This window comes from Chaetodon trifascialis, chromosome 4, assembly GCF_039877785.1.
Source record: "Chaetodon trifascialis isolate fChaTrf1 chromosome 4, fChaTrf1.hap1, whole genome shotgun sequence".
NCBI lineage: Eukaryota > Metazoa > Chordata > Actinopteri > Chaetodontiformes > Chaetodontidae > Chaetodon > Chaetodon trifascialis.
In genome coordinates this window covers 24,472,850-24,760,757 of record NC_092059.1, presented here as the reverse complement: position 1 = coordinate 24,760,757, position 287,908 = coordinate 24,472,850, and the positions used below count along the sequence as shown (strand labels likewise).

General features: G+C 42.6%; 5 protein-coding genes across 5 annotated transcripts; 3 read left to right on the top strand and 2 right to left on the bottom strand.

The window, feature by feature from the left end:
* The first annotated feature begins 64,662 nt into the window (after positions 1 to 64,662).
* Positions 64,663 to 66,346, top strand: foxq1b (forkhead box Q1b). The gene has a single exon (XM_070961204.1). The coding sequence runs from the start codon at positions 64,843 to 64,845 to the stop codon at positions 65,743 to 65,745; it is 903 nt and encodes a 300-aa protein (XP_070817305.1). The 5' UTR covers positions 64,663 to 64,842; the 3' UTR covers positions 65,746 to 66,346.
* Positions 66,347 to 70,984: 4,638 nt separating this feature from the next.
* Positions 70,985 to 75,189, top strand: foxf2b (forkhead box F2b). Its single transcript, XM_070960962.1, has 2 exons — positions 70,985 to 72,256; positions 74,118 to 75,189. The coding sequence occupies exons 1-2, from the start codon at positions 71,281 to 71,283 to the stop codon at positions 74,288 to 74,290; spliced, it is 1,149 nt and encodes a 382-aa protein (XP_070817063.1). The 5' UTR covers positions 70,985 to 71,280; the 3' UTR covers positions 74,291 to 75,189.
* Positions 75,190 to 85,880: 10,691 nt separating this feature from the next.
* On the top strand, positions 85,881 to 87,947 carry foxc1b (forkhead box C1b). Its single transcript, XM_070961088.1, has one exon. It carries the CDS (start codon positions 86,168 to 86,170, stop codon positions 87,581 to 87,583), a length of 1,416 nt encoding a protein of 471 aa, XP_070817189.1. The 5' UTR covers positions 85,881 to 86,167; the 3' UTR covers positions 87,584 to 87,947.
* Positions 87,948 to 93,880: 5,933 nt separating this feature from the next.
* Positions 93,881 to 251,808, bottom strand: gmds (GDP-mannose 4,6-dehydratase). Its single transcript, XM_070960866.1, has 11 exons — positions 251,577 to 251,808; positions 237,226 to 237,270; positions 235,426 to 235,513; positions 234,977 to 235,086; positions 197,852 to 198,044; positions 196,517 to 196,621; positions 186,655 to 186,782; positions 130,765 to 130,883; positions 129,339 to 129,435; positions 95,686 to 95,754; positions 93,881 to 94,430 (listed from the first exon to the last, which is right to left on the bottom strand). Exons 1-11 carry the CDS (start codon positions 251,673 to 251,675, stop codon positions 94,368 to 94,370), a joined length of 1,116 nt encoding a protein of 371 aa, XP_070816967.1. The 5' UTR covers positions 251,676 to 251,808; the 3' UTR covers positions 93,881 to 94,367.
* A 7,091-nt stretch (positions 251,809 to 258,899) lies between these two features.
* Positions 258,900 to 266,990, bottom strand: mylk4b (myosin light chain kinase family, member 4b). The gene is made up of 12 exons (XM_070961382.1): positions 266,463 to 266,990; positions 265,016 to 265,097; positions 263,925 to 264,336; positions 263,542 to 263,771; positions 262,646 to 262,751; positions 261,785 to 261,878; positions 261,001 to 261,110; positions 260,715 to 260,856; positions 260,286 to 260,356; positions 260,060 to 260,188; positions 259,595 to 259,826; positions 258,900 to 258,944 (listed from the first exon to the last, which is right to left on the bottom strand). The coding sequence occupies exons 1-12, from the start codon at positions 266,988 to 266,990 to the stop codon at positions 258,900 to 258,902; spliced, it is 2,181 nt and encodes a 726-aa protein (XP_070817483.1).
* Positions 266,991 to 287,908: the final 20,918 nt, after the last annotated feature.

Sequence of the window (287,908 nt, the reverse complement as noted above, 5' to 3'; positions counted from 1 at the left end):
AGTGTTGATTCCTCAGTTTGGCATGACACTGGCATTGCTTTTATTGATACCTTACACTGACAAATATCAGCGCTTTTCCGCAAATGTTTTTTTTTTTTTTTTTTTTGCTTAGAAGCAATCAACCGTAAAATGATCTAAATTGATGTAAATAAGGAACTCTTTCATGAAACAAAAGCAAAACAAGATTGCAAACCAAACACACGCTGCCAGCCGGCTTTAAATATTTAGGTATATTTAAAGTACTGAGCCATGACGGCCAGCCCTAACAATAATGACAATAATAATAATAATAATAATAACTAAAACCATTTTATTTCAAGTGAGAAGCACACAGTAATTTCCTCTGAAAGGGAAAATGCAATTCAATAACAAGATATAGGTCATAGGACGAATAGCATCAAAGCCAAAGGAAAACAAATAATTCAAACAAATGAAAGCAACAGAGTGAGATCTTTAGGCACAAAGGTCAAATAATTTTACAAAACCAACAACAATCACACCTCTCTGACACATTCTCTGACAAAAATTAATACAGTTTGTTCCATGTGATATAATGAAAAAGATGAATAACAGTAGGCAGGTGTCTATGTTTTGGCGTCAGAATCCATGCACTTTTAAAAATGATGACTATAAAGAGCCGAATGTCTGCACAGGACGTCTGTGCATGCAGGGACAGAATCAAAGAAAGTCAGTACGCTGCAGGTGAGACGAACCAATACGCGCCTTTACATTGGGGGCACGAATATATACGGTTTGGAGTGTGTGTGTATGTGTACACAAAAACTGTCTGTGTATACATTACAGTGTGTGTGTGTGGGTGGGGAGTTGAAGCAGAGAGGCTGTTTGTAGTGAAAACAGTGAGAAAGAAGACACAGAGAGGAAGCTAAACACAGGCTGCGCTTTGAAGTACAGAGCAGGGTAATGCTATTGTGAACAGGTTAAATAACCAACACAAACACCAGTTATGTGTTAGCCTGGGACATATCTGAACATCTGTACATCTGATAGCATGTGATGCAGTGGATGGTGTATTATTGCATAAATAGTGCAGATTAGAGGTAGTATGTTGTACGTGAATGTGGAGGCTATAAATTGCACTATTAATGGGTTGTAGGCGGTGAGAGATTTCACGTGTTAAGTGGATGAGATAGTGTGGCATACAGGAAGGGAAATAGCATGTGTTGTTCAGTGGGGGGTGCTGGAGGGGATGTAAGGAGAACTATAGGACTGTGTATGTTGGAGAGGTGCAGAGTGCGCAGCGGTGCAAATTGAGGTCAGTTTCAGCCAAGTAGCCTTTTAGCTTTGATCCCTCAGCTGAGCTGGATGAAAGACATCCTGCTTCCCTCGCCAAGGAGGGAGGAAGGGGAGGCGAGCAGGGGGGAGGACCTCAGTTTTCTACCTGACACGTGGCTTGATGCAGCACAAACTGTTTCCTCTATTACATGGATTATCTCTTATTTTCATCTGTCTCGCCTCTCCTCTCCCAAACTCTGGTCGCGTTCTCACCCACGCCTTTCTGTAGAAATCACCCCCGCTTTTTTCCTGCTAATATAAATCCTGATGGGCTTTATCAATGCTTTGTCTCTCTATCTGTTCTTCCGCACTCCCTCTCTTCTGTTGTTTTCCTCTATAGTGCATTCAAAATCTGAACTTTGATCCTCCCACGACCTGTCAGAGAGCGGCCCCGAAGCCTGGAGCAATCCACAGCGTGCGTGCGTGCGTGCGTGCGTGCGTGCGTGTGTGTGTGTGTGTGTGTGGCCCTCTGCTGCAAAAGCATCCCAGTTCACGTTGACGACCGTGTGCATCATCAAAAAATAATGACTTCATGTAATTATGGTGTATGGTGTTTTATGTGTTCTAGTGAGGATGCTGCTGCTTCCAGTCAGCCATTGTAACCATGTTAGTGGGAAATCTGGTTGATTAATGGATCATTTTGCCTTATTAAAAATTGTCTCATATGTGTGAAGTTCTGAGCATTGTTTCTATTAGTTAAGATAACATAATACACGGCAGATCTGGGAACAGAGACACCACTACAACATAAAACAACAAAACAAAAGACAAACATCGAGGTTAGCAAAACTTATTTGGGAGAACAAAATGGAAATCAGTACACACACTGTTTGTTTTCAACATTAGCAGAGAAAACACACTTTTTTATTGATAAAAGACCCCCAAAAGGCACTTTTAATAAAGACCCCCTTCAATGAAAATCAAGCTATTAACCTTGTTACGATGTCCATCTGCTGTTTTTTGTATGCTTCAAGATATACCATGAGCAGAATAAGCAGTAAATTCCAGCCTCAGCATTACCACACTACAACTGCAGTGGCAACGACAGTCTCACGACGACAGATTAAGACAATCAGAGTTTCATACATAACAGACCTGAGGAGGGGTATCAGAGGTTTCGCTGTTTTCAAAATGATGGCAGAGATGTTCTGTTCAAAAGAAGATATGGTGCAGTAGGTTTTGTCCAGAGCACAGTTTTGAAAATTGCCGTGAGTACGAGCGTACGTGGTGAGTTTATCTTCTTGTCTTTTATCCGTTAACTGTGTTGATCCGTTGGCTGACTGTCTTTGTGCTTCTTGCTCTCTTGATGTCTTGATGTCTGTGGAAAGTCATGTTTGCAGTCAGTATTAGTCTACTCATCAAAACACACTGTGCTCATTTTTTTTAGTTTTAACAAAAAGTGCTGAAAGCAGTCCTTCCTCTTACACATTTGCAAAGCATTCTTTTCCATTCATGTTTGCCATCTTGCACTCCTCTCCTTCATTGTCTTTGTTGGCACATCGCTATGCTCGTTAGCTCATTACTGCCCACAACTGTTGGTCAGGAAGATGACGTGAAAGAAACCGCTGGATGTGAATTGCACCTCTTGCGTGCTTGCTTGCACAACACAACCCACACATAAAAACATTGTTCCCAGCTACTAGTGGTCAAAAACTCCACAGGGTACCTTTTTACTTGTTGAATAAAGAGTTACCATGATGAATATGAAAACAATAGATGTGAAAATTAGAACCAGGTTGAAATAAACTGTCCATATCTCATGTTATCTTTTCACTTGTCGTCATTTCTCATTTTGCTTTCTGTCTTTGCTCTCACCTTTCTGCTCTGAGCTGAAACACTTCGAAGTGTTTCTTTACACTGGAAAGAGCAGACACACATGGAACATAAAAGACAGGATGGAACTATAAGTTCAAATACAAAAGCACTCAAGAACAAAGAGGATTAATAGAGGGCCACTTTCCTGTGTTTGACGCTGGACCAGCAGACTATAAATGTCCTGTATGCTCTTCATGCATTTATTCTTGTCAGATTAGAGTTTGTACATGTGGGAACAATGAAAACACTCATCTGCAGAGAGCATTCATTTATCACCAACAGAATAAAGATGTACAGTAACACTTCAGGACAGTATGGGAAGTGTGCGTGCTAGCGTGAAGGGCTATTAGAGAAGTGGGAGGATGCAAATGACGTCTGTGAAATAAAATGGCGCTCCAAACAAATCTAGAGAGATAATCTGCCTTGATGTGACATTATGGGAATAAGTGAGCTCCCATCCATTCAGCCCGAACCCTCTCACACTCTGTGTGTGTGTTTATGTGTGTGTGTGTGTGTGTGTGTGTGTGTGTGTGTGTGTGTGTGTGTGTGTGTGTGTGTGTGTGTGTGCATGTGCGCGCACATCTGCCCAACAGTAATAAGTGTGTCCGTAACAGAGCTTTTGAGAAGAGGCTGCCCTCCTTAAATGACCCTGTAAATACCTTTAAGAGATGTTAGACTACTTGCTTATACAACAATAAAAATGTGAAAAGTAATGATGACTCACATACAGTTTGGACACATGCACACAAGGAATGCCATTTTGAAATAGACTCCTTCACAATGCATGATTAACGCTAGCATAAACAATGCAATTATCACAAACGAAAGCAAATAAGACTTATAATTCTGAGCTGTTTACCAGCTTGATAATTTGGAGCTCAGCCTTGATTGACAGCCAGGTTGATGCCACACACCCAAACGCTATTATGTCCTGAGGAGAAGCACAACATCAACTGTCGAATGACCCTCTTTTCTTTCAGCGTCTTTCTTCTTCGAACGGGGATGGAATCACCGGCTAAATTGCATAATGAGACAAGTCCAAACAGCTGGGGATCTCTGTGGCTCTCTAAACTAATCTTCTCTGACAACTTCTGCACAGCCAGGAAAACACCTTATTCAATGGACTGATAAACAGGTTCTTCTATGATGGATTAATGCTCAGCTAAGTGTGAAGTTAAAAGCAAATAGGTTGTTATTCACAGGTATTTGTCATTTTGTGCATACAAGTCTGCAGTTATCTTTTGGTGTTTGTTGTAAGGAGAATTAAGGTCCTTTATTGATGTAAAAGAGGAAAAATATCAATGCAAATAATATTTCATTGCACTTTTAAGTCATTCAACCTTTATTCATGACTACATGAATGTTTTCCATAAACTGTGCTGCCAAATCAAAGTACTCATTATGCAGAATTGTTATTCTACAGTATCTGGGAACTGAAATGTTCAACAAACTACTGTCACATTTTATTAGAGGATCATGCTCTTTATATGTAAAGATTAAAATTTACAAAGTGACAGATGACTCTAAGTAGTTACTCTTGAGAAAGCTGTCCATGTTTTTAGCACTCTTTCATTTAGTCTCATATTAAACATATCTGGCTTTTTTCACAGGAAATATTTTGACATGTCTTGGTAAGAAGAGCACAGGTGAGGTGTAAATAACAAAACTAATGATGGCCGACTTCCATTTCCTGCAGGCAAAGAGGCCTTTTTCCAGCTTGCTGAATGCAATCATAGCTCCTGAACAAAAACTGTATGGAGGCATCATGTTTTCAGCTAACAAAGCCACTGAACGACTCATGAACAGCCATGAACAGTCAGGCACATACAGTTGGAGATTTAAAATGCTTTGCACTCTGAGCTGATTTCAGCTGTTTTCACAGTCCTTTACCAGTTCATGCTGTGATCTTATGTTCACATTGTTATGTATCTGGACATGTTTTGTTTTCAGGGAAATTTGGATTAGGAGCTGATATTTTCTTGAGTTACGATTGAGTTATTTCTAAAATGTTGAATACAGAAATTTATACTCCAGTAAAAGTAACTGTGCAGAAATGTACACATTATATGTACATGTGAGATAAAAGTAAAAAGTGAAATGTACTCTGAGTAAACGTTCTCTTAATCATGGTCTGTGTGGGAATATCTGGTGTTATACAATGCTACTGTTACATTAAAGAACACCTTTAGGCTACAGCTGCATTAAATGTCAATCCAGCAACACTAGTGGAACAAACCCTGACAGCATGTCCAAACCCAACAATTAATTCCAGAAATCCATTCGTATAGACGGATTCTTCAGCCTGTGTGTACACCTGATAATCAATGAGAAATGTCAAACAGCCTCAACAGAACTAAACAGAACAGTGTCACAACTCCCCTAACCCTAACCTAACCCCTAACCCAATGGACACTGTGGCAGGTGCAACAAGCAATGTTAGTGAAATACTATAACTGCCACTTTGACAGCAGAATAAAACAACACCACAGCAGACAACGCAGAGCTGCAGCAGCAAACAGTTTTCACACTTCATGCATACACACACAGTGTTACATTGCTAGGCAGCAGTGGTCACTGACATGTCTGTGGGTGTTGTACACACCTGTCTGGATGTCATTATGTGAGCCTTGTGAGCTCCTCGGCTTCTTCAGCTAACACACTTGTTGCGTCTCCGTTGTGGACTCTATGGCTGCTTTATCAAAAACATTGTCAGTTCAGACAAACTTTCCTTAAACTGGCCGTCATCCTTCTTCCTCCTCTCCTCTCAAATCCACTTTGAAAACTCTTCATATTGGCAACAACTGTCTGTCTCTGATTGTAGCTCATATTGCTTTGCCATTTGATTTGGCACAAATGCAGCATGCAAAGGTCAGAGGTTAGGGTGGAATAACAGATAAAATGTGAGATGTGGGTGAAAATAAATATTGGTATAAAGATATTTAATTTGATATACCCACATTTACATATAGACAGATTGATTTGTATCTGTTAACTACAAATGATGATTTCTTTGAAAGACAAGAAAGAAAAAATGTTTCATGAATTCAAATATGTGTGCATGCTGGCTCCCTGTCACAGTCATGCTTACTGGAGCAGTTGAATACAACAGAGCCAGCCTTAATGTTATGTTTATATCAGAAGACCAAATGCATATATATCCATATATATATCATTTTGATTCTGTAGCATGCTGCATTTCGTCTCATTCAGTTTTTTGCTGTTTGTCTCTGTTTTACTGTAAACTTGGTCACTATGTTTAGAAAAATGCTATAGAAATCTGTATTATTATGATGATAATTATCATAGCTGTTAAATGAGTCCAGTGGAGTAAGGTAAAACACAGATACTTGCAGATTGTAGAAGTACATTCCTTCTGTAAATGTTCAAATGACTTGCAGTCTCCTCTCCACTGATGACCACCAATATTAACAGCGCCGACCAGGACCCCTCAGGACTCATGTAAGTGTCCATAAGATAGGACAGGAAAGGTCGGAAACTCCAAAATGAATCTCCTACTCCATATTTAATTATCTGCAGCTCCCACACATCCTACCCCCAAGCCCCTGGTGTGCAGCAGGAAATGGAATGTGAGGCATTTGCATTGGTTAATACATTTCATAATCACAACAGTCAGAGTATCATTGTAGATTAACGATTTCCTCAATGCACATCCATCATGGGTCTATAGCCTGTTGACAATGCTCCTGCTCTTTACACACACACACACACACACACACACACACACACACACACACACACACACACACACACACACACACACACACCATTAACATATAGACACTAGCACAGAGAATTCCTTAGAATCATGTACAGTAGGTGTGAGTGTTTCGTTCGTGCACAAGCACGCACATGCGCGCACACAGTAACACGCAGAGCTGTGCTGTGATCTTTCAACACCCAAAGGTTGCCCATCGCGTGTGACTCCGCCGCAGAAGGCGAGTGCACAGGGAGGTTTCTTGGATGTTTAATATGTCATCCAACCTGTTTCAGCTCATAATGAGGTGACAGTTGGATTGTTATCAGGGAGCCAAACAAAGGCAGGATTGAGACAGGCTGACACCACAGTGGGCTGCTCATTGACCTGGGATCAGCCTGGCTTTACGGGCTCAAAATATATAATACAAACTGTCTGCAAAATATGAGTATGACAGAGTTTTATTTCAGTGAGCCAGAAAAAAACAAACAGCCATACAATACAGTAAATATCTGAATGCCTAGTATGACTATTTTCTCATATTCAAGGTTATCATATTATGATAACCTTGACTCCTGAACTTGTGTGGGTATTAAATAGTTCATAGTAGTGTCATGTGACAATGTGTCCTTAAGTTCTGTCAGGTCTTTTCCACTATTTGCTGCAGGCTAATTGTTTTCATATTTATCTAAAACGCCTGACACTAAAGCTTTGACATACTTTGAGCATTCCTATGACAAACAAACCACCTGCACAGGTTCACATGTAAACACCTGCGTGCTGCTGTGTCGAGTCCATGGTGAGTGGAGGTTGTTTGTTTTTATGTGAGTATGGAAGAAGTTTGTTCCAACCTGTTGGTCCGACTGTTTATGTTTTTAGAGTTTGTCTGAATGACAGCAACCAAACATTGTGATTTCTGCATCATTTCAATTTGATTTAACTTAAATTAACTTCTATGTAAATTCAATAAATAAATAATAATAAACAAATTTAATTTAAGTTGACAGATTTTATTGAGAATTTATTTTCACAGGGAATTTACCAGATGATGGTTGAAAGTATAGAGGCTATGCTTTAATATCCATTGTGTTGTTTGTTTACCAGTTGCCATTACTCATGGCTAATGACTTTTCCATTGTCTTCTGAAAATGAACTTGTGGTTGCATTGAGTTGTGGCCAATTGCCTTTAAGGGCTTGAGTATAATCTATGAAACAATGCAAGCACAGATACTCCCAACAACCCTCGCATGAGTCATGTCAAACATGAGTGGCAGTCTTGACACTGGAAACAGGGATGCTGTAGCATGGAATAACAGGATGAGCTCCCCCACATACAATCACTGCAACAGAATCATCCATACAATGATGAATTCATTTTTCTGGGCATCTCAAACACTCAAACACGATTTTGTATTGTCACAAATTGAGCCATTACGTCTAATAAACATGGAAAAGTTTGTAGAAGCTGGATCAGTGAATTATTTTTCTGCTGTTTATCTGTGCAGGGAGCCAGCAGGAAAGCAGCCAGCTCAGCCAGAGAGGGACACTGATGCTCGTGCATTATGGGCTAAAGAGGCCTGAAAAAGCTCTCTGGCATATACGGCCCATGAGTCACTTTCATTGGAATGACTGAGGCACAATCTTGGAAGCCTGGATCCAGTTCGCGAACCATATAAACGGTTTAGGTTTACTTTTGCTCACAACAACCATGCCTGACCAGCAAAAGCTCTGATTTTTCTCTACACTGACCTCATTAGGACGTTATAACCTCCACAGGCACATAAGAATGCACAGTGAGTACGTTCATTAAGTCATGTGTTTGCATCTACACCAGAAAAAATTGTGTTTGCCCACTTTCATACCATATAATGAGGCTCTGAGAATGGATTCGTATTGTTTAAAGTCTTTGTCTTACTTGGTGTCTGAAAAAGATCGATGACAGATTGAAATGTTGCAGAAATGAGTTGGTACAGTATAGAAGCATGAAGCAGTGAGCTGATTCTACTGTTTGCCTTTAGTAATTTCGTTGGGCATTAAATTGTAATGATAAATATTGAACTGACGTATAGATGACATTTAAAGCCAGTCCTCGAGGACTCCCACAGCATTTTAAATCAGTTAAAACACCAGTGTTCTGTGTTGACAGCAGCAGCAGCAGCAGCAGCAGCAGCAGTGTGGGACTACAGGCCGCAGTTAGTGTTTCACCGGAGAGGCTGTGTGGTCCTCCAGTCTCCTGCTATTAGTTTGTTTACAGAAGTTAAAGCTGTGAGCTGCTGAGTGCCCGGGGCCAGCATTCCAATACAGTGGCTCATACAAGCATGCACAGGCACACTCTGCAACGCTGTTGTCTCAATACAATGTATGCAAACCCGCAGCACCAAGCAGCACGCCCTAACTCCCATTAGAAGCTCTTCTTTTTCAGTTTCTCTTCTGAAAGAATCCATCCCTCTTCTTCAGGCACACAGTTCCTCTTTCGCTGTTTTTCTTGCTATTTATCCATATTTCAGAAGTCCTTTGTTCCTCACTTTGAATATAATCCACTCAATCATCAAACACGTAACGGCCCCTTAACAAGCATGGATGGCAAGTGCTGGTCTGGTCTATGTGATGGTCTGAAAGGCAGGTAATAGCTGTTGAAATGAGCCGTTACACATGTATTTGAATGTACAGGTGAGATGTCTCGCATTGATAAGATACGGCTGACATTAATAGTGGGCTTGTGTGCATCATATACAAATCATCCATTTACTGCGACGACCTGTCATGTAAAAGTTCACTTTGGAAGAGAAGAGTTAATGAAACTAGCAGTTGATTGATGTGATGACACATGGCTGTAATTAGTTACGGGCCTTACAGCTACTTAAACCTATTTCAGTCTTGTGGGAACACACAAATATGCAGACATAACTCCTAAATGAGATATACTCTTACTTGAAGAGTCTGTCTATCCATCTATAGCACGCACTCTTATGTACCTGCACGTCAGGTGAAAAGAAAGGAATGTCAGTAGCTTTTAAATGCACAACCGTCGGAACACAGCAAAAATGAAACTGTACTGCTGTTATTAGCCGGGGTCAAAGGTTATATGAATAATGTTGGTGTATTGAAAAGGCTGTATCAACTGCCTCTGGACTAAAATGGGTGTCTTTTCACAAGTTGATAAGAATGCCATTTTCAACTCTCGGTCTTTGTGTGACGAGCTCAGAAGGTAAACTTCTGAGCTACTTATCAGTACAGGTGTTACACATGTTGACTGGAAACCTCGATTTTGAATGGTTACACACCTGAGTTGGTAATGGACTCGCTTTATCTCATTTAAACAGTTTTGATTGTTGATAGGCAGGTATGCTCACACCCAGAAACAAGAACATTGATCCATAGCTTATCTGCCATTGTTCTCTTAAACTAAAGTCACATATAAACTATTTTCTGCATACTCTCACAAACATTGGTGAAAGCTTGAGTAATCTCAAACCAAATCCTTGCCAAACTACATGTACAGTTTCAGGTATTGTGCAGTTCAACTCTTTATGGAACTTGATACTTTGTCAGTACTTCATGGCAGCAAACAGGAAAGTGATCTTTGAAGTGAACTTCTCTTCTGAACCATTTCACCTACATCGCTCCACTCCTGAGAGCTGCTGGCCACATTGCATCAATATTTCACTCTCCATTCGGCAACCATAAAGCTGTCGTCTAATTTAGGTTAATGTGAATGCTTAGTCATTCACACAAAGCAGAAAATTTGACAGTATGCAGACACACCCTGTGCTAATGGCTCCAAATGCTGTTGGCCACAGGTATAGCCGAAATCTCCGCTACTTGGCAAAGATCCAGGCCCTTGAACAGAGAGTATAGCCTCAGTTTACAGTCAGAGCACTTCTTTAGTCTGCAGTCACGCAATCCAGAAAAATACGAATAATCTCCTTCAGTGGTCCACCCTGAGTTTCAGATGGCTTTCAGTTTGTCTTCGCTTTTGTAAAGTTACAAAAACAAAATACCAATAGAGTTAATTGGCAAAAATAAACATTCTGAAGATGCTATAATGATCCCATGTTGACAGATGATGAAATACAACTTTGGAAGAATAAATTACAGTTTGGCATTTTATTAGAGTATAATGTCATTATTGTAATCAGTCTGCAAAATTGTATCTTTAACATTATGTCAGAAAAGTACAGTCAAAGGTATTTTATGAAGGTATAATTATTAAGAATACATTTTATATATTTAGAAGTAAACTGAGTTGTGAAAGTTTGCTGAGGGGTGTGATATTAAGTTGTATTACACACTGTACTTAAGGCCTTTGCATATTGTTGATTCTAAAGCAGTCTGTTCAAGGTGTGCTTTTGTTATATTGTATAACTATCTAATATGTATAACTATCTAATACATATTTCTATATATGCTGTATGTCCACACTTTTAAAAACATTAGGTATGCAGTATGTTTCAGGTGTTTTTACTTTTGTTCTGAAAACAATCTGGTGGGTGGGAAAAGGTTTTGGTTATGTGTGTCTTAGTTAAGTTATTGTTCAAATGTTGCCTTCAAAAGCTTTACTTCATTGAATTTGTAGACACCACAGCATCTCAGGACTTTGTAGTAGTGGTGTATAGTATAGTATTACAATGCTTTTATGCATGGAAAATGTGAGTTTTTCAATTTTGACATGCAACTGTGTGGCACTAGTCATAAAGCTCTGATTTGAACATGTTTGCCCACATACAGTCCTGTTCTGGGTGAAAAGGGAATTTCTGAATTTATGAAAAGTTAACCACTCTGCCCACCCCATTTACATAACTGTCTATTGTGTTTGCACCAACAGCTGGATTGGTTTGCATACCCTGGTGCTTACTGACACTTACATTGTATACACATCGCCGTTTAGCTGGGGATAACCTACACAGTAACTGCTGTGCTTTTTTCATAAGGTCCACCACCTAACCCTAAGACCACATGACTGTTATAAGATATTTCTGCTGAAGCCATGTCTGGTTTACACCATGTTGCCACACACAGTCTGGAAGTGCAGTTAAGGACACAGAGCAACCTATACAATTCATGTAATGAGCATGAGCTTAACATTGGTCAGCTAATACTATCATGCATAACATTTGGGTGCATTAGTGCTGGAGAGCAAGAAATAAGTAATGCATTTCTAACCAATAATAATAATAAAAAAAAACTGAAGCTTTAGCAATGGTAAGTGATTTCAAAAATACATTTTTTGAACAACATTCAAGATTGAAGCTTTCATAAAAATACTTAATCGCTGCAACTAGGAACGAGGATCACACAAAAATTACTTGCAAATTGATGCAGAATCCAAACGTGAAAACTTAAAGCTGACACCAAAAAACAAAAAGAGCTGCAACTTTCACTGAGTGCAACCTTTAATGTCACCCCTTCATATGTAGGACACACAACTTTCCACTTAGCCACTGGAAGTGCCTTCAGATGTATTGAGACAGCGGCTGATGAATTCCATGTCTTGAGGATACCAGAGACTTCAGGAAGTTACTGCTCCTACATACAGCGTATAGTCTGGAACACAACCCGGTCATCTGACCACCTCAGCTTCCTCCAAATGCAGACTTTTATGCCTTGGGAGTGCTAAAGGGGTACCCAGTGTCTTAAAAAGCGACAGTAAGAGGTCCTGACCAAGAATTTGTTGGAATATTAACATATATTATTAATAACATATTTCGTGGATGGATTCAGTTACCCTCAGAGGATAAAGCCGGGCTGTTGTTTCCACCTGCCTCCAGTCCTCTTGCTTCGCTAAGGTAACAGGCTGCTGGCCGTAGTCACATATTTACCAGGCGGATAGGAAAGTGCTGTCAATCTTCTCATGTAACTCTTGGCAAGAGAGTGAGTAAGTGTATTTTCCAAAATGTCAAACCATTCTTTTAAAGTTGATAGAATGGTTATTGAGAGAATATGACCCAGTTAATACATCAAGTTTAGCTAACTGTCATGCTGTTTATTGGCACAAGCCAGATAATCAAACTTTGAAGCTGACGTTACTCAAGACTGTTTTAGTTGGTTTACATATTTGGTCACTGCTGGTGATGAGGTGTGACATTCAAGGACACTGGTAAAATTAACGCCTGGATTGTGTCTTCTGTGTGGTTTCTGGTTGCCATAGTCAAACCTTAGAGTGGCAAGTTAAAAAAAACTTCAAGCACAATCATGGTTGATGTTTTATCTACACTCCTGAACTCTTGACTTTGTAACTAGAAATGAACCAGAATTATGTCAGTGCAGTTTCTAATACCTGTGAATCAACCGGGAGACTTCTTGCCCATATATGGCTTGAAAGTGCCTCAGTGGTCAGCCACATTAGCATTGTCTAAGATTAGACAATTAGGAAAAAGATACATTTTATTTCCTGAATTCGGGCAACTTCATATAACCTTACCCATTACCTGTACCTGTCCAAGCTACACTTCACATAAAGTAAAGATAAAGCAAACAAAAACATTTCAAGACAACAGACCCCCCAAAACAGTTTAGCAAACAATAAATGCTGCTTGGCATGGTCATCCCCTGCAACATCAGAGAACTAGCTAAAAATTAGCAGCAAGTAGCAACTTTCAATTAGTTTGTTGTGTGACATCTCATTTTGGTTTCTTTGTGTACTAGCATGCTATGGAAACAGTCTCTATGACATCCCCAGAACCTATTAATGGTGAATCTGCATTGTGTTCTGGCAATGGCATAATGAAGGGGCAGGAGGCAGCGTTGTTGTATCAACTGCATGTGTGTAACAGACTTGACTTCCCTCATGTCAGTTTAAAAAAAAAAAACTGGTACTCTAAATTACTGTATTCTATAATATAATAGCCGGGTTAACACAAAAAAGATCAAATGCATAGGCCTCACAACATGAATCAAAAACACCAACCATGACTGTGACTAGCCAAGCACCTGAACTATATTACAGAAAAATATGAAAAATAACAAATTAAACAATTAGACAATAACAATGAGAATCAGTTAAGCAACTATTGAAACCCATATTCTATTACTTTAAGCAATAGATAAATAGAAAATCACAATATCAGTTTACATTAATGTTTCAAGTTCAGATGCACTAAAATCATGTTAACAGGGAACACTGTAGTGTTACCATAGCAACTACACCAGCGACACTCACCTTATATAACTAAACTGGTGTGAATGAACTATAAGGCTGTGAGGCCACAGCCTTCCATTTCACAGTTATAGATTCAGAAACTAACAAAAGCTCCAAAGAAACATTTAAACACATGGAACCATCTGCTGTGGTATCACCATGGCTGTGGTGATGATACAAATCCACAAACGTTTCATCTGTATGTGTGTGTGGAGCTCGGAGAAGCATGTTACACGCTTAATTTGAACCACCTTAAACTAACTTTAAAAGAGTTAACGTTAAAACAAAGATGTTTCGCATAACACACAGAAACTAATCCACACGCACCAAATACAGTAAAGATTCACACTACAAAATGGTGCAGTATCCCTTCTAATGAGAAAAAAAGGTGATACTGGAACCAGGGATGTGTACAGAGGGTGGCTACCCCTGAAAATTGATTGGCCAAGCAAAGTCCCACGCTATTGCCCTAAAGCGTGATAGGCTACCTGCCAGTGAGAGGCAGGACCTCAGTTTGACCTACACATTTGATGAGTATGATTGTGTGTTGTTTTCTTTTGTATGTAGCCTACTTTTGGAGGTACAATTTTTTTTTTGAAGACTTAAAGAATAAATTATAGCAGCTTTATTTCATATTTGTATGCTGCCATTCTGCTGTGATTGGTAGGGCTATTTATCTTTTAAACACAGTAATGTAAGAGATGGTAAGATACGGTAAAGAGATGACAAATTATTGCTATTTGAGGTGTGTGTGTGTGTGTGTGTGTGTGTGTGTGTGTGTGTGTGTGTGTGTGTGTGTGCATGTGTGTATGTGTGTGTGCATGCGTGCGTGTGCGCGCACATACTTTGGCCACCCCACTATAAAAAGTGTGGACACACCACTGACTGGAACTGCAGGATTACAGTTTTAGGGTTGGAGCGTAAAAATATCATTGTGGAGATAATTGTTGGTGTTTAAAGGCCATGGATCAATACGTTATGTGCAGTTACATCACAGTTTGTGATGTAAACATCCAAAATGCAACAGATCTTTGTGAGTGACACCTCCACCACATTGCAGCAGGTTTAACGATGTGTTTGCGCTACAGATATGAACAGCATAAACACGATATTGGCCGAGCACTCCGATGACACCTTACTGATTCCCCTGGGTGTCCACATGAGTTGGGTGACGCTCATTTATGTAATTCAGCATGTTAGTGATACGGCAGTATAGGTGACATTGACCCATCTCAAACGTGTCGCTTTTTTATATAATGGGGATAATTTATATAACCGTGTACACAATGTGACACGTAAGAGACACCTCAGAAGTCACTCAGAAGCTGGATTGTGTAACTATCATGTTCCCAAAGGCTGTCTTTGTTTGTAATGTCTCCAGAGAGTGTCTGTGTCTGTAGATTGTGTAACTGCCACATGTCCCGAGGCCTCCGCCTGTGAAATATCTATTTTTATCACTTTCTCCACAAACCCAACAGGCATCATGTAACAAAGAAAGGAAATGTTTTTTTTTTCTCGGGTGTTCATCCAGAACCGTGTTTGGATTCAATACATTTCAATAATATAATCGATCAATAGATATTTGAATCAGTTGATTAATTAAATTTGTGGTCATGGTGACAAAATATGTCCCAAAAAGTCAAATCATAACTGCTTTTTGAACATAAAAATACAAAAATGGGTGGAAGGGAAAAAACAAACATCTTGACCTCTGAGGTGAAATTTTCATGTTTGCGCTTTAGAGGATCTTTTAACTGGATCTTTACTCTGCAGTGAATCTTGTGGAACTCTTTCCAGAAGGCGGTTCCTGTACATGTGACAGGAACACATGGTAAAGACTGAGACTGTGTGAGTGTTTTTGGTCTCTGGCTGGGTAACCACAGGGCAGGTGAAGTAATGCATGTCAGTGAACCCACGCAGGATGGCGTGTCTGGCAGAGGAAGCTGCCATAGAGGTGTCGAAAACTTCTCTCTGCTCATTTTTACTCCACCTTCCCTCCGGCTTTTCTTCTTTTTGTTTATCTCCTGGTTCAATTTCAATCTCTCCATCAGAGAGAGAGAGAGAGAGAGAGAGAGAGAGAGAGAGAGAGAGAGAGAGAGAGAGAGAGCTCTTCACCGAATGTCTGTTCTACCAAAAGACTGTGAAGTATTGTACTCTTTACTCCACTACATTTATTTGAAAGCGTCACTGTCAGGTTTTACAGTCAGCACGAGATAAACCTTTATAACAATGCAAAACGTTAAAACGTTTATCCTTGTTTTGTTTCTTACTTTCCGTCAGCAGCTGATCTGCATGCAGAAAAAACAAGATACAAGTATTTTACGTCATGGCAAAACTGAACTCTACTTTTGCAACCAGTAATTAAGTAACTTGTACACAGTGGTTTACAGCAAATATTGGTTTTTAATCAAGTAAACACAGGCATATTATATCTACTGTAATAGAACTCTAATGTTTAAGTAGCACAATTCAAGCTCAAGCTTCAGAAATCACTAAAGAAATCATTCAAATTTGCTGTTCTTTTCTGACTTCTGTGATAGGGAACTGAATATCTTTGGGTTTTGACTATTTCTCACTGTCAAGTTGGGCTGCAGGAAATGCTGAAGGGCATTAAAAGAAAAATTATAACATTTTATAGACCAAACAAGTAATAAAGGTATCTAAGTGTGAACATTGACACAAACAGTGGTCTCCTGGGTGACCCATCTATCCATCCACCTCATGCTCCTGCAAATGTGGACTTCAAACTCTTTATGTGATGTCACCTGGCTTTCTTACCTTTGTTAACATTCCTAATTACTACAGCTGCAAGAGGTCACTGCTTAACAATAAACGTAAATATGGGCCATAATAACCTACTTGAAAGTTACTCTACATTTTTCCTATTTTTCTGGTGAGGATGAGCTCTTTAATCCAAAACAATGCATCATATTTAATGAGCTGATCATAAATTTTGTCCACCCTAATGTCGTTACTTATACTTGGAAAAAAGAACTTATTCCAAAGCAGACGGGTTCAAATATTAGAACACATTAACAGTGTTTAATTTCATGTTTTTCATTTTCCCTCCTATCCTGTCTCTCTGTTCTTTCTTGACCTCCATCTCCACTCTCTTTACACACTCTGGGCCTGAGGGTAAAGGGTGAACCTGCTGAACTACTGAAGTAAATAAAGGCTGGGACGACATGTTCTCTCATACTGTCTTTCCCCGTCTGTCAGTCTGAGGTTTTCACACTCCAGATGCCCTCAGACACACCTAATATCTCTACAATGTAAAACACCCCCATACAAGAACAGCTCTCATGGTTCACCTGCATGCCAGGGGAGCTGTGAACTTTTGGTCCTGGGTCGATCAGTCAAGAGGAGGGGAAATCAGGGCACCAAAACCAACATGTACCTCCACTTGACCTGCAAGTGTTTGAGTGACTGGCCAAACAAAGGCTGGAGGTAACACCCACAGCGTATATGAAGTGTATCTGCAGTCATTACTCAGGCCTATCTGCTGCTGCTAACACAAGAGGGCTGACCTTAGCTCTTGTAAGTGGGCCAATGTGCATGTGCTCATGCATTGTATCACTAAATCCAGTCACGAAAGGATTGTTTGCGCAGATAAACAGCCTTCTCATTTGATATCTCACTCTCAGCAGTCCAGAAAGCACCTGAACCCATGCAGCTAACTGTACGAGAGATACACAAACCTGCTGGTTTGGGAATGCATGACAAGCTATATGGCACCCAAAAACCTGCCTCTTATTGTGAGAGGTAATAAAGCCATGCATATGCAGAGCAGGGATGTGTAGCACCCTCATTGTGTTGTTACAGATGCATTCAAAGCAGTGAGTCGCTGAAGAACAGGCCTGCTGTAGATTAGACACCGTTACAGCGACCCTTGCGGCTAATCCTTGCACGCACGCCACCGGGAATGTTCCAGTCCCAAGACACAGGCTTGGATTAAGCTGGGAGTTATCGACATGTGCAGCACACACACAAAGAGAGCCCCATTAACATAGAAAACGACATGAGCTGCTCCCCTTTGTGAGGGGCAGATGAAGCCGAGCCCCCGCTTCTGCATAAACAGAAGTCACAGGCAAAGGAGCAGCAAGAGGGGAAACCAACAACAGAGATGACAAGAAGTGAAATTTGTTCTCAAACTCCAAACAGCGACACACTGCCGAGCCATATTAAAATGACAAAGGCTGGAAACTTGCTCTTTATTTTGTTGCCGTGATTCACCCTCATAAACTCGGAAAAACATCCTTTCATATTTACAATATGATTTTCCCAATTTCCCCGTGGGGATCATTAAAGTTTCATCCTTCTTAAAATGACTGAGTGCATTGTTGTGCTCTTACAACAAAAACTACTATTTACAGTTGTATACACTCTGAATATGCTAAATATTGGAAGCTCCTTGTTGATATTAAGTTGAGGCATCTTTTTAATATGATCTAAATCTCATGTTTCAAGCTTTAAAATCCTTGTCTGTTTCTATTTATAACTCCAATTTGCAAAAAGTTGGTACTCTGTGTAAAACATAAATAAAGCAGAATGTGATAATTTGTTAATCCATTTTGACATATACTCAATTGAAAACAGCACAAAGACAATATATGTAATATTTCACCTCATCACATTCATTGATTTTTGTAAATATGTGATTATTTTGAATTTAATGCAGCAAAACATTTCAAACAAGTTGGGACAGGAGCAACTAAAGACTGGGAAAGATGTGGAATGCACCAAAAACACCTGTTTGGAACATTCCACAGGTAAACAGCTTCATTGGTAACAGGTGAGAGTATCATGATTGAGTATGAAAGGAGCATCCTGGAAAAGCTCAGTCATTCACAAATAAGGATGGAGAGAGGTTCACCACTTTGTGAACACATGATTGAATAAAGGATAATACTACATGAGCTCAGGAACTTTTTGAGGAAACCTTTGTCAGTTCAGTTCATTTGCAAATGATTGCATTCTGTTTTATTAATGTTTTACACAGCGTGCAAACTTTTTTGGAATCAGGGTTGTCTGCCCTTCTCGGTGGTTGGCAACAATAAAATTGAAAAGGTTGGTTTACCCACATCACAAAATTATATTTTTTCATTCAACAGCAGCAGAAACAGTATCCCCTTTGTGACTCATTCACACAAGGAAGTGTCACGCAGAAGAAATGCTGTTGAACACACAGTCCTGCTCCTGGTTTCATACTGGTCCACTGATACTAAAAGAAGTGCAGCAATGTGCAAAGAAAGATGAAGACTTTAAGAGAGCGAACATGGATGCAGAATTTAAGCTATTCATTTGCTTTGCAAATGTTTTATGAGAAAGGAAATGCATTCATCACATTTACTAGACAGCAAGAATACCAAGTGCCATAGTGAGAAGCAATGATTATAAAATATTTGTTTACCAGAAAACGTCACAGGGCACATTTACAGTAAGAGCTAGAGATTTCTATGAAAGCTGTTAACAACATGTTCTGTGGATTGTTCAGTGACAAGGACACTGTTTCTGAGAAATTCATGGCATTTGTAAATGCTATGAACACCACAAACACAACAACATACCTGCCATTGTACTGGGCTGAAGGCAGAAATCTCAGGGACAGATCTTCAGAAAACTGAAATGGCTTCACTCATGGCTAGAGTCTACATGACGACACACTGCATGAAACACGTGAGAATGTTTTCCCATAATTTGAGTGACTGACCCTTTAATGGTTTTTGTCCAATTTACCTCATCAGTGTGCTATTTGAGGAGCAACACAACATAACGTTAACATTCTGCATGCCAAAATGTGTGTTTTGTTACCCTGAAACTTTTCCTCTGACCACTGACCTCACAGTAGTCCTGGCGAGTCAAACGGCAGTCTAGTCAAACGGCAGCTTGTCACAGGCAGCGCCAGGCTGACAGATGGAGTGTACATTATGAGTGTGTGCAACCACTCTAACCAATTAATCAACCGCCCATGTTTGTGTCGAGCTCCTGAGGCTCAGAAAAGTTCCAGAGTTGGGTGACTCATAAAGCTTGGCTGCAGCTGGATGCTTACACTGTGTTTTCTTCTGCTCAGGCATTCATATTCAATATCTAGCCAGGCATTGTGAAACCTGGGAGTATCCCAGCTTCATTAATCCAACTCTCAGACAACAGCGTGGAAAGACAAAATGTTTGAAACACATGTGTTAGTCAACTAACTGCCTAAAGTACCTGATTGACTCATTGTTTTGAGCAGAATCATAACAGCTTGACATGAGGTCAAAGAAAAGCTCGAGCAAACGCAGCGCAGCAGCCAGTCCCTCAACCCTAACCAATGTCAGAAAATACATTCAGAACGTTTCAAAAATTCACCAAAGGCATGATAAACAACATATTTTCCATGGTATGATTTAAAATTGCATGGATTATTTGCACACAACCAAATCTGAAAAAAATGCAGAAGCTTTGGCTTTCTAAACACAAACACAAATCTACTGGATTCCCACTGCTTGTCTTTTAGAGTACGAAATAGCCCCCATCTATTAATTCTTCATAACTTTTCAGATCTTTTAGCTACATGCAAATCATCATGGCAATAACTCTGACGTGTACTTTGGGCATGTTCAACCAAAAAGATTTTGAATTTCTGAGCCCCAGGACCTAAGCAAAGGAGCTTTACATGAATTAAAAACATTGTGAATATTAAGCAAAACAGAAAGGAATGAGCAGAGACCCTAATTCACATCATGTTTCCTACAAACAGTAAATGTTGTTTTGAACTTTCTTTTAAACTGAACAATCTCCCCCTTAACCATACTGACAAACTCTTTCTAACCTAAACCAGGCAGTGTTAGACTAGTTCCCTGAAAAAAGGAAACACAAGCTGGACAAAAATAGAATAAAAATCTTAGTCCTTTTACCAGCTTTGTCCAGAGCTTTCAACCACATCTCATGGTCAATATGGGGGCAGATTGTAATTCACATCTCATTTTTAAGAGGGTCAGATGTGATTTTTGAGGTTTTATGGCTATGGAGAAAATAGTAATTAGAGCTTGAGTTAAGTTTTTTTTTCCAAGCTCAGAAATGAACTTGCTCAATGCTGATGTGTTGTTTTTGAAATGTTCACGAGTCATGTTAAACCAGTCATCGAGAGTCAGTACAGCAAACTCCACCCTCACAGTTCCCGGGTCATCAGAACCATAACTGATGACCCGGGAAGTCAGACAATTTAGCTAACATGTCACAGGTTCCTGTGTAAGTTCATATAGTGAAAATGGGCCATGTCACTGTAATTCACTGTAAGGTACTGAAACCATGTAACAAAAACAGTAATCTTACCGGCATGTAATTAAGCAGCTGCTGAGGTGACACAAGGAACCACAAGGCTCTGGCTGCTTGAATCATCTTCCTAATGTTTGTCTAGCTGCTAATCTCCAGCAACCGAGGTTGTGAATGAATTCTGCAACCTCGTCCCTTCCCTTCCCCGTCCTTGCTCAAGTTGTTTTGTTTACATTTTTGTGACGTTGCATAATAACCCAATTTTCGATTTCAAGATAGGCCAATGTTGCAACTAGTGAGGATGTGTTTTGAGTTCTCACCTCTGCCTGATTCTAACGTTCTCACTGATGCATACATACATAAAAACAAGAGCTGCTGTCCTCTGCTCAACAGGAACATGCTATTCAGCCATAAATAAAGGACAAGAATTTGATCAAAGAATGACAAACACAACAGCACTTTCCTTCAGTGAATCACACAATGGTGAACTACACCTCGGATGACTCATATCTGACTACAGTTTGTTTTAGACCTCAACCACACCCTGATTAACCAAGCTTGTTTAAGTTGCTTTAGCTTAATCATTAGCTAACCTTTAAATGTTACAATACAGGTGAACATGTCTCATCCATTTTCACCTGCTACCATCACATAAACCAATTTGTGGGTTTGGAATGCATGTTTGTCCATCCATTGTGCGCCTGTGTTTAAAAGTCTGTGCTGACTGTTTGTTGTGTAAAATTAATGTGATCTTAGTTTGATGTTTTTCATTTTTATGAGCTTTGTATATTTCACCAGAGTTCTGATGCTATTTGATTGGTTTATTAGCATTTAGTCCATACTAATGACAGCTGTCACACAGTGAAAGTTCTCAATCAGCTGCCACCGAGCTCCTGTGTGCCTTAAAGATTTGGGTGTGGTTCAGGCAACAAGGTCGAATACAACACGAGAAACGCCTGCTCTCCATTTACAAAATCATGTAAGAAATTATGTAAGGTTTCAAGACACAAAAAACGACCTGGGTTTTTGTTTATTGTTGAACTTTTGGCTGCACAGACTCAGAACTGCAGTTGTTAAGTCATATAACATATTTTGATAAAGTTGTGAACTTTGACATGTGTGGCCACGAACTAATTCATTTACGGGCAGTCATTAAAAGCATTTATCATCCATAATCAATAGTGTAATGAGACGTATTGTGGTCACACAGTGTACACATGCTTGTTTTATTGGAAACATGGTTGTTATATAATTTTTTCCTTGACTTTGATCAGACACACTGTCTGTAAACAAACTAATCATGTAATTTACTGTGAAATTCAGAAAAATGCCAATATTTTGTTTTATTTTATAGTCCATTTTTGACCTTTACAATCAATTATATAAGGTAAAAAAAAAGACGCATTAGAGAACATTTCTGCTGTATTTTACAAACAGCATTATTACAGCATTACCAGTAAATCTCAATATAAATGAACACCAGCTTCAGTGTAGCTTAGTAGCTGTGTATGTGTGTGTCATGGCTTTACAGTGTCAATCCTCTGCCGCTTGGCTCCCAATTATGGATTGGTTGACAAGCGCAGGGTAGCTTTTGGCCTTGTGAAAGCCCTATCAGTGTTGACAGAGAAACAGATGACCTGCAGGCTCAGGCCAGCACAGTGGCAACACACCCGTTGAGGGGAAGAATTGCTCAATAGGCTGATAATACAACTCATACTATCTCCTGCTGATTGCTTTATGGCTGTGTATCCAGGGACAGTTTGTTTTAGAGGTTAGGTGATCAAATACGGCTGAATGTCACTGCAGCGGTCCTTGCTTATTTTATAATTTTTATAAGAGCATGAATTCTCATTGTGTATTGATCTTGTTATCTGCACATATAGAAATGATGGTTCAGGTTAATGAATGATAAAGATTGTTCGAGACTGTCTGTGCAGGTTTCAGTGTAAGCACCAGTACATCACACTGTAGTATCGCTTCACAAAAAACATCCTGCATTCATTCTATACTCCAAAAGGATGTTGCATTACAAGCAGTGCTATGGCAGTTTATGTAACAGGCCACATCCTCTTGTTAATTGTGTTGCCTTGTGAAGTGGGTCATATCTACCAGTTGTGTCACATCCCCTGTAAACACTGTCCCCAGAGAGCTTTGATGCCTTTACCTGGAGCTGAGTAAAGAAATCAAAGCAGATGTCAAATGTGAGAAGTGAGAGAACAGTGTGTACAGTGAATCTGGTTTGGAGTTGCCCCTGCTCTTCATAAATCCAGGATGCGTAAGGTCCTTCCCAAGTTTGTTGTAGCTGCTAGCTACTGTCATATGAGTGATTTACTAAATTGAGTTATACTATTAAATCTGTAGTGCTGTGCAATCAAAAGCAATCAACTATGGAAATAGCAAATCAATGTATCATCATGAGGTCTAACATAACTTCCAAATATAGCCAACCAGTTTAAAGGAGGAAAATTATGTGCTACACTGTAAATGAACTGTCAATCCTTTGAAAATACGACATCACGTTTTATTCATATACTTTGTTCTTTGGTTTAGTCTAACATTACTTGTTTTGCAATTTGGGGTATATTGTGCTTTTAGTGACGTTTAATTGAGTAGCTTCTTCTTTGCACTGTTATCAGCAGCATTTAGAGCATTTTGATCACATTGGATACATTGCCCGTGTTTCATATTACATCTTTGATTCTTCACTCTGAACAGGTCATGCTAACGTTAGTTTTGTCAGTCGGTTAATTCAGTTACAGGATGTAAATATTGAGTACCAACTAATTGCTACATAAGAACTAGTTTGCGTGGTGCAACCCATTTGAATACAGTGATGTATAAATCTACCCTCAGTAAACACTTCAGTTTGAACTCCTTTAAGTCTGACGGATGCAAAAGGAATATCCTGATCACAGAAGAGCTTCCTGCTTTCCAAAGGCAAACCTGACGAAAGGAGTGCATTGCAGAGCATTTTGTGTGTCTCCTCGTTTCCTCTGGGACCTACAGTAATGAGCCACACAATGTGGGACGATGTGCCAAATGGGTGGCCTGGGGCAAGGAACACCAAGAAACCATCAAGTTTGGTGGTTTGAGCGCGAGCAGGGGGAGCGATTGGTTTGGTTTACATTGAAATTAAGGCAGAGAAATGAGAAACTGCTGTTTACATTTTAGGTGGACTGTTCTCTGTATTTCCATCCACACCCAGGGAAAACCTATGTCAAGGAGTTATGAAAAATGCAGCTTGTAACTGAACATGTGAAATGTGAAACAGAGCTTCGCCTCACCGTAGTTTACAGTTCAAAATGCAGCCACTATAGATTTGCTCAAGGTTATTATGACATTCAGTCGCCGGTACATGTGAACTCTCTAGAACATTTTCTGCAAAGTAACACACACACACACACACATATATATATATATACACACACACACACACACACACACACACACACACACACACACACACACACACACACACACACATATATAAACAGTAAATAAGCATAAATGCAGTATTTGAGACTTACCGTTGTAACATGGGAACCATGATAATGGCAAAGCAACCTTTAATGAGAAAGAAAGTATTTGTTTACATTGTGAAAAGGGAATGTATCAAATGAATGGACACATTGAAGATTTTATTACTTCAGTAACTACACCACTGTTTTTTTTTTCGTCTTTGTTTATTTTTAAAATGTGCACCACATTACTTGATAAGATGAAGAAGTGACAAAAATTTCACAAATTATGTTCATTGTGATAAATCATACAAGACAAACAGATTTTAAAATAAAGAAAAAAATCTTATTGAAAGAAGTGGAGAGCATTAAAGTAACTTTTGTGTTGTAATTGTAAAAAATAATGTAAGAAAAGCAAAATCACTGGAATGGTACTTAAATGTAAATCTGCACACAATAAATGTACGTGCTTATCATTTTTCACTCGTTAGATCAAAGCAACATAACATTTTGGATTAAGTACTGCTACTGAACTGTTGGATTAAGAGGAAATTAGAGTAGTTTTCACCTGTCATCATGTCATGGGTTGACTGAGGCTGGAGGAACTTAAGCCTCTGCACAACTTGAGTCAGGAACAGGACTGTGAGAAGAAGTCCAAAATCTTGTTCTGATGAACAGCAATTTGTGAATATTGAAATTCGTTCTTTCAGTTTTCCATGATTTTGTAAATGAAAAATTAGACTGATGAGCAGGGATTTGTAGGTCCAAAGAGGATTACGATGATTAGGTTAAAACTTTCATTGCAATGTAAAAGTTTGTTTGTTTGTTTTGTTTTTGATGTCATTTAACTGTTGTTCAGACATTTCACTGACTATATCAACATGAAAACAGCACTCCATGTTGAAACAATGGTAATACTCTATGTAACAGGTGGCGCGGTGCAACAAGTGGTAACACTGTCGCCTCACAGCTGGAAGGTCCCGGTTCGAATCCCGCTGTGGGCGCTGGTGGCGTGTCCTCCACCATGCCTTCAGTGCCTGCTGCTCGAGGAAAAAGGGCCTTTCTGTGTGGAGTTTGCATGTTCTCCCCGTGCTCACCTGGGGTTTCCTCCATAAAAATATCCCCACTAAAAACGTGCAAGAAGATCACCACCTGACCAATGGTGACAAAGAGGAACTGGTCCCCGGGTGCCGGTCGGCTGGCAGCCCACCGCTCCTGGTCTGCCGTGGAGGAAGACTTACCAGGATGGGTTAAATGCAGAGAAAATAATTTCACAAAGCATGACGTGTGCAGTCTCCTCCCTGTAGCATGTGTGTGCAGTGATTAATAAAGTAAAATCTTAGTAACCATCCATCTATTCATTAGCTATGCTTGCTTATCCCGATGGGGTCACAGGAAGCTGAAGCTAATCCCAGCTTCCATTGGGAGACAGGCAGGGTACACCCTGGACAGGTCACTTAAGGGCAATTAGGGGCAATTAAGAGTCACCAGTTAACCTGCATCTCTTTGGACTGCGAGAAAGTTTCTTGCCTTGAAGTGACGTTGCTAACCACTGCACTGCTGTGCCACCCTGAATGTAACTTCAAAAACTTCCATTTTTCAACCAAATTTTGCATGATTTTGACCAAAACATCTACATGTCTTTTCACCCTCAAATCACCAAATCAGTGTTTCCTAGGAAGTGATGTGAAAACGTGAGCCAGTGTTTATTTTTGGTACCTGACTCAGATATAATGATCACCTCGAGCGTGCTTTAAGTCAAGAGTCAAGACCATTTATTCACACAGACTACAAGAAACACAGGCATAAATGTGTATTGTCCCAGCATACTCTTCATAGGTGTGACTTGGTGTCTGTGACAAAATTACCACAGGGTGTTGAGTGCTCTCAAAAGGCATTATTATGCAATGACATGGGAAGCCAATGGGGGTCCTGGAAACCCTGTCATCTAATCACCGACAATGGAACAAGGACAAAGGTAAGTGAGTGGGCTCATGTAATCTGCCGCTGTAGATGTTTTCTGTACATGTCAGTCTGGTGGTGAACCTGTTCCCTGAGGGCTTCACTGCTGGTCATGTGATCAGTTACAGTGAGAAAAGCTGCAAAAAGCAGGTCAGGAGAAATGTGAGGGGGGATGCAAGTGTTTCTCACTTTTTATTATTTTTTTTATCTTCAATGTCCATACAGCACCTTGTTTTAGACCAATTCCATTTCATTAACTACACCATTTTAAAGTTGTGTTTCAAAGTACCATCCAGGCAGCCACTGGCTCTCACTCATTTCTAAATTCAATTTTGGCAGTTGTAATTATTGAATACATTTGAGAGTCTATACATGCGGAGACATCTTATATATGCTCTTAGTTGCTCTTAGAAGTTTCAGATTAATTTGAGTTATTTCACAATGTTAATGGTGCTTCAACAATGTGTCTGTCTGAAAATACACTTTAATTGTGTGGAGAAATCAGTGGAAGCCAATGGCCGTCTTGTAGTAGGGCAAAAAAGTTGTCAACACTGCAACATGTTTAATTGTCAGCAGTTAAGTAGAGCATGCATGGTTTACAGTAAACAAGCCCAAACCTGCAAAAACACTGACAATACCTTTGAAATAATCACTTCCTCAAAGCACAGTCTGGTGAGATGGAGGCAAAGTAACTCAATCGAAATACAGTATTAAGTTCACAGTTTGCAAATGATATAGTCCAGTTTTACACTGTAGAAAACATCTAAATAAATGCATGAGTCAGTATTCATCAGTTAGTAGTATGAGAAAACACACAGGATGCACAGCATTATATCAGTGTGGAGACATCTATCAATCTGTCTGTCCTTTATAAACACAACATCTCGAGAACAACGTATTATTGAAAATTCATACATAAAGAATAAGGCTGACAATCTTCTATATTTTTATTGTTGTATCTTATTGTAAACAATCCCATGATAAGACCAAAATCCTCAACTGATTTGACTAACAAATATCTTCAATTAATAGCACTCTGCTGTTAAAAACACATGCATGAGTTACACTGTTCATTAACATGAACCTGACCCATAAGTTTATTTTGACTCACCAGAGTGCCAAATGTATATTAATCCACTGTTGAAAATAGTCCCCAACACATGCACTATTGGGTAATGTCAGTGACCAGCTGTCATTAATGAGAGTATATGTATGCAAGATTTTTGTCTGCATTAGGATCATTAAGACATGGACTGACATGTTATTGATGTTTGTTTCTGGGATAATGTCTTTGGGACAAAAGGAAGACAATAGAATAATGTAAGCTTTATCCTGTACATTACATTTTTCCTTCATAAGTACATGAGCTAACTATGTTTTAATCATTAATACAAACCCTGTGAGGACACTGTTAACTTAGCAATGTTTGCTAAAGGATAAACTATCTTGACTTGACTTAATAGGTGGTTCTATTGAATATACAGCATTACATGGTGGCTGAATAAGCAGCCATTTTATTTGTCAGAATGCCTCTGCTTACACCAGAAGTCAGTTTGAATGAGAAGTCATGGGGCTTTCCTTGGAAACTGTGTCACTCAAGCACGCAGCGCTGCAGGTGTGCATGTACATGCACCTCGGATGACGGTGTCAAACTCTATCAAGGTGTTGAGTGTACACCGATGGATGGCACGCAAGTTTATTTATATATATCATTTGTCTTCTTCTCTGTAATTTTTTTGTGTTGTACGAGGTTGCGTATGTGTGTATTTATGCGTGTGTGAAAACCCAGGTATGCTCTGCCACCTCTAATTAACTTGGTGGAGATGTGTATGACTCAGCAGCAGTTGACAGCATAATCACCCTGTGGCTCACCTGTTTATTTGCGCAAACTCACGCTCACGCACACACACGTTGGCTGCTTAACACGCTCACACACATGTATGCTCACACACACACACCAACACACACACACACAGTCGTAGGCTGGCGAACCCTTTGTGAACTCCTGGGAGAGTTCTCACTCTGCATCAGGGTGAAACTCTGAGTGTTCCGTGGCAAATAAAAGCAACTATAAAACACAGGCATGCCATAACCCATCGCCAAATGCCAGCTGAGGTGCATTCTTGCCACTATGAGCGTGTGTTTGTGTGTTTGTCTGTCTGTCTGATGTAACCTGGCAGCTCAGGTGCAAACAGAGGGCAACATGGCGTTTAGAGCTGGCAACCTGCAGCCACAGGGAAGCACGAAAATTAATGTTCAGGGAAGTTAAGCAGCAGCTATTTAAATGAAACAAAACATAAACAGACACAAACAAACACCCTAGTTTCACAAAGCAGGAAATTCCTTTTCATTTCCGTCGATGTAGCTTCTTCAATCGATCTGACTCTCAGTATATTAGGGCACATTAATGACTTTCCACAGCTGTGCCAGGTGAGATCAGGCCTTTTTTTTTCTTTTTATTAACAACCTGAGTTCTATTTCAGTCATACTGTCCATTGTTGCTTTAGTCATGATAACATGTTACTCACCTGAGCGACTTGTCACCACCAGAAACACCTCACGTGGTTAAGTACTTGTCAGACAAAATCTATTTTAAAGTGAAACTGAAGGAGAATCTATCCAAAGCAGAGGCCATCCTCATTCCACTTGCTGTCTAAGCTCTGAACCATGACCCGAGTCAGGAGAGGCACAAAAATGGCCCCATTTTCAGATGTAAAGTATATATGTTTCCATATCTCCATAGTAAAACTGGAAAGTAGATGTTTTCATAGGAAACAAATGCCAAAAATTTGAAAAGAATCTTTAAAACTGAGTTCAAAACAACTTTGATTCAATGGTGTAACACGTCTGTAACGGGACTTAACGCATGAGATTATCCTCTTGAGGCTGCAGTGTGCCCACTATCACATATATTTTTCTTGGTTAAAAACACAAAATAGCTAGCCAGTTCTGTTTGATTCTGAAGTGGAACCCAAAGGCTAAAATGTTGAGTTTTGAGTGTAGAAAAACAATAAAAATGAGGATACACATACAGTATGCTAATACGTACAGGTACACAAATATAAACAAAAACACGCATGTATCCACACAGTAGGTACAATCATAGATAATGTATGTACACAGGTGATTGTATAGAGTATTTACTTATAACAGTATATAATTGGACAATAACTCCCACTGCATCTAATGGCCTTTGTAAAACAGGTATGCATGCATGCACACTCAGATATTATGAACATGCCTACACTTTCACATATACAATGCACTTCTCCCTTATACATATATTGTATGTTATGTGGTACAAACAATGTTTAAATTGCTGTTAACTCTCCCTCCCACTTTTCTCTGTCTTCTGCTTTTATATATTTACATATTTACTTCAAATATGTGTGTGGGTATGTATATTGGTTTCTATAGACCATGCACATATATACATGGGAATATTATATTTAAATAAAATGATGGAAAAATAAATAATGTGCATAGTTTTTCTTTCTTTGCAGTATTTCTGATACAATTCTAATTATTAGTCAAACTAAACTGATGACTGATTAAAATATGACGGCTTTGCTTGAGATATAATATAAAGTGACAAGACACTGAACTCATTTTCCTTGAGCCAAAATGCAGGTAAAGTTCCTGAACATGTCCAACATTTTTAGGAAAGTTCAAAAGGTCTTTTAGTTCCTGTTGCACTGGCAGTCTGTTGTTTGACAGGCAGAAATAACACGCAGTATCACTGACATAACAACAGACAGGTGAAACGGACTAACATTTTCCAAATGCGGTTCATGACCTTCAGTGGCATGCTGCAACAATCACACTCGTCATACTTTACCCTGCATCCCTTAGCCTGACCTTTGAAAAATAACAACTTGTCATGTGCCAGGAAGCACCATCAGCTCTGCCAAGCTCTGGTGAAAGTTGTGAATTTAAAGAGATGCAGGTGGCAGCACAAAAGATCTTAAAAGAGTGTGGAGATGTGGAGGAGAGGCAAAGTTTGCCACTCTTGTTGTTAAAATCTTCCACTAATCCCATCAAAGGAAGAAGAAAAAGCTCTGGTGTAATCTGTTGATGAATAATCAAGCCTTGTTTACCAAAAAGTTGATTAGTGTATGAAGTACTGCCAGAACAAAAAAAAAAAGAAAAGAAAAAGAAGATTAATAAATACAGAGACAACTTCTAAAGAGAAAGGCAGGAACAAATTGTAGTAAACAAATTCACTTTTCAATTTGGTTGAACAGTGAGAACTTTCTTCGGGTTTAACTTAAACTAAACTTAGATTCAAACGCGTACAGTCACAGGTCCTAACTGCAAGTTATAGGATGAGAAAGGGGATATTCTCTGTTTTTGCTTTTGTAAACATACAATATGTTAACCTGTCTCTCAATACTTTAACTTCTGTATCATGTCTGTGTTTGTCAGCCAAAAGCCCACTAATTCCTGTTCAATAAATCTTTAAAAACAGCTCACAAATATTTGATTTCATTTTTAAAAAGTTTCAGTAATTTCTCAAAACAGCTGGTCACTATAGTTTTTAATAAATGTTACTCTGCCTGAAAGAAATAGTGTATTTGGTGCTCTTGTGGGCATTTGGGGCGGTAAGAGAGTGCACAGCATGTGGGACTGAGTCAAAGCAAACTGCACTGTACGTGCATTCAGGGTAAAGAAAAATCATGTCACCCAGTGCAACAGCGTGGCTCACTGATTTATTTTTAATAGTTTTTGGACTAGTTTTGTTGGATTTTTTTGAGAAAGAGAAAACTATAGAATGTTGCCGCCTTATCTTTTGAGTAACATATATACTGTGTGTGACCTGGATGTCTAAAGATGCTTCGTGACAATTCAAGCCCACATTTACCAAATGTAGTAAAACTACACCCAAAGTGCATTAAAACTAAATCTGCGCCATCTGTAGTTTTACTCACACAGCACATCCTGAGCTTGGTCACACATTCACACATTCGGTGGATTCCCTCACAGAGGTGAAGTGTTGTGTAGTTCAACTTTGGCTAACTCTGACATGCAAATCTGCATTTTTGACCAAATGAGAACTTTCTTGACCTTTGAAAGAACGGACACAACCAGAAAATCCAAAATGCAAGAAGCCATGGTGTCACTAAGTTGTGTTGCATGGCCTACAAGAAGTGGTGTGACTAGGTACCAATGGTCATATCAGAGCTGCTATTTCAGAAAGAGCTGCAAATATTGAGCTACAATAGATGCGAGTCAACAGCCTAACAGTGTCAACAGCAAAACAATCTTTGTGTTGAGTGTGCTATTTCAATTTTGCTTTTTAACCAGTGCTCTTGGTCTTTTCAGTGGAGCCATTTAAACTTGATAAAATCATCAATTTTCTGTGTAAAATAAAATGTTGTGTGATGAAGAATTGAAGAATTGTGATCATGTTTTGTGCTGGATCAATACTCGACATGTTGATCATGTGTAAGTATGAACAACTGATCAAGTCCATGACTCATATAAGTTCCACACAAAGTCACGCAGGTGATGTGTAACCTGCTTTGCACAGGTGTGCTGTACAAACATCACACTGGTTTAATCCTCCCACACGCTGTGACGGGGAGATGGAGGGAGAGATTTCTGAAGATAAATGAACGGACAATCTACAGCACAGGCGCTTATCAGATATAATCAGATGGCAGCAGTGTGTAATAGTCTCTAATGAATCGAACTAAATCAAATTAACCGCAGGGCTGGTACAGATCAGCCCTCGTAACAATGAAGCCTGTTTGTTTAAGTGTAATGTGGGAGGTAATAACTCCAGGGCTGCTCCCTTGGAAACAAAATAATTTAAACTGTGCGTTGTGTAATGCCTTGACTTTGCATCAGGCTCTATGATTCAAACTGAGGCATCACCTACGCCAAAATCATCATCAAACAGTTTTTATGACTAAAAAACGGAGCTGGGATGAGGAGAGAACCTGCTTATGCACACAGAAACTCTGCATCTTGTACAAATACACCTGGAACACGCCCAGTATACATGGCAACTGGGCCCAACAACCACTTAAAACACAACCACAGAAAAGAGGTGTTTGCAAGCTTCTGGGATTCACTACACCCCGGTCAAGTCTGTCGACAATACCTGAACAGCAAAACATGAGCCCACAGTGTTAGTCTGTTTGATGTTCTCTGGCTCCCCCCCCCCCCCCCCCTTTTTTTTTAATCTTTCCCTCAATAGAGGAGAGTCTGAAAGGCAGAGTAGATATGTTTAAGAACACGGTTTGCAGCGGTAAAAGCCACGGATAACAATAAGCGTTTTACACTGAGCAGGAATTCAAAGAACTTGAGCAGAGAAACACAGAGACAATACTTGGCTGTGAAAGAGTGACGATCACTCTAACATGCTAAATCTCTGCCTTTGTGCCCCGAAGCTTTGATGCCAAACTTCCAGCGAGCCTCTTGTTGGGTCTGTTTGCTCTTATTCAGATATATTAAGACCTTCCATTATGTGCCGACTTCAGAAACAGCCTGTGGTATTTGCTCAAAGATTAGTTTACTTAAAAGCCCCAAAAAAAGGTCCCAAAATCAGAGGAAAACCTTCCATTGACAGAGATGAGAGGTAATCTGTGCACTGTTGAGTCATTTCGAGGCTCTCACAGTGTGTGTATATGGATTGTGTGTGTGTGCACATGGCTGTTTTTGTGTGTTTCTCGGCATATTGCTATTAGATAAATATGTATTGAAAGTGTTGGGCTTAAAAGAACGAGCAACAGGAGTATAAACTTCTTCTTTCATACTCGGAGTTCAAAACACTGTTTACTGAGACACACAGAGGTTAGAGTCAAACAACCTCTAAGAAGCTGACGCAGACTTGTCAAGCTTTTGTGTATGTGTGTGTGTGTGTGTCTGCAGCATGTGTGTGTGTACTTTTAAGGGCATGTATCTGAGCTTGTTAAGGTGATTTGTGTGAATGTGCACAGTCAAGGTTCATTTGGGTCATTGCGGTTCCCCGAGGAAACTGCCTGTGCCGGCGGCCAGCCAGGCCAACGAACATCACCGATCTTTGACCTTTACCCTTTTGTCATATGGCTGACCTTAACAGATGATTGACTATAGCCTGGGAGGTATCTGAGGCACCCATGAGCTTCAACAATGTCAACAGATGACCTCAAAAGTATCAGAGTATTCATGCTGAGCTGGAGGATGGTGACGCGATAGGAATTACGTTCATGTCGGATGATTCAGCTTGATGATTTATGACCAGGGCCAATGAAGGAAGTAGTGTGATAAAAGTTATGAGTGTGAGGGTCAGGGTAATGAATGACATGTAATTTGTGAATTTAATGCCAGTAAGTGGGATTTGGGTCACGTCTCAGACCAATAATGTTGTCTCAAACCATGTACCCTTAATCAAGTGTTACGTTGCTTAACCTTAAAGTTTCACTGGTCAGTATTGACGATATCAGTGGTGAATTGAATGACAATGCACAAAGACTTACAGTATCACGGACATATTTATTATATGGTTCAGTCTTAACACTCTAACTGCATTTCCTACAGTTGGTTTTCAGCTAAGAAGCTCTGATAAACCCATTAAACATGACAAGGCTAGCAACAAATGGCTAGCAGGCAAAGCTTGTGACTAAGTGGTGAAGAAAATGGAACATCTCACAGCCAAGGGCCAGATATTTTTTTCAGAAGTTGCTGGAGACCACACCAGAGCAGGCAAAACATTTAATGCAGCTTTAAGGACATACATACAGGACATACACCATCCCATACCAACATTGAGGGAAACAATTTACACTGAGCTTAACAGCTGCTTACACACTATAATCAGACAATATCACAAGTGCTATTCTAGATTCTTCATTTAAGTTAGAATTCAAAACATCTTTTCAGACGCTTCCCCAACAATGTGCAGAACGTTATGGACCCAAGCTTTAAACATAACATAATCACACTGTACTTGACGTGCTAAGTTGTGGAAATAAGTCACTTTCAAATAACAATGCAATTGAACTTTCAAAAAGGTTTTCATAGAACATTCTTCAGAATTTTTCTGAATCATCTAATATCAACATAATGTTTTGGTAGTTTGTGACACACTCAAATATAAATATTCACAAACAAATGCTCAAATTAGACAAGGCATGAGTTACTTGTATGGTATGAGAATCATTATGAAACAAAGGCAGGTGAAGGGAGAGTGTTGTGCTATGATGTGTGTTATAAGTTAACACATTGTCACTTGACACAACTTGTCACATGGGGCTGCTTGGCCAGGGCTCCTTGGTGTCACTTTTTAAGGCACTGGGTACCCCTTTAGCATCATCTTTCAACGTGCTGGGCTCGGCAGTACAGTTAGCAATAATAAATACGTAACCGGTGAGCAACGTCTGGGTAGACTTTCAACCTGAGGCTCTTTGGAAACAATGTCAGGTAATCAGTGATGTCTCTGAAGGTTTCTGTCTCTCAGGACCTGACATGTTGTGGAAATATAGCAGGCAGGTCGGAGGGTTAAACTCTCCTAAATAAAAGACTGCAGCAGTAGATAATATGGGAAAATACAGAATCACAAACACACAGAGACGTGTGTACATGTATGAAGAAAGGTTTTGGTATAAAAAAGTTTTCTGTAAGTGTCAACAGATCTACCAAAATGATCACTTAAAAAATGCATTTGTTATGGAAGAAAACTCACTAAATCTCATCTTCTCAGGAACAAATATCTACAAAATGCAGCCCTACAATCACACAACCAAATATTCCCATGACAGGAGTAGTGCTAGGTTGAACAGTACGCTGTTCCTCTACTTCCTCTTTTATTTTGTGGCTGGCTGGTATGGGCAGGGCTTATCAACTAACACGATGGCCCAGGTGTGATCAGGCTTCTGGGTAGCAGCATCCAAAGGTGATTTTGACACTGAACAGCAATGAGAGTGAAGGACCTGACACTGGACCCCGTCTTTTAGTTTAGAGGGTGTATTCATAGTGCGGACTTGCCACGCTGTATTGACTAACACAGATGTCTGTGTGTCTCCAGCTAGTCTGTGTGACTTGTCTCCAGCTAGGCTTATAAGTTAAAGCCTATTATATGACCGCAGCAAGTACAACTGTATTTAGCTTAGTCAGTTGCTGCTGTCATGTTGTGGTGCATACTAGTTGTAATGTTTTGTGTTGCATGAGTAAAAGCCAGGTGGGCTAGCAAACGTTAGCAAAGATCATCGGGTGCATATTGCAGAGGTGTGTTTGCCCCATTGGGGCATTTTATTTGCTGGAGAAAGGGTTAAATTAGTTTGTTTTGTCTGCACAAAACGTTGACGTTTTGGTGTTGCTTGTGACTTGTGGATGATTTCAAGTTGTCAACTTGGCTTCTGTGGTAGCAGTTGAAATGGTTACTTTACAATTGAAGAAATTTGGTCTAACAGACTTCAGGTGTAGCAACTTCAAAAAGACCAGATGTTGAGGGATATGCAGCTTTCTGGACCGTGTCTAGAGCAGGCACTTCTAGCTGCATATAAGGTTGCTCCTGAAGCTTAGAAACAAAAGTTTGCATCTCTCCATCAGAAACAAGAGGGCACCTAGATGTTGAATTGCAGCAGGAGGCAGTGTTTTACAGGTGGCTGTGAGGTCTTTACATTTCAAGACCTGCATCACCTGATCTTACTAGAACAGTTTACAGCTAGGCAAATTACCTTGAGGTAAAAGATTTCTGAAAGGCTGCTATGGTGGCTGATTTTTATGAAAAACCCACAAGGATATGCCTTGGAGAAGTAATTTAAGGATGAAAGACAGGAAGACAGGCCAATGAGGGTAAAGACTCAGGGAGGTGAGATGAATGTATGTAGTTTTGTGTTGGCATCTTGTGGGCTTTGAGTGTTGAGGTCATCTCTTTTTGTTAGATCGTTTGTGGTTGTTGCTGATTGTTCAGTTGTGCTTTTGACTTGGTAACTGCTTCAGTTGTTTGGACTTTCGATTTTGAGCACCTGAACAAGGTAGCCACCAGGGTTTCTGAGTATTAGAGGTTATTCTGAGTAGAGCATGCGTCAGTACATTGCCGTTGGCTACATCGCTGTCACTGAAGACAAGCTAGGCTATAGTTAACGAGCTAGGTTATAGTTATAGCCATCTTGGGAGACAGGCAGGGGTAGGGGTGCCTCTCAACAGTTTGTTTCTCCAGTTTTTGCACTTTACACAGCAGCTTGGTCATCTTGTTGTGGTATATGACTACTTTATATTTGGTGACTTTGGCTTGTGTAGCTGTGATAAATACTTGTGTTACATGTGTGCAGTAACTTGTGGTTTGTGACTTTTGTGGTTTGGTAACTGCATTACACATTTGTTGGGTCACTTCTGGGTTGCTGCTTAGGTGTAACTTAGCAGCAGTTGTGTGTAGTGGTCGATGACAGTCTGACCACTGTGTATTGTGGTTGTTGCAGTCCATGTTTTGGTGTAGTCATTTGTGTGTTACTGCTGTTGTGTATTTAACTGTAGCAAAGTAGTAGTGTTGTGACCATTTTCGAGTTTGAAACATAGTCACTATCATAAAGAAACTGGGTGATTGTAGTTACACATGTTGTTGGCTCTCCAGAGCGTAGACAAAAGAATCTCCTCAAGCCCTTTATTGAGCAGTCCACTCCTGTTCAGCTGATTTTAGTGGCTCATGGTAATCAACCACATTACTATTAGCAGGTATGACTATTATTTCCAATTAATGGAAACATAAGCATTCAGGTATAGTGTGATCCTTCAACCTGATGATGTGGAACTTGGTGTACCTGGAAGGGAGAATGTTATTGTACATATGCTTTTCAGAGGGTGACAGCCTGAGGTAACATCAGTTCTGGGCTGATAGAGGATGGGGCTTATCTATTAACCCGCTGGCTCGGGTATGGTGAAGCTTTTAAGTACAGAGGTGATTTTGACACTGAATTATAACTGTGACAGCGAGGGACCCAACACTAGAGCAGCTTTTGTCTTTGGCCTTGAGAACAAAAAGCTGACTAACTCTAGGTTTGTTTGTTTGTTTGTTTGTTTGTTTGGACCAACCGCCATCAACAAAAACTTGAAGAACTGTTTACTGATACTTATCTTGTTTTTTATCTTGTATTTTATATCATTGTTTGTATGTTTTCTGTACAGCGACCTTGGGTGTCCTGAAAGGCGCTTTCAAATAAAATGTATTATTATTATTATTACCATCTGGGCTGGTGTCTCATGAGATTCAGGCCACTCAGTCCTCTACCACTGTAGTCAGAACATCGTACAACATTTCTGTGTGTCCTGATTTCTTCCTCCTGCTACTTTTGGCTGTTGGTGAATGACAACAAACTTTCTGCATCTATAGTAAACCTGCTCCAGGTTTTTTTAGAGGTTCTTGCTGTTGTTTATCTTCAGACATATATTGGCCCAGAGAACTCTCTGAAAGTATATGGGATCAGATATTCTACTGTTGATCTTCATCCACAACATGGAGAAGTGTGATCCAGGTAGGAATTACACAACCACATTCCTCAATTCTTTTACAGTGGATTGTAACTACACTAATTACATTAAACCTCTGGTATTTTATATGGAGTAATATGACAAAACAGTTGTACTTTATGAACTGTGGAGACCCAGATATTGAATTTTCACACATCAGGGACATTCATGGTTACACCCAGGACAATGGTGGTGCTTTCCAGGAGACCGAGGACATTTATTCACCACGCTGTCCCACCCAGTCTCTATCACTCACGTGACACTTGGCCACAAAACAAAAAGCCAGTCCGCCTATGGCCACATCATGACTTCAGATTCACTTCACCGTTACTTCACATGGAGAGAAGTCTACTGAAGGGAGGCTGTGATATACCAAAACACTAGAATACTAAAACCACGAAGAGCAGCCCAAGGACCAACCAACAAACAATCTTGAGGGGACAGGTGGTGGACTTTGTATGAGACATTGCATCATAAATGCGGGACAGAGAAACAGGCAGTAAGGATGGCAGAGCAGGAAGACTCCAGAGAGGGACTGTAGGCAATAGATAAGAGAGCGATTGGCTTTTTTATGGCAGCTACGTCAGTACAATGAGTAGCAGTATGTATTCTTTACTCTCTATGGCCACTCTGGGGCTCCATGTGCTATGCAGAGGTAAGTATCTAAGTGCACAAGCATGGTCAGTTGTGTATGAAATCTTATGTAATGATAAACAATAAGAGGCTCAAAACCAAATGAATACTATACTGATAATAGCTACATCAACAGAGCTGGTGAGGAGGAAGGCTGAATGCCAAACATCAATAGCTATCTCTGAAGAAACAGCTGTGGAAATGGTCAAGTTACGTGCTAGCATAGAAATTATACATTCAGAAGTTACTTTTACAGTACCATATCTTGTGTGTACAAGTTAAGTATCTTATGCAAACAAGATCTTTCATCATGCAGCATATTTAATGGATTTTTTTAAAAATATAATATTCAATTAAATTTACCACTTAATTTTGGACAAATCTGCAATTAACCAATGTTGTGACCTGTCCCTTTGGGTGTTAGTACTAAGTACCAACAACAGCAAGGGATCAGGCGCAAGGAAAATGAACAAGAGCAATGCTCTGGAATGAGGAAAAGAAAGGTCAAAAGAATCCTGGACATTGGAGTTAGATTTGAAAATAGTGTCATTGATCACAGTTTGGAAATGTTTTTGCTCAAATTTACCATAATTGGGCATTGAGAGAATAAAGAATTTGAAAGAATCTTCTGTTCCATATTGTTTTTGTATTATTTATTTTTATTTTTATCTCTTGTTCTGGATAGTCAAAATTTGCATGGCCATAACTGCTAAATAGCAAATAGGAATTAAGGAGTAAGGTGATACTTGATGCACAATTGGCTACTGATAATCTACTAAATTTGAATTAATTTCAGTCATAATTCATACCAAAATCCATCAAACAAATGTTACAATGTTATAATAATTTCTATGAATGGATGTGTCATATTATTACATTTTCTGTCCATTATTCTCCTTCTTTTTAGCTTTGTTTTTCTCTCCAACAACTCCTGAGGGAAATATGTGTCTCTCTCGCTGCTAAATGCTCCACTTTGCCTTTTAGTTAGTTAGTCACTACCTCTGCCTGTCTGCTGTTTGTTGCTGGGCAGGTTGCATTAAGTGGCATGTCTGTCCAGCTGGAAGATGCTAAAACACTCCATAGAGCTGAAGAGAGCAGCAAAGTGCTGCTGAGTTTGTCACAAACAACACATTACATGAGAAAGATGTCATTTTACCTATTGTTTTATGTGATAACATTAATTAGTGCAGCTTTAAGAAAAATAAAAACTGATAAGTTCTCTGGGGACCATGAGCACCTTTACCACATTTCCTGGCAATCATAGCAAAAGAAATCCACAATTGTATTTACAATCCACCACCTTAGACATAAAGTATACTTACATTATAAAAGTTAATATTAGTGCTGTCAGGCGATTAAAAAAATTAATCCAATTAATTACAGGATTTGTAATTAATTAATCTAATTAATCGCATTTTAATCTCATATCTGCTAAAGGTCCCCAAATAAAGAATTTGAATTCTAGGACATTACAATTCACTGACATTCACATTACAGCTGGTGAATTCTTTTCATCACTGTAGTTCTCGACGGTAGCTGGAAATTAGAGTCAGATGACGCTATCTGAAACGCCTCTTTTAGGCCCTCGTCTTCCACGATTGAAATCGGCCTGCAATCAGCAGCAACCCACTTTGCAATTGAGTTTGTCAGTTTTTCTGTCGTGGCTTTGCTCAGCAAGTGTGGGTTGGCGGAGTGAGCTCACGGTGCTACCGTGAGGCAGCTAGCGGCACTAGCAGCAACTACATGTTTAGCGTTTAAATGATAGTTCAGGCTGGAGCTGCTACGGTGATAGGAAAATTCTTTTTTACACAAGGTACAAATCACTGCGTTCTTGTTAATAGTCCCGTCTTTGTTCTTTTTATAAATAAACTTGCCGTTCAAAGGTCCAAGTAGGCTTGCCTCGCTCTCCAGTGTCGCATCCACGTCTCGTCACCCTGCTTTTGACCAGTGGCGCAGGTAAGATGCGACCTGCCACTGTAGCCTACAGGTCACTCAAAGGGCCAAATTTAAAATGCTTGCGCATTGACTTGCCACTCATGATTAATTGCGTTAATTTTTATAGCGCGTTAATTTGCAGCGTAATTAATTAATCTAATTAACGTACTTAACGTACTTAAACTGACAGCCCTAGTTAATTTGCAAATGTAGCATTGAACTTCGCTTTGGCAAAATCAAATTCCATCATACTTGGTACAACCAGGCCTACATCTGGATTGTTTCTATCAGTGATCATTGTATACAGAACTGTAAAACAGCAAACATATTGAAGCATGGTCAAATGAGACACAAAGAAAACTCAGATTTTCCACCAGTAACTAAAACTCACCAGTTATGCAAGTAAATAGAACTCAAATGTACATTGTCTAGAAACTTAAAGACCTCTAAGGCCTTGAAGAGCACGGAGGACAAATGACATTTCTGGGTTACAGGCCATTGAGCAGCTACTTTCCTTAACTCTGCCAGCAATCCTTTCAGGTTTAAAGGTCCCACTGGTGCTAATCTCATGTCATAATTACCATGGCAGGAACATCACTCTTCTAACTGCTCTCAGACTGGCTGCTGACCTCTGACCTGAAGATGACCTGTGATGACCCCTGACTTATGTGCTTTGTTTCTATGCAAAGCTCATGTCATTCTGCCAACTGTTCAAGATGAGCAGAAGAGGAAAAACAAAACCAAGAAGGGCAGGAAATACAAAGAAATGGAGCAATAAAAAGATGAAAAGTGCGAAGATGTGAAAAAACTGTATGTGTTTAGGCACTGGATGGAGGATTGAGAACGCTTGTTGCGGCTCTTTAAAGATTTTCAGAAAAAACACATCTGACCCCTTTAACCACAAGTACATTTGTATATCTGCATTGTAGCTGTTGACATGGGAAATGACAAACAGCTGTTATAGTACAGTAACTAGATAGCCAATAAAAATGTCAGGACACTTCATGTCTCAGTTGTTTTTCTTTTTTCTTTTCTTTCTTTCTTTCTTTCTTTTTTTTTTTTTTAGCATTTTTTCTACTTCTATTTATAGCTCACCAGATGGGGACTTTTATGTCTCTCATGGACCATAAAACATTCCAATAAAACATTCAAATACAGCGCTCTACAGGAACATCAAGGTCTTGAAGAAGGCAACATGTACTGAAAATCTTGATCTACAGAAATAAGAATAATATATAAGAATAAAAAGGTGCCATATCCTGTATTGAAGAGAATACAAGGGAATTTTGAAATAGCTCTATCTCGACTCATCTCTCTGTAAGCTCTGGTCAGGGTGCAGCGACATCATAGAAGTCCAGTTAGTTTGTTCAATATTTGGCGTTGACTTAACCTGAGGGTTTGAGCTGGAGGGAGATGACGGGTCAGAGAGTCAGATATTTGACATCACATGACTCATATATAACTCTACATGGATTCTGCGCCCATAAAAGGTGCTAAAAATGTGGTATAAGGGAGTACATACTTGTTTGAGAAGTAGGCTACATTTTTAACACGTGTACCTTAACAGGCACATGATGGGCACTCTTCAGACCAGATGTAAACCTTCTGATCCACAAAGGTAAGAAGAATCTGATAAAATACATTTGAAATTTGTACTAATTTCACCTGAACTAAAGGTACAGTTGTTAAAGTAGGTCAAGGGAACTGGATGAGGAAAATTACATATGTAACACTATACTGTATGTGGGGCCTCTGCTGCCTGATAAGCCAACAGATGACTCTGCTGATATTGTCGTGGTCACAGTACTGAAAGGCAGCTGCTTAACAAAGTTCACAGCCTGAACTTATCTTTGTCACCTATGGTATAGAAAAGTGGTCACTAAACAGTTTTAAACCTCTCCACAGTGATGTTTACCAAAAATAAGAAAGCCAGCTCACACAGGTCTAATGTTGGAAATGGCAGTATTGGTGTGTCCATAATGCAGCAGGGTGTTGCAGCACCCACCTTGGAAACCACTGGTGCAGAGTCCAAACCAATTAGGTCATAGTGCAGTTTAGAAATGCTGCCTTGAAGAGTACAAGGCAATTCCAAACTTCCTGTTTAAGAATTTGAACAGATCATTAAGGATCAAGTATTTCATTTTCTTCCACATCTTGACAGCCCTGGTCTACACCCAAAATGGGGAATTACCAGTACCAACAGTATACTGGCCTGTCAAGAAAAAAAATTGAAATTGATTGAAAACTTAAATTTTAAAATATTTTGTGGTGCAATATGTTCTGTCTGAAGGTACATTTGGTTACTGGGAGTATAAAGCTAAACTTGTGATGGTGATGGAGTTGTACTCTTTAACATACCTCAGGAGTTCAAACTCTGTATTGCCTCTTCCCCAGGCATAAGTTCACCAGATAAGCACAGGCTCTGAAACCTTCTGAATATGGGTGCATGTGCGCGGGCAGGAGTGTCCTTGTGTGCAAAGTGCAAATGAAAAGATAAGCGATGGAGTTGGAGGCCGAGCAGGGCTCCATCCTGTGATGTAACAGCTAATCACAGTAAATGAGTTGAGTTCTTCGCTCAGGCAGATCAGTGGCTCCCAGAGGAAAAGAGCCCGCGGTTCACTCTTAAGTGCTGTGTTGTTATTTCTGAAGTGAATGGAGTTTGTTATCACAGCTTTGCCCCCCTCTGTCCCTCTGCAGAGCCACAGAGCAAAACTCCTGCTGCTTTTCTCATGCTAGACACCACATGCCTGCACACACACACATACATCCACACTTATGTGAGGGGTGAGTGCATGCATGCGCACACATTTCTGTTGTATTATATGGCAGCATGTAGAAAAGAAAGTGAAGGTAAAAAAGATGCGCTTGAGGTTAAAGGAGCTCATGGCGTGCGACTTGCCTGCTACCGCCATGACTCTGCTTACATGTTACTTATCTTATCTGCTTATCACGTTGACAGACACACACACACGCACACGCACACACACACACACACACACACACACACACACACACACACACACACACACTTTTTGGTATGTACCAAAGTAACCAGTATTTTGGCAGGTGTTCTCTAGTTTCTTTAATCAGGTTAAGATAATCTTCCTTTTGAGCACACACACACACACACACACACACACACACACACACACACACACACACACACACAGAGAGAGAGAGAGAGAGAGAGAGAGACACACTAGGAGGCAAAAAGTAACCAAATACATTTACTCAAGTACTCTCCTAAGGTCCAACTTTCTTCTGCTTTTCTTTTGCCTACAAACACAGGTACAAGTAGTTCAACACTTGTTTTCCCCTGCCGTAATGTGGCAACTTTTAATATTTCATGTTCCATTCTGATAATGAAAAGGATGTCTGGAGTAGTCTGACACCCAGTGTTTCAATGTTACACCCAGTGTTTCAATGTTACACCCAGTGTTTCAATGTTAACACATTTCCATTAATGTAAGAGACTGAAAGAGACCATTCCTCATGCACGTTTTTACTTCTGATATGTGAAGAGACAGATGCTGGCTGAAGCATGTCCAACCCTCAGTGCTTGGCTGGTTGTGTAACTTGCTCTGCCCTAAAAGAAAACAATAACATCAACCAGCGGAGCAGGTGAGTGTTTGTGTCGTGCGTCACTCTGCAGCTCTGCTGCACTCCTCAGAGCTGCAGCGTCAGACATGGGCCGTCAGTCGACAGGACCAAGGAATGTCTGGCTCTGCATACCAGCCTGAGCCTGCATACGTCAGGAGGCTGAAGCAACTGCTGGTGTTAATAATGATGTGCGTGTCTTCTTGTGTGGGAACATGTCAATTGTTGTGGGGTATAAGGTCTCTTGTCTGGTTGGTTGCACGAAACACCAGATTAGACTATCAGACAGAAAATACTGTACAAGAGATGTGAAGGACAGAATACAGCAGTAACATTGCATCTCGGTTGGTCACAGCGCTAGTACTGACACCTCAGCTCAATGCTGATACAGGGTTTCCCTCAGGAAATTTGTTAGCCGTGGCAAAAGTGCTGCTTTTCCCAACTAGTAAAAACTCAGGTTTTATTTCCAGACGTGATGTTATTAGAGAAAAATAAATGTGTCACAAATCACACATTTGCCTCAAGGGGCAGAGACTAGCAATTCAGATAAAGAAAAACTTCCCCAGAAAACCTAACAGGGAATTTCTTCTAACTTTCTGTCCCAGAAGAGGGCAACTCCACAATAAAATGTAGGAAACCCTGTGATGAGTCATCATGTGATTTATTATCATTATTAACTCTTCGTTTAAGCTGCAGGTGTAAACAGATCTGACACACTGTAAAACGTCTGATGTGAACAGGGTTAAAGTTAAAAAATTTGAGCAGTGTGGTGTAAAAGCAGAGTGTAGTACCAAAGGTAGCAGTGATGTGAGGGTTGGCCTCATCGTCCTCTTTAGCAGAAAACAACAGCTGAAGCTGCCCCAAAACATGTGTAGACAAGCTGATAAGTTGAGTGGTGGATTTGTATCCGAAGTGAATAGAACATGTTAACATTACACTCAAAATTCATAAATGCATAAAATAATAATAATGCCACGCAAATTCCTCCCAATGACATCCATTCACATGCACATAAAGGACCAGTTGTGGGATTTATTACATCTAGAGGTGTAGTTGAAGATTGCAACCAACTGATTACCTTTTGCCGCATGGTCCCTTTCCATTCATGTAGGAAAACCTGCCAGTGGCCTCTAAAAACACTAGAGACCCTTTTTACAGCCAGTGTTTGGTTTGTCCATTCTGGGCTGGTGTAGAAATATGACAGTGCAACACAGCAAACTCTCTGGACGAACTGCAACCTCTGTACCTCGTCCTAAGGTAACGAAAACACAACAACTTTTTTTTTTCTCCAAACTAATGAAAACAAACTCATAAATATGATATTCCATCTCTGCCATGTTCTGCCAATAGATACCCCTAAGTGTACACAACAAAGCATGTTCTGGCCTTCAGATGCGTCACCAATAACTAAATAATTAAATAATAATCAAAGCCTTCAAGACTTCTTTTTTCATTCTAAATAGAAAAAAAATTGTGGGACACATTGAAACTCCAGCTGTTCACATCACACTTTTACTTTTACTTTGCAGAAAAATGTCAGCCTCTTGAAACAGGACAGGATAAACCAGATTCTTGCACAAATATTGAGAAACTTACACCCAATCTTTGAAAATCCTAGAAACAAGTTGAGTAGTCCTGGAAGCAAGTAAAATGATTTTACCCTCTTGGCAGCTTTTTTGTCACTACTTCACAGAAAACAGCATTTTAAGACCGAAAGTTGTCACTCAGCGGTTGTGTTCTACCTTCAGCTGTCGTAGTACAACAAATCAGATACATGTTGTTTTTGCCCCAGAAATATCTAAGATTCCACATGGAGGCAGAATATTCTGCTAGATCAATCTTCAACAGAGCTCTTGAGTGAAAAGCTCAAGCATATTTGCCCTTTAGGGGAAATTTAGTGCAAATACCTGCAGCATTAGCACATGCTGTGTGCTCTGATGCACAGACACAGGATACAATAATGTGGGGTATGCACCTGGCCTAGACCATGTGGATCAGCCAAGTGTGATCACACCTGGGAGACAGGCTCAGGTGAGTTTGGAGAGCCTGTCAATCACAGGCCTGGTCACCCTGCAGCAGTCAGCAGGCTCAAATTTACTGCCATGTTTGGGTTTAAACCTACGCTCCTGTTCTGACAGCTGTCCTACATAAACACTGAGCCACATATTCTACACAGTTGTATGAGTATATATTTGTGTGTGTGTGCGCGTGCGGTCCACAGATATACAAGCATGCACAAACACACGGACAGATTATCTTGGATGTTTATACAGAACAACTCGAGCACAGATCTGATAAGGCTTATCTGATCCGAGAGTACAGCTCATTAAATCAAGTGTAAGAAATTCTCACGCACCTGTGTGCTGCGGAAGAATGTGTGTGTTTTACTACAGCCGGAAAATGGCTGTAACATATTTATGCCTTGTTACAAGTCTGTTTTTTTGTTCTCTTCCTTCACCTTCGTTTTCATCCAACTCAGGATTCCATTGGTACACGTCAGGCCTTACCAGGTAGACAATGCAACACAGCGAGTGACAGGTTATATGGAAACATTAGCAGTTGTTTTATAGTGACAAAGCATAATAAGATTATGGTGGCATGCTTTGAGGTCTCAGTCCGTCCTGCTGCATCAGTGAATCAATCCTTTGTGTTTGTTTACTGGATTAGACAGTAGATATCAACATTTTTACATGTTCGAGTGCCTTTTATGAAATTTGTCTGAAGCAAACACCAAAAGAAATTGAAGCATGAAGATCAGGGGCTGGTTCAACGGAGCTAGACTTTGATTATTTGTTACATCCAAGAAGAATTCAGAGATTTACTGCTCAAAGCTCTCCAGAATTTAATTTTCATGTATTAATTTATATGGAAACACACATTGATCAACATTTCTGCAAATGTGCCAATGTGAACCAGCTGGCTAATTTCCAGCTGCAGTCCTTTGGCCAGATGTTTTAGAACCAGTGAGGTGATGCCTAAAAAGCAAATAACAAGAAGCCTTACAGACAGCAACAGAGCATTCTGAAGTCAGTGCCGAACTCAACAACATCTACTATTCAGTACATGTAGCCGTGCAAGGAAGCAACACAAAGCAGCAAAACATAACCAAATCGTACTGATTATAGCCATTTTTGACACATGCAGACATGCAACGCAGCAATAAGCAATAGGATATCAATAAAATCCAACAATCATACTGGAGATCTTGAGAAAAATGTTGAAAGATGCAGTTATAAGTTGGGAATGTCGCATAACAAACACATAAACTGTGCAGCACAGAGCTGTGAGACACAACTTCGGAAGATCATACCAGATTGTTATAAAGTATTAGCTAGTACTCCATCCATACCCAAGCCATGCTGTTGTTTGAAATCTTCTGCTAATCAAAGCACTCAGGAGTGGAGGATCGTAAATATCAGGTAGCTTCAACCATATTTCAGTAGATTTTCCCAACTAAGGATGTCATATTTGTCAAAAAGGTTGCAGTGACGGTGAGTACAGGGTTTTATTTCACTCTGGTCTGCTTGTACACAAAGAGAATGGACTTTGGTTTTTGTGCCTTTTGCTTGTGTGCAGCTTATCATACAGTATGCTAAGGTGGATGATCATTGCATTCTTATACATATATAGTTTTGTGGCTGGAGTTGTTATGCAGTTTCTCATGTACAAAAAAAAATGTCCAGTTTGTATTTGGTTATTTGCATTTTTGGAGGATAAGGTAGATTCCAGGAGAATATGGAGATATTTGGCATAAGACCCTTGGATGATCTCTCCAGACACACAGATGATGGGATCACAGATGAGTGTGTCTTTGTAAAGAATATGCAAACAGTCTTCTTGACATTAAGAAAGAGATGTGAAACATATCAATTCTACCAATATGTTTTTCCTATACTTACAAGGATGCGCAGATGGGATTAGAAATGAGATGTTAAGATTAGATCCACAACAGCATGTGCAGAATATTTAGTCGTTCTAGAAATGCATACCACATGAGCACCTATAAAGCAGTCACATTCTTGTCTCAGCGCTTAGTTCAAAAGGTAAAACATGAAAAGGTGAGCAATGTTTGTCATGCAAAACTTCATTTGAAGATCAAAAGAACAAAAATCTAGTTTTTCCTTTCTTTGAAGTGTTAAGACCTCTTACGGAGTTTGATGTACTCTTAAAAGGCGCACACATTTTCAGCGAGGCAGAACACAGCTCGTTAAAAGCTTAGTGACACTATCTGATTGATTGTTTTGTGGACTGTTGTCATTGCTGTGCAGCGTACTATAGTTGCTTGGCCCAGTCAAATCAGACACACAGCCCCGCCCCCCGTGACATCACACACCTCACTGAGCGTGCCAATGCTCACCCACATACGCTGGCACGTTATTGTTGCATGCGTGATAATCTGGTCACAGCAGAAACAGAGCTGTGATGAGGGGACTGATAGGCAGCAGCCAGACACTGGTGGAGCTGCTCCTCTGAGTGTGCAGGGGAGGTGAGAAGGAGAAATGTGATAAGACTGTCTCTGACTTTTGCTGAGAACACACGGCTCTGAGGAAATCATTTGAGCCACAGGCGCATTTAACAAAATACAAAGTTCAGTTTGCAACTTGGTATCACATTCAGCAATCTCCTATCAAAAGGAGACATACTGTAAATATAGACGGGAGTATGGAGGGTACAAACAACTTAGGTTCTGGTGGGTTGAATACCAGGAATTCTCTCCAAAATCTGCTCCCTTTTCTGAGGGAAAATAGCTGGAGGAACGTCAGATTCTCAGTATGAGTGTGCTTCTACATCTGATTGTTTCTATACCCCAAACCTCATAAACATCCATTACAACACAAAAGTCAAAGCTAAATGCTGAAGTCTGACCCTGACATCAGCAGGCTGAGACATAAACTCCAGAATCATCCAATAGGAAAGTAATTCCTACGATATCTCAGCTGGGAGTTCTTCATGTACACCTTAAAAAGCCAATTTTCTGTTGCCTCCAGTTTCCTCAATCATTGCCCAAAACGCATGATAACCAATCACACAAAATCGTGTTGGCATTGAGGTTTTTTTTTTCAGTTAGATGACTGCATGAATGTAAAATCCTATGTTGTCGCCTGACTTTGACCAATCAGCAGATGTTACAGTCTGTTTCCACTTTCTGCAGAGTTACTGTCAATTGATGTGAATCTCAAAGTTATTTTTTTCTGTACCTGACTTACCTGACTTTTATAGGACATTTGAGTAAACATTTATATTGGATAACTCTGTAAACCCAAGATTAAATTCAGTGACAAAAAACATTATTTATTCTACACACACACACACACACACACACACACACACACACACACACACACACACACACACACACACACACACACACACACACACACATTTTATTTTACATAGAGACTGACATGAATAAACAGCACCAAAAAAAGAAAAGCAAACAAGCAGATGTTACACCCTGTTACCACTGTCTGCTGAGTCACTGTTAACTGTCAAAGTTATTTTTGTCTGTCTCTGATGTGATATGTGGGGCTCGTTGTACAGGCACACCAACTGGATTTTTTTTTTTTTTTTTACCACACGTAAGAACATAATGATTACAACAACATCAAATTACAAGACATTAATTATACATAAAGTAGTTTTATTTTTAACACTGCATTAAATTTATGTTTTAGTATTTTATCAGTAAGTAGGACCAACTTCTCAGTTGACAACTTTGAGATGGCTGACTTCCAGATTGAAATATCCCAATAAGTATTGGATGGAAATTTGACAGACACATTCATGATCCCCAGAGGATGAATCCTACTGACTTTGGTGATCCTCTGACTTTTCCTCTAGTGGCACCATGAGGTTGACATTTGTGGATACTACTACTACAACTGGATGGATTGCTGTGGTTCAGCTAATTGAGGTCCCAAGAGGATAAACTGTCATGACTTTGGTGGTCTCCTGCATTCTTATCTAGCACCACCAGCAGGTTAAAGTTTTCAGTTATTTGCTTTAATAACTTCTAGTATGTGGACTGGCAAGAAAGTTTGAGCACACATTCATTGTTCACAGACGATGAATGTCAATAGCCGAGTTTCCATCGAGGTGTTTTTACGTGCATTTTGAAATATCACATTTGAAAAGCTTGATGGAAACGGCAACAATTGAAAAGGAAAAAAAAAGCTTTTACGCTTGCTTGAGGTGGTTTTTGCAGTTTTCAAAAAAGTGTTAATACGCTAAATGGCAGAAACACACCCAAATGAACAAATTCTTTCAGACCTCTTTCCATTTTTCTCTCAGGTGGCTAAGGTGACTTGTGTTGTTTCTGTTTTTCAACATACTTCTTCTTCTATTCAGCCATGTGTAATGTAGCTAATAATGTCAACTTCTGACAAAACTACGCTTTGTGTAGCCTAGCTTATTCATTCCAAACCAGTTTATGGAAACAAGCCTAATTCTCATTTTTTCTGTTTCTTCTTTTTTGCAATATTTCAAAATTTCACTTAAAATTCAAAGGGAAACATGGCTAATGATTTTTGATAATCCCCTGAATCTAGTCCCTCCATGAGGTTGATATTTTTAGTGTTTGGTGAATTACGTCGCTAAGTACTGGATGGATTGTCATGATATCTGATACAGATATTGAACGTCCTTGTGGTGATTGTCTGACTTCTCTTACAGTGCTGTGATCAGATCAAAATTTCTGTGTGTCCCATACTTTGATTTCTATTTATTTCTGATTTATACCTGCAAAACTAATGCCACTCCCATAATGCCCACTAATGTTACTATGTTAACAGGCTAAACTAAAATGGTGAACCTGATGATTATTACCTGCTCAACATCTGCATGTTAGCACTGTCGCTGTGAGCATGCTGGTGGTTGCATTTAGTTCAAAGGATCACACTGTGTAAGTACAACCTCACAGAGCTACTAGCATAGCAGTAGAGCTTCTTAGTATTGTTTCAATGTATACACTCTTGAGCTATCTTTGGTTGTCTAATGAACTGTCAACATGGCTTGAGGCACTCAGGAGAGAACTTCTGAGTGGTGGCAAATTATCTTCAGTGCCACACCTCACATGCAAACACAACAGTAGCACTATAAATAAACTCATCATTGTTATTGAGGGCCAGACCTTGACGCCATCAGCCAAAGTTTCCATAGATGTATAAAGCTGTTGGGTTTACTGCCTGATCAAAACGACTGTTTCTGACATCATAGTATGCATTCCTGTGCAAAATCTGATAGAGTGACAGCAACTGTGCTGTAAATCACCTGGCAAACACAGAGGCACACATACACCATAAATCTGCACAGGTGTTAGACAGGAGAATAGGACGAGGGAGTGAAGGAGGAGGGGGGCTTTAGGTTAAAACCATAATTATGGGCTTTGTGTTATTTTTAGAGCTGCAGTCAGAGAGCTAACGTGTACAACAAAAACAATAACAGAAACTTCTGCAGCACTTAAGCCACAGACAAACATGGCCTCCTTACCTTCTATCCAAACCCATATGAGTAATGTCAGGCCTGATTCATCAGCCTGACATTACAGGATAATCCTAAAAACCAAGCCCAAGACTAAATAAAAGCCAGGAAATCAAAATTAGCTTTGTGTGTGATCGTGGAGGGAACCCCCTGTATCTGGTGATCCCTGCGTTATTGATATCTGTCAAAACAACATTTCAGAGGAACCAGTTTTTAATAGCACCTACACACACACACACACACACACACACACACACACACACACACACACACACACACACACACACACACACACACACACACACACACACACACACACACACACACTCAGAGGCCTAACCTCAACTGCTCAACATACACGCGATGGCATACTCTCAACAATGACTCACAGCTATTACCTGACACTATTAAGCATTGTGAAACACTAACTGGGTTACCCTCAGAGTCACATTGTGTCAGTCACTGTTTCCTCATATTACATGCTAATCCTTTTTTCAGACAAACACAGGTGAGCAGCTAATAGCTCAAGTATGTTTGGACATGTTGAGCAAATGACCAGGCTGCATGGGGCAGGTGATGTGTCACGCTCACTGTACATAAATCATCTGTGAGCGCACAAAGCCCTTACAATAACTCAGGTCAATGTGATAAGAGACACGATAGCCCGATGACAGGACAGCAGAGCCCCAGGTCAATGTCATTCACGAAACAAGTTCGACCCGCGATAAGAGAGGCCGCGAAAACATGCTAGTTATGTAAAATGCTATCTAAACATTGCAATAAAGCAGAGAGGCGTCTGGTATTGTTGGCGTAATCCCTCACCTGTCTTCAAGATGAGGAATATGCTCGTCACGTGACGTGTGTGTAGGTGTGAGGAATGTATTTTTCCATCTTGTAAATCTTGAGCTGTTATGGTGTGGCCCTGCACTCAGAGGCCTGCATGTCAGGAGCAGCTCACAATATAAACTATTAAGTCTAAACAAGCACAGCAGCAGTGTCCAACAGTTAAAGTCAGGGAGAGGGGATTGAGCAGTGAGCTTTCAGGGATACTAGATTATACTGAGATTGACAAACCTGCCACCAAAAAATTTAGACCTATGATCTTTAGTTTGCCTTTCCTGAGTGCAATGACAATCATATGATTGGATTTGGGTGTCGGTGGCACTGGAGCTGTATGTGAGTTTTGGGTCATTTTTAACAGCATGCTGTTGTCTCCAAATCGCCGATTTTCATTTTTTAGTAGATGGATTAAAAAAAGCTACAAGTGAAGACAATGATGATGTGTTTGTTGAATCTTTAGCCAGAATTAAATGTGATACAGTATTTACTGGATTGTTACAATTAAGCAGGAGTCTACAGCACTAAAGATGAGAATCTTTGTCTTGGTTGAACAGTGTCAGAAAAATATGTAATTGCAATTTCACTGAGCAAAATTGCAAATGTGATTTAAAGAAGGTGATTATTTTCTCTTCATTAAACTCCAGGCCCGTACCTGTGGGCTACATAGTTTCAAACAAGATATGTTTATACTCTGCACAATCACAAATTTGTTGTGTTTCTACATCATTTGAATCAGATAAAGGTGCTTGTTGTTGATGTCCTTGCAGGGTTCGGACCACAGCCTACACATAACCGGACATGCAAGTGAATAAATACACAGAACCAGTATTGAAGTATATAGTATGTACAAAGATTTGAAAGTGTTTCTAATTTAGAACAGGCTCTCTGTAGCCAACACCACAGATATTGTTGAGACACTGAAAAGATAAAGTCAATGTGCTGCTATCAGCTGTAATAACAGTGGAGCAACAGTTTGCTGTGAAACAGCTCCCTTTTCACTGCGAGTCTGTGTCTTGAACAGAGTCAGAGCTGAACAACTCTCAGCTACATTTTGTCTGCTGCTGAAATCGTGTGCTGGGAAAAGTCATCAGTCAACTTTGTGCGACAAGAATCATTTGGTGCCACAGCTGTAAATACGAATCAGATCGTCATGGCAGCAGATGTTCGGACTTTTGCTAAGAGACGGAGCGAGCTCCTGAAATAAGAAGATCCAGGTTTGTGACTGCAGCAGCAGGCCTCTCAACCAGGGCTCGATTCCCTGTCTCACACATGGACCACCTGGGTGATCTGTTTATGGAAGCCATCCCAGCTTCTGGCCCAGAGCACATTTGAGCTATTCGTGCTTCTTTTGTTTAAAGAAAGACAATTTATAAAGTCTACTGCACAAGAGTATGTAGATTAGAAACAGAGTGACTTGTCCAATCAGTCCAATACTTTCAATCTGGATATAAGGCAGCTTGGCCCTATAACATAACCACCAAGACATTAAAGTCTTATTTCACTGTTTTGGATTAACATTATTCTTTTGGTGGATTACATGTAAGAGAAATCTCCTCAGTCCTAAATGAAAAATGTTTCCATGCTCCCAGAAGAACACCATGTAAACTTTGATTTACAAAAAAAGGAGGAGCAGGTATTACGTGTGTGTTTCGTGCGAGGCCAGAGTGTTTCCACAGGTTAATTTGTAGGGAGCAGCTCCCGCTGTTATCACGCACTGCAGAGCACTTTGTTTTGCTCCTGCTGTGAAAAGTGTTTTTGAGCTAACCCAAACACAGTCTATAGTAACAGTGATATTATCTACCTGAACACGCGGGGCCCACCTGCGGGGCTGTGACACAGCGAGGGAGATGTTTTACCTCGTCTGCACGAATGGGCCCGGAGCAGAGGAGGGAGGCGGGGGGCAAGTGGGAGGAAACACACGGAGAGGGGGGCAGGACGGAGAATTTTACAAGCTAACACGCATGATGCTGTTTGGGCAGGTTGAGCCTGCAGACTCGCTGACTTTTCATCAGCTAGTTTTTCTTCGCTTTAACGGCCACACTGTAATTAATCAGATGTCTGGGTTGGATAGGCACGCAAGGGCTGGGTTCAAGACCTTTTGTTTGGATAGATGCCTGGTCAGGTGTGTAGCTGTATAAATAGTTACCGCCTGTTTTCTCACAGCGTCTTTCAGAGAAAGTTCAATTAGAGTGGTGTGGCAGAGACACATCTCCTGACATGAACCAGCTTAACAGTGCAGCAATTATGGTTTTCTTCTTTTTTAGCATAATTGGAGATCACTGGATTCAAGTGTAGCAGAGGTGTACATGATTCACTGACACATGATTCTATTTATACCTCACCTAACCCCTCAATGAACTCAATGCTCTCGTCTTGGCACTGAAACTGTAACCATCAGTTTCTCCCAGCAAGACACTGGCTGTGGACAGCTGAAGGTCATTTGACTGAAAGGCTTTGAGGTACAATCACACTATTGCATTAGCTAATCCTTCCACTGCTATCATGGTGCTTACCCATGACCACCCACTCCAGTCAACAAGTAGATGCTGCAGTTTCTGTGTCTAAATGTTTTTCTCCCCTCCATCCACCTGGCTGTCCCAATGGCCAAACCTGTTTCTCTGGCATGCAAGGGGAGTTAACAAATCTTAGGGTATGTACATTCAAAGGTCGGATCTATTTCCAAATTAAAGAGGAGAGCTGGGGATTGTGCCAAAAATCACACCAAGAACGTCTGTGGCTGATGTATGGGTGACATCTGTCCTAACTGATGATAAGGTTTTAACTGCATGGACAAGCCCGGTGTTAGTCTATCTTTTTATTTTCCCCAACAACTGCCCTGAAGAATGCATAATAAGTAACAATTTAAGTGTTGTCTGTTAATCCACAAGCTGATAAAGCTGCTCCTCCCTACCATTGAACTTCATTGCCATCCAAATTTAAACATACTACATACTATGTACTTGTGACTTGAATTGGATAGGAGCCAGCAGTAGGCAGTCCGGGGTGCAGACGAGCGGTGTAGAGTGGGAGAACATTGGTAAGAACAGCAGGGCTATTGTCACATGTCAAAGATTGCTCCAAATAAATAGGTGGCAGCATATCAGAGTAACTACTAACTGCTGCTCATGATACTCTTTGCTGTAGCTATCTTTGCCTGTAGCCAGCAATTAGCTAGTTAGCTCAATTAGCTGTGCAGCTAGTGGCCCTCTCTAACTGAAACCCGCCCCAACCGAGAGCTTGGGGCACCGGCAGATTACCATACCGTAGACAACAGAACAGGGCTCAGTAACCTCCCAGTGAACACGGCCGAATCAGGACCTAAGCTGAAATAATTAAAAGTGATGGTAATAGCATAAACCTAGAGAGCTGGTTTCTATATTAGATTAGATTAGATTCAACTTGCTGGGAGTCGGAGTTCAGCAGGGTAACAGCTCTGGGGAAGAAGCTGTTCCTGTGCATGCTGGTGTGGGAACAGAGGCTCCTGAACCTCCTACCAGATGGGAGGGGGACAAACAGTCCATGGTTGGGGTGGGAGCTGTCTCTGCTGATGCTGCGTGCCCTCCTTAGACACGGCTTGCGCTGGAGGTCCTAGATGGCACCATTGGTGTATTGGGCGGTTTTCACCACCACCCGGGGGCAGACTTTCGAGAAAAAAATAAATAAAATTACATTTGTCTAAGCTTTATTAGCCTATTATATTTTCACTTCATTGATGTTTTAATGAGCCTATATTGGTGTGAACCTGGGAGCTGGGAGGTTTGGTGGTGGGCTCACAAGTAGCGAGGATGGAGATGGAGAATGATTTGATTCTGTAGAATGGATGAACAATGAACTACAGACTTCTTGGCTCATTGCTAGGGATTGGCATGCTAATCAACGATCACTCTAAATACAGACTGGACCTCTTCCACGACTGAGTAACGTTAGATAAGAAAATTTTCTGAGATCATTAATACTGTCTAGGAGGGATGTGGCGTCCTGTTGTGTAGCATGGAGGCTAAATGTGGTTACACACTTAAAGCCACATACTTGGCTTTTTCATGAAATTGTTGATGCTAATAAAAGATAATGTAACACCAATTATGTTGTTTAATATGTAATAAAATGTTGATGATGTTGGAGAATCTTACGATCCAAACTTTGAAGGAACATAAATACTGTCTCCACCTAACCTTTACTGCTGTTTGCCTTAATTATTCTATCAAATACATAATGTTGAGGAAATGCCGAAGACTGTCTAGACATGTTCTTCTGTCTAACATTTTATATTATCTGATAAGTCTTACACCAGATGGGTGCTGAGGTTTGCAGTGCAGCCAGACAGGTGCTGTTTGCTCCGGTGGATCAATGCAAGAGCGGAGGCAGACACATTATAACCCCACAGGCAGCTGGAGGAGATGAGGCCTTTTTATCCTAATCAAACTTCCGATCCTTAATGATATTCATTTGCGCATTATCACCAGATCAATATCTAATAGTACACACTACAAACAGTAACATCTGCCCAGGAGCCCAGGTTTCTAATTACCCTGGCAGTGAGCCATGTAAAGTCCACAGAGATTAGAAAAAACGTTCCTACAAATTAAGTACATTTTACTCTATATTTGATATTTGAGTTAGGAAAAGGGTTATTGACAGCTATCTAACTGGCTGATACTGTATCATGCGACATTGTCAACCTCCAAAATGGGGTTGTGAAACAGAGAAGTTTGAGAAAATTGGAGATGGACATTCACATGTGTAGTATATTTGCAGTTTAAGCAAACATTTCAGCCACACTCAGGGACAGAACCACTGATCCAGTGACAGCTGTGTTAAAATGACTGATGTGCCTGATTCATATATTTTATTTGCTTTAACTCAGTCTCTTTCTCTAGCTCATTTTCTGTGTATGTGTGTGTGCTTGAATAGCCACTAAACTACACATTGCTGCTGGACAGCTGCTAAGTGGCAACCCAACTGAGCGCTAATCAAACCCCCCCGACACTGGACCTTATATTTCCCATATTGCGACCCAATAGCCTCTTTCATTAAACCTTCCCTGCCACACAAATGTTAATTGTCCAAGCCTCTTTGAAATCATCAGTGTAATTTTTCAGACTTAGAAAAGTCCCTCCAGAAAAATATTCTTTGTGATGAGTAAACTGGACTTAATATGTAAATAAGATTTTTTAATTTTGTACTACTGAAATATGTTAGGATACATTAAGTATTCTCTTTAATCCATCATGACATATGCTTGAGTAAAGTATGGGCTTTTTTTGTATGAAAACAAAATATCTGCTTTTTCTGATAATTTCCCAAATTTAGAGTCAAGTCAGTTTGAAATTTTCATCTTCATGCTCCATTCAGAGTCATGCACTTTATCATGTGCTGAATGACAAGTAAAGAGTCATATATTAAAAGTCCAGGATATAGGCCTGTGACAGTTCTTTTAATTGTGGTGAGAAAAAGGGGATCATAATCCACAGACTAATGTTCTCAATCAGCGAGGTGTTTGTTGGGGTTGTCTGTGGTATGATTCCTTGGTAACTGCTAAAAATCAGCACTATGTTTGCAGTTGAAGCCCTCGAGCTAGATGTTCCACCTCTCAATCAAAGAAATAAGAGGGGCTGTTAAGGTTCAGACAAAAATAGCGATACGGAGCCCCGCGGTAGGTTGAGAGGCAGGCGAAGCATCTCGTGCAAACCACTATGCGTGAGTAGAGTGTTTGGATCCTATTTCAAGTTTAGACAGAAAAGGGCTGAACTGCTGCCAGGTAAACAGCGCAGTGCAGGTACTGATTTGGCCCTGTGTTTATGCTTACACAAAAACAGCCTACAGCGCTGCTGAATAGAGGTAGGTCCTATCAGCTGCAGCGATAAAGTGAGGTGTCTATGGCTAAGATCAATCATTGCTTCTTTCTCTTCTTTATCCAGCCCCCACCACCTAATCTCGCTCCACGCCTCCCCGCTCGGCATGCGAGGGGACTCTTGCGTGTGAAGAGTTGAAATGGACGATAGCGGCTGATAGGGCAGGTATCGAGCATGTGTGTCCCACATGGCACAGGTTCATTGACAGACATGCACTAACAGTAACATTTTACAGGCTGGATTAAGCTGTGCTTTAAGGTCTTCTTCTACCTGGATGGGGTTATGTTTGGAGTTCTGCAGGCCACCATCAGACGTCAGGTTTTGGAAAAGCTGTTAGAAGACACCAGAGGTGTTCAGGTGATGGTGCAGGCTTTGAGCAGCACAATGTCGTGCATGAAAGTGAGCATAAATATATGAAGATAGAGTATGCACACGAGACATCTGCTCACAAATGGCCAAATATACATGAAGAGTTTGAAAATTATTTAGAAGAACAGGTACTCCTCTTCCATTACGAATATGATTCATTCTTGCCTTAAGCTCATGTACCACTACCAGTGTAGCGAATGAGCGTACCAGAGGAGCTACTTTGGGTCAATCCAAGGGGAAATTTGTCTGACCACAGGGCACTTGGGATCAAATGGATCACTTGGGAACCAGAGGAGCTGCTTTGTCGAACAGAGGTGCATATGGATTGACTCGGGGGTCACTTGGACCAGTCAGTGCTGCATTTAAGCTAACCATGGGGCTTACTACAGGCACCCATGGGCTGACCACATAAGAAACTGCAGAGGTCCAGAGAGGTACACTGACTGATTGGAATGGCACTTGTGCCAAAAATCTAAAAGTGTAAAAATATTCAGTATGTATCAAGGTAATAAGACAGAGGGGGGACCCAGAATGACATCACTACCTTTGTATGCGATTCAGGTCCTAGCAGTGCCAGGCTGCCTTTCACCCGTGCTTCACCTGTACTTCACCTCTCTCCTTAATTACTTTAATTGCACCTTTGTTGGCTCCGTTTATTTATATGTATCTATTTTTTTTCTCTCTGTTGGTCTGGCAGGGTGTGAGCGCCTCAGGTAAGAATGCAGAAGAACCCAAAATAGCAACATGTGGCTGCCAACTGACTGGAGGATATGCTGCTTCATTTTATCAGATTTCATTTATTAATCGCTGACACAGAAGCAGCAGAGATTTACGCTCATCAAACCACACTTATGAAAACTCTGTGAGTCACTGCATGTACTGTATTTATGTGTGTGTGTGTGTGTGTGTGTGTGTGTGTGTGTTTGTGTGTGTGTGTGTGTGTGTGTGTGTGTGTGTGTGTGTGTGTGTGTGTGTGTGTGTGTGTTTATCAGGTACCCAGTCCTAATTTTTTTTCCCTACATGCAGGAGTTGCTTATGAGAACATTCAATGCGGAAAGTTCTTGTGGTATGTATCACAACAGCCTCATGGGAACTTTTTGTTTGTTACAGTTAAGTGTTCAGGTGTGCCTCTGATTTTATGGACTGGGCAACCCCCAACCGTTTATCTTCCTAAACACAAAGGTGTGATTCTACAGAGGCGCAACAAAGCAGGCAGCAAACGTTTAGAGGGCTGCATTGTTTGGTAATTACAGTAATCACCGCTCAAAGAATAAACTAGATGGAATGTATGTGTCTTACTCTTCTATTTCACAGAAGCACATGCACAATCTCACACTCTTTCACACCCACACCTGAGCAGACGCACAGCTGCAGACACACAGACACCCCCATACACAAACCCCTGTACCGGTGCCTACTGTGTTGAGTACAGGAATGAGTGGAATTGGTGTGGAATGTCTGCTTTTTAGGTTGGCTGTGAAGTAGACACATTGCCGTACCTACCTGTGTGTCCAAATGAAGCATATCGACTATCAGCGGCCTCTGTCAGAGACTAAATCTGCTGCAGGGAATCTTGGGAATCTCAGCCACGCAGCGGCTCTTGTTGCCGTTCCTCCCTGTCCTGCTCACCCACAGTCTGTACTTTGTTTATACAAAGACATGGGGGCTGGACACCCTTCACTCACAGAGAAGAAAGAAAACAAAGATGAGATACAGGTAAGAAGTCATCCAGAGACATGCAGACAAGGGTTAGCGTGTGAGCACAGACCGCCGCAGAGGTGGGGCTATTTTTGGAACTGCAAAGGATTTACCCAATGAATTTACATTGCTGGAATTCCACTCATGTCAGCACTTAAAAGACATTTCTCCTCCTGCTCAAAGGAGACACTTCAATCTCCTTAGGTGAGCTAAAACAACAAGGTGCCAATTTTAGGAGAGACGCATTAACAGGTTATATAAGTGTGATGTGTTTCTCGCTGTCTTGCTGCAGAGTGGAGTGTATGACCTTGATGACCTTACACTTAAAGCAATTTCTTTGCATTAAATATATCATTTAGAAGCGGTAGCAAAAAGGTGATCCTGACCTCCTCAAATGATGCAATGTTCTGAAATAAGCCTTAATCCAGATATCCGGAGGGAAAGAATAATGCAATACTTCATTGATCCCTGTGGGGAAATTGTTTTCCCACTTCTGATTTCAAATTGCCATGTGGAGCATACAAAGAGAAAACAGGTGTGCTGCTTTTCACACCAAATCACTTCAGCACAGGTGTGTGTAGCAATCTTGGCAGAGTACATGAAATCAAATACAACCTTACCACACTTCTACGAAGACAAAAAATACACACAGGCACACCTACCACCAGCCTTGCGAGGTACAATTCTCCGTGTGCCTCGTCAGAGTGCTGCACAGCGGCGGTGATAATGATAGCACACACGCTGCTGCTTTCCTCAGCTCTGGTTTTAGGCTCACAGTGGTCGGCCTCCTGAGTTTCAATAAAAACATTTTGGTTTCAACTCTGCAGCTGCTGCAGCAGCGTCCCAGTGAGAGAATGAAGCCGTTTCCAAAATCTAAATTTGATCAGAGGATGTCTGACGACCTTTGGATTCTCTGGTATCCTTTCTCCCATCACAACCGACCCTGAAATCCAAACCGACTTCAGACTTCAGATTTTTATGATGTCGCTGTGTTCCTTTAATTTTGAAAGGAAAACATGTTCAAGACTCACACTGGTTCACTTTCAGTTTACAGAGAAAGGACAGAATTGTACATTTAAAGAAGAAAAAATGTTGTATGTTTACAATGAGGAGCACAACAGCAGTGTGATGTATTTATTCTACCATAAGAAGTCTTCCAAAGGGAGGTGGTCCGAGTGATGAAGATTGACTTTGACTCTGGAGGCCAAGGATCACTTTCTCTCTCCAACCATGTTATCAAGATAATCTTTCCCTTTAGCTAAATTTGACTTGTCTGGACTTTAAAAAGCACATATCTGTCACTGAACAGTGACAACCGACTGATTTGTTTCAAACCAAGGAGCCATCCTCAGGCCTTTCATTAACATGACTGGAAAAACAGACGCAGGCTTCAAGAAAATGTACACATAATTAATCTACTTACCCCCCGAATTCTGTTGCTTTCACACACTGACTCACACACACACACACACACACACACACACACACACACACACACACACACACACACACACACACACACACACACACACACACACACACACACACACAAGCAGCTCTGTGTATGAGATCTTTAATCACGCCTGTCTTGTACATCCAAAGTTATAATTAGGTGATAAAATTTAAACATGGAGACACATAAACAGCCCAGGATGCCAAGCAGATTTCATACCTCAGTGCTGCCAGGAGCAGACTGGTAGGCAGCAGTTTATAGTGACCTTATCTTACATCCAATGGTGTCATTATGAAATTCCTATACATCGTTATTCCTGCTTTCATGTGGTTTTTGTTTAGCATAATCCCCAAGGTTTATTGCAGGATCACAATAAATCTTTTCATAAGCACTGTGTAGGTGCACACACAAGAATATGACAGCGTACAGGGTTGAACTTACATTAAGTTGTTCAGGCCCCAGCAAAGTCCGAGCAGCTGAGATAGGGGAGTGCCGGAGAAGACAGCTTAATGATTATTACTGGCCCGAGGCCAAGCTCATAACTCATGTTAACTCCCTGGCTTCGCTCTGCATCGTCATCTGGCTGAAAGGTGTTGACAGGGGAAGAGTTAGTGGGACAAACAGACATTTGGTTTACAGGTGTCAGCGACGTCAGTTTACTTAAAACCTGTGCGGGTGGATACGACCCCCAGCAAATACTAGCTTACTGACAATAGCTTGACTAAATGTCGCTACACATATGTGATGTGGTATGGCTCATATAGTAAGTGGTGATCAGGGTCAAAATGGTTACATCACCAAACCTGCGTTGCAATGACGCAACAACAGACTGGTGGTCCTGAATTCTCGTCTGTGTTGGATATTCATAACCTTTGTGTTGAGTGTTTGAATCTCTTTGAGTTGGCAAAGTGTAACTAAACTAGGTTGCCAGCAGGTGGCGCCCCACAGACGTGGGAAGTGTAACAAATTTGTTAAACTTTTTTCTCAAAGAAAACTGAAAATACTGTGAAAATACAGTAAAAAATTATGTAATCTTCTTATGGATTCCACACACTGTCATCACGCAAGGCCACGGCTGTTTGTCCTTTTTGATGATTCCACCAGGAGGCGCCAATATTGGAAACGGCCATATTTAAAATATTTCAAATTAGCAGAATTCACTATGGCAATTTTCTGTTGTTAAGGATTTTGATGGAAATTTATGAGCAACACGTTACTCATAAAAGTCACACAAATGTGAAGCATTTGAAAACTGAAACTGGTATTGGAGTAAGAGGACCAGAACATCTCTTGTTCCGGCCCTGGCTCTCATTAAACAGTGTGAAAATGAACTTATGTCAGTCCAGACATAATTTCATGATTTCATGCCTACGCTATGGTTTGACCCTGCTGATGCCACTGTTTCCTGGGCTATTTTATTTATTTATTTATTGTTTGTTTGTTTGTTTGTTTGTTTGTTTGTTTGTTTGTTTGTTTGTTTGTTTGTTTGTTTGTTTGTTTAACCAGAAAAAACAGCAACTAAATCCAACATATAATCCAACATAGAAAAAAATAAAAATAAAAATACAGACTTGTTGGGGGCATCAGGATTCCCCTTTACGTTCAGCAGTGAGACATTCATTAATGCTTTGAGAGACAGAGACTGTCTCCCTCACTGCTTTGCATCTCCGGCTCAAACGCACAGTCAATCGCCTGTTTTCCGCCCTGGCTTCAGTCGCTCCGGTGTTTCTTTGCATGCAGGTGCTCTGAACTTTAAGTGACCTCTCAGGCAATATTCATCTGTCTGTTTTGTTTTGTTTTCTTTTGTTTTTGTTCCGTCAACACTCCTGCTTAACCTGAGAGATCATGCACTCTGCGTCCCATGGAACTCATCCAAAACCGTCTCTTTTGATTTAATTTTGCGTCCGCGTTACTTCCCCGTTCCACCGGAGCGCCGGTGAAGGGACAGGTTGAAGTGAACCGCCTCGTCTGCTTTTCCATTTAATGTTTTCTCTTAGCAGTTTTTCTGACTAATTTACCTCAGCGAAGAACTTTTCAGGCTCTTTGGAGACTTCGCTGCTGTGTGTAAAAACGCGCTTTCTCCGAAAAACCTTAAATATAATTGGCTCGACCGTAAAGAAGGACAGGAGTTGTTTTTTACTGAAAGGCAATAAACAGAAGATATGTTAAATCAGGACCAAAAGTACTGATTACAACGGCGGGGAAAATGCTTTGAATGAACTAAATGTGACTTTTACAAGACGTTTTATGATAAAGCACTATAACTGAATCTGGAATCCAGACAGAAAGGAGAGTTTTGTTGATTCATCATGCGACAGAAGAAGTTTATTTCAAGAGTTTAAAGCGCACGTTTTGGTTCCTGAAAGGTGTTTCTGTTACAAAACCATGTAGACAAACCGCTGATATGCACATGTGATGCTGCTGTGTCTCTAACCTGTGTGATAACCGACTCCAGGACTTTCTAAAAAGATAGCCGGCTGTTTTTTTTGTTTTGTTTTTTCCCATGTAATTATTTTTCATACCAGGCTTTCTCGCCTCACTCGCTCACTTTTTTTCCCCTCACTGGCGTGGCACTGTAGCGTCCAATTGTAAACATACATATATTATATCACTCGATCGCTTCAATGGATTGGGGCTGGAAACCCCGCCTGTGGGCCGTCCCTTGCCGAGGCATTATATTATAGCAAGACAAGCGTGTCTCCGGAGACAGATCAGTGCTCTGCTGCTACAGACTGAGGCTCAGGGTGCCTCCAGCGTTTCAGACGAGTCTTTACAACACACAAACACTCTGAGACATTTCTGCTGTCAGGACTGGTGCACCTGCTCTGCTGCTCAGCTGAGACACGGCTGTTACGGAGGAGACACTTCAAGGAGAAGCTCTTCCTTCTATTTTGGGGAAAATGAAACTTGAAGTTTTCTCTGCGCACCACTTCGCGCAGAAGCCGCTGGAGTTGTGCATGGATGCAGAGGGGGGAGTCCCGTCTCCTCTATCCGGGGACGAGCTTGGGTCGGACGGGGACTGCGTGGCCAACAGCCCGGCACCTGTCACCCAGAGCGGCGACGGCAGCAAGGGAAAGCCCTACACCCGCAGACCCAAACCCCCTTACTCCTACATCGCCCTCATCGCCATGGCCATCCGGGAGTCCAGCAGCGGTCGCCTCACTTTGGCAGAGATCAACGACTACCTGATGAAGAAGTTCCCGTTTTTCCGCGGCAGCTACACCGGCTGGAGGAACTCGGTGCGCCACAACCTGTCACTCAACGACTGCTTCCTCAAAGTGCTGCGGGACCCGTCCAGGCCCTGGGGCAAGGACAACTACTGGATGCTCAACCCGCAAAGCGAGTACACCTTCGCTGACGGGGTGTTCCGGCGCAGGAGGAAGCGCATTGCCAAGAGATCCCCCAAAGAGCAGGAGAGCCCGGACATCCTCAGCGAGGACACCCGCCTCCCCGCCCCGGAGGAGAGGGTGGGGACCAAGTTCTCCAGCTCGTTCGCCATCGACAGCATCCTCAGCACACCCTTCAAACGGAAGGAGGACAGCCACGTTGATGCAGAAACCCACGCCCCCCGGCTCTACTGGCCCCCAGGGGCCCACATACTGCCTTACGCACTGAGCTATCCGGCACAGCACACATACCTGTCAGAGGGGGCGTACAGCGGCACAGAGCCCAGCAGGGATGCCCTCACATACTCATACCTCCAGCAGGCGGCACCGGGCATGGCCGCACCTGAGGCCGCTCTCCACGCGCTCAAGATGCCCGGCAAGGCGCGAGGTTTCCATATAGACTCTTTGCTCTCATAAAGCACTCGGACTGCTGCCAGACTTGTATGTTTTGACCCGTTTTGTGCACTTTTGTGGGCGCTCTTATCTTTCAGTGCTTTAGCTGTTTAACTGTTCGTCTGTCTCACCGTGACTACTGTAAGTCATTTTACAGAGAAAAACAAACAAACAAACATGGCGTGTTGTTCATATGATCTAACTGAGCGGTGACAAATAGTTGCTGTCATCGCCGGACATTCCAGTGTGTGTGTGTGTGTGTGTGTGTGTGTGTGTGTGTGTGTGTGTGTGTGTGTGTGTGTGTGTGTGTGTGTGTGTGTGTGCGCGCGCGCGCACGTGCGTGCACATGTTCAGAGAGAGTGTGTATTCATGTTTTCACGGTTCATTGGTCATTTCTACTGTATGACGGCAACTAAGTGCCACGTTGAAACATAAAACTATTCATCTATTTATATTTTCGTCTTTTTTATGACCTGCTGTATAAAATATTGTTGTATATAGAAAAATATTGACTGAGCTGCGATGAGCAATCATGTGGCCGAACTAGAAACGCATGGAAATGCCTGATGTTTTCCTGAGATCGATTCATGCATGCTTGGTATTTTTATGAATAAAAAAGTGAGACAATGGGGCTCTGATGTTCTGTGAGTTATTCAGTACGGGCATGAAAGGGTGTTTGTGAGATCACAAGCAGGCGTGAGCGGGCCCTACACCTGTTCAACAGGAGAGATGGGTCAGAGGAGATTTCACTGCGAGGGAAACCAAAGCTTCCATACTCCTACGTCACAGTCATTAAAACAAACATCAAAATAATACAGTTAAAGTCCAGCATAATGCCTCTCTTCAGGAGGACTGCTGATTTTTTATTTTTGTTAATTTATATATATATTCTAGTGTCTTATTTGAATAGCACAAAGAGAGTCAGTCTATCGATATAATACAATCAAGGCAACAACCACAGTAAACAAATAAAATAACACCAAAGAATAAAGAATAAAAACATTACTGTTATCATTATTATGTTCTTATTTATTTCTTTATGCACACACGTACCACAGTCCACAGGCACCAAAAATAATGTCGCAGTGGTCCAACATTTACAGACGAGAACTTATAATATTATGAATTATTATAAATAACAAAGAACTTTCTCTCAGCCTCTACAAATAGAATCTGCCATAAAACGTTCCCTTCCTAAAACTAGTTTTTCATAGTTATCTATGCAGAAAGACTAACTTAGAAAATTATTATTGTTGTTATTATACTTTATATGAACAGACTATTGATAGTGACACTTACTGCTCCTCGTTTTATCAAAATAACAATATAAAACAGGCCACACAATGTTTCCTAAAGCTATTAAAACGATTGGTGCGTACAGTTCTATAAGTCATGATCAGTGAACAGCAGTTTATGACAAAATAACAGGAAACTAGAGACAAAACAAGGGGAATGCTTCGGTGTGAGCTGTGTCCGCTGTTTCCATCATGTGTCACAGAAACAGTCAATTTGTTCCGTCACCAAAACACAATTATCAGTTTTGATTATTTATGTCGGCCAGATGTTGAGATACACACACACACACACACACACACACACACACACACACACACACACACACACACACACACACACACACACACACACACACACACACACACACACTGTCCTGCAGGCTGTTTACTGGTCGTGTCCGGAGGATCCTGCAGTTGCTCTCCGCGGTCCTGAAATAGACCCCAGACCCATCATCATTATCATGGTCCACTGACGAGGCATTCTTCCTGTTCAGTTACAGTGTCACGGGTCTTCTAAAATTATTGATTAAATTTGATGTCTTAACAATATATTGACTCCAACACGCGGCTTCCCTAAACGAAAATACTATTTCTGTTTTCTTAATGATCACCGATAATTCTGGAATCAAATCAACTCGATCCTGATTCGCCTCGTGTCTTGGTTTAGTGCGCACAGTTTTGTATAATATGAAATCTTTCACGCTGAGACAGAATGACACCACAAAAGAGAGCGAGAGAGTCATTTTCAAGAGAAATCTGTTCTCCATCAGAATGATGCCACAGCATTACAAAAAGGTTTCTTGTAGCTGTTTTGCAGTTCATTGAAACGCGAGTGTAAGCCTTTTGTCACTTTTATTATTCCAAATAACAGATCCCTTAGATGTATGAAACGTGGTTTTAATGTCAGAATTCAAGCAGTCGTTTTAAATCTGATGTCGTAGTTTTGCACATGAACTCTTCTGATGCAGCTGAATCAATCAAAACGAATCTGAACATTCCCCGATAAATATCCGGTGTTTTTATGACTGTAGTCATCTCAGCATTTGATCAGGTTTTGATGATTCCCTTACGATGGCTTTATACCGAGCAGGGCTGTTTTCTGCATCTCATATGTCCCCGCTGATCGTTACGCACATACATGTTACGGCTTTAAAGCAGGAGCAGACCGGCCTGAGGTCTGTTCTCATGCCGCACTGAGCAGTCTGACAGGTGACAGGTGAGACTCGCTCCTGTTTCCAGGGACAATGCTGCAACCTGCAGGTGAAACGCCGGAACAGCATACCTGTCTACGGGGCTGTCACGTGGCTCCAAGTCCTCCCAATGTCCCTTCATTGTTAATGTCGTTGTTGACGTGATGCGCGTCCCTCGTGTTTGTAAACAGCCTTTCTCTGCATCTCAACCGGGGTCTGTTTCGACCCAGTCCACATGCTGGCTGGGGAGGAACTCAGGCCTGTTCCAGGGCTGACTGCCTGCGAATAAGGCCCACAGTGTTATGAAACCAAACTTTACGGCAGGCACAATGTTAGGAAGTCCAAACAGTCTGTCACTCCGGCAAACTGAACCGCGCCTGACCTCCAGAGTCCCGGAGAGACAGCTCCAAAGCTCCCGGCACCACCACAGGAAACACGCTCGGAGGAAGAAAACCCGAGCAGCCTAAGAATATTAGATTACCGTTAAGAGGACCTGAACTTATTATTTGTTATTGTTTTATTGAATGAATTTTGTTTATTACAGGCCTATATCATATATAAAGACAGTCAAAAAATGACATTATAAGAGAGACAGATATTATACAGGCCAACATTGTGCTTTTATAGTATTTGGGGAAAACATGTTTCTAAATATTTATTGGTGGTTATTTATAGTGAGAAATACGGGATTTTTGTGATTTCGTTTGCGTAATATATTTCATTTCAATATACAGTAATTGTAGGCCGTGACCATTATATTTCAAAATGAGCTAAAAATGGGTTACCTGAGGTCAGGCAGCATACACACAACACTCTCAAATTTTATCTTCCTAATATTTTATGGGGGATAGACAATATGATTCTGCCTAAACATAAAAACAAACAGAAGGCCTTATTATGTCGGCAGTGGGCTTATATGGGCCTCCAGCCGTGACTGTATTCCAAAGACAAACTCTCTGTCAAAAATACCTCTCTCGTGGTGGCCGCTCACCACTTCATATTTACAGAAGGCTAAATTAGGTTCTCATATAATCTCGGTGCGTAAAAACAGCCGGAGCGCCGTCTTCAAAGAGCTCCCAGAACAAAGATTCCCTCTGCAAGCCAACGCATCCTGATCTCGGCGGGGGTCATAAGTTTTGATGTCGCAGGAAATTTCTGGGGCCGTTAAGATCCTCCACACTGCGCTGTGTGTCACGGTGGAAAATGATTTTATCCGCACATCCTTTGTTGTGCAAAGTGCAAAGGTTATTGTTGCTGGTAATTGTTTGGAAAATCCTCCAGGCTATATCTAAATTTAAAAAGGTTGTGTCAGTAAACACGTGCACAAACTCAGATTTGAGTACGTAAAATAAAGTATCGAGCTATGTTTTTTTTTTCTTTTTTTTCCACACTGGTGGTGTTTTATCTACTACCAACCACATTACAGGCCCGTCAGAAAATATACCTGAAAATTACCTATGCATGACTAGAAATCAATAAATATGAGAAAAAGACATCGTGACAAACATGCAGAACACCACCAAAAAGCCCTCAGTTTAGCGACAGCCACAAAACTTGACGCATTCCCCCTCCCTCAAAGTCCAGTGATCTCCGCTCCGACGCTGCGCGGATGTTGATATTACCTTTATGGGATATATAACTCCATCATGTTGGACAAATTTGTGTGTGATGTCTCCATAGGGGAGGAAACTGTCGACGCCCGCTCGCCTAATTTCGCTTTTCTGTCTCTAATGAACGTGGGGCCCATGGGACCGGCTCTGGCCCGGGGCGGTAAGCTGACACTAGCGCGCTGTGTGTGGTATCCAGGGCCGGGCTTGATGGAAAAAGCCTGCTTCCACTCATGTCAAAGTCATTTACTCAGAGCAACCCCCTGCTTACACACGCACGGTAAAGACCACCACCTCTCCATCTCTCACACTCCTCGCCCCAACCCGGCACAGCGACAGTTTGTTTTTGTTATCCTCTGGACCAGTTTGGGAGGAAATTATGAGCAAAATAATACAAATACTACAAGATGGTGCTTTTTTCATTGCTTCACGGCGACGCGTTTGGGTATTTGCTGTCGCAGATATCGTGTAGGCCAAAGTGAATGTTTTGGGCACCACGCTTTGAATTGCAAGCTACGCTTTTTGCACATATTGTGGTGGTTTATATCGTGTCAGGAAAATGTATGATCCGTGGCACATCGGGCTGAGATCACTACTTCATACATGCAGGACCAGAGGTGGGGGCAGAAAAGCTCGTTTTTTAACTTGTGCGTCTGGCGTGTGGCGCTGTTGATTGGGATGTCGGGGGGAGGTTTGATAGATGACTTAATTGCGTGTAGTCCGAACTTGGAGAGAAGAGGTGGGAGGGGAAGAAAGAAGACGAGGAGAGAATGAGGGGCTTTAACGCTGCTGAGAACGGTGGGTGGACTTGGGCCAGACTTGGCAAGAGGGTGGAGGGGGGCGGCTCTATTCGTCACTGATTTCAGGGAGATTTGCAGGCGCAGAGTGCGGATGAGGAGAAGGGGTGGGGTGGGGGAATTGGGGGGGTGAGGTGGGGGGGGGGGGGGGGGTACTCGCAGAGGGAAGAAAGATTCATGAAATGATAGGTGGTCGAGCTTTGTTTGGCTGGACTGTTGCGCGCAATAAGTCGAGGGGTTTTCGCGTTTCCTCCACTTGAGGAGCTATTAAGGCGGTCGATGGCCACCCGGCGCGCCAAACAGCACCACTTAGCGCCGCTGTGACACCCAGTGGAGCCTCTGTGTCGAGCTGCAGCTCTGGACTCTCAGTCTCCAGTGGATAACCAGCTCCCCCCACTCTCTCTTCCTCTTCCTCTCTCTATCAGTGCGTACCCGCCGTGCGTTCTGCATGCGTCAAGGGAGCACCGTGCGTAACGGGAGAGTCGTGCGTAACTGGAGACAGATTTCACTCCATTTTGCGCTAGGATACTGAGGACCACTGGCGGTGTAACGCTCACTTGCAAGGACACTGACCGCCGGATCCCGATATATTTCTCTTCGGAAACATCTCGCGGCTCGTCTTCTCTCCCTCCCTCTCTTCACTCTACGCCAGTCGTGCGTCAGAGCTGACATGACAACCGAGACCCCTCAGCAGCAGCTGGACCCTCCGCCTCCTCTGAGATCCAGCCCGGCGTCCGGCGTCCTGCACCCCGCCATGCTGAGCCCACAAGCCGCCACAGAAAGTTCGTCCACCGCCATCAAAGGGAAGAAGACGACCTCCGGTTTAAGGCGACCGGAAAAGCCTCCTTACTCCTACATCGCTCTCATCGTTATGGCAATTCAGAGCTCCCCGACCAAACGACTGACACTCAGTGAGATCTACCAGTTCCTCCAGGCTCGCTTCCCATTCTTCAGGGGCTCGTATCAGGGCTGGAAGAACTCGGTGCGGCATAATCTTTCACTGAACGAGTGCTTCATCAAGCTGCCCAAAGGGCTGGGCAGGCCGGGAAAAGGCCACTACTGGACCATCGATCCGGGCAGTGAGTTCATGTTCGAGGAAGGCTCGTTTCGTCGCAGACCCAGAGGCTTCAGAAGAAAATGTCAAGCTCTGAAGCCCATGTATCGGATGATGAACGGCATAGGCTTCGGGACCTCCATTCTCCCGCAGAGTTTTGACTTTCAAGCTCCATCCGCCACTCTGGCCTGTCACAGCAACAGTTACAATCTGGACATGATGAGCAATTCAATGGCCGGGGGGTACGACGGGCTGAGCGGTGGCCACCACGTACCTCACATGTCCCCGAGCCCCGGATCCACATACATGGCGAGTTGTCCTGTGCCGCCTAACGGGGAGTACGGACCGGACAGCAGCAGCAGCCCCGTACCGTCCTCTCCAGCCATGGCCAGCGCGCTGGACGGCCACTCCCCGTACGCCAGTACATCCGCACACTGGGCGTCCTCCGGCGGCTCCCCCTACATCAAACAGCAGCCTCTAGCCTCCAGCAGCCCCGCATCCTCTGGTTTACACTCCGGCATGTCGCCTTACTCCCTGGAGCAGAGCTACCTTCACCAGAACGGCAGGGACAGCCACACCAGCGACATATCAGGTACCACAAACTGGCTCGTACTGGTGATGATGAACCCAGTTTAATATATGTGGGGATCGTCATAAAAATAAAGGAATAAAAACACATGATGATAATCGTCACAGCACGTCCACCTCATCTACAGGACAGACTGCATTTAGTTTGTATGTGCAGCAGCGGCCTGTGACCACTTCTAAATGTGAAGGAGTAAAAACTCCGTTACGAAGGAATATAATTCATAAATATAACTAATACTTAAAATGAGGATTGTCGTGCTTATTTGACCGGCAAAATAATGGCAAAGGGGACTTCACATATTCGGGCAAGGCCAGTAATAAAAACATTTAATATTTATCATTTAATACGATTCATTTCCATCATATATTTTCTCCTCGTTATTTCCATCTAAGCGTTTATTAAGGTCAACATTTGTGGGTGTCAAAATAATTTAATAATTGTGTAACTTATTTTATTGAATAATAAAGTAGCTTTGAATGTTTATTGAATTGTAAAAACCCACTCAAGACCACGCACTGGCCTCAGAATGGCTCCGTAAAATTAGTTTTTAAACGATTTTAATAAAATAAATAAATTAGATTCAGAGTCTTAGAGGTGCTAATGTGTAATTCGTGCCTTTAATCCGCACTCTGCAGGCTCTGCTGGATTTCTTCACGGGATATTTAGCTTAATAAATAGATGAAGAAAAACAGCTATTTTGTGATCGCGCTCCTAATTCACCTCCCCAGTTCACGCTCATTTACTCTAACACAACACACTGAGGCTTTCCTAAAGTCTGGGGATTTCACCGAGGCGAGTAACCCATGCTGGAGCCCGAAAGGGTCCCAGAGGTTAACCAAACAAAGACTGTGCAGGTCGGACCACACCGGCGGAGGATTTCAACCACCGCGTATCCACCAGAGACGGAGAGCCTTGTTAAACTTTACGCAGCGTCTTGATTGAGGCAGCGCGGAGGATCAGTCGGTGACTTTCTGTCAGAGAGGCTCGTCTGTTGTCTGAAGCGGCCGCAGGGCAGCGAGCTGTGGCCCGGAGGATAAAGCCCGCTGTCTTCCCCTGAAAAACAGCCACATCTGGAGTCCTTATGACCTTGACGAGGCCACAGCCTTCCAATTTGCGTTTTTTGGAAATAGAGGCTCACTTACAGACTCGAAATGACGGCCACCGGCTCTAATTTAAATATTCTTGCAAGTTTAGGGCTCTCCAGGGAAACATGCCTCATATAGATTATTGTTATTGGTTATAGATCGAAATAAAAGCATTGACTGTGTGGCTAAAATAAATAAATAAAAAAGGCTAACGGAAAGCGGTGCTTTTTAAATTACAACTGAATGGGGAAATTATTGCTTTGTGGAAGTGTTCAAAACTATTTTTTTAAGAATTACGGTTTTTCTAGTTATTCTAAGAAATAACAAATTTATGGCACTGCAAGTCCGCCAACATACGAGGTGGTTAAGGGGAAAGTTGTGTTTATATAGATATATAAATAATCCTAATAATAGTTTCAGTAAATAAAACCAGGCCTTGTCCGTCCTCAGCCGTCAGTTTGGTTCATTTTAAAGCCACTGTGACAGGATCAGGACCACTTTTGTTGCACTTTTGAAACGCATTGCCTGATATTTTTATTCATAGTCCAAATTTTACACCAGAGCCAGCATGAATACAAATGTTGCGTTTTATGAAGCATCTCAGGCTATTTTAGTTTTTAGAAGATATTTGACATGTAAAACATGAATTTCTGGTTTCAACAAACGATTTTTTTGTGCAGAATTATTGAATGTAAAAGTGGGTTTCTGATGCTCAAAATAAGAAGAATCTGTTCATAAAGCATGCTGAATATTAATGTCTTTCCTCTCTGCTTCCTCAGTGGGGATCCCACGTTATCAGAGCCATTCCTCGGTGTGCGACAGGAAAGATTTTGTGTTAAACTTTAACGGCATCTCCTCCTTCCACCCCTCGGCTGGCGGATCCTACTATCACCATCACCACCACCATCATCCCCAGAGCGTCTGTCAGGACATCAAACCCTGCGTGATGTGAGCTCTGTGTCACTGTGGACTTCAAGCACGAGAGGCAACGACGGTCACAGTGAAACTGCAGGTCCGTCAGAGAACAAACAGTTGACATTTTGAATTTTCTCGTATTTTTTGAGTTTTTTTCTGGAGGATTCATAGCAGGATGCATCCTGGTATCCACTCTCACACGTTTGCCTCCTACATGCAGCCAAAGTAGCTTTTTGGGGGGATTTGAGAAAACTATGCAATGAAGGAAATGAATGAAGAAACCCCAGAGGCCTTTTAAAAACCACTTTGCCTATATGAACCCTGACAAGCGTTTTCTTCTTCAAAAGAAGTTTCAGAAACACGACTCTTCAAGTGTTTGCTCTTGTAACATGTGCAAACAAATTATATTCTATGTACCTATGTCCTATCCTAGTAGAGTAACTACACACATGACGCTTTAGGCTAACATGAACTGCAACAAACCTTGCACTTAATGTATAACCCTTTGCCAACTTTTTGTCTTGTAAAAGGTTTCAATAAAGCTGATATATATTTTAGGCTACTCTCCTTCAGACCTCCGTCTTTCCATGCACATCCATGTAGAAAATTTGGGCTTGTATAGCAGAAAGACATAACTACATTTAATATTGCTTTCTGGCCATTTACACATTTCCAGTGTGGTCAGCATTGATGAAATTAACTCAGTGCATTAAGTCAGTTTGAGATTCTTGTACTCATTTATTGGGCGGCTGCAGTTCACTTGCAGAGTAAGATTTAACATGAAAAACCTGTAATCAGTTTCTTATATTTTATGCTTGGTTGTAGATACATTGAATGCTCAACAGCAGAGTTGTTAAACGGTGCAAACAGCTGCAACGTTAAAGTTCTTCTTACAAGTTAACACATCACTAGTTCTAATAAAATAATACAATGAGTACTTTTGCTTTTTATACTCAGTTTATTTTGCTGTTACTTACACAATGGATTATAAGCAGGATGTTCATGACATGTTTTTATATTGTGGTATCGCTACTTTTGCATAAAAAGACTCTGATCACTCCTTGATGGTCAGGTTTTGAATTAGTATTATTGTCTGAAATGAATGACATTCAGTGACAAAGGCAAGTGTACATTAAGACAACCTAATATGCAACAAATAGTTGCCTCCAAAAATGGTTGCTTTAAATCTTATTTTTCAGTTAAAAAATCCTTTTACTGTTTAATTCCTAGTTTTTATTTTCATAGTGATTTAAATCTGAAATTTCTATTTCAGTGGTTTCTGTTTTGGTGTGCAGTTGTTATTATAATGGGGGTGTTTCATGGTGGAACAAACTACTCCGATCCTTTACTTACATAAATGGAGCAATACCACTATATGAAATAAAGCTCCATTTCTCTGAATTGTAACTCTCAGATTTTTAATCCCTCTTTGATAAAAATAGAAAAGTATTAGTAAATTCAAAGGATAAAAAGTAAAAGTACTCATTATGCAGCCGAGTGGCCCCAGTGATTACACATAATATGTTGTTGGATCATCATTACTTATTTATTATCACATAAACAGCATTTTAATGTTGTATGTTGTCACAGTGGAGTTCATATATATCCTGCTGGTTTCATCTAAAACAAGGAATCATCTTAACAGCTCGTCATTTGTTCTGTCAGTTAATTTCTCCAAAGTAAAACGTCCATTTCCCTCTGAAAGGCGCAGGAGAATTATAAAGTAGTATAGAAAATAGTCAAGTAAGTCCACATACTCTAAAGTTGTACATGAGTAATTTGAGTAAATAAAGTTAGTTACTTTCCACCACAGCTGAGAGGTAAGAGGCACTGGAACAGGATTACTTCAAAGGAGCAGTAACAGTAGACTGATGATATGAGGTGTGAGGCTCAAAACATATAGAAACCCTCTGAAAGTTAGATCACATTGACGAGGGATTTTGTAAGGAAAAAGAGAGAAAATCTGATTATTCTTAGTTTGAATATTTCCACATTTTGCATGTTTTACAGCCACCTCTATCACAGCTGAAAGTCTTTTGCATCCTGAGGCTGCTCCTCTCCATGTGGACATCCAGCGTTGCCAACATCTGAAGACGCCACATAAACAAATGAAACGACAGGGCCTGCGTCTATGGAAATGCAACATAGTGGTATTTTTAGAGTGCGGTAAACAGATCAGACTGAGCAGAGCTGCCCCGTCACACAAACAGAAAGCAGACTTGGGCGGCTGAACTGGTGCTGTTACTCTGTTTCTGTCTACATGTCTGTTGGTCATGAATCACATGCTGCAGCTCATGACTGTCACACAAATACAGATATGATTTGGCTGTGGCAGCTCCTGATAGGTCACTGACATAATCCCAGTTTGTTAAAATGTTCTGTGGAGTCACTACTTGTGTCCTATAAACTGGGATGTTTAGTAGCTCAGTGTTTGTCAAAGTGCACTTTGGGTTTCAAAGGTTTTTCTGGGCTCAGTACTTTGTAAATAGTTTTTCTCCTAAAAGTAACTGTGTAGGAAGATTGAACTAAATTCAACCAGTTTTAAAATGAAGGTGAAGATAGTACAAATGGCAACCACATGTGAAATAAGAAGTGTTTTGCACATTTGAACTTCCCAAAAAGACACATGCGAAACACCGGTTCACATGTGGATAAATTCTCCTGTGGTCCTACGCTATGATGCAGACAATAAGGAAGGATCTGGCAGCAATTTATGCAGGAAATCTTTTACATAATTTGACATATGATGATATAATCTGCTTGTAAGCAAGCTTCAGATCCAGAACACAGCGAGCGAAGGACTGAGTGAATCCTGTCTTCATCAAGTGGCCTGAACACTTTGGGGTACAACAAATATCATATGGGACTGACAGCAGGGAGAGTAAAGAACAGCATCAGTGATGAATGATATGAAAAAAAAAAAAAAATCTTTAACAGTCCTCTCTAATTTCCTGAATGCAACCCTCCATGATGGAAAGTCACACAAAGTGGTCTTGCTGCAGCTGCAGGATTTTCCATGACAAGGGTTTTGTGGCTGCTGCACTTTCAAATACGGTGGAGTACAGCGCCATCCAGTGACTAAGACCACCACACAAAGGTCATTTCTGCTGTTGGACAGTGAAGCATACACAAAGCAGAGTGAGAAGCATTGGCCCACTTTACATTTATATAACTAGGAGACACCAAAATAAATCACTTAAGGCAAATATTTCACCTGTGGCCTCTGTCTCACCGACCTGCTCCATCCTGATGAATTTGATGCATTCATGTACAGTGTACATGTATATGAGATGCATTATCATATTACTGATCCAGATGATGCCCTGATTTATATATTTGTACAATGAATACTTCAGCAATGTTACAAAAGACTTCGAGGTGAGTGTAAACTTAGTGTTGAGTCAGCAATTTACACCTATGGAATGCTTTTCCCACATAAACACAGTATTTAGAGCCATGGCTGGATTAACCCACTAGGGGGCCAAAGCATAGAAGTTACTTGTGGGGCCCGTTAACCACTTGTTTGTGGTAATTTGGATAAACAAAGTGATTAATGGTCCTTCAGAACAGGTAATATTAAGGACTTGCCATGAGGTCTCTGTCATCTGCACTGATACAGTGGTTAGAGTTTATCAGATATCCACAAAATACATGATGATGATGATGATGACGATGAGCACCCACAGAAACCACACGGTGGAAAATGATGGAGGAGCTCATGTCGGGGGTGATTTCCCTGAACTTCACACCTGAGCAAACATAAAATGGTAGAGAAAAATCAAAAAGTTCAAATTTCCAGTCAGAGCTAATTAATCATTTATATGAGAGCAGTTTGCTAAACTTGGTATTTGTTTACAGGTGCAGTTGCATCCACTCACTTTCTGAAGGAACCTTGAAGTCCTCCACTGAAACAAAAGTTCTTCTCCTCCAATGTTCGAGCTTCACTGTGCAGACTGACGTATGTGCAGAGTTTGACACGACAAGTCTGTTTTCACATTCACCTGCTGAAAGTGGAAAGTTTCTCTGCTCACTGAAAATTGAATTTGAAGAGGCGGGCCTACAAGAAGGATTTGTGACATCACAAATAGCTTGGAGGCCAATCGTGGTTCAATATTCAACTTGCATAAGAGTGATGTGGAAACCTGAAGTCTGCAGTGCACAAAGGCTGGAAGTAGACTCCAGTAAAGTAAGAGACGTCTCCTGTGAGGTGGTTACACTTTAAATTGACACATATTTGCATAAAGATAGTAGGAAGATCAGATATAAAATATTTTGTGTCAAACATATTTTGACATTAACTTACCTGCAAAAGGAAGTTTTGGCCTAAGGAGGTTGAATCGGTCTCAGGACCGTGAGCACAGGCAGGTTCAGGGGACTGCAGATGTGAGGTTCTAAGATACATGAGTCAGTGTGATGGATGGGTAGATTATCTTACTCGAAATGAAGATTCAGACATTTTCTTTTTTGTTTTATATAATGGCTACACCCAAGCCAAGAGCAGAGACATTAGATTTGTTGTTTCATATGTATCACATCAGCCTTTCTACATTAGATATCAAAGTGATGTTGCTCAGATAACCGGTTCATGTATATGAGCAGAACTTTCCATCAGGAGGAGGAGGGGATGATGGTGGCGTGACAGCTAGACTGCCATCCCAAAAAGGCTCAATCATTCACAAGCAAGGATGGAGCGAGGTTCACCACTTTGTGAACACATGACTGTATAAAGGATATGGGCTCAGGAACACTTTGTGAAACCGTTGTCAGTAAACACAGTTGGTTTTCAAAGGATTGCATTCTGTTTTTAATTATGTTTTACACAGCGTCCCAGCTTTTTTGGACTTGTGGTTGTAGGCTAAACATGTTGCAGACCTCCCTTCGCAGCCTGCTGGACACACACATGAAAGTGATGTCAATGCCCTCGTTCTGAGTCCGGGTTAGGTGCAAACAAATGTATGTCAAAAAAAAAAAAAAAAAGATGAAGAGACAACAAGTTGAGAAACAAACAAACAGGATGGTGTTTTGTAAATCGTATTGGACTCTAGATATGACGCAGACTGTTGTTATGTCAGTTCCTTCAGTAAATAATGTGTCTCATGATACTGCATGTGTGGAATAACTCACTATTCAACAGTCACAGGAGACATTTTTCTACATTGAGGACTTTTACTTTGAATAATTTAAGTACATTTTCCAGATTATACTTAGATACTTGCAGTGAAGTAGCATCATGCAGGACCTTTCCTTATAATGGTGTATTATTACAGTATTAGTACTTTTGCTTAAGTAAAGCATCTGAATATTCCTCCATCACTGATGATAAACAAAAACAGCTTTGCTACTCTTTGATACTGGCTGCTTTGAGCTGGATGCTGATGTTAGCATGCTAACACCAGAGCTAGCATGCTAACATAAAGTTAGCTTGTTTACATGAGATTTAGCATGGTTCAGTGCCACCACGAATGGTGCTGTGCTTTTGATAGAGCAGTTCACTCCTCTTTGTTCTCCCCCTCCATCGGGGGTGGGGCCAGGGGTTTAAAGATCCAACCTGCATCCTGGCAGCTACAGTATGTGCTCCTCTCCAGAGTCGTCAGAGCCACCTGGTTATTAAAAATCTCCCTCCCTCTGCTGCATCTCAAGGAGAACCTCCCTCTCAGAAGCTCTCTGTTGTAGGTTTACGGCTCTGACTCTCTGAAGCCTGAGCACTCTGCGAGTTTGCTCTATCTCATGCTGAAGCTTCTCCTTTTCCAGCTCACAGACACTGAGCTTTGAATCCTGTGATCCTGTGCTCTCACTGCAACTGTAGTTTTTTCCATCTTGAAAATAGACTCAGAAGAACCCGCAGGCTCTGCAGATCTGGAAACTGGGACTGGTGTTAAAAAAAAAGACTTTTCCAGGTTGTAATCTGCAAATGTTATTGAAAAGACTCATCCTACCTTCTTCCTTGAAAGTTTCCCAAGCTGGACACCTTCAAGCGTCCTGAAGCTACGGTTAGGAAACAGTGCCTCAGCAGACTGGGTCAAATGAAGTACAGACGAAGAAGGCAGTGAGAGTGAGTCTGCTATAGCAGCTGTATGTGGAATTAAAAGGCTGGTTGCTCTAGAGATCTTGTTAGTGAAAGCTCACTTAAACAGGCAGAAAAAATCTGGTAATGGTGGTATGAAAGGAGATAATGCTGCCTCCTTATCATTAGATATGCCTTTAAGCAAGGCATTAATCTCCAGTCGCTTCAGTGGAGCTGCTCAGTGACCAACAGATACAGGATGTAGTGAAACAAGGCTGCCCCCAGGTGTTACTGTCATAGTGTGAATGGTTGCTACAAAAGAGCATTTGCACTCAGTCAGTGCTTGAGAAGTCCATAGAAGCTGACAGCACAGCAGTCATGTCTCTTCTGAGCGATGAAGCTGCTTTAAAGACAAGGAAAGAAAGAAAGGAACAAGAAGGAAAAGTCAAGAGGGACCAAGTGCAAAGATGAAGGTGGTGACGGTGTCACATACTCCACTAGGGGGCCGAGTTTAGCAGCAAAGGTTTTGGACTCCTGTTTGGTGAGTTAGCTTTTACTAATTTGACTCATTTACTGTGGTGTGGCTTGCTGTTAACTCATACAACACATTCCTGTTAATCATCACACATGAGCTGCTGCTCTAAAGTATTCTCTATGTGAGAAACAGCAACATGAATAAAGCCACGGACAAACAGATGAATAAGGAGACGTCACATTATTTCACACCTGTAGGATCTTTGCATCCTCCCGCAAGACTTGCTGACAGAAAATTGCTTAAGCCTATTTTCTTTAGTTTGCCAATTTCACACTCAGGTCAAAAATCCTGGTGAAGCACAGTTCACTGCAGAAGGCCGCGGGTGGTTAAACTCTGTGACTGAGGAGGGAACTCAATTCCACAATGCCATAAGTTCCAAGGAGCCATTTTTTCAGGCAGTTTATTCAGCATAAACTGAGGCAAACAGATGTAAATATTCCCTTGGCTCAGTTTCCAGGCTATTCTTGATTTCATTTGAAATGGCGTGCAAATAAAGATAAATGAGAGTGCTTGCGTGTCATCATGTGAGAAAATTATACCGTTCATCAAGGCAACTAAATCAGAAACAGCTCAAGCTTCAGTCGCCTCCCATGGCCTTATTTGGATTTTCAGAGAAGCCCTGCTCTTTGCCTGTCTGGGCTTCAATGTCAACTTTTGGGGGTTAAAAAAAAGAGCAAAAACTGCCATACTGTGAGGCGTTGTACGGCCTTGAGAACAGCTTTACCCTCTTCTAACCAGTCACAGCCGCAGCACCAAACACAAGATTAATGTATTGCACATGGATGATTGGCAGCTATTTATTTGAAAACCATTTCCAATGTGCTTTTTGGGTGCCTGACTTTGAGGTCCTGGGTTGTTTTGGAAATCTGTCTGTGTTTAATTAGGCACTTAATATAAACACTGTCAATGACACAGTGAAGTTTCAGGAGTGAGACCTCTGAAGAAAAGAGCACAGACTGACGTAAGGTCAGCAGTAAAAAATACAGAACTAAAATACTCTACACTTAAAACTTTATTTTATTTATTTTTTATTTTTTATTTTAATTACACCGAGTATGTGTTATAGAGCTGTGAAACTTTTACTAAAATTTGCTCATAAAGTTAGGATTTCCTTCTTTCACTTCCCTGCTGGTGCTGCTGATGGTGTGTGTGCATCAATGTGGCAGCAGAGGGCGCTGTGGTAAAACTTAATGCCGGTGTGTGCGCGATCAAATGACATAAGTTTGTTAGACTGGTGACAACACACAGACGTGATGGTGCTGATGATCCCTAGTAATATAAACCTCAAATAAAGCTGATGCTACATTTCTTACCTACAATGACTGCGTATTAATTGTGTTTGTTAGCTGAATATTTATTTGAAGTCATATTTTGAGTAAAATTTTAAGTCAGTAAACCTGTCACAGCCAGTAGACTGCAGGGAATGCTGGGTTTCATGTCCGTTCAGCCACTGTCATCAGCAAATAATAACATTATATCCATAGCTGATAGCTTGTCCTCTAAATGAGAGTTTCTGTACATGTCATCTGTACATCAGTGTCTGAGCTGTAAAACTGAATCAGCAAGAAAAGACAAAATAGGCTTCATCTACATCTCTTTTGATACAAAAATCCACAAATGTATTCAAACAGAAAAAAATAAATGTGTCAAAATAAGAGCCTGCCTTTCTTGGAGAATATTCATTGGTTTATAAGCTGATGTTTGAGTTCAGATCCTACATTTGTTCTCTTTAGCTCACCTGATTCATGACTTCAGGTGGTGAAACTCACCAAATATTTTGCGCCCGGAACCCAAAAACATCTATAAGAAACATCTGAAGTTTGCAATGCTCTGTAGCATCATCACGAGTGACTCAAATTCTCTTTTCTGATAGAAAAAGAGAGTATTTTATTGTTTAACATTTATGATAAGCCTGTAATAATATATGAAATATCATGCCAATCACAAGCAGAGAACATTGCCACAGTAGAGCTAAAATGCATTTTTGAAAAGCAGATGTTCTGTATGCAGTGGAAATAGCAGCTGGAAACACATGAGCCTGGAAACAAATGTTTCTTTGCTTTCTTTGCCTGTGCAAAGCTCCAACCTGAAACCCCAGTGAAAGAAAGTAACTAAGTACATTTATCAAGGCGCTGTATTTAAGTACAATCTGAGGGCCTTGATTATTTCCATTTTCTGCTGCTTAATACTTCTACTCCATTTCAGAGGGAAAAATTGTACTTTTTACTCCACTACATCTATATGATAACTTTAGTTTCAAGTCACTGTGGAGATTAAGATTAATGAAGCAACATATAATCAATGAATGAATTGTATATTGTATAATTATTGGCTAAGATAAAACTTTATTGAGCCCCAGGGAGAAATCCACAAGCAATTAGTTAAAGTCTTTCAAATGAGCTGCAGCAAGTGACATATGCATCAAATTTTATGATCCAATAATAAAATATGCATTGTTCTGAACGCAGTGCTTTGGGTCCATAAACTATATTTTGATGCCATTAATGTACTTTCACTTAAGAAAATTTTTGAATGCAAGACTTTTACTTGTCACAGAAAAGATTACTAGCGTATTCGAGTACTTCCTTCAATAATGGTAAAAACTTACCGACTCCTGGCGACATCCATCCATCAGACACCTTTACATGCTGACCACTGGGGGGCAGGCGTGTGTCGTGCATGAGGTGAAGAATTCCCTCAATATTTTTCAGCAGCTTCCAGCTTTTTCTCAGCATAACTTTCTGTTTTAAATCCCTTCACCGTTAATCTATAGCAAACAATAAAAAATTGTCCCAAAATATTTACATATAGGGATGTGTGGGCTCGGTGTGAGTTTGATTTGGTCCGACATATTATCTCAGGATGTGGCTGGTTTTCATTGGAATCTCAGTGGTGACAGATGGAGGGAAACGTGCTGCAGATATGAGCGCGTTCATCCTGTTCACAACAACTGTGAGAACTCCTGGAACAAAAGCCTAATTAATAACTAATTCACAGAATATAGACTACAGCCGATTTAACGATGTACAAATGTTTCACCGAGCGGCAGCCCACAGCTGCACAGCTGGAGTCTCGTGCATCCACCTGTCGGTCACCGGTCAGTCATGGAGGACTCACAGGTGTCAGAGCGCTCTGCGTTTGCTTCCCCATGAGAGTCCTGACGACACATGCAAATCACAGGAAAAAAGAAGTGAGAAAGCAGATCCTCTCACATTATTTCATCAGACAATGGCAGTTTTTCACTTTCTCTTCTGTTGTTAGTGAATTCATGTTGTTGGAAATGTAGCCGTCAGGTCAATTTATCCCAGATAAAGAAAAGATGAAGAGAGAGCCTTAGGCCTCAGTTCTTATTAATTCCCTGGGCTCTTAGATGTGGTTTAATACCAATGGGCTCCATGTTTGTTTGCCCCTCTCTGGTTAAAAGCTTGTCGTGCACAGTCGAGCCTCGTGCACACAGCTTTAGAAAATTAGAGTCTAACGGTCTTCAGTTTCTGTCAATGAAGACATCTAGAAATATTTTCGTTTTGGACACATTTCTGGAATATTTAGCTGGATTTGTTAAACGTACTGCTTTTAGTTGAATCCATTAATTTAAATAAAAGATGCAGCTTTCGTGCAAAGTATATAAAAATCTGGTGTTGGAGTTGTAACGTTCAGGAAATTCTGCCTCTAATAAATTGATAAACTACTTGTTTCCAGTTAATGTGACACCGGGTGTAAAATTATATGACTGTTTCAAATAAAAGCACCCTGTCCCACGTGCAGGGCTGCTGCACACTCTGAAAATGAGTTGAATTTCTGAGACGTTTTTAGACGCAACAACGTGCATTTCTCAGCAAATAAATGAAATGTAAAACACGAGTAGAAATGCATTTATCTTAAACTACAGAACTGAGAGGTAAAAGACAAATCACGAATACAACAATTCAACAGAAAAAGAAAAGGAGACTTCAGGACAAACAAATGAATGTTTGCTGTTTCATCTTGATATATTTATACGAATTTTCTCAGTCTGATAATGAACTGATAATACACTTAATTACCGATTGTTAGTTTATATTCCCTGCATCCTAAAAAATGCATTAATTACACCTTCCCTTAATTACTGAATCTTTATAATGTTTTTAAAAGATTATTTCCATCAGGCTGAAAACACACATATGTCGCTTTGAGCTCCTGCAATCAACACAACGAAACATAAGTTTGTGGAGGGCAGGGGGCTTTGATGGCCCTGTTAACACCCGGCCGGTGTGAATGACATTTGGAGGTCTTCATCTTCAAAATCCCACCTCAGTCACAGCGGCCGCTCGCACCCAGGGCACCTTTTCTCACCCACCTCGACCAAATGATCTTCATTTAACCTCTAATGAGTTTCCCCACACCGCCCACCGGCGCTGTGTGTTAGCGGGAGGGAGGCATCCACACTCTTTCATGTCCGTGTGTGGATTGAGCGGCTCAGCCGCAGCTGATAGCTCCTCACAGACTGCAGCCTGGTCGCTATTCGCTCGCTTTGCATCCCTGATCGGCGATAACTTCGCTCTAATTGGAGGTCTGGGCATCCCAAAATGTTTTACTAACATGAATAAAAATATCAGCATAATTGTAGAGAAGGCCTGTCATTTCAGGCCTCCAGGGCTGATTAACACAGACAGAACAGAATATACCTGGGGTAAATTGAGGTACATTTTAGGCGCTCTAGTTTGGAGAATTTCCACTTTAACGCAGAGTTCTGAAGAGGAGGGTACGCCAACTTGGTCAAAAGCGTTAAGGCCCCTTATCCCACAATAAACTCACAGTCTTGTGTTCGAAATAGACTAATAACAAGTTATTTTATGACTCGCAATTTGATAAATTAATGAAAAATAATAAATGTCGCAATTTGGGTCATTGAGTGAATTTTTGAGCGTTTTGGGCACACCCTTAACAGCATTTTAATAACTCCATGACAGAGCTGAGGAGAGAGGGAAGGAGGGGGGGGGGGGGGGGGGGGGGGGGGAGTGGGGGGTGTAGTAACTTTTGTCGCCATGCAGCTTTTCCACAGGTTCATTTCGTCCTCCAATTGGATGATGGAGCACACATTCGGGGAGGAGCAGCCAGAGCAGCCAAAAGGAAGGAAAAAATGTGAAGGGTAAAAAAACGCTGCTTGCTGTGTAGACTCATGCTCCTCCAGCCTTACTTTTAGCCTTCTCAGTCTCCCAAATGTTCACTGCAGCAGTGTGCGCTCTCTCCGGTTCACCGTGGCGAGCTGCGGCTTAAAAAAGGACTTCCAGACGATACAGAGAGAGAAGAAAAGACGAGCAGAATCGGAGCACACGGCGAAGTTGTGAGAGTTTCTGGGGGGAAGCAGTTTGGGGAGGTTTTACGCATTGCGCAGGATGCAGGCGCGCTATTCCGTCTCCAGCCCCAACTCTTTGGGAGTTGTACCGTACATCAGTAGCGACCAGAGCTACTACCGGGCCGGCGGTGGATACACCGGGATGCCTGCGCCCATGAGTATGTACTCCCATGCGGCCCACGACCAGTACCCGGCCAGCATGGCCCGGGCGTACGGGCCGTACACCCCTCAGCACCAGCCGAAGGACATGGTCAAGCCCCCGTACAGCTACATCGCCCTCATCACCATGGCCATCCAGAACTCACCGGAGAAAAAGATCACCCTGAACGGGATTTATCAGTTTATCATGGAGAGATTCCCCTTCTACCGGGACAACAAGCAGGGCTGGCAGAACAGCATCAGGCACAATCTGTCGCTCAACGAGTGCTTTGTCAAAGTGCCCCGGGACGATAAGAAGCCAGGTAAGGGCAGCTACTGGACCCTGGACCCGGACTCATACAACATGTTTGAGAACGGCAGCTTCCTACGGCGCCGGAGGAGGTTCAAAAAGAAGGATGTGCAGAGGGACAAGGATGATCGGGACAGGCAGGGCAAAGACCCCTCTGCCCGCACCCCGGGCAGGGAGCAGGACCCACCGGTGCAGGGCTGTCAGCCGGTGCGGATCCAGGACATAAAGACGGAGAACGGGACGTCGACGCCGCCTCAGGCCGCGTCCCCGGCCCTGAGCGCCGTACCCAAGATCGAGAGTCCGGACAGCAGCAGCAGCATGTCAACAGGCAGCCCGCACAGCGTGCCCTCCACCCGGTCACTCAGCATGGATGGACCAGAGCACCACCACCACGGCCAGGCCACGGCGCAGGGCTTCAGCGTGGATAACATCATGACCACCCTGCGGGGGTCTCCGCAGGCCGAGCTGTCCCCGCCACTCATCCCCTCCTCTCGGACAGGTATCACCCCTTCACTGTCGCTCAACTATTCCCCCAACCAGACACCCGCGTACAACTCAACGACCTGCAACCAGAACGTCATCTCCACGAACTCCAACGCGACCTATCACTGCAACATGCAAGCCATGAGCCTGTACGCGGGGGACAGATCGTCCGGCGGCCACCTGGCGCCCTCCACCACGGTGGAGGAGGCTCTTCCAGATTATTGCATCACCACGACCACCGCGTCCCCGCTCGGACACAGCAACCTGAGCCAGGCGGCCCAGGACGGCCACCACGCGCACCAGGGACGGCTCGCGTCCTGGTACGGGGACCTGAGCCACCTGAGCCCGGGTTACCCTGCGCAGCAGCAGAACTTCCACTCTGTGCGGGAGATGTTTGAGTCCCAGCGGATCGGGCTGAACGGCTCCCCGGTCAATGGGAATAATAGCTGTCAGATGGCTTTCCCATCCGGCCAGTCCATCTACCGCACCTCAGGAGCTTTTGTTTATGACTGCAGCAAGTTCTGAAAGCCACAGCGTGTCTTTTCTAAATTAATAACTCTAATATATGTTTTCTATATTTTTTTGTACTTTTGGTCTTTTATTCACACTCCGAATGGACATAAGAGATTCAGAGACTTTCTTGTCGAGGCGTGTGTAACACCAAAAACACGTAAGTGTCTTCCCTCTCACTTTGAGAATTGTTTATAAAGATGGCTCAAATACAAGCTTTTATGACTCTAGACTGTAAATTATAGCCTAATATAGTAATTTATTTTTTAGGAAAAGGGAGTGGACGGATGTTGAGGACCAAACACTTTTTCCAGTTTTCTTATTGCTGCCTTTATTTGTCCCAGTTCTTGTATAGAAATAGAGGAGGGACTTTGTAGTCTATACTGACTTATTTTATTCATTTTGTCTATTTGTTAAAAACTATTTTGAAGGCATTACATTTTGTTTGTTTAATAAAGTGCCGTCTATTTGACTTTAACTGGAGTGATTTATTAGCAGTGGTAATGCTAATGCACGGGAGTATTTTTTTTTTTTTAATTCAGAGATTCAGAAGTAGCTCAAAATGTGTTTAGAGGGTAAAATATTTTACAATAATTCTAAGTTGTTAAATACGCTAAAAATAAAACTCTAGTTTAAAAAAACGCAAGGAGCGGGTTCTTAGTCTTAGTGGGTTACAGCTGCGTGCATTTGAGAATTTCAGTGAATCCGCATAATTTTGATTTTCTAACGTATGAAAGAGAAAATAATGAAATGCAGTAATTAAGGTTCAGAGGACCTTTTCAGTTCCAGAAGGAATATTTTATAAAAAAGGATGAGGAGGAAGGGTCTGCGCCCCCACTTTGCGCTGCAGAGGCCAAATGCAGCCGTGTACAGTGGAGGTTTCAATATCAAACTGTGAGAGGTCGAACAGATCCGTGTTCATTTTACTGTCAGTGTAAAAGCTTGGGGCCATCCTGCAGGTTGTATAGTTTCGACATTCAAGTGTAAATGCAGGCGGTAAATAGATCCACGTGTGGCAGCCGTTCAGCAGTGCGGTTTGAACCCACGAAAGGCCTTGTCAGCAAAACAAATCAGTCATTACAACCGAGCAGGCTTCCGTCTGACTGCCGTTTGTGAATGATAGCGGGGTTTGGATGCAGAAAAAGCTGCCGCTGCATTTATTCTGGATGTCTTCAGAGCGCGTTTTGCTGCGGGAGCAGAGCACGACGGTCCTGCTGCTGCAGGACGGTCTGAGCGATAAGATCTGTGGGAGCAGGACGGAGAGCGGCCTGCTTTGCATTGTGTTGTCCTGCAGGCTCAACAAATACAGCAGCACTGCTCTGTGTGCACTGATTGAAATATTGCCGCTGTCAGATATTTATTTATTTCAGTACTCCCCTGATGACGTGGGCATCAGGGGGTGATGGACCCCCGCCCCTCCCCAGATCCAGATGCTTGTGAAGATCAATATTTTAAAAAATGATTCGTATGTATGTAGATCCACGTGGCAGCGCGCATGTCCACATTAACCACACATCATTGCTAATATCATAGCAATATTAGATTGAATGTTTTATAATATTTTAGATGAATAAAAAGTTGTCATCATGAATCATTTAATAACCTGAACTCCTCAATAGTTTGGTCCACACATTAACATAATTGGAGATGTAGCGTCTTTATAAGGAATGACCATTAAAGCTATTCCAGCAACAACATCAAAATCAGCAATAATAAGACAGTAATAATAATAATAATAATAATAATAATAATAATAATAATAATAATAATAATAATAGGACATTAGAAGTCAGTGTTTTTTTTTTCAGGTTGGACAGTTTGAACGTTAACTAAGAATAACCTGATTTTGTTTATTTGTTTGTTTGTTTGTTTGTTTGTTTGAGCGCCTCAGTCCTCTAACCTCTGCTCTGACCCAGCAGCCTGCAGACGCTGAATGAATTTATGAGACATTTTCACTCTCTAGCACACAGTATAAGACCTCTGGAACCGGAGCAGTGTGTGTGTGTGTGTGTGTGTGTGTGTGTGTGTGTGTGTGTGTGTGTGTGTGTGTGTGTGTGTGTGTGTGTGTGTGTGTGTGTGTGTGTTCTTGCAAGCCGCGCAGGCGGTGAAAGCTTAAACATGACTGTCAATTTTAAGGCCTGTGTGGATGAGATTTTAATGAGTCAGTGAAACTAAAAATTCCAGCGCGCAAACGCTCCCCAGGGCCACCAGTCAGATGAGTCAAGCCCATAAAGCTAACGTAAACAATGCGCTATTGGCCCCAGAGCTGCACCTTCCACAAGGGGTGTTCAACTGGGAAAAAAAAAACCCAAACGAAAAAAAAAAAAAAAAAAAAAAAAAAATAATAATAATAAAAGACATTTTAACGCCCCAAATCACAGCAGAAAAATGCGCAATAATTCTAAAAATGTAGATTGTTGCTTCTGGACGAACGTCCTTGAGATTGATGCGGCACTCAAGGGTCAGGAAGGAAAATCCAGTCACGGCTGCGAATCATTTTTCATTATAAGGACAAGACAGGAGGAGGTGATGGAGGTCAGTGGAGGGGATGTCAACAATGCGCTTTAGGAAAGGACGGCGAGAGGCCTGCAGTACAGCCTGTCTCTGCCTTCCTAAAGCACCTTCAGAGGCACTGCAGGCCGGGGACGTCTTCATTGTTGTGGTAGTTTACAGGCCTGCAGCTAAAACTAAAGACTCCCTGAGGAGGAGAGGAGCGCTCCTCAGGCTGGAGACGCTGCCAACGCGCCAAACAAGCGTCCTCAGAAGGCCTACGGAATTATTTTGTTATTGTGCCACGATGTGTTTGAGGTATTAATGTTCAGATCAGTATTAATTAAGATCAGTATAAATTATGCATCGCCTGCAGGCACCGCAGACGCGCAGACGGCTTGTGCGGCACCAGGTGTCTGCAGATTTATTTGGCGAATTGACCGCAGTTTTCACACAATGATGAGCCTAACAAAGACGAGTGTCGACCTGAGAGCCCACATCTCATGTGGTACAGGTTTGGCAGATACCGAAGGATTTAGGGGAAATGTATCAGCTTGAAAAGCACCTGAAAACATCTGAGAGCCTCAGTGGAAGCACACAGGAGCCATTTTTAGAGTGAGGAGGAACTATTTTCTTGCGCTGACACTGATTTTGATTTTTTTTTTCTTCCCCCTAGAAGAAACCTCAGCAGAATTTACTTTTTTTTTAATGAATTTACGTATAACAGGCAGATTATACAGTTTGACTTGTTCTATTTTATTTAGCATATTTTCGCAGCTGGAGCCAAAAGGTAAATATTAAATTTCACGCGGTGATCAGTGACATATAATAGCTGCATGTTTTATGCACAAAATCGGGAAAATTCCTAATATTAAACATAATCTTGCTCGTGAGACCCTATGAAACGTTTTTAAACGAGTAAAATGTGTATTTTATTTCAAACCCCTGCATGAAGGACATTCAGACAGCGTGAACTGAATACTGGATGACAGACTGAAGGCGCTCAACTTTAAAAACAACATTTGTGGCAGCTGTGAAGAAACGTGTTGGCCAAAGTGGGAGTTTCTCTCACACACTCCTCACCTCGTCTCGCTGAGGTGTGTGTGTGTGTGTGTGTGTGTGTGTGTGTGTGTGTGTGTGTGTGTGTGTGTGTGTGTGTGTGTGTGTGTGTGTGTGTGTGTGGGGAGCTAAATCCACGGCTGAGATCTCCTCTCTCGGTCTTTGCTCCCGCAGGATCCGTCAAAGCTTTGCCTCCCTGACTTTTCTGCCTCTCGTGTCGCTCTTTGACTGTCCGCGTCCTGAGATCAGCCGCGAGGACCCGCTGAGCTCCGTCCGTGATCGCGTTCACTTATCAAAGCAGCCACAGCCCTCAGAGGAGGAGGGACGTCCGTCAAATTTCAGCGCAAGTGAGGTGAAGCTCAGTGTTCAGTGCGCCCGCTGATGAGTTTCACGGCGACGACAGCTGCTGTCTGGATGGACGTCTTCTTCTTTAGACAGCTTGAACGTAGGCTGTAGTCCTGCTTTTATTCCATCCACAAATCTTCAGCCTGAACCACTGTTCACTTTGACTTTCTCTCATCCGTTATTTAGTAACGCCTCTATGTTGTGTTTATTCGGCGGAGCTGTGGACAACATCAGAAATATGATGACTATATGTCTATGAGTTAGACTGCTGCCGTGTTTTTTTGTGTCCCAGTGATGAAAAAGGACAAATGAAAATTCAGTTATTTATAAAGAAGCAGCGCATTCAGTGATTGAAGGCAGTTCCATGAAGAGATGAAAACATTAAGATGTTGCTTTGGCCTGAATAACTTTTATTATTATTAAACGTTATTAATAGTACGCGATGATGCAGTACTACTCGCAATATGAACAGCTAATCTAGATGTCTTGGTTCTGTTTTTTTTTTTTTCTGACAGTGAAATGATGTTTTATAGAAGAAAAAATCTGTCCAAACGTGCTCACAGAGCAGTTTAAAAGCTGCTGCTTTGAACGAAAGGCGCAGCTTTAATGTAAGAGTTTTTTTCCCCCGCATTGTCCAGCAGATTGACAGAGAACTACTGTAATATTGGTATTTTACAAGGACTTGTGGACTCCCTGACCACCTCATGAGTCTAAATTGACCGTTTGAGCGGTTTAAACCCTCCAAGTGTTTGTTTAGCTGCATCGAAGTTTACATTCGTGGCCCAAATCCAGATCAGATTTACTGTCTGTAAGGGCCAACAGTAAGCCTGATCACAAGACTTGCCTAATTGTTGTTGAGGGTTGCGCGGTGCACCTGCGCGAGGCTTGAGGCTCAGTGTGTGTGTGTGTGTGTGTGTGTGTGTGTGTGTGTGTGTGTGTGTGTGTGTGTGTGTGTGTGTGTGTGTGTGTGTGTGTGTGTTGTGCTCTTTGAGTGATTTCAGGGGCCAAAACAACCTCGGAGCCACATGTGTTTCTAGTTTAGAGTCCGGCAGACGCGGCGCTGTCCACGATGATCAGAGAGGCTTTTCCGTGTCCTGTAGGTGTTGTCCCAAAAACACACAGAGGCCACCCCGCCCTCCTCACACCGCTCACTGAGACCTGCAGGCCTCCGTACGAGCTGAGAGTCAAACCGCTCGACCTCAGTGTGAAACATTTATCAAGTACTGCACGTGCTCACCGTTCTGATTTTCTGCTCCTCTATAGCCTACTTCACCTCCGTTTTTTAACTCCATTATTTATCTTCGTTATTTTACAGATTAACATTTTATATAAAGCTCCTAAATAAGATGGTCTGCTTGAGATAAAACTATCCAACAATATACTTACAATATGGTTAAAATGAGCTCCACCAGTCAAAATACTAATGAACATAAATGCATCACTAATAATAATGTTATGTTATATTATTAAATATATGAAACTATAGAATAATAATATAACCGTGACAGGAACAATTCTGTTGCATAACTTTCTTTTTCTTTTTATTTATTTATTTACTTATTTATTTATTTTTACGTCGGTTAAGAATCTTAATACTTTTTCCACCACTAACAAATCCCCCAAAATACTGACACAGCCCGCACAAATACAGTCAGCTCCGTGACGTTTCAAAGGTCGGAGAGACGTTATTAAACATAATGTTTAACTTTTATTTAAGTTGGACTTTATGTTTAAATTTCAATAATCCAAGAGGATGTAAGATCAGAAAAAGTCGTCAGACAGAAAAGCATTTTCATTACAGAGTAAATTCACTATTAAATTCAAGACAAGCAAAGGCAAATATCTGCTTGTCTAAGAGACGGAGGACATGTCAGAAGGTTTAATTAACTTCAATAAAGCGGGAGGAAGTGTTTTCACTGAGTCAGACACAGAACCTGACCGCTGTATCATCATCAGGACCACAGCAGGTCCGGATCCAGGCTCCACGCGCGCAGTGCCTTTGAAATGAACAGCCAGTCTGGACAGACAAGAGGCGTTTGAGAGCGGGACTCTGGGACTCCGTGCGCGGGGAAAAAACGCACTTCCTGCCGTACACAAGAGCGCAGTGTCCTCGCAAAAAACCCTGGAGAGCCAGAGGAGGGGAGAGGAGCGACAGGAGCTGAGCCAGCCGACCTCTGCACAACCTGCGCTCCCACACACACACACACACACACACACACACACACACACACACACACACACACACACACACACACACACACACACACACACACACACACACACACACACACACACACACACAAGGACTTACTGCCTTGATTTGCTCTCATGCCTGGATCTCAGCATTTCTGTATTAATATATTTGTGCCACCTCTTCATCACTGTAACCATCAGAAAACAAATCAACAAACAGGAGGACCTCATGTAAAAACATCAGTTTTTATTGTACCAAATGGTTCATTATGCATACTGGTCAAACCATTAATAAACCCATTGATTATAATTATCCAGACATAAACAAAATCTACTCATCCTTCTATTTATTTATCTATTCTGCCATTCTATCCTCTGAAGGAAAACTGTCATCTTTGACAAGGAAAATCAATTCAGTAACAATCACAAGAAACAAATATATTAACCCTAAAACTGCCTCTATATAAATTATGACATGATCAGTTTTGTAATATAAAAGGCACCTCTGCTGTGATAACAAAAAAATAATAATAATCAAAATGAAATGATGCTAGAAATAGACCCACGACACAAAGGCAACCTCGTCAACAGAGAAGAAAGGACACAATCACTTGATTTGGAAAAGACATACAGGTAAACAGAGGACACGTTGACACGTTGGTGTCAGGAGTGCTAAAAGGTTTCCGTCCTTTCTGGACTCGCTCATTTGGTCTCAGGCGTTTGGGTTTTTCTTCATTAGCTTGATGTCGGCATCCACCATCTCCTTCACCAGCTCCTGTAGAGGGACACCATGGTCACAAGTCAACATTTCATTCCATGAAGGAGGAGAAAGTCCTCCACAAAGGTCCACTATTCGTCTTTAATGAAAACGACAGGGAACCGAATCAATCTCTGAACACAAACACAGTTGAGCCAGTGATGCTTTGTCTCTATTTATTTACATTATGGTTTATGGTCGGCCTGCTATTAATGAAGACGCCAGCTCCCTCTCACACACAGAGAGGCTTTGTTTTGATAGTATGTATCAGCAAGGTGCTAGGGACAGGCAATAATACAATATTATCATTTATTGACTTTCAGCAGAAATCTGGCTCAAAAACGCTGATGATGAAGGCTGAATATTGAACCGCCATAGTTTTCATTCAAGGCAAAATTCAGCCATTTTGCATAAAATGATCACTTTGGTATCAGAAACATGACTGAGACACTGTATTAACAGTGAGCCCCAAAATGTCCATCAATACACAGCCTTGTGTGTGATCATATCATTTATAGTTTTATTAAATTCTGCTGTCCATGTTAATGCAAACAATGGTGAATAGATTGAATAAAAAAACTAAGATACTTTTTCGAGTCCTTGCTTTACAAGTGTGGAGACGTCTGTCTGAGGTTCTGCAGCTGAAAATCAGCTGATGTTTTTTACATGTGGCCTTCCACTCCTTTGCCACATCATGAGATATATTGGAAAATCTTCTTTTGTTACTATTATCTTTATGAAATTCCATGCCTTCCACCGTGAAGTTTGCTTAAAAAACGTTTCCAATAAAGGAAACTATTTCATATTCCTTCCCATCTCACACACAGTAGGCTGATATCAGGCTGACATAAGACATGATAACTCTGTAAGAGATAAACTCGGCCTGTACTCTTAGCTGTTGTTCATTTGCTGATTTTCTGTAGTTTCTTGTGTGGATGAAGTGGGCCTCTGAAGTCTGTGCGTCTTTGTATATCCCTAAATGTTAAGTTAAACTTAATAAAAATCTGCTTACAAAAAGTAGGCTACCGTCTACATTATACACACACACACACACACACACACACACACACACACACACACACACACACACACACACACACATATATATATATACACATGCATACATACATACATACACAGCTCAGCCACGTCAAAGGCCTCCAGAAACATTCTTCCATTTTTTGAAGCAACTCTTTCCACGTCTGTACTTGTGTGTAAAATAATGTCATTTATATCATATTAATTTCAGACAAACCAGGTGTGTGACACGCACCTCAAAAGTCACTTTTGGCTTCCAGCCCAACTCCTGATATGCTTTGGTGCTGTCGCCTTGTAGGTAGTCCTGTTAGACAGAGAGAGAGAGACAGAGAGAGAGAGAGAGAGAGAGAGAGAGAGAGAGAGGAAGAAAAATAAATAATCTGTCATGTGTGATCAGATGTGTCGTCCTCATATAAAGACTTACTGGATTCAACTCAGTGTCCAACTCAACGTTTTCAACAGGATGCAGGGGGATGGAGGGTGATGATTACTCTCTCTCACACGCGCATGCACGCACGCGCAAGCACGCACACGCGCACACACACACACAGTATCTCCTCTCTCGGGGAAAAGGGAGGTCACAGAGTCTCGCTGGCCATCAATCCCCCCTCTCCGTCCAGACAGCCCCAGTCGGTGCCAGAGGATGATGAATTGTGGGACTCTGGTGGTGTAACCCCCAGCTCAGGACCCCCCACTCATCCTCCCACCTCCCTGAACCCCTTACTCATTTCCCCCCCTGTTGTGTTTTGCACCAGGTTCAAGATCCAGTGAGACCCTGCTTGGGACCACCAAAGAGACAGAAAAAAAATGTCTCCCTGTACGTCCTGGTTGTAAAACTTCCTTTCTCTCTCTCTGGCTGCCTTTCTCTTCTGTTTCCACCTCAGCTCCATCTCTGAGGGGAATATAACTCAAACTTGATATGTCCTAACAACGTCCAATACATCTGACTAGTGTTATACTCAACACATCTTCAGAACTAAACGACTGTATAGGTCAATTACCAAAGACTCCCAAAACAACATATATCACACCTCCTCATGTGGTTAACATCGTGAAACGGTCACACTTTGGTTAGGCTTAGCCAGAGATTAGGGATTAAAATAAGTATGTTGCTGTTACGTGGACTTTCGGCTTCACATATTAACCTGCTTGATCTATATGGCTACTTTTCTGGTGAGGACGGCTCGTTTCAGTGATGCTTTCAAAAGGTAGGATCCGAACTACACATCACAGCTCAGTTTAGCCTATAGGTGCTGGATGAGGCCAGTAAAATACTTCCACTCTTTTTAGGTGACTGTTGAAACATGAAAGGGTTTGTTACAAAGTGGAAGCACATTATTGTCTAAAATACTGGATGGTGTGGTGTTAAATGTGTTTAACGGTGTTAAATTTCTGTTAATTGGAACTAAGATGCTTGGTGCAAACCATGAACAACAGCCCGAGAGCAAGACTACACAAACGGACATATTGTGTAAAAAGAGAGCAGTGCTTTCGTCTGACGTTGAAGCTCTTGAAAACGTCTTTTCTGGGTGATCTTATTACAGAGGAACGCTCACAGCAGCACTGGCATAGTTCAGCCTTCTGCAGAGCAGGGACCCACATCTCAGTGAGGCTCCACGGCGCTTAATCACACTCTTCTGATTACACACAAAAGCAAGAACACTGAACACACACATCGTGAACAAGTACAGGCTGATTCAGCTTGTGACACTGCTCAGTTGGAAAACGTGGTTCAATTCCAGGTGAGCAGTCTTTATTTTGAACTTCACATGGTGTACATGCAGCCTGGCAGATGAAAGCTACAGCCCATTTTCTCTTCCGTCCGCAACAGCAGGACAAACAGCTCTTTCTCATGTGAGCAGCTCTGTACATTACTCACATCCATTTTTGGCTCTGAAGCCATAACTGGAAACATTTTCAGACTAATTACCTACAGCAATGAGACATAATTTATCATGGGGCAGAATGTAATTATTATAGGGTGACTTACTCCACAATTATATTAAATAATCCACTTGCTTCATAATTATATTGATTAAGGTTTGTAATGGAGAACATTTTGTAGCTGGCATAAAAGAAACATCAACTGGCCTCGTCACGAACACTGAAGCTGCTCTGAAGTCAAATGTTACAGATGGTACATTTTTAGTAGAAACTAAACCTGCTTTAATGTTTGTGTTCCCCGCGCTTTCTGATTGGTTGCTAAATGCCAAGAGGGTGGGTCTTATCTGAAATTAGCCTGTTAGAGGCCGATGCCAAAAAAAGGGAAGGAAAACAAACATAAGAAAGTTGCAGTGCTGCATAAAAGTGACCCCCCCCCCCAAAAAAAACCCTGAAGTAGCCTCTTGTTTAGTTTCTGTCTGCATACATGCTGAATGTAAATCAAATGAACTGAAAAAAACTCCGCAGTGTGACACAGTGCCCTGACTCACGGGAGAAGACCCCGGCTCACTGAGGCTCAGGTAAGACCTTCACCTGAGCCGACAACCTTGATATATGCTGTGAGCTGCAACTGCTAGCTCTGCTGTCAGTAGCCTCAGTCAAGGTGCCATCCATCTTTCATTCACTTCAACTGAAGCCAGGACCACTGACAAATTGAAGAATGTGTTTGTAGTTGAGTTCCAATTGGCTCTGGCTGACTTGTTTGCCCAACTTTAACCAGGAATTTGCTTTGGCGACCAACACAAACAGTGTTGTCTTGATACAGCTTGTGTTTAGAGACTGAGAAGCCGTTTTTCTGGCTGGGTGCAGACTGCAGAACTGTTCTCATATATTGTCCTGAGTTTATTTACTACCCATGTTGCACGCATGATCACATCCTGAGGGCCAGTTTCATCTAACCAAAGGCAAATGTAACAGTACCTTAAAGGGGCAGATACAGTCCAAACAGACACAAATCTGCTTATTCTACATTGGGTGCCGACACACAGAGATGTGTTTACACATTGGTCAGCATGTACAGTTGAGTACGAGGACGGCCCTCATGGGCAGACGACTAAATTAGCATCACAAGGACTCTTGTGGCCACGCGGATGTTAAAGCATTAAACTGGCTTACTGGCCAAGGGTTTATTCATTTCTCAAGACATAAGACTCATTATTCTAATAGAACCCGTGACAAAACACACACAGAAATTGATCAAATGATCGTTGTTACTGATTATTAACGCAGCAGAGTTTCATCTCATGGAAGATAATTGCTTTTAAAGTTGCAGACCATTACATGATTTTGTGACTCCACCACTTGCAAAAATTCATCACTGAGACAACTAGACACAGAAAGTCAGGCCTAGCTTTTACTCTCAATACTTCTGAGTGTTAACCAAAAGGCCACGTATCGAAAGTTGGCATCAGATGATTAGTTTTACTCATGCAAAGTTCTTGTAATGTTGCTCGTGTTAAAGACATTAAACATCAAGGCACTGAGAAGTCTGACTGAAAATAAATGAAAATGGGATTTTGTCATGTCTATCATAATTAAAAAAGTGTCAAATTTTGTACTCTGTAAACTCTGGTATTGGTACCAATGCCAGAAATTTCAATTGGATTCAATTTTCATACCACGTGCTGACAGGAAGTAAGAAGTGCCTCTTATTAACGTCATCATCCTCACTTTCGTCATTGTCACGGCTAGGCTCTGAAATCTCCGTCTGAGCTTGGCGGGAGAACATCTGTTGAAATCAGACTCTTGTCTGCTAAGTCTGCCGTCTTAGCAGACAACCACACGGTTCAGCATCCAGGAAGTTAATCCAGCGCCTGGACTTTGTCAACCAGGATTTCTGCAGGTGACAGACGATCTCACCCTTGCAGATCTGTCTGCCGAGTGCAGCTCAGTGGAATAAAAGCTGCTTCCAAACTGCTAACAAGAATGTTCTGTGGCCAAGTGAACTCACCCCAAACAGAGCATGTAGCAAATAATTCAACATGAACTACTAACAGATGGGGGCACAATATAATCTTCATATGGATCCGATTTGGAACCAAATCCAACATTTTGGTACATCCTGTTTAAAGCAGAGCTCTGCCCACGTCTGAAAATAAGCAGCAGTGATAATAACAAAAACTGGAAAAAAGCTGAAAATTAGCCGTGACAGAATGTGTCCCTCACCCTGGGACCATTCAGCACGTTTCAGAGATTACATGACAATATGAACTACACCCGCTCACCATCGGAGACCATGCTGCCGGCCTGTGAGCAAGCATCACAGTGTCTGAGGGCTGATGTGCACCATGAGTGGGAATCAAGACGGGGAGAACGCATAGAAAAATGGATTTCATACGTGAACCAAAGCTGGAAAAATTGAGACCAGAGTTTCATTTGTTATGATGTCTCTGATGGATTTAAATCAGGCAGAATACAGAAACATCACAGCTGTAGCTGTTTACCATCATCATCACTGTCATCATGATGCCCATCACCATCATCACCTAGGCCATACAGTAGTGTGAGCATCTGCAGTTTACTCATAAGCTCAGTGTAGCTCAGTGTTACTCACCGCAGGAACACACCAGTCTTTGCTTCTGAAAATCCATGCTTTCTGTCACTTTAATGTGTCAAATGGCCCTCAGTGCTGCAGCATCCATTAGCCTCGGTGGGTGAGCTATGAAACCAGGGCTCTAGCGTATTCAAAATGCTTTGTCAAACAGTAAACTGCACCGTATCTGAACCAAAATTGTTGCAAAATACAAATAAACAGCTCACCATGAGCTGCATGGCAAAGCAACCTAAAGCTCTGACTTCTGTTCTTAGAGCAATGCTCTCAGGTAACTGGATTCTTTTCTATGGTTGTCATGTACAGAACTGAGTCCCTCTGACTTTTTTCCAATGAACACAAACTTTTTAAATCACTTGCTAATTGACTGGACTGATAAATCAACCAGGAGACCTTTATGGCCCTTCAAGAGGCAAGAGGTAATGCTCCAGAGGCTCGTAATCCAACTGAGACAAATGAAAGCTGTAGCCGTGCTTCCCCTCTTTCGCCTCTGCTCCACGAGCATCCGTAAAACTTACAGTGGGTACAGCGCATTCATATTTTAAGATGAACAAACTGTATCCCTCTCTGTAGTGGATAGTAAAATGAGACTATTCTGGCAGGAAATACAACAGCATTAATGTTTCGTTCAAATGCTGAAAATTACTCACACCCCACTTCTTTCCAGCAGATAATCCTTGTGTCTTTTAACCACGACCATGACCTCTCCTTCAACTTATCCAAGCCATTTGTTTTTTATAACCCAAGGACAAGACTAAACATCACAGCTAATTGAAACGGTTTTGCAGAGACTGGCAAAAAATGTCATCCTGGCAAGTTGGATAACATTTAACATTTTTCCCCTCTCTCATTCTTTCATTTAGTTTGGAGTAACTGATGATTATTTTGTTTGATCAGAAGCTAGTTAGCGAACACCTCGGCTCTCTATAGGACTTTTATTGCTCACCTATTGCCATAACCTTGGTGACACAATCTCAGACGTGAAGGGTGCCAACTCTCTTCAGCTCGGAGAAACTATCTCCAACTACACGGCCTGCCATTCCCCGTCTCTCCCTTCTTGCCTTTTTCCTGACACTCTCACTAAAGACGAAAAGCCATAAAAAAATAATCCTTAGAAATGTAAAAGTGAGAGACAAATAGAGTGTGATCATGGTCCATAAAGCACACAGGCAGTAAAAGGCACTCAGAGCAGGCATTTAACGCAAAGGAATTCTGGTATCACTGCAAGGCCTTTCAATAAATCACACGGCACACTGGGGCTGACCCCCAAACATAGGAGGGCACGCACACAAACATGTAGCAGCGTGCGAACACACACACACACACACACACACACACACACACACACACACACACACACACACACACACACGTGTATGTAAGGATAGGTAGAACGCTAAAGGTCCTGAAATTGTATTCATTTTCCTCCAACGGGAAACCCACCCACTTACGGGAGACAGATCAAACGTTCTCAAGAAAACAACTCTCTTCTGCCTCTCTGCCTCTGAGGGTTGCATGCTGGGAGACTATGATGTGGTTTTGGAAGTCCAGTAGCGTCTCTGGTATTTGTACAGTAGTGGACACGAGGCTGCGAATACAGAGACTTCAAAGCAAATCAGATAAAGCAGCCGAGAATGTTGTGAGAGTCTGAAGCTCACGGTCTCCGTGTCCCCGGCAGACCCAGATGTTCCGACCAGACCCAGATGTTCGGACCTTTGACCTTGCTGGGGTTTTGATGGAAGAACTCAACCCTGATCCTGGGCTTTTTATACCCAGGATGCTACTATGACAGCAATGGAAACGCGAAGAAGGGATGAAGAGGAGATCAGTTCTCCCTCCCATCTGCAGGAACATGGCGGCTGCTGTGTTCACTGGGCGACCAGGTGTGTGAGCTCGTGGAAGTGTGTGCAGGTAAAGACGCACTTTGGCACAAAAGACAGCGCTTCATCATTCCCGGTTGTTCAGTTCCAGAGTCACAAATCTGTCACTGGTCAATTTCGAATGCACCTCACCCCAGCAGAGCTTCGACTTACTACTTGCCAGACGCGGCTGGAGGGAGTGATGAAACAAGAGACTACGTGGTAACATGTAACCTTGTCCAATATGCTTTGACAGCAACAAGCTTTATGGAATTACCAAAAAAGCCAATTTGCATTGGTACAATCTGACATTAGAACAGTGTTTCTAAACCTGGGGGTCTGGAGCCCCTAAGAGGGCATAAAATATACCTTATTAATTCTTTACCAATCCTTTCTCAACTTTCTGTGCCTTTTTCTTTGAAAATTGAGAGTTTGACATCTTTAATTATCAAAATGAAACAATCTGAGACCTAACATCCTGCTTTGGGAACACAAGTGCATTTTACATTTCTTACCAATAAAACAAAATTCAAAACTGAACTGAAAGAGACAGAAAAAAGACAAAGACAGAGGTTACATGGAGTATATTTTGTGAGGAACTGACTGATTTACAGTGACACAGAGTTTATTAATGCTCATATTATTTTTAATAATCATATTGCTTTTGTATTTCTATATATTTTTTTATATATTATGTACATCACTCTAATTAAGCTCAATGAACTCAACTGAACTGAGGGAGATTCCTATTTTGTATGTGTGGTATGTTTTTACATTATTAAAACCTTGAAACCTTGAAAATTTCCCCTTCAGTATCTTCAATGTGGGAAACTGCATTGTCAATTTTGTCACATTCACTGTGTATCTGCTTGCTCCAGGTCTTCACTGACTCTATATGATGTTTGCACCGAGTAAAATACAGAAAGCCAAGTTTTCTGTGGCTGCACCGATCCATCAAAAGGAATCATTCTAGATTTTGCCTGATCTAAATTTGGCATCTTAAGAAAAACCTGGGATTTCACTCAAACTGAATGAAGCTCTGTGGGTTTGATTCCGCTTCGGGATTGATTGATTGGGATTGAACGGGCCAACTGAACTAAATCAAGCTAATAAAGCGTCACTGAAATATATTTAAATGAATTGGGAGAATCTGTGTCTTTAGGAATTCAAGACAGTTATTGGCCAGTCCCAGCCAGAAAGAGCGAGAGAGAGAGAGAGAGAGAGAGAGAGAGAGAGAGAGAGAGAGAGAGAGAGAGAGAGAGAGAGAGAGAGAGAGAGAGAAGGAGCTGTGTGAGTTATAGCTCAAGTTTCCTTCCCTGACTCCCCATGCAGCTTGGCCTGCACACAATGTGTTAAGTGACCTCTAAAGGGTGGCCCTGTCATCCTGATGAGTACGTACACTACACTTCACACACACACACACACGCACACACACACACACACACACACACACACACACACACACACACACACACACAGGGAGTGACACGTATGGCAGCCTCAAGTCTTAAAAGAGTAAACAGTATGATTTACAGATGGACCAATGCAGGAAACCACACACACACACACACACACACACACACACACACACACACACACACACACACACACACACACACACACACACACACACACACACACACACACACACACACACACACACACAAAGAACAACAGGAAACAATTAGCAGAGAAGCAGGACAGTGTGAATGTCCACAGGACAACAGTGAAAGCCTCTTCTGATGTTTCAAAACCAAAACATCACATCACACACTGTCACTTGGCTTCGTCTCCTCGCCGTGCTCGCCATCCCTCTCTCCTCTGGGCTCTGCTGTGTTGATTGCACTCGATCAGTGCTCATTAAAATTCCTGGGGGAGCCGTGTGATAAATATTTATGCGGCTGAGGACGCACTCCACACACACTCCAAAAACACTCGAGCGGCTGGATCTAACTGCCGATAGTGTTAAGTGCCCAAAGGCTCTGGCAGCGCTTTGGAGAGAGATCCGCAGCCCGCCGCCTGGTTGTATACGTGAGACGTTTACTGTCGAGATAACAGGGGGAGGGCTTCAATTTATGGTTGCTAATCATAGGTAAATTCGTGTTTCTCTGTGCGTGTGTGTGTGTGTGTGTGCCCACGTCCAAGGGTAATCTTTTAATGTGTGAAGTTTATGGAAATGAAGAGGAAAATATCGCACATTTGCACATCTGGATATAAATGCATTTGCAGACACACACACACACACACACACACACACACACACACACACACACACACGCAGTGTGTAACCACAGTGGAGCTGGACTCCTCACTACTGTTCCACTAAGCTGTTGCCGACCCCCCTCCTCCTGTATTCTATTATTCCTGCGGACGGGAAACAGATCATAATTCCTGGAGTCAGCAGAAAGCTGCAGACTGAGAGAGTGAGAGATGGAGGAGGAGGAGGGGGGAGGGGGTATAGAGAGAGAGAGGAGTGGAGGGAAAATGAGAGTGGGGTGGGGGGGGGGTGCTCAGGTGACTGTTCACTTCCACTGAGGTCAAACTGAAACTGTGCAGTTAAGTCATTTCCACTGAAAAGTGAAATGTGTGTTTAGTCTGTTTGCACATTTGTATAATGTAGTTTGGGTGAAGTCGCGCTTTGTGCATTACAGCCTGTGTGTGTGTGTGTGTGTGTGTGTGTGTGTGTGTGTGTGTGTGTGTGTTCGTGTGTGTGTGTGATGAGTGCTTCGCATTTCTATCAGCCTCTGGGTGTTTCATATTTCAGGAGACATCAAAGGCGAACATAATTTCCCTTCTTTAAACAATCTTTAAACAACATTCTTTACAATCAAACTACAAAGAAAGAGAGAGAGAGAGAGAGAGAAAGAGGGAGAGAGAGAGAGAGAGAGAGAGAGAGAAAGAGAGAGAGAGAGAGAGAGAGAGAAAATGAGTGAGATGGAGGGAGGGAGGGAGAGAGCGAGAGAGAGAGAGAGCGACAGCGAGGGAGAGGAAAATGTCATCCAGTCTTATCTTAATTGTTGTGTAATCTCTGCACAGCACTGAGGGGTCTGTCTGGGCTTTGACACCCGGCCTCTGTGTTTAGATTCTTCAACAGCTTCTTGTACTTGCAGTTGTTTTGGACCAAAAAATCTGGGTCCAATTTTTGTAGTTTGGGTCATCACTCCAGTGAATAAAACATCTCTATCAGCAGAAACTATGCTAACACTGCTGGATGCAGCTTTGGAACAGGGTGTTTAGGGCATTGCAAAACAGGCAAACCACTCATTTGAGAAGTGAAAATTAGGTTTAATGTCCCTTATTTTTGTTTTTACTCTCTTTAGTGTTTTGCAGACTGACACCAAAGTGCCCTTTATGGTTACTCAATGTATTGCTCAACTGTGTGCATGTTCATTCTTATCTATGATAAAACTTTGAGTCTCTGCTGACTCAGGTCTTCATGTGGGAGTAATGCACTTGATGGTATATTGTACTTGTGTTCTTGCTTAACTTCACTTCAGAGGCCTTTTTTTAAAGGCACAATAACTATATTTAATCAGGAGGCAGAATTTTGCGAACCCCGCCTCCCCCAGGGTCGGTCGCCAGGCCTAACTGACAATGACTGGTTTACATGACTGGAGCAAACTGGACTTGTTAAAAATCCTGTTTGAAAGCTCGGGCTGCAGTGCACCCTCTTACAGCTGTGGCTGATGGGTAAAATGCGCTGAATTGTTGAACTACACAAACTCCAAGAAACTACAGAAATACGCCAAGTCGACAGTTTTCCTCTAAAATCCAGTAAATCTGGATTTGTACACATTTTCAGCGCAGTCTGCAAACTTCTGCTCTGTATTATTTTTTAGTGTGAATGCAGGAGAAAAAATGTGGACAAACACGGTGTATCCAGCAGTGCACTGGTGCAGTGGTGTCTGGGTGGTAGGGACCCCCACAGGGATAGCAAAATCACAATATGATTTACAGGATTAACTGGAGAGCAGAAACAGATTTCTGCTACACAAAATCTTATTTTCTATGTATTTTTTAGACTTCTCTCTAAACTCAGCCCATTTCTCTGCTTTCTGGGCACAATCATTCCGGCTACTGTACGCAACCATGACTTTGGCCACCAGTTCTCTCTGTTATGGCAACACGGCGCTCGTCATGATCGTTTTGCTGGCCGGGCCGCTCAGCTGTGGAACTCCCTGCCAGAGCATCTCAGGCAGGCGAACTCAGTGTCCTGCTTTAAATCTCTTCTCAAGACTCACTTTTATCTTATGGCTTTTTCTTAACTGATGGGATTTGGTTTAAGTAATTAAATCATTCTATTTCTGTTTTATATCTTATGTTTTGGATCTTACTGACTTTCATTATTTGTTTTTCTTATTTACTTATTTATATAATGCCCTTAATAACATAATAATAATAAGAGTTATAGAAATTGATGTATTATTATAATTTCTGCAATCTAGGAATGTGGCAGCATCACAAATCACATGACAAAGTCCAGCAGAGCAAGAAACACAAACAGTCAGGCCACCAGATTTTAAGCAAGTCAGCAGTGTAGCTAGATTATTTAAACCACTTTAGATAAGAGGCCACAGCCAAAACGCCTAAAATCCCTCCTGCCCGACGGCCTCCATCACACGGTCTACCTTCAGTCACCCATCAGCCCCCATAACACACAAACATACATACCAAACTACGTACATACTACATACCAGCCCCCATTTTAGGATCTGTTTAGGTAAAGGTGACACAGATGTTCGATGTGAGGGAGAGAGATCCACAGGGCGTAATGGCTGCGCTCAAACACACAGGGTAGCACACACACACGCACACACACAGTGATATATGTGATCTAATTCAGGACTTGGCTGAGCGCTCGGTGGTGTCAGCATTAGACGAGGTGGTTCCACACAAAATCTGCTGTCTGCGACGCTCAGCTCCCCCTACACACTATTTATTAGTCTCTCGCTCTTTGTTTCTCCCTCTCACTCTCTCTCTTTTTCACCTCAGCTGCTCTCTGAACATGTTACTGTTCAACCTCCTCCTCCTCGCTGACTCTCACCAGCCATCGCTCATTCTCGGCAGCTCGTCCAGTTTACTCAGGGGAGAGAGAAAAGCTTTGTTTTAAACGCACACACCATTTGTAACAAGTAGTTTAGTGAAAAACAAAGCTATGAACAAATTCAGTATTTTTCATTTGAGTAGGTTTAGGCTCTGATGGCCACTTCAATTTTGGATTTGGTTCCAGGTTGGTAAAATATCTGAATTTGTTGAGCTCGGAATCTAATAAATGTCTTATTTTTTTATTGACTCTTTTTGTTGATGATTTTTTTTCCAGGTGTTCATGTAGGCCAGTGGTCACAAGACAAATCCAGCAGTTACAGGATGGAAAGGTTTTTTTCATATCTTGTTTAATACTAACATGAATGAATAATACAAAAGAAAACATCAGCTGTTGAATTTTAATTCTTGTTTGTTTGGTTCCACACATTTTTTTCTTCAAGGTGAAAGCAATGTTGCAGTGGGAGTTAGCTTAAATTCAAGGAGCGGTTTCAAATCTGGATTCAGATTCAAGAAAATGCTGTCAAATCCTGATCCTTTATCTGAGCGCTCTCAAAAGGGCTGGAACGTTCACTGCAAAAACAGCCGCCTTAACAAGCCACTGAGCACCAAATCCAGCCTTTAAGAGAAAGATTAGAAGTATGATGATTCATGTTGAAAAAAGGATGGCATTACCTCACCACAGATTAAGTTTCTGCTTCCTTTGAAAAAAAAAAAAAGACTCAAAATAGATAAAAACACTCTAAACAGTTCAACCAAATTAAGAGAAAACATATTTTCTCACTTTCCTCATGCAGTATCTAGTTTTGGATTTCTCTTGCAGAGTAGGTCTATCGGTTTCCAGGACTTCTTTTCCTCCACCCCAACACAAATGACAACTCATAGGACAGTTCTCTTGCTATTCTGGATAATCTACAGTCATATCTCTGAACTATTTTCCTGGGAGTATTTCTACAGTAAGAGTTCCAGTGAAAACTGTCAACTGATTTCTTTGACATGAAGTCAAAGCAGCAGAAATAGGCAGAGGTAAAAGGAGGGCGAGCAGGAGAAAGAGGGAGGCTTGAATGGGCATGCCCATCGGTTCCGGGTCAATGGATTTCAATCGCTGCTGCCTTCCCTCCTTCGCCCTGTCGTCTCTACCCTGCCACACCGGTGCGGAGGGAGACGGAGGGAGAGGAAAAGATCAGTGTTGGTGTTTGAGGGGTTGGATGACATATGGGGAGGAGGAGGGAACGGTCTTCTATAGGCTACATCTCCTGCAGAACGGCGTTTCCTCTCTGAGCAGCATTCCTCATCTTATCAGCCCCAATAATCTGCCGTTCCCATCGTGCCCAAACAGGGAGAGCCAGAACCTGAGAGAGTGCGAGTGTGTAGGAGAGAGAGAGCGAAAAGTCACTCCTTCACCCGCTCTCTCTCACACTAACTCTCTCTTTCGATGTCTGCTGGCTGGTGATAGAGTGATAAAGCCGGGAGAAAAACAGCGAGCTGTCTGTCGCTCAGAGGAAGCGGTCGCAGGCAGGGCATGCTCCCAAATCCACAGTCACAAAGACGGGAGAGGGGAAAGCAGGGTCGGGCAGGAGAGGAAGGTAGCTAAGCATGCTAGCTAATGCTCTTTCAAACTCACTTATCAGTTACTTTGCAGATAAGGACTTTTCATAGAAAACATGCTCTAAAAAAATATGGAGATTTGTAATAGTTTTAAGCAGCTAACAGGAGATAAAGCAGTGACAATAAGGTTCACTCTGGCCTGCAACAACATTCAAGTGCTTCTATGTGCACTGGGGGTATTGAACCAGTGGCTTTAAGTCTCATTTTATATGCGTTCCTGCGTTGTTGATGGTGTTAGTGAAAACACTGTAATGCACAATGTTTAACACAAAGTTTCTACTCTTCATCATGAGCCCGATGTGAATGGAAAGGTCGGCCTGCTACCACAAAGCTGCTGCTCGTGTTGGAGTCTTCCCTTGCTGACATACAGTACACATACATGTGATACTGACATCCTGTAATACTTTGAAAGGAGACAATTTGCACAACAGTACTGAAACTTTGGAGGTGAATTGTGAAATTACAGCTACATTGTTTGCTGTGTACATCACTCAGTTTACCAACTGATCCACCGGTTGAACCACTGTTATTGTTCAGACTCATGCTTTTATTGTGCAATAAGGGATTATTAGCGTCACTGCAGGAGCATTCAGAGCCATCCGATACACTACAGTACAGATAATCTGGAAAGTCTTGTTGTTGTTTACAACCTGCCCAACTGTCTGACAACTTAAGTTTGTTGTTCCATTAAATCTATTTTTAGTATCTGTAGTCGCTGCTCTTAGACATCTCAGCAGTTACTGTGATGTAAGCGAAAGAACCGATGACTGAGTAACACTTGATGTGTAATAAACTGTAGTTTATTTTCAATGCACTTCTACTTGGGACAGCATATTTTTACAGTGTGATACTGCTGCTTTCGCATAAGCAAAAATATATTCTTCCACCCCTCGAGTCGGGCAAAGCAGTGAGGAGGGAGGTGGGAGGTGGGAGGTGGGAGGTGGGAGGTGGGAGGGAGCCCAGTGTGACAGACGAGAGAGCTCCGAGAATGATTGAGTGAGAAAGAGAAATAAATTGAGCAAGAGTGAGAGAGAGAGTGGGAGAGAGAGGACAGAGAGAGGAAAAGTAATGCGATGGAGCAGCCTTAGGGTTACAGGAATGTGGGGGCTCCTGAGTTCAGGAGGATTCAAAAGTGTGCGTGTGTGAAAAAGAGACATATGAGTGCGTGAATACTAGGGTGACTGAGGAGAGCAGCCCCAGAATTAATTACCCAATCAAGATAACAAGCCGGCCAGACATTAGAGAGGTCACACTACAATTAACCTCTTAGTCTAAACTACACACACACACACACACACACACACACACACACACACACACACACAAAATGAAAAAGTCATAGAGGTGGGGTTTATTGCAGAAAAACAGTGAATAAACGTCACGGTTCGATATCGCCTTCCAAGACTGACTTTTGCAGGCCACACCCGATGTGCTTTTATTTTGAAGCATTTCCTGTATTCTGTTATTTTTTTGGGGGGGGTATAATGAGCCTACCTGTCCCGTTGCAGAAACCCTGGCAGAGCCGGGTTGTTTACAGTGGGATATTGAGTGAGTCGGGGGCTCGAGTGGAGTGGAGTCGGATGTGGTTCACACATTCCACCAGAGACTCAGATTACACTGCAGGAAACACCGGCCCTGCAAGACACACACTGCCTGACTCTCTGATTTATAAACAGAGCGCTCTATGGGGCACACACACTCTCGCACAGACACACATCAAAATCTCAGCGAGTCACTGCGAGCCAGTGCTACACCTCCATCCCTCACTCACTTTCCTCTCCTTCCTTCCTGCCTTTCCTGTCATTCTGAAACTCTCAGCTCTGCTCATGTTTTCTCCTGTCCCTCATGCCACCGAGGACAAAGAGACACAAGAGGCACGTCTGTGCAGACTGTGACAGTGTTCCAAGTATTATCACTTCATGTATTTATGAGATCGTTTCTCAGATTGACAAATAAAACTGCATCCTAAAGACTTACTGAAAAAATGAACTTCAATAAATAAATTCAGCACGAGCACATTGACATGTTATCATCAGTCATTGTTGCTGTATCCCCCACCATGAATGAACATGGAGCCTTTCAGTCACTAGTAACCACAACCAAACAAACAACCTATTTCAGACTTAGTTATGGAGACTCGCTCTATCAGAGTCACTGGAAGGAGCCAGATATTCAAACATGTAATATTTCCGACCACACTGGTTCACTGAATTGTTCGGCAGATTGTTTTATGACACAAATGACACAATGATGTTGGCACGCTTGCTGTTGTCAGCTGTCCTCGAAAGTGAAAAAGTTTCCTCTATCTTGGTTCGCATGTGTTACTCATCAATGAGCGGGACTATTTTCTGGCAGTGTTCAAACAACTTGACAGACTAACTTTGAATTTCAAGTATTTACTTCATGTAATTAGCCAAAAGTAGACATTTTCACTAGCTTATTTTTTCTATAATTGCTTTATCAATTGAATTTCCAAAATGAATGTATTGGAATTTACTGGATATCACTATTGCAATATATAACTGCATATTTTGCGTAAACAGATTCGATCCACATCAGCTGCCTGTAGGCTGATGTGTCTGGGGGATGAGCGGAGCAGGTTATAACATTTGTCCTGGGGCAGGAAGCAGCAGGCTTTATGGGAAATACAGTCTAAACAATGATGCTGCGTACAGAACCTGAGATAATCTTGAAAAAAGAAATATTTGAAAGACCAGGTTTTATTTCAAATTCTCGGTCCTATAATCGTCACATTACAGCCCAACAATCAAAACAGCATCATTTATAAAAATGTCATATAGCAGTGCTGGCGAGCACTGGTCCCAGTTCAGCCCGGGGACTGAGGTCTGAAAACCTGCCCAGATCCTCCCCTCCTCTCGCCTCTGACAGTCCGATGGCCATGTTCCCCTGAAGCTGCTCAGTGGAGAACTCTGGGTAATCAAGCCCAGCTGGGACTAGGGGGCAAAGACACAGGCTGACATAACTCACCCCTCTCTCCCTCACCCTGTCAACAAGGCTCTCTCCCTCTCTCCCTCTCCTCTTTCCACCTCATCTGGCAGGTTTCTCTCGTCAGGACGAGCGCCGAGCCAGGCTGGCTGATAGCGCAGGAATCCTAGCCCACAATCCTCGGTGCTCCCTCGCTATCTCTGGGGCAGACCACGGCCAATGAATTACTGTAAGATGCTGAAGATATACCTATCCATCACAACGCTGACATCACAGTACAAATAACGGCAAAGTATGTAAATATGGTCGACAGAGCAACAAGGAGACTCTCAAGACTGTCGTCTAGCTGCCTAAAGCCTGAAGCAGATCTGGAGACACTGCCTTCGCGTGGCAGGGCCGTACGTTCCTGCCTCAAAAACAACCTACTCCACCGTTTGTCACCATCTTTATCAATGCTCCTCTATATTCGTGCACCTTCACATCCAGTGTGGCTCCACACTGCTGCCATGTCTGTCTATTTCTCTCTGGGAGCAGTACCGGGTCAGTCTGTGGGTTGGACGGCTGAGGGGCCCAGGGTGGTTCCGCTCTGACGGTAGGAGGAAACTCCTTCAGGAAATACCAAACTGCCAGACACACACACTCACACAATCCACAATCTCTCTTTCTCTTTCTCCTACAAGCAGAGTTAAGCTCCCGCTCGGGTAAAGAGGCCCAGAACTCCTCTTTCAGCTGGTTTCAGCGCCGTCAGACTGAGCTTCGAACACAGAGAAGACGTCAGAAAACACAGCTCCGCTTGGTGTAGTCTTACATTCTCAGTATTAAAATTTGCATGCTAAACCCGTGGTGTTACACAACCCAGAGTTTGGCTGGCGGCCACGCTTTTAATGGCATCAGTTACAGCTAACTTTAACGAGGGAGCTCAATTAAACAATAAATCACTGCAGAGTCAAGTTTCTGCCACTGAGAGCCCAACCACTCCACTCAGACTTGTAAAAGTCGATTGAGTTGTTTCTTACCTGAAGAGCGAGACAATGAGGTATATTAGCATGCAAGAAAACAGACACCTTCAGACAAGATTTTACCAAAGTGAAGAAAGGCTGCTGTAGGTGGAGAGTTTAAGGTTTAAATCGAGAGACATTAGCGTGACAGTAGTGGAGTGATTGTATTCATTTAAGACTATTTTCACTGCAGGTGAAGCTGCAACAGGAAGTAAACCTCCCTCTTGAGGATTATGGATGTTTTTCTTTTTTTTTTTACAGAGTAGGGGAAGACGGAAAGAGGAGAGATGTGCATCCAGAAAAATAAATCATGTCCTCTTCTCCTGACACTATTCAAATCCTTATAGGTTAGTGATGACGCAACATCCCCGGGTTGTTTTGCATGCTTTTTCACCGCTGATATCGGTGACGTTCGGCTCCTCTTTACACTCAGTGTTCTCCACAGATAAGCGGCCTCTCATTTTCATATTTTCTTGAAATGTTAATAGGCTAAAACAATAAAGGTCAGAGAGAAAATAAACAATTTATATGTTGATGAAACCACACGAGCGGTGGCGAGTTTGAAGACAAAGTTGTAGTGATTTTCATGACGGTATCTCGCAGATTTGACGTCTCACACTGATTTGACTGGCAGAACTCAGATCAGATTACACTGCTTACCTGCAGAGTATGACTGCGATGCAAAAAAGGAACCCAGGACTAATGCTACATGATGTTACGGCCTATCACAGATTTTATATATGAAGTTCAGAGAGCTCTTAAAGCAGTTGTGGGAAATGTCGGATCCAGAGTTTGTGGAGCTCGATCCAAACACTTCGGTCAGTCATATCTCGGCCTCTGCTGCTCTGACTTTGACTGAATTTGTTTCTTTAATCAGTCTCTTCTGAGCCCCCTCCAAACGGTTTTGAAGTGCAACACTTTTTCTCATCCAAGATACATAATCATGTCAAGCACCATTTACATTGGATTGTTACACTTGTTTCAATGTCAGCTGGTCCTCATTTTCCACCCGATTTTCAGTTGACAAGAAACATGTCTGAAAAGTGAATTGCATGGCTGTCACACTCATCTCCCCAACATCTTTTACGAGAAAACTCGACGGCTTTGCCAATTTCGAATAAGTGGCATAATCTTGTATAAAGCTTTAAAACTGAGCAGGATATAAGGTGCGTAGTTGCAGGAAAATGTCATTTGATTCTAGAAACTTCTTAAAACAAGTTGAGTGAGCCTCATTTTAGGTTCTGAAAGTTAACTGCAGTGCAGCCGCAGAAAAACACTCAGCTGCCACTGCAGAGATGCAGGTTGTCTTCCCAGCAGTGCCAGTCGCTGCACTGGTAGACTGCACATGCATGCAGGCGGTATGAACCTCTTTTTAAGTTACAGCCTCCCGGTGAGGCTCCTTGCCATCAGGTGTAAAGCAGCAAAACGAGCGAATGACTGTAACTCCTGAATTGAGCTGAACTAGAAGAGAAATACTCAGAACTCTTGATTTCTAAAGTTGCTTATATCAAGTCTTTTAAGGTCAGACAGTGTTTGCGATGGTCTGATTGTTTAAAAAAAAAAAAACTCAAGCCATTTTGACTTGGCTTGACTTTTTTGTTAGATATTTGCAAACCTCTCCAGATTACACAATATTTGGCACGTTTATAGAAGGGCTTTTTTCCAGCCCTGCCTGACATGAGATCCAGCGTGCTGTGATTCTGACTGCAGTGTCACATGGTTCTAAAAGTGCTAAACCTGCGTCCGTTTTACGCACATTTCAATGTACTGTTTGTCTGAAACGTACCTCTGCGTGTGTGTGGGTGCATTTGTGTGTTTCCAGGCTGCAGAGCTGTGGCTGACCACAGGAAGTTCTAATCAGCAGTGCGGTGTGGCTGCTACCTTCCCTTTCCCCTGGTGACCTCCTCCCCACCCCTCTCCCTCTACAATAGAGATACCAGGATCACATTACCTACTCTGGAGGTTAAGGGTCAATCCCATTTTTCAGCCCTCTCCGTCCCTTTTTCCCCTCACAGATCCTTTCCCAGAGGTTAAAGCCTCCTGTCACCTAAATTCACATCAGTTCACGCGTGGCGAGGGAGTGGTATCCGTCGGAAACCCTCCGTCTTCCCTCCCAAAGTCTCACCCCCTCCTCCCTCACCCACGCACCCGTTTTAGTGTCCCCTTGACAGGCAGTTCTCTGATCTCAGGGACCACTCACGTAAAGAATTGGACATGGTTAAAAACATGTTTAAAACACTGCTGGCCTCTTTGTGTCATTGTGTTGGTGTGTCTCTGTTACACCCTGCTCCAAGTCTGTATTTTAGTGCTCCACAGGATCGGGTTACTGGGAGGTAACGCTGAGCTTGTGATGACCTCCTGCAAAGAAAACCAACCATTTTACAATAATATTGTGAAGCAGCAGGAGTTATTTTGGGCTTCCAAAGTTTCAGAAGTTAAAGTTCGGCTCATATTCTGCATATAGACAACAAGCTCTTTCCCACTGCAGGAACTTAACCTGAAAATAACTGAAGTGACCTTAACTGAACTTTTATGGTCTTTGGGAGCGTTTGGTTCAAGCTTCTTACTTGTGTTTCTGTACTTCAAAAAATGGGACATTTTAAACATACTTTAATAAAAAGGCCACAATGGGACTGACTTCATCATGCGTGCTGGAGGTAAATGAAACAAACAACTGTGCAACAAAAAAAAAGAAAAACTGCCACTGATTTATCACTAAACAGACACTCGTGTAGATTCAATATAATAAGCACTGTTGGGCTGTGGTTTCCTCCACTGCACACTTTAATAATATAATAATAATAGAATATATTTTTCTCTAATCTTGCTACATATTTTGAATTTTGGTCTCGCACTGTTAATCTGTATGTTGTTGATGTGAAACACATGTGCCTGGCCAGTCACAATTCACAGACCTGTCACCAAACCTTGAAAGTACCTGGAACCTGCACTTAGGGTTAGCGTTAGCGCAGAGCCAAAATCTAGGACGTGAGGAGGATGGAGGAGCATTTTGGTGAGAAACATCCAATCTCTGCACTTAGAGTGATTAAGAAAAAACATGGTTTGTCAGATATCAAGATGAAATAATTAAGATTGGAGGCCATATAGTCAAAGAAGCCACTTAGTGTGAAATACACATAGCTGACAGCAGTGCAGCACTTTAAATCATAGCTTCTATACTAAAGCAAACCACACCACACCCGAACATAACATGTGCATGTGGGTAAACTTTGCATGAGCGTACTCTCCCTGAACACAAATGTGCTTCTGATCGCGTTGTGGTTTCTCAAGTACATAATCCCTTTTAATTACGCTTTGACTTTCAATCAAACACTGGAACACGAGCTTAATGTCACTGCAAACTGACAGGTGATGATATTCTCTCTCATACACATACACACACATAAAATCCCTCCATCTTTAGATGTTTACTTAGAACCAGACGTTGTGAGCTTTACAGCACACTTGTTGATGTTGATTTCCTTTTTCCCATTCTACTGTATATACAGAACCTCACTTGTTTTTAATGTATTTATTGAATGTTCTGCTACGTATTCTTTCTTAATGTACATATTGCTTGGATTTTATACTTAGCTATTTGTACTATGAGCTTTGATATCATGTTATTTGATCAAAATGTCATGTCATTTAAACACCACTCAACTGAACTGAGGGAGGGAAGAGAGAACGGCTTCATGCAGAGACAGTGACAGCTGGTGTAAACGATCAGGGAGGAAGTTGAGGACCTGATTGGCCATCATCAGATAAGCAGGCCTATGGAAATATGAGCACAGACATGACGAACACACTGCAGAGGGAAGCTGTCGTCACCATGATGACACATGAACTTTACTCCAAACAACTTTATGGCTCAGCGGCTGAATGGAAATCAAACAGAAAATAAGTTGAGATTTTTGAGCATTAAATGGTTTTATTTGAAGAGGAAGTGCAATATTCCCTCATCCATACAGTGGACAGATCATCCACATGTACACTAAGCTAAGGATCTCCAAAACTGATCAACCAAATCCTATCCGAGACCTCTAGAGTTATTGACTGGTATCGGCTATATAAGCCCAGCCCGTCTCTATTTTCCTTTCTTGTTATTAACCATTGCACCATTGTAATTGTCTTGGCGGACTGAGAGGGCTTCAGTAACTTGAAGCAGCACAGGCTTGCAGAGGAGCCAATGCACACATCAGATGCATGTTTGAAACTAAGGTAACGTTTGCAAACAACACTTGTGCATGTTCATTGACGTGCAAACGGAATGGCAAGTTCCAGCCTGACTTCACGCTCTAGAAGAAAGGGAACCATCAAGCAGCATGAGCTGCTACAGTAATGACGAGAGGAACATTTTATTGGGTCAATAACACGAGTGCTTTACATCTGCTTCAGTCACATTTTAAAACTGCATTTGGAACTGACTGAAAAGCACGGGCATCGTATTGACACCAGTGAGTATCAGCAGAAACGTTTCCAGGTCTTGATACATTAAAAATCCTATTTAAATATCCATGGAAACTGGCTGACATCTCCAATGGGCAATGACAAATTTCAACTACGAGTGAAAATGTGCGACCGCTTGTGCAACCTCGTCTTTTATGGTTCTCTATCATTTTCCATGCAGAGCAGCAGAGAGCCTGGCTGTCAGCGGTCTTTCCAGACAGCAGAATTCCAGGTAAGGGAACATTGAATGGCTTTACTGTGAACCATCTTGGAAAAGGACACCAATGCCTCCCTAATATACAGATACCTTTTAAAATAATGCTAATATTTCATGCTCCCTGGTGTGAAAGTATCATGGACCTCTGCCAAACATCCAAACTTAGCGCTGATAGCCTGTTTCGTGTGTCAAGTGCCATAAATCCAGCTGGCGAAGCTCAACAAAGCTTGTTCAATGGATAAATCTTGCTGCTCATAAAAGCCATTTGCTTCTTTATGTCTGTCTGGCGTTCAAGCATTCACCTCAATCCATCAATGCGGCAAACTGCTGTCAGAACACTAAGGCCTCTCCTTAACTCGCATTTCCCCTTATCACTGGCTTCAAGAGGAATCTGAGGAATCCTGGAGTTCAGTCTGTTCGCCAACACCCAATACGACAGGGTGAAACACAGACACATGCTGCTTTTAAAACGCAGACTAATTTGTGACACATAAATCGCACAAATTGATCACAGATGCTGGTGCTAACTGCCGCTGAGAAACAAGCGTGGAATAAAACTAAATAATTGACAATGATGTGTGAATCCCAGCTTTGGGACGATGTTTGCATGATAATAAAGTCATTCACTGGCTCGCAGCCGACTGCCATCTCTTCTTGTTTTAAGACCTATAGTGCAGTATAGGAACTCCACCCAGTGAAATGGGCTGAGTTTGCTGCCTCAGCACTTCTCCATCCAAACGGCTGCGGTTCAGTTAGAGGTCTCGCTGCCTCGGCCCCGAGATGAAGCACCTCAGAGAGCCAGCAGTCCTAACCGGCCCCCTGGCTACCACTGCCGGCCTCTGACTGACACCACTACACTGCCAGAGACATAAAGCAGGATAATAATAGCTGCTCATTCCTATCCCTCCCGACCAGACAGGCCCACATTGTCCAAAACCATATTTAACTGGATGATAACTGACAAATAAAGGTGAATACCTCAGTCTACAGTGTTACTGAAATCAGATCTATGACTCAAACACAGTTAGCCGGTCACTATCTTGGCAGGTCATTGACCCTGACTGATTAATTTTGTGACAGTCTTGTAATAAAACCATCCCTTAAAAGGCAAATTTCATTAACATGAGGTTATGTTTGTGGTTTGTCAATCTTTGTCCACCTCTCTTTCCTTACTCTTTCTCTTTCCTTGAGTGCAGAGGGGATCCCTAAACGTCTCGTTCGGAAGTTAAAAATGAAGGCAAACATACCCATAAAAAGTTTAATTGCCTATTGTTTTGAAAAACTGTGATCTGGAAGGGGGGCAAGCAGCATCACCACATGAGCTCCCAAGCAAGTTTAAAACATTGCAGTAATGATGGATTTTTGGATTTTGTTTTGTTGGATTTAACATCCAGATAATATACTGACTCAATTACCGAGACTATATACTATTTATACCAGAACTACAACAGTCTGCAGCATTGTAAAATTGAGTGCACCACCAAAACAAATACAAAGTTGAACCGTGCAAGATTTCTTCAAATCAATGCGTTTATGAGGGACAGATTGGGATAACTTTAACTTTCATCTTTACTTTTAATGCAGATGAAACGGGTTGAAATAATTGGGTTGAACTAGACTTCTTGAAAAGAGAGTTTGATCACTCTGCTTCTGGATCCACGAGCATTTGAAATTTCCAAGTTGAATCTGATCCAGCAGCTGGGCCCACGCTCAGAATAAAACGTTTGCATCCAAACCATAGTTCAATAGTACAGTTCCTCTTCTTAATGGCTCTTGACAACTTTGTCAGGCAAAGTGGCAGTCACACCAGATGACACGACAGGCAGCCGTGCATGAGTGGTGGCATGGTTTTGGAAATGAGGGTGAAAAAAAAGGACAGAGAGCAGCGTGTCACTTAAGATTTTCCACCACTTTTCTCCCATTTTTTTTTGTATTTTACACTGAGGTTGGCAGATATGTCATTTTGGGACAATTCAGATCTGTAAACGTTCATTACCTGTGTTGTGTAGACAAATGACGCTTCATCTGGCAACACAAGACTCAAACCAGCAGCCCTTCAACTGACGATTGTACTCATTGGCTCAGAGGTCATTGCAGAGATTTGTCTTGCGGTGTGGCCATGGCATTGTACTGCTAAAATTAATCTGGTGGTTAAAATGCATTAAGAACTTAAAGGAATAATGACCACAAGAATGAAAATAAGACCACGTGGTTAAAATCTAAAAATAAAAATAACAAAAAAAACCTCTTGAAGTAGCGGCTGATGGCTTCAAGAGCCTCTTGTGTGTTTGAAAACATCTCAACTGGACGCCTAAAGAGAATTCCAACTCAATACTAGGAACTCTGAAATAGCCACCATATTTCAGGCTTCATTAAGTAGCAGATATTATGCAACAAAACAGGCCAACTGTTAAATCTTCTCTGGGGCAAAGGGACAGAAGTGTATGAGTTACTGCCTGCCAGGAGCCATTATGTCAGCAGCACACACATGTATGTGGGGCCTTACCTGCTTTTCTCATTGTTAAGACAAAGAATTTGCTCCAAAGCGGGATCTGACAGTGTTTGCTGCAATCTTACTGTCTCACACTGAGTCTCCGCAGGAGTTGCCTTCCATTAGCTTTATTGTGTACTAGAAGGTTCTGTGAGTAACAGCAATAACTGGTGTGGATTTAAGGTGGGGCCAAGAAGGATGGTTATACAATATCTGATGAGAAACTGACAACACATACAGAGTTTGTCTCATTGGATTCCAGTGAGAGATACTGCAATAGTCATTCTGTGTGTGGAGACAGCACTACAAGGATCCTGGGAGTGGATTTATGAGGTCTGGACTGCCTGCATGGAGTCACATGAAACCCAACACCAACTCTGTTTCTTCAACGAGGCCTGAGAACCAAGCACCTCATATCCACTGCTACAAAACACACCATATGGACTCTAAAAGGGCCAGTGTGTTTCAAACAAAGTGCTAGTCTCATGGTCAAACAGCATCGGCAACCTCTTCCTCAAGCCTTTTTCAGCATAGGAACTGGGAGGGGTGGCAGAGACCAACTCTAGATAGAAATCAACAATATGACAAACATGGTCGCCTCACGCAGCAGATGTCCAGGTGTGCAGAGGTGAGAAAACAGGCAGGGTCAGAACTTCTCTCTACACCATGCTTTTTTATTCTTCACCCCGCTGTTTCTGTCATCTCTCAGGCGTACCAATAAGTGGCAACACTTTAAATGTCTTTGAGGAAAGGCTGACTAAAAATGTGTGCTGTTATCCCCGTTTGAATGACTATAACATTGATATGACGACCAGTTTTTGACCACATCTTCAATTAAACCTGACCAATTTTACGAAAATCTGCGCTGCGTGATAACATCGTCCAATATTACAATGATAGATCTGACTTGTGATAAATAGACAAATGTTGAAGTGTGTGCATTAGTTATACAGGCCCGGTGTCTTGTTTCCGATGTCTGTTGTGATGATGACGAAAACACGATTTATCGGTAAGCACTACCTTCACTTTTACTTCTGGTGAAATGCTTTGTTTAATTAATTAATCTTTAATTTAATTTATCTTTCATTTGAGTTTGATGTACTGAGGTCTTTTATCAAACCATCATCTTTCCATTTGTGTTTAAGGGCTGTTGGTTTTCCGTGTTTGTCTTGTAAGAAGCACTTGGTTTCACTTGGTTTTTGAGAAGTGCTCTACAAATTAAATTGATACTACTATATTATTATATTCTTTCAGTCCCATTACTACTGTGTCAACCTGTAACTCTGTCACATTTATTTGTAGTATGATAGAGATGTATCAATAAAATCAGTCAAATATTCTGGATGTGTGCTGCTGCTTTCCAACTCTACTGAGCAACAAATTGCATAATCCTACAACTAAAAAGTCACATATGATGTATTTCTCCTAATATTGATAAAATCTGATAACAAAATAATACTCTACTAGGTTGGTATCTTGTTTTGAAAAACTGAACGATAACACTAGGTTTGTTTTTCTGGAAGCAAACAGAGATAAAGGTTGGGGGTTTCACAACACTGTCCATTTCTTCAGCCTGGTACCACTTATCATCATCTTTAAACTCTCAAATCCCAGTTTTCCCCCTCAGACGTCTATCTTAGCAGCCTTGAGATTAGAAAATACAGTTCTTTTCCATATTGCATGACAACATCACATTTATATTATGTCTCTGCTTGTTGTTCCAACACTTCATTGAAACTATATAATGCTTACACTGCATGAATTATTTAAACCGCTATGTTTTCATGGCTGCACCATAACATCAGTTGGAAAGTTTCAAGCTGTCATGTGAGTTTATGCACACTTTTCATTTTATACACATTTTCCCACAGTTTCATCTGACATGTTTTATATCTCTCGAGTCCTCAAGACCTTGACTAGCAGTTAAAATAAATGTTGTGTGTGTTTGAATAATGCCTGGCTGTACAACATGTGTTTGTTACAATGGCCCCATGTGAAAAGGGATTAACAGGAATAAGTGCTTTGATAAATTACAAAAAAGTAGAAAAAATATCTGAGTCATATACAAGTAGTATACTCTGCAGTCGGTCTTCTTTTTTGATTGTATGTTTTTCTTGGTCTTCCTTAAAGTGTAGCGACCATTCAGGCTCGCAGACTATCAAAAATATGAGAGCTGATTATTCGTTTTAGTGTCTGTCCTGAAGTATTCTAGTTGGGCTTCTGTCTGAGTCTGTTTGTCAGCGTAAATGAACTGAAACCAAGCAGAGCTCAGTGCACAACTGGCAACACAAGAGGAGGATGCTGGACCCGGCTTCATCCACCCAATCTGATGGACAACATTGCGGGGAATGAGTGGAGCAACCAGGGAAAGCCAGTTAAGCTCGCCTGGCCTCAGGTAGAAGGCCGGCATCCTTTCTTCTTGACTGAGCCTGTCCAGGATGCCCCTTTCATACCCAATCATGATACTATCACCTGTTACCAATGAACCTGTTTACCTGTGGAATGATCCAAACAGGTGTTTTTGCAATGTTCAGTTACAAAGTGCCAGCTATTCTTATTAGAGGTTTCATGAGCCAGTTTTTAAGATCAGTATTGGGGCCAATGCTGTCCATGTTGTCTTGAATTTCTGGGTGCACTTGTATGACATTGTGCTTTGCAACTTCATCGTCAACTAGATTCGCTAAACTGCAATGTGGTTTGTGTGCATGCATGCCAGGGCTCCTGGCCTTTTACCAACCCAATGATGGGTCTAATTGGGGTTTTCAGTAATCAAATGTTTGCAAACAGTTTGCTCAGTTTAGGCTCCGTCTGTGGGAACAATCAGCCTGTGAGACTCATGAGATCACTAACTGAGGCAGTGTAGGCAGGTCACAACACTTCATCACAAAGCCACGAGGAATGCATTCAACATCACACACTGATGATATCTAACTGTGTCAGAGTATCCAAGGGTGGAATCGTCCTTTAAACTCAATAAAGCTTGACAATGCAAAACATTATTTAGTAACTAGATCAGTCAGGTGTGTCTTTGTCACGTTAATGACTCGAACAGGTGGGTTGACTCTTGCTTGCCAACAGTCATAAAAGGTTACCACAACACCAGCCGTCTTTATTCCCGTGGATCACTGGAACCATTGTCTGAGCTCCTCACCGGGCTAATGACGTAAAAGAATATGCTGCAGAGTGTGTTTCTGGTGAATTTGTTATGCACATCTCACCTCTGGAATGACAGCCATCTGAAGCGGGAAGGAGCTTAAGAATCAAGACTCACACATACACACGTACTCATGGACAGGCAGTTGACAGATGCCGAGGTGTGGTGTGTCAACAGGGCTATTTTTAGGTTGATGTTGAAGTTTCTGATTCTCACCTGCAGTGTGGACAAAAAACAGGCAAGGCAACTGCTCCGTCCAAATCCCACAGGTGTGAATGCTACCCACGTTTTAACACATATCGTTTGCGGTAAAACGTCATCACATGCCAGTCTGTGGGAACCGCTTCACTTTAGCATTTGGTCTAGGCTGTCTTAGTCAAAATTTGTACTTGAACTTGAGTTACTGCTCTTCTGTAGAGTGCAGAAATGTGAAATTTAGCATTCAGAGAACTCTTAATGCCAATAAGTAGTGAACAATGGCACCACTAACTGATGTAGCTGCAGGATGTTGCACAGGGTCAGAGCAAAGATAAGAGCAGGATTTATTTAATCAGTGTCTTTCTCTCTTTGCATGACCACAAAGATAAACCTTAACCTGATATGACAAACTGTGTACTTTAGTGTGTCGGTTTATGTGTATGCTGCACTCGCTCCACACTCTGAGTCACACAGGCCCGTGCAGCAGCAGTGGTATGTAGCGCTCCTGCTTTTCACACGTGTTTGTGCCGCACAAGAATAAACTTGCATGTTTAAAACAAAAGGCTGAACAGTCATGTATTGACAGTGCATGACAGCGCTGCAGGGAATGCTTGTACGTGACTCTAGCAAAGCCTAATTTACATTTGTAGTTCTTGATACATGGGAACTTCTGGTGATGATTCCTCTCTGTCAATCAAAACATGAAGCCAAAATGACATTCATTCAACATTCATTGATTCAACCTTGTCATTTAAAGATGTCGCTTTTGGCCCTGAACACTAATAATGTGCATTTGCCTATATTTTCATACATTTCTTTCATTAAAGCTTTATTGAGCTGTTTGATTAATTAGAAGAGATCATCAGAGGAAAAAGATTAAACAAAAATAAACCTCTCCATCTTGGAACCCAAGCAGAGGTGCCTCTGGCTAGCCCGTCTTACAGCTGCCATGAGACTGATAGCTTGTAGATGGAAATCTCTCCAATCTGTCAATATAAGAAGATGACATCTAGATTTTATCCATGAAGACAGCATGGAGTACTTGGGAGCTACTATGCTGAAACTGAAAACTTTTCACAGTGGGAGCACGCTGTTGCCACAACAAAATCCTTATTGTGGAGAATCTGGTCAGCTATGAGGTCAAGTTTTTGAGGATTTACTTGGGATATTTGAGAGCTCACTCGTTTTCCTCCCACTCTACATGAACCTGTAACCCGTTTGCCGCACTGTTTTGATTACATTTCGATGAAAACTATCAAACCAAGAGGAATATTCTTAACTGCAGCAACAATAATCTGAGATGATTTCGATAATCAGTCCTGGCTGTCTGACGGAGGGATGGCGTTTTTGATTCTGGTCTCTACAGCAGACTGAGTAGGTGGTAGGTGACAGAGGGGGCAACTGTCTGCTTTTTCTTACAGGAGGATAATCTCGCCTGGAAGGGCATTCCTCCATCGTCGACCAACACTTGCTGTATCGCTGTGACTGAGACACAGACATTGGAGCAAAAGGGCAAAAGGGGCAAGGAGGTGTGCTGAGTAAATGACATTGGAAGAGTTATGTGAACAGCGATGGGACAGAGAGAGATAAAGACAGACTGAAAGACAACTTCCCATTTATCACCACTTCTCCTCCTCCTCTGCATGAGAGGTTGGAGAAAAACCACAGAGCTGTCATTCAACTCGCAACAGTTTATACCCTCCGGCGACACATGAACTGTGGAAATATGACAGCCGGGCTGCATTAGCACCGACACGCAGGGGTGTAGCACAAAATTCTGGACCCTGTACATAGGCATCATCTATGGGCCCCTCCCCACACTTGCGGCTATTCATTCTAGTATCTTTGTGGGCCCTGTACTCAGTCCCATTTTTCCCCTGCAGTCCTTCGCCCCTACTGACATGCACAAGTGTCTACATGCACATAGACAAAAACTAATGCGAATGTATGTGCAAACTAACTTGGTCTACATGAACAACCAATGCTCCCAGAGCTAATTGCGACAAACTGGGACCTCCCCCATAATTGCTTTTGTAATCTGCACGTTTCTTCTGACGCACTTTGTACTCGACTTCTCATGTTGAAAATATGTTGTCAAGAGAGAAGAGAGGGATCTCACACAGTCAGTGATCGTTTTCAGCCTAATAAATCTCTCAACGAGGTCTAAACACAACTGTGTGATCCAGACAGAGGAAACAATCTCATTGCACATTGTCACAGTGCTGCGTATCACTTGGCAACCAAAACCAATTCTAACTATTAGAGCATAATACATTGTGACACACCTTTGCAAAGGCTCAGGCGGAGAGACCCCAAACCCCAGTGCTGGCAGAAACCCATAGGCTGACAAGTGTGATTGACAGATTTGCAAAGCCAATAAAATGGCAGCAAACAGCAGCCATGATAGTTAGATCAGTTTGAAATGTACCTGTAGCTTTATTCAAAACAACGCTGACAGCTTCAAACCCTATCTTTTGCTTTCACGTCTGCAGATACTGGCAGTATCTTACCTTTCTTTTTTAACCAGCATGTTTCACATCCAGTAAACAGCTTCTGTGGCCACTGACAAGCCTGCCATCACCTCTGCAGCCTCGATCTTAGCCCAAATAAACACAGACAAGTGCATGGCTATACACAAAGAAGCACAAGCTTGTAGCACACATGTGATGCACACCTGCGTGTTTAACCCCCTCACACCCCTTCCTGGATGTTTGCCCCTGTCCCAAGGGCCTGCGTAGATAAATGAGCTCATGTCAGACACACGCACTGACAGGGCTAATGATGAATTACATGTATATTATCAGACAGCCTGAGGACTTACTCCTCTCACATACAGCCACACACACACACACACACACATACACACACATCTGCACAAAGGCCCCACACAGATCCAAAACGTCTTGCACCTAAACAGCAAACAACAAAAGAGTCTGAGTCAGCTCAATTCTTAACGCAGACACACACACACTTGATGACAGGTATTTCCACCTCAGGAGCGACACAACGCTGAATTGTGAGTGCGGTGTCAGTCATTTCCTGTCTAAAGGGGTCAGAGGTTAAATACTCTTCAGTCTCTTTAAATCCTACCCCTGAAATAAAGAGACTGTGAGACAGGGCAGAGAAATTTCCCTCTGTGGCTGAACTGTTTTCCTCTGCTGATCTTTGTCCTCTGCTCCCTCTGAGTTACACATGCTCCAAGTAATAGAAACTGCTAGTTATTCAACTTCATTCTCTGAAAAACTGGAAAGTTGGGGAGAGAGAGCTCATGTGGACAAGAGAGGGAGCGTGCGAGTATGGACAGAAATGTAGACCTGATACAAAAACCTTCTAAGCCCAGTATTATTCTATAGTTATCTGCAGTTACAGCGCAGGCTGGATTGTCTACTAAGTGACGGATGACTCATGAATAGGTCCAACGCGGGTTGAATGCACATCGGTAGTTCAGCATTGTATACATCTTGTGTATGAAATGACCGTATCTCCACTATGCTGCATTTTTCGAAACAATGGGTCACCCCTCTCACTTGCTGGAGCCCTGTAGTGTGAACACAGCAGGTCTTGAAACCTGGTTCTGTGGTTTGTGAAATGAATCAGTCATGAATGTATTACAGGGCTGTTGTTTTGGATTGCATGACAATGTACAGAGTTTTCTATTGTCTGGCTTCTTAATCTATGAAATGTTGTTCAAACAGGACATTTTGCAGCTCTCAAATTCACCAGTTTCTCTCACACAATCCTGGCAGGCTCTTGAAGCCTTTCACAAAGTCTGTCAGTAGATGTTTCCATGTGCTAGTTTTAGCTTTATTGAGTGACGGGTTTTCTGATTTCTGTTTCATGAACTGCATTCCATTCCCATCACTTGTCAACGTTAGGTAGACATCGACACTACAGGGTGTATTGTCCATTTTTTAATGTATCACAAAAGCTCTTGTGAGAGATACCGGACTGTTTCTTTGCTGATCTGAGTGGATTCAGGGTTCAGACTGAATGAATGAGCCACGATGCACAAAGAATACAGGCCCAGGTGTGTGAGCGCTGCTTCCATCGCATCGGCAGTCAGTCAGCAGGGACTCCTCGCTAATCCTCTGCCATCACTCAACTGGATCTCAGCTCTAATCTTGCCAGGCCAAAGCTCAGCAGAGGGGCGCTCCTGGCTTTAAACTGAGAACCTGACAGTTAATCTCGGCCACAACACCCCTGGGTAACCCTACACCCTCCCCTGGGAGCAGCCACAATACCCCCCGGCCACAGCGATGAGAGAAAGACCTCACGAGTATCAGAGACACCTCACACCTAGAGTGAGATGGAGGGATAATATGATGGCTCATTTTTTTGGTTTGGATGCTCAAGCTGTTAAAAACACGGGTAAAGGCACACTCCATGAAAAAAGACACCGATAATTTCTCCCCAGCTGAGTGAGCCAACCCTCGCTGTTAAAGCATTTCAAGGTTGTTTGCCTGAATATGAGCACCCATTCAACACCCACTTGCAGGATGCAGCCTACATTACTCTTAAAGAGACTGACTGGCTTGTTTCCAGCTGTTTAAAAGCATACAATAAGCAGCCCAAGCCTGTCAACCGGACCCATTATGGCCGATAAGTGTACGGTCTCAGACACAATGACCGGCAATCAGATACATGCAGAGAAATATGTTACATTCATTCATTTTAAGGTCAGGTGTATGGAAAAGGAAATATGTGCTGTGCCGTCTTGTGAATTATATAGAGCTATATGAATTACATATTATTATAGTTGATCAACTTCATTCTGCAGCAGTAAGTTTAATTTGCTCATAAGGGCTGCATTTCTTCCTGATAAATTGTACAGCAAGCACGGAATCAGAAATAAACTAATGCGCCTGAAAAAAGAATGGCTGGCAAAAATAAAACAATTTGCTCTAAGTTGCTATCAATTAAGTGACAAGTTAGCTTGGGCTGCAGTTCCTTACAAATCTCTGAAATTAAACGTATGAATGAGAAGTGTGATGTTCATGGTGATCTGTCAGTCATAGGCTCAGCCAACATCAACAACACACACGAGTGAAGGACAGCTGCTGTCAGCCTGTCTGTACCTGTAGCCACAGACTGTAGGTGTTCAGGCCATTTGCTAGCTGTGAGAGACAGAGCTGGTCACATTTATCACCCCTCATCGCCAATGAAAGAAAGTATGAATGAAAAATATTTTATGGCATGTTGTCATTTACTTGACTATGACAGTACAAAGAATAAGAGAGAGAGGGTGACAGATTCATACAATGGACCTTAAACCTCTCAACTACCATGGCACCCAGAAAACTATTTTATAGCTCAATGCTTCTTGGGTTATTTGTGTTAAAATAAAGGAGCATACTTGAGAAAATAATCTTGATCCACCAGTGAATGGATAACATGCCAGTGAATGAAGCTACTGTACAACAGCTAATGTGTGCACACATTAAGCTCCTTCAAACATAGCTAAAATAACGGCACCATTAAAGGCATACTATGCAGAAAGCTTGCCCCTCCTCCCTGGCTCAACTGGCAAGAGAGAGAGAGAGAGAGAGAGAGAGAGAGAGAGAGAGAGAGAGAGAGAGAGAGAGAGAGAGAGAGAGAGAGAAGAGCAGCGGTCGAGCAAGCTAGAGAGTGAATGAAGAGAGGGAGCTGAGTGAGAGAACAAAGGAGTGAATCAGAGAAATAAAACTCTATTTTCTGATTGTTTCAAGGCGGTTACATTCTAAAGTGCAAATAAACACGACATGACTCTGTGGGAAGGTGTCGGATTTTGTGTGAATGTGATTGAAGTGCACGCTTCATCCTGTCCATTGTCACCTCTCTGCTCTGTGTGTGTGTGTGTGTGTGTGTGTGTGTGTGTGTGTGTGTGTGTGTGTGTGTGTGTGTGTGTGTGTGTGTGTGTGTATATGTAGCTCAGCCCCACCCTTAGTCAATCAGACACACATCCCTGCAGCTCGTTATGATCCATGACGCAGACAGAAAGCAGAGAAGAGAGACAGACACAGTGTACCATGGTCCTGGTTATTGGCTGGGGGCCACACATCCACTGTCCAGAAGTTGATGCCCAGAAACATCCTCATCACATCAAAATAAGAAGAAAAAAAGAAAATACAGGCAGTGGGCAGGGTCTCTGCAGATACAGACTCCAGCACATGCCTCTAGTGTGTCGTTAGTGCTGACTCAGAGACGTTGTTTTGGAAAATCCTGCATAGTATACATTTAACCCCATGAGAGTATTAAAGAAAATACTACTTAAAAAGGTTAATTTCAAACTTAATAAATCTGTTTTTGCAGCACGCTTGAAAAATATTGTTCCATTAAGAAGATATTAATGCTTAAAATGGTCACTGACAGACAGCCGTAAAACCAAATTCAGGCCAGTGCATAAACAATCACAGACACATACACACACACAAACACAGGGGGGAAGCTGACTTACCACTTCAGTGGGACGGAAGTATTTTGGGTTCACCTTCACGTGTATCACCCCTGTCTCCTGGCAGCGGCCAATCTCGCTCTCATCCTTTCCTTCCCACCTGGAAAGACACAAACCTTAACAGGACGGAACATTTGCCCACAGCTGCTGGAAGGTTCAGCTGTCCGCTCTTCCCTGATTGTTTCTTGTGTCGTTTGTTTCTTTAACGTCTCACAGAGACAAAACATGTCACCTGTCTTTTTTTCTAAAATCAACACAGTCACACGAATCTTCCCCGGCACATGTTGGCATCTTCCACGACGGAAGAGGGAGGTGAATGGGAGGTGAGACAGAGGAGGGACTGAGATGTGGCAGTGAACAGAAGACAAAGTTTCCACAACATCACCTCTTTCAGCCATAGAACCTGTCACAGGCTCCATAAATGTTCCATGATTCAAACCATTGCAGAGAGACAGGGCTCAAGACTAATGGCGTCCCATGGTCGCAGGGACGAGAGAGAATGCGTTGGAACTACCAGATCTTCCCCGGGACACCTCAGGGACAGAAGGGCTTTTCGTACGTACAGTATGCATAACTATTGCTTAGCAAAAGAGAAACTGAACCAAGTGCTGACTATGACAATAAATCCATGCTGAAATTTGTTGGCTGAACTGCAGTGTAACGTGACAACACAACCAGCGAGTTTGCCGTTAACATTACAGACATTTAGCATCATTAAACACAAAGTGTATGTAGCTGCTATTGATTACAAAGTGCTTTACATAAATTATGTCACTATGAAGAAACAACTAAAGATGGAAATAAAAATAAAATAAAGAATAAAGAATCATTTGGATTTCAGAACAGTTCACATTCACTTTGAGATGATTAAAACTGTTTTTCAGTATGGTTACAGGGCGGTGGTGAATAAGCCCTGCAGAGAGAGCTGCATGTTCGAGTGACATTTGGCCTCTGGTATACAAGGGGGACCTGTGGCCTGCTGGAAAACAGCATCAAGTTGGAAAATAATAATATGAAGGAGGAAGAGTGTTCTCAGTCCTTTCACAGAATGCAGCAGTGATGACTTCTTAAGCTTATTTTGCAAAAGAATAACTTATCTCTGCTGCTTAGAAAGTAAGACACTGTCACTCCTTTGTATTTAGAGTCATTTCATTGCACTTACTGTATTTTGCATGTTTTTTTTGATTGGCAGTTGGATGAAAGTTGAAAGGGAGACTTAATTGATAGTCTGATGACTGTGGTGGTTTTCTTTGGGGTTTTGGTCTTTTGTACCCGACGACACGGTAAAACAATTGTTTGATGTACTTTTGAAGGTGTAAGCTGTGCATTGAATATCTCTATGACAACAAGATGTCTGAAACAGGATAATGTATCTGTGCTTGTGTGTGTGTGTGTGTGTGTGTGTGTGTGCGTGTGTGTGTGCACTCACACAATGGTCTTCCCCACATGTTTGAAGGCCTTCTCCACGAACTCCCTCACGCTGTGCACCTCCCCTGTCGCTATGACGAAATCCTCTGGCTTCTCCTGTTGCAGCATGAGCCACATAGCCTGAAAGAGACAGAGACAGAGACAGACAGAGAGGTCAAACCACTGAGAGATCATAAAGACAGTTCAGTGCTCCACACTGGACTCGGCCCAACTCGGTCCTGACAGGCAGGAAGTGAACCTGCGACCTCTGAGCAGGGCATTCGCCCGTACCTCTGTCCTGACGTCACCGCTGGGGCTCATGGGACAAATTCCGTGGGAAAGGAGGACAGAGCACTCCCATAGGCTCACTGTGCTGCTGGCACACACAAAAACGCATATGTGGCCATGAATACACAGGCACCTATGCACACAAACACATTTGCACATAACTGGCAGCTTAAAAAACTTCAGGATAAACGTCCAGAAATAAAAATATGGCAGCATCCAGTTCTGACTTGTGTTCACTATTTCCAGCTACATGGTGCAGGCAGTACAGGGATGCACTGATCCATTTCTTTCAGTTTCGATCAAATTCTGATACGTGAATTTGTATCGGACCGATATCTGATGTCAGTATCGGTGCATCTCTCAGGCAGTATTATTATTAGCCTATAAACCCCAGTGAAAGCTGATAGTCAGGGTCCCTTAATGGAGCCAGCACTATATTAAACAGCCATCGAGGGCGTCTGTGCATGGCTCCATAATATTTATGGTGAACCAGAGCCAGCAGGTCAATGCTGCTGACTTCTGGCACGTCTGGCCTGATTAGAAGAGACTCGCCAGGGACACAGAGATAGACACACAGACAGATGCTCCATCTGGACATACACTGACAAATGACATCAAGACACGAGCATAGGCAGGTTAAACTATAGTATACAGTAAGGGTGGGAATTACTTGGATGTATTGATTGGTTCAAATTCTTGTTGCACTACTTGAGCAAGAAAATAAACCAAAGTTTGCTGAAATCAATAACTACTCAACGGGTATTTTAAGGAGGAATGCTAAATGAAAAAATAACTGAAGTGAGCTACTGAGATGAAGAAGCACAACAGCTGCTTTGGCCGTTTGGTTGGACATGAAAACAACACTTCCTGAAAGTAAGTGGCACCGTGTTCTCTTTCTGTTTAAGAGGAAACTGCTCGTGCAGCGCACTGAGGTATTTTAGCCACACTGTTACTTCTCTTCTGGCTGATTGTAAATGTGTCCAGCCACACACAGTCGCTGTCTGTTCCCTCCACCAGAAAGGTGGATAGGAGTGGAGCTGGTTTCCTCTCTGTCTTTACGGAGGTGACTTAATCACTTTGCCTGTCTCGCTCTCCAAGGAGCACATCAGCACAGTGTAAGTGCTCTACTTGGATTTACACTGAATGGTGTGTGTGTGTGTGTGTGTGTGTGTGTGTGTGTGTGTGTGTGTGTGTCTGTGTGTGTGCGCAGCATGTGTTCCATCCAGCCACATCAGGATGTTTTATGTGATGCAGTTGGACGGAGCAGAGGCTGGGTGTCTCCCTGTGCACATTTAGCAGATTGTGTTCCCTCAGCAGCAGCACTCATACGTTCGTCTTTTGCAGACACACATGAAAAAAGACTAACTTTCCAGTAGCAGCCCCTCGAAGCTTCAACGTTCATTACACATCATAAAAAAAGAAGGGGAAAAAAAAGAGAAAATGATGGAAACACCCTCTTGATGACTTTTCTATTTATCCACTTGAGAGCATTCGAGTCAATCTGGCCATATGTTTTTGAGATACTTTTTCTTGAACCAAGGTGTTGGTCAGGGGTGGGGGTGTGACCTTATTGAGGGGCCAGATAGAGAGTGAATAACACCACAACAAATGATCTTCAGGGAACCATGAAAATGAATCATATCATGACTCATATTCAGGGAAATATGGCTGTTCGACATGTTGTGTAGAAAATTTATATCTGAATCAATCAATGAAGTTGATGAGGTAAAACTGTGAAAATATTGTCTTTGCACTGTTTTCAACTGAGTATAAGTAAGATTAGCAAATGATCACAATCTGTTTTGTTTATGTTTATGTTGTGTTGTACTTTACGGCAATCTTCTGACATCATTCTGAATGAGCTGAAAATGGCAGAGGACGGATGGGGGGGGGGTGTCTTTGAGATCATTAGGGCTGATCTTTTGGGGACCATGGATACTGACACCAAGTGTCACGGCAGAGATATCCTCTGGACCTGAATCAACGTGTCAATCAGACGGACGGATCAAGCACGTGGTATTTTTTTCCTGCTCCTACAATGGATGGATGGAACTCATCGGCCTCACCTCAATTCAAAAAGATAAAGTGAGACACTCCTGTGCACTAAAGTACTGTATGTGCTGCCTGCTCTGAAGCACACCCACACACAAACACACACGGACAGTGATGGAATGCTCCTCCTCGGGGAGGTGAGGCGGTACTATCTCAGGATCGTTCAGGGTCACCTGACCGCTCAGCGCTGATGGCTCCCCTGAGCCCGACCTCTCACCCTCTGGCCCCTGATGAACACACCAGATTCTCACACTGCTACGTGGGCCAATAGTAGCACCTCAGTGTATGACTGACAGCGCAACAAACGAATTGAAGTATGTTCATGTGTCCACGACCAGAAAGCCATCAGAATTTGTGTTTCTAATTGTTTCCACATTTTGTGCTTGCCAAGCTGACAGGAGAATTAAGTTATGCTACAAAGCCAAATTTGTCTTTCTGTCAGCTCAAAGGGGCCCCGTGGAGTTTTCCTGTATACAAACAAAAGCTATGTTCACATTCAGTGTAAGTCAGTTTTTTTAGTGCAGCATTGTAGTCTTCTTCTTCCCCGCCTTTGATGGAGTGTTAATATGTCTTGGCACATTACAGCCACCTGTCGGTCAATGGAACGGTGTGGCACCATTGGTAGAACGACTGCGTCACTCACAACTTGGATAACTGATTCATTTTTCACACATTTGTATGAATGTAAAGATTAATGTAAAGATTTTCCGCATTTCTCTGTTCCATGTCATTGTAAATGAATTATCTTCAGATTTTGGACTTTTGGTCAGACAAAAACAAGCAACTTGTAGAAATTGCGGTGGTAATTTTCTTTACAGCTTTGGGGCCATTTTCTAGATCAATTAATCTAAAAACATAATTTATTGGTTGTGAAAAGAATCATTAGTTCATGCCTGACATATTACACTATAACATAAACAATACAGAGCGTAGATGTAGCCTGAGAATTTAATCAGAGGTGAATTCACATTTCAAAATAATTCAGCCTTTCCCTTCTGCATGTGAGCAGGATTAATTATCAGTGGAAACAGTGAAATATCAAACAGCGACATCTACGCTGTAATACTGTTTTGACCATCTGACTGGCTGATTATTTGAACTTGTAATAAAGCGGGCTCTTTCCCTCTTCCTGCAGACCACACTGATGAATGTGAGCTCTCGAAAGTGGACGGCTGTGATGATGGGAGCTGGGAGCGCAGCGCGGCTCCTCCCGCAGCCAGAGAAAATGTTTACAGCTGGAGCTGAGTGACATGGCCTCTGCTGATTTTTAACCAGGAAATGTGATAAATAATGTGATGTGTTTTTTCTGATGGCTGTAGTGGGAATGAGGCTCAGTGAAATCATGGGAGATGCTTCGCTCTTCTCACCCTGTTCAGCTGAGGGGAGAGCGCTGGCTTCGCTGTGGGTATTTCCAGCTCATCTTTTCCTCAAAGTCTTTCACATCCGCAGCACAGCACACCCCTTTTACCTCCTTCTTTTACCTTTTACCCCTTTCTCTTCTCCTTTCCCCTGTGCTGCCCCTCCTCCCTCAGGACCGCTCTGCTTCATTAGCTATCTGATAAACAGCTCAGAGGTTCAGCCCTCCATGCTGAACCCACACCTTCCTGTTCACATGGCCACAGGATGACCCCCATCACGCACTCCACGCTCGACTCCAGCTAAGAGACAGAGACTGACCCCTGCAACCACCCGCAACTCCTTCACCTGAGTTATATCTGACACCCACAGGGGAAACCTGGTGACCGGAGTTCACATGCTGAGTTTTGCTCAGAGACTATATAAAAACATGGATGTAGAGTGTGTGTGACATGTCAAGTTGGGAACTTGCCACCTGTTTATGTCATCCATAAACAATTAGTCAATTCAGCTTGAAAGCTCACTTTGTCCCAATATTTAAATTATAAAACAACATTATAAATACCGTGCTAGATTTTATCCATAGCGCCCACCTTGACTGCAGTTATGTATTCATTTAGTTTGTTCTTTGACGGTTTCAATACTAAATTATGTAGTAATATATAAAAATATATCTTTGAATTTTATCCTAGTTTTGTTACTTTATTTGGTTTGATTATTTATTGCTCTACAAAACACACCAAATAAAAGGGATTGCTTTCAATTTTTTAGATCTTCATGACAGTATTTAAAAAAATAAAACATATCTTTAAACAGCAGTCACCAAAAAAACTTTCAATTTCTAATTCTATCAAATTGCCAAAAAGCAGCAATTCTTCACAAATCAGCAAATTTGATGACGCACATCTCTGGAGAAGCACAGTCTCTGAGATACAGTAGGAGTTTTCAAGGCTTCAGCGTTCAGCTGTGGTGGCTGCCACTTCTTTTTTTCTGAAAGTGTATTATATTTAATCCTTTCCATATGCCCCGGTCAGATAGAGCACAGATAGAGCACAACCAAAGCTACTAGGCTGCGGGAAAATCCCTGGTACAAACCAAAGGCAGTCTGCTGACTCAGAACGCTGCTGCATAGGTCACACACTGCTCCCTCACCACTGTCAAACCAATGGCTGCAAATATGCTGACTCAGGCATAAACTCGATTTCATATACTTAACGTGCCAATGTGAACGTATCACTTTTTCGGTCCCTGTAGGTTAACACACTCTGGATGCTATTGGACAACAGACCAAAAAAATAATTGAAATAAATCAGGAGACAGAAGGTGGATGTTTTCTGGCATGCAAAACAGGAGCAAATGGCACTCCAAACCACAGCTTAAGTGATGACTTATCTGGACCTGCCTCCTCTGCAGTCGACTGACCCCTCCATCCTCCCCCTCCCTCCCTCTGTGGCTCACCTCCCTCCCGGCGTCCCAGGCCATTATGGCCCCTCGGCCCTCCGTCTCTGGCTGTTTGACTACAGCTGACATGTGGAATGGCTCACAGTAAACACTTAATGGAGCTGCTATTATGACTGCAGAAAGCCATCAGCCCCAATCACAGCCTGCTAATGCCATTAACCCCAGGGTTTCACACACACTCGCACACATGCATGTGGGTAAATGCACAAGACACACACACACACACACTTTCTGCCTCACAGGCGCATGCAAACATATGACAAAGCCGCTTTTATGTGAAACCACAAATGAACTTACTCAGCAGGGATCCATTCAAACTCCTGCACAAATAAAAACAAAGCTTCAAGTTAAACTGTTAATTTCAAACAAACTGCAGAACTGGATTGGCCGCCTTTAATGTCTAATCACTTAAAGCCACCTGAGACTGTCTGAATCATTGCAGCTTTGCCAACAAACAGCGTATTCTGGCCGAACTGAACATGATGGTGGCCCTGAGAGTTTTGGAGAAGCTGCAAGTTCATGTCTTCGCCACTGCAGAGCTCGACCAGAGCTGGCTTTTCCAGATCATTACCAGCTTAAGAGGTTCTCAGCTCTGTTCCACAACATGCTTGCACAGCTGCCAGACAAGAATGTTAAAGCCTGAAAAATAGGAGAAAAACGCTCTTATTTTGGCGTGGGCCAGAGGGAAGCCTGAACTGGAACAGACGCAGCTCCGGCCCGCCAGCCCCACCTCATACCACTGATAATGAGATTAATGACCTGTACTCACAGCTATGATATGAGACATCCATGTGGACGTGCACGTGCACAGACACGTGCACATCGCGGAGCACCGTCACATTTGCTCTCAAACTCAGCTCACGTATGTCATACGTCGGTGTTATCAGCTGGTCTTTTCGGACCCACATCCATCAAGGCCACTACTTCCCTGACACACTGGCAATCATAGGCAGCCATCTTGTACTGAGATTAGGCAAATGGTATTGAAATTACGACTCCAAAATGACCTAAGGGCCACAACTGATACCAGATAACCTCATAGTACTGTAGATATGTACATATGACTGTGTTTAACTATAAATTGGTCAAATCTTTAATTAAATACAGGTTTATTTGCATCACAACTATTCAGAATGACAAACTTCATGGGTTACTTCCTCCACATTCTTCCTACACAGATCTCAATCCTGACTCCCATTTTAGCTTTTAAAACTTTGTCAGTGCTTTAGATGCCAATTTGATCCGTATACAACTACAGACAAATACTTTGCACTTGTTCTGAAACTTCCTTTTGCACACTTTTATATACAGTCCTGTACGCTGTGCAGCATAATGCAAGCTATTGTAAAAGGATGCTGCAATGAATAAGACCTGGACTATATTAATGAGGCTGAGTCAAAAATACAGTTTCCCAAAATTATGCCGTACTGTGTGCCTTCACATACACAATTTCTTGCTCTGTAATCAGTTAATATTCAGGTGACAAAATGTCCCAGAAATAATGATGTAATCAGCCGCCTCAGTGAAGCAGTGCAGGAATCACTTTTTGGTAAACTGTCATAATAACAAATCCACTGTTCTATAGATATGTGTGTTGTGCTCCTGTGTGACACCTGGGCAGCAGAGAACAACTGAACTCATTTACACTGACAGTAGAAGCAGACATGTTTGCGTGTCTCACGGTCTACAGTCGCCCCCTTTGACAGATGAAGGTAGCCTGTGTGAGCGTGGAGTTATTCAGCCTCAAAACATTACTGTGACATTTGTTATGACGCAGCGAGCAAGAAATATGCGGGGTGGTGGCTCCACATCGGCCCCGGGTTCACAGACCACTCGATGTTTAGCAGATCCTGCTCGGTCCATTGTCAGCGCAGCGCTCCAATGAAAAGGATTGAATGGAGATGAACGAAAAAGACACTGCTTTCATGGAGCAGAGGCCTGTGGATTTAGCTTTCCGTATTTTTCCAGAGTTGAAGGTTATTGTGAAAGCAGCTGATAACAGCACAGGCCAGAAAAGAGCTCCAGGTGCCTGTTCCTGACTGAAAAGTTGCTTGTGAAAAGGTTTTCAGAGTATAAGTTTTACTTTAATGGCAAGTGATGACTATAACAGGCTCAGCTAGGTATCCAGCACATACTCCTTGGATATCAGTGATATACCTGAGTTTAACCAGTGGATGGTTAAAGTGAGCCTGGAATGCACTGCTCTAATTCTTAATTGTCAGTTTCATTTTGGTCTTATCCACAATTTCTGTGGAGTGACTTCACCATCTGCCCTGTTGTTGGACAACAAGTCTCCTTGCAGTCCCCACAAGTGTTCAGCACACCATCAGTAATAAATTGAAAATCAGCAGCCACCCTGTGGTTGTGCTACTAGGAGGTGTTCAAACACACATCGCAAGGACACATCCATTTGACAAGCGGGCATATTTGTCACCTGAGCTAACACAGTCTAAGTTACGTATGACAGACAACACGTATTGTGAGTGTGTGTGTGCGTGCGTGTGTGTGTGTGTGTGTTATACAGCATTCCATAACAGTGTAGGATAATCCCAAACACTGGATTAGAGAAGAATGGACACGTCTGACAGCTTCCTCTGAAACTTTGCACTCAAAGGATCCTTTTGTTCTTTGGCCATCCTTGCTGTAATACACATTACACACACACCTTTGCATGCGCCTCCCCTCCGGGCACTGACTACATGCTTGTAACTCCACTTATATGCAAAGTGGCATCTCATTAACCAGGTGATTTGAGTCGTCTCCGCCTCTCTAAACAGTATATCACATGACAACTTCACAGCACTGCCAAAACAACACTGACACACAATCCACATGAGTGCAAACATTTTGACACAACAGAGGCAGGTTCATGCAAGTCTGCTGGATCGTGTCTCTTCTCTGTGGCTTTTGATTAACGCCGGGAGTTAAACCTCAGTCCTGTTTGAGAAATGTGTCCATAAACTTTTGGAACTTGACATTTAGAAAATTCAGGTATCCCAGCGTATCTTCACTTAATAATGTCTTTTATGTAAATATGTATATCTAGGAATTAGATATTTGTAACACTATATCTAATCAAGCAAGCAAATCTTTAAATTTTTTTAATATAGACCATGGGAAAGAGTTGAATCATACGCTTCTAGAGGAGCAATATTTCCAAAGAAAATGCACATTTACTCAGTCAGTCTTATCCCAGCAGTGTTATTGCTATACTGCAAAATAAAAGAGTAAATAAGATTTTTTTTTTTTGAAGAAAACTGCTACATTTAGCACTTCCTGCTCATCAAGCCAGTGGAATAAGAAAAGACTGAATAAAATATGATGTAAGATTCTGAAAACTGCAGCACAAATGTGAGATTTTTAGCTCACGTACTTCACATATGACAGTGAATTTGAACATTGTCCTTTCAGAACTTGCTGGATATTAAAGTGGTAAATAAAATAGGCATTATATATGCTGCCCTCTCCTGGCACACAATGTCTCCATCTATAGTGACTGTACTTTCAAATCCATGGGCAGTTTTAAGATTGAGTTTTGACCCTTTGAGGCTGCTGTAGCTGCTCAGTGGGGAGTGTTTAAGCAACAGAGTAGCAGACTGAGTTAGCAATGTGAAGCCAGCACCTATTGGTTCATTTCCATGAGATTTGGAATTATGAGATTCCACATATTACGAGACAGGGTGGGCCTGGGCTAACTTCAGTAGATGTCTCTGCAACACAACACAAAGAAGTCTTTGACATAACGTCAGAATGACACTGCTTTGAACGTTTTAAACTCAAATTTTGGCCTTATCTTTCACATTTCACCTTTAAGTGAATTATTGCTTTCCCACCCCTAATGTGCAGCAGTACAAAAACATCAAATATAATTCATGAAATGATGCTGCATGAAACACTATTTCCTGTGCGTATGCAGCTCTACTCAAAAACACTTTGCACACTGGCCTCTGGTAATCGTCCATAACAACGTAACAACACAAAACTCATATGTTTCTCAGACTGGACCTGCAGAGACATTCAGTCTGAGGCTCAGTGACTAAGTGCTGCCACTCATTATAAACCAGTACAGATAAACCAGCTGGTAAAAATAACATTTAAATGAATCTCAGTTTAGCACAATGAAGGCCAACACCCTTTCAACAGGCAGCCAGAGAGCCCAGATATGAAGTTGGAAAGCAGATTAAAAGCACTGAATTGCAGACTGGTGGGCTAACATTCCAGGAGTTCCTGAGTTTCATCGAATGAGTTTTCCTTTCCAACATATCTGAAGTGACTTTACTCAGTTATGTTTGACTACAGTTTCTCTTCTCATATAAGGACGAGGCTTTTTTTATTTCTGTCTGCCCACGTCCCACAATCCCTGATGGTCTTGTAGTGAGTCAGTAAAGGGCGGTTTGGGAGACCCGCAAAACCAGACCGAACCAGACCATACCAGGACAAACCAAACGAAACCGGGCTATAGAGGAGGCCAGGCCAAACAGCTCAGGGCAGACCAGGCCATATCAGCCAAAAACAAGACGGCTCTCCAACCCTATCCTGCATAAATACAAGTAAGAACCTCAATCATTCAATTTAGGTCTACATTCACATTCACACTCACACTCACACTCACACACACACACACACACACACACACACACACACACACACACACACACACACACACACACACACACACACACACACACACACACACTCGCTAGTTCGCACAGCTAACTTTCCCAGGCTCCACCTCAGGGAGCACACATCATCCAAATGGCTGCTATGGAGCTGTGATTTTTAGCAGAACAGCTTTTTTTTCTTTTACCAAGCCCCCTATTTTTAGAGATGGCTGAAATTATTAAACCCTCTCCCCTTTTAACCCCCCCCCCAACACACGCACGCACACACACACACACACACACACACACACACACACACAGTCTTCATTCTCCCCCCCTCCTCTCCCCCCTGCCCCTCCCTCTCTCTCCTCTCTCCTGTTGTGTTTTGACCAAAAAAGTCAGAGACTGCAGCGTTTTTCCTTGTCAGACACAGGCTGTCTGGACGTCGAGTCGAAGACAGACGGGGCTATATTTACAGTCTGACTTCACCCTGGACGCACATACGCACACAGAGACACACGCACACGCCGCTGTAACATGGCCGGGGATGACGCAGAGACGACCGCACCTCGCCGTTGTCTGTTTCACTCTGACCGTGGTTCTGCTGGCCGAGCCTCACAGCAGTGGTCAACCTCAGAGGATGCTCTGTCCCAGACAACAGCCTGTTACCCTGAGGAGGTCACGAAGTCTGACAGACGAGGGAGATTTCAGTTGATCATCGTGAGTCCAAAACATTTTATTCACACAGCGCTGCTGCTGGAGGGTCCCTGAAGTATTTTAAATCAAGACTGCGTCCAAGGACGAGACAACTTAAAGGAGCATACCAACATTTTTAAGATTCACTAAATAATACCTATACCTTTTAAACGGAGCAAATTTTCACCTACATTTTATGCCTCTGCGCACCAAGAAAGTTGTCATTTCATGTTGCAATAAGGGGCTGACTGCTACAGTTTACACTAAACAAGGTCTTTTTGCAACAAGAACAGCTGAAAAAATTGGGAGAAATTTTAAATTCAAAATCTAATCGAGCTCAAAAGTTTTAGTTTTTATTCCCAGAGTTAGATGGGAAGATTATTACCACTCACTCACTCATGCATTAAACAGGGAGCTGGAGCTGAGAGGCAATTAGCTTAGCTTAGCATAAAGACATAGCAGGAAAGTTCATATACTTGCCCACTGGTGGCTTTAAAAGTCCCTAATTTACACAAAGCATCTTGTTAGAACAATCTGTAAACAAACAACAGTTTTAAATTGATGGATTTATGGGGAGTTACATGCTGGCAGCAGTATTGTTCCAGAATCTTGTCATCACAGTCAGGTTGCCAGGTCTGGTATACCAAAGCCTCTGCTCTCCACCAGGATCTGGCAACCTGCACTACAGCCAGAGACACTGGACACGAGTGCAGCTGCATTCATTTTAGTTTGTTAATATACTGCTGAACTACAAAGTTTGAGCTAAGAATTGTGTTATTTACTTCTGACTTCACCCAGATTCTTGTTAAATTGAAAAGTTTTCACTTCTTTTGCCTGATTAGACGTCCACGCATGGCTGACATCTCCCTCTGAGCTCTGTTCATTTTGTTGCACCCACTAAGGTTGACTTCTTACACCTCTATGATTCTTACCAGCGCCTGTGTGACCTCACAAAAATCCCATTATAACGCTGCCCAACTCCAAACTGAACAGAGGTGTAATCACCCAATAACTGAAAACACTGTGCTGTACAAAGCCTTTAGGTTACACACAATGAGCATAATCCTAAAAGCCGATCCCGATTTTTTTCGATTTTTTTTTTTTTTTTTTTTCATTTCAATGACACATATACTTGACAGGCTTGTTTAGGGGATTAGTAAAACAAACAAAAGGATGCACTGTTTGTAACTTCTGTCAGCGGCAGAAAATCTCTCTCCCTGTCAGCATTCAACCGAAACAACAGGGCTTTGTTTACACCCCAAGAAAGCGGAGTTAGCCACACTGCTACAGTCTTTCCACTGCTGTTTCTGAAAAGATTATGTGTGTTTTTGGTCTCAGAAGAATAAAATAAAACATAAAGGAATCAAAACCAATACTGACTTGTTTAATTTTCATATTTTGGATGCTTGTCATTGGAATGTGGCAAAACACTGCATGCTCAAGCATTATTTGCATACACAGTGGACAGAATAAGCTAATGCCACTCACAGTTGGTGCAAATCCTGTTCTTCAACATTTGGATATTTAGAAGCCACCTTGTCATGTTGTTGGATTTTCTGTGGATGATGTATCAAAGTTAAGTAGACAATTTTGTAGCACGGTTGCTGCTGATGAAAACATTAGACAATGTTTTTTGGGCTACGTATGCATGGCCACTCCAGCCTTAAGGGTTTACAACACCACCCTGCTTTAGAGATGTACTGCAACAGTAACTTACAGATCATATAAACATGCAGACAGATATATTGCCATGAAGCAGAAGACTGTCGTAAAGGGAAAAGAAACTCCTCCTTCCACCTAAAACGAATGTTCATGCCATCAATCAAGCCTGCACCCATTCTTTTGATACTATCAGTCTGTTTGTACATCTAAACATAGCAACATGCACGGGGAAGTCCACAAATTCACATACACACACAGACACACACACACAGACACACACACACACACAGACACACACACACACACACACACACGCTTGAACTTGACTGTGACCTCTGGCTCTATGAACAGTGAGTCCTCAGTAAACAATCTTTCCATGTTTTCACCAGAGGAAGGGTAGGGGTCCCATAAAGACTGTCATTCACTATTTAACCCTAAAACACACACTGCAAGCTAAATCGCCCATGCATGCGCACACACATTAGCGTACCAACACACACACACACACAAACGCGCGCACAGGTTGGGCCCAGCTCCATGTAATGTGGACAGAGCTGCTGATTCTTGGAGCCCGACGATAGCGTCATTTTTACACCGTGAGAACATGAGAAACACATTTCTCAAAGGAGCCTTCTCATTTGCTGTGGGTGTGTTTGCATTTTCAGGGGGAAAAGAGGGGACAGGAACACACACAGACACACACACACACACACATGCACGCACCCACAGACAACAGTTATGTTAGTTAAATATAGTAGCTACATGCTAATCTGTCAAAACTAGGTTATGAATGGGCAGTGTGCAGCCGTTAAATAAGATATGAAAGGTGTCTAAATACAAGCTTTTCTGGAATTACTGTATCACACATACTCACATTCAGACACACACATGTGTATGCACACACACATCGTTGGCTGTCAGAGAGAGGGTATCAATAGCAGAGGAACAAGTGATGCTGGGCCAGAAAAGCACTTTATTTATTTTGCCCTCTTTGAACAGGCAGGAAGAAAAACAAACATCAGCAGGAGGAGGAGAGCGACATGAACGCTGCCTCTTGACTTAACGCCTGCTGACTGTTTAGATTGAGTTATACTGTACATCTGTCACCACGCACCCCAAACTGGCTGCAGAAAAACCTGGGAAAAACCTGCAGAGTGATGGAGAACATAGACCGTCGTTTTGAAAAGCATTTCCGAAGGGGAATGCTGGACCCTGACGAGATGTGACGGGAGCGGGGCATCAACATATTGCTCCTTACTCAACTCGTCAGGTGACAATTGTCAATTGTTAACTGCGTCAGTTCTAGTTATTATGTTACTGTGATCAGTGTAACAAAGTGAAGCCTGTAAGCAGGACAATCACACTCCAGCTCTCAAACGCTGCAGACGGGACAAAGTGAGTAGACGATAAGCCCAACTCAAAGCTGGCTGAATGTTATATCTCATCATCTCCTGACCTCCACCTTAATGTCATTTTCTTTCCAAAAGGAGGATGGCATCCTGCCCCCCTGCTGAAACTAAAGCCGGATTATGTGTGAAGTGCAGATAACAGCATACACAACACAGGAAACAAACCTCACGTATGTTCTGCTATCAGCGGTGTTGTAATGTGATTGGCTGCAGCAGCGGCTCTGATAGCAGGAGATAGATGCAGTTTGAACTGTGGGAGTTGTAATATTTTTAGTCTTTCCACAAAATCTGAAAACAGATAACGTGATAACGCCATGGGAAACTGGCATCGGACAGACCAGATGAACAGATGTTTGTTTGTTTGTTTGTTTGAACGAATGGGAAGAATGGAAAGAGTGAGGAGAGTCAGAGATTGGATAGAAGTGTAAAAAAAAAGTGAGGACTCACACTTTTTCCCCTCCTCAAAGATTTAAGTAAGAAACCAGGAGTAGTGAGGACAGTAAGGGGGCGGCAAGTTAACTGTACGGGTGTCACTCTAAGCTTTCTATGTCAAGTGAATTTCCAGACTTCCTCGACGGGTTAAGTTTGAACTTTGACCCAGAGACACATGACCTCTGACCTGGAGGCTGAAACCAGGAGCAGACTCCGGTTACACTGTAAATGCTCGTTAAGACTCCGCTGCTCTCCATCTGTCACTCACAACAATGCCTGCTTTCCTATTCACAGCCGCGTGTGTGTGTCTGTGTGTGTGAAAGCACGAGTGCACGTCGACGCTGGGCTCAGAATACGGTTCCAGCCGCGGTGATCTCATGTGAGATGCTATCAGCGTGTTTACTGTTTCCATGCACCCCCGCGGCCACCGCATCGCTGACAAATTGGACAATCAAGAGCAGGTGTGTGTATGAGATATGTGTGCGTGTGCGTGCGCGTGCGCGTGGCGAGAGCCCAGCGTGAGCCTCATTCTCTCCCTCCTCTTAAATTCTCCACTGCAGGTGGAGGAGTAACTCGTCCCCTGGTGAAAGCAGGGTGCACACAGATGCCCAGCCTGTAAACTTTAACAGTATTTTGTCACATATTAAGAAAGCTGTTAGTGTATTTATGGAAGTCAGGGGCCACGGACCCTCAATGGGCTGCCGTCAAAACGAGGGCCATGTTGGATTGATTAGGCTGCCTGGGAGGGACTGCAGGGCAGTAATTATTTGACATCAGCAGAGGACAGCAGTTCTTACACTGCAATGGACTCCGGATGGAGACAAGAAAATACTTTTAAATATGTACATTTTCTTTGCATGAGCGTCCTGTTTTCCTTCAGAGGCACAGTCTGTTCCACATGTGAGCCTGGATGCTTAAAGTCAGCCTCGTCTCCCTTGGAATTAAGTTCATATTGTTCAATTCTGCAGCACATAATTCATGTTCAAAGTCAATGTTCAGAGGCAATGCAGGGAGTAATGTGTCCTGTTTGCAGCCAAACAAAAACTGTGAATTGGCATGAACTTTACACAGAAAGCTGGAGTTCCTTTTTGTCTTAAACCAACAATTAAAATAGTTTTTTCCACAATGATCACCTCTAACAAAGTCGTTTTAGTTGCTTAAAACTGCACCATTTTCATTCAGCATTAACTTAAACAGATATTAAAGGAATTAAAAAACAAAATATGCTGAGACAACACTGATAAAGCACTGGGTGTCACAGAGAGGTGACGGCTCTGAGATGTTCAGGGGCTTTGGGGACTGCTGGGAAACTGTGTGTTCATCATTTTCAAAAAAACATGAAATTGGCACAACATAATATTTTAAAACCAGATAAAATCCCCTTCCATCCTCCGTCCTCTTTGTCTCTCTTGTGAGTGGCTATTGATTCATTATCGTTATCTGACCGCCGCAGCAGGAGCAAAGGGAGCCATGAAACACACACACGCAAACACCAACACACTCACCATTTCCTGAAACACATCGGCACACACCAAGTTTCCTGTGGGAATTTATTTTCAAGTCGGCCATCTGTAATCACCTGCTGCACCCGCTGCTGCTGCCAGCCTCATCCTCAGCCTTCATCATTAAACATCAGCTAATACTGAAATCATAAAGAAAGTAATAGCAAGGAGGATAAAACTGACTGAACTGATATCAGGAAGTAACATAACCCCACTGAAAACTAACACACTTAAATTATGTTGTGACACACAGTTTGATATTAGCTTGTCTTTTTTCCTGTTATGTATATTATAGATTAAAACACAATACTACAGTAATAATCAAATGTACTTGACATTTTTTTGTTTTACAATTCAATTACTAATTTTTTTGTATGTGTTTCATATTTAGTACTTTTTTCGTGTTTTTATTTTAGTTCATTGTAACTTCTTTAATTCATGTTTTCAGCAAATGTGAGATCTTTTGGTTCTCAATCACATCAGTGATTTGATATTAGAAGTCATTCTTTTAAAGCTTACACTGAACGTAACTGTTTTAACCTTGTCGCAAAAATATCACTCAACAGATGACTTTGAACGTCATAGAACAGCCTAACATCTGTCACCTGAAGGCACAGTTATATTACTGTGATTTTTAGTCATTTTATTTTCCCTGGTAGTTTTTCTTCGTACAATTTTGTGAGGCTGGTCTTTATATAAATATAAATGCAGCCTCATACAAAGAAGCACACACGCATGAACGCAAGCACACACGTAATCACACATGTCCGCTAGTGTTATCAGCAGGGAGACCAGAGCAGATGACAGCGGCATCCCTGTTGATACTGAGGCGATAACATCTGAACATTAACAAAAAACTCAGGGCCAAAAGACGGTGAAAAGGACAAGCAATTACCAGCTAGTGTCGTCAAAACATTCACATGGTCGCTCCATGGCCACACACACACGCGCACACACACATGTGGAGGCACTAGATTCAATACACACACACACACACACACACACACACACACACACACACACACACACACACACACACACACACACACACACACACACACACACACACACACACACACACACACACACACACACACACACACACACACACACACACACACACACACACACACGCCCCATCAGGTGTGCTTTTAGATGTTCCTGTAATGTGTCCAATGTGTAAGATAAGACAGGAGTCGTGTAAACAGTGTGTGTGTGTGTGTGTGTGTGTGTGTGTGTGTGTGTGTATTGAATATAGTGCCTCCACATGTTGAGCATAGGAAACAGATGCCTCACCCGTGGCTATGAGAGAGAGAGAGAGAGAGAGAGAGAGAGAGAGAGAGAGAGAGAGAGAGAGAGAGAGAGTGTGTGTGTGTTTGTATTGGAGCTTTTCAGCAGGGGCTCTGCAGTCTTGTGGCTGTTGTTGCACATTGTTCCACAGTCAGACACCCAGAGGGGTACACGGATAATAAAGCAGTGGTGAAGTTCGGCCATTTTCAGTGGTTCATGCTGACCTTTGCAAATTCTTCACATATGGCAATCTGTGCGTCAAAGGTTCTCGGGAGAGGTTCCCGTAGTCTGCACTTTTACCCACTGAAATACGCATGGAAAGTTAAAATGGTACAGTAGCAGCGCAGAGTTAACAGCAGCGGAGAAAACCTCGAAGAGAAGCACAAGCCATAAAAGCCCTACTCTGAAGATCCGGTTTGTTTTTGGCTGTCCCCAGCACTGTCCCTCTTTCATTGGTGGCACTTCTGTCTCCATACAACCACTGAAACAACCAGATCAGCAGTGTTTACTCAGGAAGGGTGGGAGCCTCTGGGAACAATTAGATTCTGGTGTCATGACTGAATTCAAATCAATTCTTGACTCAAAACCAATTCTTAATTCAATAAAGAGAAAATACTTCACTTTCATCTGGTCTTCTTTGAAGATTAACGACAAAACAAATTGAGTGTGTGCAATCTGTACACGGTAACCTGACATCAACCCTTACACACCCCTGAGATGGACTTAGTATCCACATATTCCTCACCATAATATTGGTGCGGTCAGCTTTAACACCTACAGGACCCTCGTTGAGTCAGTATTATGATGTTATCAGGGCCCACGGTGGTCGACCACAGTCCTGGCCAGGAATTTCTTTTTTCCCAGTCATTGAGAATGAACAGAAAAACCCAGCCATCTCTTCCCTCCCTCCTTCTCACTTCCTCCCTCTCTTTCCTCCATCCACCTCTCACACTTTCCCCCTCTCAGTCTTCTTCACTCAATCTCCTCTCATTCTACACATCCCGCCCCCCCTTCCCCCTAAACTAAATAGATCCATCCCAGTGATGGTGCCTGAGGGTGCACTAACTCTGCCCTTACACTTCTGCTCCAGCCCTTCCTGTGGAGCTGCAGTGGGAGTCACTGAAGGAAGTCTTCATCTCAGAGGACAGCCCACTTCCTCCTGAGAAAGCTAAAGTTAAGAGGAATGACAGAGCAAACCTGTTTGTTTCCTTTTCAGCAAAGCGACCCTTTTATTTCCCTGTCCTTGTCATTATTAGACCTTCTCACATGTTACGCTGTGAAGATGTTTTGGACGCCTGTTTAAGCCTATAAGAGCTCTGACCGCTCTTTTAATCCGTTTAAACTCAATGGATTCTCAGAGTCAAAGCACTGTTTGTTGCAGTCCTGTTTGTCCACATTTTGTGAGATAAATCTGATTGTTTCTACAACCTGAATATGTTTTAGAAACCGAAATCGAAACTGGCACACAGTGTGTTGAGACTAGAGGATCCGGCCAAACCTCAGAATACATTCAATTATGAATTTGAGTGCGATAACCTTTTTAATTATCATTCATCCATTTCTACAATATCACTGCATGGCAATAATAGCATGGTTGGGATAGATCCCCCCCAACAAATTAACTGTTAGTCTGGATGTGGATCTCCAGCATGAAACGCAGACACGCTACAAGCCCATCCAGTACTTTGACCTGCACACCTTCATCGTTTGCCTCTCTACATAAAAAGGCACCTGACTTCCTGCAGTGGCACTAAACATTGGCACTGGCTGTGCATCATGCACTGCAGAGTCTTTCAACAGCATCGTTACTCATAACTCAGCTGGAGCTTTAATGAATACGAATAACTGCAGCCAGAGGATAGACCACCTTGTATCATCTGTTCCAAGGGAAGCTCTTATAAAACTTAAAAAAAACCCCTGATTTTAAATTCAGTGCAACACAGCCAAAAGGAAGGTGAGCGGCTGGGCAGCAGACAGGTGGGTGGTCATGTGTTCAGTGCATGTGGGTATGTGTATACTAGTAAATTTTATCCAGGAACCTCATTGTTTCCTCATCACGGTCGAGTACAGCTTCTGTCAAACTCTCAGTTTTGCTGCATAAATCAGTGGAACCACTTAATATTTCATCTGCCGCTGCTGGCCAAAGGCCTTGGCATCGGCAGCCATGAATTTCCAGCATTTCAGCCGTATGAGCACGCATAAATATTCTGAGTAATGAAAACATGCACCTGCACACACACACATACACACACACACCGCACATCATAAACATGCACACACAAAATACTGCAGACCAAACTATGAAGTCAGTCCAGCAGTGGAGGCAGGGTTAAACAATTCATCTCTGCAACCAGCCTGTGAACAATAGAGCCAGTGTGATCTGAGGTATGTGTTATGAAAGAGAAAAAAAAGAAAAACTCTGTCATTCTCATTCACTTTCTCCAACATAAAACAGTGCGTCTCTACACCACACGTTATTGTACGAAAACCCCAAAGCATACAAAACTACATCCACTACCAAACAGAAACACTCTTCGCTATGGCTGCAAATATGGAAAAAAAAAAAGAAACAGAAGAAACAAAAGCACTTTCTGTACGCTGGTGACAGTTGGCAGGGAGCGCGATACAGAACAAACGACAGGAGTGTTTTGAATTTCCCCCAGGCACACTCGCTGAGACTTAGTGGGAAATATTTTCCTTCCTATCACACACACAATTGGCCTGAGGGTGTTTCCCTGAATCTAGATATTCAAAGAATCCTTTGTTTTAATAAGATAACAGTTTAGACTGAGAGGGAGGCAGCAGCTTGAGTGAGGCACTTATGCAACGACAACAAAGTATCAGCAAACTGTCATAAAAGCCTCTCTCATCGTCTGAATGTGCTGTACTGACTTTATTATACACAAAGGCATGCAAAGACAGTAACGCTGAGTTTTCTTTTCATATTCCTCAGATTATTGGGTTTTTTTTTTTACTCACCCTTGACTGCGACTTGCAGCCTCCATTAGCTTTGCAATCAGCATCACTTTGTCATGTCAAGTCAACTCTCCCAAACCCTCGCTGATCAGGGGAAGCCAACCTGAGCTGCTGGCACGCTTCCACATTAAAGTCGTAAATATTTCTGATAATCATATAATTAATGGACGCCGATGATATTTTTGGAACAATTTCAGTTTAATTGGCCGTTTAAAGAAGAATGGAGCGCTATGATATTATAACTCGGATCAAAATAGCCTTTTGTAACATTTCTTGTTAGTGATACAACAACACCATTACTGTCCAAAAATGCACCTCTCACTGAATGAGACGCATACAAATTTAGAAGCATGAGCAGCTATTCGGTCTTTATTTGGTAGCGATTCAACGAAATGCCAAGACCTTAACTGATGATATGAACTGCAGGAATTCTCTCAAGTGCAGGTTGACTTTAAGACCTTTAACTGCCCCCCTTTTTTTATTTATGCATCAAAAATAAAAGCACTAATCATGCATATTTGTATGCTGTCTGCTACATCATTACTGGTGCACTTACATGTGAACAATGTCAGCAGTTCAATCTTGCATCACATATAATAATTTGACTACATGATGTGCACTGTATGTAGAACCTGCAGAGGAAATAGTAACTTTAGATGTAATGGAGTATTGTGAAATGTATTGGAGTAGAGGTAAAAAACTGTACTAATGTACCATAAAAGCACTTTAAGGTTACATTACAGACCTTGTACAAGCTCCTTGTACAAGCTGCTTGTACAACAGCGTATTCAGCTGTCAGTGTGCCATTAAAGCAAATTTGGGAAAGAGGGAACGGGATGAGGGGAGAACAGGGGAGCAGAGATGCAGATCTGGATGGGGTTAACCTTGAGTGGAACTTGCAGGTGGGTGGTATAGAACCAGAGCAGCTTCTTTACATACTTGAGTTAAAACCTCGTTAAAAGCCAATTAGGCAAAATAATAATCCACGCCAAATTAAACAGAAACTCACAATCAGCAGCTCTGCCTTCTACCAAAATAAAAATGAAAGGGGATCATTTTGAACAAAGGAAATATGATCTCCAGTTAAGTTTTCTCCTGTGTGTGTGTGTTTCTGTGTGTGTGTGTCTGAGCAGAGAAGCTGGTTCCCAGGCTTGAGGACCACCGGAGTGAGGAGGGCGAGCTCAGAGGCAGTAAAAGCCTCAGGCACTGTAAAAGACACTAGCTGAGAGTCCAGAACTGGACCCGGTCCTCTCTCAGCAGTACAGTTTATGTGACCAACACGACGGGCCATGTGTAAAATTTAAGGGAGGTTAATTGCTGGGATTCCAACGACCTCACCAAATAAAGCAACTGGCCATAAAAGCACATGGTAGTGATTAGACCACGCCGATAAGCATCTACAGTATGTTCCTCTGTCTTTCTCTAACTCAAGTGCACACCCACAGAGCTATTTCAAAGAAGGATGCAAAACAGGCATGGACAGATATGATCAGATAAACACACACAACCCACAAGGAACTGACAAACACCTGCTCTAATGACATCATACAGGTGTGGCGACAGCTACAGCAACAGTTACATGGTTGTCTTCACGCTAAAATAAATAATGTCACATACCAGAATCAACACTGCTGGTTCTGTTACTTACAAACCTGATTCCAAAAAGTTGTGACACTGTGTAAAATTACTGACAGGTGTTACAACGTGTTCCTGAGCCCATGTAGTAATCTCAGCACAATCATGTGTTCACAAAGTGGTGAACCTCTCTCCATCCTCGCTTGTGATCGACTGAGCCTTTCCAGGATGCCCCTTTCATACCCAATCATGATACTCTCACCTGTTACCAATGAACCTGTTTACCTGTGGAATGTTCCAAACAGGTGTTTATGGAGCATTCCACATCTTTCCCAGTCTTTAGTTTCTCCTGTCCCAACCTGTTTCAAACGTGTTGCTTCACCAAATTATAAGCAGATATTTACAAAAATGAATGAAGCTGATGAGGCAATACATTAAGTACATCTTCTTTGCTGTTTTTGGTTGAGATATTATCGCAGTTTGTTCTATTTGTGTTTCACATAGTGTTCAAAAGTTTTTGGAATCGGGGTTGTACGTGCAACCGCAAAGACCCTACGGCTGAAACAATTATCCAGCATGATTGACACTGTCAGCAACAAATTATTGAATAATATCTCTGTTTTTGATTCCACAACTGATTTGTAGGGCTGCACTTAGCAGAGGATCATTTTGACTAATGTAAACATTCACAGCATTAACATCAATACTCATCACTACTTATGCAATATTTCCTCTGGCATGCTACGACACACCCTTTGTATCTGGTGCAACAGTGACATCAGAAGCTAACGTTTGTTTCATTGCAGATGCAAAAGTCATAACTTGACACAGTGGGACTGTTTCCTCTTCTACACCTGCTGATCAGCACATGTTTTCCTTTTCTCTTTTGGCCTTGTTAAGCAAATTAAATATGAACAAAGGAAAAGAAAAAGCGGAAAAGCCAATCGTGTGTGTGTATTGTAGTTGAATTATTTCTGGTTATAAAACCACAGGTTCAGTGTTCCCACTGCCATTGTTTAAAGATGGCACACTGCAGAGCTGCCAGGGTAATTCTTGCCATACCTAAATACCTATTCATTCAGACACAGAAGATCATTTGTGCCTGGAAACCTCTGTGCAGACTCAAAACAAATGTGCACCAGACTCTGTGTTCTTACAGCTTTAGCCTAATATGGTGTTCACTGCTGTTTTTTTCTTCAGCGTGTTACCGCTGTTGCTACTCAATTAAAACATTGAAGCCTTACTGCTCTGACTACAACTCTCATTTCTTTCATTTTTTTTCATTAGGTATTAATACCAATCACTACACTGTGTTAGACAAATGTATATGAGTTTTTAAACTGAGTGACTAAATGGTGACACTTCATTTTCACCATCAACTAGCTGCATATTAGCATGCCTATTATCAGCATACTGGCTCTTTCATGGCCATTATAAAGCATTTATTGATGCCTTTGTCTGGAGTTAGGGTTATTAAGGGTTATGGTTAGTTTGTTGAGATTGAAATTCATGTACAACATCTTCTTTATGCACCATCAGTAAGCAGTAATGAGGAGCGATTGAGGGAAACTGAGGGACAGCGTTCATACCTGCTGTGCAACTCAACGCTAAACTGTGACGTACAGTCCTCTGCTGCTGCTGCATTTGAGGTGTGCAAACACATTCCTGTCCTCAAATCAAGATGCAGACCATCCAACAACCTCAAGCAACATAACCCTGACCCAATGAGACGTGCGCGCCGAAAGAAAAAACACAGCACAACCTGCTTGTTCATTAAAGAAGCGATCAGCACTAACAGGCTAAATCAGTACCATGTGGTACGCAGGGAGCCTCCCTGCCCTCTGCTCTTCAATATAGTGGGATGAACATCAGAAAGGATGGGCTGACGAGATACATATGTCTAACACTATATTACCACATGTGGGTGTACAGCAGCAATAGCTTCAGGTCAAGGGTTTCAGATTTTTCAGCCTGGGCTCCCACTTACGTCTAAACAGTGGTATCCTGGGAGCAAGATTCATTCAAACACACAGTCCTTCCATAAGAAATAGACAAGTCAGGTTTGAGGAGGGTAACTCGGAAATGCTGCATTAAATTACTTCAAATTGAATTTCTTCGGTTAAGAAATCTGGGGTATCTTAACTGGTACTTCTGCTACGACAAAAGACTAAACTCAGCGAAATCCACAGGTACTGTAGTGGAGTCTACGTGGCTAGAATTTGAAGCAGACATTATTGCTGTGTAGGCACTCAACTTGGAATGTCTTTGTTTTCCAGAGGGAAACCGTATCCGCGATATTCCTGCCTGCGTTAGGCCATCGAAGAACGCCAGAGAGAAAGGGAGCCCAGCCCGCCCAGCACATACCTCCAGCCTCCCTCTTATTGGAAAACTGGGATAGCGCACGGCGGAAATGCCTGGCATACTCCCAGAACAAAAGGACCGATGTAGACATCGAGGGCAAAGAGGAAAATATATTAAGTTAAAATTAAAGACATTTTTGTCATATTCAATGCGCAAAGTCAAAAATCAGAATCAGATGAGGTTAACCAGGCGGCAGAAACTAGAGGAGCTGGGTGATACTCTCAGCCGGGTTTGCATACAGCTCTAAGCAGTTCAGACACTTACGTGAGCGTGTGTGTGTAGTGTGTGTTGTGACTTCTGAGTGGTGTAGACATTAAGTTGCTGACATTAGATCTAGTCTTTGCGGGCTGGTCCACTCGCGTGCCTCTCGACATGTGTGTGTGCGCGCACGCATGTGTTCGTGCACGCATACATGAGTGCTTTCCAGAGCGTGCACCTGTGTCATATAAATCCGCCATGAGCTTGCTCCCGCAGCAGCGCTACATTTCCAATAACAGTCACAGAGAGGGCTTGAGGCGAGGGGTGGAGAGATGGCTACTGTACATTGCTGTAATAGAGCACAGCTGTGTATGCATGAGTGCATGTGTGTGTTGTATGCACATGTGTTAAGACCGTCTGAGAGGCTCCACAGACGAGCGTGTTTCTGAGGGAGAGACAGGGCTGCGAGCTGCTTGTAAATTTTAGAAATTGACTTTTGATTGCATTTGGCCGCAGCTGAAACAAAGCACTTGTTGATGGGGAAAAAAAAGATGTCTGCTGTCTCTTTCTGTCTTTATCTGTCATTAAGGGCACTCTGCTTCTTTATCTGTCCAAGTATCCCTTCTGTATCTCCTATAAAATATGATTACTAACAATTTTCTTTGCCACATGAGTCAGAGTTTGTTTCCTTGGTCCCATGTGTTGTGAGGTCAGGCAAAGAGTGTGGTTTTGGTTGAAGAAATGTTGAAAAAGTCATTGCAACATGTCACTATTGACTTTTTCAGTATTTAACCACGACCTCAAACTTTTACTTAACCTGATCCAGTTCACTAAGCTGCCTATACACATCCTGAAAAACAAAAGACACACTCCATTTTACCTTTTTTGATACGAGCACCCATATTCTCCCTGACTTTCGGCGCTGATACCAAAGATGAAATTTTTTTTTGTTTGTTTCAATCCCAACTTTAAGGAATATAAACATGTCTTTTCCACAAAATCCCTTTTTATTTAATAAGAGAAGCCAAAGCTCTCAAGTATCAAATGTTGCCACACACGCAGCCGAAAGATTAGAATGAAAAAAAGATGAGTATGAACTTGAGCAATGCCAGCATTCAGACCTCAACACTTCTCAACACTGTGTGTGATGGACACGTTCGGTTTCGTTCGGTAGAAAAGAAAGTGTGCAGGCTAAATGCCCACGACTTACTGTATATTTACAACAAAGGGAGGGGAAAACTGAATACATTCAGTGTTTGGTTGGTCAGTTTAATCATTCTGTAGATATGTTCAATGTAAACATTTTAGCATTATGCTGATAAAATACTTTTCCTACAAAACATGTTAGCTGGTGCAGCTATGTATGAACTTTAGTTTAGGAGATGGTTGTCTGCAGTGTCTGTTGCTTTGCCTACAAAAATAAACAAAAGCACAGAAAGAAAGAAAACAGACAAAAAGGAGCAAAGAAACAAGAGCAGGAAGAGAGGCTGAAAGAGTGTGAGAGAGAGAGCAGAGAAAGTCCTCGCCATCCCAGCCGAGCAGCAGGCTGTGTGAGGGCCCAGGATGCCTCTCTGTGTTTTAACTCTGTGGTTTCACTCTGGAGTTCTTCTTCTCTCCTGGGAAATAAAAACATTCTTGTTTTCCCTCCAAATGAGCGTTCTGGGGGCAGCCAGATGTGCGGGAGGGGAGGAGGAGGAGGCTCCTCTCCTCTCAGACTAAACTGAGGGGCTGGGCGAGGGGACCTCCAACACCAGCTCCTCTCCTCCAGGAGAGACAGCCCGCAACCTCGCCTTTCACCTCTGACCCCTCACCCCTGACCTGAGGGATGGGGAGGGGATGGGGGGGGGCACAGTGAAGAGCTCAGAGAATGTAAACAGCCAATCACCACATAGAGAGTGACTTTCTTGAGTAGTTTTTCAGGCCTTGCTGGAACAAAGCCCAACAGATGATGCAGATAGCGTTCCTTTTTCAGTTGATCTGCACATACACATGCATATACTCTATGTGTGCATCTGGGGGTGGCCCTCCTTTCCTCTTATTTTGGCCTCCCCCCCTCCCTGAGGTAATCGAGACAATTGCGTCAGCCATCTATTCTGGCCTGTTGGCCGATCAGGAGGAGAATACCATCAATCCTTCCGGGACCTCGAAAGAGACCACCGGCTAACATGGAGGAGCTGTCAGGGAGGAGGAGGAGGAGGACACAGGTTCGAGCCCTGAACCATGGGTGGAGAGACAGAGAGATGGAGGGAGGGAAAGATGTAGGCAGATAAGAGGGTGAGTGGGATGGAAGGGAGGGAGGGGAGGGGGAGGAGGAGAGGTGTTAAGAAATAGAGGATGATACAAGAGCAAAGGAGTTGAGGGAGGAGTATGAGGTAAAGAGAGCAGGGAGGGGGAGCAGGAGGAAAGGAAGGATGGAGGAGGCCTCAGGGGAACAAACTTAGTACAGCACGTCCTAATGTAATGGAATGCGACTTCACTTTCTTCATCTCTTCCTCTGTAACTGATTTAACTAAGACTAACTGGGCCAAATTAACTAACTTATAAAGAGTCTGGTCTTTATGCAACCAACGCGTTTCAGCAAAGGGTCTGCATCGGCCTGAGAGCACAGCCTATACACCAACAAACACACACACCACGAGATGGCTGAGAGAAGTATCCACAACGACAGACACATGAGATGAATCCAAATGTCCACACTTCACTGTTCTTACAAACTTAATGGTTGCATGAAGGTTATACAGGCCAGGTGCTGTCCAAATTAACAAGGGAGCTCACGTGGACACTGTCATTTTCAGAGTTAGACAGGCAAATACTGCTTTTCATGCAGCTACTATGGCCTGCTTATGAATGAGAGGATGCTCAAATGAAGGTTTGATGTGAATATTATCTGTGTTAAGTGTTCAGTATAAGTATGTACGAGTCATCCCACTCAGTCTGACGGCTCCATAACCTCCATCCTGATGACATCCCACAGCCCACTGATCTATGTCCACGAACAGGGTTCCTTTTATATTGGGATAACGTTAACGTGGTGATGATAAGCACTTCAGACATGGTATAGTATGTATGACCAGAGACTTGCGAGAGGGCCCAGAGAACAGATGTTGGGATTCAATAAGTCAGAGGACAAACCCAGAAAGGACGCTGCACCTCCAGCAGAGAAATTTCGAGTAGAAGTGCACCAGAACGCAGTCACTGAATGTAGCCAGAGAAATAATGTCCGTTTAGGACCTAAGAAAAAAAAAGTAACTGCTCTCAGTGGCTTGTATCTGAGATTACCAGGAATTGTATTTACAGCTAATGACTGTTGTTTGTATATCATTTGTTGTGTGTCTTATTTTTCCTTTTGTATGTTGGAAATGCACCATGGTTGAGCTATATTTCTAGTCCTCAATGACAGACTTTGTAAAGACTCTTTCCAATCCTGTGAAGCACCCTGATGAGGGCTGCGTGCCAGACTGTATTGGTGGATTAAAGCGCACCGAGTGAGTTCTTTTCCCCATTTGATTCCCTTGTCACTTGAGCACCTCGCTGGCTGGTGAAGCAGCGACAGCACGCTCTTTCTTCTATTGTGAACTGAACAAACGCTCTCTCTTTTCTGCCTCGGGGGTGCAGTTCGATGAGAAAGCAGCCCACAGGGCAACAGTCCAAAGTTACTTTCACAACCTCTCACATTCACAGTTGTGAGATTGTTGAGAGTCAGATAGCTGGCATGGCATTCTTCTCAGCAGGAAGCAGCTCTTTTCTCTGCACTCCCAGACCTGGCATGCTAGGAAATCAATGCACTGCCCTCATAAAAGCCCTCACTTCCTGTCTATACAGGAAACAGTCAGTCACTTGCTTGCTCCTGATATCCTGCAGGTCTCAGTCTGTCTGTGAGATTGTTCTGCCAATCAAAACATGTTTATCAATGAAAACAAGCACAAGAATGCAACCTTATCAGTACGTCATTTGTTGTGTGAGGGCGAGCGCTGTGATTGAATCAGGTTGTGTGATGAATACAGTGACGGGCTATAAAAACCAATGAGACATAAACTGTCCACTCACAGACATCTCAGTCTTTATGGAGCTGGCTGGAAGCAAAATGTGGCTGCATCAAATGTGGTTAAGATCAGACATCTTTCTCTCACACGCACACAGCTTCACTGAGTCTGTCCTTACAGCTTGCCTTTTCCACAGTGCAGACTCAAAGTTTCTTTTTTCTATTGCTTCTTTTCTTTTCCTTTTTTTTTTTTTTTTTAAACACAGTCATTCAAACTCTTACGTACATTTTCCCAGTCAGACTGAGGCTCACGTTACCTGTTGCACAAAATGATTTAGCCCACGTAAAGTGAAATGCAGCACTATCAATAAACTCTACGCCTTCTGCAAACAATCGGCACCTGGTGCTGCGCTCCGTGCATCTGCGCAAGGCTGAAAAATGGCATGTTACAGACAGAAAGACAGATTTCCCAGTAGCATCTCTTGTGGGAATCATTTGATTCTTCCTAACATCACTAATCTCCAAAATTCTCCTACATTACTGTATCTCACAAGCTCCAACACCAGAGGTGCTAATCCAACAGTGGTTATAAACCCGATGGATGGTTGTCAACTCTGCTTCCTCTTCAGGTGAAATATGCCCCCTCCCTTCAAATCACTTACCCCTCCTCCCTCCCAGCTGCTGAGCTCTTATTTATGAACTGAACCTGGAGCCTGGGATTATGGCAACATTTGACCTCGCACCTTCGACCCTCCAAGATGACCCTGTACGCCATTAAACTGCCTCTCTCCTGCTATTACCCAATCTGATGACTCACTTAAGGGGGATTCCAGGTAATATGAGAACAAGATGGCAGATCTACCTGCTATAATGGCAGCTGGGTAAAACGGCTGCCAATTACAGGAGAGAGGGGCTTCGGCAAACTTAAACTTCTGAGATCATCTGAGATCTATCGAGCTATCGTATTACATCACTGCTGTCTGCCACCCAGTGGCGCCCCATGTGACATCTGCATCATGAAGATCACTTCGAAGCAACTTTTCTATTTAAAAGAGGGAAATAAATTGTGGTAATTTATTAGTTTATTTTGACTATTGAAATGTAATATAAGTTAGTTAAAGGGAATCTGGGACAACTCATTGACATTTTCTTCCCATTTCCATCTTACTTTGTTTAACTGGAGGCTTTTTGAGTGTATAACAATGCAGGAAAACCTTTGTTACTATGAGATGCAATCAGTTATTCTTGCAGCAGGAGGCAAGACAACTTTTAGATACGTGGGGAGACAAAATACTGTTGAAAAATTGCTTCAACTGATCACTCTTAAAAATTCATTTTGACAAGGTCTATCAAGCAAAACTGAGTCCAAGTGACCCAAGACTGTGTAGGATTTCGGTTTCCTCAGTTTACTTTCCATTTTTCAAGCAGAAAAAAGTAAGCACAGTTCAGTTAATTAGGATACCTATTGAGATACTAAACTGAGTTTCCACTAAAGAACAGCAATGAATGAAATGAGATGAAAAATGAGGAACCAGCAGAACCTGAGAGAGCTACAGCCAGCACCCCACCTGGCCTCGCCATGTTTATTATTACCATTATCCAGTGGTAATGGGGAAAAGTTGAAACAAACACTGGTGCACCTGTTAATTCCACCCCCGGGGAAACGGGCCCACAAACTCTCCAGCTATTTCCTGTGGCCTTGGGGAGGGTGTGGGATGGGCAAACAGAACCAGATGATGGGGTGTTTGGAGGTTGTGGGGGTTACAGCTCAGTGTGTAGTGGCCATCAGGGAGGTAGAGTCAGGGGGTAAAGGCCAGGGTGGGGGGCAGGGCCACACCCAGAAGGACAGGAGGGGGCTGGGAGAGGGAGAGAGTAGAAGAGGACCTGAGCCCTTCATGTGAATCTGTTCCAGACCCACAGCCAAATGACAGTATTGGATCCAGACACGAGCAGGAGGCTATGTGTGTGTGTGTCTCCAACTAGGATGTGTGTGTGTGTGTGTATGTATTACATTAAGGGATTCACATTGCAATTGATCATATATGAGTAAGAAAAAATGATTTAGGTGTCGCAACTGATCAAGTCTGTTGCACTGTGGGCCCTGGGAGATCAAAAGTGTGGCGTCTGATCATTCAAACCGTTTGCATCCTGCTGCCTGTTGCTCTCATTAAGATCACTTTCAACATGATTGATTTTTACAGCATCGGGGCTGTCAACATCACGTGTAAACAGAAAAAAAATAACTTGCACGCAAACCGTAAAATAATGCAGCGTGCTATGAGTGAGAAGCTGTTTTCTTCTCATGCAGTTCTTCAGGTTTCAGCTGAGGATCACCTCACTCTGACAAAGATGAATCACTTCCAGCTCCATCTGACAGATTAGAATTCTTCTTACCAAGGTGCCTCTATCCACAATCTAACTCCCATTACGCATTTTATCCAAAGTTTGTTCCCTTTTCTGCACAAATTAGAACATATATTAGCAAGGCAAACTGTTCTTCGTGTCCACGGATAGATGTTGGTAGATTGGTACTGTAGTAACAAAGGAGTTCGTGTTCCAAGAGCACTCAGTGACTGTCAAGGCCAAAAGAACCTGTGTGTTGGTGAGGTTCTGTGAGGGTGGAGTTTGCATGGCAAACAATCATCAGCAAGATCACACTTTGGTGAAAGCACTATACAACTGCAACTCTTTGTACAGGAAGGAGGAGTATGGTGTGGTATTAGTTGAAGCAGGATGTTGTTCTGTAAACGGGATGGACGGATGGACAGTTTAGGTAATAACTTTATCATTTGCCCCCTTTTTCTCTTTCTCTGTTCTCAGCAACTAATTTGGTGGGAACCATGTTATTATTTGCAGAATAGGAATAACCAGTAAGACCCTGGTTGTAAGATCTGTTGCTTGCATTATATAGATGTACACAGAGACGCTCCCTCAGCCCACCCGCCTGCTTCCCCTTGGTGTGAAAACACCCTCATCATCCTCCGCCCCCTTTTGCTCCTTCTCTTCTCTCTTCCCCCCTGCTGTTCTGCGCTGAGGGGAATTAGAAAGGATAACAGCCAAGAGGTCCACTCTCATGGAACACCCAGGTCGCTCTCTTCTCCCCTCCCCTTCCCTCTGCTCAACCTCCTCCGAGCTTCCTGCTCACACAGCAGGCCCTTTCTTCTCCCTGGCCCGTGTTTCAGGAGGAGCCAGTTCAGCAGCGCACCACACTGGTGAAGCAAGGCCATAAAGAAGGGCTGTGAGTTGTAGGGATGGACTGGTCAGGGAAATTGAGCATGGCAGCACTAAATCCATCACAGAGTGGAGAAGGGGGACGCACATAAATATAGTGTAAAGAAGACAGGGAGAGGATGGAAAGAAGCAAAAAAATAAGGGCGGTGGAGGAAGAAGGCAATGAGCGGAAAAAAACAGGAGGACAACTGAGCTTAGGACTTTGCAGTGGGTATAACAGCAAAACCCTGATATGTTTTTGTGCACTTCCTGAAAATGTGCACATTGTGGCTACAGACGTGCAGACAGCACAAGAGCTGTGATTTGTCTGCTTGGGCCCTACATGACAAGACATGTACTGTAGATGCTGACTGATCAGGCAAAAAAGCTGAACCTGGCACTAAAGCACAATGTGCCGTCATCCTGGAACACATGGCGTTGATCGATCAGGCAAGTGAACGTTCCTTGCAGATTAGTTTTTAGCATCACTGGTGTAACTCTCTCATGCGCCTTGTGACCAGGCAGAAGTTCAAATATCTGCTTTCCAGGGTTTTAAAATCTTGCAGTGTTACAAACCTCTATGGTGTGTTTTGTTGTTTGATGATGCTTATGCTTTTTTAATGCAGAATCGCAACACCATTACATATTTGTATTTACAGTGGTGCCAAGACTATCAAGCAATTGGGTCCTGTGCCAAAGGCTTCTAAGACAGGACCACTGGAGCACCTTGATGAGGAAACAAGCATCCGCCTCAGGTCTCAGTGGCTGACAGTGTGAGGAGGCTCATTAAGTCATTTATCACCTCATCGGTGTGGGTGCTGGGGCCACTGTGTGCCACTGGGCCCTGTGACAGAGCCGCTGTCATTGTCTCTCTGTCTGTCAGTGAGCGTGAGGCCACAGAAAGCTCGGCGAGGAGGGCGCACTGACAGACGAGACGGGGGGAATAAACCACAACCCAAATAGAGTAAGACTGAGAGAATGGAGAGACAATAAAAAGAGGAGCCGGGGTGAGGAAGAGACAGGGGTCGGAGAGAAAGCGGAAGACAAATTGACGACAGAGAGAATGGTATGTTGTTCCATTTTAAGGAGGGGAACTGGAGATGATTTACAAGAGCTGTGAGAATCCCTCCAAACACGATCTGACCAGACACGAACACAAATCACCGCTCAGTGGACGGCTGCCATCAGCGCCATGAACTAACCCTCCTTTTTCAGACCCACGGCATGTGTCGAGGATGATACTTCAAAAGAGTGGTTCCACTACATACCACCCATCCATTATGCCTCATCTCTGCTGGACCTTCCACCTCTTACTCCTCAAACTTGTTAAAAAGGAGTGGATTCAAGAGAGCCGCTATCTCTTTTCTCTCCCACCTGTGTAAGAAACCCCCCCTCTGCCCCTATCTCATATAACATGTCACATTAGATACCATGTTCCTGCATGGCCTGCTGTGTGTGTGCGTGTGTGTGTGTGTGTGTGTGTGGGGGGGGGGGGGGGGGGGGGTAGGCAGGCTGGTTAATGGCCAGTGCAGAGAAATACTACTCTTCCAGGTTGATACCAGGCTTGTGACCCTGGAGCCAACTTCAACGCTGTGGAGATTACCTTCTCTGATTTATGACGCAGACCCCTGGCCAGAGATCCTGTTGGTAACATCACTCACACACACGGACAGACACACACACCTGTTCCTGACCAACTGTGAAAAATCACTTTACAAACGTGTCCTTTGCTCTCTGGCCTGCCTGGATGTGTTTGGCCAGGTTGTTTTTTTGTTGCTTTGCCAAACTCTTCTTTTGGTTTGGCCCTTCAACAAGGAGTTGCCACGCAGCATTACATATGCAAAGATAATGGAAACGGACAAACCATTTGATATGGGAGACTGACCATGGGAAATTATGCAGGCAGTTGATCTCTGTTGTGGAGGATGAGGTATGGTAGATGGAGGATGAGTGATTCTTGCTAATTGTGACCAGAATTCTTGCTCAATGTTGCAGGCACCTGGTGCTAAGACTGCCAGTCAACAAGACATGAACAGCAACACCCAGCTGAGTCTTTTTGGTTAAATCTCAAGCAATGCAGTCACTGCAAATGCCATTGGAAATTCTACATAAAAGAGTAATACTGTGTTTGAGACTCTTCTAAAAACCAGGTTCTCTTATTGTCAAATGCTTTGGCATCTCCTGCATCTCAAAATTTGCAGTTCAAATATGAGGCTCCTTTGTCAAAAAGAAAATTTATGGAGAGAAGCCAAATGTGTAAAGATACACGGCTGTTTATCAAAGAGTCTAGATAAAGAAGATGACTGATTTTCTTTGCATGCTTAGTCCAAGGTCACAAAGAGGCTAGAGTCTATCCCAAATATGGGATGACAAATGTGCACTAGCATAAGATATGGGTGTAACAATTTACCATGGCACAACATGCAATTATACAAAAGTGGACTGCAATATCTAAATGTGATTATAATCCCAAAAGGCACAAGGGGAGAATGAAATGTCGTGCATTAACAATGTAACCTACACTATCAGTGGTGACGTGCTTCATGAGGACGTGTGTTTGAGGTGTTTGGAGAATGTTGCTGCAACCAGGTTTAAACGTTTCTTCTTCATATCGTCAGAGGACGTTCTTATCTGGACATTCTTATTGCTCAGTTCAGTTTTAGGCAGATATCGATCTTCATGTAATATGCACTGCTTTACTTCTTCATTAAAAACATTCCATTATTTGCCATCTGCACAGCAAAAGTGCTAGCTTAAATGTTGAACATCAAACTTAACCTGCATTCACTCTAACATGTGAGGAGAATGAACCAAACAAACTACTGTCCCTTCAAAATGCGAGTGTGGCCTCTGACCTCGGAGTCGGATCGGGGCTCTGTGTCACAATAACCCTAACGCTCCTGCAGCAGCCGGAATTTCATGGTGAGGTTAAAGGCAGCACATGCAACAACAAATGGCAGACGTAAGCCATGCGGGTCTCTAATGCTAACTCCCATGTCTTCACCTCAGCCTGCGGGACAGACAGAAGACTCTGGAGAGGTGAAGAGAGGAGAGGGTCTGGAGTCGGGGGTCATTTGCCAAATAACCTCCACCAATCTTAAACCCTTTCACAGAGAGAGTAACAGTGAGACGACAGATGGCGGTTTGTGTTACACACACACACACGCGAACACACATTCTCAGGCGCTCACACTCCAAAATCCATCAAACAGGGATGATTCACGATTTTGAAAGTCACAGGGGAGCAACAAACACAGCACACACGCTTCATACGTGTGTCATGCCGGAGGCTGGTAACCACAAAGATCCTGTTATGTACGCCATCTCGACTGTATAACGTACTGTCCATACAGCCTGGAGACACAAAAGAGAAAATTAAATTCTGAAACAAAAACAAAAAAATAGGGGATTATTTGCTCCTTTCTAGTAAAGTACTGTAGTCTGTGATCATCTGGGCCTCTAAGATTCAGGGACTGTAACTCAATTGAGCTGCTCAGAAGTTACAGGCGCGCAGCCTATGATGAGGGGTCTCGAGGAGCTGGTGCTTTATATTAAGGGGTCACAAGCAAAACAACTGGGAACCAGTGATATACAGCACTTAAGAAGAATCCTTTATTGATCACAACACAACATGCATAGTTACAGAGGGGGAACTGCACACGCCATGCTTAAGTGAAATTCTTTCTCTGCATTTGACCCATCCTGGTCATCCTTCCTCCACGGCAGACCAGGAGCGGTGGGCTGCCAGCCGACAGCGGCGCCCGGGGACCCAGTTCCTTTTGTCACCATTGGTCAGGTGGTGATCTTCTTGCATGTTTTTAGTGGGGGTTTTATAGGGGATACCCCAGGTGAACACGGGGAGAACATGCAAACTCCACACAGAAAGGCCCCTTTCCTTGAGCAGCAGGCACCGATGGCATGGTGGAGGACACGCCCACAGCGCCCCAGGCGGGAATCAAACCCGTGACCTTCTAGCCGTGAGGTGACAGTGTTACTACTTTTGTTGCAATGTGTAACACCTGAATGCTGAGTCAAAGTGGAAGCAGCGGACAGTGGGTGTAATACAGCAGCCCAGACATGTCGTGGAGTGTACAGGGTACTTGGTGCATTCTCCAACACATCACATTTCTTAAATGTATTGTGGAGTTTATCACTTTTTAGAGCACTTGTTATAATGCATGGTTTTATTTATATCTGGTCTGTTGGTTTTCACTTTTATGAGGCGAGACAAAACTGAAGAAAAAAAAAGGCAAACTACAGATAATATAGACTGTGCAGTGTCCAGTGGGTATCTGCACCTGTGACACACAGACAGCCACAGACGTTTGTGTGCTGTCAGGTAATTGCTGAATGTGTGTCGACATGCTTTGCTGCAGGTGGCTTGTCATCAGTTCTGTCACAGGAGTAGACAGAGAGGTGCTAATACTCAGACAGACAGACAGACAGACACAAGACTCGCAGTTAGAGATGAGCTGCACACCCGTCACAATTCACTGGTCTGCTTTCAGCACTCTGGATTCTGCTGGAGGCTTCTACACATCGCTCAACACTGCACTACAACGCAATACACACATACTCAGTGAAGAGTATTGCTATTGTGCACGAGGTCAGAGACAATGGTTGTCTGTGTCTCTCTCTTCCGCACACACACATGCACCTGCTCTCACTTAGCCAGCATGCACATCAATAAGAGACTATTGTCACAAGGGTGACTGCCAAGAGGAGACATCCAAGAAGTTAGCCATGAGCCACAGAGTACCAACTGCACAACAGTCACTTAGCTTCTAAAAGACATTTCCTGATGCTTTAGGGTAGAGATGCCCACAACTGCCAAGGGACTTTGTAGATCATTTCAGCTTCAAAGTTTTAAGAACTTCACAGAGAACTTTTGCACAGCTCCATACAACAACCACTAATTAAGATTTATTTCATCATTTGCTTTTGTGTACAAACCTACAAATCTTTTTTTTTTTTAGTGATAAAACATATACAGTATATATATTTGACAAAACGTGCTCCCAGTTCACTACAATATCTAAAAACCCAGCAGGAAATCTCAAATGACCCAATATTTTCCCAGGTCTGCTGCTTTGCTGGTACTCTCTGTACTGTAAAAGCCGCCGAGCAGAGGAATGATAACAGACACTGGGATCAGGATGATGTAACTGTAGGTCAAATGGAAAGACGAGATGTTCAATGTCAGGCAAAAATAATCAACTCTAACTCTATTAGATATTATTCTGTTTTGTATTTCTGCGTGTTGTAACTAAGGAACTGGCTGCAGAGACTTGCAGCAGACACTTTGACGACATGATGTCAGTGGTCAAACAGTTTGCATGCAGAGGGAATCACACCACGCATGTCCACTCTCCTGCTCACACAACACATCAGCAATCGCTGTCAGTTCAGTCTCATGCAGACTGGTTCCACCTCATTGGCCGTGATTAATTGTCTACCGGGCTTTCCCATAATTCTCAGCATGGCCAGCAGAGACTGATTCCAGCTTGAAATTCTGGGAGTGGACTCTGGCAGCGCTTCTCACCGGAGCCGTGACCTCTGATTCCCTCCCTCACCGCCCGCCCCTTTAACCTTTCCACTCTACCCTCGGTGGGTTCAGGATGGACTGGCAGCGGCAGGGTGAGGAGGCCGTGCTGGTGAGTTATGGCCCGAGCCAGGACGCGGTCAGCGTGCCAGGATTTCTCATGCAGACTGAGAGGCATGGCAATTACAAGTTTAGCCAATAATTGAAGCATAATGAAGACAGATGGGGTCAGCAGCGAATGCAGCGAGGTCGCATCATGGGCTAATTCACAACATTTATTTCAGCGGGCTAAACATAGGACGCCTATCACTCCACCCAGAATGGTAAACATGCTAACAATCAGCAACTCCCTTCAGTGAATTCACAAGGACAAAAAAAAACCCTGACACATGAATAGATTTACAAAGTCTACACGAAAAGGAGAAGAGAAGCTGATTAGAATCCTTGTGCTCAAATCTGGAAATGTAGTTGCCATTTTCTGCCAGGTATGATATGTTTTCACGCAAAAATCATAGAATAGTAGCTTAGATCTATTTCAGAAAGGCCAGTCCCTCTTGATAGCCCCTAACTGTAGCCTGTATGATTTCTAAGTGATACAGACCACTACTATTGACTGTGGTCAAGATATTTCGGTCACAAATCTTCCAGCCGATAACAGCCAGGGTGGGTTTGTTTAGTCACTCATTGGTGGGAAGGGCATTGTACAACCTAAAAAAATGACACCAATGTTTTAGGCGAACTATGGCCAAGTTACAAAAACAGAACCAAAAATCCCCCTCATGCTCGGAAAAAGGATCTCCGAAGCAGTGGTTGTGAAAATAGACAAGAACGAGACACGGAGAGCACGTTAATGAATTCTAGCCTGTTCACAGAGAGCTGTATGAAACACAATAGGTCAGGTTTTTGTCCATAATCTGTCCTCAATCTGCCATAATCTCTTTATAACTCGGAGTAATGCTCAGTAATATGAACAAGGGACGAGTCTTGGAGTCTCTCGACCGTGAGTAAATATACAACAACCTGGGAGCCGCGTTTCTCATATCTGACTCATCTGAACACACTAACAGTCTAACACAGGACCATCTGTGGATCTTTGAAAGGACACTGATGCCTTATTGGCTTCTTGTGAGTGTGTGTGTTAGCTACAGTAAGCCTCAGCCATGCCCTGCCCAAAGGAAAGAGGGGGAGTGGCGGGTCGGGGATTCAATCGCGTCAAGAGGATCTGGTTCTGCCTGAAACCACCGGTGGTCTCCACAACAGGCTCATTACACAAGATTACAGACATACGCTGACTGCTTATTAAAAATTTCTGCTTTTTAATCAATTTTGGTGAGATGCAAGATTAAATGTCCTAATAAGTCAGTAAACAAGGTGCACACACATGCGGGAGCACACACTTCGCGAACTGGACCTGAACTCAGCTCAGTGTCTGTTTAAACTAAACGATCCAAGTTAATCCGAACAAATATCCAGTGAGCGGCTCGGAGGTTTCCTCATATCCTGCCTTAGCCCACACACACACACACACACACATATAATATGGAGGCATACACACTTGCATACACAATATTCCTCAACCCAGAAAAGGGCCCCCTGGCTACTGTAACTGTGTTAAACTATTCCTGCAGCAGCCGTGAGAGCCAGTCAGATCGGTCAACAATGCCCTTTGTTTCTTTTTCCAGGACGTATTTTTAAAAAAATGGCGCCTGGGCTCATTTGTCAAAATTGATATTTTTGTCGTTCTAAAACTCCCCAGCTTTCCCCTGCTTGCTAAGACTCTGGGCGTACCTCAGAGTCACTTTGCCAAAGCTTGTACAACTGTGCGGTAGAATAGTACAAATGCAGTCTGAATAGCTCGCCAGTGCATTTCGGCTAAAGCTGCCAGCATGTTTCTCCGACAGTGACCCACTGTGTTTAATGTGGCGCCGCCTGCCAAGGGTCACTTTCCATTTGGCTTCAGCGTGCTGAGACTCAAAGCGAGAAAGACGTGGAGAGACTGAGTGAGAGAGAAGACAGACAGACGGAGCGGCCGACCAGGAATCTGCTGCTGTTTAAGCAGGAAACACCCTTCCTCAGTGACAAATACATGTACGCGCCCACCTCACACTTTTCCCCTAATCAATAATTCAACAGTGACCTCATATGAATATAAACAAGTTTTGAAAATTTAATAAGCGCAACTTTGTCCAGCGCAGCCAAACAGATGTCATGTGTCTACGGTTTGCACTCAAGATATTCAAATCCTATTAGAAATCTTGTGCTGTTAATTCAAACTTTGTGTCTCTGGAGGTGTGGGAATGAAACACCCTGGGGTGTTAGCAGCCTGACACTGACTGCTCCAAGTGTTTACAAAAGCTGATTCTCATGTCAAACTGAGCTCCTTCTCGCAGCTCCTGCCTGCTCGTCCGCCTGGAAGAGCTAATGCTTCTCCGTCACTTTCTGTCTCCGTCTACATCTGTCTTCCACTGGCAGCGGTAGTTGTTGGGAGCGCAGCAGGAGGTCAATAACAGCTTGTCCTCTGAGGTCTTATTTCAATCTGCCTGAGCACCGGACTGACGTCTGAGAACAAAAGTGAAGGAGGAAGAATCTGGTCTGTGGTCTGAAAATGTCGGGACACACGGAGAGGACGTCAGAAGAACGGTAGACTGGAAACTGCTCATTTTGGGCTTGGTGGAGTGTGGGACAATACCAGAGGAGGCTGAGAGAGAGACATATACACAGACAGAGAGAGCGGGAGAGAAACTGACTGAGGTGGAGGATGACAGATAGCTTTCCATACAGGGCCCATCCATTTTCCAGAGCCTAAAAACAGACATGGCAACGGATGTGACTTGCTTTCAATTATCTGAATATGACGTGTGCTTTATTTAAGCCCGTAAACTCAACACAGGATCAGAGGATGATCCTGGTTTGAAAGATCTTATAGGACGTTTTTTATTGGGTATGATAACAATAGATTCAGAGTAATTGCTGAGATGTGGGAACACAGTGACATCCTTACAAAAAACAAAGGGGCAAAGTCCACATTGCACAAAAAACTGTGTGTGTGCGTGTGTGTGTGTGTGTGTGTGTGAGTGCATGTGTGTGGTAGGTGCAAGTTCAAGTTGAAGCAAACTTGAATATGAATATGAATTTGACTAATATGAGAGCTTATTTAAAACCTGTATGGTTGTCTGTGTTTCTCGCCCCTTAAAATTCAAGAGGGTGAGTACATTGTTATTATCACTTTTATGTCACATCAAAAAAAAAAAAAAAAAAAAAGCTAGAAATTGAGCACGAAAATTAATTCTTGAAACTGACTTCTTGGAAAAGTCCTAACTCAGAGAGTTTGCTCAGTTGTCATCCTGTAAAGTAGCAAATGTCAGTCCAAATTGACTCCTGCTCCACAAACTACCTGTAATCACATGACTTGAATTCTGTGCTTAGGTCATGTGATGACAATGATGTTATCTCCATGACAACTGAGTAGATTCAATCAGCTGATGAAGGCTCTGTGTTAAAAAAAAAAAAAGTAATTATCCTTTTAGGTCAAACTATTTTTTATTGTGTTTTGAACAATTCTTACGACAGATCTCTTGCACTCTTGAACGTCTTGTAGACATATGTGATTATTATCTGACTGTGACAGAATTTAACCAAAAGTTTCAGATTCTTACCTGATGAATGTGATCAACAATGTATGAAATTATTTGGTTCTTTTTAATAATGCAGAATCTTTTTAGATACTTCTACAACTGAAAATATGGGCCTGCAGTGGACAAACAGACAAGCCTTCACTACTCCACAACCCCACCTTTGTTCCTAACCTACTGGGGCTGAATGGAGGCAGACCCCCCAACAGTAACACCACCCACCCTATTTTACTCCTGCTGCCAACTGGAGATATAAGGGGCAAAAACGACAGAGTCTAAGGATGAGAAACTGTGTGTTTAAGTGTGTGTGTGTCTGGGATATGAATAATTTATGAGTGGCAGGTCTGATTGATGTGGGGTATAGGGTTTCCAGCCAGCCAGCAGAGGGGCTGTGTGTCCGTGCCCAAACCCCAACACACTGCACTGCTGACTTCAAAGGGTGTGGTCTGGACTCACTCATATACAAACACAAACTCTGCCTCCCTCTGCCTCCCTCTCCCTCTCTCTCTCTCTCTCTCTCACACACACACACACACACGCACGCACACACTCGTGCGGACCCACACACACACAGATGCACAAACTCATTCTGTTACACTTGGAAATACACTTTTGCTTCCACACACACACAAATAAATAAAGAAACGCATCTGCACGCTCTTTCCTCACAAGTGTACACACTTATGAGCGTGCACACACAGACACGTACACTCACGCACACACACAGTGACACGCTGGACTTCCTGTGCTTCCAAACAGGAACACACAGGGTGCTGTGTGCTGGACGGTGGGTCTGGGATTTGGGCGGAGGGAGGCCTGGCTTTCCACACCTGTGTTTGCAGCAGTAATTAGGGGCGCATTCTATTTTGGGGTGGCGAACGTCCGTGTGCTCGCACACACTCTGCAGCACACAGAGAGAGCTCTCAGCAGCTGAGGCGTACAGTACACGTAGGCTGGTGTTTGCTGTGCAGCAGCTTGTGTTTTCTCTGGTTAGAGAGTGTGAATGTCAGTGGAAAGCTCTAAATGGCCTGTAAATACAAACAGTCACATTTCCAGTTCCAGGCCATTTAAGAGCTCATCATGGTCTGCCCACGCAGCCCTTTATGACATGACAGACAGCAGACATTGCTGTCAGCTTAGCTCAGCTAAGATGCTAAGTCACAAACTTTGATCAGCCCATGTTTCACATCTTAAAGTTAACTACTGCCATTATTTCACCTTTCCTTTGAAATCAAGATATGCCTGGAGGAGACCAAAACCAACCAGTTTTAGCCTACTAATAAATATTATCTCTGTGCAGCAACCTGGTATGGCTTATACCTCTGTGTAACAGAACTCTACCTTATTCAAAACATTTAAAGCTCCATTAAATAATACTTCTTGCAGTTTCAACAACTGAAATAACAGCATGTTATGTAAGAGGCACTGATCACAGCTCTCATCAGCCCTGTTCCCACTGAGGGCAGGCAGCTGTGAACTACCTGCTCAGCACCAAACAACAAACAGAAAAGTTGACTTAGCTGCTAAAGAAGTGAAGCATTGAGCTAAAGAGCCAGGTATTTTTCTCAGGACATGGTGGAGACCAAAACAGAGCCAAAAAGGAGAGTGAATATTTGAATGCCACTCATCAGCTGGAAACAAACAATGTTGTGTTGCTCTGTGCCTTCTAGATGTATAAACAGGTCTAGACAATTTAACTAACTCTATAAGGTGATAATATTATATATGTATATATTTGCATTGTGTGACATATTTCTAATATGGAGCAACCCACAGTTGCATTTTGATGTAAGAATATCTCATGCCTGGAGGTCATTTAATGATGGCATTTCTTCATAATACAGTGTTCTTATGTACATACTTCTCGTGTTTTTTCTGAATCAGAGTCAGAGTCGGCTTCATTGGCCAGGTATGTGTGCACATACAAGGAATCTGTCTCTGGTCTAAACATCACACTCACTGTGTTAAAAACTTTGCGTTAATGCATGATGAATGGCCAGTCAGTGGATGTTTTGGTGTCACAGGGTTAGTGCCACTGTTTGACTGCTAACTGTTCATCAGGGCGATGGCTTGTGTGGAGAAGCTGTTTGTGAGCACAGTAACCAGGCGGCCATCGGCGGCGCCATCTTGGATCTAATTGGAAGATTGTACTTGTGAGGGTTTCATAGCACTCTTTGGTTTTGGTTTGTTAATGGAATTTTTTTGATAATATTAAAAAGATAAAGCAACACCAGCTATACTTACTGAATGGAGTTTAATATCAAGTAAAAAACCCTCAAATGTTGCTTTGGGCTAAATGACCACTGGCCACAGGTCAAATGCAGGGAAACGCTTGGTAGCTAACCTTCACAAGCCTCTTCAGCAGATCACACACCTTTCTTAGATCAGCATCTATTCTGTTCTGAATTTCTAAATTGGTACCTGGTGTATTTTTGAATCCTTGGAGCCACGTGGCCGGCACATTAGAGACTACGTTACCCACCTCGCGGCATGTCACACCAGTCTGCAACTCAACATCTCAAGGAATAAAACAAGCATGACAGGCCCTGACAGTCACCAATCTGCGAGGTCTATACTTTGAGGTTGCGCTGGTTTGGAGAGCAACGAGGCAAGCTATTGCGCCGTGAAAAACGTAAGATTTGTGAAGACGGAGAGTAAACACAGGGAGGGTGAAACGTGCTTATTCATTCTCTTTCCTCCTCGCTCCCTCGCAATCTCGTAAACACACATGCACGGTAATTACGCCTCATTAGAGCGTCCAGAGCCTTTCATGTAGCTGCTGAACATGGCCACCGAATCTCCCCTCTGGCCCACAGACATAAACAAACACTTCAGCTGGCCTGCCCCCTGGAGCCATGAGGCCTCCGCTCCACAATGGAAAGCCAGGGATTCCCCTTCGCCATGGCGCATGTCCCCACTTCTCACTCCACAGCGCCACCCTCCTCCTTTTGTTTTACTCTCATTCTGTCTCACGCTCTTCTTCCATTCTCTCCTGTTCTCTAAACAGGAACATAAATGAAAACAGAAAGAGCTGAAAACAGAGAAACGAAAAAGGAGACAGAAGTCAGAGAGCTGCCTGCCTGCTGTGGGTCGGTAATGACATAATGAGAGGACTGCAGTGTTTAGTGGGCGGCTCTTTTTATAGCAACTGTCAAGACAAATGTGCAATCATTCACTTTGATTGAGTGAGTGTGCGCTCGCTTGTGTGCATGCATGTACATGTGCATGACGGCTCAGTGCACATGTGACGGGAAGCTGACGAGGGGATTGTGAGGTGGGCCACAGAGAGACAGAGAGAGAGGGAAGGGAAAATGGAGGGAAAGGACATGACAGGGTGAAAAGTTAAAGGGAAAAGGCAAACGGAGAGGTGTCACTGAGAAAAAAAAAAAGCTTGGCCCTGGCATTGAGGAGGGTCAGTGTGAGGTGACGGCCAGGTCAGGCTGAGGTCAAATAAGGTGCAAAACCAGTAACTCTGGAGCAAGTTTAGAATGAAAACAAACCACCGCTATCACTGCAGGTCACAGACAGGGCCTCCCCTCAGGTTACACACACACACACACACACACACACACACACACACACACACACACACACACACACACACACACACACACACACACACACACACACACACTGACACACACACACACACACTGACACACACACACAACCACATTGCTGGGGCCACTTAATTAAAAAAGAGATCCCTGGCACTCCCTCAGAAAGTCCCACCTTCTAAAAGCAAACACACAGCTCTCCATCGTGGCTGTTTTAACAAGGATAGAGTTCAATATGAGCAGCGTCGAGTGAAAGCCTCATTGTGGTGGAGAGAGAGGCTCTGAACGCCATGTCGGCTCTCTCCTCATCCATCAGACCAACACCTCGGCACAGCATTTCCTCACCAATTATGCGCAGGTCTCCGATCTCGCCGTGCATGTGCCCGAGTGCATACACGCCTGTTGTTTCTTATGAAGTCTTCGGTGGTTTGTATGCAGCACACATGTGTGTCTGAATATGTGTGCAATATTAACACAAGTACAATGTATTATTTATTACCGTGACCTTGTTCTTAAACTGCCCCCACGGCATATTGCAAACATGTGCGTTTGTGCATGCCAGCATGTTTGCGAGTGTAAATTATCTGTGTGAGCGTGTGTGTGAGCTTGTGTACCATACAGGGACGTGCGCCCGGTTTAATATCAAACGCCTGTGCGAACGTGGATCTACTGGAAGTCTAATAAAAAACAGACAACATGAGGAAGCCATTTGGTGTTGTAGGACGAGGGAAGACAGGCTTTCAGTGCTGTGACCCAACAAATGTTTCCATTCCATTAAAGCCATCAGGCTTGTTTGAAGTGGACTGGTTGGGATGCTGTCTCTGCCACGCTCAATAGACTTGAGGCAGCTCTCAGCAGGCCTGGCAGGAAAATGCTGCCTGGATCTGAATCACTCCCTCTCTGTACCTGCAGTTGTGTTTAGCTCATAGAAAAAAAAAAAAAAAGAAAGAAAGAAAACCCACAATCAAGTTGTTAAATTGGGCAGTTCTGTGAAAGTACCTCTCAGTGGAACCTAATTGACGTAATAATGGAGTTTTTAGCCTGTGACGCTGCTGCAACTTCTGACTGGATTCTCTTATTAAGAGTTTATTTATTCACACACAGCTGAACAGATTTCTTCCACAGCGTGGTTGCAGGTAACATGACGTGCCAGATGGTTTGTTACGCAGAACCATCTGGGAAGCCATCGTTTGGAAAAGGCCAGGCACTTTCAAAGAAAAAAAAAACTTGGCGGGTGATTGGATGAACCATCTGTCTATCACAGGCTAACTTTAACCACTCAGATCAACAAACTATACCATGTAGGACTCTTGCCGAAGCCAGCTGGGAGAGGAGCAAAAACATCTTTTCCTTGGAGAAAAGCCGTCAGAGCTGTTCTTTCCTCTACTTTCAATGAAAAAATACTCCCTAGTTCTGACACAAGTGATGTCAAAGCAGCGTCGACGCTAACCTCTTTAGGAGCCGCCGTTGTTGTTTTTGAACGGAAAACAATGCCAGCCTATAGCTGCCACCAGTTCCTCACAGGACGCTGATTGGTCTAAAATGACTGTGGTTTGGCCACAAGTGCATAACTTGAAGCTTGGCAAGATGGATTCTCTGCTCACATGATCTCATGTGATGCCGTCATCATATGAATCCATCTCCTCGCAAGGTACTCTTACAGATGAACCAGACGCCACAAGCTATATGGACCGCTGGGATGTGAGCAACAGGCTGGTCCAGGTTAAAGAGCAGAACCCTGCCTTCATATCTCTGGCTCTGATGGCCAAACTTTACTAATCAATACAACATAATGGAATTTTTATTATTTATGTTGCCGTGGTAAAGCTGAAAATGCACTGAAGATGACCCTCTGAAGTGGAAACACAGATGAACACAACAGTATATATTAAACCTAAAGTGAAAACAGTATCACAAACACACACACACACACACACACGCAATCAAATCCTTTTCAGATGTGCACAATGGGAGCTATCTATTCTTATAAACCAAGTCATATTGATGCTCCCATGTATGCACACGCACGCAGTGTGAGTGCATGTGCACGTGCACACAAACACTGCCATGCATAGTGCGTGCACAGAGTATCAAAGGGGTCAGTCAGTCAGACAAAAATGTAATCGAGGGAGAGCGAGGGAGAGAGAGCTGTGAGAGAGTGAAAAGAGCAGAGACTGTGACTGAGCTCTTGTGATATTTGGCTCGATTTCGACACTCTGCAGTCTGGACGGAGAATCTTCCCACGAGCCGCTCCACCGTCTGACGGCGCAAGAGCCACAGAGAGCGAGCGAGGGAGTGTGAAGGAGCGAGAGAGGAGGTCACACACATTCCAGTCCCAAAGAGTCGGCCAGACTCCTCAGACAATTAAAACAAGATGACCCCCACCCCCAAACCACCAAAACATCCCTCTATTCCATCCTGCCTGTCTGACGGCTTCACTTCACTCTGTGACTCACTGATACTCCCTAAAATGTCACTAAATGAGAGTCAGCCTTTTTCTTATGACAAGACTCAAAAACACACACAGGGACAAACACACACACACACACACACACACACACACACACACACACACACACACACACACACACACACACACACACACACACACACACACACACACACACACACACACACACACACACACACACACACACACACACACACACACACACACACAGGCCTGAGAGGGATTATTGCATTAGTGTGCCTCTCACACTTGTGCTTCCCCATCAGGGAGTGTCTCAGCTTCACAGGCCAGCTGTGGACTCCCTACCTACTGCTGCTCTCTCTGTTCCATGAAACTCAGCTCCATTCAATCAAGCTTTGTCGGCATCACTGAGGCTGGGTATCGAATCAGTGCTTTTTTGGTACCAGCTGATACGTGTCTGCGGCACTGAGTACCAAAAACTGCCAAGTACCAAAAGCCGGCATTCAATGTCCGTTCAGATTTGAAAACTCAAATAGCCGCTGATTTCAATTAGAATCTTGACAGTCTTAAACCATTCTGTTTAGATTATGCAGATTTATTTTGGGAAGGACATCCATCTGCCTCAAACTCTCATCTCTCACACCCCTTCTCATCACCCCCAGCTAAAACCCCCCTGCTGGCCCGACCTGTTAAACCCCCAGCAGGCCTACCACCTACCCCCTGTGGACCCTTCCACTTCCCCTGCCCTCTCCTCCTGCTCTGCTCCCTCTGTCCAGGTGGGAGGTATGACTTTCTGCTGCTCTGTGTGTGTGTGTGTGTGTGTGTGTGTGTGTGTGTGTGTGTGTGTGTGTGTGTCTTCAGTATTCAGTCTTTATTTACTGAATACTGCATTGTAGGCTGCTGCAGGTGTGAAAACATCTGCAAAAAAAAGCTATCATTGAATTTCTGAGCAGTCTGTCACCTTTGTTTACCCATTCTTTGATTGGATATTTCCTAATTAAAACCTACTTTTTTATTGATAGACTCTATGTGTTTAGGTTAAGTTCTTATTCAGGAGGTCTGTGTTCATACAGCAACAAAGATTTTCAAAAAACTGGAAATCTGTGTAAAACCTAAATAAAATGTGCGACACGCGATAACTTGCTAATTGTTTTTGACACACAGTCAATTGAAAACAGCACAAAGACAACATATTTAATGTCTGACCTCATTAACCTCATTGATTTTTGATTATTCTGAATTTGATTTCAGCAAGACACTTCAGATGGCACAACAGTTTGTACGTTTTAAAAAAGAGAAATCAGCTAAAAAATGTGAAAAGTGTCCTGTATGTTGCTGTACTGCAGACGACTGCAGGGTTTCCTTCCATTAACAGATAATGTGTATATTTCTACATATCTGTGCAGCTGTATTGTCTTTCTAAATGTCTGTTTGTCTTGCTAACTGTCAGCCTGTTGATGTTCGCATGTGCATCTTTGCTTTCCACACGACTCCGGGGTGCAAACTATCCTGCAGGCTTCATATGAAAGCTGAGGATTCTGGTTACACAAGACGGCGAGGAGAAAGGAGAGAAAAACAGATCGGGAGAAGAAGAAGAAGGAGAGCATCTGCTTTCATCCTCAACCCAGCAGGGGAGAGCTTAGGCCTGTCACTCGGAGAGACGGCCAGCTGCTGCAGTACGCACACACACTCACACACACATGCAAGCGCACACACAATACAAATTTGAGGGAAAAAATACTGAATATTCTCGAGTATCGTTAAAGCTCAGTGGCATGATCTTTGCTTCACCATCATAAATTTATACTCCTAATATTTAGGCTATAAAGAACACAGGGAAAAGCTCATACTGCAAAGAAAACGTTCTAATGCGTCCAAAAAGTTCCTCCAGCATGAAGGACTTTCAACTTTTCTTCTCTCTCTTAAGGACAGACCTACAGAAAGACAATCCTCATACCAGAACCGTCAGCGAGTTGGCCAGCAGGACAGACCACCTCCAGTTTGAACTAAAAGGCAAAGGCAGGCACCACTTGGGTGTTTGCAACTCCGTCAGGTGGAAAAAGTCGTTAGTATGCCGACTATAAATTTACTATGAATCTTTGGTTCCAATGATTTCAAAATGATTTGCACTCACAATCAATACTGCAATAAAACCTCATTAAATCAGACATAAATTTGCATTACAACTTCCAAAAGTTGTTCTTAAATTGGAGGAGGAGGATGATGATTTTGGTACAGTATTTATGTAGGCTCTTGGCTTCCAATGTTTCATTGAGTGAAACAGCCTAGAAACAGGAAAATAAAGTCGTTATTCGTGTCAAATTTAATCATCTTCATTACTCCTGCAGAAGAGGATAATGAGTGCTAGTCGCTTCGTTTTTGAGGGACGGTAAGCCAAAGAGATCACAGAGGCTGACCACCAAGACAGCCCACGGGCAGATGAAGCAACGAAAACGAGGCTAATTAAGTTGGAGAGATGATTTAAGAAGTCTGCATCAAAGAATCAGAACCAAAACACAAAAACTCATCTCGCATAGCTAACAAGAAGGAGATTTGAAAAACAAGCGCACCACAAGGTCCATTTAGTAGCTGCTCTAGAGCTTTCAATCATATCATGCAATCTTCCTCACCAGCTGGAAGTTGTCCCAGAGATTCACCAATTCTCAGTGTAAGTGAATAAGCAAACGTGATTTTACCATGATAAAATAAAAGGCAAAAGTGATGCAAAAGCTAATAATAAAAGCCCTTTGTTTACAACATTATTTGGGGCCCTGACCAATATCACTGTCACAGAAACAAGTAACAGGTAGCAACAGGTTCTGGATGGTTCTTTTTCTTAACATGAGAGGAGTTGTGAGGGACAAAAACATTCTCAAATCAATGAATGATGTAGAAAGAGCAAACCATAAAATAAAAAAAAGAAAGAAAAAGCACTCCATCATTCAGGCTCAAACATGAACTACAGGTGCTGCACACATGAATTTGATAACCGGCAAGATACAAATACGACAAGGGAACCGAAGCAAACAGGCTCAACAGAAACATGCTTACAAATCACAACCAATCGCTTGTTCACCAATTGCAGGAAACAGCACAATATTGGGTACCGAACAAAACTGGGACAGAAAATGGATACGTTGTGACAGGAGGACTGTGCGCACCGCAGAAATCAAAGTCCAAAGCAGCACGTTTTGGAGCTGTAAATCTGCCATATTGCCAGAAGGAACAATGCAATATTGATCTTATTTGTAGAAACACAGAAGGACTTCCAGCTTCCAGTAACCCTTCTGGCATCCCCCTTACCAGCTGTAATCCAGCCAATCGCAGCTTTGATCCAGCTCTTTCAGCCAGTCACCCAGAGCTGCACGGCCAAATACTGAGTGGGAATAAGAGGGGTAAGAAAAAAATGAGCAGAAACAGGAAGACAGAAAAAAAAAAAAAGAAAGACAGACAGACATTCCCTGAAAATCCCTGAATCTCACCCCGAAAATGAGGACACCTGGGTCAGGTTTCTGTTTCTGGGCTCATACACACACATGAAGAAACACACAACCCACACACTTAGCATAATCCTATCATGGCCTCTTGACAAAAGCAGTAACCCCGAATGCTGCCATGGAACTGTCAGGTATCTCTTCTATTGTTGCAGCAGCAAGAGGGAGTCAGTTTTGCACGATCTCTCTCCATTTCTCTGTCCCTCTGGTCCGGTGCCACAGCAAATACTCACCCCATGTTTGATGATTTAGAATTTGGAGATGGTGCAAGAGGGTCTCTCACCCAATTCATTACTCTTATTGTCACACACAGCCTGTGCCTTTTCCTGTGTGTTTATCCAAGTGAAACTTTCTTCTGTCTACTTGTGTAGACCTTTAAAGTCAAACCACAACAAAACCATCAGAGCTTAAAACTAGAGCGGCCTCACACTAGCAAATGTGTCTATAGACTAATATTATGAATATGAACTGTCCTTTCTGCAGGCAGCTTATTTTAGCTGCCTTCCTATTTTTCTCTTGATTTCATATCACCAGAAGTATTTTCTCTGCTGTGCTCTTTGAGACTTTTTTGGGAACTGCGAGGATTTAATTACTTTCCTTACCTGAAATCAGAGGGTTGAAGTACCAACGTTGTTACCTGTAATCCATTTTAATTTTAAAAGCCTAAAACATAAGTAACTTATCAGACCTGGGATCAGACATCACTTATTAGTCCTTTAAAAGGCATAACATGTCTTTGTTATGTTCAGCCACCACACTCTGTATGTACATGTTAGTCAAATAAGCCCAGCGTGTGCGTGTGTGTGTGTGTGTGTGTGTGTGTGTGTGTGTGTGTGTGTGTGTGTGTGTGTGTGTGTGTGTGTGTGTGTGTGTGTGTGTGTGTGTGTGTGTGAGCGTGTGTGTCTTTATGCATGAGGTTGCAGGACGTTCAGTGGGGTTTTATTGCTCTGAGCCACAGGGGGGCAAACTCCAGTTTATTGAGCTGCTGTTAAGGCCATGGCTTAAATTTCACCTGCAATTAACGCCACAAAACCTGCTCACACACACACGTGCGCGCGCGCGCACACACACACACACACACACACACACACACACACCAACACACACCAACACACACCAACACAGCTGCTGTCGTTTACTCATCCTGCTTGTGTGGGATGCCAAGTCAACATGACAGTTGCTTCTGTCACAGTCTCTCACTAAATGATCTACACTCAGCCTAACCCCTGCAGAGCACACACACTCACTCACACACACAAATTTCAAGAGATGACATCATGATTATGCTTGGGTGGGTGTGCTGGGGCAGCAGTAGTTGAGGGGTCAGGGAGTTGTACTTGCAGTCAGGAGGGTTTGGTGATGAAACCTAACGCTCCCTCTCCTCTGCCCTATTAGCTCCCATTTTAGCTCTTTACCACTCCAGCTGTGTTTATTAAAACCTTACAGAGCGGGCAAAGGTATTTATCAGCTCCCTGAATCACTGCTGTAAAGATCCAGGCACGAACACACGCAAGGTTATCTACACCACAGCACCCTCGATGACAAATTACACTAGTTTCAGCGCACGTGTAGTAATGTGATCTGATGATGTCACAGAGCGCCTTCAGAAAAAGACACATAAGAAAGTAGTGAGCACAAAAACATGGCAAAAGACAGACAAGATCGCTTAACTATAATGCATTAACATGTGTAAAAGGCAAAATCTAAGCTGTTTCTTGATTTCAATGACCAAATTCCCAGTAAATTCCCAGACTGGTATAACAACATTATAACATTGATGTAACACCGACATCCTCATATGAGCTGGATGTCAAACTAAGAGGTGCAAAGCGTCACAGCCCAGCCCGACAGACTGCTCTGAAACAGTCCGGTGCGGAAATTTGCTGGTTTCCTCAGTCCTCTATGATAATAAACTGAATATTTTGGGGTTTTGGGCTGTCGGTCTGACAAAATGAGACATCTGATGTCACCACGGACTCTAGGAAACCACAATTTTGACTATTTTCTAACATTTTATGCACACAAAGATAAACTGATTAATAGAGAAGATAATGACTCGTCTTAAATGAAAATAATATTTTGAGCAGCCAGTAGCTGCAAACCATATCAGCACGGCTGCGTTGCTGCTTAAACTGACCTGAACTGAGTATGAGCTGTAGAAAATGGTAGAATATCTGGATTTTTTTTTTTTAATTGTCAAGCTCCAAAAACTAATACATCTTACGTTTGATCTTCACAGTCAGACATTCAGCGTCCATCAACGCCTCAATTCCCGTCAAAATGTCTTTTAAAAAGATAATGAGGCCCTTTTCTGCGGTGAGTCGCTCTGGATACACGCCTCGGCAAAAAGTTCAAAATGGAGACGTAAATGTCAAGCTTACTGTACGCCGTTCCCAAGCCTGCCCCCGCTGTCACCTCCCAGGCCAAAAACATGTGATGAATGGCCCAGCGCTCTCATCAATCATCTGTGATTGGCCCTGATCTGTGCTGTGATTGGCTAATTAGCCTCATCTGTAACCATTACAGCACAGAGAGGCAGCTGCAGCAGTAAAAAAAAAAGAGGGGATAAGAAAAATAAAGGAGGTGAAAAATGACACCATCAGGGCTGTCCTGTCACCTCGCTGCTTCAACACAATGCCAGGAATTAGACAGGTACCGCCACACAGGGGCAACCACAAACCCACACACACACACACACACACACACACACACACACACACACACACACACACACACACACACACACACACACACACACCTGAGGACTGCAAGGAGACACTTCCAAAGACCAGAATTTCACTGGCAATTATATTTTGAAAATAAATATGCGAACGAGACAAGAGCAGGGAGGAGGGCTTGTCGGGACTGTGTGTCAGCGGGTCAGCCACATCTCATCTGGCAACAGTTTCTGCTCCGCTACGGCAATGAGAACAGCAACGCCAGCTCCAGTCAGGGGAAAAATAAGAGCCGCTTATTAGATGTCAGAGGGAAATATCTGGTAACTGGGTGGTATCTGCTCGCCAAACGAGTGCCGGACAAAAGGGAGTCACTGGTCTAGTGACTCAGGAGTAAAAAAAACACCAAAAAGTAAAAAGGTTAGGAGGCCGGAGGAACATGAAGCGTAAGACACACAAGACAGGAGAGGAAACAGACAAAAAGACAGAAAGAAAGTGAGGCAGGATGGAGCCCGAGGGGAGAGAAAGGGCCAAACCACCACGCTGACTTCTGCTCCGGCTCCCTCCCAGCCAGCCCTCCTCTCTGCACAGGAAATGGCTCTCTGCAGCCAGAAGAGGAGGAGGTGTAGGGGGGCTCCAAACAGCTGTACCCACCATGGGCCAACTCAGGGTGGGGGCACAGGCAGAGAGGAGAGGAAGGAGTATGGAGGAGGGCAGTCCTTGGTAAGGACGGCAGACTCATACATCTTTATCTGCTCAGATAGAGTCTTTAGTGAGCGATTACTGCGGGTTTCCTTTTCACTTTGGCATGCTCAGAAATTTGTTCTGCATCGCCAAATCCCAGAAAACCAGGTTAGCCAAACATTTCAAACGCCATCACAAACATCACAAAACTGAAAGTCCAAAGCTTAACCCCTTTGAGGAAAATGAGATCAGGAGGATTTAAATCGCTTCGTCTGTCGATTTTATACTCCAAAGTTCAGCTCCCGCCATCTATTCCATAATGCCATAATAATAATAAAGGACTCTATTGAGAGTAGCTGGGCAGCTCCAGGTCTGTCTGCCTGCCTGGGACAGACACCCGATACCCAGCTGAGACGATGCCCAGCCAGCCGCACGCCTTCAGACGTCGTTACAGCAGACACACAGCACGCCCCTCCTGCCACCCGCAATCCATCCACAGCCAATTACAAGCAATTTCCCTGTCCTGGGTGGGGTGAGGAGAGGGGGCGAGAGAGGGAGGAAAAGCAGTTGTCAGCCTAAAGCAGACACACATGGTTCTGTTTACAAATTGCCAGTTGTTTGGCTTCGCCATGGTAACACAGTGCTGACGCTGGCTGGGTGGACATTTCAAAGTGAGACAGCGAGAGGGGGTCGTGGTGACAGTCGCGGCCTTTGATGGTCTGCAGGGCGGGGTGAACTTTCAGCAGGAGAGATGGTTCATTTATGCAAAGTGTACAAACGTCCCACAAACACACGTCTGTTTCCCTCCTGCCTTCATCTTCTCCCCCTTCCCCCTCCTCCACCTCAGTTCCCCTCGGCGGCTCGGGCTTCTGTTTGGCTATCCGAAATCCGCCTTTCCGAAACTGGAGACGCACAGCGAGGAGGTGCCCGATTCACCAGAACTGGAATGTCGGCCGTTCCCACAGGAAACCTGGAGCGTCTCAAACCAGGGTGCCCTGGACAGGCGAGTGCACACGCACACACATCCAGCAGCACAGGGTTGCACATAACTGGTCAGTCAGACTAACATAACCAGAGGAAGAACCTGCTGAATGAGACCCAACAACAGGAATTTTACTTACAAGAAAGAACCAGTCTTGTTGTTTCACATAAAAGTTGCTAAGTGGGCAGAGCCACAGCTTCTGGACCTTGTTTTTCCTCACATTTTAAATTTAGTTCTTAATGACAACCTCAATATTTCTCAAAATAGCAGTAGTAGTGACTAATGGAGACAACAATTTTTGAAACTGGTCCAGTATTAAGAGCGAATGCTGCAGCTGACTGCTGCAAAATAGGCTCCAATGTACTGCTTCCAGACAATGCACATCCACCAGAAGTGCTTGTTTTGCCACTGCCTGGCAGATGGTTAAGTGTCTGATGACATCCCAAGATTTCTCCCTCTGAAGTCTGACAGGAGGTGACTTGTTACTTGTTTGTCGACATTGGTGAAATATTCGGTGAGAACATTGAAAAGCTTTCTGCAGTCCGATAAAACAAACTCTTAACAGCACTCCTCTCTCAAAACCTCACTTGCGTTGGCACCAATGATGTCTTGCAACAGCTAAACTCTCGCGAAATTTCATACTGAGACTTCTCTTAGAGCGAGACACAATAAACAGAGCACATCAAGTGAAAAGAAAGAAAAATGTTTCATTCCTCTTTAGGGATCCTTCCCATAATGTCGTCAGAACCCTAGAATAACAATCTGAGCCTGTCAGCGGCAAAAACAAACACTTTCAGTGGACGTACGATGATCTTTACTTGGTCAAATGTGAATGATTTGCATAACAGTGGAATACCCTCCCACAGATTCCTTTTCAAATTTCCATTTTACTAATCCCATTTCAAGTCAGACTTCCTACCACAGGAGGCAAAAATTATTCAGTGTGGTTAAAAAAGGATGTGACCTATCAGAAGTCTTCCCGTATCAAGCAGTGACTGATGCTTCACTGACGCCATCGACACCTCAGCGCCGCGCCTTAACAGCGTGAACCGCTGCTTCACTACCACCCTGCTCTGACGCAGCGAGGCCACGCTGTGATCTGCAGTTAAACTGACGTTCCCAACTGTAACCTCCTCACCTCCACTCCCATCTCAAAGAGCGCCCCCCGCCACCTCCGCCACCATCACCTCCTAATAATAACACGGTCCGCAGTGAGGGGTCTGCTGTCAGACATGGCAACCCGTCGAGTCTTTCATCTCAACAGCCACACACACGTGTTCCAACCTTAACCTATCGCACACTTTGACACACACATTGGAATGTGCGCTTCCTTACGCACACATGCACGTGGGGAAAAACACACATTCAGAAACACTGAGCGCCCTCTGCTCCTGGACGTGGCGACCCCACTGTTCGTTTCATCTCCCCACTTCTTTCTCTGCTTGCTGCTGGCACCATTACGTTAACACAAACACCATATTTCTGTCATCGTCCCCAGGACGCGGCGTTCCCTTAATATCTCTCTTTCTTGTGCGGGCGTTCAAGGAATGGCAATGGGGGCCTGAAGGGATCTGGGACATGGGTGAGTTGTGGGAAACCAGAGTGCAGTCTGTGGCCTCACAGCATGCGGTCCTCTCTCTCTCCTCCCGCTCCCCGTCTCTTTCTCTATCTCTGTTTCTCTTTTGGCAGAGAATCATAGGAGGCTTCATGCAGATCGCATATTGCGGCCTCAAATGATCTGGGAAAACATGCCCTGTTTAATGCTATGTGCACATCTGAACCCTGTTCAACTCTGAAGCAGTGCACGCACTGTTTGTGTCTGTTTCCCCGGGTTCGTGTGTGATTATGGTTGTGTGTTTTTTACCTCCACATAGTCTTTGGCATGGCCCCAGTCCCTCTTGGAGTCCAGGTTGCCAAGGCTGAAGCTCTCCAATTGGCCAAGGTGAATCTTTGCCACAGACCGGCTGATCTTACGCGTCACAAAGTTTGAACCTGAAACACATACATTAAAAATGCTTTGTTGGCATCTTGTGAATTCAATTATAGTTTGCCCAGGATATGAATATGACAGGGGGTTAGCTACATCCAACACATGCAAACAGATAGACAGGAACAGAGAAACAAAGAGCAGATAGAAATCAAGGCCTCCCCATTGAAGATGGAGTTTAGAGATCCCTACCAACCTTCTCCATAACAGTCTATCACCACACACACACACACAGACAGGCATCCAAACCTCTACTGCTGCTCCAAGTCTCCATGAGCCAAAGCAAAAACTCAAGCAAAAAGCCACCCTGAGTCAAATCAATTCGTTACCACCTCACATTACAGCCACTAGATCCTTTTAGATTTCTTCTCTCTCATTTTCCTCCCTAATTCACTGTTTCAGTGTCAAATCTGGGCCGGATGCCAAGATAAATCTCAGGACGTCAGTCTGCCAACGCAAAAAGAAAAGCAACAGGGAAGTTCCTCAGAAAAATGACAACCAAACAGGACCACCCTGGTTCTGCCGGCGCAGTGTCCAGTCCAGAATCACCACATCGACTGCCGGTTCCTCTGCCAGATGCCGCCAAGCGGTGCTCCTCATTCCGAGGCACACGTGGCGATACTATCTGCGGGAAAACAAATGAGCTCCTAATGACTATTTCTGTGCCACTAGAAGAGTATTTGGGTGCTTTGGCGGGACACTGAGGCCCGGTGTCATGTTCTCTGTTCCTGCCGTGGGTAGAAAGATGCTGCGGATAAACGTATCAGACCTCCAACCCAAACACAGCATTATACTGATGGAAATCAACACTAAATATTAGGGTGTCACGTCTAATAATGCCACCATCTTAGTTGAAACAGCTTATTAGAGTTTGAAGGGTTTAACTCTGGCTAGGCTCTTCTGTCTTACATCCAAAAGCCAAAATGGCAGATATGTGGGGATATGTGAAAATATCATTTCAAAGGAAAGCTTGAAGCTTGCATCAAAGACTTGGCTATTTTTAGCCAACGCAACATCTCGACTGTACATAAATCTCCCACAACCTTGCGTGAACCTCTTCGAGACCTCTTAAGAGCTCCTACATGCTGTTTTTCAAACTCATCATGTCTGAGATGAATGTTGCCTTTTAGCGCTGCGCCCATCTCGGCCATAATACAGCGGCTCTGTCTTGACACTGTATCACTGTTGCCCTGACATGGAGCAGAGCCTCCATTTAGACACAGGAAAATCCCATGAACCCAATCATGCGAATGCACCAAATTTGTAGTAATTATTTCATAGGAAAGCGACAGCGCTGGGCAGGCTGAGCAAAAACAGACCAGAGAAGGTTAGACACGCTTATTTGAGAAAATACAGCATGTTGTGTGTTGGTAGCAGGTCACATGGCTCCTGTGTCAACGCTGCTTTGTCGCTATGTTGAGCTGGACCTGAATACAATTTAAATGAGGCTCTATGCAGTGTTTCTCTGGATCGCACGTACAAGCACCACTTAAAAGAAAAATCTATGAAGTCCGTTCTCAAAATCCACGTATTGTTCAGAATTCTGTGGATTAGGGCATAGCATGTGTCTGCAGAGCAGAGAGAAACTGCAGATGGAAACCCCCCTCCAATGTCAGACCTGTCCTGACTTTGCATGATCGTCTGATCTAGCCCCAGGGGCCGTTCTCCAACCTGGCAGGTCACCTGTTCTGGCAGGCATCACTGTTCCAGCTAACTGTAGTCAAATCTGAAGCAACAACTATTCATCTGCCACTGACTCAGCCAAGACTGTCAGCTTTGCCCTCATCCATATCGCTACAGTAGACAGGCTCATCACATCAACATGAGCACACAACATTTGCATGTCATATATCTAGCGCTCAAACGATTAAGCAATTAGTCAATGGAGAGAAACTTAATCGGCAAATATTTTAAAGGGGAACTCCGCAAATTTTACACATGAGCATCAGTTCACTAGTTATCTGGGACATGACTCTAACAGTGGTCCAAAGTGAATCTGAAGGAACTTTCGAAATGCCTGCGTGACAAATTGAGGGCACAACATTTAACAGCTGCATAGAAATGCAATAAAAAACTGCTGGAATGAGTCAAAAATTGATGGATTATCCTCTCAAATGTCAGTTTTTGCTGCCTTAAACATTGCAAAACTGCTATTTAAAGCCTTCTTTTTTGTTCTGTATTAGTCTGCAATTCCCTTTTTGCTCTACACAACTTTTGTTCCCTTTTGTTTTCCATGTGTTTCTCCATTTATTACTCACAGTAAATGAAATACTTTGAGGTTTTGTTGGTCTGACAACCACAATTTTAGAATGTCACCCTGGGCTCTGGAAACTAGTGATGGACAATTCCCAATATTGGTTTTTACATTTCTAGATTAAAATATTAATTAACATTTTCATTAGTTGCAGCTCTCCATTTTGTATATAAGGACCCAAAGGGTTGAAGCAATGTAACACAAGCTTAGATCGGTTACTACAGTAAACTGGGAAGCAGGGGTTTAATTTGATCCAACATCCAAGGGAAACTAAAGTTTGCGGGTTAAACACAGGTTGTCAAAACTCTGCAGAGCCGAGTTGGCTCTTAAAAAGGTGGCAGAGGGATACAGTGTAGCACAGTACACCCAATCAGTAATAAAGTCCATTATTTCCCCCTGAGCACACCTGTAGTCTCCTTGTAAAGCTCACACCTCTGTTTGGAGTGGCTCTGCTCCCTGGCTGCTCTAATTGGTGCGGTGTGGACCAGAGCATGGGCCTAATGGAGCGGCCTGCCTGGCTGTGGACAAAGCCTGCTCTGTTACTGGCCCGGGTGTTAATGTGTTTCCTTTACTGGCAGCGGCACCGCAGGACAGCCAGGAGGAGGGGTGGAGGCAGGCGAGGGGAGCCAGGGGGGCTAACAAGAGGTTTCGAGCCCAAACGGGGCAGCGGTGGCCGTTTAACCTTGCCCGCGGCCCGGCGGAAAGTCTAATAAAACCATGGGCCGTGAAAACTGAGCAGACAGCAAAAACCATGCCAGAAACGGACACTCAATCTCTTTCTCCCTCCCTCTCTCTCTCTCCTCTCTCCTCCCCTCTCTCTTTCATTCTCGCTTAAACGTTTCTTTTCTTTTTTCCATCATCCCTTTTCATTTTTTGGCCAGAGAAGCGACAGGAAGAACGTAACACACGGGCTTCGTTGGCACAGCTGGGCTGAAGTATGGAGAGAAAAAGGAGGAGGAGGGTGAGGGGAAACGTGCAGAGATGTCTCCCTTCCAGAGCCAGGCCATGTGGGCCCAGACAGGATGGGGACGGGAGCTGTCAGCTGGGGGCTCGAGTGTGGGGGAGTCCGGGAGGGGACTGTGGGTTTGAGGGGATTTTGGCTTACTGGTCTTGGTTTCTCAACACATTCTGTTGTTAGAACCATGCTGTTAAAGAAAGGTGACTTATGAAGTCTGTCTTCAAACTGTGTGACAGCCCAGACCTTACTCACCCACATCTCAAGATGTCTGACCAACGCTCATTTATATTACTGTGTATTTACAGGCGTTTTCTGATTGAGATTCAACCGCAGCGTGATATTCAGATCACACATTTATTTAAGTCATAATGTGTGGTCATGGCTCAGCCGAATGGCGCATTGTTTCTGGGAAAACTGAAAAGCAGAGTAAATTCAAATCCTGAATCATGTCATACATTTATCAATTCGAACTTTAATGTTACATTTGCACAGGTAGAACATCCACTTTCTTGCTAAGCCAAGTCTCTCTTCCAACTTTAGACCTGCCGTGTGTTTCTCATCACGTCAATCTGTTCCAAGGTGATTTGCGGGATGTTACGAAGTTCTCCCTTTTATTAATAAAAATATGGAATGACTTGGTAACCCAAACTGCTTTAATGAGTCAAATTCCAAAAATGGGATGGTGCATCATCTACTTTCCTTGAAAAAGTTGAACACAAAGACTCATTCCATGTATTTCCCAGATATTTCACAGTGGAGTCATTTCTGTTGTGAGCTTGTCTGAACTAGCCACGTTTCCAAGCTGGTAAAGAAAAAATTGCTAAGACTTAATTTTGATTGCCACAGTTGTAATAGAAACCCTTAGGTTACCTTGACATAGGGTTTACACACCTGTTTTGGAATTCAACCAGAACTGCAAATCCCATAATCCCACTCTGTCTTTGAGCAATGGCCTCTGGGAGTGAAAGGCTTTGTGGTAGATTTGACGTGAAAAATGCAACCCTTAATTTCTATGTCCACTCCCACACGTTTCAGGATTCAGGTCGACCCTGTTTACATCTAAACGAAGGCATCCTCATCTCATGCACTTCTTCTTTATCAACACTGAGTTATGGACAATATACCTGACTTGCAGGAATACTGAGCGATTCTGCAGGAGGAATCTTCCCCGAGTCGGGGGGTTGGCCAAATTCCACCCAGGCCAAAGACCTGTCAGTGTCTGCCATCACTGTTATTGCACAATTCACATTCTGACTGATCTCTGGAGCCTCGACGAAGGGAGAATATTTGCGTTACATCCAAGAGAGGTCATGCGCTCAGCTCCGCCAACACAGCGTCTATTCACACCTGACAGACTGCTGCCCTCATTCTGGGCTGACTCAACTGACAGGGAGGGGGCAAAGAGAAAGAATGTAATGCGAGGAGGGCTGGGACGGTGCTGGAGGGTTGCGAAGACGAGACAAAGACCAATAAAGTCACTGTTTTTAAATTGGGTGTGATGCAACAGAGTGGACGGACAGCACTGGGTGTGCAAAGGTGTGGGGAAAGAAAGGGAGGGTGTGGAGAAAGAGAGGAGTAGATGATACTTGTTTTTCTTGAGCTCCAACTCTGACAGCACCACCTCCACAAAGGGAATGAAAAAGTGTTTCACCCTAGTATCGAAAACAACAACGTAATTGTGTCTGGCAGCATCCCGTATTTCAACTAAATCAAATGTATCGTGTAATCATAATGCAACATTTCTGGGGTTGGACTGTCCTCCCGCAGGGCTCTTAGGAGACCTGGCAATGGGTGGGAAAGGCGACGGGGTGCCCTCAACTCATGGTGCAATTAGCGCTGCTCAAAGTGAGCACTTGTCAACAAGATTCTTGGTTGCCATGGTGGTCCGGGACAACAAACACAAATTTTAGGGTGGCAATGGATATGATTGAAGGTAGAAACCTCAACAACCACGTGACGTGTTTGAAGCCAAGGTAGGCTGAGGCGGAGGGAAGCACCTTTGTGGTTTACGTGACACAAGGTGGTGAAGGCGAGAAGGAAGGAGAGGACTCCATCATCGGCTCTCTTATGAGGCGTCAGACGGCGCTCTTCACCTGGCCATAGTTCAGCTGGTGTTTAGGCTGGTCTCACTCAGCCCTGTCTTATCAACACCTGACGAAACGAAAGACTGAAAAACAAAAAGTGCCCACTCCATGCCGAGGTGTGTCTTACAAGATACTGCCAAATCCCCTCAACACCCCCTGGCCGAGTCATTCCTATCTGAAGATTTCCTTTGAAAACAACCTCTCCAATAAATGGAAAACATATCTTCTTTCAAATCTATCATGCGATCTGACCTTTTGGGCTCAACCTCAACGAAAGCAGAAAGATGAAGCCGAGGCATGTAGAGGCTCAGTGGCTGTATGTGTGAGTATTTGAGGGGGCTGCATTGACTTTGGCAGTGCTATTCTAACTTCCCCAATGCTAACTGGTCTTCTCTCCTAACATAACAGTATATTATTCTATACTGCCAAGCGTGAACCACAGAGCTCTCAGGGTGGAGAGATGGATGGGACTTCCCCAAATAAACCAGGGGATTAGCCTACAACTGGAGCTGGTCAGTAGTAGCAACAGTGGATACACACACAAAACATATTACTGATTTACTGCAAAGCCTTAGATCAACAGACTGTTAATAACTAGAAATTAAACTTGAGTTTTGTCTTTAATTGTCGAAATTTCATTTTGGGGTACTTTGAGGTGCTGTATGTTTGTTGAATAAGATGACCAAATAAATACATGAGCGGGTTATTTGCACAGGTTTCACTGCTGATCACTCTTGCCAAGAGACTGTGGGGTACTGTACTGTCTCATATGTCACAGCAATATGGAGTCTATTTAGCAGACCTGCTAAAGCTAATCCCCCTCTTCAGAGTCAGTGTGAGGGCTGTTTGTTATGGCTAACAACTAAGCTAACCAGAAAGGAGCTAGCCGCGATGTGAACCGGCCGGCAGATGCGAGCTTCTGTTTGCTTTGCTTCACGCTGGATTTCCACCGGGATACCATTCCTGCCCGACTGTCCGATCCCGACCTTTTGCTACAGAACAATGCAGATCGGACGTTTATTGGTGGAGCGGTCAGGTGTTTACGAGAACTGTAAGAGAAACCAGAAGCACATTCCTGCTGGGATTAAATCACCCTGGGCGTTGTGAGAGACAGAGCTCCTTGTTCAATCTTACAAAGGGACAATAAGACTGAGGGGAAAATGGCGTTGCTTCACTCTTCCCTCTCCAGCCATTCCCAGCAGCCACTAGACCATCCTATGTGACACACCACAACACGCCACACTGCGCCATGGAGATGATTGGCCGCTGGCAGGCCACTGAAGCAGACACCATTAGAGCAAGACTCAGTGAGTTTGTTATTAAAGGGAAAAACTCCCTCATGAAGGCAAACATCTATTTGTTTCTCAAATACAGACACTCAGCAACTGGCACCGTTTGACAATGACATCATGGCTTTTCCTGTGTGGGAGCGGGGGGTAATGGTGATGTGTGAGGCACTGAAACTGCCATCATGGACATCCTCCCTCATTCGTGACTAAGTATCCAGAGGTACAAGTGGCATGTGAGGACAGAGCTCAAAAACACTGAGCAGAGATGTTCAGGGTGTGCCTGAGAGCAGAGGAGTGCTGAAAATTCCTCTGGTGACGTTTCACTGGCTTCTTTCTCATCGTTCATTCCTTGTGGCATTGTTTGGTGAAATCACTTAGGAAGCACGGGAGGGCACTGTTCCAAAATTGAAATTATATATTAAATTCTATAATTATTATTAGCGTTTTTATTATTTTAAATATTTTGGTGATTGTTGAACTAATTTACTAAAACTGGCTAACAAGAACATGATATGAAAAATAATGTTTAATGTAAAAGAAACTGATGTTGAAACATCTACATCTTTTTACTATAATAAAAACACGTTGTACTTTTTAACAAACAAAATGATGCGAAGTGTGTGTCACTTTATTTTCTCAGTTTGTGACTAAGAGACACGATCAAATGTTTTTTGAGCTGTTGATCTGGAGTCACTTTACCACAGTTCACCATGTCAGTCTCCTGTTGAACAATCCCACAATGCAGCAGAAAACTTTCAGACAGACAGTTTAGTATTCTTGGCAGTTTTAGTATGCTTTGTTTTGTACTTTTTCTGGTGTGGAGGTTAAATGCAGTGGTAATAGCATACTTAAGTATATTAGAATTAGTATACAATGTTTAACAGCTCCATTTAACATTTGATTTACGTCTATAAACTCAGTGCTGAATCAGTTTTCTCTCTCTACACTAACACGTATCAGTACAGTAGTTATGGACGTCACACTGTGTAATTTACAGTACAACCTTACACTTGAACGTAAGGTTGAATGAAAAAATGTGCCACGGGGGACTGTGCATCTCAAAGCGCCAACTCCTCCCCGCTAAGGCCCTCCTGTGGTTGACGGAGTGCATGGCCAAACGCCCCCTCAGCGCAGCAGCGGTAGGGTCACAACGAGCCCCGGGGGCCTGGGTAAACACTGGCCAATCCAGCCAACACAAGCGCCACACTGGGTTGTGCAAGGCAGCCGTGGGACATCTGGCCACATCACAGCGCAGCGTTCCTGCTTTATGAGCAACAACAGCCGTAACTCTGAGAATAGAAGTGGCAGGAGTAAACCCAATGGCCTGCCCGAGAAATGCTGACTGTGGAGAAAAGAGCAGTAAGACATGGAATGAGGCAAGACAGTGGAAGAAAAGGGAAAGGAGTGTGTGTGGCAAGAATGGAAAGATAGAAGCAGAGTCAGAGAGGCAGATGAGAAAGAGCTGACCAACGACCAAAAGGCTAAAGACACGTTATCAAGCGGGCAGCAAGCTTTGCCCATATAAGGTTGCGTGTACATGTGGAAACGGACACCAGCATCTCTGAATTCAGTTTCACAGCCACTCAATCAGCCCGTCCGTTTATCTACGGGGCTGAAACTATGATTATTTTATTTATTTAAACTTTCCAGAGCTCAGAGTCCAAGTTGAAATCATCAAAAGGGTTTTTTTTTTTGTCTGACCAGCTGTCCAAAACTCAAAGATATTCAATTTACAAAGTCAGCAAAACTTCAAATGTATGAGGCCGGAAACAGAACGTTTGGCATTGTTGCTTGATGAACGACCCAACCGGTTAACCAATTATCAGAATTGTTTTCGATTCATTTTCTGTCGAGTGACAAATTGTTTCAGCACTTCTTATCTCGATCCCTCCTTCAGTCATCCAGGTCGACTATGTCAACTCATTCTCCATGACAAAACCTCTATTCTTCACTAAAGATAGCGAAGTCGCTGCTACACCATCTTTAGTGAAGTGGCTGTAAACTACACCAGTTCCCACACCTATCTATCTGTAGTAACCCATTAGGGTTTACTGGCTGACCCCTGACCCCTGGTTGGGGTCGTGGCTGGGGCCTTCATTAGGGGATAAATCATAAACACCTGAGCGGCTGACCTGGGTGCAGCGCGGGGCTGCAGTCATGTGGTATTAATTTTGGGTCGCGGTGGCGTGTAAATCGGGTTAAACCAGCGCCTGCGACCCTCGGGGCTCAGAGCACATATTAAAAATGTGACCACAACCCACTCACTATGTGTCAGAATGTGTGTGAGTACGTGTCAAGTAGTTATGAGAAACCTTGCTCCACCAGTGCATGAATATGACTTTATATAGAGCATGTAATTGAATCCTTTTACACAATCCAACAATGGTTTACCTTCTGTTTTACTGCTTTATTGTGGGTTCAGCCTGTTGCTCAGGCTAAGTGATGTCAAGGTATTTTCACAATGTCATTTGAACTTTTTTTAAGAAAAACCTGCTGTATGATAATCATTCCTAATGGGCAGATGAGTTAATCAACAGGTCATCTGATAAAAAAAAAACAGAGTTTTAGGAGTTATTTATTTTTAATAAATAAATATAATAATTGCCAACAAATTCAAGCCTTTAAATAAAATCTAATGTCTATGCATTTATAACATTTGTGGATTACGTATTGTAATTATAAAGAAAATATATTATTTCTTTATTTAATTTTATTTGGTAGTTTATGTGTAAGTGGAATTTTAAAGTAAGGTGACTCGCTTCCAACTCCTTATTGGTGCCTTTTTGCTGTTCAGCATCAATAGTGTTTGTATTATTAATTTAGCTATGAAGATTTAGTGTGTGGTGGTGGTGGTGGGAGGTGTTCATAATATGAAAATGTCTTATGTCTTATATACCGTCTTGTTATGGCAACATGTTGGACACAAACATCAATAAATAAAAAAAACCTTTGTGATCAGTTTAATCAAACCACTGCTCGGCCTAATGCACTCTTTTAATAATGCTCCTAAAATACTGCATCCTCTTTTTCTTCTCTTCTCCTCTATTACTGTCAGATGCTGCAACAACCTCACTTCACATCAGGACAAAAAAAAAAAAAACACAACTTTGTGGTGACATGTAACAGCAGGATGCGTGTCGTGCTGTGAGCTCACCTCTCCTTGGGCTCTCGTGGTTAAAGAGGATCCCGTTGACAGCGAACATGTCGTAGGCCTCTCGAAAGTTCACCACGATCCAGTAGGCATAGAGCTTTGCAGCACCTGGGAGCGGAGGTGGAAACAAGGTGGCAGAAGCATGTCAAAACCAAACACTCACACAGAAAAGTGACAGAATATCACATCACATGAAACCCAACAGCCTTTTCAGACCCACAATCGTTCCTCTGTGGATGAGGCAGTGCACAAGCAGACTTTTCCCACTCACACGATGCTTTTATTCACTCAGACAACAAGTAAAACTTTTGATGCAGCTATGAACAAGTTTCCAATTTAAGTGACAGTTTAAGCGGAGAGAGAGACTGATCCTCTCGTCTCAAAGCTGCAGAAAGACCGCAAAAGACAGAGAATCTGTGGCGTAACTACACTACATGTCATAGCTGAACACAGCGGTACCGCAGATCATTTTTCACCATCGGGAACGTGAATCGCACACTCCTGCTGATTGACCGAAAGCAGGCTCGTAGAAAAAGCTCTCCCCCCTTTCCCTCTCACCATCTTCCTCCTCCTCCTCCTCCTCCCTTCCTCTGTGATGAGGGGAATACCAGAGTGAGCAAAGGGAGGTGCCCGTTGATTAAGCTGTAGGTCAGGATGTATACTGGAGGTTAAGGGAGGTCGCCATGGCAACCCCCGCCTGCTCCTCTCTCCGAGTCTAATTAATAGAGGAGCAGCCCTTCGCATGATGGTATGTGCCTCCCATGCAGTCTCAGATTGAGCGCTGACAGATGGGGAAAGTGTCAGTGAGGAGAGCATTTAGACAACAGAGAACATGAAACCTGATCGCTCACACACGTGTACAGCCTGCATGTGTGTGTAAGTGTGTGCGTGAGTGTGTGTTGAAAGTGAGTGCTGAGTGCTGTGGATATAAAGGTGTCTTTGTTGAAGCGAGAGCCACTCCAGTCTTCAGTCAGACGTTTGGCCTCGGGGTGTGTGGAGAGCTCAAACGCTGCCTGAGCACTGAAGCCCCCCCCTTCAGACAGACAGACAGACAGACAGACAGACAGACAGACAGACAGACAGACAGACAGACAGACAGACAGACAGACACACACACACACACACACACACACACACACACACACACACACACACACACACACACACACACACACACACAATGAAAACGTGCTGCAGAGGTATCGAGCAATCTGTATTCCCTTACATGGCCATATGCAATCATTGGACAAATGGTGCAGGGTAGAAAATGTTAGGTAATCGGTGTGTGTGTGTCTGTTTCCACATGAATCTACGGTACATTACGTATGTGTGTTTTACCGTAAGGTGAGCGAGGGTAGAAGGGCGTGGTTTCCTTCTGAGGGATCTCCTGAACCTTGCCGTACAGCTCACTAGTGGAGGCCTGGTAGAATTTCACAGTGTCGGTCAGACCACATGTCTTTATGGCGTCCAGGAGACGAAGCGTACCTACACCGTCCACGTTAGCGGTGTACTCGGCCAACTCGAAGGAGACCTAAGACAGAGGGAGAGAGAAAAGGAGATGGAGAATTTATAAAGGGATGGGAAAATAACCTCTGCATATTAATACAAATTCTGCAAGGAATTCATATTATTAAACGTAGATGAAGGAAAAGAGCTGAAAAGTTGAGACATGAGAACTGAACTTCTGTCTTTAGTACTTAAGCAATAAAAATGAGGACTTTTGACTTGTCTTAAGACTGCTCCAAAGCTCTAGTCTCAAGTTTTGACCTGGTGAAATCCCAGATAGCCTTGCACTGGCACACCGTTTAAATAGTTACTTATTAGGCCTGTGCACATAACGTACTTAGTTATGTAAAATAAGACAAAAACAGGCAACTTTGAAAAGTGAAATGTTTAAATGCTGTGTAATTTCAATGAGGAGGTTTTTGAAAATAGCTCTGCTATGGACATTGACAAAATTTCATATATTTTAAAAGCAACAAATCTCTGAACAATGAGGCAACAAAATGAGGCTGCATTTGCACTGGAAAGCTGACACTTATCAGGTCAGTCATTTAAATTTAGAGGTGCTAGAGCTGTCGTCAGGTATCAAGTCTTTCATTTATCTGAAGAGATACCTCGACTAAGGTCACAAGGTCACAGTCTGAGTTACATAATGTAAGATCCCAATTCACACACTCACACACTCCAACTCCCAGAATGCCCGTTTCTACTGCTGAGGGCCAAGACGGGAGGGAACTTAATGAACATTTGGGGGGAAATTAAGTTTAAATTAGAAATGGATGTGTGCGTGCATGACACTGTGTACTTGGACTGTGTGTTCTTGTGTGAGCGCCAGGTTGGCCTCAGGCTCCCAATCAGGCGTGACGGTTAAAAGCCGTGCTGGTTAGTGGTCACCACACCTGGAGCGAGCGGCATGAGCCACGTCTGTATGGAGGAAACGCGTTGGCCCTTTAGTGCTTCCTCACCAGCGCTGTACACACGGGCAGATAAAGACCCCTTATTGAAAGCTGGGACCAAAGAACACTGGGCCTCTATTCCACTCACAGTCCGTCCACACACACACACACACACACACACACACACACACACACACACACACACACACACACACACACACACACACACACACACACACACACACACACACACACACACACACACACACACACACACACACACACACACACACACACACACACACAGAGAGTGAGCAGGTTTGATCAGGTTCAATTACACTCCAGAGCTCAGTGTAATTACCTGTGACGCTCCACTCATGCTTTTACTCTGCTTTCTGGCTTTTACATCACTGACAACAAAACATTGTGATGTTTTCTACAGCAAAAACACCAGGTGGACACAGTAACGGCAATACGCGCGCAACAGAAGCCAATCAAATACCACAACAACCTGAATAAATGCCTCTCTGACAACGAGGCTCTGTGGAAACTGAATACGAGTGGCACAAAGGTTCACTATTATTCACTGAAGAGATGTTGTATGATGTCCATCAAGATGTTAGAGGGAAGTTCTGACTAACTGCAGACCAAACAGCCTCACAGTGTCAGAGCAACTCATTTGATTGCATCTTAAGTCACTGTGTTTCTTCATTGTCTTCAGTGTTTAAATAGTAGCTTTGAACGAAATGTAAACGGACAACAACTATGAACCCGTCATGTCGGGGTTGCTCAGGTCAGGACTGGTGCAGCCGGCGTTGGAGTGTACTGGAACCTGAAACAGACCTGCCTTCATGTTCAGTGAAGGGGAGGGGACAGTCACACATGCAGAAGACAGATTCCCCTAAAACACAGAAATAATGTCATCCCCGCTCTCTCAGGTCCACCTTCAGCGCTTCCTCCGTCACTGCAGTGCTCCTCCCCTCCTCCACCTCTTCCTTCCTCACATATTTCTCCTCCTGCTTTGTCACCGCTCACTCTCCCTGGACCTCATAAACCTTATTTTATACTACTACAGTGCCTCCCACCCCTCTCTGTCCTGCTGTCTGTGTGTCAGTCCCCCTCATTCCTCTTGCTTTTCCACCACCGATTTTGACGCACACACACGGACTCCAGGTATCAAAACCAGCTGAGAGGGGCAGAGTCCAGGACGCCTTGACAACTTAAATCAAACAAATTGCCTTAATGCCTCCATTCTCTGTCATTATGTAAGGCAGGGCCTGAGCGTTGAAGGTTTAAGGGCCAGACGTTTGTGTAGACCGCTCCGTGCATATATATGTGTGTGTGTATGTCTGGGGGGTGGCTGCTGGGCCCCTCGCTCGACCTGGCAGATATTGTTCTGTTCTGGGAAGTCAGCCAGGCTCTGTCAGCATTGGGGGTCCGCCGCCGACCCCAGAAAAAAAAGCGCTCTGTTTAAAGGGTTCTAAATGCACAGGATATATGTGCTGCATTTAGTGGTTTCATTTCTTTCCTGCTCACACAAGGCCTGTTGAAATGCATGCTTGAAACTGGGGAATGTGACTCTGCACATGTATGTGTGTGTGTGTGTGCTCACATATAACAGTGCTGGTGTGTGGCTTGACAGATGTATAAATATGAGCTACGTTTATCCAGCCGTGGCCTCGCTCTGCATACCTGCATGGCCTTCAGCACAGGGTAATATGAAGGCATTAAGTTGTATATACACAGTGGCAGAAGAATGTAGACTTCTATTGTGAACAAGTCAATTACTCAAGAGCAGAGACACAAAAACTGCTGAAGTCATTTGAACTGAGGGCATCCCCTAATATTCACATAGAAGAAGAGTCATTCTGTTCAGTATGACAGAGGGAGAACGCCTCCGTCATTATTCAGAGCAGCCCTACTCGTATGTGATTTGAATCAATTTGACTACTTTTAACTCGTGATTGATTGATTCATGAAGATTTTCGGGTCACTTCACAGTATCATCATTTATCATCGTTAGTTTGACAATAGATGATGGAAAGTTGTCATATTTTCAGTAAAAGACCCTTTTTTGGTTTGACAGTTCACAAAATGTATTGGCCAAATTGACACCCACTAATGTATGTAAGCACTTCCTCTGAGGCACGCTGGCATTTTTTAGAGTAGATATCATTTTTATGACGATGACCACATCATTACAGCACACCAATACATATTTGTGTGACTGTAAAAAAATGGTGGTTTAAAGTCTTTACCACAAAACAAATTTCCTTCGAACTTTCTGTTGCTATTCTGTTTCGTTTCTTTTTCTTCTTTCTGTTTTATTTCAATTTTGCACAGACTTTTAATAAGTCTTCATTTCTTATTTGATTCTGAATAATCTCTAACCACAACATAAATTACACATCATATTTAAACCACGACTTAAACAATGAATAACTACCTGAAAACTGGAAGCTTTTGATCTGTCCTCTCCACAGGAGGAGCTTGTCTATTACTCTAAATTGTGGTGAAGTTTGGTGTTGATGGGTATTAAAATCGACATGACTGAGGCATGATTTGCCTTATGTACCTATTTTTCCTTTTCATTTCCCTGCTGGGATCAGTGGAGGTAGTGAACACATTCCTTAATGCCCTGTAACATATCTTCATCTTATAATGTGTAATCTTCCTTCCTGGTCCTCTGCTGTTTGTTCAGAGGCATCTCAACACTAAAACACTGACGCAGCACACTGATGACCTCTGTGGTAACCAGTCATCGTACCTGAGATTCCTCAGAAACTACTGAAGAAGCTAGTGAAAGCTGCTGGACTGCCCCTCTATGAGCATCACGCTCTCGTTATTGTGGACTAGACTGTCAAACACTGAAACTCCGGCACATTCCTGCCGACCGCAAACACCCAAATAAAGAAGACGCCCTGGAGGTGGAAATGACTGCGAGGGGGGAAAAGAGGCAGGTATGAAAGACAAAAAAAAGACAGACAGAGAGAGAGAGGGAAAGTGTGTGCGTGTGTGAGAGAGCATGGGTGGGGGCGTGTGGAGAGAAACCACAGTCAATTACACCTTTACTCATCACATTACAGGCCAACTGAAATTAGAGCAGTCGTGTGTTAACAGGGTAAAGACAAACAGGCTGAATTCCCTCCAGGAGAGAAAGGTTTAAACCCGACCTGGCAACCAACACAGTGCCAGACAGATCAATTACTCCGCTTTCATCAGCTCAACTGCAGTGTCACTCATCTGCATTATGGAGCCAAGATATAGACCCCACTTTCCCTTGCAAACACGGGGCCTTAGTGCAGCGCTGCTCCTCTTAGTGCTCACAGAATGTGGTTTTTCTTTGGATCAGCAATCAGAGGGTGGGAATAATGGCTGGAGCAAAGCGCTTTTAAGTACGTAATTTGTGTAATAATAAACCTCTAATCCACAGCAATGAGAATGGAGAGTCTATAAAAGCTGCAGCTGTGCTAAAGACACAGCACATTAAAGGAGTAGTGTCAAGTGCAGTGTTTAGAGAAGGGACCTGTCGCCTCAGTCTGGCTACTGCAACACAAAACCCCGGTTTAAATGGATGTTAGTCATCAGATTCAACTCTAATCCAGACAAAATTATGTCAATGTTGCTGAAAACAGAGATAGATCTAAAAAAGTCTAAACTTGGAGAGATGAATGTGAAAAATGTAGCAGAGTTTTAATTAGTACTACTGTGCAGTGTGTTACCCATGTGAAAAAGGATATGCTTAAAATATATTTAAATTGAAGAGTATGTTTCCAGTACATTTATATGAATGTGTACATAACACACTTTTAATGAATACTACAGTAAAATATGTTTTTAGTAAAATGACGTTTTTTTAAGTGCACTTTTAAGATAACTGCTGTCAAACACTTTTCTATTGTATTTTCAGTTAATATGTTCAAACACTATTTCCATGCTAGCGCACTTAAAATGAACTTAGACAGACAAAAATTTTATGCTGTTATCACACACTCAAACGTATGTTTTTACTGCCTAATCTCTAAATATCTATTAGCCATTCAGCGTGGCACAGACTGATACACAAAGCATGTCGATACAAGGCCGACCTCATACATAAACTTATTTCACGCTTCTGTCATAACAGCAGACAATAATACACACATTTTCAAAGCTTGTTTGATTATCATGTTAAGATCAATCATCCAGAATGATGCATCATGCTGTCAATGACAGGAAAACTAGGAAGTGACTAATATTTTTCAAGGATGAGAGAATTACAGGCGCCAGACATACACAGTACATCACTGAAACTGCATTGAAAATGCAAAAGAACAACATAAAACTATCCAAGTAGCCTCATTTTAGGATTGTTAAGTTACACTTAAAGTTTACTGGAAAGGCTGAAGCAATACATAGCAATATACTAATGTGGATGTACTAGCGGTAGTGCACTTTAAATCCTCACTTATAATACATTTAAGTGCATTGAAAAGTATCTATAAATACACTTATATGCCAACATAGATGGGTTTATAAACTATTAACATTAGATTTCATGTACAATCAATGCACAACTTACATTATATTAGAAATGTACTTCAGTTGTACTTTAAACTGAAGAATAGCATGAGTGAATGTAAATAATTAGCATATTTGCAGTACATTAAGTATATTAAGTGTACTTAAATTAGTCCCATTTCAGCACAGTCAGTTGTACTTAGTACACTTCAGTTGCACTTTTGCACAACTTGAATACTATTTAAGTGTAATGAGTAGAAAATTACTTTAAGTATACTATTTGATAGTCTGAACCCAAGTATATATTAGCATGCTCAGTATACTAACATTTAGTGTATTTTAGTGTATTTTTCACTCGGGCACAGAAACAGACTGAAGCGAATGTCTAGAAAAAGATAAATGACTACGTCACACGAGGGTTAAAAGTCAACACTAATCATTAAATTAGTCTGTGATTCAGAGGGCAGTAAAGACTCCGAAGTACTCCACAATCGTCTGTGTTTTCACAAGCTACCTGCTGTAGCCTAAGCTACTGTTGCTGTATGCAGGCCCACGCCAACAGCCCACTCTCCAAACAGAGCTGTATCTCCATCATCGTGTGTTGCTGTGTTGTGATGAAACTTGAGGGGGAATCTTTCCACCTCTAGTTCTGTCTTGTTGGAAATTGTGTCACTCAAGCTCCTCTGTGCACAGAGGAGCACACACACACACACACACACACACACACACACACACACACACACACACACACACACACACACACACACACACACACACCTGTTAGAAAAACAAAGTGCTATATTTTTCCCTCAAGTGTGCCAATTTGCCTTTCCCTGAGACGCAGACACAATACCATTCCAAGAAGAGTAGGAGTGTAAGCAGTGTACACAATGAGTGACAGGGAGAGCGAGACAGAGCCGTGAATGTATGGCATTGCATCATGCAGCTGGAACGCCTGTTGGCTTTTTGATCGAGTCTTTTCATGCTGGGAACTAAGCGTTCTTAAAATGGATTTCAATAACACTGTCCCTCCCAGGCCCCCGGCCCCCGGCCTGCGCACCACCAGGTAAAACTACAGGTATGACGATCTGGCATGTGAGACTTGACCAGAAAAACACTGCAGCTACAGATTCCAAGCATTACAAGTATGTCAGAAATTCTCAAACAACGCCGTACATACAATACTCACACACATCCACACCCACGTCTTGCCAAGACGTACCTTGTAGCCAAAGCGCTTTGTGTTCAAAGGGTGACATTTGAAGGCTGAACATCAAATACAGACACAGTGACAAGCGGAAACAATACACCTCCAAAAAGATTTAATTACAGAGGGCACCTGAAGGAAGGAAGGAAACCAAAATAGTGAGTTTATTAATAGAGCATCTGTTTGGGTTCTCAGAATAGCATTACAGATTAGCATAGTTTTCTTGATTTACATGACTTGTTTTACGGCTGGGTTAATGAAGGATATTAGTTTAGAGGCAGGCACTCTGGTTACTCAGGTAGATGCAGGAAGCTGAATGTCGCAGGTGAATAATATGCACCTCCAACATTCACTCCTGGCCGCTTCAATAAAGCATAATCCTCAGCATAGGGAGACATCAGACCGTCTGTTTAGCCTTATGACATGTGAGGGGAAAAACATCACAGAGAGGCTGCTGTTGTTCATTCAACTCGTTTCATCATTTAGCAAGTGGGTTTGCTAGCGTGTTTGTTAGCAATAGCTCGTGTCACATTTGTGTGCACCTCACTCTTTTCAAGTTCACTGACTGCAGTTCTTTCAACCTGCATAGAACACGCCTGCTTTGTTTGCTAGATGTGGTGCATTCATGGTTAACTTCAAGCCTCTGGAGGCACTCTTCAGAGAAAGGTCTTTTCTTCTTGCCTTCTTCTTGGTCCTGACCCTAAACAGAGTGTAACAAGTTGACAATTCTGATATCAGGGTACTTTTCTTTTCTTCTGGGTTCAGTTTGATGTTTCTTTGAAGGTGGCAGAAGGTAGTAGCCACTTAATGTCTGTTGTTTTTTGGGACAGTCGGTCACATCACTGGGTCACGTGTTGACGCGTGTAGATGAGAAAAGTGCATTGATGACCAGTGACAGTTGCTGCATGGTAAGCTAAGGTGCATTTTGAAACAAGAGACATCATGCATTTCTGATTTTTGTCCCACATGCATACCAATTCTGTGCACCCCTGTTTAGAGCATTTAACAAAGAAGATGCATATCAGATGGATTATCAGAAATCATCATTACTGGACTAAAATCAATCTCCAAATCCACCCACAAATATCGATGGCTCCATAGCGTCCACCTCCCCCCACATCTGAAATCTTGGCACCATCTTCGACCAAACCCTCTCCTTCAAGCAGCACGTTAAACATGTCACCAAAACAGCCTTCTTTCACCTCAGGAACATGGCCCGCCTCCGGCCATCCCTCTCCTCCACAGCTGCAGAAACCCTCATCCAAGCCTTCATCACCTCTCGTCTGGACTACTGCAGCAGTCTCCTCTATGGTTCACCTTCAAAAATTCTCAAAAAGCTCCCATGCATCCAGAACTCTGCCTATTTTTCTTCTCTTTCTGAAGCGCCTTTGAGTGTGCTGAGAAGTAATAAGTATGGTATAGTATTGGAACATATCAAAGCGCAACACCAGATAAGAACGTCAATATTGGATGATTTTGCTACAACTGACGAAAGATGATGGATCTTATCCTTGGATTTATAAAAATAAAGGGCACACTACTTCCAGCACTGAACATTGGCATTTGATGTAAGTCATGAGGTACAGCATCGTCCAATATGAACGTGATTCCAAGTGCTTCTGGGCTGGTATGTCAGAGCCGTTGGAGTCACAGAAATAAGATCAGGAAATAAAAGTTGCTTTTGTGCATCTTTGTTTGCATTCCCACTGTGTCTGAAGACCAGTGGAGTTTAGACAAATGAGAGCAGGATGTTCCTGTTTCAATGGATGCCAAGGAGGCCTGCAGAGGTGAAAAGGAGACTGGAAACTAGAAACTGGAGAACACTAAAAGCTCCTGTGGTGTAAACGGGCTAAAAGGACTGACCCCAGAGTTGTTGTCAGGTTTTCAACTGAGGAAGAATTGTTGAAAATGACAAGATGTGTTCATCTTCACCTGCGAGACATGTTTAGTCTCATGAAAGCTCCACTTCTCTATGGGATGAAAATTATCAGTGAAATGGCTTTGTGTTTCTTGGCAGCCACCTTTCATACAGAGAATGAAATGTACCAGCGTGCTTTCAAAACAGATTTTCTCCCTCATTTACTCAGGTGTTTCTTTTATTGTGGCTGTTCACTGTACACACAGTTCAAGTGCAGAGCCGGTCACAGAATGTGAGGCTGAACACCGAAACATTGATCTTCTTAAAGAGAGCTTAAAAGATAGGATTAAAAAAATAAACGTAGGTACCTCTAACAGAAAGGCATATTTAAGGTCAACATAATTAGTTTTTCAAATCATGGATCTGCACATGGCATGACATGCATCAACCCACTAATCCCCTCCCCCCACACACACACTGATGTTCACTCATCATTATGATCATATCTCATAGCTCTGCCTTTTTGTGTCTAATTACAGGCGTGTTCTCCTCGGTTAGTGTGGGGACTGCTGCAGCTATGGCAATGAACAAATACAGTCAAACAGATCAGGTGGATCTGAGAGAGACAGATGGAGACGTGGGAGGGTGGGTAGCACACTTGTGGAGAAATACGTGCTGTGAGAGCGTATGTCAGGGCAGGTAGACCGAGAGTTGGAGATTAGCTGTCAAACTCAGGATTTATGCAGTCGAGTCTGGAAAGTCCCTGTCTGCCTCCCGGCACTCCACTCTACCTCCTTCACTCCTTCACTCTTGTCTCTGCACCGTTTTCTCTTGATGGCATTGATGTGAACAGGTGGTGGCCAATCGCTCCACCGTTGCTGCCTTGCTCCATCTCTCTGGGCACCAAAGTGAAGGAAATTTGACGGGTGCGTGAGCCAATGTAATCAGTTTGTGGTCCAAAACTCCATCAGTTTATTCTGACAGGTTTCCCAGCACCGCTGCCAGACACGCGTCCGAACAACGGCAAACAGTTTGACCAGATTTTGGTTGTGTGATGAAAATATGTGACAATACAAATTTCTCGTTTTGACTAACTACCAATGCAACACCCAAAGATAATGCTTTTATAAAGATATAAAACAAAAAAAAAAGCATTGGTCCTCTTCAAAGTTTGAACTGGAGATTGTTTGGCTTTTTGGCTTATCAAATAACTTCAAGCAGCTAGAATCAATATCAATATCGTCGTAATGAATCTAAATCTGTAGCTGTTTTTGGCAGCATTAACCAGCTGTTTCCAGCGCAAAAGCCCTGGAAACCCACTGTACACTCCATGCTCAGGACAAAACAGACAGAGAGACGTTTAGCAACTAGCTGGTGAACATAGTGGAGCGTAAATGGCTAAAAAGACAGATATTTCCCTCAGGAATCGGTGGAGACCAAAAACAGAGCTAAAAGAGTGAATATTGGGCAATATCGTTGCTCAGTAACTGCTCAATGGGTAAATAATCAACTGTTTGCTAACAAGCTCGCTGCTTCTGGTCTCACTTTGCAGCACTTCCTTTGACAGATTGAGGTTAACAGACTTGGACAACAAACTCGATGATAGTGATTACAATGAGAAAAAGATATCATTAGCAAGAGTTAGACAAAACATATTGTACAGTACTGTGGTGAGGACACCAGACTGACAAAAAAACACTGTCCCTCATGTCACGAAGAAACTAATCCTCCACAGGAAGTACAACACAGTAATCAATACAGTTATTATTTACAGAGTCTACATGAGCTGAACAGTTTCTCGAAAAGTGAATGAACATATTATAACATATCAGCCTGAGACAACTACTGTTCACATAACTGCTAGCTTGATTAGCAGTTGATTAAAATTCTAGTGTCAAATTACAACTCAATATCACAAAACAGGGACATTTGGAGAGTATATTCCTGTTAATATGAGCCTGCTCACAAATCAGACAAAAGGCTTGAGGTGACAAGAGCAACAACATGTTTAAGCGCTGGATGTCACTGGAGTCAAAACTACTCAAACAAGAGTTACTATAAAAACATTCGAGGAACATTTGAGAGCAAGAGAAGGACAGGAAGAAATCTGATCAGTAATGAGTAGTAAAAGGTGTTTATTAGGAGAGCAGAGGTGCAGTCGCGCACGCCATTCCTTTAGCGTTAGATAAGGAATGGGAACTCAATCAAGAAAAGAAGAACGGCTTCATTCCTGCCTTCCCTCGATTGTGCGATCTGCCCTGCAGCCATTCACCAGCAATCAATCACGCCCACCTCGCAAATATAAACACGCGTGTAAACATGGCAACAGGTCTCACTGCAGCGGGCTGCGGTCACAGCCCGGGGGCTGAGTGGAGCAGTCACACCGACACACATGAATATACAGGCACGGAGAGTTTTGTCATCAGCGACACTCTTTTCAGGGATTTCACCAGTGGAATCTGTGAGTGCACGGCCATGTTTACACTACAGTCAGCTACAGAAAGCGTATGGATCCTGCCAGCCAACGGCACCAGAGCGAAACAGGGGTGTGATCACGGGTCGTTAATGCTGAATCAGTATTTGAGGCTCTCGCAACCATCCTGCAGTATGAACAGAAGTATTTTGTGATCAGCTATACAGACTTACAGGACAAAATGAGGGATCAGTGAGAGAGTTGCAGACGACAGAGAACTGGCAGCGCGCTATAAAGCCACGTACACTGAACCAAGTCTGTGCACGCAACACCATTGTTTCAGCAAAGCATTGTAATTCATGTCCAAACGACAATGAGAGACCAGCAATTTTCAAGTTCGTCCACTCTGCAGACGAGGCATGTTTTTTGGAGATTATTTTTGCATTGCCGTGCACGTGGTCCAAGGCAAGACCAGCAACCAGCAACTGTGTGAGTGGGATAAACGTAATTTAAAAAAGTTATCTCTGAACAGGTTTGGAGGAACATTTAGATTTTAAGCACTAAATCTCAATAATAATGACGTCAGATGCAAACCCGACCTTTTGTGTGTGCGTCAACTGTGGTCTGCTGGTGTAAAAACAACACACAAATCACCTGCAGCAGGAGATGGACGACATCACAGCACATTGCGTAACCACAGAACAAAAGACTGCAGGAGTACGTCGACACTGGCCCGAGTACTGACGCATAAGCAAGCATCTGAGCCACAGGGGTGTCACACTATAAAATACAATGGAGTTAATTCAAGGCTCTGAAACATCATCATCTACATCAACGGAGAGTATTTAACCAACGGTCATTTCATTTATAAACCAATTAACTGTGTAAAGTAAGGTCATGACCTCTTTGACTCATCAGCAGCCTCCTGCTTCATGTTTTTCTACTGCAAAGACAGAATTTGAATTTGATTTGACTTGAATTTAAAGAATGCTGTTTTTTGGTAGTTTGTTTTGGAGCAGTGAAACCATCTTACTGGGCCGAATTCAAGTGCTGGTTTTGCTGAATTTGTAAATTGAATTATAGGACTTAGTTTTGTAACTTCAATTTGTTTCATTTTCTTTCTTTGTGGTTTAAGGAATTGATAGCTGTGGTGGCTGTAGCACATATTTGGTGAGCATTTAACCAGGATCTATTATCTCATTATAAAGGCACTTATAATTGAAGCAGCGTGTCATTGTTTTACCTTATTTACTGAGTATCCACTCTTTTATATTTTTAGATATATATATATATATATATATATATATATATATATATATATATATATATATTATTATTATTATTATTTTAATTTTTATTTTTTTTCAAAAGAATATTCAAAAGAATAAACATAAGCTGTTAAACCATCACAAAATACACTGTTGACCAAACACTGTTCACGACACACAGGAACACTGCAGAATCACAAGAGCATCCTGAACAGATAACGTCTCTCTTTCTGCCTCATTTTTCCCACAGTTTTTATCAGCAGAGCAGGACCAGATGACTTCAAAGTGAGCACTCAGAGGTGAGGAAGGACCTCCCACATCTGAAACCCCCTGCCAGGACCAAACTGAAGCCTTTTACACCTCCATCCTCCATGTTTCCTCGCTCACCTTACTCCCCCCCCCCCCCCCCCCCCCATTTTCAGCTGCTGCCCCTGAGCCATTTGGCTGTAATCAGCAGCCAAAATCATCTCTGATTAAAGGGTGGGGGTGCAGGAGGTAAGACTTGACAAATTGGCACATTCTTCCCCATCCCTCGCAGTGCTCCTATCCCCTCTCACACACCCACAGACCCCACTTAAATCTAGCAGCACCCCTGTTGAACCCCTCCACCCACCCATCCCGCCCTGCAACACTTGCTTGATGAATGCTGTCCTTGTGAGCGGAGGAAGCCACCAACACACCACCCACCCTCCTTGCATGATCTTTAAATAGAAGTGAAGTTTGGAGACCACCGCCCCTGCAGGTGCTACCTCTCTTTGGTTACACACACACACACACACACACACACACACACACACACACACACACACACACACACACACACACACACACACACACACACACGGACTCATATGAATACACTGCCACAAGAACACACTCCCATAAATACACACGCACACCACAGTCAGCCACAATAACGCATACCAACACACACTCTGGCTGCCCTGGTAGCTGTCACAGAGCCATGTGACCAAAACGGAGCCCAGATTCTGATCCAACATTATGCCTGATTTACACAACCTCCCCGCTTTCTTTGCAGTCCTGGCCCACCTCAAACCCCAGTCAGTCTATCACAGCCCACCCAGGACCCCCTGGACAGCAGCAGCACAACAGCTGCATGCGTGTGTCAGTGAGTGTGTGTGTCCTAGAGAAAGGAGAACGAGCAGGATCCAGGTTACGGCCGGGCAGTTACACAGTGCCTGTTTGGTTATAAATACCTTGTCGTCTGTCTTGCAGAGTCACTGAAAGTGTCTCTTTAGAGATGTTTATGGGCCGTGTGTTATCTTGGCTGCAAGCCTCTAAGGTTATTTGGTTGACAGAGAAGAACAAAAAAACAGGACTGACCTGGAAATGAGCACCACAGTACGAAAGAGCAGGAGAATGACCAGAGGAAGGCTGGAAACAGTTCTATTAAAGTACACACATTCATCGTTAACTAGTTGCTTATTACTGTGCATATTAGCAGCATATTGGCTCTTTGTTAGTCTTTATAAAGCCCTTATTAATGCCTTGTTCTGTGTGCCCATATCCTACAACTACTAGGCTGTTAACTAAGAGTTTTCCCTCAATAACCCCCTGACTACTGCTAATTGAGAGTCAGTAAGTAAGAATTAAGACCTTAAAAACCAAACCCTAACCCTTAATAGCCATAATCCCCTAACCCCCAGACCAAGGCTTTTGATTGAAAAATGAGAAGGAAGAGATGAGTGATGTGTAAATGCTCTACAGTATTTGATTTACTGCAACTAACCGTTGTCATCCACCGTGTTTGCATAATGCATGTTTAATCATAGTAAGTGATGACGCCTCAGTCTGGTGATAATAAAGAAACCTGCACAGCCACCCAGCGCTGGCGCGCTGCTAAAACAGAGACAGCCGAAGAATGTGACGTGGGCTAGGCAAGCAAAACAAACCGGTGGCAAACCACCTTTGCCACAGTCAGATAGATGTGTGTGTTGCTCTCTCCATTTCTATGGTGATGGCTTGTCTGACAGCATGAGGAGGCTGAGTCATAGAAGATGGTGTGATGTAGGAGTGGCCAACCTTTCACATCCCTTCCCAACCCTGTCACACCAACAGCTTTCATCTGGAGCGGATTAGAGACATTAGCACTTTCTTATCTCTATGCCTTCCTCCACGTCTTTCACCATCTACCCCCTTTTCCTGTGTCTGGCCTCCCACACGACACCCACCCCCTTTATTTCTCCATCTGTAAAAGGTGCTAAACAAAAAGGAAAGAATGAAGGTTTGCTAAATTGAGGGGTGGACAACCTGGACGACAAACTCCTATTAGTCTGCTGTTAAACTATTATGCGTGTATTAAGAAATACCTGGCGCTCATTCAAGTACATAAATCAGCACACAGGCTCATATTTTCATATGAGCCTCAGCCAAGTCCACTCTGCTCTGTTTGAACACACAAAGTATGTGACTCAGTTAAGAGAAGAGCAGTTGATCAATCACAATCCTGACAGCAGGTGCGCGCACACGCACACGCACACACACACAGAGGTAATGTGTGATAAAATCACAAGTGACCTTACTACAGTATTTAAACCAAGCTGAATTTGCATGTGTTGCTGGGGGAATGTCCACGAGGCTTATTGATATTACAGAAGTGCTAGCAGAGGGACTAAAATTAACCTAGCACTTATTAAGAAACACACATACACACATCCAGTAATCCACATTAATACCAGTCATCAATCTTGAGATGATGGCACGTTGGGCTGCCCTTATTGGGAAGCGATATCACAGCGTGGGTAATGGGAGTATGTGCTGCAGAGCCTGGGTCATGATGAGAATTCAACCTCTCTATTAAAGTGGCTCCAGATAGCTGATAGGTTTGATTCTGGTCTGACGAGGCACACGATGAAGATCACAATGCACGGACAAGCACAAGCAGCTCCTGTCAACTTAACAGACATGCATGAAGAGGTGGCCAACCTGTCCGATGACGACTGCGCCCTCCTGAATATTTGCTGAATATAAACCAAGAGCAAACATGTCATCCTTCTGGTCCAATCAGGAAGCATTTTGTTTTGTTTTGTTTTGTTTTGCCTCCTTGGGCAAATAACTGGTAAGTTGTTAGTGACAAAGAGAACAAAGGGACATTTTTCTGGGAAAAAATAATTACATGCAATGTGGATAAGATCAGCTGACCCAGCAGAAAATGGTCAGTCAACCCTGTGACTGCAGTATGTTACTAGCAACATTAACCAGCATCAGGAGAGCTGAAGCTGAGGAGGTGGAGACTTTTCAGTGGAGACAAACCCAGAGCTAAAACGACAGGGAATATTGGATATCCTTTCCTTTCTTATTCTGATTATATGCTCAGAGGGGCTTATTGTGCAGGCAAGGGAATAGGGTCCCTTTGAGTCAGGATCATGTTCTACACTGTCCAGTATTTTCTTTTGTTTTTCTTGGGCTTAAATTACTGTTTTTTGCTGTTGCCTTTAAAATCTTTACATTTTATTTTTTGCATACTACATGGCCTCTACAGCTACAAGTTTGTCTGAATGTTTTATGTTACAATAAATACAATAAACAATGTAAATTAAAAAAAACTATCCGACCACTGATCACAAACATGTCAATGAAAGTGTTGCCTTAACTGTCTCGTGCCTTTCCTGCCTGCTCTACATTCTGTATTACTCATCTCTCATCACTTTAATGACTCGTGTCTCCCTGTGTGGCCCTCAGTGTTTACATTATTATTGTCAGTGTCACATGACCTTAAATACCAGCAACATATCATCAGCAGCAACTCATGATTCACACTTTCACGGACCCACGTGGACACACACAAACACAAATGCACACCCGCGCGCAGAAAGGTTACCAGAAAACAATTGCTTGGGTTCAGTTCCAGCCCGGCTCCACCCGCTTCTCTCACCAGGGCGGGAACATCGGAGCAGGGGTCGGCATGCCGGGTCGGCCCGTTGCGGAGTGGCCGGTCTTTGAAGGAGGCCGGTGACAGGGAAGGGTTTTCGGGAAGGGGAAGTGCTCTGCTGGAAGTTTTGGATACCAACGGAAAAGCTTTCTCTCTGCCATGCAGGGCAACAGAGTGCCTTTCCTTCATCTTCCTCGCCTTATCCCACCAAGACAAGAATGTTTCCAGGAAGGGGCAGCCTAAACAGCTGCAATCCAGTCCCTGAGGTGGTGCTGTTTCAAACTAAGTTGGGAAACTGTTTGTATCAAGTTAAAACTGCAGTGAAGTAAGCTATGTGACTGAAGTCTGACAGTGCTGCCTGAGAACAGAATACATAGAGTCAGTGAGTGACGGACAGATGATCATCAGCCATAGGACAACATGTAGGAAGAAAATCTGCTGACCCCAACTATCCCACGATCCAACAGCAACCTGGCTAAACCACAAGCGCAACCTCTGGCTATCCAGCTGTTTGCTCCAGAAAATATCATTATATTCACACACACTCTCAGAGACAGAGCAGCAGGGAGTAGTTTGTCACAGATAAGGCTGAAATGTGCTCTTTCAGTATAAGGTCTGACAGAGTCTTGTTCATCGTGTCAAAGAAGACAAACTGTACATTTTAGAGCAGCTATTCTTGAGATGGGGCTTTGTAGTGGAAACTGCAGATACAAGACATCGATAAACAGGCTACGGTAATAAAATAGGCAGTACACAGGTCCTGGTGTGTGGTGCCCCCCAGTGGCAGTGTGTAATAAGATATACGAAAGCATGTCACGATAATCACTTAACAATTCTACGCTCAGCTTTAACAGCGAGTGGAGGTGTAGAGACAGTCCGTCTGTCAGCAATGTGAAGCTGTTGTGCAGAGCCTGATGTTGGTTTCTTGATCTTGGTCGCACTCCTCCCGTCTTCTCTTTGAAAGCCCGCCAGCACTCACCAAAGCAGAGCGGTGGTGGTATATATGCTACCTACAGGACAGTGGCATGAAGAGGATGGCACACATGGCGCTCTGGTCATTGTCACGCCTGGTCAATCAGGCTAACGTACTGTACTCCGTCCATGTTTGACTGTCGGGTAAGTTTTAGCTTTTATCCTGTCTGGGGACTGCTTGATGTTAGCTAGCCATTTGGCTAAATCAGACTAAAACATACACATTACGATAATGCCAATTAATGTGTATGGCTTATGTAAGCTTGCTTCTGGCAATTTGTCCTACATTGCTTGTCCAAACTAAAATGCTCCTTTTCTCTTGGGGTGCACATGATCTATGTGGACAAACATCCACATCCACAGCGCATCAGCTGCAGCGAAACCAGAGAGACTTCAGAAAAGGTGGTTTCCTTTGAAATGTTATTAATAATGTTCTTTGTTCTACTGTTAAATTGTGAGGCACCCCCGACGGAACCACGACACCAATGTGGGTGTCTCATCTCATCTGGGGGCACTTTCCTGACATGCCATCAGTCCAGCATGCACCACTGAACTCTGTGTTTCTTTCAAACTCGTCCTTGGAGAGTCTAGCAACGTTATCGGGCAGCAGAATCTTTATCCTACATGAGAAAATGTTGCACTTTGCAGTTTCACAGGTTTGTCTTGGTGTGGTACCAAGTTGATTTGCTACACATCACCATGTAAACACCGCGAACGCAGACATGCAGAGTCCACACTCATATCTGGTGTCCCCCGTGTTTATCTTTTCTCTGTCCTCACCTCGTCTCCACTCCTCCACCACAGCAGCCGGAGCAACAGAGCGAGGCTGACCACAGCCCGTCCAGCCGGGGTCACCTTACCAGTTTACCGCGTGGGAGCGGATACAGACACGGGCTCACAGAGACCCATTCAAAGCCCTGCATATGAAATCTCTTCCTCTGCACTGATACCTTACACTTCATCTGCATATTCACATATTCAGAGCCCGATGTTCACTTCCTGTCTGTGCGAGATAGAGGGAAAACTGGGCACAGACGGAGCTGATGTGTTTTTATTAGTTTTCAAAGGGTTTTGGTGGTCGGGCAGCAGGACGCCTCACACAAACCTGCTCAGACAAGGCAGGCATCAGGAATGAGACTTCAATTCTTCGTAGGAATCAAAATTACATGAATAGTTGAGACAGGAACTCAATCAAAATTAGATTGACATTTCTAAGGAAGAGAGTAAGCCAAACAATTAATCAAGTCTATTCCCCTCAGACACCGATTTGTTTTGGAACAAGCTATAAAAAAAATATTGCAACTGTAACTGCCATTTGAGGAATTCTGCTGAGACCTGCCCATCACGTAGCCGTCACGGATCAGCTCTAGATCCGACAGCAAGTGTCAACAGACACATACATGGAAAAATGAGAGCTGCTATTGTGTGACAATCTCCCAGTGCAGTTACATTTGTAAGCAAACAACAACATACCACAATGACACTCCTGGTGCTCTGCCAAGGCAGCCCTGGCAGCTGCTCCTCTCAGCTAATCACTGGCTCATTGAATTTGATGGTTTTTTATAACCCTTTCTGCTGCTGTCTGTGTGTGGAAAATATCCGCGATGCTTAGAGTGCGGATCGATGTTTTAATTCCCGGCATTACGGTCGAGTTCGAACAGTTAACGTGTACCGTCGCTGATGTCATCGGCTCTTTCTGTCGTATTCTTTCCCATGCGGTCACCGTCTGAGCTATGACAATGTTCTGAGCTCTTAAAAAGTCCTGGCAGACAATTACAACAACAATTACACCTTATGAGGGAGGCTTCAAATGATTGATGAGAGAGGACAGTGTTGCATGATGCATTACATATATAGAGCACAGACAGAGCAGGATGTCTGATAAGCAATACAGGCAAAGGGCTGCTTTCCCAGATAGAAATGAGGTTTAGATCCTCAGCAAAGAGTCCCTTCGAGCTGTCTCAGTCAAACATGGGTTACAATAGTCCAGGCTTGAGCCTTGTCTTGAACTAACTGCTGTGACTTCTTGAAGGAAGATTAAACTTTCTCCAGGACTAAATAAAGGCTTAAAGTTATTACATGGCTACATGGTAAATTTCACAGCCTGTTGGAGCACATACAAAATGAAATGCAGCGGAGACTTTTTCCCTGCTGGAGCCCAGACTCATTATTCTCAGAAAGAGAAAGGCCTCCTCTCCAAGTGCTGGTCAGTTTAAAATTTTTGGGTTTTGGTGTGCGTGAATGTTCTTTTTTCTGCTCCCATTGTTTTGTCAGCTTTTATTTCTTCAATTCCACTAAGTGAGGGGCATTGTGAGGTTTGTTCCAACATTTATGAAAACCTTTAAACCAGCGCTGTGTACACATACTCTCACTAAAGAGAACAATACAAAGCAAAGTTATTGTTGATAATTTACAAATCAGCATGAAATTAAAAAAAAGCTTCTTTTCTGTACACTGTTTTAGCAAAGTTTTGATTTTTTTACTGACTGATTCAATGTACTGTACATAAATAACACATTCAGCTTCTGCCTTAAGGTTAAGGGGTTACTGCCTGGCACTAAGTTTGTTGATTTATCCTTTTGTTTTAATTACAAATATCTATCTTATGGCTTAAAAACCTTAAATATCTGGCTACTCTAAATATCATTACATACATTTATATCGCTCACTTTGTGTGACATCTCATAAAATTAAACCTTTCCCAGAAACCGCAGCCTCCTTTTAGCTCTTTCACAATTAAAAATGTCCTTCCAGGCCCATTGTTTGGTTTCTTAGTGCTGTGTTACAGTATGTGTGGGAGGTCAGCTGACGTTTCTGAATGCTGCTTGTAGTTTAAAGAGTCACACAGATTCACCGTTTTCAACAAAGCAATTTCTTAGCGAGTCTAAGCGCAGCGTAATGACAGAATCAGTGTCAGGCCAATTCATTTGAGAATAACAAGGCTTTAACACAGAGCACTCTTTAAATTACAACAACTGCGCTAACATCCAGAGCGTGATGCATAAATCTGCAGAAATAAGGAACAGTAGCGTTGAGACTTCACATGTGGTTATGATGGGCCATATTTTCTTACTCAGCCCGCAAGTCAAAGTCAATAAATGAGAAAAGAACCAACTCTAACCATAAAACAGCCCTGCAACAATACAGTTACCCGTGGCTGTAACACTGTGCATGTGTGTGCGTGTGTGTGTGTGTGTTGCTGCGTCCCTCCCCGGGGCAGTGAGGTGCTGACTGACACTCTGGTAATGCCTTCGTGTTTCCTAAACCTGAGCAGGGTCCACACACACTGAATGAACACACGTCGCTGAGAGAAACGTCTGGCTCTGAGACGTTCACTCACTCACTCATTCGCTCATTCGCTCGCTCGCTTGCTCTCGGGCCTCGGCTGCCAAAACGATGCAAGTTAAGACACAATCCAGAGCAACAAAAGATGCTGCAACAGAGTTCAAAACTATCCTGCACCAGCAGGCACCAGCAGCTGTGCAGGGCTCACACAAATATCTGTATCTGCAGTAGGCTACGGGGTTATTGCTTTTTCAATAACTGCATGTTAGTTACTTGATAGCTGTATGCTGCAGAATCATCAGTGAAACATAAGCAGCATACAAGAGTGCAAAACTTCCATATAATTTAACACAACACAAAGAAAAAGCAGTGAAATTAACAATGACTTCTGTTGAGTTATTGATTTAAGTCTATGGTATTTTAAAGGGCTGCAGAACAGGGCAGTGAAACTCATATTACAAGGTGTTCCTCTTATTCTGACCACCCCTGTGACTGGAGGGATTTAATGCACCACGCTAATAATAAGATAAGAAACATATTGCCTTAAAACTTAAAGGACTAAATAATTCAACAATAAATGAAAATGTTTTTTTAAATCACAGTGTGTATTAATGTGTACGTTTCTTATATAGTATAGTAAATATTATTACTGCAGTGTACACTGGGATCATTTTGGCCAAGATATTCACAATGTCAAAGCTCCATAACACCATTGTATCACACATTAAAGGGCCGTTCATCTTCAGTACATCTCTGGTGCCAAATGTTTAAGTACAGAAAGCATGTGTGCACCTGTCTGGTCTAATTATTAATCTTGTTTACTTATTCTTAAACCAATAGTTCCTCATTTAAATAACAATTCTGCCAATTTCAGACAGTATTTTTTCGCACATCAGCACACAAAAGAGCTGAGTGACTTCTAAACAGTTAACACAAAAGACGAGTTATGCTCTTTTAAACAACTTTGATATATTCCCACCATGATGTCTCCACATGCTGAACTGGCTGCGTGTCGACTGCGCAGACAGTATCACACCTGTGAGCGATGGCGGTGGAGGTTCTGGCGAGCGCCACTGTGTTTTTGTTCAAGTTCCACAGTTTACAGCCTCGCTGCCTGAGGCACGACAGTTTAATTTGACTATAATAAGATCAGCACGACAGATTGGTTTCTCTGCACCGGGCGAGACGCTTGACTTTTATTACAACAGGCATCACTTGGAGACTATTATTGTAAACGTTTAGCTGTGGCGGTGGCCTGCGTTGGCCACACATGTATAAACACACTGAGCTTGGATTACTGAGCCCGAGCACATATTACCATACCAGTGGCACGGAGACGGAGGAAAGATTTAGCATGAGAGGATCAAAATCCCAGGTGTGTGTGTGTGTGTGTGTGTGCGTGTGTGTGTGTGTGTGTGTGTGTGTGTGTGTGTGCGTGCGTGCGTGTGTGTGTGTGCGCGTGTGTGTAATGGTCGTCACTGTCAAAATGACTGGCTGGACAGGGGAAAGTGTGAATACTGCCCCGGCCAGTGTTTGTGTATCTACAGGGTTTTTCTCCCCTGTCATTATGTTCATAATTTGGGGAAGGAATGCTTGGGGGAACTGTTAAGAATGTCAGGGGACCCTCCAGCTTCGCCGCTAAGCTACGACTACACCCTGACACCCTGATTATGATGGGCTCACCTACAGCAGAGGGAAAGAGAGAAACCCCCTAACAAACGGGGCAGAGATGCATTTGTAGACACACATGTGGTGCACGCACACACACAAAAACCCACAACACCCACTCTTCCTTGTGTCATTTCTTGCTTAACACTCTGTAATTGTTTAGTGTGTGTGTGTGTGTGTGTGTGTGTGTGTGTGTGTGTGTGTGTGTGTGTGTGTGTGTGTGTGTGTGTCTGTCTGTGTGTGTGCGTGGAAAGCAGAGAAAAGTAAACAGTGGAGTGTTTTCTTTGGAGTGTGCCCTCACTGCACACAGACAGAGGAGAGCAGAGAAGATCTCCTGACTAATCGTGTTCTCTGTGAGATGGCACTTACCGTCGCCCCCTCCCCTCCCCTCTTTCTCGTCACCCTGGCCATCGCCATCACACATGGAACACGCTGGGGTGCAAACGTACAGTCAAGGCGCCACAAGAGGCTGCACGTAGACAGAGACGTAGCAGCGAGCGTGCGCGCGCGCACACACACACACACACACACACACACACACACACACACACACACACACACACACTTGTGTGCAAATATCAGTCATATCTCAGGGTCACTTACTGCAGCTTAAGCGTGTCTGCGATGCGCCACCCGCTAAGAGGGCACTTTCAACAGTGATTTGCACGCCTGAGAGGGGGCCCGCCACGCTTTCATCCTAAAGAAAACAGCTCGGAGATGTTTTTGACATCAAAATGGTTTTCTGCTCATTCCTGACTCAGAAACAGTTTTTACTTTTTCAAAGCCATTATCGACAGCAGGAATGATTGGTTCATTACTCATTGGAATAATTCATAAGGTAACTATGGCAAAAGAATTGGTTCCAGCCACTCAGGTGTGTGGATTTGCTCTGAAATTGACAATCTTTAGATTAATAAATAGGCAGGCCAATAATTGATGGCTCGTAACAGATATATGGGCATATATGTCTGTCAGTAAGTAACAAGAAATTACAGTACAGAAATATGCCAGAAATATATTTGGGGTATGTAACAAACAATTGCCACAAGGTCCATTTTGTTTGAGCTTTTGATCATAGCATAGTCTTCCTCAGCAGATGGACTTAGCTCAGCTATCAGGGAATTGTGTGTATGGTGGCTTCAAAGTTGACATTGAAAGTTTAGTTTAGTCCTTAGAACAGACACTAAAAGCTCAGTGACAGTGTCATTATTACAAAGTCTGTCCACCAGAGAACACTGACTGGATAATTCTGTAAAATGAACTGACAACAAAATTTAAGGCATCCTCTTCAAAAGTGTCATGCCTTTTGTAAAACTCTCAAATATCAAAATGCTATTAGCCCCAAAAGTCCAGGACTGCTCGAGCAGTAATCTCTTTATTATTTCTATTACAGTAAAAATAATCAAGAGACTGTTTGATGGAGAAATAATGGTTAACTGCAGCCCCACAGGTAACAGTTAAGTTTCTCTTTATGTTAAACGATTACACCACCGTTGGCTGATTTATGTGATAATGATGATGAAACCAGGTCGGATTCAAGCAAAAACAAATATGGGAATCTGTCTGCAGGATGAGCTCAGAGGAGGCCGAGAGGTTACACGCTTTAAGTCAACAGTTGGAAGTCGACGGCCTCTTGACAGTTCAGCACTCGTCTGCCTCGCACGTCCGTCAGCCTCACCCCGCCTGTCCGTCCGCCTAACCTGCCCTACCAGACGCCACTGCTGGTGATTGATGGTACCCCGGAAAGCTGAAAACCATTCTTCTCAGTGACAGACTCGACGTTCACAGAGAACAGAGCCATTCATCACACTTTGCTACCAGCTTCTCACACTGCTGGAGACATTTCTCCTCACTGCTGTGGATACCCGCACTAATGATGACAATAAGGAGTAATCACGATTTAACAGCAATCCTACAGCAGCCTGAGGGCGAGGAGTACCACTCTTATAGCCACTTTTTAGGCCTTTAAAAGATCCCGAGATGCTTGAAAGGTCTGTTTCAACTAATTTTCCACTGGAGCTAAGACGGAAAAAGTGAGAGGCAAAGCGGCCAAGACAGGAAAGCACAGACAAACAATGAGCAAGTGCTGATAGTTTGATTAATGATCATTTTTTTCTGTTTGCCACTCATACACCTGGCAGCACCAAGCTGGAAGGAGGTCCTGGTGTACGGGCCATATGTGTGACCACACACACACACACACACACACACACACACACACACACACACACACACACACACACACACACACACACACACACACACTCAGAGACATAGGTCAACAGCAGTGCTATGGAGAGGGACATTTTCTATGTTTAAAACACATCTGAATCACTGTTTAACAGCTGTTTTGTGAACTTCTGGTCTGGGGCTGTTTTCATGGTTCGGTCTTTCAGCCCATTAGTTCCAAGTCGGAAAAATATTAAGAGCATATAATGATATTTTAGACTATGGTGTGCTTCCAAACTTGTATCAACAGTTTCTGTTTGGCCCTTCATGTTTCGAAATGACAATGCCCCCATGCACAAAGTCAGGTACATACAGAAATGTTTTTTTTCCGGTTTGGTGTGTAAGAACTCTGGCCTACACCAGAGCTCTAATCTAGACCCTGTCCTCCACCTGTGGGAGGAACTAGAGCACACTGGAGTTATTTTCCACTGCTAAATAGCTCCAATATATCTGACTTGGCATTCAATAATACGGAGGTGGCTAAACACCAAACAAACATGGACGTCTAACGTCAACCAAAGTCAATCATTCAATGTAATGACTTCTTAATCCACTGGATAGTGTTACATTGACAATACGCAAGCTTTGAATCCTTCACTGTCCGATGACATTTGCAAGCTGTTAACATGGGAATCTTTCCTATGCATACCAACTATCCCATATCACACAAACATGCCATGATCATCCAACACCAATGGCCAACTTTAAAAAACGGTAACGTTTCTGAACGAGAGCCGAAATCTGTTGGAAAGCCTGAAACTAGAGGAGAGGAAGCTGTGGCTGGAAGCGTAAAAATGTCACAAAAGTTACAACAAAAGGACTTAATATGAGAAACCAAAACACAGACTGATAATTAACGATAGCCTTTTTTGGGGCAAATTCTTTCCAAAGGAAAGGTTTTTGATCAGACATTCAAACTGACCCAACAGGAAATATCTGTGCTGTTTATTCAGTTAAAGTATTAATTTTCATTATTAAAAACAAAATTATGACTAGTCCAACTGCCCAAAAAGTAGTCGCATGAGCCCTTGACATATCATATCTTGGAATCAAAAGAAAGCAATGTGAAGAGAGAACCTCAGTGAGCAGCTGTGCATCGCTGCTTATAGCACATGAACATCCCACTCTGTGTCTGAGAATAAAGGTCTGTTTGTTTGGCTGACAGGAGACAAGGTAAGAGTGGCCCAACCCTTCACACAGGTATGACAGCCTGATTTAAAGCTTCAATTAAAACACACAGGCACATGGAGCAGGCTACACACACAAAGCAGCTACAGATAAAAAAAAAAAATCCACTGTGCAATAACACCTTCATTGAGTCACAGAAAGACTAAAACAATTACACTCATCTAGATAAGTATCTAATGTTGTAACTCATCCACCTCTCGCCCACTTCTCATCTCATCTCTGCTCTCGATTCAAACTCTGCCTCTCCTTGTTTTTCTTCCCTGATTATCATTCCGTGATGTGATCCAAACAAGTGAGATCACAGCTCATTACAGCAGGCTTTTGTAAATACATTGCAATCCCCAAATTACCCAACAGATTTCATGTTGAAGAGCATGGAGCATATCCACATGTGCTCTAAAATAATAAAGGGAATGTTGCCTTTTGGAATGATTACAGATTGTGACACTCTTAAAAGGGAATTTACAGATTGTGAAATAACAATTACACTGCCTCTTTTGGGGCCGTGCCTTTCAGTCCTAATCGGATCTTAGCAGCATCATTTTCCTTTCGAAACAGAAACAATAGCTTCTGAGCTGCAGATCCGACTGCTGGCTGCGCTCTGAAGAAAAACTCCAAACAAACGGCTGAATTACACAAACATGCCATTAGCAGGGGAAGTGTGGGTGTGTGTGGTATCTATGAGGGTGTGAGCACACAGCGCAGAGTGGGCAGCAGCAGTCAGGACGTGTTTGCAGATTAGCAACAATGTTTACTATGAGTAATGAGCTTATGTCACTTATGGAAGAACTGAGCGAGGCTGCATCTTTTCACTGTGTGTCACAGCCAGAGTGGGTGTTTGAGAGTAATTAAGAGGCTGCGCTGATGACAGAAGAAGGAGATATTATGACTGATTTTCTTTGTGAAATAATAAGAACGTCTAGGTGCCGTTTAGCAGTCAAACAAGTGGAAACAGTCCAAATAAATGCACAGATCTGCTGATGCATCCTCACTGAGCCTTTCTGCTTCTGGGTATGTTTATAGTCAGTGAGTCCACACAGAAATCCCTTTGTACACTCATATAATGTCTATGTAAACACCACTATGTGTGCTCACAAGAGAAAAACACCAATACTGACAAATCTCTTTGTCAACTGAGCTGTGTGTCTCTCTGTTCATTGTGTAAACTCAGTCTGTCTTATGTTGCCTTCACGCAGGTATTTTTATCACAGGTGCGGTTTACCCTCCCTTTACTGGCAGCGCTATCAACAAAGCTATCTTCTAGCTGGTGCTAAATTGAAATAAATGGTACGCAGCGTGCGCATCAGGCTTATTTGCCAACTCAGTCTGCAGAGATGTTTCTTCTGGGTGCAGCTGCCTCAATATTACAGCAGCAGCTGAAGCATGAGAGGCCATCAGTGAAGCCACAACGTCAATACACCAAAACCAAAGCCTGCAGTGAGTGACTATATTAAGTCCTGCAGAGAATAGCGAAATCATTCACACTACAGAAATAAACTGAAATATCACGGCAAATGTGTTGGAACTATGGCAGATGTTCTCATTTTACCATCGACAACCGAATATGCAGGATGGAGGGGAGGGAAGTATCTGTGATGTTATCCAGTTAAGGTGAAAGATTTTTATTATCTTTATCAGATATTTTTTAATCCTATCAGGTGTGGACGATCCTCCTACGGCCTGTTTGGAAGTCCCCCTGGATTAATACTCTCCTGGGTCTTAACTGCCACAACTTGATGTTCATGTGTGGCCCTGTTCTCCTCCTGTTTACCTCTATGGTGGGATGGCAGGGAGGCGGTGCACATGCATGACTCATCACAATCACCTGAAAAGGCCCAGAACAGCTGCTGCAGTTGTGTGTTATCACATACGTTGTTCAATTACTGGTTATATACTGAGTTTTAAGTTATTTACCAATTATATTGACAATATATTCACATCAAATGTTTATCTATGTATTCCATACACTGCAGGCAAGCATACACTAGAGATACCATTTAATTATACCTGACCTGATACAGGAGCCAACACAAGAATGTCAATTAAAATAATCAGACAGTATTACTCATCATGATACATCCAGTTACTACATTATACACACAGTGAAATACTGTCAAATGTCGGAAAAGTGGACTGTGTGGACTGATTCTTCCAAATCAAAAGCAGAAGACGTTCAGGATCCGATATTTCCAAATATAATAATGAGCTAACTACTACAAAACTCATTATCAAGAAAACCAATCTTCTCATCAGCACTTGCACAAACAGTTCTTGGAATTAGCTGATGAAAAATCTCTGAAGCCATGACATGCCTTGTTCACTGATCATACAACCTCCAGAGCTCCAGATAAATCATTACCGAACATCCAGCATGAAGCTGATTATTATTGCCAAACGTCTCCCTAGAGGACATAGCAACAGGATGATTGATGAGCTTGGTAAATATTTAGTGTAATCCCTGGTTACCGTCTTCTCACTTCAGCTCTTCCCTCCAACTAACTACACCAGACTAATTAAGCACACGATCCAAGCTTTGCATGTTTGTTGTGGTAAGTATCGCACCAACAAACATGCTACAGGCTACTGTCAGTCACCAGCAGAGGTAGGAATGGAATAAACGGCATGAGGTAAAAGGGAGGGAGGACATGAGATGGAGACAGAGAGAGAGAGGAAGAGGCTGAGAGATGATGGAGCAGATGAAGAAGGAGTGACGAAAGCTAATATCCGACAATTTCTTCAGTTTCTGCTGTGGCACCATTTTCCCCTCTTCTGATCTCTCTCCTCTCAATAGCTTTTTAATCTTTTCTTTCTTTTGTTTCTGCCGTCTTTCATTTTTTTACTCATTTGACTGAAAAAGCTGAAAAGTTGGCAGTAACTAAAGACCTGTACTGAACCATCCTCCATCTGCCCGTAGAGCAGCAGACGGCCTCTGAGCGCACGTCTGAAACGACTGCTTCTGTCATTAAAACAAAGGGAAACCCACAGGAACACTGCACTACTGCAGAATAGCACTAAATCTTAGCGCTCTAATAATCAGCTTACTGACACGTGTGACAAAGAAAAGAAGCAAAGCGATACAACTGAGAAGCTGGAATCACAGAAACTTTAGTTTTGTGTGAAAAATAAAAAATAATCCTAATCGACAACCAGAACTGTTGCAGATTTGTTTTGTGTCAATTGACAAACTGATTAATAAACTAATTATTTTAGAAGTTTTCATATTGAGTAAAGATTCGTCTTATTATTGAAAACAATGAAATGTTCATCACATGTTCTCCAGAGTAAAGTTTTTAAATTGATTGTTTCGTCCGACCAGCAGTTCAAAACCCTAAAATACTGAGTTTATAAGAGAAAAGCAGCAAATCCTCACACTTAAGAAGCTGTGACGAGCAAGTTTGGTGATGATTGATCACTAAATAATGATTATCAAAATTATCTGTGTTTATTTTGCTCTTTTATATCTTTACAGCAGTTTTAAACTATATTGTTGTCTCTTTTGTTAATTAACAAAAATTACACGAGCAAACAAGTTCAAAACAACAACAACTGGATTACTTTTGATGACTTGTGTTCATTTTTCTAATGATAATTTTGGCGTATAGTAAAGAAACTAATAAAGAAAACAATCAATAACTGATTACTTACAATGAAAGTGGATCCTCTTAAAACCCTTCTTAGTACATTTTATTGGCCAGACCTGACTGGGAGCCGGTGCTGACTCTACCATCATGGGAGTCGTCCACAGTGGCTCACTGCTGCCATCTATAAATCACAGGTGAAACTACATCTGCACCGTTTATTTTGGCTTCTGCAGCTCACACGAACAAGACAGTTGATGTGGAATATTTGGGATTTGATTTAAGATACAGACTTAGATGCAATCATATTTAGCTTTGTGATACTATTTATTGACTGTGTGTATTTACTTAACAAACCTCAAAAAGCCCCCCCTGCCCCCCCTTTCCCAAACTGCATGTTTCCATGTTACAACCTTGCTGGAAAACAGAAAAAGAACTGACTCATGAGTGGAGCAACAAAGCACAACCACAAAACATTCCCTGACTCTGAACGAGGAAAGTGCAGACTTGTTTCTCTTGGCACTGACGGGTCTATTCTTAAGCTAAAGTTCACTTTCGACCCAGGCCAGGCAGGCTGTCTTGTATGAAGGCCTAACCTTTCAAAACAGGGATCAGCCTGCTCGGGGAGCTATTCTGACCACTGACTACCAGGCCACCAACGACACAGTCCCGTTTCTGCTCATTCAATAGGCGGGACGCATGAGAAAATGTGGGCGCTGAGATTATACTGCATCTCCGTTGAGCCAAAACCACCAGGATTCTGATTCTGAAAGGCAGTTTTAAAACAATGGAAAACATGGCACCTTAAATACACACAAACCGCACACATGCAGCTAATGAGTCCTCAGAGACAGAAAACACATACTTCAGTGGGGAGTACGCTAATCTGGTTCCAGGCAAGTCTTTATCCCAGTGAGACACACACGCCGCTGCGAGCGTGCCACTGAGGGCTGATTGGACGGGAATAACGTAAACACCAATCAGAGAGTGAGTAAACCTGGCCAATGGGCTGTTACAGAGACAAGGCCGCTCATCATTCATTGAGGGCTTCACCAAATGTTTGGCGCTGTCCTGTCAAAAACAGGCTTCTCCCAAACTTTTCATGGTCGAAGGAAATATCTTTCTTTGCACCAATTAGCTTTTGATAATCTAATGTTTTTAGAGTGAAGAGCTGGCATTTCTCAAACACTGCTGTCCGCTGAAAAGGGTTCCTCTCAACGATGTCAGTCTTGGTTTGAGCTTTGTGAAAACGCTTTTCTGAGAAAACCACTTTTTTTCTTTATGAACCTCTCTAAGTGGTGTCCTTGCACTGTGATGGCCATGTGCCTCTGAAATGTCAGCCCTTTAGGGACAAAGGAGAACTCTAATGGTGTTTTAGTGTTTTTTTAAGATGAAGAACTAGGAGAGCTGGCATTTTCAAAATGATCATCAGTTAGCATGAAAACCACGAGTTTAGAGAGCTTTTTAGTTTGATCAGTTATGTTTCTTTTTTTTAATTTGAACACCTGTTCCCAAGATTAAAAGTTTACTTTCATGCTCAGAGGATTTCATTAAAAATTTTCGCTGATATCCTGGAAAAACAACGTTCTTCCAAATTTGAATTTTTCACAAGCTAAGAAAAGTCTTGTTTTACATTTGATGACAATGCATTTTTGAAATTTTATATTTCTAAGCCTAAAAGAGGAATTCACAATTACTGTCACTGTATTGTGCAAGACATGGTTCACTAAAACGCAAACTTTTCATCAACTCATGAAGGATGAAAATGTTTCAGCTTGTCGTGACTGGTGGGATTTGCACCTTCGTTTGCACGTTTTTCAAAGGTTTTGTCAGTTAAACAAATATGAGATTTGGTGCTTACACAATTATCCTCCCTGTCCTGAGAAAACCATGCTTTTCCCCAAAATGTTGACTTTTCACTTGTTGAAAGCTTTGAGAAACTTTTTTTAAAATGTTTTATTGGCCTAGTTAGCAGGAAAGTCTGAATTTAACGTTGCTGTTCAGTGACAAATATGTTTCTCAAAAATATACCAACATTTTCAGGAATTTAAGTAAACAGCTTTATTTTCAGCCTCACGGTCATACATTTATGACATAATCCAGTTGGTTTACATGGAATTTTATTAGCCTCAGGTGAATAATCTCAACCCATAAACGAGCATTTAATGCTTCAGTTTATCTGAAAACAAAAATCACCAAATTAGGGAGCACATGGTTTTTACTGGAAAGCAAAGTTATGCTTTTTTGGAGCAGAATTGGCAAGTGTATAGGAATACATCTTCAACCATAACAGGGCTAATAAGGCAGAAAATTGTGGATGTGAACACACTACAACATCCGCTACACACAAACACACACACACTACTGGATGACACATGAGTCAAAACAGCTAAATCACATTACTAACAAGTTACATGGATTGCGTAACATGGCCACAAACCGTAGTAAGGAGCGGCATTACTGCTTGTGTATGAGAGTAAACTGCTGGCAGGCTGCACAATAGCCGCTTTAAGGCCTATAAACGCATCACCACTCTGAGCAAACAGTGCGGAGCTTTGTGGGGAAACAGGCGTGTTAAATCCTGTGTGAGTCTCTGGCGTGGGACACTCTGCGAACCCGGATGGGGGAGAGACCAAAGGCTAGCAGCGAGAGAGTGAGCTGTAAGAAGATAATAGGATCATAAGTCCTTCTGAGGAGGAATTTGGATATGGCTAATGAAGGACATAGATGAAGGAAGTCTGTCTCCTGAATGCGATCTGCTCCTCAAAAACAATGAGGTGGAAACCTCGAGCTGTTTCACGTACACTCCCCAAACTCTTTCCACCTTCCCCGTCTCGCCGTCATTTTCCCTGTCATGAGCGAGGTGTGTTAATAATTCAGCCCGTCTCCCTGCGCGTCTGCTGTGACAGCTGCAGGTGGGAGAACTCGCGCAGAGAGAGCGACGTCGAGGGGTTTTGTTCACGGCTTTCCTGTGAAGCGCTTCAGTGGGAGAGCACAATGGGGTCGTGTTGAACCCTCAGATGCAGAACAGATTAATGTGAGCAGCCTGGAAGCACTTCCCCATTCGGATTCGTTGTTCATGCATATTTCACGAGGGCAGTTTCCAAAATATTCAATTCTCATTAATGTCAGAGAGATGCATAATTCATGAATTAATGCTACAGTGTTGTTTTTTTCTTATTTTAGGAAATTGTGCTGTGTTTTTATAGTTAGATTGAACAAAGACATGAAATCCATCCATATTTTCCTGATGTTTCTTATTTTTAGCACTTCCTGTTACAAGCTTAGAATAGATTATATAAAGCAAGACACGTTCCATTTTCCAATTTGGAGACCCCGACACATGAAGAGTTTTGACCAGTCGAGTCTCTTTTGGTCACTGAAGCCCACAAACTACACACAAAACTTGCACAACTACATGAGACCCAACTGACCCCAAATCTGTCACTCAAACTCGCATTCCTGAAGGTTTCTGACCAGAAAAAGCAACACAAGACACAGAAGACGTTCTGGATGAAACTGCGCCTGTGGAAACAGGCAGGCTTGTACGTTTTGCAGAGCAAACTGGGACTGACAAACTCTGCAGTTTTCTACTGGTTAACCTTAGCGCGTCCTACCATGCAGCACCACTAAACATAATGATTAGTTTTACGTATTCCATTAAAAATGGCTCAGCTTTAAAATGCTCAAAGAAGTGTAGTTGGAGGATATAGCCTGGCGACAAGAGCTGCCTGGGAGGACAGGTTCTGGAAGACAAAGCTCTACCTACCTACATTAGTAAGTTGCGGATTAATTTTAGCTGTACTAGCGCCATGGCTCTATGGATGAATGTCTGTTGGTCGATCAGCCAAACCACCACCACTTGGATTGGCATGAAACTTATCAGGATATGGTTGAAAGTTTTGGTACAGATACATACAGACACTGTCAGGTATCCATGGGACCCAGAGGGTGAGTTCAAATGACTCTGAAGATCCCTTGAAATCAGCAGATCGAACTTTTGCTTTGTCCAATACTTTGGTTTACAACCAAATATTACGACATTCCCATCAACCTCAGCTGTACTGTGTATTACTAATTAGCAAATGCACGCTAAAATAAAATGTTGAACATTGCAAACATAGTGCGCTAAATACGAGAAAGTTAACAGGTGATTGAGTATGTTATCAAGCTCGCTAATTTACCTTTGGCTCAAACAAGTGTGAATTTGATTATTTTTTGCTGAAATGATGGCAATGAGAAAAACTAGCAAGCACAAATTCCAAGAGGAACTGATGTATTTAACTTTACCTCCTATCATCAGCTCACCATCCAGCATCTTCAATTCCTTTGCAAACAGTGAAGCAGTTCACTGTTTGCACAATTAATCTCAAAGGCTTTTAGGTACATAATCGCTTTTTGGATGACGCTAATTGGCCATAATCCATCCTCATCGTTTATACTGGTGGAGTTAGTGTGGAGCAACAATCCCACAGAAACCCATAAGGAAAGTACTGTTTTTAATTAAGCATTTTAGCCATCTTTCCTATGTCGTATGATAACATATTTGGAATCTTGCTTTAGGGAAAGACGCCCGAGCACAAAGATCAAACTGATCGACTCTTCTGCTGCTCTGTTACAGCCTCAGAGAAAAGACAGAATATCCCTTCTGTTTGCTTGTGTGCTGATCTTTTGATACTGCAGCTGGCTGCCTTTCTGGCCCTCCAGCATCCATCCACTATTCCCTGTCCACCTCCGCCCCTGCAGCATTAGAAAATAACCTTCACTCTGTTCTCAGTGATGACTCTGTACAACGGAAACCAGCACCCACACACACAGACGCCCCGTCTCAAACCAATACTACAACTCAAGCTTCCTGGGGGAGTCTGATGAGCGAGCCGGCCTCAGAAGGGATTCCCTGTAACATGGCAGCAGCAGGGTGAGGGCTGATGGGAAGGAAGAGAGAGAGATGCTGAGCAGCCGGTGTGAGTGATCTTTTCCTCTGTGGTGGGACAGACTGGAAATTGCCCCACACCACCGCTGCCAGTAATCCAGCAGCTCAGCTGTTCAGAGCAGGCAGCATGTGGTGAGGAGCTACCAGAGCCGGGTTTATTGGTGTGGAAACAAATAAACACAGGAGAGCCGCATACAGGTACAGGGATTTTCTGTCACTCTCAGTGTGTGTGTGTGTGTGTGTGTGTGTGTGTGTGTGTGTGTGGCCTGAGGATGATCTACCATGTGGGAGGTGGGAGCAGTCACGGCCTCGGACCACAAAGGATGTGGAGAGGAGTCATCATTCTCACTCTCTCACTCATTCTCCCACTCTCTTTTTCTCTATGTCCACCTTCCTCCATTCTCTTTTTCCTCCTCCTTCATTCTTATTTGCACGATTTGTACATGTGCTCACAGAGCATCAGAACAGTTATCTTTATCTGTGAGAGATCAATCTTTTTTGATCATTTAATGATTACAAAACAGCAAAACATGCCTGTCACAATTCTTCCCTGGCCATGGTTATCCATGCTCCTCTTTTGTCCAACCAATGGTCCAAAACCCAAAGACATTCAGATTACAATACAGTAACGCAAGGAAAAGCAGCAAAGCTACAGATTGAAGACGGTGGAAACTAGTGAATTTCTGACATTTCTGCTCAAAACAGACAGCAGCAGACAGCTGTTCTGAGCAAACAAGCTCTGATAAACCTGTCCAGCACCAAGCTGACAACAGACAGACAAAGTTAACGATTGGTGAGGGAACTGGAACATCTAGCAGCTGAAAAGGAAAGTGAATAGGACTTATATTCATCAGGTGGACACAAACACAAGTACAAATAAATGATGATGTTATTCTGTGTCTGTTGGTGTGTTAATAAGCAACTGTTGGAGAACATTTTAGCCACAAAAGCACCATCAGGCAAAAGTTTGTCAGCCGGCCTGTTTGACTGTTCTCTCAAAGATGTGATTAAAGATGCTTCATACTGGTTTCATAATCATCCTGAAGAAAAGTCAAACAGATTATTATAGATTTTTGAAACGGAAACCAGGAAATGTTTGATATTTTTAATAATAACTGAGAAAATGGATTCATATTAAAACTATAATTCAAACGTTTTCTGTCATTTCCTAATCAATCACTCAGTTTCAGAAGAGCTTGTATTACACCACAGAGATGTGCGGGCTGACCTGGCTCTTCCACTTTGACTCAGGGACTCAAAGGCTGGAATCAAACTAAACTCCACTGAATGATGAAATGATGCCAAACTCATCCAAAATGTGGTCGGATTCAATGAAGAAACTACTGCTACTTTAAAGCAGTGTCTCATGTTCACATTACAAATGACCTTATTATCTATGATCTGACTAAGCCCTTGGCTCCACATCCCACCCAAACCGCCACAGTGACGGAGGATCAGTGCTGCCTGGAGACTGTGTGTCAGATCCCACTGTGGAGGGGCAGGAGGAGGAGGGAGGCGGCGCCAGAGGATCTCCTGGGATCACCGCAGAGCTCCGAGACAAAAAGGACATTGTGGCACTGACTGACCCATCCAAGAAAACATTACTTCCTGTCCCATCAGCTCCAGCATCCTCCACACATGAGCTGCTCACTTCCCAGAACTGAAAGTCCCTTTTTAACATCATCTGCTGGTAAAAACTCAGCACTCAGTACTGACCAGATGGACTCAAACAGTTCTCGATATTTGTGGAGGAAATGGTGTCCACCAAGTTTCACATTGACGTGACAAATAAAGATGTTAATGGAGAAGAGGGCTGTCACATTTATTAGATGCAATGGTGAAAAAATAGGAAACTCGCACACCAAAAATAGGTTTTAGAGACTTGAGGCAGCATGTCAAAGGTGCTACACACATGTTTAAGCCCATTAATTACAAGCCTTGCATGCCTTACCTTACAGCTGACAAAGCATGACTCCAGTTTTCCTTGCAGTCACTGGCTGCAACTCATGTTAGCCATGAAAATGAACTTGAAAGGACATAAAGGCTGCTTGACATGCTAGCTAATCCTTCTTAAAGTTCCATTAATCCATTTTCTTATTATTAAAGGGGAACTTAATACATTAAAGTCTGAAAAATGAGTAAATGTTGCGGAGTTAGAAAGAAGTGAGCTAACCAGACCTCTGCAGCCTGCTCCTCTCCTCTGCTTGAGGCTAGCGGCTAGAGGCTACATTCAGCCCTGCTGGCATTAACACATTTTATGGAACTTTTAAGCTTCTTTTAGGTTTGTTATTTCAGCGCACGCAGTTATGTGTCAGCTTGCATGCAGTTCTTTTGTCACCTAGTGGCCAAATTTGATTAAGGCAGCTTTAAAGCACACTGAGTTTGAAAGCCAAGGTTTCAGAGCCTGCTGGACAGCTCTTTATTCACAAGGTTTAGAATCAGGAAACAAAAGCCAGACAACGAGCAACAGGCCATTACAAACTCCATGAAAGCAGCATGTTAATATGGTCGTTTCCTGCTTTGAAAAGCTTTCCTTAAATAACCAAATCTTACATTTAACACTTCAGAATGTCCTTGAATGCAGCAATTTGGAGAACTGTTATAACAGCCCCTGCTCCAAAATCCCATCATGTGATAATAGAATACCTCTGAATAAAAACAATATCTCCCTGTGATGGATTACAAATCAGTCTAAACAGAGTATCACCATTTCTTTTTACACTGTGAGTCATCAGGTTTCACTAGAAACATGAAGAGGGCAGGTGGCTCAAAACAAAACCAGTTTTACTCATTCATTCATTGCTCATCTAGAATAACTGCATGGTTTCAAATTCACTATGATAACAGTGTGTTGCTGGAATGCATATTCACTGTTATCAAAGCTATTATCAGCTCCTTTCTTTTGTCTGGCTCTTCAAAATAAACCGCTGCGCAGCGTTTCCAGGGAATAGGAAGTTACTCATGTTTGTCAGACAGGATGCACTGGAAAGTTAATCTTCATTTGGAGAAACGCAGTGTGAGAGGAGGAAAGATGCATGAAAATGCTGAAGATGTGTTTGTGGGATCACACTACCTTAACATGACTCTGAGCGCCCAGGTTGTAGATCTCAGTAGGCTTCACCTGGTTGATGATCTTCACCAGACACGTGCTGTCAGTCAGATCGCCGTAATGCAGCTTCATGTCTGATAAAGAGGGAGATGAACAAACACGATAGACTGCCTGTGTTTATACTTACATACACTTTAATGTCTACAGGTTGGTGAGGGGACGGAAGCTGAAGCAGACTGGCATTCAGGATCTGACCTGCTGGCAAGGGCCACATTTGGTGGATGAACTGTATTTTGTAACCTTAGCTAGAACACAGACATGTGATAAAATTGTCCGCGTGAAAGACTAAACTTCTTGTCAAAACTCAAACTAATCCAAAAGAAATCTGAGGTAATATTAATAAGGTGATAGATAATATCTAAATTGCTATTCTCAGTGAATGACCCAGACACTGGTGTAGGCTGGATACTTACTGCCTTCAGTGTGCGTCTGTGGGTTCTGGTAAAGATGCTCAATGCGGCCCGTGTTGAAGGAGCTGGAGCGACGCAAAATGCCATGAACCTGTGACACAAGAAATGGACACACGGAAATTCAATCATGTATTATTTCACAAAAAATATTTAGATCACTTCACCTCTAACATTAACATGAACACAAAGATGAACATATCATCTTGATACAATAACATTTGTTCAACAAAACACTGAAGGATAAATATAGAGTAATACAAAACTAAGAAGCATTTGAATCATCAGGAAATTCACTGTTATGCTAAACAAACCTGAAAGAAACAGACTCATGTTGAATTCATACTTTATGTGTGAACAGGGCGTTATTGTGTCTGTGGAGATCCAGTTTAGATCAGATGGTTCGTTTACAAGGTTCTGAGTTGGTGTCCATGATTTTATAGCTTTTTTTAATCACATTACTGTCAGTGGATCAATTTTCAAACTGAACTGGCTCTACAATGAGATGCAGGCTCCTTCTACACTGAGTTGACAAGGTAATAAAATATACTTGTTTCATTTTGTAATAGATGAAACAGGCATATTTCATGTTGCCATTACTGCTGTGGCCTTAATAAACAGTGTTTCCTCTGGGCTCATCTTACATTTGGAAGTCTGTTATAAATGTCATGATGTCATGAATTGAGACTGAATGAAGACTTCAGCTATAGTTTGTCATGTTTAATGTATTCTGTGCATATGTATGTTCCCACATATATAAATGTGGTGACACACTTAAAAGATGTGAAATATGATGCAGTGGTTGGCTCTGATTTACTGTGTTTGTGTGAACGATCTTGGGATAGTCGAGCATTTTGTGTTACAAAAGCTGATGTAACAATATTGTGTCTCATGGCTCCAGCTCACCGTGTTTTTGATCCTGCCTGTGATCTGTGATCTGTACTCCATGTTCTGAGGGGGGATGTGTGAGGAAGCTCTGCTCAAGTAAGATAACAGAACCTGATCCAAGGGGAGTCCATTAGTGGGAGGACGCTGTGCCCTGACCTCACTTCCTTTATTCACTGTGCACTTCCTGCCTGCCTGTGCGCTCCTCTTTAATGCCACCCACCCCCTCCTCATGCAGCATCTCCTGCCTGGACCCCGTCCACTTCCCCTCTGCTGTGTCTGAAGCAGGCAGCAGATGGCGAAGCTGACCAGGCAGGCTGGGATGAAGGTGTGTGTTTGTGTATGTGTGGGGAAATGAAGTCATGCAGCTACCGTCAGGAAAACACAATGAGCACTGCTGCAACATGTAGGTTAGTGCAAGTGTGTGTATGTACAGTCATCACAGTTAGGAGGTGAGAAACCGCCGCTGAAGCCATGTGTAGCTTCAATCAGTCAGGAACAGCTTGTTAACCTCTGCATCCATCTGGCTGTTGACTTTTTGAAAACACATCGTGCAGCAGGTGAAAGTCTGTGACCTCACTCGTATGGCCGTATAATAACAACCATTTCCCTGTTAATGGTCCGACCCAGGGGTAAAAGGTGAGGGGTGAACCGGCTCAAAGCAACACAAAGGGTCTTATCAGGGTGAGTGTGAGTCAGCCTGTGTACAAAGCTGACAGTCAGGTTACGTCAGGATCCCTCAGGAGCTCCCACGCGCTGCGGTGTCTGGATGCAACTTATCATGGGAATGTTGTGCTGTGTGTGTCTGTGTTTGTTGGCATTCAGGAGTGTCTGCATTCATTTCTGTGTATGTGTGTGTCTGAGCTTTCAGAGGGCAAGTTCTCGGTACTGTTAAGTATGCAGTTTGGATTTCTCTCTCACCTCGTAGCCTTTAGCGAGCAGGAACTCAGCCAGGTAGGAACCATCCTGAAAGGACAGAAGACAAACACAAATGGATTAGTTTCCTGTACTGACTGAATAACAGCAACACAACCAAAACATGAGAAAACATCCACCACCACAGTTATCACTGAATTCATCAAGATACCATCAATATTATGTAAAAAAGACTTTGATTTAAAAGTTATACATTTTTCATCTGTGTTATTACTACACCATTAGGCTGTTACAGCCCTTAACGTTTATTCATTTCCTGTTAATGTGATGTAATAAACTGACAACTAGTTTAATCATATCTGTATTTCAATTACATTTGTCACCCAATTTTTTATGATGTGATTGGTGTAAAACAATTAACAGACTCAATAAAGTCATAGGATGTTTAAAATAAATTATATACAATGAGGATCAACGCTGGGAATGTTTTGTAGATCTAAAATAATCTATTTAATGATCCATCTTTCACCGTGCTCAGCTGACTTAATGAAGAAGAAATGCTTTGTGCATGCATGCTGTTTGCGTAAGATAAGATCATCAATTAAATGATTCTCTCATCGCTCGTTATCTGAGGTGAGCTTCTTGTGTGCTCAGTGATGTGTGTTATGTCTTGAGTACACAATGAGAGAATCTGAAACAATGGCGCTTAAGACAGAGAAATGGAGACAGCAACAACGGCAAACAAAGAAGAAGAAGCACAAGGTGTTCTCTGTTGAGGAGGTACAGTAAACAAAATGACTCATTCTTATCATTTCACTAATGCCAAAAGATGTCCAAATGCACCGCCGCATGGGACGCTTTACAGAGAACCTCCGGGGGAAATGGTCTTTCCCGACAATTCCTCTTGGTGAAACTGGCTGGTGCAGTGATTTGTTGGAAAGTAAACCTGTATATTGTTCACTCCATGACACATTAATGGACATGAGTAGTAAAAGAAAAACTCTTTTATGGTGTTGGAACACAACCTTCCTGAAACCACCACACTGTAGCTGAATACAGAGTCCTGGGATCATTAGGTGTAACATCCACATGAATCAGGAGCCTTGGGCAGACACTGGGCCAACGTGTGTGTGTGTGTGTGTGTGTGTGTGTGTGCGTGTGTGTGTGCGTGTGTGTGTGCGTGTGTGTGTGTGTGTGTGTGTATGTGTGTGCGTGCGTGCGTGTGTGCGTGCGTGTGTGAGCGAGCCCTGTCAATAAGGTCTTGTTCCCCTCACCCATGGTACTCCTCGTCTTTTTTCCCTGCTCAGACTTTCCGACCGCACATTCTGGAACACTCTGGAACATTCCGAACCAGTCATGGCATTCATCCCTCAATCCCTCTCACATACGTGCACACACACAGACACACGCATGCACGCACACTCAGACACACGTCCTCGCACACTGCCTGCCCCATGCGTCCTCTCCAGGTCTGGAGGTAACCGTCGAGGTGGAGGGCAGGGAGCAGCGGAGGAAGGGTTTGAGGGAGGGCTGGAGGTTGGGGGACACCCAAGAACCTGCACTGAGCAGCAGGCAGGGCTGTAATGTTCGGCTGCACTGGGGCCTGCTGCTGGAAAGACTGCACAGGTGGGCCAAGTCTGACCTGGGAGATTTGCCTGTGGAAGCTTTACCTCCCAAACTGACAACTACATGATGGAAAAACTAGTAAAATCAGTAGTTGTTTAAAAAAGAAAAAGCAGAGACCTTATCTCTCTGGACGGTTCACACTGAGTTGCATTAAAGCTGTGTTAGCCGATTTATGAGCAATAGGGGGCAGAAGACAAGAAGCTGTCGGACACACAGCCCTGATGTATTGCTGATACTGTAGTTTGTTGTTTGATGAGAACAGGGCTGATCACAATACTGAGACTGAACGACAGTAACTGTGTCATAAGGCCAAAAACAGCCATCACATCCATTTAGATGTCACGTCTCAGGTGCTGATAAGGTTGTTTTGATGCATGCATCTAGGAAGTCATTTTCATGTTTTGGCTCTTGTCTTAAATCATAAGAAACTGAAATCTGTGTGTAATGAGGATGATGGTTTGCTGGCTTCCCTATGTGTTCTAAAGGTTTTGATGTACACAGGGACCAGCAGGTTGTCAGGCCTCCACTCTGCCACCCCTCCACATCCAAACCATGTTGCAGCCTAATAGGTTTCTGCATACAGCTTTCAGTCCTGTCTGGCAGTCATGGGTTCTTATTTACATACTTATGATTATGATTACAGCTGGGCGATATGACTGAAAACTGTATCACGACATAAGTGTTTTATATCAGTCGATATCGATAATTACTGATATTTTTTATTACCTATTTAAAATAAGGTGCGGGAGAAAAATACATTCAATTTAAACCTTTTTATTTTAAATTGAACCTTCCTCTGATTATAATCCCCTCAGCTATCAAGGCAGAAAGGAAAGGAAATGTCAACACAACCAAAACATTCAAATAATAAATGTAAATAAAAGTGTAAAAATGTAAACAGAGAGAAACCTGAGAACTTTTTTTCTGCAGGTTTAGTGCAGAAAGTTCACAAGCTGATTCACCTTCTGCTGAATAAAATGTTTTCAGATATGTGCAGTGTTTTGGAACATAGCAGAAACTGAGGTGGACTTGACATCTGTAACATACAAACAAACAAACAAACATGATAGACAGCACAGTAACACTGACTGAACTATAAAACCAGCCTAGACATATGAATAACTTTAGTCACTCTTCTTACTCTAAACATACATGAACTATTCAATTAGATTTTTATTGCAAGTGTGTTAACAAAAAAACAAAAAAAAACAAAGCACGTGTAAGAGATGTTTATAACCTGGCTTCTCCTCAGTGCTCAGTGAAGCATGTCTTTAGCTATATGATATGCCGCTGCCTCCGTTACGTCTTCGTGCCTTTTAGATGATTTGTCATCAGGCACTGAAGCAGATACCTCTGCATGGTGGTCAGCTGCTTGTGCGGTGGTGCTGCGGTTGCAGATGTTGTTGGACGTTGGCGAATACGGCTGCGCTCCAAAGAGTGAGCGCGGCTAAGGTGGTTAAATAAGTTTGTGGTATTACCGGTCTTGGTGGGGACGACAGTCTTGCATAAGTTACAGACCACATCGGTCTGACTACGGTCCAACTTATAAAATCCAAAAAACTCCATACTGACGAGCTGACTTTCCCTGTTTTATCGACAGTTTCTTTGCTCGCTGCAGCGCTCACTTTCTATTTCTCATCTCACTCCTCACGAAGCATCAAACACGAGACAACGAGATGGCGCAACCGAACTTGATACTGTTACATGATTGGCGTCTTAGCGTGTCTCTCTGATTAGCGATTACTCCCTACGTTGCTCGGTTACCTGAGAGCGAATGCCTTTGTTCATGCAACCAACCTTGCTTCGCAACTTCAGGTTTCTTCCGACGAAGAAAAAGAAATTATCGAATGTGTTATCGAACGCATTCTTTATTGATATAAAGTGTCTATCGTGAGACATATCGCTATCGTTTTATCGCCCAGCCCTAATTATGATTTGAATAAAAAATCAGAAACTTTCTAACATAAAGCAGCCCATGACTCCATGACAACCCCATCCGGTGATGAAGACTGTGACGTGCACTTGAACACAGCAGAAGATCTAGTACGTGTGGATGTTTTACCCAAATACTGTTCCCAAGGTTGAGAATGACCTTTGATGGTCAAATGTATGGTGGCGTATGTTTGTTTTTGCGCATGTTAATGTTGTGTACAGGAGCTTTAAATGAAACCTCTACCTCATGGCAGCTGCTTGAACACACTGAAGAGGGTGTAAGACTTTTTTCTGAGGAAAGACTTATAATTTGGCTGTACATACATCTCACGTCTGTCATGTTTTTGCCCTGAAACAAACTTGGACAGGTTTAAAAATGCTAAAAAGATGGTTTTATAAAAATAAATGTATGCCTTAGTGCTACTCCAAATATTTTTTTAAGATAATTTTCAGCTTCTGCAGGTTGAGCACTCAGGTTGTGCGGTCAGTTGGCACTGATGCCCAACCTGCTTCTGCTTAACCCAGAGGGGGAGATGGGCATGGGTACAGAAAGCCCCTCTCCTGTCCCCACGGCGTTCAAAGCTCCGGCCGGTGTCATGTTTTCCTGCCACCGTGCCAGGGTCAAAGCGTTCCACGCCAGACCAATATGGAAAACAAGCATGAAGAGCTGCAGCTCTGTTTCAAAACAAGAGGCTCCTTTGAGGCCGTATTAGCCCATAAACCCTGGCCTCACCTCGCTGTTTCCTGTTATGGGGAGTTGGGCGCTTAGTAAGAGCAGGGGTTGGACACACTCACAAACACATACGCATACACACAACTGCATGCTCACCTGCCTGGCCAATGTCACTCCACAAACTCCTTAAAGGCTTATTTCGGCCTCTGACACAATATGATCTCCTCTACAACGACACCGAATACTGAAAGCCAAAAGGCTGGTTCAGCAACAGGAAGGTCAAAGTTCATCACAATGAATTGAGTAAAAGACAACAAGACACTTCACTGGTGTTAACTGAATCCCTCCTCTGAATATGAGGTCTGTCTGCAATAGCAAGAACTTGCTGCAGGTGGAGCAAGAGTGTAAAACTCTGCTGCATTCAGGTACAGGTGAGAAACCTTTTACTGCCACTGAACAGAATACAGTGAACTCAACATTGTTCACGCCAAACAGCCTTTGATTTTCATGTTTAAGAAATCCAACATCTTTAGTCCTTAAAGGGCTATAATTCAGTTCAATTATCCCATTACACAAAGACCACACAACACAAATCAAATAGAAGATACATGGGTGTAATGACAGACCTACACTGTATAATTACAAACATGTTAAATGATTTTAAAAACAAAATCTTAGACATATTAAGGATTGAAACATGAAACAGCTGTATGCTTAGCTTTTGTCTGTTTTAATATATTCTCAATGCATTTCACATTGTTTCCTCATTTTCTGTCTTTTTTTTCCCAAAATAAACCCACTATGTCTATGTATGAAATTCCACTATTAAAAAAAATGTCTACGAATAACAAAACATAAAAGTAGAGGAAAAGAAAGGTTAAGAAGGGCAAAGTGAGACAGAAATCCCGGAATTTGTAAACACACAAAAAAAAAAAAAAAATCAGTCAAGAGAGAAAAGACAGAAGAAAAAAAAAAACTAAATCTGATGTTGATGTAAGACTAAATCACTCCATGTGTCGGAAGAATGTTAACAATGTTCGCTCATCAAAACCCCCCAACCCCCTCAGCACTATCATTAGCTCCAATCAACATTCCCATCATCATCATCATCATCATCATCATCATCATCATCATCATCATCAACACATCGTCAGTGTGTGGTGTGGTTAAGAGGATGGATATGCATCAATATCAGAAGGTGACATTGTTGTGTGTGTGTGTGTGTGTGTGTGTGTGTGTGTGTGTGTGTGTGTGTGTGTGTTTCTGAAGTACTACACTCACTCCAACATGTTCAGGTCACCACTACAAACACCGGCTGTGTCAGGAGCTGAGTATCTTTCGACACTAATGTCAATACAATGCCAGAGCTTCAGCGTGATTCAAAAGCAGTACTTTTACACAAAAAACTTTCCATTTCACGTTCAAGCCGAGAGCCGCTGTGCAAGACCTTTCCAACATAAGATGCAATAACTGGCAAAGTCCTGACCAAAATCAGGGACTACAGCATCAAGATAAGTATCACTGGCAATCTGACCAAATGACATGTTTTGTTATGTGACAGATTTCAATGCTACATGAAACAAACACATGGCAGTTAACATCAAAAGCACACAAGTATTGAGGTTCAGTGCTGATCTTTTGCTGCGGCCACAACTCTTACCAGAGAGAAGATTGTGAGCACAGTTGTCTTTTTTTTTTGTTTAAATCAAACTCACCATTTCTGATACGCTGCATCTCTACTCATGAAAGCTATGGGAAGACAAACTGGCAGCTCTCCTCCACAGGTGACATGAATACAGTCATTTTATTCGCTACACTTTTTTTTCAATCAATATTGGTGAGATGTGAACAAAGCATGACAGGTGACTATTTGGACAATAAAACAATGCTGTATATGCAACCTCTTCAGGTATCTTACAACAATAAAATAGAAAAAAGCAAGCAATAGGAAAAATAATTCAACTCTGACCATCCCATTAAAAACAATCAGTCCATGGGAAATGTTTAAAACCATATGACAGAAAGCTGGAGGAGCAGCAGCTGACGTCAGTTAATTCTAATCAATGTTTAACTATTATCTGATTAAATGTTTCTAAGACCTGAAACATTTCTCAGTGTTGGGAACGCCTGACTTTCTGTTGTGTGTGTAGGGCTGTGACTACAATTATGTTTATGATTGTTAAAGCCACATATTATCATCTTAGGCATTAAGCATTTGATCCATAAAATGGCAAATTAAAGTAAAAAATGCCATCAAAATTTCCTAGAGCAAACAGCACTCATGTTTGAGAAGCAAGGGGCAGTGAATGAATATATACTGAACAGTATGAACTGAAGTCCTTTTCCAAACCCCAGCACTATGAGCTTAGTACCCCCTGCTGGTGGGATAGTGAACTATTGGTATTACTATCACAAAGGATACTCAACCTTTGATACCAAATTAGGGTTTGATCACCTGCCCACCATTATGGCAAAAAAAATACCCAATGGAAGTTTGTTTTTGGTTTTTTGTTGGACCCAAACCAAAATTTAAAGAGCTTGGTCTGTGTGCCTGCAGGTATTACGTATTTATGCAAACACAGAGTTCATGGGCGTACGTCAGTTTGTTTGCCATTGTGTATAAGCTACAGATGAATCACTTTAATGGGCTTTCATTAGACCGCAAGGAGAAGCTGCCAAGTACGCCACTGGCCGGCAATTAGGCTTGATAGGGTTTAATGGAGCCCACAACACCCACAAGCACATGCACACCAGGCATGTCACTGAAACTGACGAACAGAGCTTCATGGTAGCAATACCAACAGCACATAAGAAGCTTTTCCAGGCGTCCACTTCACCATACTGATTTATCCATACTGAGTATCCTGGAAGCCACTGTGGAAGAAAACAATATTATCTGTGTATGTTGATGTCAGTCCCTGCCTTTCTATATGACAGTAAATTCTGTGGGACAAACTATTTCACAGTGATTAACAGAAACCTGAGTGATACCTTCTGCATTGTGAGGAAAGGCTGGGCCAGTCACACCTCAACTATCAAAGGAAACCAACTTGGTCTAGAATCTCTGCCTTTTTGTCTTTTGTCATTACGATAGCAATGTTAAACACTGAAGTGTAACCCGTTTTATCCAGGAAGCCTGGAAATCAGTTCAAACTGTGGTGTACTGAGCCTATGTAACTCTACTCAGACAGACTTGTGAGCTGGGTCTCTCAGATGCCCTTCCCCTGGGGCTGACACAGAATATAGGTCTTGGGTATGGATACTTTCACTGGGTCTTCCCTCTCTCAGAGAATCACTTTGGCCCAGCCCATACTTTTTGTTCAGACTGTTGTTTCCTGTAACCCTGTCTAAAGTCCTGGAGTCTTTGTATAGTGGTTCTTCACGAGCAGTGTCTCGGGACCAGCTGCTTTACAAATCCATGACAACATGGAGCCATAGAAGTTCACCTCTGTGGGCTCTTAAAAAAAAAAAAATTCCCATCACGATGGAGTTACATTATAACCACATATCCACCATTGGCAAATATTACGCTTACTAAGCTCTAACTGTTGTCACTTGCCAGTGATTTTGTTTTTGTTACAGTGTTGATCAGGGGTTTCTAAACTTATCACTCAAAGGTCTGTATCTGATTCTTACTCATGGTCAGGGGTCCAGAACAAGTGGTGATAAAAAAATATTTCATCAGTTAATTAATGTCACATCTCTTCTGACTGGGCCAACATGAAACAGGCAGACAAGGCTCAGAGAGTTCATCCATATTCATTTCTGACTCAGACATTCTGACACTAGTTGTAGAAATCCGAGTACGGGAAAAACGAGACACATCCTGTAGTCATGATTTAGGAGCTGATAGCGACTTCTCTGGTCAAACATTAACGTGTGAACTCTACAACACTCTCTGCACCAGTAAATGTCATCATGACAACGATGTTAAGGAGAAGGAAGTAGACCACATTAAACTCACATTCATCTGAGGACAGGATCACTGTGAACGATCTGCAGCTCTGCTGAATACTCAACATCATTAACACTTTATTGATCAACAGTAAATTCATTTCAAAATGGGAAACATCACACTTCATATATACAGCATATTGTAGCCTGTTCATGACAGGTGTGGTGGGGGTCCTAAACTGCATTTGTTCAAGGGCCAGCATTTATCTGTGGGGACCAGACTTTTAAAAAAATTACATTTATTTATGCATAGTTAGCCTATTTTAATGAGTCTTTACCAATGTGAACAGAAACATAGAAAATCCATAATGAGAACTAGATACTGGACTAGAAAAGACCACCAAGAAGGCAGTCAGTGCTCAGTACAAAACCCACAGTTCAGCGACCAATGAATCAGCCCTTATCACAACTAAAAACTCCTCTTCTGGGACTCAAGAGTTGGCCAATGAAAATAAATCCAATAAAGTGATGCTTTGTGATTCTCTGTGAGTATCAGCTTCTGTAGAACAGGTGAACTATGAATTATGTACTTTTTTTCATTGCAAAACCGACAGTTCAACTAAAAAAAAACTCACAAAAAAAAAAAAACTACTCCGTTTGAGACTCAGTACAACAGTTGGCCAACAAAAATAAACCCAATGACGCCTTGGGAGGGGTTGGCAAGCTGACTGACCATCGCCCTCAGGATGGACTGGACATTTACATTAGGTGTGCAAATTGTCCCTGGCTGCTCCAACATAAACCCTCATAGGCTCTCTGTTTCTTTCGCTGGCATCTTTGTGGTTTGTTGTGCATTTGTTGTGTACTTCTCAATGTCCTCACCCTTGCAGATAATAAATGATTCAGGCTGCAGTTAGCAGTTGCCCTCTTTAGCTCTGCATTCAACATGCAGCTGCACATCACACCAGACCCTCTGGTAACATTGCTGAGAGTGCTTGATTTTCTGAAAGTCTTGCCCCTGTTAAGGCCTGGTGATGGGATGTTTTGTCGCATCCCTCTTGGCAGTTTAGTCATTACTCCACCAAAAACATTGTTGCTGCTACTAGGGCTCTTTCCACGTTGGCTGATTTGGCATAAAACTGATGGAGACATTTTGATGATCACTTTAAAATCAATAACCAGATCTCTATCAATACACCAGGTCTGAAAACAGCAAACGGACGACCAAACCAGTGAGTCTTTACATGCAGTGCATAATCCAACTTTGCATTCAGGTGATTCGCCAGTCTTTCCCATTAATGCCTGTGGACAGCAGACCCACGGTCATGGTAAGAAAAACAAACACGTGGTTAATGTTGTGAATGGCCACAGTCTGGTTAGCTTTATGAAACAGAACTACTTGGTTAGGTTTAGGAAAGGAGCATAGTTTGGGTTAAAATAAGTATGTCGACTTACATCACATACGTGCCGTATCTTAAACACACATATGGCCACATGTACTTTTGGGTACTTTCATCTACAGCAATGCATCATAGTTTATAAAATCATCATGTTATGTATAATCTGAGCAGCAACTAGTAAATCGGCCTTAAGTTTCCAACAATGACCAAGAATTTCATTATGACGCATAACAGGTCGCAAATATTTGACTAAAGTAACCTTGAATTTGTACTCAAGTACAGTACTTGAGTAAATGTTCTTAGTTACATTCCACCCCTGACACTACGGCTGACATATGCAGTTTGCTTGCTGGCTAAATTGATTCAGCTTTTTACCACAAACTGCAGCTGAACATATATCTCTTTCTGTCTAACTACAGCTTACCAGACTTCAGTCAGAGGAGGAATCAGCCTTGAAGGAGCCATCAGCAGCCATTATGAGCAACAGAGGAGACGTGCGCACAGATTCTTAGCTTTATGATTATTATTGCTGGCACTCACTCTCATTCTACCCTGTGCTGCTAACAGTGGAGTCAGTGGAAGGAGGCGAGGAAGGAATGAGAGAAGTGTATCAAACGCCAGCAGAGGATGAAGAAAGGAGGTTTGCAGCAGGAGCATCAAACAGCTCGAGGGGTCGTATCACAGTGAAGTTGTTTTCCGAACCAGAGGAGCTGAACAAGAAGTTTGAACCTCACAGCCAAAATAAAGTTTTATTGTGGAACAGAGGGGCCAAACGTGTCCTCTTCATAACCCTGGATCGTAAAACAGCACTATCAGCCAGAGCCCCTGCCCGGCTCTGCAGCTCTGCCTTGGCACTCAGGTGGTCTCCCATAACTCACACCCTCTCACCCCAATACTTCACACTGAGACAGCAGTCAAAAATATTCAGACTGAACAGCATGCTGCCCTGAAATTTATGAACAGTAGTTAGCCAGGCGATTTATGGCATCACTGTGACCCCGACACCCTGGCTAGTGACTTCTGAGATGGTCTATCCAGATGCCTGCCTGCACGCCTCCTGCACGGACTGTCGGTATTCAACAGTATGGCCCTGACAGGCAGAATAAAAATGAATTAACGCTGTTATTCTTCGTTTTCTTTTAAAGAGGACAAGGGGAGAAGATGCTTTGAAAAGTACTGCTTGACAAAGGAATGTGAGAGGTTTAAAATGTCTTTCCAAGACCTCTGATAGGTCTTTCCAGGGCTGCAATCCGGGAACGGTCAGCTGACAACTTTCACCTCGTTCCATGAAACATTCCCCACGTCTCTGCTGATTCCCTGCTGCTCATTTGCTCTGATGAAAATTAATTCCCAGAAACTGACAATGCACACACTACTACAACAAAGGAGACATGTTCACACACTTCTATCTACACACACAGAATCACTGATGAAAAGGCCTTGCCACTACAAAAGTGCTGATTCAAAGAGTTCTATTCAAAGTTTTATTTCCAATATTTATTGATAGATAGAACTTTTCACAATATGTCTTATATGTTATATAGGACAGTTTATGTAAATTCAATTGCATTTATCAGTAAAATATGATAGTATATAGAATATATACTATATATGAAAATATATAGTAATGTCTGATAAATACCTGACAAATCAAAGTACTTCTACTTGTTGTAAATCCCATGTTGCAATATTGCCTGCAATGGCCTAATAAACCTACAGATATCACAGGGATAGATGCCGCAGTATAAATAGGGATGGGAATCGAGAACCCGTTCCAGTTGAGATCCAGTTCCAAATGAAATATCGGTGAAACCGGTGGAGCTTGTGCCCATCTCAGTCACATGCATGTCTTTTTCCTACTCTGTTTCTACAGTGTTCAGATTCAGAGTTAATAAAACAGCTGCACTGAGGCTGACAACCTGTGTAGACCTATTTTTCTACCACATAGAAAACTGATCAGGAATCAGTGAGGGAAATCAAGAATCAATAAGCACGGACAAATAGGACCAAGAAAGCAATAAGTAGAATCGATAATGGTATTAGTATTAACAAAATCTTATTGAGACCCATTCCCAGGTATGAACAGAGAAGCTAAATCTCTACAGATTTAAGAATGTCAGTCTCAGTATATACGGTCAGTATGGGCTTATAGAGAAAAAAAAAAGAGTAAAATAAATAATGACTACTATTTTCACAGAAAACCACAAATGTTGGGTTCATCCTTAACACTGATTTAGGATTTATTGATTTATACACACCTGTGCACAGAGCAAGGTATAACTTCAGTATAATAATGCAACAGGATGGAAGATAAACTCAGGTTTGCATATGGACTGAACAATAATACACTTTTAAATATATAAGATAACAAAATGTACGGGGAAGACAAAATTTGATGGTGATAGTTTGGCCAATATAAACTTGCTCACAAAAGCTCAACACTTCAACAAGCTCTCAAAAGTGCAACCACATTGATAGGTGCAAGATGCCAGTTTGTTGAAGGCTTCGTGGCTTTCTGTGCCAGATAATGTGTTTCTGGTCAAGCATTGTAAACATGCAGGAGTGTTTCTCGAATGTGAGAGTAGCCTCTGTCAGAGCCCCTTATCCTGTGTGTTCTCGCTGCATATGGAGGCTGACCTGCAGGAGTTTGATAAGACATAATGTTGTGTGACATCAAATTCATTGATATTCATTAAATTTGGAATATTTTTGGGAATTGCTGTTTTATTCATTCACTGCACGGATTCATCACAAAGCGAGTCTGATGAGAAAATGTGCTTAAATCATAAAACACAGAATCCAGAAAACTTTAAATGAAAACAACAGTATGTGATAAGCAAATATTAGCTGATAATACTGATCAAATGATAAACTGTTTTTCATGACATAATGACTGAATAATGGGTCCTTTTCCTTTCCTATTGTAGCCCTGATGCTGACACAGCATCCCCACCTCCAGGCAAAACTATAAAACTATAAAAAACAAAGCCATAAGAGTAATATGATAGCAAACATTCTCTACACCATCGTCACTCGAGTAGCGTCACTTATCCACTGACTCACACTGACGTCACTCTCTTTGGACATGAATACCAGTAAGGCCAGTTCTGCCAAGCTACCACTCCTCTCTGCCCATTGTTCACACTTTTCTTTAGGTTATGATCCCTAAGGTGAATCCAAGTCAAGCAATGCAGTTTAGTGCCCATTCTTTAGTCAAGCAGTGCAATATAGCTCCCAGCCATTAATCATACTCCATCAGCTGCCTCTCCATACAAAGTTCAGCCAGCTGTGCAGCTTAGCTCCAAGCTTATGGTATATTTTGCATCCTTCATCCTATTCTCACTTTTCAAACTTGTCCAACTCCTTTCTACACTTTTCTTCTGCTTTTATTACTATATCTACTCATTCATGCTGCGGGCTTCAGCTGCCCATTCAAACCTAATAATGCATAATTAATAATTCATAGATTGTGGGTTTTATTAAAGGTTTATATTTTATTCATATTACTTGGATGCTTTCCCACTTTTCCAGCTGTTCATTCTCCTTCAGCTGCTTCTCCGTACACATTAAAGCCAGCAATTCAGTTCAGTGTCAGCTCTTCCACGTTCATACGTCTACATTGTTGACATCAGCATCAACTGAAATCAGCTTCTCAACATCCAACATTTATACTGCAATTTCTGAAGAAACTGCTGATTGTTTGTGCAAAAACACTTGCACTTGCTCATTTCATCAAAAATAATCAACAGAATAATCAATCATACAAATAATCATTGTTTGAAGCCCTACTCGTGATATGTGATAATGTGTGAACCTTATATAACACTGATAAGGATTTCAGCCTTGCCAGGCCATGTTCTGCATCCTTCACATCACTTTGGGGTCACTAAACTACCCAATTTACATCAAATCACAGGCAGTTTCAAAAGAATGACTCAACAAAGTCCAAGATATTTTACCACTCTAGTGCTTGATGTCAAGAAAGCAGAGAAGTATGAGTACAGGTGACAGGGAGACGTCAACAAACAAACAGTTAAAACCTGTGTATCATCATGATATCAAGCCACCCCTGAATGGAGGGATCACTGAGGGAGCATTATGCCACAATTCATATCCTCTATAAACCTGCTTGCCTGGCTGTCTGCTGTCATTTAGCTGCTCCAGAGGGAGTTTCAGTGGGCAAACAGAAAGGTGCTAATGTGTAACCTGACAACTTCCTTGTAATGGAAGCAGTGTGGTCTTGCTCAATAAATACGTCTCTTCCCCTCTGACATTAAAAGGACACAATGATGGTTAACTTTGGTGAGACAATGGCTTCAGACCCAGCTTCAGTGTCTTTTGGCTAAAGTGGTCAGTGTGAAGAATTAGCACAGCTCAAACACCACCGACAAAGCGCAGGGAAGATAACGTTTCAGGGCAAAGGGTAAAGACACGCGGGTGGCAGGCTGCACCATTCTGGTTCCACCGGTTCTTCAAGGGGCAACGGCGCGTGCGTCTGTGCGTGCTTACGTGTGTTTAGGCTGTATGTTCGTTTGTGCTGGACACACATGTTTTTTTCATAACATTTTGTTTTTCACCGGTGCCCACTGCCGCTGGAACACGAGCGACGTACCTCTCTAGGGATCGCTATGCGGCGCTGAGGCATCATAACTTTCCCATCACCTACTTGTCGACCGCGCCGACACTGACCTGACACAGGTGTAAACCCCCCGGAAGTTAGGAGACGTTAAGGTGTTTTTAACAGCAACAGAGACACACAACAACAAAAAACTGCAGAGGAAAGTCAGTTGTTCGTGGCTTTGTCTTTGAGCAGCACGGTTCCTGATTCCTACAGTGTGAACAGATGCTGGAGTTTGAATGAGTAATGTTACCTGTCCGGTGATGCCGGTGATAACGGCCACCTTCCTCGCCCTCTTCGGCTCTCCGTTCAGCGCGGAGCTCATGTTAGCAGGCTCAGAACTCTGGGCCATCTCTCACCGGGTGGATGTTTACAGTCTGCTGCGAAACCGACAAAAAGCTACTGTGTGTCCGCAGATAAACCTACTTGTCTGTCAAATTTGCTTCAAAGCCGGCGCACTTCCTGGGGGCTTGATTGTGGTACATATCAGGAAGCGGCGGTGAGTTCAGCCAATGGGAAGAGAGCATCTGAGAGTAAGAGAAGAGGCTTCTTTGAAGAGGGCAGGGTCTCTGCGAGGGCTGGAGGTGGCTCGGTGCAGCGCCACGTGGAGGATGGAGGGAGAAAGGCAGCTTCCTGTTTTATTTGACAGGTTGTTTTGTCCGGCTATTTGTTGTTCAGCAGTAAATCTCAAAAATTCACTCCATGATTTCAAGTACTAGGTATGGTTTATTGTGCAAATCCCCAAATGTATTTTCTAAAATTTCCGACATTTCTTGCTTTTCTTTCTAGAGTCTATTCTATCTCTACAGTAGTCTATTACATTTACTTGAATTAAAAAAAATCTGGTATATGTAGCACATGGTTGCGTATAATCAAATGTATATTGATGCTGATGTATTGTCATTGTTTGAGTGCTTTGCGATCATGAAAATCTAAAGTGGATGGTATTGCTATAAAGGCCCAAAGTGCTCAGTATTAAATAGACTGAGATATTTTGAAATAATGTCATATTAATAAACAAAGAGTTTGTAATATAACCAAGAAACTGGGAAACATTTCAAGAATGTCAAATATTTAAAACTCAGCTCAGTAGTTTGAAACATTATTTCATCCTGGTTCTTTTCACAATAGCGAATTGAAAAAGAGTGAAACGTATGTTGTTTTTATTCATCTACTGCAGTTTTTATTTCAAATGTTTTTGCCATTTCTCCCACTATCATAATATCTCTCTTTATCACAAAGTCTTTGTCTGTCAATCCAGTGAGCCCGACTGTCACAATGAGTCTGCATGAGCTAACCCTTTATGATCCCAATAAGTGCATATGTCAACATAGAGTTGTTGCATTTCTTGAATTGTTTGAAATAGTAAAGAGTCACTCTTCTGTGGTATGCTGTAAAAATGTCTAGGAGCATACAGATTACAGCATTCAGATGATAGGTCATCTATAGACCAAAAGTCTATACCAGCATAATAAAAATTATCTGGTATTTAAGGAACACAATATTAGTGGTTAGGTATCAGAGTGCCTTTCCTTCTCTAACATGAGGGTCTTAAGTCTCTAAATCAGGGGCTGTAAAAGCTAAAAAGGGATTTTTATTTTTATTTTTATTTTTATTTATTTTTTTTTTTTTTTAAATAATCCATTTTCAAAATCACTACAGCAGTGAAATGTGGGTCTCTACTGGCTCTGGACAAAACAAAACACTTCATACTCTGTAGCTGAATGAGTGTCACCACAAGACGAACAAATCATTCTAAACTTAATACTTCAGTAAACATCCTGGTCAAACAGCACAGAGGAGGATCTGTTGGTTTCATGCTGAAGCAATACACATAATGAGTTAGCACAATGTGGACAGTATTCTTGTTGAATGAATGCCAATGCAACAAGAACAAATACTACAATCTTCAGCTACAGTATAAGCTTTGTACACATCTTAAGCTTTCTAAGGCATCTGCAAAGGTATACCATTCAAGATACATAATCCCTTTTATTTACCACTGGAAACCTTTACCCTAACCCATGTGATAATATGTGTGTGCACACACTGTAATTGTTCTTAATATGTGTTACAGCAGCACTGAAACTATAAAACACAATGACCCTGCCAGTCTTTTGTGTAAATGTAGGTCAGTAAACATCCTGGTAAAACATCACAGGAGGATGTGTTGGCTTCATATTTGAGCAGCAGTAAGAATGAGCCAGCACTCGATTACTGTTGAATGAGCATAAGTACCAGAGAACAAACAGCCGACGCAGTCACACTGTCAAGAAAACCCCTCCTCTCTTGCATGTGGCGATTCATTGTTCAAACCAACGGGGGCGTAGCTTTAATTTTAGTAAAAAGCATACATTTCTTAAAATACCAAAAATGTGTATAATGATAAAGAAGGGTGATGTTTTCATTTGCTGCTATGCTGAAGCGTCTTGAGTTTGGTGATGTCAGTGAAGCAAACTGCAAGTATTGCAGCTTTAAAGTGTGGTAGGAACAAAACACAGAATACAACACGTGATACTCTTATAAAGTGTGGAAAAAGGTCACCTTATTTCAGGAGAAATTTAAGAGGAAGATCTGGGTTTGACTGGTTACATTTACTATAGAATTGGTCTGCCAGTATGCCAAAATAAACACAATTTCAGGAGCAGAACTTAATATATCGACCCTGACTGAAGGATTCATTTCACATCACTTGAGACACTATCTTAACAGAAGTGATCAAACACTCAGAGCAGCTCCTAATCTCTTATTATTCTTGTATATTTGAGCATATATCACAACATCTGCTCCGGCTGAGAGTGTCAGTAGCGCTGTGAAAGCACTCTCTCACTGCTCGACTTCCCACAGCGCACAGCATGATGGGAGGTGTGATTTCATTACTGTCTAAAGAAAACATCTTTGTGTAAAAAAGAAAAAAACAAGTGCCTGGGGTCCTGAGAAGCACAGCGGTCTGCTCATCCACCCTGCCCGATCAAAAGAGGACAACACAGAGCTCTGTTCTTCCTCGGGGCTCTTCTTCTCTTCTCTTGTTTGGACGGCAGGTGTCTCGCTGTGTGTCCACTGCTGTGCAGAAACCTTTATCCTTCACACATGTGTGGTGTGTGTGGGAACGCTAAAGAGTGCAGGTTTAAGTTTATCTGAGAGAACAGCAGATGGAAGGTCACTCTCGTACTGCAGCTAGCAATCACCCCGGTAGTTATAAGTTTGTTCTTCAGTAAGATCCAAGCTGATGTCCCCCTCGGTGTTCACCCACCCCTTCTGAGGAGTCCGTGAGTCACAGTGAGTTCACAAGCAAACTGGAAAAGTAAGTTTCCCAAATGGGTCAGTAGCAACACAAAGAAAACAGCTCCTCTTCATTTCTTTGTGAGTCCATCAACTGCGTGGCTGTGATACTGACACACCCTGAGAGCGTCTGCACCTTTGTGTGCATCTGGCGCAGCCTGCTGGTTTCCATTGTCTTGATCTCTGATGGCAGCTCTGGTGGAAAATGCAATCAGATCCTTTTCTTAAGTAAAAGTGATATCACCCTGTGATAGAAGTCCTGCATTCAAAACCTTATTTAAGTGAAAGTGTGAAAGTGTTGTCAGCAAAATGTACTTTAAGTATGAAAAGTGAAAGTAGTCATTGTGCAGTGAAATGGTCCCTGACAGTGTTTTACTTTCATATTTGATGTTTTTGGATTAATATAACTGCTGCATTCATGTGCATGTTGTATTTTACTGCTGTAGATGTTCAAGATTTAGCTCATTTTTAATTACTTTATAAACTGTTGCACAGTTTAATCTGCATCAGTGCATCATATTCTATGAGATCATCATATGTTTGTGGACTCGCTGCCCAGTGAGACCCGCTTATCTCTAAAAAGTCAACTTTTCATGAGCTCAGAACAACAGCTCTGACACAACACATTTTCCAGCTAATCCAAGAGGTTTTTCCAAAAGTTTATTTATGCAGGATAATTTTCTGAACGTCCTTCAGTTTATCACAACATTCACATTCAAAATCACGAAATCTGGAGATACATGGTTTTCATTGGACAGGAAAGGTATGAAAAATTGTAATCTGAAAAGTAATTAGTAACTAATCTGTCAGACAGTAGTGGAGTGGAGGGTTATGTCAGGTAAAAAGTGCCATATTTGCCTCTGAGATGTGGTGGAGTAAAAGTATTAAGTTGCATAAAATAGAAATACTGAAGTAAAATACCTTGAGGACCGCCACTGGATGGCAGTCCAGTCACTCTTACACAGCTGAGGCCCAGGTGACCTCTGGAGTTTGGATCAAAATGGCAAGAGATAGGAACCTGAATATCATCATCACATATTTTTGTCCTGATGGGAGTGGTCTCCTTCTGAGTGACGAGGCACCCACCCACAGGACACAGGGGCTCACTCAATGGTTTGATGAGCATGACAGTGATGCAGATCATATGTTATGGCCTTCACAGTCACCAGATCTCAATCTAATTGGTCAAAATCCTTGTGTCCCATCATCTATTCCAGCGCTGAACCTAAAGAATGTATTTTACTGAGACTTCAGACAAAAATAAACAGATCTTGGAGATTTAATCGAGATGAGGCTGTGAAATTATTTATGTTAACTAATTGAATTTTGGTCGGAGCTGGATTTCGTCTTCTCTTCCTGTTCTCAGAGCCCCTCGCTCGCTTCAAAGGTTTGATTTGCACTGATAAATGAAGCTCATTATGGGACAGCAACCTGATAGTTTGACGGATGTGAAAAGTTCCCCACGTAGATGGCAAATACAAATTTGACGTCAGAGAGAGGCTACATGTGACAGAGTAAACCCAGAGCTATACTCCATTGTCTGGAATATTTGTGGGAAAAAATTCTTTTTCTCAGTTGGGAAGCTAACTGCAACTTCAGCATATCAAGTATAAGAAATGTCCTCATATTTCTGTCCAAGACTTTGTGCTTTGACCTTCACTGGCTGTCTTCTCTTTGTCTGGAAAGAAGCCCTCATGCACAGAGAGGGGTTTGATTTCTCAGATGAGCGATACTGAGGGGGGCGTAGTTGGATCTCAGTTGTTAAATGAGATGTGGATTCTCAGCAGCTGACCGTATGAAGAGATGGAGAATCCTGTGTGATCACTGCACTGTACTGGACTTAAGTACAAATTTGTGGTATTCGTACTTTGAGTATTTCCATTCTATACAAATAACAACAAGCTTTAGTTACATTCTTGAAAATTGTTTCTCTTATTTTTCATACCCATCTTGTCCAGTGAAAACCACACATCTCCAAATCTGGTGATTTTGAACTTGAAATTTCTTGTGAGCTCAAAAATGAGCTTAACCTTACGCATGAATACAGCCACAATCAATCTAAAAACATCATATGATAGTAAAGCAGTGACAGGGAGCATTTGACTATTTTACTGCAGAATCACTACTTCCACTTTTCATACTAGTACATTTGGCTGATATTACTTTCTTAGTTTTACTTAAATAAGGTTTTGAATGCAGGACTACTACTTATGGGGTATTTTCATAGCATAGTGTTGATACTTTTGCTAAAATAGTTAAATCAAGGGTCTGAATACTTCTTCCGCCACTGATTAATCACTGGACATTCAACCACTGGCACAGAGATTCAAACAGAACATCTCATCATGAGTCAGATCAAATCATTACATCTAACTGACTGATTTCTGTCAGTTCTTCTTGTCCAATTCTCAGCTTGAAAGATGAAATCATAGTCTGAGGATGAAGTACAGGCAGGAGCACTTCTACTTCAGTATTTCCACTTTGTGATGACATTTAATGTATATGATGACTACGCAATGTTTTTTTCATTTTCCTACTTGTATTCTGGAAGCAAGACGCCCAAAGAGGAAGCATGATTAAGTCATTGTTGCCTTTGGAACATGATTTCCAAATATTTGTCTTGTTTCTGTAGAAATTTATGTGCAGACATTTTCCCTTTCCTTCCTTCATTCAAGGCTTCTATAGAATGTTGATTTAAGAGTGTGGACATGCAGGAATATGAAATAGATATTTACAGTCTCAGTGTAACATAACAAATGATCACACAAAGTCCTGATTTTTAATTTTCAAAGAGATACACTGTAAGAAATGCTGCGAATGTTTTCTAGTGTGCTTTCTTCATTTGCTTGTTTATATTCTACATTTATTTATGTCTCATCATTACACAAGAAAACTTGAAAAAAGTATCATAAATTGAGATAAACAAGAATTCAAAATCACAAAGCTTTTCCATTTCCAGATGGAACAGCCAACAACTGCATGAAGAACATTCGTCCAGTTTTCGTTCCCTTAGAGAGAATGGCACAATAAAGCACCGACTGATGTCTTCTCTGCTCTGTTATTGGCTCTCCATCAAGCTGAACGGTGCATTTACACATGTAGCATGTGCATAACTGAGTGACATCTCCCCTGAAAATAACCCCATCTTCAACCAAAGCTTTGCACTTCAAGTACAGTCTGGTGTTGAACCAGTAAATAAATGAACACAAGAACCCAGTAGTATTCTGCTGTTCGTTATGCCTTCATGGAAGGTGAGAGTGCTACTCCAAACTGCCGAAGCAAAGGCAAGCTAGTGGCATGAACACGTCCAGAAAGAAATCCACTCTACAGGGAAAACATACCAGAAGAGTGTGCTGAATATGGCACAAACTGGGAAGTATTCAGCCATTGAGAAACTCACTTTTCAGGGGAATGAGTGTATGCAGGGTTGTGTTACATACAAAATAAATTACTGTGGTGTGACTTCAACCTCAACCAAGATCTACAAAGATTTTTTACTTTATGTTTCGCAACAGAGTAACATTTTTTTTATAAGACTTGTAAATGAAAAGAAAGAAAGAAAATCTGTATTCACAAAAATAAATCATTTAAATAATAGCATTCAATCTACATTTTGTTTAAAGTTGTTCGCTAAATCTTGAAGAAATATGCCAAAAAGTGCAAAGCATGCAACAAACCAGGACAACATGACAAACTGATCACTGATAGAGGGAGACAAACAGTGCTAAACAGTTTGATGCATGAGTGTCAGTTATTCTCTACCTCTTCAGTGATAAACGTGGAAGTTATAGAAGTGACAAGCAATTCAGGATTTAATGCTTTGCCATCATTCCCTATTATGAAACAGGTGTCTTTGAATTTGGCAGCTGCACTAATTCACTGCCGAGAGTCCTCACTGGTTCAGTCTGATGTTTGTGCTCTACGGGACAGTTAGCATACTAACAGGTGATTTGGGCCTTGAAGGCAGCCTTACGAAGTCTCTTTTTTTCTTGCAGGCATCTCTATCACTATTCAGGTCAGAGCTACCAGCTGTGGAGCTAAGCTAACATAAGAATGCCAAGCAGAGAGTAGTTTTCCAGCAGCCATACAGGTATAGCAGCATTGGTCCAGTGTTTGGCTCCAGGGCCACACATTGTCAGAGGGCATGTGAAGGGCCTCACAGTGTTTCTAGGAGGGAAATGAAAGAAAAGGGCAGATTTCAGGTTTAAAATTCATAAGTAGTCATGTTGATGGCAGAGAAACAGTGCTTCAGGTTGCTTATGTTGGCTCACAGGAAAACCTTAATCTTACCTGCCTAGCTATCTGGAGGAGGAGCGTGTGTGGAGTGGCACTTGTTTTTCTGCAATGAGACGATCCATTGAATTAGTGCATTGGAGCAAACACATGAACACAGGTTTGTATGTCCATATACCATCAACTTTTAACTCAGCTTGTTTATTAGATCTACAGATCAGGGATGAACTTCCATGCTCATCATCACTGTAACTTTTGGCAACTGAACCACATAAATGAATCACCTGAGACGTGTTGTCTGCACACCAGTTCCAAACACACACTGAATGAGCTCTACAGAGCCTGGAATTACTGTAGAACTGTTCAATGCATAATCATAATAAACTGATCAATTGAAACATTTCAAAAAACAAGTCTAAATTGGTTAATTTGATATTTCATTAAATGATTCCATAAAAATTCAATGTCAGGGTTAATCGGAAAATAAATTAAAAGCTTTTAATTTGACTTTTTATGACGCAATTTGCTAATGTGTCTACCTATCACCTTCCATCTCATAACCGTGTGTCTGCTCCCAATGACTGCTTTAATTTAGTTAAGCACAAGAGCTCTGACTGGCCAGTTGTCATGTTCTGCAGGATGCTACTGGTTGTTGCTGTGGGCAGGAAAAGGCAGCAGCAGTCATGTTCAGAGGTCTGACCACAGGTCTGCTGAGTGGCGCGTTACGATGGTTTAATTATAGGTGCAGGTCATTACCTTCTGATTTAGCCGATAGTGCAGAATCCGGTCCGACAGCCAGGGGTGTCTGAGGGACTCTGCTGCGCTCATCCTCCAGCTCTTACTCTTCACCAGCAGGCGGGTGATGAAGTCTTTGGCCTCGTCGGAGATGTCCGTAAACTCCTCCTCCTCAAAGTTCCACTGACAGGCCAGGATGTTGTTCAGTGTCTCGTTGTCATCATCCCCCAGAAACGGAGACAAGCCGCTGAGCCTGGACCGAGAGGAAACACAGGTCAGGGATGCTACTGTGTGTCCTTTTGTGTGTGTGTGTGAGTGTGTGTGTGTGTGTGAGTGTGTGTGTGTGTGTGTGTGTGTGTGTGTGTGTGTGTGTGTGTGTGTGTGTGTGTGTGTGTGTGTGTGTGTGTGTGTGTGTGTGTGTGTGTGTGTGTGTGTGTGTGTGTGTGTGTGTGCGTGTGCGTGTGTGAATGGCCATCCACAACTCACAGCATGTAAGTGATGACGCCAAGGCTCCACATGTCTGTGGGGAATGAAACAAACTCGTAGTTGATGACTTCGGGAGCTAAAAATTCAGGTGTTCCAAAGTTGACCCTCAACTTCTCCCTGGGTTTATACCTGTCAGAGACACAAGAGCAGAAACATAAGAAGTATATCTCAGCTGAGAGAATCCTGTAATGACAGCATTTAACTGCAAACAGATGAGAAATGTTACCTCCTGGCCAGGCCAAAGTCAATGATTTTAATCTTGTTAGTAGCTCTGCTGACACAAAGAATGTTCTCTGGCTGAAAAGGAACAAAAGAGATGGATTACAGATAAAGTAACATAATAGAATTCAGATAAATTGCTGGTTTTGTGTACTGCTTTCTTGACAAATTCTTCCATATGTTGTGGACACAGCCAAGAGAAACAGGACAGAAAGTATTGTTTGCAAACTGTTTTTTAATGCGTCCTGTCATCTAAAAGTACATTTCTTATGGTCATTGCAGTGGACTGTTTACACTAGTTTAACCAAACTAAAAAGTGAGTAAGGACAGAATAGAGTAAAAGTAATGGAAAACAACATTTTAGTTAGGTCTGCGTTGACAAGAAATAAACCTAAAGATGTCAGTGACTGTGAGACTATGGATGAGGCAGGTTTACCTTGAGGTCCAGATGTAGGATGTACATCTTATGCATGTACTGCAGCCCTTCACAGATCTGCCGTATAAACAGCACCGTGTCCAGCTCTGTCAGGTTGTAGTTCTCATCAATGATGCGGTCAAACAGCTCCCCTCCCTCCACACTGCGCCACAAAGGGAAGCACATGCACACTTACAGCAAAAAAGGGCATGTAGCTTTCTAATATTGGCAATTGAGAACACATAATGTACACACACACACACACACACACACACACACACACACACACACAGGTACCCCGACTCACTATTCCATGACGAGGATGATGTCATTGCGTGACTCAAAGGCGGCATAGAGCTGGATGAGATTGGCGTGGTTCAGCTGGTTCATCACCTGGATCTCATTCCTCACCACCTCCTGAGAGAGAGAGAGAGAGAGAGAGAGAGACATACAGTACAAGTCAATTAACACACACACACAGAGTGAGACTGCCAAACTGGGGAAATGTATGGACGTTCATTCATAACAAAACTGATAACAAAGACAAAACTGTGTTGAGAGAGTGCATTTAAGAGGTTTGGAGAAAAACTGGGTACTCTGCCAACTATATGCTAATTTGACAGACAGACAGACAGACAGACAGACAGACAGACAGACAGACAGACAGACAGACAGACAGACAGACAGACAGACAGACAGGATTTGCCAGCACAGTCAGTGTTGTCACGGATGACCACAGACAGCAACATGAGCCAGCCAAGGATTTGGCCGTGTGTTTGGTGGGCTTTTGGTGGGCTCTGAGCTTTTTGAATATCTCAGATGATACTGTAACCACAGAGCTATGCTCGGACATCTGACCTCTCTCACATCGCTTTCAGATGACCCAGAACAAGAAAGACACAATGAGGCTGACAAATTGCCACCTGCCCGCACCGTCAAGGCTGTTGAGCTGTGTCTATTTTTGAAATGTAATCCTTTATGGTGCTTAGCAATGATAAAAGTGACCGTCCATTAGACTGTCTGGGGAAGCAGGCATCCCAGTGACATATACTGTTTTGTATTCAGCTTTCATTGGCTGATCATGACTGCACCTTCTCTTTCTGGCTCCTGGCTTTGATGATCTTGGCAGCCAACGTCAGACCAGACGAGTTCTCCATGCATTTGTGGACTTGTCCAAAACGTCCCCTAATGAAAAAAGAGCAATCACACAGAGGAGTCTAACACATGCATGGACACTAAAGGCAGAGCAGAAGAAGTGTCAGGCTTGAGAGTGTGGATTTATAAAACATGACTCATTCTCATTCTCTCAAACTATTTAGATTATTTTGAGTTTATTGTGGCCAAATAATTGCTGGTTCCAGCATCTCAAACAGAAATGTTCTGCTTTACATCACTGAATCGTCTTTGGATTATATTTTGAACTGCTGGTCAGACACAATTTTTAGATGTCTTTTTGGGCACTGAGAGGTTGTGATTTTTTATTTTTTTCTGACCTTTATAGAGCAAACAAGAGATGATTGTTTGTAAAAGAGAAAAAATAAATAAATTAACTCAGATTAATTGATAATGAAAATAATAATTAGTAGGAGCTCTTACTTATATAAACACAGCATAATAAGCTCCTTCAGTCAGTCAGTAATTAGGGCTTTATACTGGGCCATTATGTCAGAGATTTGAGAAATGTGCTCGCGTGTTGAGGTGTAATCTCCAGCTGAAGAGGCAGGATTTAGCACTGGTCTATTACATCAGAGAGACCCGCTATTTCGCAAGTTAACCCCTGAGGCTCACAATCATCTGCCCTTTAGAGGGTAATTAAAAAGTCTTGGAAAAAACTATTAGGTGTCCGCTCACATGGTGTGAGAGCCTCTGTTATTTCACTAGAGAAGATCAATGTGTTGAAAAGAAAATAAACTCCTGAGAGCGGGCAATTCCATGGTTCTCCTGTTACTCACCCTCCCAGGACCTCGTCCCTGTTGATAGTGTAATAGGTGGCTATCTGATGCGGTTTGGGAGTCACGATGCGGTGATCAAAAGGTGCTAATGGTGGGGGGCTTGAATCTGAAGAAACCATGAAGAAATACAGACAAAATGAATCAAAAGCTTGATGTCGCTGAAAACAGAGATGGAGGAAGAGGCCTCGGTCCCCAGAAACAAAGTGGATCAAAATAGCAACATGCTAGTGTCTCATTATCTGCTCTGCCAGCTGTACCGGCTGACATGTTAGTGATGCTTGAACAGGCATGGTGTTATGACACTGGATCTGTTTCAAACTGTGAGGAACAAAAAGTCAAATGTCACCAACTAACACCCAAGTTGGTCTACATGGAGAGCTCGCTGTACCTGAATATGTCACAAAAGTAGGACAATATGCAGGATTTTGGAACTAATCAATGTTTGGCCTGAAGTGCAAGCTTATGGTTGTACTATATTACCATTTCATTTTGGACTACAGAAATGTGTCTTTGTGACTGAAGAGCTTGTACTTTAATGTAAATGCTATAAACATCTCTATATATATGTGCAAAAAAGCAAAGAAAGCAGACCTCCTAACACAAAGTTGATGTTGAAGTGTTCTACACACTCTTCATTCAATTTAGTTATTTAAATACTTTCTTTTTTCAACTGCACCAAAAAAAAAAAAAAAAAAAAAAGTGATTTTAAGACCACATAACCAACAGGATCTGAAACCTTGAGCCAAGGTTGAAATTTCAAAATAAAAGTTGATCATTATTCTGGCAACATAAATTGAAAATTATACATAATAACAAGCTGCAAACACATTGTCTCTGTGTTCTCAATGGGAGCTGCAGGATTGTTTCTCACGCACTGTCAAAACATAATGCCTCACCAATGATGAATTCCTTCACTGCCGACTCGCCCTCCTTCCCCTCGTCTTCTGCCTCTGTCTTTCCTTCGTCAGATTTGGAGGCCTGTGGCTCGTCCCCCTCCACCACCCGTCCATCAGCGGTTTCCACTTTACTGTCTTCCACTCTGCTTTTCTTGAGGTCGTCCTTCACCAGGTCTTCTTCTGTGACACGACGTTTGCTGCAAGTGGCAACATCACCGACATCCTCCGAGCTACAAGAGATAAGACATTGAACACATAAAGATTTTACTTTATTATACGTGTGTGTGTGTGTGTGTGTGTGTGTGTGTGTGTGTGTGTGTGTGTGTGTGTGTGTGTGTGTGTGTGTTAAAAATAATATACTGACGCATATTTTCTAGAGATACCTTTCTTGTGTTAGGAGAGAGGTCTCGTAGATATCTGGGATGACACTTGTTGCTGCTTCTGATTGTGAGGACTCTTTTGCCTCTCCTTTAAGCTTTGTCTTGCCATCACCCTCCACTTGTCCAGCCTCTCCTGGACCAACATCTTCCACCTTTTCCTCTGGCTCTGACTCTGAGTCCTCAAAGACACCCCCCTCCTCCTCCTCCCCCTCCTCTTTCTCCTTGGTTGGCTTCTCCTCTGAGGTGTGTGGTCCATCCAGGATCAGCTCTGCTGGCTCCTGCCTCTTTCCGCCACTTCCCCTGTCCTCCCCCCTCTGATAGTCAGCCTCTGCTTTTCCATGGGAATGCTCAGTGTTCTGCCTGTTGAGCTTCTCCACCTGTTTCTGCAGCACAGGTTCCTTCAGTGAGGATGTGTCTGACGTGGGAAAAACAAAGCAAACAACCATAAGAGATCACTGCCACCCTGTAAGGATGTTTTCTAGCTCTAGGATGTGTTTTGAAAGAATGAACCCAGCATGGATACAACTCCCTCATGATATACACTAGCATTTGTTTTAAGTCCATTATTATAACCATGGGAACATTTAATTTCATTCATTAACATTTGGCAGTGTTAGTCAGTCAGTTTTGTGCACCCCTTTGATCCATAATGAAATGCTTTTGAAAGGATTGCCATAAGATTTGATACAAGATGTCAGAGGATGAATCCTAATGACTTTGGTGGCCCTCTGCCTTTTCATGAAGCACCATCAACAGGTGAAAATATTCACACTTGTCCAACACTAAAGTTCATAACAACATAATTCTAAAGTGATGCCAGAATGCTTGAATTCCTGTCAGTCATTGAATTTTAGATTAATGAGAACATGCTTTGATAATGTTGGCATGCTGAAATGTGAATTTAGCATTTAAGCATGGTCAGTTGGTCTCAATTAAAAAAAATCTAAGGGATCAGTACCAGAATTGTTTGTTTAAATTATGTATTTATGGCTATATAATCTAGTATTGTTTGGTTGTAGTCCACAGCTGATTATCAACTAACAAAGTGCGCCTCTGCATAAACTCATAACGCATCATTTCCTGTTCGAGCCTACCTGACGTGTCTTGGGGTCTCCTCTTCTTCTGGGCCTTCAAGCCCTTCAGGCTCAGTTTGCCTTTGTCTTTGTCATCCTTTGCCTTGTTGTAGAAAGAAGAAACAAAAATCAAACAATCAGACAAAGGATTCACACAGTGACAGACATGAAAAGTCCAGAATCTGGAGTGGGGCCTTGTATCTGAAGCAGCTCTTTTCACCTCACTGATGGCAACAGCGTAGTCATATATGTGTTTCCATTTGCACAGTAGTCAAGGAGCAAGCCGAAGTGTTTGTTAGTGTTTCTATGGTTGCTCCCATAACTCAAGTATGATGTTCTGGGGAACAGATGCCTCCTCCAGGAGAAAGGTCACATATCTTCTGTGGCAGATGATATATGCTGCACAACACCACTTCAAATGTACGGCAATAAACAAACATAATATAAGGACAATATCAAAAAATATAGAATTTTGCTGAATGACACTGATATTTTTATAGGATGGCAGGAAAAAAGTTCATGTGATCCCTCCTACAATGTCCCTGTCATTTAATATGTGTGACAGAGGCTGTCTGGTGTAATAAATCTGTTTGCTTAAGCCCAAACCCATTCCTAGAAACAGCTTCTGAATCAGCAGAATCCAGCTATGTCAGATATTCCACCTCACGCACAAAACATATGCAGACATCCTGCAAAGACAGGGCAGCGGAAGCTCTGCACCAGTCCTCTGTGCATTCCTCATATTGCTCCAAGGAGCAGGAATAACAAAAACGCACAATGTGATGCAGACAATATGTGGCTTCATACAAGGACAACAGCCCGGCTTATCAATCAAAGCAGCAATGGCACCTATTGAGAACAGAGCAGGTGAGTGCTAAACTGATGCTGTGCAGCTGCAGTCCAACCTACTGCTGATAAAGACAGTTTAGATAAGATAACCAGCCTGACTGTAATCATTTACACCTCAGAGGCAAATGGCAATCGCTGCACAAAGGAAAATTACTTAACATTACAGAGCACATGTGGGAGTACAGTGCAGCTAATAATAGATTTACAAGGAGCCATATCAGAACTAAAAGGAATGAGTAGCAGCTTTACGTGCCAAGAGGGACTTTAAAAAAACTGTTACAGCCATTTAAAGATGTTTGTATTTTACTTACAAAATCTTCAGGTTTTAGAGCGCGCTAACTATTACGTTTCTGCCAATTGGACACATAATCAAGAGGATGTCATTTGCAGGCTGTACTTAATGCAGCTGCTGCTATGATCACAATGCAATAACTCCTCTCACTATGTAGCTATTTACACCACAGCACGCAGTAATAGAACTGTGGGATCATTTCATTGCATCTTGGTCAGAGTTAGGAGCAGAAAACAGACAACTAGATGGAAGAACACTTGGTTGTCAGGTTCTTTTAGGCCACACGTTGCTGAAAAGTCTTGCTTGTAATGTTGTTAAACCTCTCACCTTCTTGTTGGCATTGTTTCCAGGCTGTTTAAACAGCAGCTCCACCAGCCTGGAGCTCTTCACCACCTCGCCAATGAAGCTGATCACTTGCTGGGTGCCCTCCACCAGCTTCTCCACCCCTTCCAACCTGCGTCCCTGACTCTCCACCCGCTCGCTGACCCTCTCCACTGCCCCGTGCAGCTCCCTGCACACCTCGACCCCTGACGCACGTTTCCCCCCATGGCCCTCTTCGCGCATAGAGGCCAGATCCCGACCCATGCCCCGGACATCCTGCGACAGGCCATCCAGCCGGGTCAGGACGGTCTGCTGCATGTTGAGCAAGCACTCCATCTGAGAGCTCAGGGAGTCCATTCGGGTCTCCATGCAGCGCAGGGTGGCATCATGAGGGGAGGAAGGTGATGATGAAGATGAAGAAGCTTGGGACTTGTCTGATCCATTCAGAGACAGCTTTCTTCCACCAGGCTTCTGACCATGAAGAGGGTTTGGATCGTAGACTTTGGCCAAAGAGTTGACAAGACTGGAGCTCATGGCTGATGTACAGCAGATGTTCTCACAGAAGGCGAAAACTTTTCACTCACTAATTAAGTTCACTTTTATGCAGGCTCAGTGGAAACAACGACAAAATCATACTATCAAGACAAAGCTAGAGGCAGAAGAAAAGGAGAGGAGGGAGAACAGAGATCTCTCCCTCAACAGTGGACCACAGAGATGAGTTTTAAGAATAGCAAATGGCTGCCCTCCAAATTAAAGCGCAGCCCCCTGTGGACGTCAGGGATTGAGTGGCCAGTGATAAGAGCTGAGGGCTCGGGTGTGCAGTTGGGGATTGATGTGGGTTAGTGGGGGGGGGGGGATGCTGGAGGGGGTCGCTATGCGACATTTGAGACACTTCAAAAGCCCTTCAGTCAGGTGTCAGAATCCCAAGAATTTGTGACTGAAATATGACGCCGGAAAGAGTACGACAAACAAATAAAATGTAGAGTATAAAGGAGAATAGAAGAACACCGAATCTGATGGGGAAAAGCTCCTGCAGAGTTTCAGCACATGCAGTCGTGTAAGTAAACAGTGCATTTTGCACCACATGGATCTTTTTTTCACATTCTGTGCCGAAGAATATGGTCTTCACATTGTTCCATAAAAGGAAGCGGGGTGACAGGTGCGAGTGCGCGCAAGGCCGCAAAAACTCTATTAACCACTTGGACCTCTGTTAAAGACCCAAGCATTGTGGGTATTTCTGAACCTTGTCAAATGCCACTCGGGTCTCATAACTGATTTGTTTTTACCCAGAGGATGTGTCAGCAGAACATTGCATAACTGCCGCAAAACCTCAGGGAGGAGGCCTTGTGGAAAAAGTTAAGTTAAGGAAATTTGAACAAGACTGGTTTCATTTGGAGTTGAAAGAGTCCGCAAGCTTCCCAATAAAGACTCAATGTCCCTGCAACGTGAGGGCCGAGACAACAGATGAAAACAGGAAACAGGTGATACAGCTGACAATTAAGAGGTGTTGATACAGGAAACTCACCGCACACGTGTTTTAGCTGAGAATCAAAGAGGATGAACTGACAGAGATACACAAGTGGAAACAACACATAAGATCATCTTCATTAACAGGCACAAACAATTGTCACTTATTGAGATGTGTCTGGCCGTGCACACTGAGCTCAAGCTTTTCCACGTCTCAGCACAGTGGTATCTGGAATAAGCAGGGTGACAAAGCGCCGGCGCCTATATACTGGCACCCATCTGTCAACACCGGAAAAACCTGACCTGTACTCCGTCCCTCGCGCTGTTCCCAGTACAGACAGCTCGTCAGCTGTCAGGTTTAACACTCGTATCCCCAGTGCCAACTTACCAGCTAAGGTGAGAAGGAAAGAGGACACTGTGCAAGTGCAGGCACATACTGTGGAAATACACATTTGTTCACTGAACGGACGAAAGAGATCACCAATCAGGAACAAGGTTTTGTATAGCATATGTAGCACTACCAGTCCTATATCTTAGCCCTAACCAGCTTTTAAAGGGTCACCTCACCCAAAATTAGCTTAAAAGAATGTATTCAACAGAGCAGAATCTTTTTTTTTTAAATACAAAATCATACTTACAAATCATAACCCACATTGTAAGTAAACTTTGTTAGCCAAATGTTTCTCTCTTCACGACAAAAACAGAAACTTCTCACATTGACTTCTTACTGCAAATAAACATGTCTTAAAGAAAATATGGTGCCACTGAGTTTCTTTTGTGCGCTGTCATCTGTTCCTCTGTGAGCAACACAAACTAAATGCCACAGATCTCCACTGTATTTAGAACAGCAACAGCAGATATCTCTGGCCTGAAGCTAAAACACCTTCATTTGACTACAAACACACTTCAAGCAGCATTAATTGACTTTTTGGTCAGTTAGCGGAAGTGGAACAAGCTATGAACACACCATATTATCACCTTATGAAGTTATTATGACAAACATGTTCATCAGCAGCTGCTTAATGACACATCTAGTGGATATGACGCAGTGAGTCCAATATTCACTCTGCTTTCAGCTTTGTGTTGTTCTTTGGGAACTCCTGAGATCTGGCTCTCTAGCGACTAAATCGCTGTTTTCACCAGCTAGCTGCTAACTTTGTTGTATGGAACATATTTGGTCTGAGCAAGTTGGATTTAAGAGCTATTTCACTGAAAACAAATGACTGCTCCTGAAGTAAACACGACAGCCTATTGCTTATGCCACAACCACTAGATTAGCTGTCTGACGACTTGTGATAGATGGCTAATAAAATGCAAGAAGACACATTTGGTTGATTAGTCTGGGTGTGGTGTTGAGGGCAGTGGCAGGTTTAACTGTACCCTGCTGGACAATCTCTGAAATCCCCTCTCAGAAAAGGTTACAAGGTAAGACGAGAGCTGTGGTATAGAAGCACTGTTTAGGAATGAGACTGACGCAGCCTCGCCACTCTCACCACATATAGAGTTACTCAGTAGGAAGACACAGACAATACATAATGCTTATTCTAGTGCCACAGAATGTCCAGTAATCCCATATCACTGCAGTGCGACAGCCTGAACAACATCACTGCAACAAGCCTCAGGCCACAATAATAGACTGCGTGACATGCAGCAATGGCTAATGGCTGCTGTTGTGGTCAACTGAGTCCTCAGTCAACTGTACTGTCTCCTGGCAAGCAAAAGCTGAAATAAAGGCAGAAGTGGAAAGAAGCTAAGTAAAGTACACAAAGTGTGTATTTTCAGACTTTACTCTGTTATTTTTATACAATTTGCATTTTCTACTGCTATTAATTCATCAGACAAACTTTACAGAAAAAGTTTTTTGCAGAAATTTAACAGTGTTTTGCTCGAAGTGTAAAGGTCCACATGCAGTGGATTCAAATCTTTAATTATGTACATCCAGACTACCAGGGGTGCCTGGTAATAGCTCAGAAGTTATAGTCCACCTGACAACAGCTCAGTGACAGCTCCCTGATCTCTGGCCAGGCCCTGGTCCAGCTCCGGTGCCCCTGAATCATCCAGGGTTTCCCCCCAAATGGCATCCCTGCCCACAAAGTATTTACCACACCATCATCCCCCCACATACAGTAGCCTTACTGAGACCAAAAATAATTGCATTCAAAGGGTCCTCATCAACTCGTAAAGCCTGTCATTCTTCAAGTTCACCATCAGCAGCTTTCACTTGAATGGCCAACAAAGTGTGTTATGGTGATAAATAACATATACAGGCTGCTGAACATATACAATATGAGTGTATGTACAGCTTTTATTAGTTATGTTGCATGGTAGCTTCTTCAATCATGTGATGTACAGTATTTACCTGTGGCGTCTGGCCAAGGGTTCAAACCCAAGACATCATGTTTTTATGGCTGGAAATCTTACACAGTCTATTTATGCATTTTCCCATAATTCATTCTGACAGATCTGGTATCTTTGGAAAGCTCTGTGTCATGACTACAATTCAAAAAAAGTTTGAACAGTGTTTCACAGCATGCAATGTTACTGATGGAATGACTGGGCGGTTTTGCAGGGTTGAAGAGTTTACGTCAAATATCTCCTTTTATGATGTATAATTCATTGGCCTGGTGAGTAGATGACAGTGGAAAGAAGGCTGCACATTATCTCTGGAGCTCCAGCTGCTGCGTTTCTATCTGACAAACGTACTTGAGTCACCATTGGCCGATGACAGTCTGTACTTTGGCAGTTCAGCTGCTGTGATAACACTCGTTCAGCTCTCTCTGTTATGACCTCAGACAGACGCTAAAACATTCCTTTCAGGGAAGAGAGGTGCTGTATGACGTCTGCAAAGTGTGTGTGTATATGTGTGTGTGCTGGAGAGGGCAATGTGGCTCCACCTGTAAATATGTTACATAAGTCACATAAGTATGTGCAGGACTCCTAAATACATGCACACAAACCAGCTTCCCTCGGTTATCTTGAGCTTGCTGCTTGCTGTCAGCATTATGTAACATAAACTGGGCGTGACGGTGTTTGAAAGAGGATTTAGGATAAATGGTGACCTCTGACCTCGTAGAATGACTGTCCATCCCACCACCCCAAAACACACCTCCGAACAGATGCACACAAAAACGAGCAGAGCTTAGTGGAGACCTCAAGCAGAGGATCTCATGTCTCCCTCCATCTCTCCGTGTCACAGTGTCAGCATGAATGGGTGGTGTAAACTTGCAGCTTGATAAAAATAATGTAGTGTCAGATTTGTCTTACTTTAATGAGGTAAACGGACCCCAAAATGAATTGATATGAAAGCTATTCACATTACTTCAATAATCTGGTGGTTAAAGACAGTCCTTGAGCTGGAGGACCAAGTCCTGGTCTTCATGTGGGCTGGACTCTGCCTTCCTGCAGTGCTCTTTGGCCAAGGCTCTCAGAGAGTAAAGTTTAATAGGCTTTATTACTCTGTCCTGTTACTTTATGGTATATCACTCTGTTGGCTTATTGTGCTGCCATGTAGTGTTTGACACCGCTGATATCGACACTGCTCGACAAATTCACACGAGGATTCTCCTCCCACATGGAAAACCAAATCCACCAGAACTAAAAATGGACAAATACAAGACACACATTCAAAGTGAACTGAATTGAATGCATGAGTAAAGCTGTGTGAAAATGAACAAAAAGAAGTTACCTAATAAAGAAGTGAAGAATTTGATAAATTTAACAAGAATAAATGTTGATGTCTTCCTGGATTCATTAATGTAATTATCCATCCAGTGCTTCTGGAGTCATTGTTTACTTGCCTTTTTCAGTTAAGTATGTCTATTTGTTGTTGTTGTACTTTGATGTTTTCTTGATTTATTATTGTTTATGTATTAGGGCTTTTTAAAAATTTGCACAGTAAATCAGTTAATAGTAACATTATAGTTGCATGATGGCCTTTCAAATGCATTCTGTACTGAGCACAGCTTTTTCCTGTTGTGATGATGCCTAATGGACAATGGTAATGGACAACCTAAATGAGGTTGCAAAAACAGGAAACCCCTTTGTGGGGAAAAAAAGAAGAAGAAAATCTGGTATGTTTTGCAAAAATGTAAGTGAATTGTATATAATTATGAGTAAATGAGCGATTAGTAATCAATGGTGTACTTCTGCTTACTACCACTAGATAGCAGAAGAGGACCACAGACCCATGAGTCCTCATCTAACCACAGCAGCCTGTGTAACACCCAGCTGTTCTCTGGTTACCTTGAACCCCGACCCACTAACCCGCGACGCACACATATTCACACAAATCCAACTAGTCAGTGTTCGCCATGTAAGACCTACTGTACAAGGTGTCAGGTCATAAACACCACCTGCCAGTGCGACTTCATCTCGGCATTAAGTTCAATTCATCTTAATTTCATCCTGCTCTCAGTCACAGCGTCTACGCTCTTTAAGCAACAGTTTGAAAAACCTTTACTATGACTTTGAATTCTTTTTTTCTTTTGTATACTATTTTCAATACTTGCACATACAGCATATGAAATTTGCTTCGTGAAAATTGTATATGCTTAAATTGTTATTTTGGAGTGATGTCGCCTATTTGTTAACTCCAAGTACATCCACACATGACAAAGTCTATACACTGCAGCACACTGTGTATCCAGTGCACCTGACTCACCACTGTACTGCTCTTGGCTGCGTCTCTACAAACTCTCCCAGTTACGAGAGCTCTTTGTGCTTTGCAGGTCGAAAGGTGAAATCCAATTGAAATTGTGCTAATCTGGATTAGTTATACACTCAGTTACCACTTAGGTTTTGGATGTTTCCCTCCTCCACCACACCTGATTCAAATGATCAGCTCGTCATCAAGCTCTGCAGTGGCCTGATGACGAGCCGCTCATTTGAATCAGGTGTGTTGGAGCAGGAAACATCTAAAACATGAAGGGCAGGGGGGCCGGGGATTGGAATTGAGAAACACTGGGTTAGGTACACAAGTTATTACTGTGTATCCATATCTATATCCCCATGTCTATGTACATGACATCTGTTCTATGTGCTCTGTTTCTACCACAGTGTCAGTCAACTTATGTACACCTGGCAGGACTCACCTGTTTAAAAGAGACTGGACTATACCACTGATGAAGGCATTAGCAACATGTTTATGTTGTGCTTGTGATGCTTCTGTATCACAAACAAATCAATAGTTGACAAATGTGAAATTAAAAAGACAAATTTTTATACTGTGAACAAGGTTACCTCTAGTTGATACACACTGAGTGTAACGTTACGTAACCATTGAGTCAAGATTCATTCAAACTGTGTGGCTAAATGCTGTGGCTGAAATCATTTGAATACTTTTTACTGCACTAAATTCATTTAAAAGCTTTAGTCAGTAGTTACTTTACAGACATCAGTGCAGTGAAAGACATGCATGATGGGAAATGTTTGTCATTCAGATGAAACTTTGCTGCCTTTCGCTCAACACAGATGCAAACAAACTGACAGAAACAGTTAGCCAGTCTGAACAGGAGACGGACATGGTGTAGGTCTGAAAAGTCTGACAGGGACTAGAAAACCACACTTTGAAAATGATACTGCAGACTGGTCCTCACAACAGCCTGAAACACCACTTTTACCATCTACACAGGAATCATGTCAAACAGTGCCGAGAGACTCGACAGAAGTACAGTCGAGTCCACAGAGCAACTCCAGACTCAGATGTCGGCTTATTTTGTCTCCAAATACAGTTGAAAAGTATTTTATTTTAACCTTTTTGTAATTTATACATTCATATTTTCTATTTCGTTTCACGCTTGATTGAAAATTTGCCTCTAATACCAGTAAGTTCCTTTAATTTGTCAAATAATGAGATACATACTGCTATAGGTTGTATATCAGGATATATATACTGAGGCCAGTTTGATGACAGGAAATACAGTATCGAGGTGGTATCAAGGTTTTACAGGAAATGAAAAACTATGAAATACCATTAAGAATACCTACAGCTGCATTACTGATGCATGTCAGATACTGCTGTATAGGCAATGCATAGCACAATACATATGTGATAAAAGATAAAAGATATTGATTTGGACTTCTTGGGAATTTTAAGAATCATCACAGTTATTGTACTGTACAGTCTTTCTAAAAACTTTCACCTGGCTATTTCAGCAGAGGCCGCTGCCTTATGTCCTGAGCGCTGTGTGCCTCATGTATGTTCTTGTCGCCTCACAATGGGTCGCCTCTTTACTTTTGGATAAGCTAACAAAACCGTGACATAAAAAGTTATTTAATCAACCTTATCTTTGCCATAACCCCAAGGAAGCTTTCACTGCTCTCATAGCTGTCAGCTGAATTTCTGCTGTTTGGAGTTCACTTCCTCTATTTCTGTTCTTGCTTTCTTCAAGAGCAGATTTTCGTATTCATGACGCTGTCAGACTAAAAGTCACTTCCCATTCATTTCTGTTTGGAACATATGTTTTCTGATATCAATGTAGCATCAATAGATGCCCATCCTAAACAGGCTTACAAGGCAGACTATCAATTTCCATGTACAAACTGTAGGTCTGAGACCATCCATCCATCCATTTTCTATACCCCGACTATCCCTTTCGGGGTTGGGGGGGGCTGGAGCCTATCCCAGCTGTCAACAAGCGAGAGGCGGGGTACACCCTGGACCGGTCGCCAGTCAATCGCAGGGCATCATATATCGACAAACAACCATTCACGCACCAGTCACCAATTAACCTAATGAGCATGTTTTTGGTCTGTGGGAGGAAGCCAGAGTGCCCGGAGAGAACCCACGCATGCACGGGAAGAACATGCAAACTTCACACAGAAAGGCCCCGCCCGATTGAACCGGCAACCTTCTGTAACATTCTTGATTTGTGTCATGTTGTTTCCTGTTTTATTTTGTAGTGTTAACCTCTTGTGTCATTTCAGTTTCCTGTGTTTTCCCGCCTTTCATCATCCACACCTGCGGCCACTCACTCACCTGCCCCTGATTATTGCCTTCCCTGTGTATATATGTCCACCAGCTCCTCATGGCTTTGCCAGATTGTCTTTGTTCTCTGTGACCTAAGATCTAGCTTTAGCTGTGCGCTTCCTAGTGTTATCTAACCTTGCCTGTTCATTTTCTTATTTCAAGGATTGGCTTTTTCCCTGTCTGTTTTTGTTAGCCTTTTTTGGATTCATAAAGACAGTGATTTTTGTTCAACCCCACTCTGTCTCCAGAGTTCTTTTTGTTTCTCTGCATCTGAGTCCCAGTTTCTCCAGTGTTGTCACACCTTCTTGCTGTGAGGCACGCGCTAGGTCTGAGACCAAATATACAAATTATAAGAGAGCATGAATAGTATATTGTGTAAGCCTACCTCACATGCATCAAAATAAAGTGATCTTGTGTGTATTATTCAGTGGAAACCTCATGAACCTGCACTCAGAGCACAGTGAGATGGTGAAGGAGCTTGCTGAAGCATGCACTTCCACTTCCTGTTAAAACCACACCTATCTGGGTGAAGTGCCACCTTTTCAGGGAGTCCCATCACTAAAAGGTGTATCGTTATATTTAAGCGTCATTTTTACATCTATCAAAAGCAAAGCGTTGTATTATGACATTTTTGTTTGACACTTTATTCTTCATTCCGTAGTGAGAATACACTCAAATAAAATGCTGAAAAGTAAACATAGCTGAGTAGGTAACAGATAGCGTGTGATCTGAGACGCAGCCCTGGTCTGATGGCTGCTGCATCATTTGCATTGGTAGACTGTGTGGATTAATTTCATGAGCTTATTTTTGGACATGTCCATTATGCCTCATGCTGCTCACTTACACCAAGGTAACACATAATGCTTACTTGTGTTTGCACTTTGCTAGAAGCTGAAATCATATTTTCCCCAGGTGCTCTGGTTGATCTAGGGCATTTCTTATTGGCTGTCTGTATTGATATTACTACTGCTAGTGATGTGAATATGACTGTTGCCCATTCATGCAACCTCCCTGTAAAACAAGGCATCAAGGAGTCAGCATGGCCATGTGCAAACATAGGACTCACATTCATACTCCGCTCTAAGAACTGAGTTTTTAGATAGATCATAAATTTAACCCATAATTTACAACATATCTACTTGTCTAGATTAGTTACAGTGGGGAAGACCCACAGAGGCACTTTGGCAGTGCCAGCCTCGACCTTGTCAATGGCCAGCAAGCGCCTGCGCTTGTGTGCACTGTGTGTGTGTGCATGCGTGTGTGCGTGTGTGTGTGTGTGTGTGTGTTCTGGTTTGTATCAGGGTGTGATGCTAATGAGTTATGCAAAAGGCTGAAAGTGGACACCAACCGAGAGGCCAGATGAGTTCAGGCGAAACAGCACATTCCTCCTGAGTCCTCAGCAGAGACAGACAGAGGAAGAAACAGGGAGCCAGGAGAGCTGAGGATTAACAGTCTGAGTAACATGTAGGTCCAGTTTCAAATACAGACTATTACCATGTGATTAACTGCTAAATGCAAAACACAGTATGACACTGTTACACTGAACTATTGAGCTGAATGTGTTTTTTTTTTTTTTTCACAGTATTCATAATGTGCATCAGGGATTTATAGTGATCACAAAATTGCCATGGAAACACTCACACAACACACGCACACGCAACAGTATAAAAATACAGTGCATATCTTTGAAGCAGAGATGCTGTGACTATAGAAAAACTGTCCAATAAGATGTGTCCATTGACATTCTGGTCAACACTGAATCCAGTAATATTTCTTTAAAGGCCTGACTTTGAAGTAAAGGCTTTTCTCCCCCAGTTTGGATCAAATTCTACAATAAAAAATTATTTATCTCTGTGTTCAGGGCATCGTCAAGGATAATTTCAACAGTCAGTAGGTACCAGGTAAATAAATGCTCAAATATCTCCACCCACAACAGTGAGGAAAATCTGAGTCCTGAGTATAATAAAATCAGAAAACAAAGGAATGTCTTTGTTTGTGAATAGGAATCATTTTAAAGATGTTAATGCTTCAAACTCACATTACTGTATTAATCAACAGCTCTGATTTTAATGCCCTTTTTATGTTTATCTATAATATCATTCAGGTCACTGCTGGCAAACTCCAGTCTTTCTGTTTTCATTCATAACCCTCAATGTCCTTCTTTGTCTTTTTAAAGTCTTAATCATTAAGTCACTGGCTCTGTTCTTCCACCACTCCTCTATTTGTTTGTGTGCTAATTCTGTCTGAGCTATGTGAGCGTGAGAATCTGAGGCAGGAGAAGCCCCTCTCACATTAGTCCTGCTCACACACATTAGCACAGGCTACAGTTTACTCTGTAGCAGCCTCATACAAAACCATTACTGTGTGCCCCTGGCCTAAGACATGCATAGAATCAAGCCTCTTCTCCTGACGTCGAAGAGAGTTATTGTTCAGTTTCAAGATAAGCTTTATCACATCAACACTTTCAATCAGCTGAACTCATTTAAATTACACAGAACTACAAATACAGTCCTGTTTTGTATCCAAAAATAAAACATAAAATAAAACCACTCTAAAAATTGTTTCTCCGGTTCCTCAGTAGCTCATGTCTATTATCATTACAATTATTATATTTATGATACAGCTGTGGGAAATACTGTTCAGCATACAGATTATGCAGGATGGCTGGTAAATGCTGCACTACAGCTGTGTCCCTGTTCAAACTCAAGCCTTGTCACTTAGTTGGTTTGACAAATATATTATTTCCAGGATGCAGGATGCTGCAGGCGTAACCTTGGAAAATGGAAAAAGAAATACTGGCAGGGGATTGGATGAACCAACTAACTTCAACCAATCAGATCAACCAACCAACCAACCAACCAACCAATCAACTGTTTGTTTGTTTTTTTACTCTTTTTTTTTTTTCAATTAATACTCTCCAGTTCTGATAACTTATGCTACCCTAACCCTCTTTCGGAGGCACCATTGTTGTTTTCAGATAACCAGTAGCTTCTCTCGCTGTCGACACACACCTTAACCACGCCCTCCTGTATTTGACTGGTCCATTCCACAGTGGTTTGACTGCAAGCGCAAGCCTGGCAAATTGGCTCATGTGATCTCTTGAGATCTTGTGACCTCATGAATCCAGCTGCCTCGCAACGTAACTGCAGGCTGGCTTTTTGTGCAAATGTGGAGATGATAGGAAATTCTCCCAGTTCACCCAAAGCAGCTCTCACATGTGTTCAGGTTAGTGGACTTTAGCATGACTGAGACATGGTTACAGAAGTAGAGTTTAAAATAAGGAAAGTTAAACTGAGGAACAGGGTTGTTTCAGCACCCTGGACAGATCTCACTTAAACAGGATTAACCTGCGCTGGACCCGGGTTCCAAAAAGCTTTAGTCACATCAGTAATAGAGTTATAAATCTAGCAGTAATAAGCCCACTGTCAGCTGTGGCAAGAACACCGAGACTAATAAAAATATTGAGCTGACACTGACAGGCTTTAACTGCTGAAAGCACCACAGCTCTCACGCTTTATGAGGAGTCAATTACATTTGCTTCCTGCTGGATTATGTTAACATAATAAACTGGTTTATACTGGGCACAGCATGCGTAGCGTGGAAAGCACAGGCTCGGCTGGATGGAGTGGTTTATTTAGATGAATTTAGATGTCACTGCTTGTGACAAGTGTGTGACGCATGTAAGATGACGTTATGTTTTCCACTGACTGCCCTGTGCTCACTCTCTGGTGACAGATAGATGAAATACTGCTTTGCTGGTCAGAGACTGTGTTTGTTGCATTGTTTTGTCAAAGCAACACATTTAGTAGACTTCAGCAGCATGACAGCAGAAATGTTCCAGATGTCAGGGATGCCTCAGCTGATGAGTTACTGCCAGTAAGCTGTAGTCTGTACACACAGGGCTGATTAGTCAATAACAATCTATCCAGGGGAAGACCTGTTCTGAAAGTTGAAGTGAAAGCAGACACTCGACCAACCACAGGTAAGAGCAGCATTGCTGAGATCAGATATTCCAGGATCTTCTCTCCAAAGTCAAAGATATGATAATCAGACCTTCTATATACAATGTCTGCAGCTACTGCTCTGCTCCACTGGCCAGCTTTGGAGGCTCAGAAAAACAATATTCATAATTAACTAAGAATTATGATGTAAAAAGTAATAGCACTTACAAATGCTGCACAATCTAAATCTAAATCTGTATATTTATTGTTAATAAATATGTTTTTGCTAGTTTCTAATTGTTTCCCTCACCTTGTTATAACTCCAGAAAACTTTGCAGAGTGAAAAGTGCCAAAGCCGGAGCTGACACAAAATGTTGACATACAGATCTACATCGGCATACATGCTGAGGTAAACAACCACCAGTTTTTCATTCAAGTTAATGCAATATTTCACGAATAAAATAGTGAAAATGTTCAGAAATAGGCATAATTGTTATGTTCAGAAATCCTTTAAACTCCTGGACGTGGATCTACAAAAACCTTGTCATTTGTTCCTTTGTTTATGGTCTATCTTTCGACCAAATTTCATTCTAATCTAGACAGGTTTGTCAAATTTCCTGCTACCTGACAGACGAAAACACAACTGTCTTGCTTTAAAATCAGCTTTGCTCAAATCTGCCAAAGTGACAAGAAAATAATATCTAGATTGCATCACTTTGGTGAGAAGGCAGCAGTAGTACTGGTGATAATGGCATAACGTCCATTACTTCCGGTCCACGCAGGCCTGCAGCTTGTCAGCCATAATCTGCAGCATGACAGCTGAGAACTATAAACAAAGATTTTTACATTATATATAACCATTCAGCTGTTCATTCAGACTGAATGTACAGCTGGCGTGTTCCCAAATTGACCTGTTCACATGTAGCACAGGTGCTGTGTTACCTGAGTGTCTGCAGACGATGTGGTCCTTCCTCTCTTCTTAACGGAGAATAATTTCCACCACCGTCGCCACAGGAAAGTGGCCACCAGGCACACACTCCCCAATATCCAAATATCTTTATCCTTTAAGAAGTTCTCCATGGTGGAAATCTTCCTCTTCCTGTCCCCGTGGTCCGCCTTCACGGGCTGTCTGTCTTATCTCAGCCTCTCTGCCGCCTGTGGCGAGGGAGTCTCAGGTGCTGGGCAACAAGTTGTTGACATCGGGCGAGACAGCAGGCATTGATTATGGAACAGTAGGGCTTCAAGAGCTGTGCACTGAACGCTCAGCCGCCTGCTGCTACAAACTCAACGACAAGACCAGGACAAGAACAGGGGGCCTGTGCTCTCAAGTCACCTGTCCACCCAGCCAACCATTCACCCTCCACCCGACTTCTTCCCTGCCTCCCACCCCAGGACCTAAAAGGAGAGGACATGCTGTCTCTGAGACGAGAAAGTGACAGGTGGTGTTGGGTTCAGGGTGTCGTTGCTGTACGCAGAATCAGATGCCTGCTGCTGCTGCTGGTATGTTAGCGAGACCCCTGCGGTATCCTTTAACTTCAGACACAGCACTTCATGCATGCATGCATACTCCTAAGTATATCTGTCCAGCAGTCACTTTGCCCCTCTATACCTCACAAACAGACACGTCGTGTCCATGCATCATTGCAGACGCATACAATGGCAAACAAGTCGACAATCACGCGCGCATGTAAACAAACACCTGCATCTGTGTGGGCCTATGTTTATCTTTTCTGAGGCCACATACCGCAAGTCGCTGTGTGTTCCAGTGAACTACTGTGTCCACATTGTGTGACAGAGAAAAGAAAAGAGGACCTCTGAATTATTTTCTTGCTCATTAACTGTAACCATTAATTAACCATGCAGCGAGACGAAGCAAAGATGTTGGGTGTTCGGGAGTGTAAAATAAGAAATTACCCTCTGACAAATCAGAGAAATAAGCCTCACAATTCTGATATTAAAAATGAAAAAATAAACACAAAAGACAGAAGAATGCTCTGTCCCTCCTTTACACTGTATATTCAGACTGCACAGATACCCAGTTTGTGCTGTCAGCAGAGGACTGCAGTTCCCTGTCTGAACAGTACGTGCCTCTGTGTGTGTGACAGCTATCTGTCTGGATTGAGCTGATGATTTATACTGGATGATGAAATGTGACCACTGCAGCCAAGCAGATCATATCCCTGCCCGTGCCCTGCTAAACATGTTGGTGTACAGTATGAAGGACTTTTAACCTTGGTGCCTTTAGACATTTCTTTCTTTACTTTTTTTTTGTTGTTTTTTTTTAAAGTGATTTTTTACTGTTGACAGCATAATTGTACTAAAACTTACCAATAAAAAGACAAAATGTTTTTTTCAGATTTTCAAGATCATCACCTTTTTAGAGCACAGAAGTCCAAAGAAAGCTTGATTTAACAAGCAGCAACAGCTGGGGGGTTAAAGGGTCAAAAAGGTTACAGAGCGGGACCCCCGGGAGGGAAAATATTCCCGGTTAGAATGTGAGGAGAAGCTCTGCAGAGAGCAGACATGGAGTGACAGCGGTGTTAATGAAGATGGTGGATCTGCAGCCTGAGCTGCAAGTTTCTGATAAGGTTGGGTCAGTTTGTAGTAAATCAAATCTGAAGAGTGTAAATGGTGGAGGGTGGGGAACAAAGCAGCAGAGGGAACAGAAGAACAGGTGGTGGAGCAAAGGAGCAGCTGAGGTCAGAGGTCAGAGATGAAGAGAAAGGTGAGAGTTGTTCATGGGTACTACGATAGGCTGAGGATCTTACAGTAAATTATGTACAGCACCTCCCATCTAACTGGAATGTTCTCCTGAGCGCTGCCTGGTGGTCACTGTGAAAGCACCACTGATTTATAGCTGGACAGACAAAAAATAAATTAGCCAAATTCCCAACATAATGTAGACATGCTCACAATGCAAACACTTTCTGCAACTTCTCTCCGCTTACAGGTAAAGCATACAGAAGCTGTACTGAGATCAAACAGCTGCTGGACTCTGCAAGAGATCATAAATATATGAGGTGCACAGGGCCTCATGCCAGTTAAAGGTCTTACTCCAGAGGTTCTATATTTGCAATAAACAGCTGAACTGATAGGAGAAAGTGGAAATTATGATAACAACCACGAACTTACTTTTAGAACTTCCTTTAGAAAAACATACTGAACCTCACACTGATTGTGTGTTAAATAACTGTGTTTATGTTACGTGTTTCTTTACAGATCAGGTACGCATGCTACTGTTTAAACACGTATGAATAACTCCGTCTATTAACATCTGATATGAATATCTGTAGCTCAAGATTACCTTTGTATAGTTAATTTGAGCAGACCCCCCTGGCTGCAGTGTTTCTGGAATGTTGTTGATACCACAGGAGCATCTGAAATGAACATCTCCTCTAACAGGAACTCATATCAGTGACCTCTGCATTCATTCACAGCACAGCAAACCTGCCCGGGCCCACCACCCCGCGGCAACTAGATCTGTGTGCAGTGACCAAGCACAGAAGTTTGTGTGTGTGTGTGTGTGTGTGTGTGTGTGTGTGTGTGTGTGAGAGAGAGAGAGAGAGAGAGAGAGAGAGAGAGAGAGGCTGTAAGCTGAGGAGGTTCAAACAGACAATAAAAAACATTAAAAGATCTGCAGCTCCCTCTAGTGAACCTGTTGAGTGGTACTCCACCTGTCTGGCCATGCTGTGCCAAAAAGTGGAGCAGTGTCTGCTCTTGCTTATTTCAGTTCCCCTCTTCTTCCCCCCTGCACAGCCTGCTGATTGCAGCTCAGGTTGGACACATGGCAGCATTACCATCAGATCAAACAGATACAGTCTCACGCTCATAAATACCAACTGTGTGATGGACCTTAAAAATCTCTGAAAAATCTTAATTCAGTAGCTCATTAATTAGTATTTAATTGACAATAAATAATATAAATAAATATGATATCTATTACTTATTACTCTATTGCCAAAAGCGTCTGAGTTGTCCTGTCATACCTTCCCAGCATTTCACAATGGTGCAGACATCAGCACCACTGCATGCTTTGTAAAGCAGTCGGCAGCAGTGTGTACATACTTTCTGGGCTAAACACGCAGAAACTGTGTGTTTGCGGTGTGTTTTTTGACAAATGAGCATGTCAGCATTTGATGAAGTATAGATCCAATTAAATATGGCTGCAGAGTTCAGCTGAGTAACCCGAAATATCATTTTGTAAGAATTTATTCTAAAATGTCCTTGAGCAAAAAACTAAAGGAGGAAGGTTAAAAGAGTGCTGTCTATTTCCAGGAATCAGTGATTCATCAAATCCACCCATTCAGTTCTCAGTGAGCGAGTGTAACAGCTCAGGAGTCAGCACAATGAAGGCCGTGCATGCTACCTGCTGGTTTCTCCCCTCCAGCTCCACATGTTTGAGCTCCCAGAAGGAGCGCATGGTCTCCACCTTCTCCAGGTGCCGGTAGAAGGCTAGTCGGCCCAGACGGAGGCTGTTGCTACGGTTGCGGATGGCCTTCAGCCCCTCCATCTTTTCAACGATGGGGGACATGGGTATCGGTGGTGGTACGGCGGATGGTGGGAGTTTTCCATTCTTCTTTCCGGACACAGACTCACTGCACAGAGCGCTCTTGTCTGACCTGAAATGACAACAAGGTCTTTGTTAACCTTCATCCTATAAAAGATGTGAAACATCCTTCAACAATTCAATATTTCAATTCAATATTCCTTTATTCATCCTGCGAGGGGAAATTTCAAAACAGTACAGTCATCTGGATAAAATGTACTGCTGAAATGATTAGTTAACGCAGTTAGTTAATCAACACAAAAATAATTTTGACAATTATTCTTTTAAATCTTTCATGACACAAAACTTCCAAACAATTGCAGATTCGAGTGTCTCAAATGTAAAATAAAAAAAGAAAGATTTTCTGGTTTAAATCTTGTAAATTTTATATATTTAGGTTTTGAATTACTGATCAGGCAAAAGAAGAGATCTGAAGGCATCACCTTGCACCCTGAGCTTCTGGGAAATAGTGATGGACATTTTTTGATATTTTCACACCAAACTATTAGATGATTAATTTGTGAATGTAAAGTCTTGAATGAAAAAACTGTGTAAGGGCATTTTCATTATTTTCTGACGATTAACAAAGAAAATAATTTGCAGAAAAATTAATTCAGAATTTAAAAAACGATTGATGAAAATAATGTTTAGTTACAGACTATATGAAACAGTAACAAGAAGGGAATGTCTGTTTTTGTACTTGATCCCATAATCACCGCCATAAAACTGATTAACAACATTGCCTTCACTTGTCAAATGCACCTGCTGAAATGACAGGGATTGCTGCATTGGCATGAGCAGTATAGCAAAGCCTCTTGCCTAATCTATTGCCCAACTCTTGTCGACACCGTTGAAACAGCAGTGCACTCCATTTGCTTTGATCCAGCCCTCCAGTAGTCCAGTAGTAGCGGCAGTATCACAGATCCAAATGGGATGACTGATGATGTGGTGGAGAAATCCACCCTGACGCCTGCTACTGACAGCTGGCTTTCTGCTGCGCTCTACCTGTTGAGCCTCTGGGGGAGTCATGGAAGATCACTGGGGATATTTATACCTCCAGAGCGTAAATGTCCTGCCTTTGCTTGACAATTACAGAGGTCAAAGAGTGGCTGTAGTTTCAGGATGGTGCATGAGCCCCTCATGCAGACTGCATGTTGCAGCCAGGGCTGTTCTTCAGCATTAGGCACTTTCTCAGGGTAGGATTTCAACTCCAGTGCTAAAACCGAGAGAGTGGCCAAGGATGCACCTGTCACTGTTCCTTATGTTGGCCTTTTTACATTTGGTGATTTATTTACAGTTGTCACAACTTCAAATTCTATAATTGTCTTTCTACTTTTTCTTGGCGTTCCCAGTTGGTCAGAAGGAATGGGTTTAGGCTGCAGATGCATCGCCTGAGCAGATGCATTTACACAACCCATTCATTTGCATTGTTAATTGAAAGATAAGAATCTCTGTGAGATTTTGCAATAATGGCACAACTCCACAAGGCAGTTTTTATCAGACAAATTCTTGCACAATGTCTATCTTGAATATTTGTGTTACTTCATCTTTGCACCCTGCAGACCACATTACACATCAGAACAAAGCTCCCTCATGAATCAAACCCCACGCTTGTCGTCATTTGCTTAGATTTACAAAATAGGTGTTTGTGCAAAAGTGACCAGATTCATGTCATATTGATCAACAATACTGTATAATCAGGACATTTGCCGATGCCCTTATCCAAACCAACATGGCAATTATTCACAGTGTATCTGGAAGAGCCATAAGTTCAATCAGTTTGTTAAAGTGCAATAGACAACTGCAAGCAGAGGTACAAACTAAGCATGCTGTACTCAAGTGCTACTTCAGTTTTGAGCTGCAGGTACTTTGTTTGAGTATTTACAGCATGTAAGACTTCATACTGTTAGTCCACTACATTACGAGAGTAATTACTGTGCTGTACTTTTTACGTCACTGTGTCTGAGAACAGGGATAGGCTAATTTTACAGGTTAAGATTTAACACTCAGCAAGATGTAATACGTTAATTTCAAGATGTAATAAGTTCAGAAAATATTGTTGCTCTTCAGTAAAATTCTTCAGTAAAAACATTGTTGTAGCTAATGCATCTGACATGAAATTCAAATGCAAGTGTTTTATTGGTAATGTTTTATATATGACTGCTTTTACTTTGTAAATGAGCTGAGTACTTCTTCCACCGGAGACAACAGCTGTCTGACCTGACCATCACCCAGCCTGTTTCTTTGACTGTGGTGTTCTGAAGAGGGCCTTTCAAGAAACCTCATGCCTGTTTTGACGCTGTGGTCTGGAGCTATGATGGCTCACAGCCTTGGAGAGCCCTGATGCCTGTGGCAGGCTGGGTGACCCTGGGTCACTCACTTTAAAGGGCTTTATTTTGGGTACTTTGTAGTACACGGTGAGGGTCAAGGGGTACGCTATCGCCAGAAATGGAAAACGTCCATCGATGAAAAACCATTAGGAGGCAGGAGCTGTCACGATGCTTGTTGCCAGGCAGACAGGAATTAAAACTGAATGCGTTGTTTTCCATTGTGGACTCACTGCAGTTGTTGCTTTAACCAATCCATTACATAAGGGTATTGTGTATGGTATGTGGTTGTGTTTTATGTGTGTATGCGTGCAAATAGCCAGTGAGTCACCGTCAAAGCAACGCTGTAGTTTGTGTGTGTTTGCTTTGCTTAGCGGCCCTCAGTAATCCCACTCTATAAAACGGCAAGGGGTTCCTATCTGTCTTCTCCACCATAATCCCTCCATGTAACTGATAGGAAGAACTGCATGTGTCTCATGCCTCTTAAAGTAGCTCTGAATCATGAAGACCGTGTATGAGTCTAGGAGTGTATGTTTAGAAGAGTAAAGAGCGAGAGAAAACCCTGAAATGCCAAATGTGCCACAAGAACAAAGTGATGAGAGCGAACAGCACCCACAGGAAGCGAATAGCCCAAAATCTATTTATACCAGCTGTCTATGGGGGTTAAAGGAATAAGAAAAACTATAAGTGTTAATCATGACTGAGATGTTAATTGGAGGGGGGACCAGCAGGATGTTCTTGGTACAATAAAAATATTTGTACATGTGCAGGACTGTGGCCAAATGCTGTATCAATGTCTGTACATAGCTGTGGGTTTATTGTATCAGGCTAATTGTGTAAAGGTACAAGCTGGGCACAATGGAGAGTGTTAAAGAGAGAGACGCTGTGAAAGACAGTAGCAACAGGTGATAATGCAGCACTCCTCTGTGTCACTCTTCTTTATGCGTTGGAGAGGACACAAATGCTACTGAGGTCACAAAGAGCGCGATGAGAAAACTACTGCAAATACATGAGTACTAATCAGGCCCACGAGAAATCGTGTACTCCTTCCATACTTTTCACTATATGCACTAAAATTGTTGACTTTTTAAAACATATTAAGAAAAGTATAAGAAATTCTTGCCAAAACATGCACCAGAATCAAACCAATTTAGCGTCACCAGGGTGTGTGAAACAGCCTACTCTGCCTTCCTGTCTTAAACAACAAGATACAAATCAGGTTCGTCTCGTACGGGTTTGCTCTTATATTCGCTTAGCTCAAAGACTGGAGGCAGGGAAAAAGGACTAGCCTTGCACCAATGTAGCTGCATTCAAACAAATGTATGCAACACAGGTAGAGACAGACAATGTGGTTCAATAGCAGTTAGCTTAAAACATTGTGCTATTTTTGTGAGTATCAAGAGCTGTTTACAGTAACAGTTTTGCTTTCCACTCTTTCCTAAAGGCAAAAAACATATGTTGATATAATCAATATGAAATAATCTAAGAGGTTATATTTAAAGTGGCAGTGTATGGCCATATTTGAAGTGAAAATGTTTTATTTTTATCTGCCACAGCAGTGGGTCTCTCAGTCTTTATCTGATGTGGTGTAGAATAACAAACCAGGCTTGAATATTGCACAATGAGTCAGGGCGAGCTACTTCTGCCCAGTCCAAATTTCACGCAGCACATTCTGAAATGAAAATCGAGAAACCTCCTCAGCTTCTGCTTTGTGTATCCGCTGATAGGCAAACAGACGTAGCAGTCGCTCTCAGCAAAGATAACATTAAGTGGCGAGAGGAGACACAGAGTCTGCTGCATGCATGTCTGCTTGTGCTGTGTGCATGTGTGCATACATTCATGTATACGTGCATACTTATGTAAAAGTGTGTAAGTAATCCAAGGCCTAACTCTGCTAGGGCTTGTTTGTTACACATGGACATGGTACAGAAACAGCAACAGGGCAGATTAGGGGCCAGGACAGAGGGTCTAGTCCCAGACAGCCTGGGTAGGAGGGGCGGCCTCAAATGGACAGTCTTCACCCCAGGGTGCTATCTCTCTCAGGGGCCTCTGATGTCCTGGTTTAGTAGTGGCATGGAAACAGCCATCAAAGCCTATAAACCATAGGAATGTGGGGGAGGTGTCTCTGAGTGTGTGCGTGTGTGTGTGGAGAAGAGAACAGTACAGAACATTATCATCCAACCAAATGTGGCTTTGGCCTCAGC

What these genes read in the sequence shown, in the direction of transcription:
- foxq1b (XM_070961204.1), top strand. Translation starts at nt 64,843, where the DNA reads ATGAAACTTGAAGTTTTCTCTGCGCACCACTTCGCGCAGAAGCCGCTG.
- foxf2b (XM_070960962.1), top strand. Translation starts at nt 71,281, where the DNA reads ATGACAACCGAGACCCCTCAGCAGCAGCTGGACCCTCCGCCTCCTCTG. An exon ending in CCACACCAGCGACATATCAG is followed by an intron (nt 72,257 to 74,117) that starts GTACCACAAACT and finishes CTGCTTCCTCAG; the next exon opens with TGGGGATCCCACGTTATCAG.
- foxc1b (XM_070961088.1), top strand. Translation starts at nt 86,168, where the DNA reads ATGCAGGCGCGCTATTCCGTCTCCAGCCCCAACTCTTTGGGAGTTGTA.
- gmds (XM_070960866.1), bottom strand. Translation starts at nt 251,675, where the DNA reads ATGGCCCAGAGTTCTGAGCCTGCTAACATGAGCTCCGCGCTGAACGGA. An exon ending in CTACCCTCGCTCACCTTACG is followed by an intron (nt 196,622 to 197,851) that starts GTAAAACACACA and finishes CTCCGCTCCCAG; the next exon opens with GTGCTGCAAAGCTCTATGCC. An exon ending in CATGTGGGGAAGACCATTGT is followed by an intron (nt 129,436 to 130,764) that starts GTGAGTGCACAC and finishes GTGTCTTTCCAG; the next exon opens with GTGGGAAGGAAAGGATGAGA.
- mylk4b (XM_070961382.1), bottom strand. Translation starts at nt 266,990, where the DNA reads ATGAGCTCCAGTCTTGTCAACTCTTTGGCCAAAGTCTACGATCCAAAC. An exon ending in TCTCTCCTAACACAAGAAAG is followed by an intron (nt 263,772 to 263,924) that starts GTATCTCTAGAA and finishes TATCTCTTGTAG; the next exon opens with CTCGGAGGATGTCGGTGATG. An exon ending in ATCATCCTCGTCATGGAATA is followed by an intron (nt 260,857 to 261,000) that starts GTGAGTCGGGGT and finishes TTTGTGGCGCAG; the next exon opens with TGTGGAGGGAGGGGAGCTGT.